This window comes from Manis javanica, chromosome 11 (genome assembly GCF_040802235.1).
Source record: "Manis javanica isolate MJ-LG chromosome 11, MJ_LKY, whole genome shotgun sequence".
In the NCBI taxonomy this organism is placed as follows: Eukaryota; Metazoa; Chordata; class Mammalia; order Pholidota; family Manidae; genus Manis; species Manis javanica.
This window is the reverse complement of record NC_133166.1, coordinates 33,853,707-34,142,064: the sequence shown is the minus strand read 5'-3', so window position 1 is coordinate 34,142,064 and position 288,358 is coordinate 33,853,707. Positions and strand designations below refer to the sequence as shown.

Sequence of the window (288,358 nt, the reverse complement as noted above, 5' to 3'; positions counted from 1 at the left end):
TCCTTCCCTGATCTTTATTATGTCCCTCCTTCTGCTGACCTTAGGCCTCATTTGTTCTTCTTTTTCCAGAATCAATAATTGTGACTTTAGACTATTCATTTGGGATTGTTGTTCCTTCTTTAAATAGACCTGGATTGCTATGTAGTTTCCTCTTAGAACTGCCTTCACTGCATCCCACAGAACTTGGGGTGTTGTGCTATTGTTGTCAATTGTCTCCATATATTGCTTGATCTCTGTTTTAACTTGGTCATTGATCCATTGATTATTTAGGAGCATGTTGTTAAATCTGCATGTGTTTGTGAGACCTTTTTGTTTTCTTTGTACAATTTATTTCTATTTTTATACCTTTGTGACCTGAGAAGTTGGTTGGTAGAATTTCAATCTTTTTTAATTTACTGAGGCTCTTTTTGTGGCCTAGTATGTTGTCTACTCTTGAAAACGTTCCATGTGCACTTGAGAAGAATGTGTATCCTGCTGCTTTTGGGTGTAGAGTTCTGTAGATACCTGTTAGGTCCATCTGTTCTAGTCTGTTGTTCAGTGCCTCTGTGTCCTTATTTATTTTCTCTCTGTTTCTCACTCTTTGGAGTGAGTGATGTGTTGAAGTCTCCTAAAATGAATGTGTTGCATTCTATTTCCTCCTTTAATTCTGTGAGTATTTGTTTCATGTATCTCAGTGCTCCTGTGTTGGGTGCATAGGTATTTATAATGGTTTTATCCTCTTGTTGGGCTGACCCATTTATCATTATGTAATGTCCTTCTTTATCTCTTATTACTTTCTTTGTTTTGAAGTCTGTTTTGTCTGTTGCAAGTACTGCAACATGTGCTTTTTTCTCCCTATTGTTTGCATGAAATATATTTTTCCATCCCTTCACTTTAGTCTGTGCATCTCTTTGGATTTGAGGTGAGTCTCTTGTAAGCAGCATATAGATCGGTCTTGCTTTTTTATCCATTCTATTTGTCTGTGTCTTTTTATTGATGCATTCAGTCCATTTACATTTAGGGTCATTATTGATAGATATTGACTTTTTGACATTGCAGGCTTTGGATTCCGAAGGTGGTTACCAAAGTTTCATGGGTAGCTTCTTTACTATCTAACCATCTAACTTAATTCTCTTATTAAGCTGTTATAAACACAGTGTGATGATTCTTTATTTCTCTCCCTTCTTATTCTTCCTCCTCTATTCTCCATATGTTAGGTGTTTTATTCTGTCCTCTTTTGCATTTCCTTTGACTGCTTTTTGTGAGTAGGTGAATGTATTTTTTGCCTTTAGTTAGTATTTGGTTGGTCTGATTTCTTTGCTGTGAGTTTATATTCTCTGTGACATCTATTTAGCGTTAGGAGTGCCCTGTCTAGAGCAGTCCCTTAAAAATATCCTGTAGACCTGGTTTGTTGGAGAAAATTCCCTCAACTTTTGTGTGTCTGGTAATTGTTTAATCCCTCCTTCAAACATAAGTGATAATTGTGCTGGATACAGTATTCTCAGATCAAGGCCCTTCTGTTTCATTGCATTAAATATATCATGCCATTGGGAGGCGGAGCCAACATGGCGGCGTGAGTAGGACAGTGGGAATCTCCTCCCAAAAACATATATATTTTTGAAAATACAACAAATACAACTAATCCTAAAAGAGAGACCAGAAGACACAGGACAACAGCCAGACTACATCCACACATGCAAGAACTCAGCACCTGGTGAAAGGGGTAAGATACAAGCCCTGGCCTGGTGGGACCCAAGCGCCCCTCACCCCAGCTCCTGGTGGTAGGAGAAGAGTCAGAGCAGGGAGGGAGATGGAGCCCAGGACTGCTAAATACCCAGCCCTAGCCATCCATACCAGAGCGCAGACACAGTGCATGTATGGAGGGCTGCAAACTAGGGAAACAGGACAGCAAGACCTCTGAGTGGTTTCCAAAGCTGATGCCCCTGTGACAAAGAAAAGCGAGTGCTTTTTAAAAGTCTTAAGGGGACAGGGACTCAACAGCTGGATGGAAACAACACAGGTCACAGTCCAGCAGCTGGAAATTACAGGGAAAACCGGGCACATTAACGCCCTGGGCAACAGCTTTGAGACCCCTCACAGAGGTAAACAGCCAAACAGCCCCCCGTCCATTACCCCTGTGGGCATGGTGAAAGTAGAGAAGCAGCCTAAGGCTGGCCACGCCCTCAGCAAGGTTGCTTCCTCCATACCGGCGGGGCAAGACACAAAGACTCAGTCTACACGCAATTACCCAACACAAGCCACTAGGGGTCGCAGTTGTCCCAGTAAAGAAAGGCCAGTAGCAAGTGGAAAGTTTGGCCCTCCCAGCTGACAGTCAATAGCACCTATCAATATAAAAAGGCAAAAAAATATGATACAGACAAGACTAACCCAGACAGCTTTGGCATCTGCTACATCTTCCCCTGAGAAGGAACCTGGGGAGATAGATTTAACCAGTCTTCCTGAAAAAGAATTCAAAACAAAAGTCATAACCATCCTGATGGACTTGCACAGAAATATGCAAAAACTAAGGAAGGAGAATACAGAAATGAAACGAGCTCTGGAAGGACTTCAAAACAGAATGGACGAGATGCAAGATACCATTAATGGACTAGAAAACAGAGAACAGGAACACAGAGAAGCTGATGCAGAGAGAGGTAAAAGGATCTCGAGGAATGAAAGAATTGTAAGAGAGCTGAGTGACCAATCGAAATGGAACAATATCCACATTATAGGGGTACCAGAAGAAGAAGAAGAGAGAAAAAGGGATAGAAAGTGTCTTTGAATAAATAATTCCTGAAAACTTCCCCAAACTAGGGGAGGAAATGGCCTCTCAGACCACAGAGGTACGCAGAACTCCCATGACAAGGGATCCAAGGAGGGCAACACCAAGACACATAATAATTAAAATGGCAAAGATCAAAGAAAAGAACAAAGTATTAAAGGCAGCCAGAGAGAAAAAAAAAGGTTACCTACAAAGGAAAACCCATCAGGCTATCATCAGACTTCTCAACAGAAACCCTACAGGCCAGAAGAGAATGGAATGATACAATTAATGCAATGAAACAGAAGGGCCTCAAACCAAGACTACTGTATCCAGCATGATTATCATTTAAATATGAAGGAGAGATTAAACAATTCCCAGACAAACAGAAGTTGAGGGAATTTGCCTCCCACAAACCACCTCTACAGGGCATCTTACAGGGACTGCTCTAGATGGGAGCACTCCTAAAAAGAGCACAGAACAAAACATACAACATATGAAGAATGGAGGAGGAGGAATAAGAAGGGAGAGAAATAAAGAATCATCAGACCATATTTATACTAGCTCAACAAGTGAGTTAAGTTAGACAGTAAGATAGTAAAGAAGCTAACCCTAAACCTTTGGTAACCACAAACTTAAAGCCTGCAATGGCAATAAGTACATACCTTTCAATAATCACCCTAAATGTAAATGGACTGAATGCACCAATCAAAAGACACAGAATAATAGAATGGATAAAAAAGCAAGATCCATCCATATGCTGCTTATAAGAGACTCACCTCAAACCCAAAGACATGCACAGACTTAAAGTCAAGGGATAGAAAAAGATATTTCATGCAAACAACAGAGAGAAAAAAGCAGGTGTAGCAATACTAGTATCAGACAAAACAGACTTCAAATTAAAGAAAGTAACAAGAGATAAAGAAGGACACTACATAATGATAAAGGGCTCAGTCCAACAAGAGGATATAACCATTCTAAATATATATGCACCCAACACAGGAGCACCAACATATCTGAAACAAATACTAACAGAACTAAAGGAGGAAATAGAATGCAATGCATTTATTTTAGGAGACTTCAACACACCACCCACTGCAAGGATAGATCCACCAGACAGAAAAATAAGTAAGGACACAGAGGCACTGAACAACACTAGAACAGATGGACCTAATAGACATCTATACAACTCTACACCCAAAAGCAGCAGGATACATATTCTTCCCAAGTGCACATGGAACATTCTCCACAATAGACCACATACTAGGCCACAAAAAGAGCCTCAGTAAATTCCAAAACATTGAAATCCTACCAACCAAAATTTCAGACCACAAAGGCATAAAACTAGAAATAAACTGTACAAAGAAAGCAAAAAGGCTCACAAACACATGGAATTTTAACAACACGTTCCTAAATAATCAATGGATCAATGATCAAATCAAAATGGAGATCCAGCAATATATGGAAACAAACGACAACAACAACACAAAGCCCCAGCTACTGTGGGATACAGCAAAAGCAGTCTTAAGAGGAAAGTATACAGCAATCCAGGCATATTTAAAGAAGGAAGAACAATCCCAAATGAATGGTCTAATGTCACAATTATCGAAATTGGAAAAAGAAGAACAAATGAGGCCTAAGGTCAGAAGAAGGGGGGACATAAAAAGACCAGAGAAGAAGTAAATAAAATTGAGAAGAATAAAACAATAGCAAAAATCAATGAAACCAAGAGCTGGTTCTTTGAGAAAATAAGCAAAATAGATAAGCCTCTAGCCAGACTTATTAAGAGGAAAAGAGAGTCAACACAAATCAACAGAATCAGAAATGAGAAAGGAAAAATCACGACGGACCCCACAGAAATACAAAGAATTACTAGAGAGTACTATGAAAACCTATATGCTAACAAGCTGGGAAACCTAGGAGCAATGGACAACTTCCTAGAAAAATACAACCTTCCAATACGGACCCAGAAAGAAACAGAAAATCTAAACAGACCAATTACCAGCAACGAAATTGAAGCGGTAATCAAAAAACTACCCAAGAACAAAACCCCTGGGCCAGATAGATTCACGTTGGAATTTTATCAGACATAGAGGGAAGACATAATACCCATTCTCCTTAAAGTTTTCCAAAAAATAGAAGAGGAGGGGATACTCCCAAACTCATTCTATGAAGCCAACATCACCCTAATACCAAAACCAGGCAAAGACCCCACCAAAAAAGAAAACTACAGACCAATATCCCTGATGAATGTTGATGCAAAAATACTCAGTAAAATATTAGCAAAACGAATTCAAAAATACATCAAAAGGATCGTACACCATGACCAAGTGGGATTCATCCCAGGGATGCAAGGATGGTACAGCATTCGAAAATCCATCAACATCATCCACCATATCAACAAAAAGAAAGACAAAAACCACATGATCATCTCCATAGATGCTGAAAAAGCATTTGACAAAATTCAACATCCATTCATGATAAAAACTCTCAGCAAAATGGGAATAGAGGGCAAGTACCTCAACATAATAAAGGCCATTTATGATAAACCCACAGCCAACATTATACTGAACAGCGAGACGCTGAAAGCTTTTCCTCTGAGATCGGGAACTAGACAGTGATGCCCACTCTCCCCACTGTTATTTAACATAGTACTGGAGGTCCTAGCCACGGCAATCAGACAAAACAAAGAAATACAAGGAATCCAGATTGGTAAAGAAGAAGTTAAACTGTCACTATTTGCAGATGACATGATACTATACATAAAAAAACCCTAGACTCCACCCCAAAACTACTAGAACTGATATCAGAATACAGCAAAGTTGCAGGATACAAAATTAACACACAGAAATCTGTGGCTTTCCTATACACTAACAATGAACAAACAGAAAGAGAATCAGGAAAAAAACTCCATTCACCATTGCATCAAAAAGAAAAAAATGCCTAGGAATAAACCTAACCAAAGAAGTGAAATACTTATACTCTGAAAACTACAAGTCACTCTTAAGAGAAATTAAAGGGGACACTAACAGATGGAAACTCATTCCATGCTCGTGGCTAGCAAGAATTAATATCGTCAAAACGGACATCCTGCCCAAAGCAATATACAGATTTGATGCAATCCCTATCGAACTACCAGCAACATTCTTCAATGAACTGGAGCAAATAATTCAACAATTCATATGGAAACACCAAAGACCCCAAATAGCCAAAGCAATCCTGAGAAAGAAGAATAGACTAGGGGGATCTCACTCCGCAACTTCAAGCTCTACTATAAAGCCATAGTAATCAAGACAATTTGGTACTGGCACAAGAACAGAGCCACAGACCAATGGAACAGACTAGAGAATCCAGACATTAACCCAGACGTATATGGTCAATTAATATTTGATAAAAGAGCCATGGACATACAATGGCGAAATGACAGTCTCTTCAACAGATGGTGCTGGCAAAATTGGACAACTACATGTAGGAGAATGAAACTGGACCATTACCTAACCCCATATACAAAAGCAAACTCAAAATGGATCAAACACCTGAATGTAAGTCATGAAACCATTAAACTCTTGGAAAAAAAATAGGCAAAAACCTCTTAGACATAAACATGAGTGACCTCTTCTTGAACATATCTCCCCGGACAAGGAAAACAACAGCAAAAATGAACAGGTGGGATTATATCAAGCTGAAAAACTTCTATACAGCAAAAGACACCATCAATAGAACAAAAAGGAACCCTACAGTATGGGAGAATATATTTGAAAATGACAGATCTGATAAAGGCTTGACGTCCAGAATATATAAAGAGCTCACACGCCTCAACAAACAAAAAACAAATAACCCAATTAAAAAATGGGCAGAGGAACTGAACAGACAGTTCTCCAAAAAAGAAATTCAGATGGCCAACAGACACATGAAAAGATGCTCCACATCGCTAATTATCAGAGAAATTCAAATTAAAACTACAATGAGGTATCATCTCACACCAGTAAGGATGGCTGCCATCCAGAAGACAAACAACAACAAATGTTGGCAAGGCTGTGGAGAAAGGGGAACCTTCCTACACTGCTGGTGGGAATGTAAATTAGTTCAACCATTGTGGAAAGCAGTATGGAGATACATCAAAATGTTCAAAACAGACTTACCATTTGACCCAGGAATTCCACTCCTAGGAATTTACCCTAAGAATGTAGCAATCAAGTTTGAGAAAGACAGATGCACCCCTATGTTTATCGCAGCACTATTTACAATAGCCAAGAATTGGAAGCAACCTAAATGTCCATCGGTAGATGAATGGATAAAGAAGAAGTGGTACATATACACAATGGAATACTACTCAGCCATAAGAAAAGGGCAAATCCTACCATTTGCAGCAACATGTATGGAGCTGGAGGGTATTATGCTCAGCGAAATAAGCCAAGCGGAGAAAGAGAAATACCAAATGATTTCACTAATCTGTGGAGTATAAGAACAAAGGAAAAACTGAAGGAACAAAACAGCAGCAGAATCACAGAACTCAAGAATGGACTAGCAGGTACCAAAGGGAAAGGGACTGGGGAGGATGGGTGGGTAGGGAGGGATAAGGTTGGGGGGAAAGAAGAAGGGGAGTATTAAGATTAGCATGCTTGGGGGGTGGGAGAGAGGGGAGGGCTGTGCAACACAGAGAAGACAAGTAGTGACTTTACAACACTTTGCTATGCTGATGGACAGTGACTGTAAAGTGGTTTATAGGGGGGACTTGGTATAGGGGAGAGCCTCGTAAACATAATATTCATCATGTAAGTGTAGATTAATGATAACAACAACAACAACAACAAAAAAAGCAGTTCCTGTGTGGTGACCTCCAATGAGTTCTACACAATGGTATAAAGGGCATATAAAAGTGTAGGCAAAGGGTTTGTTTGTGCTTATACAGAGGATCAAAGCCTAATTTGGCTACCCATAAAATGAACTAAGATACAATATGAAGAAGAACTTCCAACATCAGCACTCTCTGGAAGACTCATGCCAGAAGATGATCACAAAAAACCCCAACAAAGATCCACATGCTGCTACAGGTGTAGAAGCACTCATCCCACCGGTTCCTGGACTTGCCATGGGAATGAAGAAGGAGATATCTAAGCTGGCCTGTGCATACAGTAAAACAACAAATTTGACTGGATCTAAACTGTTGGAACTCAACCAAGAATTAGGAGAAGTGCAAATTGTAGCGCTCCAAAATCTTACAACTACAGACTATTTACTGTTAAAAGAACATATGGGATGTGAAGTCCACAGGAATGGGTTGTTTTAATTTGTCTGATTTCTCTCAGACTGTTCAAGTTCAGTTGGACAATATCCACCATATCATAGATAAGTTTTCACAAATGCCTAAGGTGCCTAACTGGTTTTCTTGGTTTCACTGGAGATGGCTGGTAATTATAGGTATGCTTTGGTTATGTAACTGTATTCCTATTATGTTAATGTGTGTGCACAATTTAATTGGTAGTTTAAAACCTATACATGCTGAAGTTACTATACAAGAAGATATGTCAAAGAAATAATCAATCTTCCCATGTTTTCTTCCGCTTGCTACTTCTATAGCTTTTCTTCTTCCTTCCTAATTACAATCCATAAATAGAATTTGTGCCTCATATCGAATTTACCATGTATCACCATTCTTCCAAGTGGTAAAGATACCTCAAGACAAATTTTGGGCATAGAAGCCACAGGGCATAAATATGCAAAGAAGTAAAAAACTAACCTTTTCAAACAATAAGGCTTCTCTCTCACTTACCAACTTTACATTTCCCTGTATGGCCCCAGAAGATGACTGGTTAGCCAGAGACGGGTAAGATTCCTCAAGGGAGGAACAATCTAAGACAGGCACAGTCGCAGGGGGGCCATCAGGTGAGGAATTGGGGATCAACAGAGGTGAGGCTTAGAACCTCCCCCTCCCCATTCTGAGAGAAATCTGCTGCATCCGTGGATGTTTTATTGCCCTTGTCTAGCTTGGATTAACACATAGTCTACAGGCACACACCTGATCATCTACATTTGCTCTCTTACAACACTAAACTATGTTTTCTACCTTTATCTTGCATCTACTTACCACTTCAGCTTTTTATTAAAAATAATAATAATAAAGAGAAATGTGGTATCCACATATAAATCAAGTATAAAAATCAAATGAATATTCATATTTGAACTGACTGTTTATAGTTCATAATGCATGATCAAAACCGAAAGTTTCTGTGATGACTGCCCTTATACTATTCACCATGTAACTTATTCACTATGTAAGAATTTGTTCTCCATGTAAGAACTTGTTCGTTATGCTTCAGAAGATTGGAGACTGACGAAAATTAGGCTTGGGGTGGATTAATGATTATACATTGAGCATTGAGTCTCCTATACAGAATTTTATTGTTGTTAACAACCATTTGATCAAAAAAAAATAGGAGAGATGCCCTCACAAAAATAAATAAATAAATAAATAAATAAATAAATAAATAAATAAATAAATAAATAAATAAATAAATAAAGTACACACTTCCAATTGTAAAATAAGTAAGTAACCAGGATGTAATGTATAGCATACGGAATATAGTCAAAATACTGTGACAACTTGGTATGGTGATAGCTGGTACCTAGAATGATTATGTATATAAATGTTCAATCACTGTGTTGTACCTGAAACTAATGTAATACTGTATGTTAACTACCCTTCAATAAAAAATAATTATCTAAAAAAAAAATATATATATATATATATATATAGAATATAGGATTTATAGAAAGTGTAAAATGCCTCCTGTGGGATTGGAGAGTCTAGGTTTTCTCTTTTATTTAAGCAAAATGAAAGCCCAGATGTATTGTCATCCATTTGGAATGAGAATTTCCTCAATCCAGACCCAGAAAGGACTCATTAACGTTCCACGTGACTCAGGAAAATAAAAGAAACTAGTAGATTAGCTTAATAAAGAGCTACCATTCATTGCATGCTCAATATGTTCTAGACACTGTTCTAAGATTTAACTTTTTTTCACTGCAAAACAATTCTACATACTGGGAATTTTCTATAATCCATTTTACTGAGGCATGGAGAAATTGAGTAATTTTTCCAAGCCTACCTATTTGCTCAGGTGTGGAGCTCAGCTTTAAACCAAGGTAATCTGACCCATCTTAATTAGCCCCTGAAATTGTCTCACTTAAATACACAATTCTCAAAATCACATAGTTTGAGACTGGTATATATTTCAGTTCGGTCAATGAATCTGTGAGGTAAAAATTATAAAATGATTTAGGTGGTGATCCATCACCAGTTTTCCAGAAATGATGGGGAGAAAACGTGGATGTAATCTGAAGTAGATGTGTATTACTATGACTGCAGAGTATAAAGAATAAGGCTGTACTTGGTCTAACATGAGTCTCTCTGGACAGTCTGTTCCAATGTTTTTGGTAGCTCTTCACAAATCTGGGGACTTTACATTATTTGGTTGATCTCTCTCACTCTTTTCTAACTCTTTTGACCTTGTTACTACCTTTTCCTTTTACAAAACCTTTTTCTGAAATCCAGTGAGGTAAGCAAGGTAGATATTCATATTCTCATTTTACAAATCAGTTATGTGGCTTGCCAAAGGTTGCACTAGAAAGTAGCAGAGTCAAAATTAGCCAAAGTTACTGCCTACAGATTCTGTGCTCTTTATATTTTGCCATAACTGGTATTCTAAAAATATCACCTTCCCCCCCTTTTTTTGCTGTATCTCTTTTTGCTTCCTAACTCATCTTCTTCTTTTTCCCCATAGTCAATTGTATTGAGTAATTGCCAGCAACAAGAGGCTTTCCTTAATATACATGCCTAACTTATCAAGTGATCTTGATGACCCAATTCGAGTGTTCTTGAAAGATTATTTGGAAATATAGTTCCTTACTCATGAATTCTCAGGTTTTAGATATTTGAAAACTTTTTCTAATGAGTTCTTTCACCTGTAAAATGTTCTGCAACTTGCCTTGTTTTCATTCAATATTATGTCTTAGAGATATTTCCATATTAACATTATCTGTTTTAATAACTATATAGTGTTTTGTGGTATGACTACCACAATTTGTTTCTCTACATTCATTAACTTATTTCTTATTTTTGCATTTACAAACAATGCTGCCTTAAATATCCTTGTACATGTTTATTGTGCACCTATACTGTTATTCTTTGGGGTAAATACGGAGAAGTAGAATTGCTGAGTCACAACGTGTGTATATTTTAAAAGTTTAACACTTTGATATCAAAATGCTCTCCAAAATAATTGAAAACTAAATTATTATTGAATTCTGGGAAGATGGTGGAATAGGAGGTCACTGGGATAAGCCCCTCCCATGTACACACAGAGGCAGTAATTATGTCTATCTACTACAACTAACTGAAAATGACCTAAATACCACCAAATTGACCTACAGCTAAGAAGAAAGGGAAAGCCAAATTAAGAAGGGTAAAGGAACATAACTGTGATTAATTGGGACCCAAACTCTTCCCCCATTCCCATCCATATACAGGAGGGAATGAGGAATGGAGAGAAGAGGGAATAAACTCCTTGAAACCCTGCACATCTAGTCCTGGGGATATGCACCAAGAAAATGATCCCCCATAATGTCTGGCTTTGAAAATAGCAGGGATTAACAATGGGGAGAGTTGGAGAGCTATGGGAGGCTGAGTCTCTGCTTTTGGAGGACTGGCATACTGTGTCAGTTGGTCTGAGAACCAACACAGAAGTAGTTGGGAAGGAGATTTATTGATTAAGTAAATTTGTTTGGAACATGTGCCAGAGAAGCAGGGCTCTACAGGGGCTTTTTCTGGGAGAGGAGGAGCTAGGAGACACCATTTTTTGAGTCCTTCCTCAGCCTAGCTAGCCAGATACTTGGAGGAGCCAGTTTGGACACTCTTCATCTACTGTGCCAGCATCACTTGCTCTAATGTGCCAACATTTCCCTGCTGACTTACACAACCCAACACACCCAGTCTAGCAGATGCCCCACTCCTAACATGCTAGCACTAGTCACATCATCTGGCTGCCAGGCTGAGGGCTGGACCCACCCACCAATGCACAGGCTGAGTCTTTCAGCCAGTTGAACCTGGAGTGAGCCTTACAAGCCTTGTAGCAGTCTTGTCAGCCATTGCTGACACCCAGGTAGAGGGCTGGCCTAGCTCACCAGCACTCAGCAGCTCTGGCTCAGCCACAACAGGAGGATGCACATAGCCTACACAGGGAACACCCCTAGAGTGCCTGGTTCAGGTGAGCAGGTAATGTTGTGCTTCTGAGCACCACAGGAAGCTTACTACATCAGGCTACTGCTTTCAAGGCCAGGAGACATAGTTGACCTATCTGACACATAGAAACAAACCAGAGAACCAAATAACATGAGGAGGCAGAGGAATATGTTCCAAATGAAAGAACAAGACAAAACACCAGAAAAACTGCTAAATGAAATGGAGATAAGCAAGGTACCCGATAAAGAATTAAAAGTAATGGTCATAAAAATGCTCACCAGACTGGAGAGAAGAGTGAACAAATTCAGAGAGAACTTCAACAAAGAGATACAAACCGTAAAGAATCATTCAGAACTGGAGAATATACTAATTGAAATGAGAAATACACTAGAGGGAATAAACAGCAGACTAGAGGATGTGGAAGAATAAATTAGTGATTTAGAAGACAGGATATGGAAAGCAACCATGCTGAGCAACAAAAAGAAAAAGGGATTTAACAAAATGGGAAGATGCTACAAAATCTCTGTAACAACTTCAAATGAAAAAGCATTCCCATAATATGGTCCCAGAAGGAGAAGTGAGAGAGAAAAGGGCAGAAAATCTATTTGAAGAAAAGACAGCTGAAAACTTTCCCAACCAGGGAAAGAAAACAGATATCCCAGTTGAGGAATCACTGAGAGTCCCAAGCAACATGAACCCAATGAGATCTAATCAAGACATATAGCAATTGACATGGCAAAGTTAAAGACTAAAAAAAAAAAAAAAAACCTCATTGAAAGCAGTGAGAAAATGAGACAGTTAAATACAAGGGAAATCCCATAAGGTTATCAGCTGATAGCAGAAAATTTACAGTCCAAAAGGAAGTGGCATCATATATTCTAAGTGCTGAAAGGGAAAACCTATGACAAAGAAAACTACCCAGTAAGATTATCATTCAGAATTGAAGTAGAGATAAAGACTTTCTCAGATAAACAAATGTAAAAAGAGTTCATCACCACCAAACCAGCATTACAAGAAATGTTAAAGGAACTTCTTTAAGTAGGAAACAAAAGGCCATAACTGAAGTAAGAAAATTAGGAGAGGAAAGAAAATTTCACAGGTAAAAATAAGTATACAGTAAAGGCAGAAGACCAATTACTTAAAACACTAGTATGAAGTTCAGAAGACAAAAATAGTAAATTCAATTATACACAAGAACTAGTCAAGGGATACACAAAATGAAAACATGTAAATTATGGCATCATATACATAAAATGTGGAGGGAGGGATAATAAAAAACTACTGCTTTTAGAATCTGTTCCAACTGAAGTGATGAGGCTGCTATATATAGGATGCTATATATCTCATGATAATGACATGGTAACCACAAAGCAAAAACCTGTAATAGATATACAAAAAATAAAGAGAAAAGAATCCAAGCACCACACTAAAGAAAGTCATCAAATCACAGGGAAGATAGCAAAAGAGGTAGAAAAGAACAGAGAACTATGAAAACAACCAGAAAAGAATTAAACAAAATGGCAATAAGTTATACCTATCAAAATTACTTTAAATGTCAATGGATGAAATACTCCAATCAAAGGACATCAGCTGGCTGAACAGATAAGAAAACAAGACCCATCTATATGCTGACTACAAGAAATTAATTTCAGACCTGAAGACACCTACATACTGAAAGTGGAGGGATGGAAAAAGATACTCTATGCAAAAGTAAGCAAAAAAATAAAAGCTGTATTACCAATACTTATATCAGGCAAAATAGAGCTCAAAACAAAGGCTGTAACAAGAAACAAATAAGGACATTATGGAATGATAAAAGGATAGGTCCAAGAAGAGGATATAATAATTGCCTAATCACTCAGTGTAGGAACACCTAAATATATAAATCAAATAACAACAGATACAAAGGGAGAAACTGACAGTAATACAATAACAGCAAATGTTAATACCCTACTTGCATCAATGATAATAGAATACATCATTTAGACAGAAAATCAAAAGAAACCATGGCAGTGAATGACACCTTAGACTAGATGGACTTAACAGATATATACAGAACATTCCACCCAAGATCAGTAGAATACACATTCTTTTCAAGTACAGATGGACCATTCTCCAGGGTAGATTGCATTGGGCCACAAAACAAGTCCAATAAGTTTAAGAAAGTTGAAATCATACCAAGCATCTTTTCTAACTACAACAGTATAACTAGAAATTCATCCCAAGAATAAAGCTGGAAAAAAAACAAACAAATGAAAGCTAAGCAACATGCTACTAAGTAACCAATTCATCAATGAACAAATAGAAGAAGAAATAAAAAATACATGGAGACAAACAAAAACACGGTAGTTCAAAATCTGTGGATGCAGTGAAAGCAGTTCTAAGAGGGAAGTTGATAGCAATACAAGCCTACCTCAAGAAACAAGAACAATCTCAAATAATCTAACCTTACCACTAGAGGAACTAGAAGAAAAAACAAAACCCCAAGTTAGTAGAATGAGATACATAATAAAGATCAGAGCAGAAATCAATGAACTAGAGACTAAGAAACAATAGGGGAAAAATCAATGAAACTAAGAGCTGGTTATTTGAAAGATAAACAAAATTGGTAAGGCTTTATCCATTCTCATTAAGAAAAAAAGGAGAGAACTTAAATAAGTGAAATCAGAAATGAAAGAGAAGGATACCACAGAAATCCAAAGGATCATAAGAGACTACTACAAACAAGTATATACCAACAAGTGGAATAACCTAGAATAAATGGATAAAGTCCTAGAAATATACAATCTTCCAAGAATGAATCATGAAGAAATAGAAAATCTGAACATAGCTATTCTAGTCATGAAATTAAACCAGTAATAAAAGAAAATTCACAAGCAAAAGTCATGGATCAGATGGTTTCATGGGTGAATTCTACCAAACATTTAAAAAAGAGATGATACCTATTCTTTTTAAACTATTCCAAAAAATAGTAGAGGAAAGAATGCTTCCAAACTCATTCTGCAAGGCCAGAATTACTCTGGTACTAAAACCAGACACAAATACCACAAAAAAGAATACAGACCAATATCCCTGACAATGTAAATGGAAAAATCCTCAACAAAATATTAGCAAACCAAAGTCAAAATACATTGAAAGGATGATTCAACAACTCAGTGGGACTTATTCGAGGGATGCAAGGATGGTTCAATATCTTCAAATCAATCAATGTGATACACCATATTAACAAAAAGATAAAAATCATGATAACCTCAACAGTTGCCAAAAATTATTTGGCAAAATTCAAAATCCATTCATGATAAAAACTTTCAACAAAGAGCATATAGAGGGAACATACCTCAACACATTAAATGCCATATAAAACAAACCCACACCTAACATCATACCCATTGGTGAAAAACTGAAAACTTTTCCTCTAAGATCAGGAACAAGACAAGGATGTCTACTCTCATCAGTTTTATTCAACATAGCACTGGAAATCGCAGCCACAGCAACCAGACAAGATAAAGAGAGAACAGGTGTCCAAATTGGTAAAGAAGTAATTTTTTTACTGTCACTATTTGCAGAGGAAATAATAGTATACATAAAAAACCCTAAAAACTCCACCAAAAAGCTATTAGAATTAATAAATGAATTCAGTACGGTTGTAGAATACAACACCAATGTACAGAAATCTGTTGCATTTTTATGTGCAAATAAACTAGCAGAAAAACATATTAAGAAAATAATCCCATATAAAATTCCATAAAAAAATATAAGATTCCTAGAAGTAAGTCTAACCAAGGAGGTGAAAGATCTGTATTCTGAAAGCTATAAGACACTGGTGAAAAAAATTGATGAATTAATCCTGCTAAAATGACCATACATCCCAAAGAAACCTATCAACATAATCCCCATCAAAATACCAATCATGTTTTTCACGGAACTAGAGCAAATAATCCTAAATTTTGTGTGGAACTACAAAAGACTCCAAATAGCCAAAGAAATCTTGAGGAAGATGAATGAAGTTGGAGGTATCATGCTTCCTGGTTTCAAACTATACTACAAAGCAACAGTAATCAAAACAGTATGGTAATGGCATAAAAGTAGACACATAAATCAGTGGAACAGAATAAAAGCACAGAAATAAACGTGCAGTTACATAGTCAATTAATTGAGGACAAAGGATGCAAGAATATATAATGATATAAAGACAATCTCTTCATAAGTGGTGTTGGGAAAACTGAACAGCTTCATGCAAAAGAATGGAACTGGATCATTGTCTTATGCCATAAATAAAAATAAACTAAAAATGGATTAAAGTCCTAAATATAGGATCTGAAGCCATAAAATTCTTAGAAGAAATCAGGAAGTAAACTTTTTTAAACATTGGCATTAGTAATTTTTTTTCTGGATACATCTCCCCAGGCAAAGGATCTAACAGCAAAAATAAACAAGTGGAACTACATCAAATTAAAAGGCATGTATACAGCAAAGGAAACCATAAGCAAAAGAAAAAGGCAACCTACTGAATGGGAGAAGGGGCTAATATCCAGAACATATGAAAAACTACTACAACTCAACATCATAAAAAACTAAAAAACCCAATTAAAAATAGGCAGAGGGCCTGAATAACCATTTTTCCAGAGAAGACATACAGAAGGTCAACAGAAACATGAAAGATGCTCCCCCTTGCTAATCATGAGAGAAATGCAAATCAAAACCACATTGAGATATCACGTCACACCAGTCAGGACGGCTACTATGCAAAAGACAAGAAATAACAAGTGTTGGTGGGGATGTGGAGAAAAGGGAATCCTCTTACACTGTTGATAGGAGTGCAAATTGGTGCGGCCACTGTAGAAAGCAGTGTGGAGGTTCCTCAAAATATGAATACCATATGACCCCGTAAATCCACTTCTGGGAATTTCCCCCAAAGAAAATAAAATCGCTAATTTAAGAAGATATATGCATCCTTATGTTTACTGTGGCATTTTTTTTTTACAATACCTAAGATGTGAAAGCAACTTGTCCATCAGCAGATGAATGAGTTATGACAATGTGGTGCATATATACAGTGGCATATTAGTCAGCCATGAAAAGAGTGGTATCTTGCCATTTGTGGCAACATGGATGGATCCAGAGGGTCTTGTATTAAGTGAAATGAACTAGACAGAAAGACAAATACCATATGATTTTCACTTGTATGTGGAATTTGAAAAACAAATGAACAAACAAAACAGAAATAGACTTACAAACACAGAGAACAGGCTGGTGGTTCCCACAGGGGAGAGGGGGCAAAATAAGTGAAGGTGATAAAAAGGTACAAACTTCCAATTATAAAACAAATGATCATGAGGATAAAAGTATAGTAGAGGGAATACAGTCAATAATGTTGTTACATCTTGTATGATGACTGATGGTAACTACATTTATCATGGTGAGCATTTAGTAAGATATATAATTGTTAAATCACTATGTTGTACATCTGAAATCAATATATTATATGTTGACTATACCTAAATAATACAAATGAATAAACTACTATTAGCAACGTATGAGATGACCTTTTTTTCCCCAACGCTTAGCCACTCTTGCTATTTTGTCCTTGAATTTTTCAAACTTAGTAAAAAATCTATCTCACTGTTACAATTTGTATTTTTGTTTCTAATGATGTTCAGTGTCTTCCCATGTCTTTGTGGCTATTTATATTTCTTTTGTAAGTTGTGTGTTTATATTATTTATGCTTTTTCTATACAAGTGGTCTTTTTCTCACCACTATCTTTTCAGTGAAAACAAGTTTTACATGTTGATGAACTCAATGTATGACTTGATTTTTTTAAATTTAAGTAAAATTCACATAACAGAAAATTCACCATTTTAACCATTTAAAAATATACAATCAGTGATTTTGGTAAATTCACAATGTTGAAAGCATCACCATTATCCAATTCCAGTGGCTTATTTCACTTAGCATAATGTTTTCTAGGGTGATCTATGTTGTAGTATGTATCAGCACTTCACTCCTTTTTATTGCCAATAATATTCCATTACATTGATATACCATATTTTACCTATTCATCATAACTCATGGGCATTTTGGGTTGTTTTTATTTTTTGGCTATTATGAATAATGCTGCTACGAACATTCTCATACAAGTTTTTGTCTGATCAACAGCTTTCAATTATCTTGCATATATACCAGGTAGTAGAATTGCTAAGTCTTATACTAAAGCTATGTTTAACATTTCAAGCAACTGCTAAACTGTTATCCAAAACTACTGAATCATTTTACATTCTCATTAGGAACTTAGGAAGGTTGCAATTGCTCCACATCCTTGTTATTATTTGTTTTCCTATTTTTAAATTATACCCATATAGAGGATATAAAGTGGTATCTCATTGTAGTTTGAATTGCATTTCTCTAATAATTAATGTTAAACATCTTTTCATATGCATTTGGACATTTGCATACCTTCTTTGGAGATATGTCAATTCAAATAATTTGTCCACTTTTTAATTTTGTTATCTAATTCTTATTTAGTTGTAAGAGTTTTTAAAAATATATTCTGGATACTATATCTTTGTCTGCAAATATTTTCTCCTGTTCTGTGGGCTGTCTTACAGCTTTTTGATAGTGTCCTTTAATGCACAAAAGTTTTTTTGTCTGTTTGCTTGTTTGTTTTAATGAAGACTAACATATTTTTCTTTTCTATTTCTCACATACTTTTTCTTATGTTTTTGGAACCATATCTAAGAATCCATTGCCAAGTCCAAGAAATGGAAATTTGCTCCTATATTTTCCTTGAAGGGTTTTATATCATTAGCTTTTGCATTTGGATTTTGATTATTTTTTAAATTTTGGAACCATTAATCTACAATTACATGAGCAACATTATGGTTACTAGACTCCCCATCATGAAGTCCCCACCACATACCCTATTATAGTCATTGTTAGAGTAGTAAGATTCTGTAGAATCACTACTTGTCTTCTCTGTGTTGTACAGCCCTCCCTGTGCCTCTGCAAACTACATTATGTGTGCTAATCGTAATGCCCCTTTTTCCTCCTTTTTCCCTCCCTTCCCACCCATCCTCCCCAGTCCCTTTCCCTTTGGTAACTGCTAGTCCATTCTTGGGTTCTGTGAGTCTACTTCTGTTTTGTTCCTTTAGTTTTTACTTTGTTCTTATACTCCACAGATGAGAGAAATCATCTGATACTTGTCTTTTTCCACCTGGCTTATTTTACTGAGCATAATACCCTCCAGCTCCATCCATGTTGTTGCAAATGGTAGGATTTGTTTTTTTCTTATGGCTGAATATTATTCCATTGTGTATATAAACCACATCTTCTTTATCTACTCATCTACTGATGGACCCTTAGGTTCCTTCCATTTCTTGGCTATTTTAAAAGTGTTGCGATGAAAATAGGGGTGCATATGTCTTTTTCAAACTGGCCTCCTGCATTCTTAGAATAAATTCCTAGGAGTGGAAACCCTGGGTCAAATGGTATTTCTATTTTTAGTTTTTTCAGGAACCTCCATACTGTTTTCCGCAATGTTTGAACTAAGTTACACTCCCACCAGCAGTGTAGGAGGGTTCCACTTTCTCCACATCCTCGCCAACATTTGTTGTTGTTTGTCTTTTGGATGGTGGCGATCCTTCCTGGTGTGAGGTGATATCTCACTGTGGTTTTAATTTGCATTTCTCTGATGATTAGCAATGTGGAGCATCTTTTCATATGCCTGTTGGCCATCTGAATTTCTTCTTTGGAGAAGTGTCTGTTCAGATCCTCTGTCCATTTTTTAATTGGGTTATTTGCTTTTTGTTTGTTGAGATGCATGAAATCTTTGTATATTTTGGATGTCAACCCCTTATCGGATATGTCATTTATGAATATATTCTCCCATACTGTAGGATGCCTTTTTGTTCTATTGATGGTGTCCTTTGCTGTACAGAAGCTTTTCAGCTTGATATAGTCCCACTTGTTCATTTTTGCCTTTGTTTCCCTTGCCCGTGAAGATATGTTCATGAAGAAGTTGCTCATGTTTATATCCAAGAGATATTTGCCTATGTTTTTTTCCAAGAGTTTTATGGTTTCATGACTTACATTCAGGTCTCTGATCCATTTTGAGTTTACTTTTGTCTATGGGGTTAGACAGTAATCCAGTTTCATTCTCTTACATGTAGCTGTCCAGTTTTCCAACACCAGCTGTTGAAGAGGCTGTCATTTCCTTATTGTATATCCATGGCTCCTTTACAGTATATTAATTTACCATATATGCTTGGGTTAATATCTGGAATCTCTAGTCTGTTCCACTGGTCTGTGGGTCTGTTCTTGTGCCAGTACTAAATTGTCTTGATTACTGTGGCTTTGTACTAGAGTTTGAAGTTGGGAAGTGAGATTCCCCCCTGCTTTATTCTTCTTCTCAGGATTGGTTTGGCTATTCATGGTCTTTTGTGGTTCCCTATGAATTTTACAACTATTTGTTCCAGTTTGTTGAAGAACGATGTTGGTATTTTCATAAGGATTGCATTGAATCTGTAGATTGCTTTAGACAGGATGGCCATTTTGACAATATTAATTCTTCCTAGCCAAGAGCATGGGATGATTTTCAATTTGTTAGTGTCCTCTTTAATTCCCCTTAAGAGTGTCTTGTAGTTTTCAGGGTATAGGTCTTTCACTTCCTTGGTTAGGTTTATGCCTAAGTATTTTATTCTTTTTGATGCAATTGTGAATGGAACTGTTTTCCTGATTTCTCTTTCTGTTAGTTCTTCATTAGTGTATAGGAAAGCAACAGATTTCTGTGTATTAATTTTGTATCCTCCAACTTTGCTGAGTTCATATATTAGTTCTAGTAGTTCTGGAGTTGAGTCTTTAGGGTTTTTTATGTACAATATCATGTCATCTGCAAACAGTGACATTTTAACTTTATCTTTACCAATCTGGGTGCCTTTTATTTCTTTGTGTTTTCTGATCGCCATGGCAAGGACCTCCAGAACTGTGTTGAATAAAAGTGGAGAGAGTGGGCATCCTTGTCTTGTTCCCCATCTTAAAGGAAATGCTTTCAACTTCTCACTGTTAAGTGTGATGTTGGCTGTGGGTTTGTCATATATGGCCTTTATTATGTTGAGGTACTTGCCCTCTATACCCATTTTGTTGAGAGTTTTTATCATGAATGGATGTTGAATTTTCTCGAATGCTTTTTCGGCATCTATGGAGATGATCATGTGGTTTTTGTCTTTCTTTTTGTTGATGTGGTGGATGATGTTGATGGATTTTCGAATGCTGTACCATCCTTGCATCCCTGGGATGAATCCCACTTGGTCATGGTGTATGATCCTTTTGATGTATTTTTGAATTCGGTCTCTAATATTTTGTTGAGTATTTTTGCATGTATGTTCAACAGGGATATTGGCCTGCAACTTTCTTTTTTTGTGGTGTCTTTACCTGGTTTTGGTATTAGGGTGATGCTGGCCTCATAGAATGAGTTTGGAAATATTCCTTCCTCTTCTACTTTTATGAAACCTTTAAGGATGGGTATTAGGTCTTCACTAAATGTTTGATAAAATTCAGCAGTGAAGCCATCTGGTCCAGGGGTTTTGTTCTTAGGTAGTTTTTTGATTACCGATTCAATTTCTTTGCCAGTAATTGGTCTGTTAAGATATTCTGTTTCTTTCTGGGTCCAAATTGGAAGGTTGTATTTTTCTAGAAAGTCATCCATTTCTTCTGGGTTATCCAGTTTGTTAGCATATAATTTTTCATTGTATTCTCTAATAATTCTTTGTATTTCTGTGGTGTCCATAGTGATGTTTCCATTCTCATTTCTGATTCTGTTTATGTGTGTAGATTCTCTTTTTTTCTGTATAAGTCTGGCTAGGGGCTTATCTATTTTGTTTATTTTCTTGAAGAACCAGCTCCTGCTTTCATTGATTCTTTCTATTGCTTCATTCTTCTCAATTTTATTTATTTCTGCTCTAATCTTTATTATGTCCCTCCTTCTACTGACTTCAGGCCTCATTTGTTATTCTTTTCCTAGTTTCATTAATTGTGAGTTTAGACTATTCATATGGGATTGTTCTTCTTTCCTGAGGTAAGCCAGTATTTCAATATACTTCCCTCTTAGCACCACCTTTGCTGCAGCCCACATATTTTGCATTTTTGAATTATTGTTGTCATTTGTCTCTATCTATTGCTTGATCTCTGTTTTTATTTGGTCATTGATCCATTGGTTATTTAGGAGCATGTTGTTAAGCATCCATGTGTTTGTAGCCGTTTTCATTTTCTTTGCATTATTTATTTCTAGTTTCATACCCTTGTGATCTGAGAAGCTGGTTGGTACAATTTCAATCTTTTTGAATTTACTGAGAGTCTTTTTGTGGCCTAGTATGTGGTCTACTCTTAAAATTATTCCATGTGCACTTAAGAAGAATGTGTATTCTGCCGCTTTTGAGTGGAGAGTTCTGTAGATGTCTGTTAGGTCCATCTGTTATAATGTGTTGTTCAATGCCCCTGTGTCCTTACTTATTTTCTGTCTGGTTGATCTGTCCTTCAGAGTGAGTGGAGTTTTGAAGTCTCCTAGAATGAATGCATTGCATTCTATTTCCCCTTTTAATTATGTTAGTATTTGTTTCACATATGTAGATGCTCCTGTGTTGCATGCATAGATATTTATAATGATTATAGCCTCTTGTTTGATCGACCCTTTTATCATTATGTAATGTCCATCTTGGTCTCTTTTGACTTTCTTTGTTTTAAAGTCTATTTTGTCTGATACAAGTACTGCAACACCCTCTTTTTTCTCCCTATTGATTGCATGAAATATCTTTTTCCATCCCTTCACTTTTAATCTGTGTATGTCTTTGGGTTGGAGTGAGTCTCCTGTAGGCAGCATATAGTTGGGTCTCGCATTTTTATCCATTCAGTGACTCTATGTCTTTTGATTGGGGGCATTCAGACCATTTAAATCTGGGGTGATATTGATAGGTATGTACTTATTGCCATTGCAGGCTTTAGATTCATGGTTACCAAAAGTTCAAGGGTAACTTCCTTACTACCTAAGAGTCTAACTTAACTCACTTAGTATGCTATTACAAACACAACCTAAAGGTTTTTTTTCTTCTCCTCCTTTTTTTCCTCCTCAATTATTTATATATTAAGTATCATATTCTGTGCTCTTTGTTTATCCCTTTTTATTACCACTGGTGACAGCTATTTAACCTTAGGAACACTTCCATCTATAGCAGTCCCTCCAAAATACATTGGAGAGTTGGTTTGTGGGGGGTAAATTCTCTCAGCTTTTCCTTATCTGGAAATTGTTTAACCCCTCCTTCAAATTTAAATGATAATCTTGCCAGATAATATAATCTTGGTTTGAGGCCCTTTTGCTTCATTTCATTAAATACATCATGCCACTCCCTTCTGGCCTGTAAGGTTTCTACTGAGAAGTTTGATGATAGCCTGATGGGCTTTCCTTTGTATGTGATCTTATTTCTCTCCCTGTCTGCTTTTAATAGTCTGTCCTTATCCTTGATCTTTGCCTTTTTAATTATTATATGTCTCACTGTTGTCCTCCTTGGGTCTCTTTTGTTGAGGGATCTGTGCTCCTCCATGGCCTGAGAGACTATCTCCTTCCCCAGATTGGGGAAGTTTTCAGCAGTTACTTCCTCAAAGACACTTTCTATCCCTTTTTCTTTCTCTTCTTCTTCTGGTACCCCTATAATATGAATATTGTTCTGTTTGGATTGGTCACACAGTTCTCTCAGTATTCTTTCATTATTAGAGATCCTTTTTTCTCTCTGTGCCTCTTCTTCTTTGTATTCCTCTTTCCTAATTTCTATTTCATTTATCATCTCCTCCACTGTATCTAATCTGCTTTTCATACCCTCCATTGTGTTCTTCAATGATTGTATCTCTGTCCTAAATTCATTCCTGAGTTCTTGAATATTTTTCTGTACCTCCATGAGCATGTTAATGATTTTTATTTTGAAATCTCTTTCAGGGAGATTCATGAGGTCAATTTCATTTGAATCTTTCTCTCTATTCATAATTTTGCTTTGAACCAGGTTCCTCTGAAATTTCCTACTTCACCTGTGGTGCCCTCTAGTTCCCAGAAGCCCTACTCTCTGGAGCTGCTCAGCCCCTGGAGCAATGTTGGGGATCAGAGGGAAGTGGTGTTGGTGCCTGAGGGGCAGAAAGAGCTGTTTCCTGCTTTCTGGCTGCTATGCCTGTCTCCACTGCCAGAATCAGTGGGCTGAGCACACAGGCATAAGCCTCTATGCTTTGTTTCTGTAGCTTCTGTAGGCGGGGCTTCCCTCTGGCTGGCCTGACACCAGGGAAGGAGTTGCCAGTTTGTGAACCTGAGCCAGGTGCAGGATAGCTGGGAGGAAGACACAGTAGGCTGCATATCATGGTGGGGGACCTTGGAGCTGCATAGCCAGCCAGGGGGATGGAGTGCCTGAAGATTGGTTAAGTTCTCAACCTGCTGGACAGAGTGCACTGGACAATTTTGTCTACCTGTCCTTTCTCCTGAGAAGTAAGCTCTGTGCAATCCTTGCCCATTTAGCAGCCCTCTTGCTGTTAGGAAGTCTCTCAGACTGCCCACACAGATCAGCTAGATATGAATCTCTGTTTTCTACAAGCAGCTGGAATCTCCATCTCTCCAGGTATTCCACCTGTCTTAGTTTTCCAACCCTAGTAAATCATCAGAGCACCATGCAATGTAGGCTCATGCTCCCAGAACAGATCTCCAGGGCTAGGTGTTCAGCAGTCCAAGGCCTCCACTCCCTCCCAGCTCTGTTTCTCTTCCTCCCACTGGTGAGCTGGGGTGGGGGAAGGGCTTGGGCCCTGCTGGGTCACACCTTTGGTATGTTACCCTGTTCCATGAGGTCTGCTCTTTTCTCCAGGTGTATGCAGTCCAGTGCACTTTCTTTCCTGTTGCTCTTTTAGGATTAGTTGTATTCATTATATTTTTGCATTATATGTGGTTTTAGGAGGAGGTCTCTGCCTCACCTCTCATTCCATGATCTTTTTCTCAAGGATGCCTTAATAAAAAATAATAGTAATAATATGGGCAGCAAGTAAATAAACAAACAAATAAATAAATAAACAAACATAATCCTATCCTCACCCTGCACTGCACCCTAAACTGCAACCTAATCCTGAGCAGGTCAACTCGATATAACCCCTCACACTCACCATCACCTTCATCCACAACTAATCATAACCCAAAACTTAAATCTAACCTAATCCTCACACTGAACACAAATGGTAACTATACTATTAATCCTATTCTCCCTCTACACTTAATCCTAACCCCTCATCCTCACCCTCACCTTCACGCATACCTAAGCATAAGCCTAAACCTAAATGTAACCCTTAGGATAGCATTAAACATGAAACCTAACTGTCACCATAGTCCTACCTCATGCTGCCCTTAACCCTAAACCCAACTCTGGCCACTCACCCTAACCCCTCACCTTCATCCAAACTGAATCATAACCGAAACTCTAAACATAATCCTAACCCTCACCCTGAAATCGACCCTAACTCTAATCATAATCCTATCCTCACCCTACACTGAACCCTTAACTGAACGCTAACCCCAAACCGTGCTACTTGACATAACCCCTCACCCTCACTGTCACTTCACCCACACCTAACTGTAATGCAAAACTTAAGCCTAACACCAACCCTCACACTGAACCCAAACCTAACTCTATTACTAACTCTGTGCTTCCTCTACACTTAACTCTGCACCTTAACAAAAAAAAAAGAAAAATTAAGCAAGCAACAGTTCTTCCAACATTATCAGTTCTTATTAAGATAAAATGACACAGTGATCCACTCCCACACATCCCTAATTTAGCAAACTGATTCAGCAGGGCTCACATTTTCATAAATATGGGACCTTAAAGTTCAAAGAGTAATATCCAAGTCTGGGACATCACCAGTAGAAGATGACTTTCCAAATATATTTAGGTCCTTTAGTCTATGCCACACCCCAGATGTTTTCATAATTTGTGATAATTATCTTCCAAGGTGAGGATAAGAAAGGATGTAGTGATGAGAAACAAGATGGTGGTGTGAGTAGAGCAGCGGAAATCTCCTCCCAAAACCATATATATTTTTGAAAATACAACAAATACAACTAATCCTAAAAGAGAGACCAGAAGACACAGGATAACAGCCAGACTACATCCACACCTGCGAGAACCCAGCGCCTCATGAAGGGGGTAAGATACAAGCCCCGGCCCAGTGGGACCCGAGCACCCCTCACCCCAGCTCCTGGTGGGAGGAATCAGAGTGGGGAGGGAGAGGGAGCCCAGGACTGCTAAACACCCAGCCCTAGCCATCGCACCAGAGTGCAGACACAGTGAGTGTGTGGGGTGCTGGAAACTAGGGAAACAGGACAGTAAGACCTGTGAGTGGGTCCCTGCAGCCAGCGCACCCAGGACAAAGAAAAGCGAGTGCTTTTTGAAAGTCTTAAAAGGACAGGGACCCCACAGCTGGACGGAAGTGCCCCAGGACACTTAGCCCAATAGCTGGGAATCACAGGGAACTCTGGGCACCCAAACCCCCGCAGTGCAACGTGGAGGCCCCTCACCGCAATAAACAGCCTCCCACCTGTTTCCCCTCCAATGCGGCTCTGCCATATTGGAGAAGCAGCCTGTGGCAGGCCATGCCCACAGCAACTACAGCGCTAAACTCCATTAGCAGCCGGGCAAGATCAGAAGCCCGTCTGCACACAGCTGCCCAGCACAAGCCGCTAGAAGCCACTGTTCTCCCAGGAGAGGAAGGCATTACAATCAGCATGTATAATGTGGGGGCGGGGGCATGGGGAGGGCTGTGCAACACAGAGAAGACAAGTAGTAATTCTACAGCATCTTACTATGCTGATGGACAGTACTGTAATGGTGTTTGTGGGGGCGATTTGGTGAAGGAGGGACCCTAGTAAACATAATATTCTTCATGTAATTGTAGATTAATGACAACAAAAAAATTAATTAATCCAGAAGTTAAAATATAAATAAATAAATAATGAATGAATGAATGCACAAATAAATAAATAAATAAAAGGATGTAGAATGGAGGTCAGTAATCAAATAACTAAATGACATCCTGATTTTCTCCCTGGTCCTAACCTCAAGGGAGAAACTGATACTTGTGTCCCTGGTCTATCTACTGCAGAGTCACCCCAGGCCAATTTATGTTTTCCAAAGGATGGGTCAAGATCTTATATCTCCAAGTACCAACAAGATATTCATAATCTATGAAGGGAGAACACCAAGATAATCAAAGTTCATAACTAACACCTTTTTGGGCTAAGCAACTAGTTCAGTTTAATCTCAATTTACTTCAGTTGATGGAGGTTGTGTAGATCTTTTTCTATTTGTTCTGAGACCCATTCCTTGGTCTGCTTTGTGTTGTAGGGAGCTACATGGCTGAGGTCCCCTTGGCAACTGGCTTCCAGGTAGATTCAGCCAATGGGAGGCATCAGGAGAAACTTGGAATTCAGAAATGGGGTTGGGGGCAGGCTTGGGGATTTCTCCATATCTTACCATGTCTTGCCTCAGACAAAGTCTCTGGTTCCCCTTCCTGATGGACAGTGGAGGGGATCTCACTCCCTAACTTCAAGCTCTACTACAAAGCCACAGTAATCAAGACAGTTTGGTACTGGCACAAGAACAGACCCATAGATCAATGGAACAGAATAGAGAGTCTAGATATAAGCCCAAGCATATATGATCAATTAATATACGATAAAGGAGCCATGGATATACAATGGGGAAAAGACAGCCTCTTCAACAACTGGTGTTGGCAAAACTGGACAGCTACATGCAAGAGAATGAAACTGGATTATTGTCTAACCACATACACAAAAGTAAACTTGAAATGGATCAAAGACCTGCATGTAAGTCATGAAACCATAAAACTCTTAGAAGAAAACATAGGCAAAAATCTTTAGAATATAAACCTGAGCAACTTTTTCCTGAACACATCTCATCGGGCAAGGGAAACAAAATAAAAAATATACAAATGGGACTACATCATGCTAAAATGCTTCTGTACAACAAAGGACACCATCAGCAGAACAAAAAGGCATCCTACAGTATGGGAGAATATATTTGTAAATGACGTGTCTGACAAGGGGTTAACATCCAAAATATATAAAGAACTCACTCACCTCAACACCCAAAAAGTAAATAACCCTATGAAAAAATGGGTGGAAGATTTGAACATTCACTTCTCCAAAGAAGAAATTCATATGGCCAACAGGCACATAAAAAGATGCTCCACATTGCTAATTATCAGGGAAATGCAAATTAAAACCACAATGAGATATCACCTTACACCAGTTAGGATGGCCAACATTGAAAAGACTAGGAACAACAAATGCTGGTGAGGATGCGGAAAAAGGGGAACCCTCCTACATTGATGGTGGGAATGTAAATTAGTTCAACCATTGTGGAAAGCAGTATGGAGGTTCCTCAAAAGACTCAAAATAGAAATACCATTTGACCCAGCAATTTCACTCCTAGGAATTTGCCCTCAGAATGCAGGAGCCCAATTTGAACAAGACATATGCACCCCTATGTTTATTGCAGCATTATTTACAATAGCCAAGAAATGGAAGCAACCTAAATGTCCATCAGTAGATGAATGGATAAAGAAGATGTGGTACATATACACAATTGAATATTATTCAGCCATAAGAAGAAAACAAATCCTACTATTTGCAACAATATGGATGGAGCTACAGGGTATTATGCTCAGTGAAATAAGGCAGGTGGAGAAAGGCAAGTACCAAATGATTTCACTCATCTGTGGAGCATGAACAAAGCAAAAACTGAAGGAACAAAACAACAGCAGACTCACAGAACTCAAGAATGGACTAACAGTTGCCAAAGGGAAAGGGACTGGGGTGTGTGGGTGGGATGGGAGGAAGAAGGGGAATAAGCGGCATTACGATTAACACACATAACATAGGGGTGGGGCACAGGGAAGACTGTATAGCACAGAGAAGGCAAGTAGTGACTCTATGACATCTTACTATGCTAATGGACAGTGACTGTAATGGTGTATGTGGTGGGGACTTGATAATGGGGGAGATTTAGTAATCACAGTGTTGCTCATGTGACTGTATATTAATGATACCAAAATAAAAAAGTTTAAGAAATAAATGGGTTTCTTAAACTTTATTTCTCCCTTTGACTGATTTCAATTTCAAAGGTATTTTGCCCCAGGATTTTCCCCTGGAGTTACAGCTTCATAGAGTTGTTAAGAAGATTAAATGAATTTATACAAAGTACTGAGAAAGGTTCCTTGCTATTTAAGGAACTATTCTAATTAATTAATTTGTGGAAATTACTGACTGATGACATGGAGAGGTTCATGCCACTGAAAGAAGATTTTCATTGCTTTGGTTTTCCAAGAGGAAGGGGTACAATATACCATTCAGGGCCACTTGAAGGAACCACCAGTGTTGATCAGGAAGTAGAAAAGAATAAGGTGGGAAAGCCTGGCCTAAATTCTTTATTGTTTTCTGTTGGAAAGACAAGGCAAGGCAGGGGAAACTGCTTAGAATTGGCTAGTTTGAATAATTCTGGTGGTTCTGAGCTATAGGGGCAGTCTCTAGTTGCCTGGTATCTGGTCCTGGGTGTTTGGGACAGGGGCAATATTGACTTGCTCTGGGAGAGTTAGATAAAGGAAGTAGTTGGAGGGTATGGACTTGGGATTGTTTGGTTCTTGATGAAAAGCATGTTTTCAGGCAAGTTTTGTTTATTATCTCTGGGAATTAGCTAGCCCTTGGAGGGGCAGTCTCTCGTCAGCCAGCTAGGTCCTGCAAGGTGTCAAAATATTTTAATAAAATATTAAAAATATGATTAATATAACAGCTTATGGAAAGTGCTGTGAAACTGTTAGCTACTCTTTTGCAGGAGATACTTGTGAGGGCTAAAAATTAACTTGCCATTTCTGCTTCTGTATTAGTGCTTACCTCAGTAGAAGTGGCAGACAGCCATATCCTGTTATTACAAAACTGTTTTATTGAAAGCATTGTTACTTCAAACTGGTGCAAACTAGCCCACCCAGGAAGAAGCAAATGACCTAGAAACTAGTCTCAGACAGCCAAGCGAAACTAGGACAGTTAGCCAAAAGGAATTTCAGAGAGCATAAAAAATGTTGACTAAACTCTTAAGGTTGCTGTTAGCCGATCTAAGGCTGACAATCCCTGTGCAGGTCTTACTGCCAATAAATAACTTATTTTTCTCCTGTATTCTAGTTGTAGTTTAGTGTATCTGTGCTCTCCTGAAACAGGCAGTTCTGTGAAATTCAGGACTAACATTTGGGGGCTCGTCCTGGATTGGAGCGCTGCCACCAGTGTCCGGTCAGAGGAGGCACCTGTAGAGGTAAGGAGATTTTAGAAAGCGGTAAGACTTTGGGTTTGAAATACACTATACAAAAGCCCATAAGGAAGGATGAATGCAGCAATACTTTCTGGGCTGGGGGAAACCCAAGACGTTGGACATCCCCCTTTTGTTGGGATTGGAAAAAGGGAGCTGCCGAAATAGTCTTTGTTTCGTTTTCATCTCCGTGTGTGGTTCACGTGGTTGTTTTGTGTGTCTTCTCTTAGAACCGTTTCTTGGTTAATTCTTTACAAAATGGGACAAGGGAGTTTTCTATGAGGACTCCCCTGGAAATTAGTGTTAGAACATTTCAAAGATCTTAAGAAAGGGCGTCCGACCTGGCACTGGCGTCACGCCTGGAGACCTGACCACTTTCTGCCAACTCGAGTGACCATCATTTGGTGTCAGGTGGCCCGTCGTAGGTACTTTCAACCCACCGGTTTGTTATCAGGTGAGGCAAGTGATTTTGGGGTGCCTAGGCCACCCAGACCAAATCCCCTACATTATGGCCTGGATTTCCTTCATAGAAGACCGGCCTCCCTGGTTGAGGTGGTTCCCCTTTATGCTCCCCCTGGCCAATATTTCTTCCCCGGCAAAAAGGCCAACTGCATATTTCATGGACTGGCCTAAGGTGGAAAAGCCTACACGGAAGGTTGACGGGGAGAAGGAAACCCCCTCCCCTGTTCTCCCTGCGGAGGATGGAGGAGAGGTACCTCCTCCCCTGCACATCCATGTTTCAAAGTCTGCTAAACCTAAGACTCAAGGAGTGAGTGGACCCAGCCCCAGGCATACCCGCAGGGGGGGCACTTACCAACCTTCCTGGACCCCGACCTCGGGGTCCCCCCAACCCACTCCTAAAGCTCCCATTGTCCATTTTCCCTCTGACTGCTCTTCAGCTTTGGAGGATGAGTCTAAAGCTCCCAACCAGAGCGCTATTCCTTCTGCCTCTTTATCCCCTTAGACAAACCACCTATGGGCGTGAGGATGAAGGAAGGGACCACCCCTTCATGGTGTATGTCCCATTTTCCACTAGTAATCTGTATAATTGGAAAAACCAAAATGCCCCTTTTTCCAAGAAACCCCATGAGTTGATCAGCCTGTTAGAGACCATCTTCTTTACCCACCAACCCACCTGGGATGATTGCCAGCAACTCTTGCAGACCCTTTTCACCTCTGAGGAATGTGAAAGAATTAAGCAAGAGGCAGGCAAATTGGTCTTGGGATCTGATGGAAAACCTGAGGAAGCGGGTTGAGTGGAACGCATGTTCCCCTCTGCTCAAACTGCCTGGGACTATAATAGTAATACGGGAAAAGAGAAACTTGAGGCCTATCGCCAGACCTTGCTGGGGGCAATCAGAGGGGCTGCTATATGGCCCACCAATATTTCAAAAATAACAGATGTAGTGCAGGGAGGGAATGAATCTCTTTCTACCTTCCTGGAGAGGATGTTAGAAGCTTACTGTACCTTTTCTCCCATGGACCCAATGGCCCCGGAAAACCAGAAAGCTATGATCATGACCTTCATATCCCAAGCTGCCGCAGACATCAGACATGAGTTACAAAATTATAGGGGTTCAAAGGAAAGGCACTATCAGAGCTAGGGGCAGTTGCACAAAGGGTTTTCAATGGGTGAGACCTGCCGGAGGAGAAGCAGGCTAAAGCAATGGCCAAGATAGTAGTGGCAGCCCTCCAAAGTCAGGACTACAAGAGTAAGTCTGGAGAGACAAATCACTGAGACCCTGTAACAAAAAACAGAAAGAGTCAATGGAACAGAAAGGAGGGTGATGCCTCAGAGGACAGCAGAGCCCCCCTAGCACGGAATCAGTGTGCCTACTGTAAAGAGAGAGGACACTGGAAAAACGAGTGTCCCAAGAGCTCAAAAAGGAAGGAAATACTGGAAAGTGCCGTGTTATCCCTCCAGGACTCAGTCTGAGGAGCTCAGGGCTCCATCACTGTGTGTCCCTGGGAGCCCAGGCTAATGCTGAAAATAGGGGGCACTCCTGTAGAATTCCTGGTGGACACAGGAGCAACCTATTCTGTTTTAACCCAAACCCTTGGGAGAGGTATCCTATCAGAAATTAGCAGTGCAGGGGGCCACTGGGTGCTCGACCTGTTGTTGGACCATGAGCCGGCAAGTAGATCTGGGATGCAAGATAGTGAGACACACTTTCTTAGTGAGGCCTGAGTGCCCCTGCCCACTGCTGGGACATGACCTCCATAAAATGGGAGCAGTGCTCACTTTCAAGAGCCAGCCCCTCCCCAACAGCAGGGGCTCACAGGCTGCTCTCCCGTAGCCCCTTGCTTTGACTATGACTATGCCCCTAGACCAAGAATACCACCTGGGAGAATTCCTATCCCAGGAAGGACCAAGAAATGAACAATTGTTGCAAGAGTTGATGATTGAATTTCCCCTTGTCTGGTCAGGCAAGGGGGGACCTGGGTTAGCAAAAAATCAGAGCCCAGTTGTCACTGAGTTGAAAAGCTGGGCCAAACCCATCCGGTTAAAACAGTATCCTATGAGAGCAGAGGCACAAAGAGATATTTGCCCTCATCTGGATAGACTACTGCAAGAGGGAATACTTGTAAAATGTAATTCCCCCTGGAACACCCCCCTTTTGCCTGTGCTGAAGCCTGGGTCATGGGAGTACCAACTGGTGCAGGATCTCTGGGAAGTCAACAAAAGAGTAGACACTCTCCACCCTACCATACCTAACCCATATACCCTGCTGAGCTTGCTTACTCTTTCCCACGCTGTCTATACTGTTCTAGATTTAAAAGATGCTTTCTTCACCCTCCGGGCAGTGGAAAAATCCCAACCTATCTTTGCCTTTGAGTGGGCTGACCCCAAAGTTGGGAAGCTGGACAGTACACGTGGACCCAGCTGCCACAAGGATTTAAGAATTCTCCCACCTTGTTCAATGAAGCCCACCACGCCAACCTGCAAGGCTTTCAAGAAGAACATCCTGAGGTAACCCTTCTTCAATATGTTGATGGTTTATTCATTGTAGCCGAGACACCCACTAACTGCCTGACAGCTACCAGGCATTTGTTAAGAAGACCGCAAGATTGTGGGTATTGCGTCTCTGAAAAGAAAGCCTAGGTATGTGTCACCTCTGTGACCTACTTGGGATATATTTTAGAGAGAGGTCAACGCTGAGTTGCAGCATCACGGATTGACGCGATCATGAGGATACCCACTCTTACCTCCAGGTGGCAGGTACGTGGTTTCTTAGGAACTGTGGGGGTATTGCAGGCTATGGATTTTGGGTTTCACTGAGAAAGCCCAACCCCTGTATGAACTGACTAAAGAACAACCTGCTTTTCAATGGGAAGATAAGCATCAGAAAGCCTTTGCTGACTTGAAGGCGGCCCTCTCCTCGGCTCCCGCCTTAGCCTTCCCTGATCTGGCAAAACCCTCCATCCTGTATGTCAGTGAGAGGCATGGGATAGCTAAAGGAGTGATGACTCAACGACTAGGTCCCTGGGAGCGGCCAGTTGCCTACCTGTCCAAAAAGCTTGACTCTGTCGTGGCCAGATGGCTGGCTTGTCTATGAGCCATAGCAGCCACAGCCTTACTCACCAAGGAGGCCCAAAAGCTGACCTCTGGGCAGGTCCCTATGATTGTCGCCCCTCATGCCGGGGAAAACCTACTCCACTCCCTGCCCAGTAAGTGGATGACTAACTCTCGCATCATACATTACCAGACCTTGGTCCTAGACAGCGAGCGGGTGAAATTTCTACAGACATCCAAACTGAATCCTGCTACTCTTCTGCCAGACTCAGACGACAACACTGTGAGCCATGACTGTAGTGAAGTAATGGCCTCGGTCAGCAGCGTGCGAGAAGCTCTCACAGACACTCCCCTTGAAGAATCTGAGGTAATTCTCTTTACAGACGGCAGCAATTTCATCGACACTGGGAGAAGGAGAGCTGGAGCCGCAGCGGTCCAGATTAACCAGCTCAGAACTGGGACAAAAACCGTGCGGGCAGCGCCACTGCCAGCGGGGACCTCAGCTCAGAAGGCTGAACTTATAGGGCTAACCCAAGCCCTGATCCTGATCCACTATGTGCACTGATAGCCGGTATGCGTTTGCCACCGCACATGTGCACGGGGCAATATACAGGGAGAGAGGGCTGCTCACCTCAGAAGGAAAAGCCGTAAAAAAACAAAGAAATCCTCAGACTCCTGGCCGCTCTGGCTGCCCCAGCAACTTGCAATTGTACATTACCCAGGACATCAAAAAGGTGACTCACTTGAAGCAGTGGGAAACAGAGCAGCAGACCGCGCTGCTAAAAAGGCAGCATTTAGTGAACTGACTGAACTTGTTCTCATGCCAGAGTCCTTAGTGGTAGGCACCCCTTCGTACAGTGTAGCAGAAGAACAGTGCTTGAGACAACAACAAGGAGAGAAAAATAGTAGTAGATGGTATATTCTCCCTACCGGAACCACAGGGCTACCGGAAGCCTTAGCCTGGCAGATGGTAAAACAACCTCACGAGAGCACCCAACTGGGGGCGAAAAAATTAACTGCCCTGATGCCGAAAGCCTTCTGGCACAAGGACCTATCTCGATTATGTCGAGACGAAGTGAGTAGGTGCCTCACCTGTCAGCAGGTAGACGTCAGGGCAACAAGGGTCCAGTACGCTAAGAAAAGGAGCGCAGACTGTCCGGGAAGGTATTGGGAGATTGATTTCAAAGAATTGAAGCCTCTTCAATTTGGGTACAAATATCTTTTAGTATTCATAGATATTTACTCTGGGTGGGTTGAAACGTCCCCACTAAAGGAGAAAGCACAAAGACCATGGCTAAATGTTTCATAAAAGAAATAGTACCTCTGTTTGAGCTCCCTCTAAATTTAGAATCTGACAATGGACCCGCCTTCATTTCCAAGGTAACCTGACAAGTCAGTGAAATCCTACATGTGCTCTGGAAACTGCATTGCATGTACAGGCCCCAAAATTCAGGAAAAGTAGAGAGGATGTATAGGACACTGAAAGAAACGTTAAGAAAGCTAAAGCATGAGACTGGGTTAGGCTGGGTCTCTCTTCTCCCGTTTGCCCTAATTAAAACCTGCTGCACCCCCTACTTCCTTGACCTCACACCTTATAAAATCATGTTTGGTAGACCGCCACCCTTGCTACCACAAGTGGATAGTGACAAAATAGCTAAATTAACTAATACTGACCTACTTCAGTCGCTGCAGGCTTTTCACAGCTTACAGGAAGAAATAAAAAATATCTCCGCAGCTGTAGAGGGAGCCGCACCGGTGAGACCGCACCGCCATGCTCCCGGAGATCTTGTGTAGATCCAGAAGCCGCACCCAGAGACTCTCGAAACGCGGTGGAAAGGACCATACGTTGTAATCCTCTCTACACCCCCCACCGTGAAGGTAACTGGTGTCCTCCCATGGATACATCACATGCAAGTGAAGAAGTTCCTCCGCAACGGGGAAAAGCAAAGGTGGACTCTAACTAAATCTGCTACTAACCCCTTGAAACTAACCTTTAAAACTAATCATCTATAAAGCTTACTTGTGGGGGATCACCACTTTTTTAATATTTCAGCTATGCCAGGGAAAGAATAAGCTGCATCAACCACGGAGCGGAGGGAAGAAAGCCACTATGTACACAAAGGATCATGAGGATACCCACTCGCACCTCCAGGTGGCAGGTATGTGAATTCTTAGGAACTGTGGGGTATTGCAGGCTATGGGTTTTGGGAGCTGCTAGATACCATTACAGGGACAATAGTTAGTACATATGAAGGAGAAGGGCAACCTGTTTTCTATTTTGATTTGTACAAATTATGGCCCACATTAGGAAATTGGCACCGACCCACCACTTGCAAGGGAGGCAGGTCAAGTTCCATTTCGCATTATGGGTGCCGTGAGACGGGCCCGCAAAGCATTATTTACCAACGAGGCCTACAGTCCATGCAGTACTATTTCTGCCCTGCGAATGGAGGCTCCTCATACCAAGGGGCTGGAAATTTCCACTGTGCCACGAGGGGTTGTGAAACAACAGCCTCCTAGATCCAAAAAGATCCCTACATCAGTATGACCAGGTTAAAAACTGACACTTGCTCCCCGGACAATTGTAACCCCTTTGTTATTAGGATACGAGACTGGGACCCTTACTCCCTCTCCCTAGCATGGGAAACTGAGTGGACATGGGGCCTTAGATTGTATGTAACAGGACATGATCCAGGCACCCAATTCTTTATACAGAGACAAGTTATGGCAGCCCAGCGGAACTCCATTGGCCACCTCCGGGTCCGGGAAATATTTCAACCCCCGCCAGGGCCTCCACGCCCGACTCAGCCACCCTTGCCAAAGCCACATTTTCACCCTGTGCCCCAGCCAATAACAAAGACCACCCTTCCGCCAGAAAAATTTACCACTACCCCCATTGCTGCCTCTGGCCCCGTGCTTCAATTAGTACAAGATGTTTATAAATTTCTGAATGCCTCTGCAGTGTCTAATTTGACCCGAGACTGCCGGCTATGTGTAGACTCTAGGCCTCTGTATTATGTCGGCATAGCTGTAAGCGCCTCCCTAGGAAACTCCCTGTCCCTATTCCAGAAAGGGTCCCTAGAAACACTGGAACAGCAAGGGAAGTGCACCTGGGGACAGGTTCCCTCTTTGACCCTTGGAGACGTTCAAGGGACTGGGTGGTGTATACACTCCCCAGATTACAATTAAAACAATTTCTCCATTTCTGAAGAATTGCTCAGTAAAATTAAATTATACAAACACAGCCACTTCTTCTGGCCAGTATTTCTATGGCCCAGACGGCACCTGGTTGGCTTGTGTCACAGGATTAACATCTTGTATAGCAGAAGAACTGATGGCGTCAGATTCCAACCCTGCAGGACCAGAGCTTTGTATACTTGTCCATCTAATACCCCAAATTTTTCTGTGTGATGGAGAAGCAGGACGAGAACACATAAGAGTTCAGGACGGTGGAGAACTAAGAGAGCAGCTCCTATATTAGTCCCCTTGCTAGTAGGACTAGGTATTACTGGGTCAACAGCTGTCGGAACAGCTGCTCTAGTCACCTCAGATACAAATTTCAAAACTCTAGCTCACTCCATCAACCGAGATTTAAGACTTCTAGAGAGCACTGCGCAACAACCTGAATCTGCCTTAGACTCCCTAGCAGAACTGCTGAGGACTAGATTTATGTAACAGGACATGATCCAGGGAGAGCTCATGAAACAGGGAGAGCTGTGCATGGCCCTAGATGAAGAGTGCTGTTTTTATGCTAACAAATCAGACATAATCTGAAGCCCCCTAGCCATGGTGAGAGAAAACATAAGAGAAAGAGACAACATGAGGAAAAGAAAGATGAACTGGTACCAGAGAGCCTTTTCTACTGGTCCCCTTAGCTCACAGCAGCGATAGGTTCCCTGTTCATTCTACTAGTGTATCTCCTAGTTAGACCCTGCTGCATCAACTTTTTGACTGGGTACATACATAAACAAATTGCAGCAGTAAAAGTTCTTTTCTTCCAGCAGCGATATCAGATATTAGATGAAGATGAGTCACAGGTCTGATTTATGAACAAAAACCAGGGAATGTGAGGGCTAAAAATTAACATGCCATTTCTGCTTCTGTATTAGTGCTTGCCTCAGTAGAAGTGGCAGACAGCTATATCCTGTTATTGCAAAACTGTTTTATTGAAAGAATTGTTATTTCAAACTGGTGCAAACTAGCCAACCCAGGAAGAAGCAACTGACCTAGAAACTGGTCTCAGGCAGCCAAGCGAAACTAGGACAGTTAGCCAAAAGGAGGTTCAGAGAGTATAAAACTGTTGACCAAACTCTTGCGGTTGCTGTTAGCTGATCTAAGGTTGGCAGCCCCTGTGCAGGTGGTCTTACTGCTAATAAATAACTTTTTTTTCTCCTGTATTCTGGTTATAGTCTAGTGTATCTGCACTCTCCTGGTACAAACAGTTAGTTCTGTGAAATTCAGGACTAACAATATTCAGTCTTCTTAGAAGTCAAAGACAAGGAGAGTTCAGATGGGACACTGTGAAGGTTTGAGTTGCTTTTGCCTTACATTTGTCAATGAATTCAGGAAAGCTTTAAAAACTCTTGACCAGAATTTTTCTGTTGGTTTGTGTCACAACCCTGGTTCTTGAAAGCTCTACTTCAGTTCCAGTTCCTGACACTATCCAGATGATTTAATGAACAATGTTTTGAGTTAAGGATGATACCGCTTTGTGTCTGCTCACCTTTTGGTTTTTATGGAAACCATCCTAGGGATGTGCTTGACCACCTTCTTGCTCTGAGTATGGTACTAAAGCCTTTATGATATAAAGCAGAAAGTGAGATAATACTAAGCTAGTACCACTGACCTAGACTAACCAAAGAAATAAAAGTATAGAGATGAGTGTGAATAAAAGATGTTAGTACAATAACAGTATTTGGGAGACATGGTGGGGAGTTGTAAAAATACAATTCTGAGGTAATTGTTTTATCAGTTCTTGATACCATCTAAAAATGGGCCTCAAACTTGATGACCAGCTCAGTTAATGAGGACTACCTTTTAGTGCCTAACTTGCTTTTTAGGTTGATACATGCCTTCCAGATTAAAGCTCTTGCTAGTTTCCCTTGATCTCATGAACAAGAAGTTTCATAAACAATTGATCAAGTGGTAGAAGTGGAATGGAAATGAATAGGTTTATTTGAGAATTCTTTCAAAAAATATCTGCAGGACTTCATGGCAACTGATTAAATTTAAGGAATGAAGGGATGGGAGATTGAAATTTAATGACCTTGGGAAATAGTTGTTACCACTAAGAAAGGAAGCTGATCTGAGAGTAAAGTGAGTTCATACCCAGATATCCTGCATTGCGGTGATGTGATGTCCAAGTAGATATGCCCTGTAGATGAGAGGAGCCATGAGCCAAGATGAGAAGATATCAGGATATGAATGATTGTGAAACCAGTGATCAGGGATTAGGGTAGCCTAGGGCATGTCCCTTGGCTGCAGTAAAAGGAGAGTACTGATGAACACAGATTAGGTATTCCGAGGTAGGAGATCCAGTGTGATATAATACCTGAGCAGAGGTCACAGGACAAAGTTCATGAAGCAGAAAGCAGGCAGTTGTGTTTAATGCAGTGTAGAGGTTATAGAAAACAAGAAACTGATCATTGGATGTGGCCACACAGGAGTCCTTTGCAAGGACAAGGTAAGTGGTGAAAGAAGGACGTCAGATTTCAACAATTAAAGAATCTATATGGGTCAGGTAGAAGTGACAAGTATAGATCACTGAAGAAGTTTCACAATGAAGAGATGGGCTGAACCCACTGAAGGTGCTCACTATATCCTTTCTGCTTTAAAAGTATTAGATATGATTTGATGTGATTCACAGATTTGATGTGATTCACAAATTTGATGTGATTCTCTTCTGGAAAAGAAATTCCATACCAATGTGAGAGTTCTTCAATTGAATATCAAAATTAATGCCAAAGTAGTTGAGAAATATAATGAAGTTATATTAGAGAATATTGTTTATTGAACAAACATATTCAGCACTTTGTTATTAAGCAAAAAAAAAAGAATAATCTGTCAGCCATTTTGCTAACATCCTCTACAACAAAAATATCACATGATGCATCTGAAAAGGATAAAAAGTCTTATGTTATATTACTCTTGTATGTACATTATTATACTTCATTAGGATAATACCAAAAAATAAATAGACTTTTGCAAAGTTCGAAGTTTCTGCTATGATTTTCAACTGCCACTCTGACTAGCAACTTTTTAGAACTTCATCACTGCAAAAGAACAACAATAATAAATGTGTGTATAATTCTCAACATTCATGTTGAAAGGTTGTGTTATAAACATTTGTGAGGTATAAGTAATCTATTATTAAAAATAGTTCTAATTTTTAACTGCAGAAATTGACAAGTTGACCTGAAATTAATGTAGAAATTCAGAGGATTCAACATAGCCAAACAACTCAAAGCAATCTTGAAAAAGAAGAATAAATTTGGAGGACTCAAGTTTCCCAATTTCAAAACTTACCACAAAGCTGCACTAATCAAGGCAAACTGGCATGAGGATAGACATGGTTCAATGGAAGAGAATTGAGATCCAGAAATAAACCTTCACATTTTATGGTCAGTTGAGTTTCAACAAAGGTGCCAAGACAATTTAACTAGAAAAGAATAGTTTTTCAGTAAATGTTGCTGGAACAGCTGGATATCCACATGCAAAAGAGTGAACTTGGGTCCTTATCTCACACCATACACAAGAATTAGTTAAAAATGAACCAAAGACCTAAATCTAAGCACTAAAGCTATAAAACTCTTAGAAGAAATAAGGTATAAGTCACGACTTTGAATTAGGCAATTGTTCCTTAAATATGAAACCAAAAGCAAAAGCAGCCAATGGAGAAATTAGACTAATCAGACCTTATCAAAATTAAAAATGTTTGTGCTTCAAAGGACACTGCTGAGAAAGTAAAAAGACAATCCACAAAATGGGAGAAAATATTAGCAAATGATATATTTGATAAGAGATTAGAATCCGGGATATATACATAAAAGAACTCTTCCAACTCAACCGTAAAAAGACGACCCAAATAAAATATGGGCAAAGGATCTGAAAAGATATTTCTCCATCAAAGGATGAGTGAGTTCAACAAAATTATAGCAGATGGAAAATGAACAAGACTGTGTTGCTAGATGAGGTAGGAAAGGAATCCATAGCCTAGAATAAGCTCAAGGGGGCTGCTATAGAGCCAGGAGGGATATTGACCGGGCAATCCAGAAAGGCTTTGGAGTCTTAGCACGTGACTGAGATCAGGAATGAGACCTGCTGCTGAGAGAAAGGAATTCATTTGAGGTTTAAACACATGTAAAAGCTGCAGGTCACATAATATTCACCCTCCCTCCCAGCAACTTAGGTTGGGGGACTTGAGGAGGAAAGATTCTTTTCTAGGAGATCAAGCATCTCCCATTTGCTTTCCTGATACAGGTTTATATAGCGTGTGCTTTTTGTGCCCCAAGCCACACCCCCTCAGCTCAGCTTTTAGTAGCAGCTCTGGTGAACAGTTCCCAAGCACAGTCTCCCACCTCTAGCTCTCTCTGTGCTTTGATGTTCAGCCTCAGGGCTTTTCCTGAAGCCAAGGGAGATCTGCCATCCTTCCACAGGGTAGTTCAGAAACACTCCTGGGAACAAATGCCAGTGACAGATGGAATCAGTGAAAAGATACCCTGGCCTCCCATCCTTTAGAAGGACAATTCTGAGGCCCATTTTTATAGTTTTTAAAGGGTCCTAAGAGGGACTGAACCCTAACAGTTCTCTTTATTTGTGCCAATCTCTTTATTCCCTCACTCCTTCCTACTTATTACAAATCCTACATCGAAGTCCTTATTTCAGATTCTGCTTTGTGAGAAATTTAAACTAAAATAATTGTTTCAAGGATATATATCTATATCTGTGTGTATGTATACAGATACTTTCTAAGAAGTGACAGAAGGCAACTTCCAGTACTCAGTTAACCAAATTAACTTTCACACACATTATGTGTGATGTAATGTAAAAACTTTCAGGACCTTGGTGATAGGACTTGTTTTAGAAGGGTGACTCTGCCTTGAAGCACTAACATAAGGATTCTTTCAGGTTGCTTCAAAGAAACTGACTTATCCAAGCCTTCCCAGTACCACAACAGTTACCAATAATGTGACATTTTGTTTGTTTTTCTTTGCCAAATTAAATCTTATGCTGAGGTGAATGACTAATTCAATATCAGTTACACTTCATCACTCCCTTCTCTTTCTTTGGGTCTTTCCAGGATTCTAGAGCTTATTTAGTTCCAAGATAAATGGGAGAGACCTCTGGCCTTCAGTCTGTTGTGATCACTACTGAAGATATGCTCAAGGCACAGGTTCATTTAGTCCATGAGTTTTGCCACAGAACCATATCTCATTAGACTACATTAGACAAAAAGTGCAAGGTTTGGCTGTGCTCACTCAGCCGCAGGGAGCTTTGCCACAGATCGCCAAACTATGACACTCAAGATTCTGCCCTGCCTTAATGCAGCCACCTGTATCTTCCCAGTGTACTGAATTTGAGAGGTTCTGATTTCTACCATTAAAAGAGATCCACTACTTCCTCACTTCACTGGCATTCTCCCACTTTTTCCTAATCCACCTTCCCAGGGGACAGGCGTTTCACTTCTCCAATATTTGAAAAACACCCACACTTCCTTTTCCTACTACTTCTTTAATAATAGTAGACTTAAACATCCAAAATACATAAGGAACTCACACACCTCAACATCCAAAAAGCAAATAACCCAATTAAAAAATGGGTGGTGGATATGAAGAGACAGCTCTCCAAAGAAGAAATTCAGATGGCCAACAGACACATGAAAAGATGCTCCACATCACTAATCATCAGGGAAATGCAAATTAAAACCACAATGAGATACCATCTCACACCAGTAAAGATGGCCAGCATTGAAAATACTAAGAACAACAAATGCTGATGAGGATGCAAAGAAAGGGGAACCCTCCTACGCTGCTGGTGGGAATGTAAGCTAATTCAACCATTGTGGAAAGCAATATGGAGGTTCCTCAAAAAACTAAAAATGGAAATACCATTTGACCCAGGAATCCCACTCTTTGGAATTTACCCAAAGAATATAATTTCTCAGATTCAAAAAGACATATGCACCCCTATGTTCATCGCAGCACTATTTACAATAGCCAAGATATAGAAGCAACCTAAGTGTCCATCAGTAGATGAATGGATAAAGAAGAGGTGGTACATATACACAATGGAATACTATTCAGCCATAAGAAAGAAACAAATCCTACCATTTGCAACAACTGGATGGAGCTGGAGGATATTATGCTCAGTGAAATAAGCCAGGTGGAAAAAGACAAGTGCCAAATGATTTTCCTCATTTGTGGAGTTTAACAATGAAGCACAACTGAAGGAACAAAACAGCAGCAGACTCATAGACTCCAAGAAGGGACTAGCGCTTAACAAAGGGGAGGGGTGTTGGAGGGCGGGTGGGGAGGGAGGGAGAAGGGGATTGAGGAGTATTATGTTTAGTACACATGGTGTGAGGGTTAACGGGGAAGACTGTGTAGCACAGAGAAGGCACATAGTGAATCTGTGGCATCTTACTACACTGATGGGCAGTGACTGTAATGGGGTATGTGGGGGACACGATAAACAGAGTGAATGTAGTAACCACATTGTTTTTTCATGTGAAACCTTCATAAGAGTGTATATCAATAATACCTTAATAAAAAAAATAGTGGGCTTAACAGCTTATTAAGAAGCTTAAGATATTTTGAACAATGAGAACCCAGCCTTAACATCATAAAATAACATTTTCTGGGGATAAGATGCTCCCAGTCTTTAGAAAAGTAGTAGTCGGCCTCTCAGGGATCTGTAGCACACTGCTTTTAAGCAACGGAAGTAACACTGTTGAGTGTTTACATCCACTCTGGCTCTATTTAATTCTCAGTAACGCCCTGTTTGCATAATTGTCTTTGCTTAAGTGGCATTGCTAATGCTTCCTGGTTAATCCTGAGGCTAAGTGGTTCTTCTCTGCAGGAGAAAAATGGCAGAAAGAGGTAATGACCAAATGATTTGAACATATTCTCATATGATATCCCTAGAAGCTTGGTAGGAGAAGCTTGACAGAGAATAAAAGAGAAAGAAGAGAACAAAAGAAGCCTGGTGAAACGGTCTAGGGAAATCCTCTCACATATATGATATTAAGTGTTTTGGGAGGATAAAATGGCTCCCATTTAGTAGACTGCCCAAAGAAAGATATCATGAGTCTGAGCCATACCCTTAGTTTACAGTGTAAGTCAAGGACAAGGAAAAGTTGAGCAGGTCAGGCAAATGGGTAATGCTAGGCTGACTTCTCCAGTCAAGCCGTAGCAGAGAAGGTTAAAGTAAAGCTACAGTTTTATTATGAAGCATACTTTACTAGACAGTCCCTCGTAATAGGGAGACTACTGGGATATTACTGAACCTCTGTGGAGTAAGCTCCAGGAACATCACTTTTTTGAGGGGCAGTATTGTTTTCCTTCTTTAATGTCTTCCATTCCTAACAGGCAGATGGAGAGAGAAAATTAAACTTGTCAGTGGGATTTATTAATTTAGAATAGCAGAGGATTGGAAAAGGGCAGAGAAGAAATGAGAATATTGCAATATCAGAGTGAGAACATTGGTGCTAGTAGCTGCAAATGTGGCTGAATGTAGGTAATTACACAACTGTATTAGCATTGCAGGCACAACACTGATGGAGGGGCAGTATACTCAGGTGCTCGTCACAGGTAATGGTGGGCATGGAGAACAACTCCCAGGCCTCCTGGCTGCTTGGTGGTGCAGATGTGAAGTTTCCAAGGTGGAAAAAATCAGAGAAAATCAGATAAAGTCAAACTGAGGGTGCAGAGAGTTGATGTGTCCCTGCCGTGACTGGGAAACGACACATATAGAGAGTAGGGAAGAGAGTGTCCCAACTTCATCCTCAGGGACACAGTCCTGGAAGAAATTTGACAGAAGGGATTCTCAAAGGCAGAGTTTTCAAGAAGGCTCTATTTTCTTGACCTCATCCTGCTGAATGGTTTCATGGCTCATGATTAATGTTTTATAATTAACTACTTTATTTTTTATAAGTTTCATGTTAGTTGTCAAAAAAATTATAGATGAGAAAAATGAGTATATAAATACCTAAATACCTACAATACTCATTGGAATTAACTACCCTTGGTTATATATGCCATCTAAAGTTTTTTGCATACAAATACATTTTTGTTGGAGGAAAAAAGATACATATTTCATGGCTTGCTATTGTTCTCAGCCACCATTTCAGATCATTGCTTATTTTCTGTTATATTCCACATGTACTTGTTTTCCAGACTAACTTCTGGTCTATTGACACATATACTTCCTTAGCACCCACTTGCCTCCTCTTGTCCTCATTTCCTTTCAGTCCAATTCACAATGAATCATTTCTGTCATTCTCTTGACAGTGATCTCTATATATATTACCTTGCTTTGTCCTTTTGACTCATTTTAGGGAAATACATGAGCCCCACATAAAAGTCAATTCCTGGATGAAAACTGCAGTCCTATCTTAACATCAGCGCTGGTGGCCAAGGCGGTGACTTTCTTGGAGCTTGAGGGCAGCTTCACTTGGGTCTTCTGTGTCTTGGGGTTGTTGGAGATGACAGTGGTGTAGTTCTTGGAGGCCTGGGCCAGCTTACCCCAGTCACCAGGCTTCTCCAGACAGAACACAATGGTGCCCTCAAGCATGGTGCCCCCTGGGAGCACATTGTCAATATTAATCTGGGCCTTCTTGCTGCAGTACACAAACTGGCCTGTGTGGGGATGAGCAGTTTCCCTGACTTCATAAATCGGTAGGGTTCCCAAAGACCACCTTGCTGAGGGTTGTGCTGTGGCCTGTCGTGATTGACGCTCCCTCACGATGCCCTTGCAGTAGCCGTCCTGCTCAGTGAAGTCCAGGCACTGTGTGCAGAGGCACAGAGTCCTTGTGGTGCTTTGTGTGAGTGGAACACAGAGTCCCGGTCCTTCCTCTGCCCACGGATCACCAGGCCCATGACAGCAATCTGCTGCCCAGCAGGCCAAAACACTTTTTAAAAAATAATTAAGTATTACTTTTATTCCATAAAAAGGAATGAAGTACTGATTCATGCTACAATATCATGAATCTTGAAAACATGCTAAGTGGAAAAAGCCAGTCATGAAAGACCACATATTATGTGATTCCATATATGGACTGTTCAGCATAGGCAACTAGAGAGATGGAAAGTAGACTCTTGGTTGCTCTTGAACGAGGAAGGCTGAGGGGAAACGGAGGGTGACTGCTAATGGTACTATACTAGGTTTGATCTTTCCTATTTTTTTAGTCTCTATTTCATTTATTTGTGCTCTAATCTTTTTTATTTCCTTCCACTAACTTTGGGCTGTGTTTGTTCTTTTTCTAAAGCCTTTAGGTGTAAGGTTAGATTGTTTGTATGAAATTGCTCTTGTTTCTTGAGGTAGGCCTGTATTCCTGAAAAGCTTTCCTCTTAAAATTGTTTTTGTTTTTGTTGTGTCCCACAGATTTTGGATCATTGTGTTTCCATTTTCATTTTTCTCCATGTATTTTTTGATTGATTTGTCTGTTGACCCATTGGCTCTTAAGTCACATGTTTAATCTCCCCAAGTTCATGTTTTCCCCAGTTTTCTGCTTATAATTGATTCTAATTTTATAGGAATGTGGTTGGAAAAGATACTGATATGTTTTCAATTTTCTTAAATTTATTCAGACTTGTTTAGTGGTCTAACATGTGATCTACCCTGAAGAACATGCCATGGGCATTTGAAAAGATGTGTATTCTGTTACTTTGGGGTGGAATGCTCTGTATATATCTATCAAGTCCATCTGGTCTAATGTGTCACTTAAGGCCAGTGTTTCTTTATTGATTTTTCTGTCTGGATGATCATTGATGTAAGTGGGAGACTAAAGTCTCTTACTATTATTGTATTACTATCAATTTCTCCCTTTAGGTCTGTTAATATTTGCTTTATGTGTATAGGTGCCCCAAGCTGGGTGCATAGATATTGAAAGTGTTATATCCTCTTGTTGGATTGATCCCATTATCATTACGTAATGCCCTTCTTGAGAGCTTGTTTGGAGGTCCTAGCAGGGGAGCAAAGCTACTCGTAAACCCCTGACCAAGGAACAGTCTTCCTCTATCTGGGAAGGTCTTCCTCTTATACCGAATACACAACTTTGGGAGGGATGCACATTGAGCTGTGAAGGAAGAAGTGGACACCCGCCTAGCCAGCCAGATCAGCCAAATCAATCCTGCTATCAATGTGGTGACAGATGTCACAGTCAGATCACCCTCACATCCTATGTAATGCCCTTTTTTATCTCTTATTACAGTCTTTGGCTTAATGTCTATTTTATATGATATAAGTATTGCTACCCCAACCTTCTTTTCCTTTCCATTTGCATGGATATCTTTTTCTGTCCCTTCACTTTTAATCTGTGTGGGTCATTAGGTCAGAAATGAGTCTCTTGTAGGCAGCATATTTATGAATCTTGGGTTTTTGTATCCATTCAACCATCCTGTTTTTTGGTTGGCGCATTTAATTCATTTCCATTTAAAGTAGTTATTGATAGATATGCACTTATTGCCATTTTATTGATTGTTTAAGAGATGTTTTTATAGTTCTTCTCTGTTCCTTTCTTCTCTTGCTTTCTTCCCTTGTGGTTTGGTAATTTCTCTTAGTGTTACTTTTGTATTCCTTTCTTTTTTTGGGTGTGTCTCTTTTGTAGGTATTTGGTTTGTGGTTACCATGAAGTTCATATGTAACATCCTATGTATATAGCAGTGTATTTTAAGTTGATGTGTACTTAAGTTTAGGCATGTTGTGAAAGCAATACATTTTTGCTTACCTCCCCCTCACATGTTATATTTTTGACATCATGTTTTATATCATATTGTGTACCCTCTGACTAAGTATTGTAGATCTAGATGATTTAACTACTTTTCTCTTTTAACCTTCATATTAGTTATGTGGGTGGTTGATCCACTACTTATACTATATGCTAACCAGTAGGACTTTTTCACTCATAACTTTCTTATTTCTAGTTATGGCCTTTCTTTTCTATTAAAGAAGTCTATTTAACATTTCCTTTTCTTATTAAGGTATGATTAATATCACTCTTATGAAGGTTTCACATGAAAAAACAATACAGTTACTATATTTACCCATATTATCAAGTCCCCACCCATACCCCAATGGAGTCACTGTCCATCAGTGTAGTAAGATGCCACAGATCCACTATGTGCCTTCTCTGTGCTACACTCTTCTCCCTGTGATCCCCCACACCATGCACACTAAACATAATACCCCTCAATCCCCTTCTCCCTCCCTCCCTACCCGCCCTTCCACACCCCTCCTCTTTGGTAACTGCTAGTCCCTTCTTGGAGTCTATGAGTCTGCTGCTGTTTTGTTCCTTCAGTTGTGCTTTATTGTTATACTCCACAAATGAGTGAAATCATTTGGTATTTGTCTTTCTCCTCCTGGCTTATTTCACTGAGCATAATGTCCTCCAGCTCCATCCATGTTGTTGCAAATAGGATTTGTTTCTTTCTTATGGCCAAATAATATTTCATTGTGTATATATATACCACCTCTTCTTTATCCATTCATCTACTGATGGACACTTAGGTTGCTTCTATATCTTGGCTATTGTAAATAGTGCTGCGATAAACATAGGGGTGCATATGTCTTTTTGAATCTGAGAAATTATATTCTTTGGGTAAATTCCAAAGAGTGGGATTTCTGGGTCAAATGGTATTTCCATTTTTAGTTTTTTGAGGAACCTCCATATTGCTTTCCACAATGGTTGAATTAGCTTACATTCCCACTAGCAGTGTAGGAAGGTTCCCCTTTCTTTGCATCCTCATCAGCATTTGTTGTTCTTAGTATTTTCAATGCTGGCCATCTTTACTGGTGTGAGATGGTATCTCATTGTGGTTTTAATTTGCATTTCCCTGATGATTAGTAATGTGGAATATCTTTTCATGTGTCTGTTGGCATCTGAATTTCTTCTTTGGAGAGCTGTCTCTTCATATCCTCCACCCATGTGCTAATCAGGTTATTTGCTTTTTGGATGTTGAGGCATGTAAGTTCTTTATATATTTTGGATGTTAACCCCTTGTTGGATATGTCATTTACAAATATATTCTCTCATACTGTAGGATGCCTTTTTATTCTGTTGATGGTGTCCTTTGCCATACAGAAACTTTTTGGTTTGACGTAGTTCCATGAGTTCATTTTTGCTTTTGTTTCCCTTGCTCGAGGAGATGAGTTCAGGAAGAAGTTGCTCATGCATATATTCAGGAGATGTTTGCCTATGTTGTCTTCTAAGAGTTTTATGGTTTCATGATTTACATTTAAGTCTTTAATCCATTTCGAGTTTAGTTTTGTTTTGTGGGGTTAAACAATAATCCAGTTTCATTCTCTTGCATGTAGCTGTCCACTTCTGCCAACACCAGGTGTTAAAGAGGCTGTCATTTCCCCACAGTGTATCCATGGCTCCTTTATCATATATTAATTTACCATATAAGGTTGGGTTTATATAAGGGCTCTCTAGTCTGTTCCATTGGTCTATGGGTCTGTTTTTGTGCCAGTACCAAATTGTCTTGATTACTGTGGCTTTGTAGTAGAGCTTGAAGTTGGGGAGCATAATGCCCCCAGCTTTATTCTTCCTTCTCAGAATTGCTTTGGCTATTTGAGGTCTTTTGTGGTTCCATATGAATTTTAGAACGATTTTTTTCTAGTTCGTTGAAGAATGCTGTTGGTATTTTGAAAGGAATTGCATTGAATCTGTAGATTGCTTTAGGCAGGATGGCCATTTTGACAATATTAATTTTTCCTATGCATGAGCATGGGACGAGTTTCCATTTATTGGTATCTTCTTTAATTTTTCTCATGAGGGTCTTGTAGTTTTCGGGGTATAGGTCTTTCACTTCCTTGGTTAGGTTTATTCCTAGGTATTTTTTTTTTTGATGCAACTGGGGGTGGAATTGTTTTTCTGATTTCTCCCTCTGCTACTTAATTGTTAGTGTATAGGAATGCCAAAGATTTCTGTGTATTAATCTTGTATCCTGCAATTTTGCTGAATTCAGATATTAGGTCTAGTAGTTTGGAGTGGATTCTTTAGGGTTTTTTGTGTACAATATCATGTCATCTGCAAACAGGGACAGTTTAACTTCTTCCTTCCCATCTGGATGTCTTTTATTTCTTTGTGTTGTCTGATTGCCGTGGCTAAGACCTCCAGTACTATGTTGAATAGAAGTTGGGAGAGCGGGCATCCTTGTCATGTTCCCAATCTTATAGGAAAAGCTTTCAGCTTCTCGCTGTTAAGTATGATGTTGGCTGTGGGTTTGTCATATATGGCCTTTATTATGTTGAGGTACTTGACCTCTATACCCATTTTGCTGAGAGTTTTTACCATGAATGGATGTTGAATTTTGTCAGATGCTTTCTCAGCATCTATGGAGGTGATCATGTGGTTTTTGTGCTTCATTTTGTTGATGTGGTGGATGATGTTGATGGATTTTCTAATGTTGTACCATCCTTGCATCCCTGGAATAAATCCTACTTGATCATGATGGATGATCTTTTTGATGTATTTTTGAATTCAGTTTGCTAATATTTTATTGAGCATTTTTGCATCTATGTTCATCAGGGATATTGGCCCGTAATTTTCTTTTTTTGTGGTGTCTTTGCCTGGTTTTTGTATTAGAGTGATGCTGGCCTCATAGAATGAGTTTGGAAGTATTCCATCTTCTTCTACTCTTTGGAAAACTTTAGGAAAGATGGGTATTAGGTCTTCACTAAATGTTTGATAAAATTTCATGGTGAAGCCATCTGGTCCAGGGGTTTTGTTCTTAGGTAGGTTTTTGATTACCAGTTCAATTTTGTTGCTGGTAATTGGTCTGTTCAGATTTTCTGTTTCTTCCTTGGTCAGCTTTGGAAGTTTGTATTTTTCTACGAAGTTTTCCTTTTCTTGTAGGTTATGCAGTTTGTTTGCATGTAATTTTTCATAGTATTCTCTAATAATTCTTTGTATTTCTGTGATGTCCATAGTGATTTTTCCTTTCTCATTTCTGATTCTGTTATGTGTTATGAAAAAAAGATTCTCTTTTTTTCATGATAAGTCTGACTAGGGGTTTATCTATTTTGTTTATTTTCTCAAAGAACCAGCTCTTGCTTTCTTTGATTCTTTCTATTGTTCTATTCTTTCTATTTTATTTATTTCTGCTATAATCATTATTATGTCCCTCCTTCTGCTGACTTTGGTCATCATTTGTTCTTCTTTTTCTAGTTTTATTTATTGTGAGTTTAGACTGCTTATATGTGATTTTTCTTCTTTCCTGAGGTAGGCCTGTATTGCAATATACTTTCCTCATCCCACCTTGGCTGCATCCCACAGATTTTGCATTTTTGAATTATTGTTGTCATTTGTCCCCATATATTGCTTGATCTCTGTTTTTATTTGTTCATTGATCCATTGGTTATTTAGGAGCATATTGTTAAGCCTCTATGTGTTTGTGGGATTTTTCATTTTCTTTGAGTAATTTATTTTTAGTTTCATACCTTTATGGTCTGAGAAACTGTTGGTAGAATTTCAATCTTTTTGAATTTATTGAGGCTCTTTTTGTGGCCTAGTATATGATCTATTCTTGAAAATGTTCCATGTCACTTAAGAAGAATGTGTATCCTACCACTTTTGGGTGTAGAGTTCTATAGATGTCTGTTAGGTCCATCTGTTCTAGTGTGTTATTCAGTGTCTCTGTATCCTTACTTATTTTCTGTCTTGTTGATCTGCCCTTTGGAGTGAGTGGTGTGTTGAATTATCCTAAAATAAATGCTGAGAAGTCTGATAATAGCCTGATGGGCTTTCCTTTGTATGTGATCTTATTTCTCTCTCTGGCTGCTTTTAATATTCTGTCCTTATCCTTGATCTTTGCCATTTTAATTATTGTATGTCTTTGTGTTGTCTTCCTTGGGTCCCTTGTTTTGGGAGATCTCTGCACCTCCATGGCCTGAGAGGCTATCTCCATCCCAAGATTGGGGAAGTTTTCAGCAATTACTTCCTCAAAGACACTCTCTATCCCTTTTTTTCTCTCTTCTTTTTCTGGTACCCCTATAATACAAATATTGTTCCATTTGGATTGGTTACACAGTTGTCTCAGTATTCTTTCATTCATAGAGATCCTTTTATCTCTCTGTGCCTCAGCTTCTTTGTATTCTTCTTCCCTAGTTTCTATTTCAGTTATTGTTTCCTCCACATATCTAATCTGCTTTTAATCCCCTCCACTGTGCTCTTCAACTATTGGATCTCCGTCCTAAATTTGTTCCTGAGTTCTTGAATATTTTTCTGTACCTCCATAAACATGTTTATGATTTTTATTTTGAAATCTCTTTCAGGAAGACTTATTAATTCAGTATCAGATGGTCCTTTCTCTGTTGTTGAGATTTTGCTTTGAACCAGGTGCCTCTGACATTTCATGTTTGAATGTGGTGCCCTCTAGTGCCCAGAAGCTCTACAGTCTGGAGCTGCTCAGCCGCTGGAGCAATGTCAGGGATTGCAGGGGAGTGGTGCTTGTGCCTCAGGGGAAGAAAGAGCTGTTTCCTGTTTCCTGGCTGTTTTCTGTCTCAGCTGCCAGAACCAGTGGGCTGAACACACAAGTGTAAGCCTCTATGCTTTGTGTTTGTAGCTGCCACAGGTGGAGCTTCCCTCTGGCTGGCCTGACACCAGGGCAGGGGCTGCTGGTTTTCGAGCCAGGTGCAGGCAAATCGGGAGGAAGACACAGCAGTCTCATATCACAGTGGGTGACCTTGGAGCTGCATAGCCAGCCAGGGGTATGGAGCACCTGAAGTTTGTTTAAGTTCCCAACCTGCTGGGCAGAGTGCACCCAGACAATTTTGTCTACCTGTCCTTTCTCCTGAGCAGTAAGCTCTGTGCAATCCCTGTCCCTTTAGCAGCCCATTCGCTGTTAGGAAATCTCTCAGACTGCCCGCTTTTCTTTTGTTGCAGAGCAGCCAGATATGAATTCCTGTTTTCCACAAGCAGCAGCTGGAATCTCCGTCTGTTCAGGTATTCTGCCTGTCTTAGCTTTTCAACCCCACTAATCACCAGAGCACCATGCAATGTAGGTTTGTGCTCCCAGAGCAGATCTCTAGGGCTGGGTGTTCAGCAGTCCCAGGCCTCCACTCCCTCCCCACTCTATTTCTCTTCCTCCTGCCAGTGAGCTAGGGTTGGGAAAGGGCTTGGGTTCTGCTGGGTCACAGCTTTTGTATGTTATCCTGTTCTGTGAGGTCTTTTCTCCAGGTGTATGCAGTCTGGTGCGGCCTTCTTTCCCCTTACTCTTTCAGGATTAGTTGTATTAATTATATTTTCATATTATATGTGGTTTTAGGAGGAGATCTCTGTATCACCTCTCATGCCGCCATTGTTAATGCCCTTGAGCAGTGCATTACTTTTCCCAGAAATAATGCTCAATCTTCACTGCGACTCTTGCCAGGTGTCCAAAGAGCAGGAGTTGCCCCCCTTTGAAAACCTTGAGATAGACTTTACAGATGTCCAGCCAAGCAGAGGACTGAAATACCTTCTAGTAATAGTGTGTACATACTCTGGGTGGGTTGAAACCTTCCCAACCAGGACAAAACAAAGCTAAGAGTTGCCAAAGTCCTCCTGAGAGAAACTGTGCCCTAGATTTGCCTACCATCTACAATTCACAGGGACAATGAACCTGCCTTTGTAGCAGATGCAATACAGATTTTAACTAAATCTCTCAACATTACCTGGAAACTCCACACTGCATACAGGCCACAAAGTTTAGGGAAAGTGGAGCAAATGAATCGCACCCTCAAAGGAACCCTAGCTAAGTTTTGCCAAGAAACTGGCCTCCCATGGCCAGACCTACCACCTCTGGCTCTCCTGTATGCTCACTGCACACCTGGGACTCAGGGCTTTTCCCCTTTTGAATTAGTGTATGGATGCCCTCCCCTATGTCTAGGAAGCCTCCCAGGGAACCTACACCAGATAGGAAATAAGAGAGTAAGAGAACAGCTCCAAGCCTTAAGAGCCACCCTAAATAAGCTGCAGCAATATACCATAGAAAGAGCCCTGATCTCCTTAGGGACCCCAGTACATTCCTTCCAGTCTGGGTCAAAAATTGAAAAAGGGACCCCCTCAAACCTCAGTGTTTGTTCCAACCACTCCTACTGCCCTCAGAGTTACAGGCATCACTCCGTGGGTCCATCATTCCAGAGTGAGAAGAGCCCACACTCCAGACAAAGAAGTACATCAGTGGAAAGCTCAGCCAGACCTCCAGAATCCTCTCCACCTCCACATCCAACAATTAACCTCTGACTAATGAAACCATGGATCCTGGCCCTCACTGGAATGCAATCTCTCATCCTGGGCATTAAACTCTCTGCTGCTGCCCCCTCTCACTAAACTGTTCCTCAAAAAGTTGCCCTTTCTATTGTCTATTGGATAATTGTAAGTTGTTTTGCTGTGCTTACCTGTCTCTCCTAGCTGAACTCAAGTCTCAGCCTGCATTTCCAAAGTGCCTCTCTATAATGTTACCTCTATCAAGTTAACTGTACAAAAGTTAAAAAGTGCATGATTGTCACCCAAGAAGCTGCCCTCAGTGACCTTCCACCCTTAGCACCTGTCCTCTCACACTCAAATAAGCCAGCCTGAGTATAATGCTCAGCTGCATAAAAATAAATTAGGACTGAGAAAAACTGTGTATTTTTTATTAAGCACAGGCTTATCAAGAGTCTGAAGGACTCCTTTCAACTTGTGCACACAAGGCCCATACAGACAGATGCATAAAAACATAATCATTTGTGTTCTTCACAAAGTACTCAGGACTTTAACGAAAAAGTCACAAGGAAAAAATCTTAGCTCAAAGCAATTGAAAGTATAAATATAAGCCATTATATCCCTGTCATAAGCCAAAAAGATGATGCCCCCTAAAACAAAGTGTTTAAAGGGGCATCAGAAGGGGGAGTGATAAGGAAAGTATTCAACGCAGCCATCAAGGTCAGCAAACCGCTTTTTACCTCCAGTTGGCAAAACACTCCCAGCTCCCTCCTCCCCTCCTCCAGGCTCCTCTTTTGCCCTGCGCTTGCTGAAATGCCACATATCAAAATAATATAAATTGATCCCCTTGATTGTGCTCAGGGCTTAGACCTTGGGAGATTACTCCCTGGTGAGACCACCGGTATAAAAATAAAACCTCAACACTCCAAGACCTCTGAGTGCCTCTTAGTTCTTCCATCAGTGATCCAGTCCAGGTCTTCCAGTATTTTCCATAACAGAGTATTCTTGGTTGTAAGTTTTTTCCTTTTATTGGTTTATGTTTTTTTCATGTTTGCACTTGCAATATACTGTGCCAATCCCTTCTGACCTGTGAAGTGTCTGCTGAAAAAAGTCAGTTGATAACATTACATAATACACAGAGGTATACAGCAATAAATCCTTTTGCAACTTCTTGTGATGGTGGTTTGGGCATAATTATTCAAAAATGTCATCATGTTAAGGAGAAATTTAGTACTGATATTCTCCAATCACCAGAATTCAGGAATCCTTCAGTTTCAGTTAAACTAAAACAGCATTTATCAACTTTAAGAGGTGCATGACAAAAAAAATAGATGCATGACTCACCTGAAGATACTGTTCAACTGCAGATTCTGATGCAGGGGGGTCTGGAGTAGAGCCTGATATCCTACATTTCTAGCAGGCATCAAGGAGATGTCAATGCTTCTGATGTGAGGACCATACTTTTAGTAGGTAGGAACTAGAGGTTCAAGTTTCTAGGGGAAAAAAATCTGTTTTATTATCTATAGTGGGTACACTATAGATAGTAAATTACTATAGACAGTAAATGCATTTACTGTCTATAGTGGGTACAGTGGGCCATAAAAAGTTAAGCCATTTACCCAAGATCACAGTTACTGGGCAGCTGTAATTTGAATCGAGGTGGTCTAATTCCTGATCCCACTTTCCTAATCATTATACTATACTGCTGTGCAGCTCTGTGGATCTGACTGAGACTTACTCAGTTCAAGTTCTTTGGTCCAGGTTAAATTCCTCAGGGAATATGGAATAGAGTCTACACTACTCTAGTGGCTTACTATGAAGCCAGATTATGACAGAGCAAAGAATATTATCTTTAATCTAATAGTGATAGTCTCATGGCCATGGTTGCATGATAAAGCTCACTTAAACTTCAAAGTACAGGAATCTAGGTATTATCTGAGATGAAGAAAGTGGGGCTCATAGAAAATAAGAAATTTATTCACATGATAGATTCATAGTGTTTTGGGCTACAAGTAATAGGAAACTTCACTCAAATGGTCTTAATAAGGAAATGTATTAACCCATTTCTTAAGTCTAGAGGTAAGGTTGACTTTAAGGTCAACACATCTGGGTTCCAGTTCTACCTCTTACAATTCTCTTGGCTCTTCCACAGAGGGTTGGCTTTAATCTCATGAAGAGGTGGAAATTGTTCCAAACATCTCATTTAAGCATGGCAATGTGCAAAGGAAGAGGCTACCATCTTTCTCTGAGACTGTGTTTTAGGAATGAGGGAATCTTTTTTAGAGGTTCTCGCAGTTGACTTCTAACATCTCATGGACAGAATTGACCCTGTCCTATACTGAAGGGAAAGGGATCATCACACTGTGCTTGATGGAGAGTCAATAGTGAATCACCATGATTACCCCAACAACATACCATGCTGTACCTCCAGACAATGTCAGTTTTGGGCCTGAAGACCTGCCCTGGCACCTGACCAGACTCTTGGGTTTAGTATTCTCTACCAGGTACATGTGTTAGTCATCTCTCAAGACTTTTGTACTGAGAGATGGAGATACCAGGCCCATAATGCATTATATCTTAAAGATGAGCTCAGCCATAATTTAAGTAACTGGGTTTTAAAAGGGAGACTTTTGAGGACCCCATCAATCAGGCCACAGCCACTAGGCAGGGGACAGGGACCAAGTCCAGAGAAAGAGGGCATTGGCAAGAGTGGAGACAGTACAGCAAGAGCTAAAGTTGAGGTGCACAAAGGAGGGGGCACCATGACTCAGGGGGCACAGAAACTGGTCACTGGGTTCCCTTACCGTATTCTAAGAACCTGAGAGCAGCACAGGATCTCACTAATCTATACTAGAACTCCTGGACTAGGAAGATAAAAGTTACTAAGCTTCATCAGATACATGGATTTCCAATTCATTTATAATCCTGTAATCTCAAAATGTTTGGGAGCTGGTCAGGGCAGACCCAGGGTCAGATCTCGAAGCAAGAGCCATCAGTGGAAGAGCTGGGAGGACAAAAACAAAACCGACACTAGGGTCTCCCTGCTTGGAAGTAGAAGTCAAATGAACCTCCCTTTAGACTATGTAAGGCCCTAGAAATTCGAATAGTTCAGAGAGTAGGTAGCCCGAAGAGGGAGATATGGAATCTTCTATTGATCTAGTAGATGGGGGTGCAAATCATTTATTGAAAAGAAAAAAAACAGGCTCTGACAGTATTTCTATCCTGATTTTATGGGGTGGTTTTATTGGTTGTACATATAATGGAATAATGTACAGCTGATTAAACAACAATGATACAGGTAAACATTTATACATTTACTTCATGGAAAGACATCCATAACATACTGTTGAGGGAAAAAGCAAGTCATAAAACAGTATGTACACTATGATCCCATTTATGTAAAATGGTTCACATAAATAAGTAATAACCAATATGCCATCTTCATTTACTTGTTTATAAAATAAAGTCATGTTTCTTTTACTGTTCCAATGATAATAATCTCAGCTTAGCAGAAAATGCAGTTTTCTTTCTTGGGTCTCCTCCCCCATGATTCCTCAATGACATTCCTCCATGTCAATTTTGTCACTCTTTTCACAGAGCCTATTTTTGGTTCTGTTGATTTTTCTCCTACTGTTTTTCTATTTTCTGTTTCATTGGTCTCTGCTTTGTTCTTTATTGTTATCTTTTGTCTAGCTTTTGGGTTTCTTGAAGGTGCAAAGTCAGGGTTTTCCTCAAATGACACGTGGGTGTTCTGAATCAGTGCCCCTTGTCACTGCTAAGAGGATTCAAATGCATCCCTGCTTTCCAAGGTAGGCCGTGATTTCCTGACTTATGGCTTTTGAAGGAGAGGCCTTTCTACTGCTTACATACACATCACTCACTAGGCTCACAAGCTTCCTCTTATACATGCTGAAACAGTACAGGTGGTAATGTTTGCCTCTCCACAAACCCTAACCCTTCCTTACTCTAGCTGCCAGTACACTGCCTTCTGCTTTTGATGGTCATAGGCATTTTTTTTTTTTTGTCTCAGGGACCAGTTGCCTGCTGTTTAAGACCACTGCTTCAATAACACTTCATATCAAAAAAGGATCTGGAACATGTCCATGTTGGGAGCACCAGAGGTCCTTATGTAAGTTTTTTTCTCCTTTTGCAGTAAATCTCAGATTCTGCATATCACACACATACATAAAAATATGACTGCAAGGATTATTTTCACCAAAATGCTGACAGTGGTCATGGAATAGTTTGGCTATTTCTTTCTTTCTTTTTTTTTTTACTTTTACATATTGCTGAATTTTAAGAATGATGAGTGTATATGCCTTTTGTAATCAGAAGAGTAATAAGCAGCTAACACTTTTTAATTATTATGTGCAAATACTGTACATTTAATCCTTCATGGGAGCTCTAGAGGTAGATACTATATTACTAGCTTCATCTTACCAATGAACAAACTGAGGCAGAAAGAGGTTAAGCAACTTGTGTGGGTCACACAGCTGGGAATGGCAGAGTTGGGATACAAACCTAAGCAGTGTGTTTTTAACCTTCTATGTATACTGTATAAAAAATTTTGTAGGGTGGGAGAAGTAAACTAGTAAGAACCCAAAAAAGAAGAACCTAATGACTTGCTCAACATATTAATGTTAAATTGTTTGTGAGTTATTTAAAGATGAATATTCTGGTTGGGCCAAAATGTGTACTTCAAAATCTTCCCACATTTTCATTACTGTTAAAAATCTACAAAGTGTTTAAGTGCTACTGCCTCATGTAGTGACACATGATGAAGAGGCTTTTGCTTTTCAAATTTGTAGGTTTGCTCAGCAATATCTATTATTTCTGGAAATTATGCTTTTATATTATTGTGAATCTAGAAACTTTTTCTATGTGTTACTAAAGGCCTGGAGCAAAGATAACAATGACCACTAAGTGATAGATCTCCAAGTAACATTCTGTAACTTAAAGCAAGTTGCAGTTATATTGAGATGCACCAGTCAGGCAGTTTTAGAAATTATTTGTCATGTAGGGAAAACATGCCTGATTACATAGTCAATCATGTTTTAAAGCAAATGTAGATGAGCAACAAGGTGAGGTGAAAAAGGCTAAGTTTACTGGACATGTGTGGAGAGAACAAGTGAGAAGACTGTGGTAACTTCTTGATTTTTGACTTGAGTTAACAGATATACACTGATGTCATCAATTAGGATAGAAAACAGGAGTAGCAGATTTGGGGAGAATTAATGAACTTGATTTTAGGTATTGAGTTATAAAGTGTATGAAGGATGTCTAGGTGGGGCTGGCTGGTAGAGTGTTGGAGATATAGGTCTGGGACTTGCAATTTTTCTACTGGAGGTGCAAGTGTGGGAGTAGATAGCACATATACTTCAAGTTATTGGACTCAGCACAAGTTACTCAGCCTCTCTGGATTTTAGGGTCTTCATGTACAAGATGATAATAAGTTTCCTCACAGGAAAGAACGTTAGGAGAATTAAATCAGTTGTACATAGATTATGTTGTATGTAGATTTCCTAGTATAGGGGCCAGCATGGTAAGATGACTCAATGAGGGACACTGAGAGTTGTGTCACTGACAGCTGGTCACAGGTCTAGGTGGCCAAGGGACTTACAGTATCATCAGGCAGAGTGATCACCTCTGAACCAGAGCAAGTTGACTTCTGTTTCATTACATTAATATAACTTGGACTAGATTATACATATCCAAGTTTTCTGTTTAAATACTTCCTTTGGAAGTAGACCAAGACCTAGCAGAGAATTAGTGACAGAAAGGAAATGACATAAATGTAATAAGGCTCTAAAGGAATATATTTTTAGTAATTATTTCATAGCATAAGTGGCTATGATTATATAATAATTTAGCTATATTATAAAAATTGTTTTTGTAAAAAATTTAAGTTACTTCAATATTTTTCTACCACAGTTGGCATCACTAGCCTATAAAACACAATATATTAGAGTATAATGAATTAGAGTATAATGGCTTAGGGTCAGGGCCTGGGATTGAATTCTGGATCCATCAATTACTGGCCCCAAGTCCTGTGCTTTACTTGTAGATAATGGCAGCATTATCATCCAGCCAATAGTTCAAGTTTGGAGTCATCTTCTACTCCTCCCCTTCTTCACCCCCCAAATCCAGCTGCTCACCCAGTTCTGACAAGTCTGACTGTTAGTCTCTCTTCATTCAGCCTGTTTGTCCTCATGCTCAGGGTCAGCTTTGGCTGGCACTGTCATCATCTCATGCCCGACTCCAACAGCCCCCAACCAATCCACCTCCTCCAGGGGAGCTGCTACATGAGTCCAGGGCTGTCTTTTTAAAACAGTGCTCTGCTGATTTTGCAAACAGTGGAAACACAGAGAGGTTTTAAAAACCTGAAGTCTATTAGGATAGACTATTAGGAAAGTCTTTAGAACAGTGTAGAAGCCCTTTACAGTCTGGTTGCAAGTTTGTTTTCCAGGCTCAACTGCAGGACTCCTCATTATGCACCTGTGTTCTCTCTAGTCAATGGAATTTTCACCATTTTCTCATTGCCTTGATCCTCTGTACTCCCATAACTTTGTATATCATGTTTTTTTTCTGCCTGGGAACCTCTTCTCCCTTTACTCTACATAACAAATTTAATTACATTCTTTGAGAATCAACTCATTACTTTTAGGAAATATTTCACAATGCTCTCTGTCACAGTTCGGAGCTTCCTATTCTGTGTTATAATTATTTGACATACTTATAATGAACTAATTTTCCCTTAAATCCGTGGAACGTGGGCCAAGGGTGTGGTTCATAATAAAAGGTATTTAATTTGAAAGTGCTTACTACAAAAGTAGTCTTGGGCAAATCTCTGCTTTTCTGAGCATCAATTTCCTCATCTGTAAAGTTAGAATAATCATACCTATCCCATAGAGCTGTTAGTAAATGAAACCCAATAATTTGCACAAAAGCACTTTGTAAGCCATCTATTTTTGGAACATTTAACTCTTGATTCTAAGGTGATCTGTGTCCAAGTATCTGTTCTTTATGCATCAACCTAGCACCTGGAAAAAGCAGACTCTTAATACTGTTTGTTGAGTTACATCTCTTCAGACGCTTTCTGCATTAGCCAGGCTGGTCACCGTGACAAACCCAAAGCATCAGGAGCATCTGAATCAACAAGACGTTAAACCAGACCTTTTGATTTACTTACACCAGGGCGAGTCTTTTCTTTCCACTTGATGGCAGCAGTATCACTCAAGTGCAATAACAAGAAGTTACACCAGGGGGCTCCCCTACATTTTCCAAATGAAGTCTGAAAAATCATCCTTCACCAACCTGAATATTTCAGTTATCAACTGAAGTATTTACTTTCTTTTGGAACAAGGCAATAGAGAAGCATGTAACAAATCACAAGCCTGGAAACACCTTTCCTTTCTACCAAAGGAAGAAAGGAATTTTCTTCCTGAGATTTTCTTAGGTTTTCTTTGTTAAAAAGCTGATAGGGGGAATTTTTTTTTCCTTTTTTTTTATTAAGGGGGAATTATTAATTCTCTTTTACTGAAAGGATTTAATAACTGTAAGACAACTTGTCATTCAACTGAGGATTCCTATATTAATTATTATCAAGAGGTTTGATCCCAGGTTGAGCTAAATGGAAGAAAAACCTCATAATACAAACATTTAATTACCATGTTCCCAAAAAGATCCAGCAAATAGTCGGGGAGGAGTGACCTAAATAAATGAAAGTACATTTGATGCTCTTTTTTTTTTTCTAAAAAAAAGCTACAAGTTGTAAAGTAAATAGCCATAGATGAGGAATCAATGTCTGTTTCTAATAGTGGATGAACTTCCAACTTCCACTACTTGTGTGATCACTTGTTAACTGAAATATAGTTGACATACAATATTATATTGGTTTCAGATGTACAACACAGCGATTCAACAATTACATAACTTTGCTCAATGTTCACCATGATAAGTGTAGTTACCTGATCCCTCATCTTTAGATCTCAACTTTTTCATTCTTAAATGAGACTTTTGGGCAATGCTTTTTTAAAACATCACCTTTAATGAGATAATTGTTTGCATAAGCAATTAATCATTTTTAATTTAACTCGATAGGTTCCGAAAATATATATAGTCCTGTAATCACCACCATCATCGTGATATAGAACATTTCATTTCCATCACAAGAGTTGCTTCCTCCCCCTTTGTAGAAAATCTCCTTCCCTTATCCCTAAGTCCTTGGGGAACAGATATGATTTTTATCACTACGGTTTTGCCTTTTCAAAAATTTCATGTCTGGCTTCTTGCAGCATAATGTTCTTGAAATTCATCATTGTTGTGAATATCAGTAATGTGTCTATTGCTGAATAGTGTGCCATTGTATAAATGTGTCACAATTTTTATCTATTTGTCAGTTGATGCACATTTAATTTCTTGGTAGGTTTTTAAAAAAAGTTATGTTAATAAGTCTACTGACAAGAATCATACTGTAGTCTCTGAACAAACATGTTTTCAATTCTCTTTAAATACCTCTAAGTGGAATTGCTGGGTTAGTAGCAAGTACACTTTTAGTTTTATAAGGAACTACCAACTGTTTTCTAAGGTGGCTGTACCGTTTCTCATTCCTATTGGGATAGCAAGGTCCATTTGTTCTATGTGCTTTTCAACAGTTGGTATTCTCAGTCTTTGTCATTTTAGTTATTCTCAGTCATTTTATAGTCTAATAGTGGCTTAAATTTGCATTTCCCTAATCAATAATACTGCTGAGCATTTTTTTTTTTTGCCCTCCATATATCTTTTTTGGTCAAAGAAGATATCTTTAAATCTTTCTTCTTTTTTAAAAATTGATTTATCTTCTTATTACTAAGTAGTTTGTATATTCTGGATAAATGTCTTTAGCAGACATATTTTTTCAAATATTTTCTCCCTGCCTATGGCCTGCCTTTTTTGTTTATAATAGTGTCATTTGAAAAGAAAACCACTGGTACATATGTAAAGACTCAAATTCTTCAAATTTCAATTTCTTCACATTTAAATTGAGGTCTTTGGGTAAATGTTCTTTTCTCTTTGAAATGGTTTGATTGGGATATATTTCACATACCATAAAATTCACCCTTTTAAAATATACAATTCAGGGGTTTTTAGAATATTCACATAGTTGTGCAACTATCACCACTATGTAATTTCAGAATATTTTCATCAACCCAAAAAAGGAACTCTATGCTCATTAGCAGTCATTCCCCTGTTTCCCAGCTCCTGGCAACCATTAATCTAAGTTCGGTCTCAATGGATTTGCCTCTTCTGGGCATTATATATAAAAGGAATTATGCAATATTTGGTATTATGTGTCTAGCTTATTTCACTTAGTATAATGTTTCCAAGGTTCATCCATATTGTAGTATCAGTACTTCATTCTTTCTTATTGATGAATAACATTCTACTGTATGAATACATCACATGTTTATCCATTCATCAGTTAATGGATATTTGGGTCATTTCCACTTTTCAGTTTTTAGACTCTTTTCAATTCTCTTCAGTATATACCTATACCTGGGAGTGAAATTGCTAACTCATATGGTAGCTCTATATATAACATTTTTAGGAAATACAAAATTGTTTTTCAAAGTGACTGTACCATTGTATATTCCCATGGACAAGGTATGAGAGTCCAATTTCTGTATTCTCACTAATCCTATTTTTTTTTTGCATTTTTATATCACATATTTCCATATTTAAATGATTTTTTGCATTACCTTTTCCAGTCTTTTTTTTTTCACTAACCCTTATGAATGTCCATATTTTTTAATAGTCATCCTAATAGGTGTTAAGTGGTCTCTTACTATGGTTTTGATTTGCAGTTCACTAATTACTAAAGCTGTTAAACATATTTTCATGTGCTTATGGTTCATTTGTGTATCTTCCTTGGAGAAATGTCTATTAAAATCCTTTGCCCTTTTTAAAATTGGGTTGTTTGTCTTTTTGTTGTTGAGTTATAAGAGTTCTTATTTTGGATATAACTCACTAATCTAATATATAATTTGTAAATATTTTCTCCCATTCTTTGGGTTGTCTTTCCACTTTCTTGATGATGTCCTTAGGCACAAAAGTGTTTAGTTTTGATTATGTCTAGTTTATCCTTTTTTGGAGGCTTGTACTTTTGGTGTCATATTTAAGAAACCATTGCCTAATACAAAGTCACAAAGATTTACACCTGTATTGTCTTCTAAGAGCTTTGTGCTTTTAATTGTTACATTAGGTTCTTTAATCCATTTTCAGTTAAATTTTGTATATGGTGTGAGTAGGAATTCAACTGCATTCTTTGGTATATGGATATCCCAGTGTCCCAATATCATTTGTTGGAAATATCACCCTTTCTCTATTGAATTATCTTGATTCTCTTGTCAAAAATCACCTGATCATAAACAGTGTGGTACTGGCATAAAGACAGACAAATGGACCACTAGAATAGAATAGAAAGCCTAGAAATAAACTCTTGCATATGCGGTCAAATGATATTTGACAAGGGTGAGAAGACCATTCAATGGGGAAGGACAGTATTTTCAACCAGTGGTGCTGGAAAAACTGGATATCCATGTGCAAAATAATGAATAGAACTTTATCTTACATTGTATATAAAATTAATTCAAAATGGACCAAAGACTTAAATATAAGACCTGAAAGTATAAAAGTCTTAGAATAAAACATAGGACAAAAGCTGTACAACATTGGATTTGGCAAAATAGACAAATTGAACTTCATGAAAACTAAAAAATTTTGTGCATCAAAAGACACTATTATTAGAGTAAAAGGCAACACACACAATGGAAGAAAATATTTGCAAATTGTACACATGATAAGGGATTAATATCCAGAATATATAAAGAACTCATAAAACTCAACAACAAAAAACATACAACTTAATTAAAAATTAGGCAAAGGACTTGGACATTTCTCCACAGAATATATACAGATGGCCAATAAGCACATAAAAAGATGCTGAAAATCACTAATCATTAGGGAAATACAAATCTAAATTAGAGTGAGATACCACTTCATATCCATTAGGATGGTTACGATAAAAAAAAATAAAACAAAATAACAAGTGTCAGTAAAAACGTGGAGAAATTGGAACCTTTGTGTATTGTTGGTGGGAATGTAAAATGGCACAGCCACTATGGAAGGGTATAGTAGTTCCTCCAAAAATTAAAAATACAGTTACCATATGAACCAATATTATACTTCTGGGTATATACCACAAAGAATTGGAAGCTGGGACTCAAATAGGTATTGTACACACATGTTAATAGCTATGTTAGTCACAATTGCTAAAATATGGAAGCAACCCGAGTGTCCATTGATGCATTAATGGTAGCAAAATGTGGTATAAACATACAATGGAATATTATTCAGCCTTAAAAAGGAAGGAAATTCTGACATATGCTACAACACAGATAAACCTTGAGGACATCATGCTGAGTAAAATGAGTCAGTCACAAAAAGACAAACACTATATTATTCTACATGTGAGGTAACTATTTATAGTAGTTGAAACTATAGAGATGAAGTAGAATGCAGTTGCCAAGGGCTGGGGAGGGGAAATGGGGAATTACTTTTTAATAGGTATAAGGTTTCAATTTTAGAACATTAAAGATCATGAAGATGAATGGTGGTGATGTGATGGTTGCACTTTATGAATGTATTTGATAGCACTGGACTGTATACTTAAAAATGGTTAAGATGCTAAATTTTGTTATGACACTTTACCTCAATAAAAAAAAAACTTAAAAATTAACTAACCATAAATGTAATATTTTTCCTGGACTCTCAGTCCTACTCCACCGATCTTTGTGTCTATTCTTATGCTAGTATGGCACTGACTTGATTACTATAGCTTCTCAGTAAATTTTGAAATAGTAAAATGTGAGTCCTCCAACTTTGTTGTTCTTTAGAGTTAGTTTTGAATGAGAAAGCAATGTAGTTGAAAGCTATGAGAGAAGCATTTATAATAGACCCAGATTTACATATGCATCTCATTTAGTCCTCACAAAAGCCCTATATAATAGTATTATGATTTTATTAATTAAACAATTACATATTTTATCTATTATGAGTCAGGCATTGTGGATACAGGAGAGGGGGACTACAGTAACCTGGGCAACGTGATCCCTGTTCTCACACATCAGGGAATTGAGGATCAGAAAGGTTAGGTAACTCTCCCTAATTGTAATGTAAGTCTTTTGACAGGTCCTATAATGTTTCCACTATAGCAAGGCTAATGGGTTGATTCCTGTATAGTTCTCAAACTTCTACACCTTCTCTCTGATGTGGGCTAACTGAGTGGCCATCTAAATATCATGAGGGCAAGTATAAGTACTGAATCTTGCAGCCTCCTCAGGTAAGTGGGAGATCATTCAATCATTTGTTCATGTAAAGAATATTTATTCATGGCCGACTTTGTGCCAAGACTTACTGCTATAACTCAGACTAGACAATGTGACTGCCTTTGTGAAGTTTACTTTCTTGTGCAGGAGATACATAATAAGGAATTTCACACATATCTCACAGGAGATATACAACAAGGAATTTTATTAAAATAATAAAATAATTACAGCAAATAATTGAAAATTGCTGTAAAGAAAAGGAAAATGTGCCATTACTGAGAATACCAGAGACAACTGTTGCTAAGGGTTTTACAGAAAGCCTCTCTGGAGAGTTAAAATTTTGTCAAGTCATGAAGAAGCGGGAAGTACTAGCCTCATCAAGAGCATGTCGAGCTGAGAAAGTACAACAGCAAAGTCCCTGAGGCAGGTAAGAGCTAGGTGATCCCTAGGAACTGACGGAAAGCCGAAGCGACTACAGGGTACTGAGCAGAGGACAGTGCTACGAGAGGTGAGCAGGCATTGTAGGCAGGGCATCGTAGGTCACTCAGAACTGGCTGAGAGCCATTAAAGTACTATAAACCAAAGAATGCTGTGATCTGTTCACATTTTTTAAAGATGTGTGTAGAATGCATTGGGTGTGCAACGTAAACAAGATAAAAATCAGGAGGTCCAGTTAGGACAATGTGGCTGTTGTCAAAATAACAAGTCTTAGACTAGGACAGTGGCAGTGGAGATGACAGAAAGAAGTGCAATGATTCCAGGTGAATTTTGCAAGTGAAATTAACAGGCTGACACTCAAGTTTCTGGCTTTAATAACTCACTATGGTGGCATCATTTGCTGAAATGGGGACAAGTGGGAGGGAACTAGTGAATATATAGGTGTAAAAAATCATGAAGAATTCCATTTTAGACATATTAAGTTTGTAATGCCTATGAGACATTCAAAGGCATGTAGAATAAATGTCAGGCTTTTCCAGCAAGAAAAGCAGCTGAGGAAGAGAGTTTACTCTCAAGGGAAGCCTGACTCCCTGGGGGCTGGGGTAGGGGTGAGATGAAGGAGGCCATTAGCCTGAGCAGCACAGAGAAACAAGAACCAGGAACTAAAGGTGCTATTTTAGCTCATCTGAGCAAATATTTGTTGAATGTCCATAGAAATCACCAGGAGACTACTCTCAGGTATTAGAAAGATGCATGAACTTAAAGACAGAAACATGTTTTAAAGTCTGATAAAACATGTATGATATTGATTTCTGGAAAAGCAAAAAACAAAACCCAGTGACTCTGATGAGGATTTAACATGACCAGAATAAATGTATTTGCACTGTACAGGCCAGAGGTTGCATTACCCAGGTGAAATAGGTTAGGGCAAAGGACACCAAGATGACTGACATATGTACATGGAGTTCCTGTGTGGGTGAAGAATAAACCCCAGAATCAATGGGTCTCAGCAGATTTTTACCCTGATTTCATGTGACCTTGGCCAACAGCCACAGCTTGATTACACTGGGTGCCCTTTGCCATTGCATCCTCAACAATATGTCAGTGTTGTCTGCACATCTTGTACCTTCTCTTAGAACCCACATGTCAGCATTAGCCTGCACTTTGGGTAATACATGCCGGTGATGATCTGCCTTCCCACCTGAACAATCTCAGAGACTTACTACTTTGACAAAATAAGCATTTTTTTTCATTCCTTGGCTCTACCCATGTGGGTTAACTCGTTTTTTCTCAAACACCATGTATTTTCACATTGCCAAACCTTTGTTCTTACAAAGGTTCCTGAGGCACGGAATGTCTTCACTATTCACCTTCCTGCTCATTTCCTATTCATACTTACAGGCTCAGAGAAATGTAAATTACCACTTATTCTCAAAACACTCAATGGAATTCACTGTATCCTCGTATATATTTCCATTTCATGCCATTTATAATTCAGTATACTTACTCAACAAACATTTATAGAATGTCTACTGAATGTCAGGACTCCTTAAGATGCAAATGACAGAAACCCAATCCAAGTAGCTTGAACAAATTAGCTCACCATGTTTTCATCCTCACCTATATTTCCATTGTGCTCTATTTATAATTCAATATACTTAGTCAATAAACATTTATAGAATGCTGCCGAATGTCCGGACTCTTTAAATGTAAATGACAGAAACTCAAACCCAAATAGCTTAAACAAACCAGCTCACCTAACTAAAAGTACAAAGAAAAACGTGATGAGACATAAGTATTCAGAATGTTATTAGTATTCATCCTTTTTTTGTCCAGGCTGATTAGGTTGAATATCCTAGAAATAGAGCCTCAGAGAGGATTCTTATAAAAGTGATTCATTGACAGGATGCTTTCAGGAAAAGATGTGTTAGGGAGAAAGGGGAAGAGAGCTAAGAAGAATGCGATCTCAGCTGGAGACTAGCTTTGGCCTTTTCCCCTGGGAAGATCTGAAGCATAGAACACACCACGGGATTCGAAGCAAGGGGATTTGCCTTTTGCACCCTTTGCCAGTCAGTCAAGGATTGTGAGATGAGGAAGGATTGTACTAATCTCCCCAGTGAAGGGGGTCTGGGCAGGGCACCAATAGCATCCATGTGGCGGGCATGACAGTTGCCAAGATTCATTTATAGCCTGGCCAGCCTCAGAAGAAAGAGTCTTCCCTTAGATCTATGAGAAGTTCAGGGAAAACTCCGATGTGTGAAGCTCTTTTCTAATATAGACAGGGTCAGAGCCAAGTAACCCCCCTGGAGTGTATGCTTCAGGGAAAAGATGGTTCTTTTATTAAAGAAGAGAGAAGACAGATGGGTAGACAAAGACAAGCATCCCATCTACCAGGCACCAAGCAAGCACTACTAGAGGCAAGGGATACTATGGTGAACAAAACAGACACACACCTCTGCTCTCATGGAGGACATCAGCCCTATTTTGTACAAGACAAAAGAGAAACTGCAATGTAGTGAGATATATGCTGTGGTAGAAGAAGTATGGGTTGCTGTGGGTGCATTATGTAGGAGGGGTCACCTTGCTCTTCTTGAGGGCCCCTATTTTATCCAGCTTTATATATCCAGTGCCCAGATAGTACCTGAATTATTATAAGTGTTCAGTGAACACACATATGCAGCTTAATGTGTGGACATTGCCACAACAAAGAATTGAAGGGCAGAGACCCAGTAGTGAAGCAGAGTAAAAGTTTTATTTAAAGTTAAATAGAGAATAAGTGCGGGTGACCTCAGGGGGGCCAGGCACCCTGAAAGGTTTAAATTTTATTTAAAGAGAGAAAGTGCACATTCAGAGTAAGGGGAGTGTGGGCTACCTCAGAGAGAGGTGCACTGAAAGATTGGGGATTCCCCCTTTTAAGTATTTTTCAGAAATGTGACAAAGGGCTAGGGGTGTAGATTTGTTAAGTGGTCTCAAGATGTTTCTCTTTGATGAGACATTAAGTTTCTTATCAGTCTTCCAGGTAATTCTGCAAAATTAGCTGTTGACACAAAAAATTCACTGCTCTGATTTCTTCCCATATAGCAGCTTACTGGTCTGGGAGCATATCGATCAAGACTGCTTGCCCTTCTTCCAAGGTGGGCTGAGTTATCGTTTGTTTGTTGAAGACTATGTTAAGAATCTTACTTCTTAACTTCTTGGGTTTTTAAATGCAATTTTAGCTTTAAGAAGGAATTGTTCCTGTCTTTATTATGCTGTTTATAGTTGGGCCTTTTAGCAGGCTAAAGTAAATCTTACAGTGGCATGATGTAATTGACACAATGAAGACATGGGCTGTGCTCAGATACTTTTCTTTATCTGGGGAATATTCAAACATTCCAGGCCAAGTTGCTCCTGACCTTTTGAGCTTTAACTGGTTAATTCATTAGCTCTGAGAATCTTTCCTGGCTTTCTAGTTTTAACTGGTTAACATTTTCAGTTCCTTTTAGTGGGCTTTACTGGCCTTACTCTCTTTCCATCCCACTCAGATCTATTTTTCTGCCTAACATATTCAGAAATTGCAGGAGGAAGTAGCTCCTCTCTGGGAGTTGTTTTTCAGTCCACTTATGAGCCCTGCAAGAAAATCACTCACTACTTTATGACTACATCATGCCTTTAAATAGAGTGATTCTTTAATCTGGCTCCTAATGATGTTTTGCCTACTCCCAAATTCTGAAACTGTTTTCAAAGGGTAGACCTGCCAACTCTGAGGATACTTAATTTCTCTCAGTTTAGTTCAACATATAGTTCACCTATCACCAACTTTGTTAATACCAAGCTGAGTGTTGCAAAAGATGCAGAGATGAATAAACCTCAGTGCCAGCAAGCTAAGAATTTAGGATTGCTGTCCAGTAGGATAAATATATTGACCTGTGACAGTGAGGAATGCAGATTCCATTTTGTGCACATTCTGGATAGCTGCCAGGGGGATTGCAAGTTTTAAAATGTGCTCTTGACCATATTCAGCATCACTGAATCTAAGGCCAAGAGGACACACACTCAAAGGGAGAAGTCTTTACATAAATGCCCTCAAGAAAGGAGCAGCAAGTAGTCAATCATCCTTGACTTTTATCTCTCTTTTATCCTCCACCTCTGGTCACACCTACAGATCAAATCTTCATGCACCAATCTAGTTCAAGTTCTCATCTCTCACCTGGATTCACCCTTATCTCTCCCCGGTGAGAGCCTCCAAACTGGGATCCCAGAAATCATTTGCATACTTCCTATGCATTGAATTGTTCCTATCTATTCATCACACAGCAAGCAGAGTAATCTTGAAATTGGAAATTTAATCACATCTCCTCCCCAGTCCCCATCTTGACTGTATTTAAAACCCTGTATGGCTCCCCCACTGCACTCAGTATAAAATGCACATCTGACTCCATCTTGAAAGGCTTCGCCTTGAGGAGGTCCTCCCTGACATCTTATTTAAAGAAGGTACCCCCACCCCATATATCTTTATTCTCTCTCCTAGCATCAAGTCCACTTTATTCATGGTGCTTATCACAATTTAAGTATTCAATTATTTATTGCCTGTCTTCTCCACTAGATTGAACAAGGGCACTATTTTATTTTCCAGCAGGTACTCATTACGTGGCTCAGTGCTTGCATAGAATAGGGGCTCAGAAAACATTTGAGTTAATTCAATTCAGTTCATTCATTCATTCATTTATTCAATATTTTAAGCCCTAAGACTTAAGAATATTTAAGCCTATATATATATATTGTTTTTTGAGAAAATGAAAACAACATGAAAGCATGTGCTTTGGATGGAGCAGCTCAGTTTTCTGTCTGATTACATAAAGTTTGATGTGTTTTGGCAGTACTGCTGTGTGGAATTGGTACTTATTTGGAGGAAATTATTCTTTCATTTTATTGGATTTAAACAGCTTTATTGTTTGTTCTTGTGGGAAACTAGAGTATGTTTTTACTTTGGAGATCTAGAAATCTGAAAAATGTACCAAAATGTGAAGTTCCAAATTCTATCTGTAGCTGTAGAAAAGAATAGGAAGAAAGGAACCAGATCAAACTGGATGGGACCATTGATGTCGAAGATAATTTGAAGGAATAACCCATTTGTGCTGATGTTGAAATATTTTGATCTAATGAAATTGTATTTTTGTGGGTCATTCTGGACTATCACCCCCTTGTAGATAGTAGAAGGGGTTTCTCCTGAGTTAAGTGCATATTTCCACTCCCACTTATCCTGTAGCTTAGAAAGACACTGATTCCAGAAACTAAAATGAGGATTAACGTGGTGGCCCTGAAACCTGCTTCATGGCAAGTGGAACTTCAGCTTCAAGGCTGGCAAGATGCTCAAGGGATTCTCTTTGGTGAAAGATAAGATGGCACCAACCAGAAGGTGGTGGACCTGCAGCTAGGCAGAGGGCATCCTGCCAGGATTCTGATGGGATGGATCTAAGGCTAACTGTGAACATTCTGAGCAGCCGTGTTCAGCAACACGTGTACGTAAATCTCCATTTTACTTTCTGTTCATTGTCAATTAAAGAAAGACTCTGTTTTGTTCTCTCACTGCCTATGCCAGAAGGGTAGTGGCAGCATGGGCTTGAGGATGTACGGTAATCCCCAAATTGCAGCATATGATTGGCAGGAAAGTGAGTGGCCATGCTTGTGGATAGAACAGTCACCTTTTGAGACCAGCAGTGTGACTAGGCCGCACACCCCACTAGGTTAGACGTGGGGCATGCACAAGCTTCTCTGATGTTAAAACCACTTGCAGGTTAGATCTGTTTATATATATATATTTTTAATGCCAGCACCTTCTCCAAGCTTGATGTATCGTAAGTCCCCAATAAATACTTATTAGTGGCTTATTCAAGAAGCCAAGTAAGGAATAGCATTGATATTTTCAGTTTGGACACATGAAGTTGGAGGTTAGTATAAATTGCAGGATCCAGTTAACAAGTGGAGATATACAATTGAAACTTGGGTGAACACTCAGGACTAATGTATAAATTTAGGAAGCATTAGAAAATTAGAACTTAAACTAAAAATACTCAATATTTCAAATTTAGAGAGATGACTGTAACCCCAGCCAACATCTTTTCTAAATGAGGTAAATAGGATAAAATGCATAAATCTTAGTATACAGCTTGATGAATTTTGACATGTAAACATCATCACATGATCAAGATATTAAGCAATCTCACTAATTTTACCCTCTTTCTCTATTTCACCCACCGTCTCCCCTATGGCAACCACCAGTCTATTCTCTGTGTCTATGTGTCTATTTCTGTTTTGTTTGTCCATGTGTTTTGTTTCATAGACTCCACTATTAGTAAAATCATACAGTACTTGTCTTTCTCTATCTGACTTACTTCATTTACTTATTTCACTTAATACCCTCTAGTTACATCCATCCTGTCACAAATCCTAGCCAAGATCTTGATGGCAATCTCCTGAGAGACCTATGACAAAAGTGCCCAGCCACTGCTGAATTCCTGACCACAGAAACACCAAGAAATAACAAATAATCATTGTTTTAAGCCACCAAGCTGGGGGTGATTTGTAATGCAATATTAGACAGCTAATACATATAGTATAACATAGTGTTGAAAGGGCTCCCCTTCCTCCTTTTGCACCATGGTGCTCAGTACAGAGATATCAGACACCAAAGTATGTGTGAAACAAATGCCTCTAAACAGAATTTGCAAAGGAAATGACAGAAGACATATTTCATGACTCTTAAACTTCCTCACCCACTTCTAGACTATGAAAGTATAGAAGAGATTTTGTGGAAAACACATCTTTGAAGAAAACTGTGATCTTACCTCAAAACCTAGTAAATGTTTCTGCTGTGCTGCATAATAGGGGACCCCCCTATAGTTAATAGTGCAAAACTGATTGTATGTGTATAGCAAGAGGTCAAAGTGGAAGAGACTTGGAATGCTTTTCACTGGTCCTAGAAATTAATGGCTTGGAGCCTAGTGGAAACAGAGAGCAATTGGAAAGCGAATGGAAATTGCCATGGAATAACCAAGAGAAAACTGTACAGTGCCTGGCTCCAAGAGAAATGATATGTTCATTGCTGTCAATGACCCATAGCTCCTAACATGTGTACACAGGATCCTTTTCTACTCTCAGATAACTCTGGGAGCAGTCAAGGGAGTTTGTGGCAAACAGAAGAGTTCAAGTATGAAAAGAGATGATCATGGTATGCAGAACTGCTAGCATACAGCACTTTGTTTTCCTGAAAAGACAGTCTCCAAATCTTCATTAACCCTGTATTGTGAGAGTCACTGGTGAGTCAACCTAAAATTGTCACAACTTAGAAGTTTATGTGAGAGTGGAGGCAGTAAAGAGTGATAGAAAGAGCTGGACTTGGGTTCCAGCCGTGGCTGCCACTTTCAGTGCTTTGGTAGTCATGAGTGTAAAGTGCCTGAGGAACATCTCAGCAGTCAGTGTTTGGGCAGGCAGCACAGAGAAGGTTATACTTGGGCTGGATCTTAGCGACGAGCAGGTATTTGCCAAGTAGACAAGGGAAACGCAGAGCCTTAGAACGGACACTTGGCTCAGGCAAAATTGCATAGTCATAGAAGCAGGCTCTTCTTAATTGATTTGAAATTGTCCACATTATATGTTGAGTAGTGGGATCCTGAGGAAATTCTGCAATAGTGTATTTTTTGAGTAGAAAGAATAGTCTCAGAAACCAGCTTTGAAGATGCTTCTAAACCTAGGAATTTCATAGGCAGCATGATGGTATATAAAATTTTCGGTATATGTTAGTATTAGAATGTTATAAGGGTGTCCAGATGTTATAAGGTTCTTCCAGATAATGAATAAGTCATTTATTTTGTGAATGATTCTAATGAAGTATGGACATTTGAGGAGCTCATCACTGCCAGGATCAGTTCTGGCTGGGATAAGGTAGTAGATGGAACTGTTCTCTGGGATGCTCTCCTGCCTCTCCCTGCTACCCTCTTCGGTAGAAACATGGTGCCTAGCTTTCCTTTTTCAGCAGGAACTTCCCTTCCTGGAAAAAAAACCCTTACATATTTCTCTTTTTTAAGGTGTGGATTATTTTGTCTTGTCTCTTGGAAATAGCAACATCTAACCTGTTAGTAGAAGCATGATACTGAACTTTCCTCTTCCTCCTCTTCCATTAATGACTCTTTTACATAAGTTTCCTAGAGGCAGTGTTACCACCTTTGTTGTCTACCCAAATGAGAATCAGTAGACTTCAGCAACTGAAAAAAATGCAAGTCAACAAGGAGGGAAGGTAATATAACATGATGCAGAATTTTCAGGACTCCTTGGAGTAAGGCCTGGTATTTGTAGTAAATACATTGAGATCAACAGTATTCAACAGAATTAGTAGTCAGATCACCCTCATGACTCCACCTTATGTTGCTGGCTCTAACTACATTTTCATTTCTCGATGTTTGGCTTCCACTTTAAACTATAGCTTTTGGCACTTCTTTGGCTCTCAGATTAAGAACTAATGCTTCCAGGTAAGGTATCACCTTCCCTCTCTCCCAATTTCAGACAAGAGTAGCATCTTTCCTCTGGATTGTGGATAGAACCTGTGGAATTGGGGTGATCCTATACACCTCTTGTTCGAACTTTGCCCAACCAGTTCATTTGCACAAGACTTGGGCAGTATGTGTACAAGGGAAACAGTGTAGTGGATAATGAAAGGGCAAGCGAAGTGTAGAAAATAATGGAAAGAAGACAGATTTGAGAGTACCCTATCAGGGTACTTCTTTAACATCAAGTAAGCAGCAACCAGTTCAAAATGGGTGTGGGACCACCCCACTACCCACAGCAAGTATTGTGGGTATTGTATTGGGTGCATCTGCCTCAACCCTCTGTGTTTATGGAGTGCTCTGAGTGACACACAGAAAACAATTTAAACACACTATCTTATCCCCTAACATGTACCTACTAAGGAATCTCTTAAATTTTTCAAGCAGCCTCCCAAGCCCACATTTTACAATGTTGAATACTGTACGCTTACTTTTAGAATTTTGTGCTGATGAAAGTACCAAGGTAAATTCTTTCACGTGCATTAAAACAACAAATAATTAGTGAAGGTCTCCCATATGTCAACCTCTCTTTTAAGAAAGAGAAAACAAGTCAATAAGTTCAGACAGTGATCAATACATTGAAGGAAACTAAGACAGTAAAGTGATAAAGCCAGTGTTGGAGTGTGTGTATGTGTGTGTGTACACGTGTGTGCATGTGTGCATTCACTGAGGTAGGGACTGGATAATATAAATTGGATAGACAAGGTGTAGGTGGCATCTAAGCTGAGAGACAACTAATAAAGATTAGCTGTGTGAACATCTGGAGATAAAGCATCTGGGCAAAGGAGACAACAAAATGCAAAGGCCTTAATGAACTTGGCGTGTTTTGGAGCAGAGAAGGCTATGTACCCAAGAGTAGAAAGGGAGGAGAAAGTGAAAGAAGAGAAGTAGACAGACGTAGACTTAATGTCAGGCCTTTTTGGGTATGGCCAGGAGTTTGGATTTTATTCCAAAATAAGATTACTGGAGGGTTTTAAGTGGATGTGTGATGTGATCAGCTTCTGTTTTCAAGTTATCATCCTGGAGGCTGTGGAGAGTAGATCGTCTGGAGGTTAGTAAGTGCTGTTATCCAGATGCAGGGTTATTTATAATGAGCTGGGTGGTAGAGCTGGGGCAGACATGCTTTGAAACAATGACACAAATATAAGAAGGGTAACATTTTTTGAAAATGTATTTATATACATCTGTTTTTTTATTTTTTTGTTTTTGTTTTTTTTGCTTTTCTGAAAGTATAACATTCTGTCTAAGCATTATCTCTTTGGGAGAGGTTGGAATTTGTTACAGAAGGACTATACGTAAAAGAAATGAGTAATATCCAGCAATTTCAGTGTTCAAGATAGGCTATTACAGCAAGAAAGCCACAGGCTCTGCAAAATATTTTTTGTAATTCCTATAGCTTGTAGCTTGTATTTAATATATCCATGGTTAGACTTAGAGAATTACATCACAGAATTTTTTCCATAGAATAAACAATATAATTTCTCCACTTACTCTGACTACTGTAGGAGATACGCTACCCAGAGGTAGGAGGGAAAATGGCATAAGGAAGTTAAAATAAAATCCCACCACTTGTGGCAAAAATAAGGGTTGAAGGGAGGTTGGTTCAAAGAGGAAAGAAGACTGAGGAGCAGAGAGAAGAGGGAAAAGGTTATTTTCATGGAATCTCTTTACCTGTTCAGGATTTGGCTCTGAGATGGAAAGCTATTGGATAATTTAAAATAAATTTCAAGAACAAAAAAGTTCTTGGCTTGATTCCCATTTGGGACTTTGCAAGGAAATCACTATTCTGTGTGCTTTACAAGAAGAGAAGCTGCAGCACAATAAAGCGAGTTGAGTGGCCTGATCAGGTAGAAAGAGGGTTCATTTGCTCCCCCAAGGGTGCTGGGTTCCTTTGGGAGGACTCTGAGTTGAGGGCTAGTGTTTCTAGTAAAGGCCCATGATAGCACAAGTAAAATGACCATGAAGAGTGGATAACCCATGTCAGGGCCTGGTTGGAGAGTGTGGTAAGACTGAGAGGGTAACTTTTAGTAGAGACAAGAGAAACTAAATCAGCAAGGAAGGCCCCTGGAAATAGCAAATATGAAATAGGCCATAGTTTCATGCCAAGAGTCAGGAATGAACCAAGTATATCTGAATGGATGGCAGGCAGTGCTTGTGCATAAATCAATTTAGACATGGGGCCTTTTACTCACCAATGTTATAAGGTCACATAGGCCAGAACCCTCTACATATACCCCTGCATGCTATCTTTTTTAAAATTATTATTATTAAGGTATCATTGATATACACTCTTATGAAGGTTTCACATGAAAAACATTGTGGTCACTACATTCACCCATATTACCAAGTTCCCCCCATATCTCACTGAAGTCACTGTCCATCAGTGTAGTAATACCCTGCATGCTATCTTGGACAAGAAAAAAGGGAGAGGATAAATTTTAAAAGGCTAAATTAAAATTAGAAATCCCTTTAAATGAGTAATTTGAACTAGTTTTATTTCATTTTTTATTAGAGAAAAATATACATAAAAGTTTTCTTATCTCATATTTTATTAGAGAAAATAACATAAAAATTTTCATTTTCACTGGTCTTAAGTATATAGTTCAGAGGTATTAAACGTATTCATTGTTCTACAACAATTACCACTACCCATCTCAGAACTTTTCCATAGTTCCATACTAAACCTCTGTACCCATTGAATAACAACTCCCCACTCACCCTCCCTCCCTGTCCCTGACAATGCTATTCTACTTTCTGTCTCTATGGATTTGGCTTTCCTAGATACCTCCTATAAGTGGAATCATACAATATTTGTCCTTTTGTGACTGGCTTATTTCACTTAGTATAATGGCTCAAGGTTCATCCATGTTTTAGCACATTTCATTCCTTTTTTATGATTGAATAATATTCCATTGTTTGTATATACCACATTTTGCTTATCTGTTAGTTTGTTGATAGACAATTTGGGTTGTTTCCACCTTTTGGAAATTGTGAATAACACTGTTTATGAACATGGATGTACAATATCTGTTTGAGTCCCTGCTTTCAATCCTGTTTCAATTCTTTTAGGTATATACTTAGAAGAGGAATTGCTAGATCATATGGTAATTCTTTGTTTAAGATTTTGAGGAACCATTATGCTGCTTTCCACAGCAGCTGCACCATTTTACATTTTCACCAACAGTAAACAAGGGTTCCAATTTCTCCACATCCTCATCAATACTTGTTGTGTTCTGTTTTGCCTTTTTTTTTCTAGGATTGGTGTGAAGTAATATTTCACTGTGGTTTTGGTTTTCATTTCCCTAATGCTCAACCTATTGAGGTTGAGCATCTTTGCAGGTGTTTGTTAACCATTGTGTATTTTCTTTGGAGAAGTGTCTATTCCTTTGCCCACTTTTTGATTAGATTATTTGCTTTGTTGTTGTTAAGTTGTAGGAGTTTTTTTATGTGTATTCTAGATACCAATCTCTTATCAGATACGTGATTTTCAAATATATTCTCCCACTCCATGGATTGCATTTTCACTCTGTTGATAGTATCTTTTGATGCACAAAAGTTTTAATTTTGATGAAGTCTAGCCTTTCTATCTTTTCTTTTATAGTCTCTGCTATTGGTGTCACATTCAAGAAATGATTGCCAAATCCAATCTCATGAAGTTTTCCCCCTATGTTTTCTTCTAGAATTTTATTTTTAGCTGTTACATTTAAGTGTGTGATCCATTTTCAATTAATTTTTGTATATGATGTAAGATAAGGATCCAACTTCCATTTTTTTAAATGTGGATATCCATTTTTCCAGCTTGTTGAAAAACCTGTTCTTTTTCCATTGGACTGTCTTGAATGCTTGTCAAAAATCATTTGACCATGTATGTAGGGTTTATTTCTGTGCTTTTGATTCCTTTGGTCTTTATATCTGTCATTATGCCAGTACCACACTGTGTTGATTACTGTAGCTCTGTAGTAAGTTTAAAAATTTTGGAAGTGCTGTTTTCCAACTTTGTTCTTCTTTTTCAAGATTGTTGTGACTAATTGGGGGTCCTTGAGATTCCATGTGAATTTCAGATGGATTTTTTTCCATTTCTGTAAAAATAGATTTTGATAGGGATTTTACTGAATCTGTAGATTGCCTTGGGATTGACATCTTAACAACATTAAGTCTCCTAATTCATGACCATGGGACATCTTTCTATTTATTGGTGTCTTTAATTATTTTTTAGCAATGTTTTATAGTTATCACTATTTAAGTCTTTTACCTCCATGATTAAGTTTACTCTTAATACTATTGTAAATGGAATTGTTTTCTAAATTTCCTTTTTGGGTTGTTCATTATTAGTGTAAGTAGTCTGTTGATACTGTATTCTACAACTTCACTGAGTTCTTTTATTCTAATGTGTGTATGTATGTGGAATCTTTAAGGTCTTCTATATATATGATCATGTTGTCTGTAAATAAAGAAAATTTTGCTTCTTCCTTTCCATTTTGGATGCCTTTTATTTCTTTTTCTTGTCTAATTGCTCTGGCTAGGACATCCAGTACTATGTTGAATAGAAGTGGCAAAGGCAGGCATCCTTATTTTGTTCCTGATATTAGAGGAAAAGCTTTCAGTCTTTCATCACTAAATATGATATCAGCTGTGGGTCTTTCACATATGGCCTTTATAATGTTGAGGTAGTTTTCTTCTAATCCTTTTTTGAGTGTTTTTATTGAAAGGGATTGAATTTTGTCAACTTCTTTTTCTGCACAAATTGAGATGATAATGTAGTCTTTTCCCATTTCATTCTTTTAATGTGATATAGTACATTTCTTGACTTTTTTCATATTGAACCATCTTTGTATTACAGGAATAAATCTCACTTGGTGATGATATATAATTGAATTCATTTTTAAACTAAATTTAATTGAGAGTTTTTATGATGCTGCTAACTATTTCTTGGGGAGCTTAAGAAGACCAATATAATTTTAGATATTAGAGAATCTATATTTCCTCACATATGAATTATAGTAAATGTACTTTAATATACTATTTCTGTGTGTGTGTGTGTGTGTGTGTGTTAGTTTATGTGTGAGTGTGTGTGTGTGTGTCAGGGCAGTAGGTAGACATTATAAGATGGGTTCTAGAGTCACAATCCTCTGTTCAAATCATAGCTCTGCCACAATAGTTGGGTGACCTTGGAGAGGTTTTAAACTAATTTATGTTTCAGATTCCTCATTTGTAAAATAGGGATTAAAATAGGCCCTCTTCAGGATTGTTGTAAAGATTAGAGTGATAATGTTTCTAAATCACTTAGCAAAGTTCATGTCATATAGTAAGTGCTCTCTAAGTATAACTATGCTTATATTATTGCACTCTGATTAATGAAAGATATGTCTTTTTCTGAATCCAAGCTTATAACCCAATTGCCAGTTAAATTATTTAGTGGCAAGGGAATCATTTACAGTTGAACAACTACAGGCAGAGACCTTTATACTAGATAAAATATTGTCAGCTTTATCATTTGTGTTTTATCTTGTTTATACCTAAAAAGAAACCAAGATGCCTATCTTTCAGTGCTCCCTCAGGTAAAAAGAAGTAATCTTCTATTATGCAGAGATTGCATGTAAATGTAGGAGTCTGACCTTGAAACTTCTTACCACCCAAAAGAATAAGGTTGGCAAGAAGTTTTAAACAGTCACAGACATTAAACAGCCACATCTGCCTCTCCTTCCCACTCCAATTATCATAAGCCATATATTTTCTGTCTCTCCTACTAGAGCATATATTCCTCAAGGTCAGAGTCTGTGCCTGACCTTCTCTATAATCCCATACCTTCCAACACAGAGCTACAAAGTGGGAGATAGGTTCTAGATTGAATTCCTTGCTTCAATTCGATTGACCTTTATTCTCTACAGTATGACATTTAGGAAAAAGTCAATGGATGTAAGACATAGATTTAAATTCTGAATGTGTCCACTCACTAGTTGAATAAACTTAAACTAGTAACTTCATAAATCTAAGTTTCAGCTTCTCACTTAAAAGATAGGGATAATATGTACGTCAGAGGTACTCTGAGGACCACAAAAGACAATGCATAGTATAAAGTGCTGTGACATCTATTGTACATGACAATAGAAGATCAAAAAAATATTATTTGGCTCTGAATTTTGCTGTATTGTCATCTCTCTAATTCTTAATTCCTAAGCATTTTTTTTTGCTGAAAGTTGCAATAATTTATCTTCCTGCCATATCTCCATGAATTTTGGAAAAATTATGGACTTCATGTTTTAAGAATTCTAGATTTACAGAAAATTTGAGTAGATAGCTCAGAGATGTTCATATACCCACTCCTACACACTTCTTCTCCAATTATTTACATGTTACATTAATATGATACATTTCTTATAATTAATAAGCCAATATTGATTGATTTTAATTAACTAAAAACCATAGTTTACTCATGTTTCCTTAGTTTTTACCTAATGTCCTTTTTCTGTTGCAGGATCTCATCTAGAATACCATATTACACTTAGTTATATTGTGTCTCCTTAGCGTACTCTTGGCTGTGATAGTTTCTCAGACTTTCCTTGTTTTTATGACCTGATAATTTTGAGGAGTACTAGTCAGGTATATTGTAGAAGGTCTCTCAATGGGAATCTGCCTCATGTTTTTTTTTATGATTAGACTAGGTATATGGCTTTGGGTAAGGAAAATCAGAGATAAAATGCCATTTTCATGACAAAATATCAAGGGTACATTCTATCAATATGACTTACCACTATAGATATTGACCTTGATCATCTGACCAAAATAGTGTTCCTCAGGTTTCTCTATTGTAAAATTTCTCTTTTTCCCCTTTTCCATACTGTACAAGATCTTTGGAAGAAGTCACTGTACATAGCCCATACTTAAGGAGTGAGGACTTATGCTTCCTCTCCTAAACATTTTTAAAAGCAAATACATGATGAATGAGTTGATTCTGTAAGGCAAAGATGTATGTCACTGTGAGTCTTAAGCTCCTTTTAAGGAAAATGCCTCCACTCACAGCCCCTGCTAAATGAATATGCCACAGGACCATGGTTAGGACAGAGACGGCCATGTAACTGTTATTCTGTAGTTATTCTGCTCAGATTGAATGACTAAAGGATTTTTATGATTTTGTTGGCATTTATTTTTATTCAGTTCTCTCACATTTAAGAATCCATTGGATCTCTTTAACAAATCCAGTTAGAGATTCCTCAGTTTCTTTTTTTTTTACTTTTTAAAAAATTTTGGTATTGTTAATATACAATTATATGAGCAACATTGTCATTACTGGATTCCCCCCATTATCAAGTCCCCACCACATACCCCTTATAGTCACTGTCCATCAGTGTAGTAAGATGCTATAGAATCACTACTTGTCTTCTCTGTGCTATACTGCCTTCCCCATGCCCCCCGCTCCTAGATTATGTGTGCTAATCGCAATGCCCCTTTTTCCCCTTATCCCTCCCTTCCCACACATCATCTCCAGTTCCTTTCCCTTTGGTAACTGTTAGTCCATTCTTGGGTTCTGTGAGTCTGCTGCTGTTTTGTGCCTTCAGTTTTTTCTTTGTTCTTATACTCCACAAATGAATGAAATTATTTGGTACTTGTCTTTTTCTACCTGGCTTATTTTACTGAGCTTAAAACCCACTAACTCCATCCATGTTGTTGCAAATGGTAGGATTTGTTTCCTTCTTATTGCTGAATAATATTCCATGTGTATATGTACCACATCTTCTTTATCTACTCATCTACTGATGGACACTTAGGTTGCTTCCATTTCTTGGCTATTGTAAATAGTGCTGCGATAAACATAGGGATAGGGGTGCATATGTCTTTTTCTAATTGGGCTCCTGCATTCTTAGGGTAAATTCCTAGGAGTGGAATTCCTGGTCAAATGGTATTTCTATTTTGAGTTTTTTGAGGAACCCCCATACTGCTTTCTACAATGGTTGAATTAATTTACATTCCCACCAGCAGTGTAGGAGGGTTCCCCTTTCTCTGCAAGCTCGCCAACATTTGTTGTTGTTTGTCTTTTGGATGGTGGCCATCCTGACTGGTGTGAGGTGATATCTCATTGTGGTTTTAATTTGCATTTCTCTGATGATTAGCGATGTGGAGCATCTTCTTTTCATGTGCCTGTTGCTCAGTTTCTTTGCTGCATTGAAATCATACTTCCTGAAGAAAATGTTCCCAAATTCTTGTTGACTGTTTAAATACTCCATTGAATGTAGCTACTTACTTCTTGATCATGGCTTTAAGTATTTCTTTAGCAGTGAAATTATGTAAATTGAAAAAAGAACAATGTTATTGGAGGGCTGCACTGCTTGAAGGAACTTGTTGAAGGAACATGCTGAAGATTCTCAATATGTTAAAGAATTGGTGAAAAATTTATCTCTTTAAGTGTCTGTTGATTATGAACAGGAAGAGAAATTCCAATTCAGAGTGGACAATATTTATGGTACTTGCCAAAACTATCTTTTCAAATGGATTTCCCTCCTTAAATAATTTGATTCTTTTACATATATATTCCAAAATACTCATCCAGCATGGGAACAAATGAAATCATCATGTGTATTGATGAAGAAGAGGAGAATCAAAATTGATGACAAATGTTCTTTTTTGTCAGTGAATAACAATTTTAAAAGTCATTGATCAAGAGATTAAGTGTAATACTGCAGGATGGGAAAGAAATTCATGCCATGAAAAATGGTATTATGTGCTTTAAGAAATCAAATTTGAAGAGAGGTTCTGCATTGTCAATTTTATTCCAGTACATGTTCAGACAGCAGTTCATATGATAATGTTGAGCATGTTTTCTTATTAATGTATGTTCAGTGCAGAAAAGAATGAAGAAGTGTAGATGTAGAAGTTATATTAAATGTATTTGTAACATAGATTATAACTGCAAGAAACTTTTAAACAATTCTGCAAAATAGGAACTGTTAAGCCAAGTCATCAGGTAGATATATTTAAGGAAGAGGTATGTAACTTAGATATAGACAGATAGGTAGATAGATAGGTAGATAGATAGATAGAGAGATAGATAGATAGATAGATAGATAGATAGATAGATAGATAGATAGATATAGATATAGATATTTTATTGAAGTATTGTTGATATACAATCTTATGTTGGTTTTAAATATACAACACAGTAGTTCAACTGTTATCTGTATTATTAAGTCATCACCCCCTCTAGTGCAGTTACTATCTATCAACATAGAAACATGCTGCAGAATCATTGACTATATTCTCCATGCTGTACTACCATCTCCATGACCAATTTATAATTGTAAATTCCTGCACCCCTTTATTCCTCTTCCCCTTCCCCCCCACCTCAATCTCTCCCCTTTGGTAACCACTAGTCACTTCTCAGTGTCTATGAGTCTACTGCTGTTTTGTTCCTTCTGTTTTGCTTTGTTTTTATATTCCACAAAAATGTGAAATCACAGATACATATATTTTATTTAGGATTATTGCAAATAATTTTTTAGTGTGAGTATGCCCCAGTCTTTTTCTTTTATCTCAGTGTACATATGCATAGGTAATTAGAAATAATTCAAATTTAACTGGATGTCCTGTGGGTTTTCTTTAATTCTTTTTTTTAATTGTGGAAAGAACACTTAATATGAGAATACTCTTAATAAAACTTTAAGTATATAATACAGTGTTGACTGGTATCCTGGGTTTTGATTTGCCAAATCTGATGATCTTAGTAATGTCAGTATCAGAACTCGGGTCTTGTGTCTCTAAATCTAGTGCTCTTTCTACTTTAACATTCCCTCTAGTTGATTTCATAAGATAACAAACCATATCAGTATATTTGGAATTAAGTTTCACAGAGACTTTTTCATAATTTATTGGTGCCTTAGACATCTGAAGAATATGCCTGGACAGGGAATATAGAATCTCTTCTTCATGCCTCTCTTTGCATCCAGTAGAGCATTCTTCTGAACTGTTGTTGAGTTAGGCCTAGGCCATGCTGAAGATTCTCTTCATTGTTGAAAGATGAAGTCCATAGCCTTCTAAGTTTAATCTTTACAGCAGCTCTGTGATGTTTGAAATACCATACAATCAGCTTAGAAGGGGGACACGGAAAGCTACAAGCTGCAATTATATCACCTTAACAGAATTTATGAAAACAATGTTATTATTGTAAATAGTGATTTTAATCAATAACATGTATGCAATTGAAAAAGGACATTCATAAACATTATTCTGTCTGATCATCACAATAACTGTATGGAGTAATTTACATCCATTTTTCTGTGGAAATTAGGTTCTGCGATTAAATTACTTATCCTGGGTTGTATAACTAAGAAGTGTCACAGCTACCACCTTTACCCTCATCTTCCATACTTAGGTCCTGAGCATTTCCACTGTGCAGTGCTGCTAGGTGGGTATGAGAAGAACATAGCTTCTAAGGCTGCCTGTCAGTTTGTTAACTTGTGTAGGAGTTCACTCTTCAATTACATTTAGCATGTTTTGTTGCCAACAATACAAAGATATACTTAGGCTTAGTTTAAATTTTACAATTCCTTGTGCAATTAGCAATTTCAGAATGCATTTGTGGGGGCCCGGCCTACGGCCGAGGCTGAGCCCCACTCTAGCTGGACAACGCCCTAAAGATGGCGCCTGCTTCCTGCTCACCACCCTTTCCCCTCTTCCCTGTTGGGGATTGGCCCAGCAGACTTCCGTACCCGTGCACAGCTCGTGCTGCCCACTTAGAGTGGTGCATGACACCTATCCGCTTAAAGGTCACGCATGATACTGTCCCGGATTGGTTGGGTGACTGAATATAAGGGAGCCCACCGGGAGGGAGAGGAGCTTCCCGACAACTGCTGTAACCACCGCGAGAGATTAGACAATAAAGCCTAGAGAAGAATCAAGACCTTGGGTGTGTTGCTTCGGTCCCTGAAGGGTCGCGACAAGTGGTGCCGAACCCCGGGAATCGCTAAACCTCGTCGCGACCTGATCCGCTGACCCTGGCGCCTGCCGATGAAGTAGAGCTTGTAACTCTTCAGGAACGTTGCTGGACGCCGTTCGGTCGGCTGGCCAGACCGGGAGAGGGAACCGAGGAGGGTGAGTGGATCGGCAAGCAAACTGAAAGTATACGTGGCAGGGCAGACAGCAGGCAGTTGTGGTAGGTGTTTATGTGTAGTGTGTGTGTCCTGTTAGTGTTTGTGACATTGTTTATTATAATATATGGAATGAGGAGGCACCAGTGAAGGTTTGCAGAGCGGCGACGAAATCAAAAGGTTCGCGGAATTAGCGACGTAGTCCATCTAAATCATAACTAGGATACTTGCCCCTTTAGAGAGAGGATGGGGACGGAGGCCTCTAGGGTTAGGGCCGAGGAACCTCTGAAAGCGCTCCTTAGAGCTAATGGAACCCCTTTGAAAACGAAGACTGCCAGGGCATTCCTGAACACTATAGAGAATCATGCCCCATGGTTCTTAGATGAAGGGAAGATCACCAGCCCTTTATGGGACAGGCTGGGGGATGACCTACGCCGGGCAGACAAGAGGGAGCCCCTTCCGCCAGGGACAATCCCTATTTGGGGTCGAGTAAAAAATTGCCTGAAGGGACAGAAGCCAAGCTGCCGAGAGGCCATCCAAGAGGGGGAGGAAATATTAGAGGAAGTACGAGAAGAGCGTGCCTCCGCAAAGGCATCGGAAGGGGGATCTGAACAGGGACTGCCATCTGATGAGGATGAAGACGGGGAACTTTCGGGGGACGAGCTAGAGAACAGGTTTAATAGTAGAGTTAAACTAACCACAGAGACCTTTTACAGTGAGCAGTCTAATGCCATAATGAAAAAACAGGGGTACGCGGGCACTAGAGGACTAGGGAAGGATCTCCAAGGGAAAGAACAACCAATCCTTTTAGCAGGGAGACCGCCCAAAGGGCCCGGAGGACCAGGATTGGGTTTTTCTTCGGGGCCACTGAGGGAAAACAGCCTATAGAAATAACATGGCAGTCAAAAAGGCCCGTGTGGGTACCTCAGTGGCCCCTCACCAAAGAAAAGAAGGAAGCAGCCCACACTTTAGTATAAGAACAGATAGCAGCTGGTCACCTCCAGCCCTCTACCTCGCCATGGGACACACCTATTTTTGTAATTAGGAAAAAGTCTGGCAAGTGGAGATTACTCCATAATCTCAGGGCAGTGAACAGACAGATGGAGCTTATGGGACCTGTACAATTAGGCCTTCCTCTCCCTGTGGCCCTGCCCAGAGGATGGAATTCAATAGTGATAGATATCAAGGACTGTTTCTTCTCCATCCCGCTTCACCCCAGAGACTGTCAAAGGTTTATTGCCACAGGGCATGGCTAATAGCCCCACCATGTGTATGTAAAGAAGGCCTTACAAACTGTCAGGAAACAGTTTCCCCTGATAATCATCTATCATTATATGGATGACATCCTTTTGTGTCATGAGAGCAGCAGGGAGCTAGAGACAACCCTCAGGGTCAGGGTATGGTGGAACGCACCCACCTCACCCTCAAGAATGCCTTATATAAACAAAAAGGGGGAATAGGAGAAGATTTTAGAACACTGGACAAAAATGGCCGCAGTGCAGCAGAGTGGCACGGCCAACAATCCAATCCAAAACACATGCCTAAAGTTTTGTGGAAGGATGTGTTGGAAGGAACATGGAAAGGCCCAGACCCAGTGATAATCTGGACCCGAGGCTCGGTTTGTGTTTTTCCACAGGACCAGCAGAACCCCGTTTGGGTGCCTGAACGTCTGATATACAGAGTGGAAAACCCCGGAGCAGAGGTACAAGATGATCGCACTGCTTCTGCTCCTGCCGTGGATCCTACAGCAGGCGATGGCGGAGCCAAGCTGCAGCTGCAGCCACCGCCGCGCTATCACCATTCCTACGGCAGAGACGCTGAATGGTCTGTCCCAGGCCACTCCCTCGGCAATGCAACGGCCATTTTAAGAATGGGATGGCCTTGGTCAACCAACGCATGAACCTTCTTCAAGAACAATTGGACCTCTTGGGGGAGGTTTTGTCTGTGGGCTGCATCCATTCTTATACGGGGGTGTATTACCGGTATTCCTTTTAAAGCTGCCAACTTGTCCAGACAGTTAGACAAGATGTTAAACGCCACCAAAGCCTGGTCAGGTGTAGGTGTCATAGGAATATTGCTAATTGTGGGCCTCTCCTGCTTGGGAGGAAAGTCTGTTACAAAAACAGCAACAGGGAGAACGGAAGGTCCTGTTGCAGGCCATGGCAGCGCTAGAGGAAGGCATCTCCCCTAGAGTATGGCTTATGCTGGATCAGTAGTCAAGGACGGGTAAGATCGGGAGCTGCGCATATCAATCTAAGACAGAGCGCAGACCTAAGCTGTCTGTTGCCTGAGGACGGGTAAGAATGCCGCAGACTCCGGACGACCTAAGACAGGCATGATCCCGACAGCCCTTTGGTTATAAAACAGTAAAGGGGGAGATGTGGGGGCCCAGCCTACGGCCGAGGCTGAGCCCCACTCTAGCTGGACAACGCCCTAAAGATGGCGCCTGCTTCCTGCTCACCACCCTTTCCCCTCTTCCTTGTTGGGGATTGGCCCAGCAGACTTCCGTACCCATGCACAGCTTGTGCTGCCCACTTAGAGTGGCATGTGACACCTATCCGCTTAAAGGTCACGCATGATACTGTCCCGGATTGGTTGGGTGACTGAATATAAGGGAGCCCGCCGGGAGGGAGAGGAGCTTCCCGACAACTGCTGTAACCGCCGCGAGAGATTAGACAATAAAGCCTAGAGAAGAATCAAAACCTTGGGCGTGTTGCTTCGGTCCCTGAAGGGTCGTGACAGCATTTATGAACATCATGACTGTCTACTGCATAAGAATTATTTGTACTTCAGGAGACTGTGCTTGGCAGATCTTGGAGACAGAGAACAGATGGGGCCCAGAAGCTCGATACTCTCCATGTCTTTTACTGGGGACTCCTGGAGTGAGGTGGACCCATCTGAGGAGATGGGTAAGGGACACTTTCCTTTCAAATTTAAATTCAACATGCATTGTTTGAATGTCATTTATGTACAAAACACTTTCACATACCATAGCTCAAATCTGAAAGTTATCACTCAAAGGAGGGAAAGTAGGATTCTACTTTGAGATGTGGAATCTGAGATTTGAAAGGTTAAGATCCTTTAACTTTAAAAAAAATCATGTGAAAACACAATCTGGGTAGAAGATTATAGGTCTGGAAATTTCTACTGTTTCTTTACTTGTTGATTTCAAGTTCTCAACATGTCTTTACTGTATTGGATTGAAACCATAATTTAGATTGCTGTGTCAGCATTCATAAGGCAGGAGTTTGAAAACCCGGATCATTTGACTTAAGAGCTTCATTAATGGGAAACCAATATCCCACGTCCTGCTTTTTTTCTCACACTATTTCAAAAATGTAAAGGAAAAAGTCAGGGTATACAAGCCTATTGGCTACAGATAAACATTAGGAAGGGATATTAAAAACATGTTTTTTCTGTTATCATAAGTTGCATATGATATTCTACCAATGGTAAAAGAAATGTAGAGCAGAAGTAAAAATCTATGTAATCCAAAGTAAGATTCATATTAACTCAAGAGAACATTATCTGAACTCCAAATTGGAGTGCTTGGTATGAAAACTATGAGTACTTTTAATAGAAAAGAATATTTAGCCCTCACACCAGTAAGAATGGCCAGTATCGAAAAGACTAAGAACAATGAGTGCTGGCGAGGATGTGGAGAAAGGGGAACCCTCCTACACTGCTTGTGGGAATGTAAGCTAATTCAAGCATTGTGGAAAGCAATATGGAGATTTGTCAAAAACTAAAAATAGAAATACCATTTGACCAGGGAATTCCACTCCTAGGAATATACCCAAAGAATATAATTTTTCAGATTCAAAAAGACATATGCACCTCTATGTTTATTGCAGCACTATTTACAATAGCTAAGATATGGAAGCAACCTAAGTGTCCATCAGTAAATGAATGGATAAAGAAGATGTGGTACTTGCATACAATGGAATACTATTCAGCCATAAGAAAGAAACAAATTCTACAATTTGCAACAACATGGATGGAGCTGGAGGATATTATGCTCAGTGAAATAAGCCAGGCAGAGAAAGACAAGTACCAAATAATTTCCCTCATTTGTGGAGTATAACAATGAAGCAAACAGCAACAGGAACAAAACAGCAACAGACTCACAGACTCCAAGAAGGGACTAGCGGTTACCAAAGGGGAAGGGTGGGGAGGGCGGATGGGGAGGGAGGGAAAAGAGGATTCAGGGGTATTATGATTGGCACACATCATGTGGGGGGTATCAGGGAGAAGACAGTGTAGCACAGAGAAGTCAAGTAGTGACTCTGTGGCATCTTACTACACTGATGGTCAGTGACTACAATGGGGTATGGGGGGGACACTATAACAGGGGTGAATGTAGTAACCACATTGTTTTTTCATGTGAAACCTTCATAAGAGTATATATCAATAATACCTTAATTAAATATATATATATATATATTTTTTAAAGGAATATTTAGAATTAGGGGTGATGACTTCAGCAGTCGGGTAAGCTCACTGCAAAGGATCAGCAGAACCGTGAGACTTCACTTGTTACGGCTGTCCACCTTCCTTATGGTCAAAACACAGATGGGGGCTCTCAATTAAGCTGACTTTACTCCTTCATTCTTTAAGAAACAGAGGATAGGAGTAGATTAAATCTCAGAGAGCTTGTGAATGAGGTACACTCAAGGACATGTTCCATTCTTTACCTACATCACAGAGGAAGTTATAGAAACATCTGCAGAACTCGACATCTTTTTGATCAAATTACGATCCAGAGGCTTCCCCAAGAGATGCCTTGGCTTACACAGTGACAGGACAGAGACATTCCTTGCCATATTTACAAATATTGTCTCATTCCAGATCTAGGATCTCACTATTTACCCTCAATCCCCTTTCAAACTGTGAAAACAGTGCGTGTCATCTTAACACTCTTCCGTTCCACATAAACATGCAGAAGGCTGTAAGCACATACCAGGATGAACATTCACTGAGAGAAAAGGCAAAAACCAGCAGATAATATTTTATTTGTGAGGGCAGCTGCATATCTCATCTTCAGAGGTCTACTTAGGTACAGTAAATCGCAGGGTTTATAACAGCTAGTGAATGTAGAGAGATCAATGGCTTATTCAACGCTGCTTGTTAGGGAACAACTCTCATAGTATCCATCAATAAAAGGTTATGGAGAAAAAAAAGTAAGGAACAGAATATTACAAAAAACACTTGGAAAATTCAACAGCTATTATATGCTGTCCTTTTAAGCATTTTTGCTCATTGTCTCTAACTACACAAAAGTTTGGGGACTGGTGAGAGGGAGGGAGGAAACTTTCTTCTGAAAGATCAAAAACTCTGTAGCTCAGTATCTCACAGAGCTTAAAGTCAAAAAGTAAGTCACCTGCTAAGTTAGATACCACCTAATTTGTTGAGAAAATACAGAATTAAGAGAATTGCAGCTGGATTTCCCAGCCCTGAAAGTTTCTTCTTGACCTAGGTCCGCAAAGCCTTACTAATTCCTATTAAACAAACAGAAGGAAAAAGTATCAGTCTGAAAATAAAACCTCCCAGAATGCAAGAGGAAATAACACATGCCCTTTATCCTTCCCAAATGTGAGGAATACCTAGGCTGTCTGAGCCTAGCTTCAGAGAACTTGAGAGTGCAAAGAAAGCCTGAGCTTTTCAAAGCAAAGAGCTGTGCTCAGCTCTTCTGTCACTGACTTTAGCCTCCTGTGCCCTCATAGCCCCTAGCGCTCTTATTTCTTAAGTGATTTTCTTTTATCTAAAACCTGCAGCTTCATAGCCTGATGGTTGAGATAAACAGTGTGTCAAATCTTGGTAGCTATAACTCTTTTTTGTGGAAAGGTCAAGCAGTCCTTTAAAAAATCAGGACACACATGAGTTCTAAAAGGACTACAAGGTAAAACTTGGCATAGACACAGAAGACTTCCATAATTTGTACCCAACCTACTTCTTTAGCATCATCTCCCATCTCCCTTCCCCTTCCACTAGAATGTATTTAGTCTTCATTGCCTCCATGCCTTTGCACATACTGTTCCCTCTGTTCTTTCTCATCCTCTCTAATGAAAATTCACAATCATCCTTTTGAGAATGTTTCAGCTTCTCAGTAAAATAGCTTCCTATGACTCCAGTGAATTTTAGTCACTTCCTTGTCTGTGCTTTTATAAGTCTTTGTACATGTCTCTATAATAATATCTGTCACATGATATGGGCAGAGGATCTGAACACAGTTCTCCAAAGAAGAAATTCAGATGGCCAACAGGTAAATGAAAAGATGCTCCACATCACTAATCATCAGAGAAATGTAAATTAAAACCACAATGAGATATCACCTTACACCAGTTAGGATGGCCACCATCCAAAAATCAAACAACAGATGTTGGTGAGGATGTGGAGAAAGGGGAACCCTCCTACACTGCTGGTGAGAAAGTAAATTAGTTCAACCATTGCAGAAAGCAATATGGAGGTTCCTCAGAAAACTCAAAATAGAAATACCATTTGACTCAGGAATTCCACTCCTATGAATTTACCCTAAGAATGTAGGAGCCCAGTTTGAAAAAGACATATGTACCCCTATGTTTATCACAGCACTATTTACAATAGCCAAGAAATGGAAGTAACCTAAGTATCCATCAGTAGATGAATGGACAAAGAAGATGTGGTACGTATACACAATGGAATATTATTCAGTCATAAGAAGAAAATAAATCCTACCATTTGCAACAACATGGATGGAGCTAGAGGGTATTATGCTCAGTGAAATAAGCTAGGTGGAGAAAAACAAGTACCAAATAATTTCACTCATTTGTGGAGTATAAGAACAAAGTAAAAACTGAAGGAACAAAACAGCAGCAGACTCACAGAACCCAAGAATAGACTAACAGTTACCAAAATGGAAGGGACTGGAGACGATGGGTGGGAAGGGAGGGATAAGGGGAATAAGGGGCATTATGATTAGCATACATAATGTGGGGGGGGCCACAGGGAAGGCAGTACAACACAGAGAAGACAAGTAGTGATTCTATAGCATCTTACTACACTGAAGGACAGTGACTGTAAGGGGTATGTGGTGGGGACTTGATAATGGGGGGAATCTAGTAATCACAATGGTGCTCATGTAATTGTATATTAGTGATACCAAAAATTTAAAAAATATGTCTGTCACATGACATTGTAATTACGTGTCAAATTTGAGGGCAGAGATCATGTCCTCCATCATCTATTGATTAGCATAGCCCCTGGCAGAGAGTAGATACTTAATGCATTCTTTGAATGAACATTGTCTAAATTGTTTACTTTATTTTTCTGTAAAACCAGTTTAACACGGTGGTTGTCTTCAATATGAAAGTTTATTCTTAAATACTTATAATGGAAAGACAGTGAAGGCACTAATTGCATCACCTTGGGAGGCTGTCAGTTATGTCAACTTTACCCAAAGAGTGGGGAAAATCTATAATTTAAAATGTTATACATGGCTTTGTTATAAAAATGAAAAATGTGTTTATAAAACTATTTGCATTTCCAATTCTCCTTCCTCTCAACAGAGTATAACAAAAAATGATACCTAAATATAATGTGTAGACTGCATCAGGAGAGGTCTTTAAAAAATCAAAACAATGGATGTTCACAGTTGAAAGGGATCTCTTGATTCAACCCTCCGCTATGAATCTAATATCCCTGATAAAGACTCATCTAGCTTCTACATGAATACTTTCAGTGATGGGGGACTCCCTACTTAAAAAGTTATTTGATTCATTTTGACAGTTATAATATTCAAGTTGAGACCAAACATGCCTCCTTGTAATGTTTAACCACTGAACACAGTCCTTCCCTATTGAACTATAAAAAATGTCTTCCTCCTTATGTAGTCCTGACAGAATTCAAAACAGCTATATAGTCATCCCAAGCCTTTTCTTTTCCAGACTTTTCCAGTTTCACTGAGCTGCTTCTCATATGTCATGTTTTTCAACATTTTCAACAATCTGGTTCATACCCTCCAGACATGTTGCAGTTTTTCCCTAGCGCTTCTAAAATGGAGTCTGGACATCTACTCTAAGTGAGATTTTCCCAGTGTAGAAAATTTCATAGAGCAGGTCTAACATATTTCTCATTCTAGACTCTGACAAGTACTTTTCAAACCTGGACTTTGAATCTTAACTGGCCAAGTAAGATGTGGAGTCAAACCATGCCAGTGGTAGCAGGTAATGGGGATAACATGAACGCTGGATAGGACTAGAGCTAAGAGAACTGATCTAATTCTGAGACTTTAGTTGGGCACCAAGATGCCTAAATGAACCCTAATATACCAAGGGCATTCAAGGGCATATCTGTTTGAATCTGATAGCTGGAGACCAGGCTGTAGCAACATTTGACATCAGACAGGTGGCAGCATCATGCCTCCAATAGGTTTTGGAGCAGGCCCTCAATCATCAGCTGGGGAATGTGAGAATCAAGACCCAACCCTTGGGCAAAGAGGCTGCAAAAGGCTAGGCAAATTAAAGTCAAGAAGACTGGAGTTCAGCGAAGGGACACTGAAATCCATCTTCTCCACTTTCCAAACCTCAATTTCCTCTTGTGGAAGTGGAGCTGATTATAGTATTTACTTTAAAGGATTGTGGTGAAGTCTTAATGAGATAATAAATTCAAAGTCTATCATAGACTTTGTGCGTATCAAATGTTTGTATTGCAAATTAAAATGCATAAATAAAATGGAAGTTAAATGAATTTTAAAATAATTTCACTTATAGAGCCTTTAAATTAACTGTGCACTAAGGGCATTTTCTCAAAATATTTTCAAGATTTCTTTTAAGAAAAGCACTATATCTATTTTTGAAAGATGACCAAAAATAATATGGATTGGTTGAAAGTGACTTGTAAAGAATAGCATAGTACAATTCATTATAATTCTCATAATAATTGTACCAATTGTAGGGTTACAACAAATATGGTTATTTTCAGATTTTACTTTCAAGTAAAATGATGACTTTATGATAAATCTTTGAAATCAGTCTTTTTATAACATAAATTCATTAACCCAGTAAGAATTGTAATTCAATAGTTATTAGAACTCCTTGCATAAACTCTTTTCCCAACCACACACTATTTTCTTTTTAATATCCAATTATCTAAAATTTAAGAGGAATGGGCACCGCCCAATGGGGGTGTGTGTGTGTTGCTCTGATCCTATGGTGACAGTCCAGAGAACTGGGAGTGACATCATCTGTAACAAAAAAAGCTTCTCTTGGTGGATGGAAGACCTATATATATGTCACATTTAAGGGTCTACAGTCCATCAGCTTTCCCAAGTTTACTCAACTTTAAACGAAGCATCAGCTGCTAATACACCTGACCGAAGATCTTGTCCTAAAACATTGTGTGGTGAGTAATCTTTATTTTCTTCCCTAAATTCTGTGAGTTTTTTCTTTTTTAATAATCAAGCTATTACTTAATGTGCACTATTTCCCACAAATACCATGCTGTTTGTTCAAGGTAAAATGTTCAGGGAGGGTTTGAATCATGTTTAATATAAAATAACCACAATACAAAATAAGTATATGTTACTAAGTTACTCTTAAGTCATTATTTGTGATTAAAGTTTTTTGAGATCCCTTGCTTTTTCTACTCATTTGAAATTACAAGAAAAATAATTAAAATTTTTCATGATATACTTTAATAGTATCTTGTTGAAATTTTGAAATAAAACAGCTTAATGAGGAATGAATAATTCTGATTTAAATAATCAAAATAAATTTATTGAGTTATATTTCCATTTTTCCTGCAGAATATCTTTATCTAGATTGTTTTATGACTCATAGAGAGCTCAATCTGCATACTGTAGTTGGAGAAATTCAATTTACATGAAACCTTTTCTAATTTTCTATCCTGAAATTGTGTATGAATTTTAAGGGTGTTTTACAACTGTTTTTCAGCTTTCTCATTACATCCTTGTAAGAAGCTCATCTCTTTATTAAGAACAAGGAAGTAAATAGGTGATTGTGACAAAGCTAGGATTAGACACCAATGTTCCCATCCTCTAGCTACAGTGTCTGTTTCTAACATGTTAAAATTGAAGAATATTCATTTGTTGTTCCATCAATAGCTTGATATTGCACAGTGAAAATTAATGTAGTAAATTATAATGTTTCTTATGTTACTTTAAAATGTTCTGTATTTATTTTAAATAAGTATATATATTTTAAATACTTTTGTTTCCCTTTAAAATATGAACACATAGCCAGCCACCCTCCATGAACGTTAAAATGGAGAACATTGAATATTAACAAAAAGCATTTCTATAATAATAGGTTTTGCAATTATTGAACTGCAGATTAAATTAAAACTATTCTGAGATGAAAAGCTTTATGAGCAAAAGAGGAAAGTGCTAATAATTATACTGAAATAAAATTGTTAATAAAATACATGAGCATTTTATATGGAATCAAAGCACTAAATTGATATAAAAAGTAATTAATTAGATGATTTTTTCAATACTTCCTAATGGCAGAAGAATTCATTAATTCAGTAAAAATCTCTAAATCAGAGCCTACTAATTGGATATTTATGGTTATTTGTGTAGTATCTGAAATGAAGTTGACTTATGAAAGAAAAATTTCTAAGTGTCAAAAATTTATTTTATTAAGAGAATTAGCCATTTTTAAGGAAATTATAAGCATTTAGTCATAGCTAACATAAAATGTAAGAGGAAATTTTGAAAAGTAAGCTTTTTCATTCCTCATTTGCTTAAAATTCATGTATTAAAATTTGCACAAGAACTCTCAGAGATACCTACCAAAGTAAAACAAATTTAATATCTAAGTAAAATTTGTGTATATATAATACAGACAAATGTTTCTGCAAAATAAAGGTACTCATTCCAAAAGTCTCTCATGAAAACCAATCCAATTAGTTATGCTAATATTCTGTTGCAGTTTTATGGTTATAAATGTAACTACTATAAATTTTGATTGTATAGTTTGGAATATTAAAGATATTTTTTAAAACTTCCATTTTGCTTTTCCTTTTAGTGAAGATGATGTCTGCAAAAGGCATGATTAAAGTAATGATCATCATGTTTGCAATTTGTTTTCTTGCAAAATCAGATGGGAAACCTGCTAAGTAAGTACTGTAGCCAGTTCTGCACTGTGAGGGCATGGGGATTGGATTTTTAAGACTGGCTTTATGATTTGGAAGAGGGGAACTAATGGAGGGTCCTCTGTCTTTCTGTTTCCTCCAGGAAAAGATCTGTGAGTGAAATACAATTTATGCATAATCTGGGGAAACACCTGAACTCGATGGAAAGGGTAGAATGGCTGCGGAAGAAGCTGCAGGATGTGCACAATTTTATTGCCCTTGGAGCTCCTATAGCTCACAGAGATGGTGCTTCCCAGAGGCCCCCCAAAAAAGAAGACAATGTCCTGGTTGAGAGTAATGAAAAAAGTCTTGGAGAAGCAGACAAAGCTGATGTGGATGTATTAATTAAAGCTAAATCCCAGTGAAAATAGATATATCAGAGCACTGTTTTAGACAGTGTGAGGCAACAATATTACATGCTGCTAATGTTTTCAAGCTGTATTAAGATTACCAAGTGCCCATATTTCTAACATTATCAGACTTTACATATGATCCATTGTTAGCCCTGATATCTGCAATTTTAATTGATTGTTTTGATTCTACTTTTATTCATTTAAGAGCTCTTTTAATTATTCTAATTCTATTGTTCATTCTTTTTAAAGTATGTTATTGCATAATTTATAAAAGAATAAAACACTTCTTAATCTCCCATTTCACAGTGCAAAATAAAAATTTAATAGTCATGATTCTAAATAATTGAAGTATTTCTCACTTGTTATAAGAATGCCTTTCTGGTTATGAGTAGCACCATTATGTTTAAGTTGATTGTGACTATGAAGAAGAACAAAAAATATTTTTAAATCATTTTATCAGTGTTTCACATTCTGATATTTTGGACATCTTCCTTTTAATATTACCAAAGTACCAGGTCCCCAAATCCTTACTAGCTAGATACTATTTGTCCTCCTCATTTCACGAAAGGAAACAAAATGTCCAGCAGGAAAAGGCAGTAAGTGGTCTGAAACTTAAATGCAAAAGCATTTGCCCCTACACAACCCACTGATCTTATTTCTAGTCTGAACTCCGAATCACAAAGAATGGAATTTTTGTGTTTATTAGAATATAACTTCATTCATTTGTCATTTGACCAATACCTATTTAGTGTCCATTATTTGTCACATACCATATTAGGCACTGGGCATACTCTAATAAGCAAAATGATCACAGTTCCTATCTTAAATGGACCTACAGTTCCTATCTTAATTGCACCTACAATTTAGTAGGAGACAGACATAAATCATTATTAACTTTGTTAAGTACTATGAAAGAAAAGTACAAGAGTGTAAAATACAGAGCCCTGGTCTACTTCAGTCAATGATGTCCAATAGAACTTTGTGTGATGATGGAAATGCTCTCTATTCCTGCCAATACAGTAGCCACATGTGCATTTAAAATGTGGCTTGTGTCACTGATGATTGAATAAGGTCTCACTGCTGGCCTGAAAGAGTTCACGTTGTAAAGAGGATGGCAGAGGGGTAAACAAGTAATTACAATATTGTATGTGAAATGCAAAACGTGATACACAGAGAAGGGAACCGATCTGCTTTATGTAGGAAACAACTTATATGGGACTTAAATGTCAAGTAAGTTTTGCAAAATGTAAACTAGAAGAATATTAACAAATTTCTGGCATCCTGGTGGAATCAGTCAGGCTTTTGTTTAAATGTAGAGAACAGAATCTACTTGAGTTAGTTTAAATAGAAAGGTATTCATGACAGAATAATTGAGAATGCTGAAGAAAACAGACAATATGTTACACTTGGAAGAAAGACTCTCAAAGTCACCAAGTGAGCGATTCTCTTCTAATATCAGCACCTGCCTGATAATTATTCTGAGACTGCCTTGGTCAGAAGGTGCTGCTTACTGCTACTGTTCCAGAAACACACTGCACCTGCTATGACCCATCCTAGCAGAAAGGATGGACTGCACCCTGCCTCTTGACATGGGCCTTGATGATGGAATCTGCTGACACCAGCATGTCAAAAGCAAACTCCTACACATAGCACTTTCCAGCAGAAAGGGAGAAGTGACAGAATAGTCTTACTTCTGCTTTCCCAGTTTCACAAGAGTACATATGATTGGCTGAACCTAAATCTTTTAGAACCTTAGATTCAGAGGATTATGGGAAATGTAGTTTTTAGTTTTCCAGCCTATCGAATACAGGATATCTAACTCTAACACCTAAAGTTCTTGAGGGTGGTATGGACAGTGCTTCCAACGTCCTGGTAGTATCATGCCTCAATTATTATTGTTGAACATGTTCCCTGATGAGAATTTCTTTGGGATTTTTACCCAGGAGTAGAATCATAATACATAAACAAGCTTTCCAAGACTGTTTGTGGAACAGAAGTACAGTTTATACTCCTACCAGCAGAGCTAAGCATTTGTCTCCTCATTTCTGCCTACAATTATAAATATATGCCTTTATAACAAGTTTTGCCATTTTGATGTCAAGTGGTACCTCACTGTTTTGATTGGTATCTCTCTGATTACTAGTGAAATCAGACTTTCTACATGTTGATCATTTGGGCTTCCCTCCTTGTGAACTGTTTATTTACATCCTTTGACAACTTTTCATTGTTTTTTGGCTCTGTTAATTTTGAGTGCTTTGCATATGCTAATATAAATTCCCTTTTGGTTTTAAATGTTAAATATTTCTCTCAGTGTATCATGTATTTACTAACTCTATGCTTAATTTTGGTGGATGCAGATACATCGAATTTTCACCTTATTGTTTGTATTAGCATTCTTATTGAAGAAGTCTTTCTCAATCCTAGGTCACAAAGTTATCTCTTACCTCTGCTTAGTTTTACCTTTTATTTTTAGGTAAATCAGCCTCTGGAGTCTATAGTAAATGTATAGCAAAATGTTATGTTTGAACTTCATTATTTTTTTATATGGATCATCAGTTTTCCAAATGACATCTATCAAAAAATTCTTTACTTCCCCCTAGCTTTGTAGATACATTTAAAAAATCACATCAAGTTCCCATATAAACATAGGTTTATGTTTCTCTTTTGTTTCATTTTTAGGGAGTTAAAAGTTATTTTATTGGGGCCTTTGAATCAACTTCCAGTCCATGAAGGTCAGTCATAGACGGGGCCCACAAATCACTCTTCCCAGATTTTCCCTCCATTTCTTGACTTAACTGTTGGATACTGTATCCCTCTGAATGTCTCCAGCCTGATAATTCTTCTCCCTCTGTGGCCCATACACAGGAAACCTTCCTTTCCAAATCCTTAGGGATTAAGCTTGTGAAGAGCCAATCCCAGCTCTTCAGAACTCTATAGAAACAAGTTCTTGGTTCCATCTTGAAGCAGTAGTTCATGGATGTGGCCTCCAGGAAACATGCTAGAGGAAGAACAACCTGCCCCTAAACTGTGGGCCTCTTGGGTCTAGTTCAACTTCATCCCTAGCAAAGCCTAGTATTTAGAATAAAGTCAAGTTTTCAAATCAATGATTTATTTTTGGAATTCTTATCCTAAGGCTTTCTTTCCAGTAAAACAAACTGAAGGTTTTCTCAAGCATATGAACTCCTAGTAATATCAGAAGAGCTCAACAGGGTAGGATCTATCAGTTTCACCCCATATACTCTTCTTTTTGGATAAAGATCATATGTCTCCTTGAGTGGACTATGGCCAAACTGCAACATCTGTAGCTTCCTTGGCACAGATCTTCATGGGCTGCCCTGTCTCACCTTCTCTTGGGATCTCAGGACAGAGGCTCTGGGGGTAGATACATGTGTGTGTATAAATGAAACCATCAGTGCCATTGAAAAGTGAAATGGCTTTCATGTCATCATCCAGGAACGTTCCCATCTCTGCAAGTTTGGGTTTCATGTGGATAACAGCACCAGTTTCTGTGCCGATAGTGACATCAAGTCTCCCCTTGAGGCTTACAACCCCAAACACTAGATCTGAAGATAGCAGGAAAGGTCTTTCATGATATGCAGATTCCTGTAAATATACACAACAATTCCAGTGCTCTTCCAACTTCCACCTCCCAATAGTGGCAGCCAGAGTTGAAGCAGGAGGACCCCAGGACACATGAATGTTTTGGTATTCTTTAGTGGTCTGTCTGGACCTACCCATATCCAACGCTCTGCAGGTCATTAAGAGAATGTGAGGAAGTCATTGGCTGTGGCTGGATCTAGAGTCATATTCACAAAGAATCTCTGCATTCAGCAGCACACACCCTTCACAGGTATCATCACTGCTTTCTCAGCCACAAACTCCCAGGGGCATGTTGGTCTGGATTCTCTGGATCCAAGAGATGTCAAGATAGAGAGACAAGTGAAAAGGCTACTCTGATTCTCTCTCCAAATGCCTGAGGCAGATGAAGCAGAGGTCTTGTCTGCAGAATGTCAAACAGGGATTTTGGAAATAGTTCAGCATATAGGACCTGTCAGTTCTTAGAGTTTTTCTGCCATGGCTACCATTTCAATGTGGTTGTCCTTAGTTTTATGCCTCTTTGGCATGTTGGGGAAGGCCCTTGAGAAAACATGACTGCCAACTGAACTGTGAGCTGGACACCAGCAATCCGAGGCTCCTCACCCCCTGCCCTATGCTTGGCATGTGGATTCTGCCTGCCTTCCCTGCTCCCAGAGGCTGCTCAAGGACATAACCTTGAGATGGCGATGTGGTTTTGAGACCATCTAAACTGTGTGTGTGACTGAATTCAGTTAAGGCTTCTATAAAACCTTTTAAGATTTGGTGGTGGTTGCGGAAATCAACTCGTCTTATAGCCACCCAGGTTATGTCTTGTAAGTTAAATTCCCTTCTTATTAAACCTGCCACCTACTAACCTGGTGTGGCCTGACTTTTTCTTTGGTTTTTTCCTACACTTATTTGCGTGGGGGCCAGTTTCAGATTACATCTGGTAAGCTCCTGAGGAGCTTACAGAACAACTTCTTAACTGGATTTTAGATTTCTCATAAAGATATTTTGCTCTGTATATCATTGTTAAATCAGTGTTTCTGTGAAGGGATGAGGGCTGGGACTTCCTATTCCACCATCTTGCTGATGTCATTAACATAGGTTTATTTTGAGCTGTTTATTCTGTTCTATTGATCTGTTTGTATGTTCCTGCAATATAAACTACACACATATTTATCCTTCTCATGGATGTTTATGCTACCATACACTTTTACAATTAGTTTGTTGGGTTCTTTTCTTAAAAAAATCCAACAGCAATTTTCACTGAGATTGTATTAAAATCAATATTAATTTTAGAAAGAATTATTTTTTATAATCCTATTTATCAACAAAGTAATACTCTTCATTTATTCTAATCTCCTTTTGTGACTTTTAAATAGAGTCAAAACATTTTCTCTGGAAAAATCTTATGTACCTTGTTAATTGCTAACTACTGTATAGTTTTGGGGCTATTGGGAAGGATATCTACATTTTTATCATGTTTTCTAGCTATTTTTGATGTAGAGGAATATAGTTCATTTTTATAATTTTATCTTTTTTCCAACAACCCTCCTGGACTCTCCTATTAATTCTAATAGTTTGTCTATTGATTACATTTGCTTTTCTATGTAGATGATATAATCTCAAATAATGAGATTTTCTTTATTATCCCTTTTCTCCCTCTGATTACATGGCCTTTCTTTTTTCATTTCTGATGGTATTATCCAGTACCTTTAACACCATGTTAATGAATGATAATACTGGATTTTTCCTTATCTTGACCTTAAGGGGAGTATGTCCATAATTTCCCAACAAGAGAATGATCTCTAGTACATTGATGACATTCCCTTCTATAACTAGTTTTCTAAGAGTTCTTTTTAAAATTATAGAGTTTTTCTGAAATTATAAAAGTGTATTCAACTTCACAAAAAGTAATGTAATTTTTCACTTTTAGTCCATTAATGTGATAAATATTTTTGCATTCCTGGGATAAATCTACTAGATATTAATATGTTGCTACTTTTTAAATTAGTAAAATTTATTGTATATACGGAATCATATATAAAACACATATGTAGATTTTTAAGAACACCCATTACACACTACTCCAATTATGAAATAGAATATTGACAGTACCTTAGAAATTCCTTGTAAGCCCTTCCTTAATCATATCCGCCTTCATCCTTATCTCCTTACTTCTGTATTTATCACTATTCCCTTGCTTTTCACTATAGAAAGTCAAGATTCCTTGATTACATGATAGTCTAATATTGTTTTTTTCAAATGTATGCTGTTGCATAACATGGGCTATGTCTTTCCAGTCTATATCTATTTTCTCACCATCCGCTATGGCTAAGCTCTTGCTCCATAGTTTTAGATTTTTGCTACTTAGCACCTCATTTTAAGGTACTAATTTCTGAATTAGTTAGGTTGAGCAAATTGCTGTAACAAATAGAGCCCAAATGTATAGCCACCTGAATTAAATAGAAGTTTATTACTTGTTCACAAAACATTACTGCAATGTTATGTTACTGGGCAGGTTAACAGGTCAACAGGGTGGCTAAGGACTCAACTTCTACCATGATAACACCAAGGTTGCCCCTTTCCAGTTATCTGGAAGTGAAAGGGGCAGAAATGCCATGTGGGGAGTCCCTGTCTCTATCAACATCCATAATAATCAGAAGCCTCCCATTGGTCTGCTCCATTAAACCTCCATAGCTGCCCTAATCAGGAAATTTTAGGAGGTGTTTCTGACTCTGGGTTTGCATCCATAGGGAAAGCCTTTCTCCCCTGGGTTGGAGTGAATGCCAAAGAACCGTTGACCAGAGATCATTCACCAACATTAGGAGAGCTAACCAATGCAGTAGCAGCCCAAAGTCACTTGACTTTGTTGGCTCAAGTAGTTTTGGACGACTGCATAGCCCTTGGCTACCTGCTTGCTGATCAAGGAGATAATTCTTGTTCTTTCTCTGGAGAGGTAGAAATTCAGTTACACAAGATCAGGAAACAAGCCCATTGGTAACAACAAATTTCACCTAATGACCCTGGTTTTTTGACCTAGTTAGCAGGTTATCTTCAATTTTGGGCTCCTGGCTTATGTCCATCATACAAACTGAATTTGTCGTATTACTTCTGATTCTGTTTTACATAATTATTTTTGTCTGTACCTGTTGCTTGTCAAACTTTTGTCAAAAATGACATACCCAATAGGGTGATGCTAGCTCAGTGCGTCAAAATGATAACTGTTTAGGGAAGAAATGTCTGAGAGTTCTCCCTTCTAAACCTTCCTTTTTGCTCAAATGTGGCGTTAAATAGTTTCCAACTGCTATGTAATTTCCTTCCTTTGTCAAACATGACAACCAGGAAAGGTCCTTCTGGGTCCCAAGAGACAAAAAGACTAAATATGGAAAATCTGACTCTCAATCAGTGATGCTTTCAGAGAAAGATCTTGATCAAAAGGGAAAAATGTGAAGCTTGATAAAGGAAACCTCATTTAAAATGAAGTCAAGAGGCCAGAAAGAGGCCCTTTCACACCCTACAACTCCTCCTCAATTGCAGACCCCATCAGGAAGAGATGTACCTTGCATTCCCAACAGAAAGAAGCCTACTTTACTACTCTAGAATAATGAAGAATTCCTCCTTGCTCAGCCATGAACACTGCCGTAAGAAAATATCAACTCAGTCAGTAAGAAACTGTCACCACCCTGAACTCTTGCTTTTCTTCAATGGTCTTTTGTTTAAAGCAGTCCCTCCCAACTTCCTCCTTTTCTCTGTAAGTAATATTCCTCTCCTTTGATCTCCGGACTTACCTGTGGTTTGCTATAGCTTGCATGTCTTGAACTGCAATTCCTCTATTTCTGAATAAAACCATTATGATGGTCAAATAAGTGGCTGTCACACTTTTAATGTGGACAGTCTATATGCTTAGCTTTATGGCAATACCACACCAACTTGATTCCTGTAACATTGTAGTTAAGTTTTAAATTCTTGAAGTATAAGTTCTTCAACGTTGTTGTTGTTGTTTTTAATACTTTGGGCTATTCTAGAACTTTTGCATTTCTATGTAAACTTTTGGATCAATTTGTCAATCTTCAGAAAAAAAGCCTAATAGGATTTGTCAAAAACTATGAAAGGTCTGAGATATTACCCTATTGCAAGTAAACAAGTTACAGAAAATTCTGCAGACCCCTATTTTAACCTAACATTCTGGGCCCTTAATGTCCCAATTTCCATCTACTTTTCTCACATCACTTCTCATTCATTCTTTTGTTTATTGTTCCCCCTACAAGACACTTAGCCATTTATATGCCTTCGATGATCTCTCTGTAGGAATGCTCTCTCCTACCATCTCTTCATGCATGAATCCTATCTGTTCTTAAGGCTCCAGATCAAACATCCTTCCTTTCCTCTCCCTTTCTTGCTCCTTCTTCATTTCTTCAGTTAAAAGTAGTCTTTCCTATCTCTCACTTCTCATAGCACATTATCTCTATCTCCTTATGTCCCTATTTGTCTTCCTTTTGTTATTTAATTACATGTCTCATTTTTATCAGTAGAACTTGTATATTAATCATGTCTCTCCCTCCCCCAGTATTCTTACACAGGGTCTTGATCAATAAATACATTTGCTGAATAGGGATGGAGTTCTTTTTGTGTGAATGTGATTTTTCCTATTCCTGCCATTAGGTGACAATGCTCAAACCTTGTTGTACAAAAAAACCCCTGGCTTTAAAGTTAAATAGGATTCCAGGCCTTAGATTATCATTATTTTGTTGAGCAAGTATTTAACCAGAAGCTATCTTATCTTCTGCTGTGCAACAGTCTTATCTCAGCATGCTACGAGTTGCAATAATATAGACCAAAGGAACTTGTTTGTCATTACATCTATATGAAACTTTACTTCTGCATCGACCTCTTTGGTGTGTGCATTCATATTATGGAAGACTTGCATTAAGTGTCTGAACCTTAGCTCATTCAGTCAGCTAGTTTTTACAAATGACTGTGCACAGCTGTTTGTGATGGTCTGAATCAATGGCATAACCTATGAAAAATACAGCTGCTATCAATGCTCCCAAATTCATATTTGACAGGTCAATTTTCTTTTGAAAGCAAATGACAATAGTAACTTTATTAGATTTTTTTCTTTTCTTTTTTAGAAGGAATAACAGAATGAAATGAACGATAGGCCCTTCAAAGCAAAGTAAGAGGTTTTTTTGTTGCCTGAGGATTTTTTTTTTAAAGCTTCTCCATGACAAAATTCCTGTTAGATTGCTCTTCAAAGATTACTGGTAATTTCCAATTTAGCAGAATGTTGGCAATAATATTAAGGTAGCATACTATGACAATAACCTCTCTTTTTCTTGGGTCTCTGAAATCTAAGTGTCCTTAGATGATAAAGAGGATGTTCACTATGCTATATAGTGCAGCTCAGCAGCTCGTCCCCTTAGCACAAACATGGGTTTGGAAAACACTTGGGTAATTACACTTAGCCTGGGAGTGTTTTCTCTTCCTAAATTTAAAGTTTTTCACCACAGTTCTTTCTGTAAAAATCTGTTATCATACCAAATTACTCAAACCAGGTCCTCTTCCTCTTTGCTTCCTTTGCTTGCAACACCCCTCCAAATCTTCTCAAAAGTGGAGAACTCTTACTCATCCTTCAAGAGTCAGCCCAAATGTCGCTCCCTGGTGGAGGATTCCTCAATACGGCAGGCAGAGCCCTTTACTCCCTCTCTGCTCTCACGGCTCACTGCGAGCAACTCGACTTTTATTACTGCATGTGAGATGATCTGTTTTCAGGTGGGACTTGTGTGAGCTTTGAGGATGGAGATCCTGTCTTTGATTTTTTTTCTCGTTTGTACAGTCCAGCTTTTGGCACATGGTAGCCTCAGGAAAGTTGAATGACTGAAACTCGTATTGCTTGTCGACCTCCGCCCGCAAGGAGCAACATCGCTTCCAGGTTACTCTCAACATTCAATAATACGTGGCCCAACTGCAGGAGTTGCAGTTGGTACACCGGTTCCCGCCAACCCAGCGTTTGAAAACAAACAGCAGCGGACGCTGGAGAATAAAGGGCTGCCCTCACGACGACTGCCTTTAATGAACCCAAATTAGTTTAATACCCGCCAGCTGAGCCGGCAGTTTCCCTGAGTAAACTTAAGGTTCGGGAGGTTTTTCTCCAACTCTGGGCTGGAGAAGCTGTCCGCTTTTTTTCTAACGGTGACAGGAAATCGAAGGAAAAATGTGGGATTCAAATGTCTGTGGGTAAGATGGCTCACAGCCATTCAGTTTGAAAGCTCCCTGCTGAACCGGAGCTGAAGAGTGTGAGGACCGCGCCTTCCACAAAACGGCGCCAGCCCCGGGGCCTGACGCCCACCCCAGGCGGCCCCTCCCTCAGGGGCCCACGCTCTCAGCGTCCCGCCCACTCCTGGGCGTTGAGTGGCCATTCTCGCGAGAATTCAGCTATCCTCGCCACCTCGAACTGCGGGCTCTCGCGAGAAGAGGCTTAGGAGCCGGCCTGCAACCTGCCGGAGCGGCTCTCCACCACCTCCCGAGCGGCTTCCACCACGGACACCTCGGAAGGGATCCGGTTGAGGAGGAAGCGGAGGTGTCGCTAGCCCCTGCCTTTGTCTAGCCACCGAGTGGACACTCAAGGGGAACTACAGGTTCGAGGGTGATTAGACTCAGCTGGATCCTCGGTGGGGGCGGTGCCGGAGGCTGGGTTTGGCGGGGGCGAAGGACGAATCTGCGCTTCAGTGGCTGCGGTGGCAGTGGTCTGGGCGTCCTGGACCCTGCTGGGAGACCGTGGGTGGGGTTCTGGCCGCCGGCCCCTGGTACCCAATTCGGAGCGGCCCGGAAGGGACTTGGGTTTCACGGGTGCTGTTTTTGGGTTGGGAGTTCCGAGGCCTTTCCCCAGGGATGAAGGCGACACCCTCATCTCTCCCTCTCCTGGCGGAGTAACCCCTTGCCCCACCCCTTTTCTGTCATCCCCGGACTATCGCAGCGACGTGTTGAGGGCGCTTTACAATAGGGGATAAAGTGACAGGTAGTCTCCCCTTGGATGAAGAGGAGTGAGAGAGACTTCAGTAATGCGTTGTATGGTTTTATGCTGAAACAGTACCAGTATGGTGAAGCTTTGTTTTCCCAAACCTTGCACAGGGAAGCTTTTTATTTTTTTCTTCATGTACAAGTCTTCTCACACCCCTTTTCCTCGGGAATGGGGTGCAGGGAGGGGAGACATCGCTTAGTAATTTGTTAGTGCGGGGACAATGTGACCGTCCCTGGACTTCACAGATTTTCTACTTCTCTTTTCTCCTCCTTATTTTGAGTCCATGACAAGTCATTAGTCCGGATATGCTAAAGATACAACCTCACTTGCTTGTCACTTTGTGCATTTTTTTCATCTTTAAGAACCTTTATGCTTTTTCTCTAAATGCACAGTCTCAGTGAAACAGCACGGTATATTAATTTTATTTGGACAGTTGGGTACACCCTCCACCCCCCCAGATTTGATCAAGACTTTTTAGAGAGGAGATTAGGGATAAATTTTGAATGAAATAGACGGTAGAAATTGGGATAAGAGATACAATAAGAAATGTAGCCTTAACGGCCAAAAAAGTATGTGTACTAAAGAGCCCATCCAGGACTGAAGTCCAAGCCTTGTAAATGAAGACCACAGTTGTCATTTGAATATAAAGTGGAAAGCAGTAAAAAACACTTGGGAAAGGATTTGATGGTGAATTAAGACCGTTACAAAAAAGTGTTTGAGGATAATTATTTTTGTAGGTGTAAATGTATTTCATGTATTTCTCTAACATTTCTCAGAGTTTATGACCTAACTTCCATTGTTACATATAAAAAAGTGGGGAGGGAGATTCTGAAGAATGGAGTGTGGTAGGGAACCATTTAACAGTGTTCAATCTGGAAAGCATTCAACATCTCAGCAGAGTTTTTGAGTTCTTTCACCCTTTTTTTTCTCTCAAAAAAGCTTTCAGGTGGGCTTTTTACCTTCTTTATGTCACCTTCCACAAGTCTGAATTTTTTACTTTCTCACCTGTTCTTCTAAGCCTTGTGATAATTTATTAATTATGAAGTTTGAAACTAATTCTGAATTATGAAACCAGTAAGGTTTGCTTTGTGGCTTTTTATATTTAGGTGATTTAGTGAAGCATGGAGGTGGAAAATATTAGGCACCTTTCAAAGGAATAGGTTATGAATAGCACGCTCACATGACTTCAGGTACTAGGCAGTTGAAAATGAAAAAGAATGAAATGCGCTAGAGAGTTTATGTCTCATCTGAGAGGGACATCTAGTTCTCAGGTCCACCTGATTAGTGCCATACATGATTATGGGCCCAGTCTTCAACCTTCTGAGAGAACACAGGAAATCTAGAATTTTGCTTGCTGTTTCTTGATTTTTTAAAATACTGACAAATAATTAAGACAATTAAAAATAACTTCATGTGGCCCAACCAAACCTAATCCTGTCAGTAGTTGTAGCTTGCTCTCCAGTTTTGGACCTTTGTTACAGCTCAGAAGGAATAAATTTTATGACTGGGGAAAAAAAGACTTAAAGCAATTTTGCCGATAGTTTAGAATTTCAAACCCAGGAGGACTTGGGAAAAATACCAAGTTTAATGAATATAGTAGATAAGTTTAATAGCTTTTAAATACAGAAGGGCAAATTGAACTGGTACTTACTAACATTTTAACTGTGGAAATAACTGAAGGAAAAAACCTCTCAGTATTTGTGGTTTAGTAACTCATGGTCCTAAGCAAAGATGATCTATAGGTATCTTGTAAGGAAATCTATCTATTGAGAAGCCCTTTATTGTACTTGGAATTTATATGTAAAATTAAATCCAGGAGACCCTCTACATCTCATCTATGGGTTTGAATGTTTACTGTTTGCTTTACCATCCCACATTATCTTCCCAGTCATTGACTTTCACTAGAAGCAATATTGATTCCTTGGATTTTATTCCCTGGAAGATGGAGCTTTAGGATGGAAAGAAATCGATAGGGAAAATGTGATGTGTAGCAAACATTCATGTGCCTCTTGCTTACACCGTCCATTAAAAGATTGATTTTAATTAAGTAGATTTTCTCATAAGAAGATAGATATTTTGATTGATTAAACCCAGTACCTCATATATGGTAGAGCTTAATGATATTTGTAGAAGTGAATCCTGTGGATTAAACCACATTTACTATTAGTATGAAGTACTTTAATCACATAATCATATTCATACTTAGTTGAACTGTGTAAAATGGAAATTTAGAAGTCAGATCTAAGAAAGAAGTGGACCATAGGCAGATAGAGGGCAAAGTGTGGGTCTTCGATTGGAGTAAGGAGGATTAGGTGAGGGTAGGAGAAGGGATTGAGTATGCTTTTGCTCAGTGCCTTTTGGTTCTATTTTTGGAGCTCCTAATTCTTAGGACATACATTCTCTACTTTGTCTGGTAGGTTTATCTAAGCAGGCTGGACCTTATGAGGGAGAAGGAAATGGAACGTCTATAGTTTTGAGTAAGTTTCATTTACTTGAAGTAATAAGCCACTGGTTTCAGCTATATTTTTATCTTCATCTGTCTGATTTCTTTATACTTGACTCTTGAACAACACAGGTTTGAATTGCGAGGGTCCACTTATAGATGGATTTACTTTCAATAAATATATTGAAAAGTATTTTGGAGATTTGTGACAATTTTTTTCTCACTGGTTTATTGTAAGAATACAGAATAAAAATATACCATACAAAATGTGTATTAATTGACTGTTTTATCACTTAAGGCTTCTGGTCAACAGTAGGCTATTAGTAGGGAAGTTTTTGGGGGGTCAAAAGTTGTATGCAGATTTTCCACTGTGCCAGGGGTTAGCGCCCCTAACCACTGCGTTGTTCAAGGGTCAGCTGTATTTTGTTTCTTTGTTGGATATGAACCCACAGTAATGGAGGAAGAGAGAGTCATAGATGTTTATTAATGGAGGAAGAACTGTCTAAAATTTTTTTCTCCTCTTGGATACAATATTTATTGGAATTCAAGTTAATACTGCATTTCCCTTATAATGGCTTGCTCTGGTTTACTTTGGTATTTGAAATTGAGACCTACCTTGTTAAGCAGGTAGCAATTTAGAACTAAGAGATAGAAGGTAAGCAATATAATTCAGAGATATTCTCTGGGAGAGGATTAAGAGGTTGCTAAGTGTAAGTTATAGGCAGTAGGAATACAATAAGCTGAGAACTTGAAATAGTAGAAACTTGAACATATAAGAGGAAAGATTTTATATGGAATATGTAGATTCCTGAAGATTAGTAAGATACTAAAAGGTTTCTTTGCCAATAAAAGCATCTTTATCCTTAATAGTTTAATTATATTATTCTGTTTAAAAATGTAAGATATCTGATTACATAGTACTTATTTTTGTCTTTGTAGTTGAAATGAGTGTCTAGTACTTTTGGTCACAAACTGCAATTAACATTTAGTATTTAGTTGGGGGTGAGTCTGTCACAGTGTATCACTCACTGATTGAAATACTTGATTAGAAACTATGAATAACACTTTTCTAAGGTCAAAATTGTAATCATACTTTTCTGCTTGGAATACTTTATTTAGGATCACATAAAAGTCACTTAACCCCTCTAAGCCATTGTTTCCTCACATGAAAAATGGAGATAGAATACTATTTATTGTCAGGAGTTTAAGAATGTAATAAAATAAAATATATCAAGGTGTTTCATAAATAGTAAAGTGAATGCAGCTGGTTAGCTCTTTGTTTGTTATGTTCAGAAAATAGCGCAGTTGTCAGTGATCTTGGAAGACATCCATCAGGTAAATTTACATTCATATCTACTTGTCTCATTTGGAAGGAACAAATTAAAAATGGCTACTTACAACCTTGCCAATGGGACTCTTCCACTGGAAATTACAGAGATTTTTTTCTTTTGCTTTATTCTAGTCAACATTGAACAACAGGAAGCTCTTTTTCTTGCTTTTTATGTTGGCATCCATTGACTGATAGCATAGTTTCTATGTAATTTGAATGCCAGGTGGAATAGTAGAGAAACTGAAAGGGAGAATATATTGGAGAGAGAGATGATGTGGCATTTAAAAAATCATCTATTGGGGTACTGTTATCTACTTTTAAGAAATACAACCTTTTTATTTTTTTAATTTAGATTATTTCCCTTTAAGATCTTTGACTGTCATTGCTAATAGCAGATGAGTAGAAAATTAACTTGAGTCTTCTATTTGTAGACTACATTAAATGTCAGCTTAAAAATAAATTTTAAAGCTCACTTTGGGAAGAATCTTAGAAGCAAATTATGTAAAGTGTTTTTATAATTTTCTTACTCTTGGATGGTCTTACAAATAGTGCTGAATTCTTTTAAAGGTAATTATTTCCTTTAGGACAGTTTGCTTTATACAACGCAGGATTGAGTTTGATTTTTCTCACATCTAGAGAGCATACAACACAATCTGTTCTGTCCTTTTGGCTCTTCATTTGTTAGAGTTTTCTTAAAGAAGTTTCTATAACATGGGTAACTGTGGGAAACTATTGTTTCCTTTTTGTTGAATATTCCAAATTGCCTGAGTTTCTCTTTTAAAAGAGAATACTTAGTTATTAGAGACTAGTGGAATTATAAATACTTAAAGTACTTTAAAATTAATTGATTTGATAAAAGTCGTTGGCTGGTAGTGGGAAAGCTGAGACTAGAATACCAGTCTCCCAGCCTCCTGATTCTGAGTGGTTTATTCCAGTGATTTCCCTATTGGGTTGCATGTACTCCTAGAAATGCATCGAAAATAATAGAACTAACATTAATATTTGTTTTTTTACTCTATTCCTTTTCATTTCCATTTTTGTATTTATGTAGTATATATATAGTTCTTGTGTAACAGTATATTTACATTATTTATATACATATATATGTGTAACTGTTCAAGTTGAACTCAAAACACACTAAGAAGGGGAAAGTCATATTTTAGAAGAAAAGTGGTATGACATCTTAATGTCTTTGTTTCCTTTGTGAATGGTTTTAATAGTAACTTTGAAGACTTGCTAGCTTTGAAATTGTTTTACAATGTATACTTTGAAAAATTACTTATAAAAGTAAATTTTTTGAAATAATTTCTGATCATAAAAGTGAAATGCACTGCACTCAATTTGGAACATTTAGCAAAGAGGGAAGAAGAAAATGGCATTATAATCCCATTACCTACGATAATTACTTTCAATCGCAAACACATGCACAAATGCAATTGAAATCACTTTGTATGTAATGACTTATAGTTTTTGTTTTGAGAAATTAAAAGAAAATTTGAATGAATTAACAGGTACATAACTAGATTTAAAAATAGGCATTCCATCCATCTTCCCTTCCCTACCTCCTCCTTCTTCCTTTCACTGTAAATGCTTTGATAGACATATTTCTTAGGATAAAATTTTAAAAATAAGGGCTCTGGGTTAAGGTGTATAATGCTGTCCAAGTTCTATAATTTATATTATAAAACTCCCAAAAGCTTGAGTAGCCATTTTCCTTATACTTCAGCCATCACTGGTTATCATTAAAACAAACAAACCAACAATTCTTTGTAACAATTTGATATGTTAAACATCTCAGATTTAACATGGGTTTTTTACGTTACTAATGAAGTTGAGTATTTCTTCTTTTCCCCTCTTTTGGGCACTAGTGTTTTTGTAAATTGCTATAAATTTTATGAGCTTTGTCCATTTTTCCATCATAGTATTCAGATTTTTTAATATGGATTTAATAAATGTATCTTATCTAAGATTTTAATAGTTGTAAAAAATGTTAGAGTTTTTTGTCTTTTTTTTATTTGAATTTTTATGTAGTCTAATCTATGCTTTCTGAAAGCTGGTCTGCAGTCCTAATTCTGATTCCTCATGAAGTTTTTACTCATCTTAATTGAGAATGTTAGCACATTCCTGTTTCTTATACTAGCTGTCTTCGCCTTCATGGTGTTTTTCTTTATATTTTATGGTTTTATGTTCTTTGAATTTTTCTTAATGTGTAATTTGGGAGGGATAAAATGTGAGGAAGGAAAGGATCTTCTCAAATAGTTAACCAATTAATTTTTAGAACCTGTTTATCTGATCTTGAATCTGTCACCTAGCTAGTCATCTCTTGGTGATTTGAAAAGCTACAACTGACACTTCCTATTTTCTAGGTATAGCATTTTAATGGGTTGTATATTAAATGTGAGAGACAATATAGTAAGGTGGAAAAATTACTTAATTTAATTATAGAGATGTGTACCTGAGTCCTAGCTTATTTATTAGCTATATGACATTAGGCAAATAACATACCTTTAAACCAGTTTCTCAAAATTTTAAGACACTCTTATCTTGTAGGATTGATATGTGGGTTAACATAGATAATGTACATGAAAAGTCAGCTTAACAAAGGCTTCCTGAATTAGATGCTAGCATCTGGCCCCTGTGCTCCCATCCTGCTTGAAAAATATCACTGAATAGTTTGCTCTAGTTCACTTGGTGCTGAGGTATATCTCTAATCTGCTACTTGTTTGATAACCTTACCAAAGGAAGAGAGCTTGACTTTACTCTTCAGAAACCCATTCTGATATGTATTGGTCATTATTTACTATTTCAGATGAAGGTATTTAATAAGAAATGATTCAATTTGTTAACATCCAAAATATGTAAAGAACTCCTATGACTCAACACCAAAAAATCCCAAATAACCTGACTTAAAAATGGGCAGAGGACCTAAATAGACATTTTTCCAAAGAAGAAATACAGATGGCCAACAGGCATATGAAAAGATGCTCCACATCTTTAATCATCAGGGATATGCAAGTCAAACCATAATGAGGTATCAACTCAAAACAGTCAGAGTGGCCACTATCCAAAAGATAAGAAATAACAAGTGTTGACGAGGATGTGGAGGGAAGGGGACCCTTCTATACTGTTGGTGGGAATGTATGTAAATAGGCATAGCCACTACAGAAAGCACTATGGATGCTTCTCAAAAAACTAAAAATAGAAATACCATATGACCCAGTAACCCTACTTCTAGGAATTTACTTGAAGAAAAAGAAATCTCTGATTTGAAAAGCTGTGTGCACCCCTGTTTATTGCTGCATTATTTTCAAAAGCCAAGATATGGAAGCAACCAGAGTGTCGACCAGTAGATGAATGGATAAAGATGTGGTATATATACACAGTAGAATAGTATTCAGCCATGAAAAAGAAATCCTGCCATTTGTGAGGTGGATGGACCTAGAGGGTATTATGCCAAGTGAAATAAGTTAGGCAGAGAAAGACTAATACCGTATGATTTAATTTACTTGTGGAATCTAAAAACAAAACAAAATGAAAAAAATACCAGTAGACTCATAGACACTAAGAAGTGACTGGTGGTTACCATGGGGGAGGTTTGGGTGGGTAGGTGGGGTAGGTGAGGGAGATAAAGGTGCACTAAAATTCTCAATAATAATAAATTTGTTCACAGGATGGTAGTACAGCATGGAAAATATAGCCAATGATTCTGTAACATCTTCCTATGTTGAAAGATAATAACTACACTAGTTGAGATGAGGATTTTTAAATGTAGAAACTGTTGAATCACTATGTTGTATACTTGAAACCAATATAATACTATATATTAACTATGCTTCAGTTAAAAAATAGGGTGACATGGGAAGCCTTTTCATTGCTACTAATTATTGTTACATATATATAGTGTATATCTACTATTTCTTTTATTTAAACAAAGCAAAGAACCATAAAATGGTGCGATTTAGAAGTAGTAGACCTTTTATTTAGTTATTTATAATATATAAATTATTACATGGTTCAAATAGCAAAACTATATAAAAAATATTCAAAAGTCTTGCTTACATCCATATTACTTTCACCCCATTCCTTCAGTGCCCCATAGGTAACCATTTCCACTAGCGTTTAATATATCCTTGTAGAGTTCTTTTGCAAAAATAAACAAATATATGTATATTTGTATTTATGTATATGTTTATTTGATTTATTCACAAAAAGGTAGCAAGCTGTATACTGCTTGTTTTGTACCTGTTTTTTCCCCTTACCTAACAGTGTATCTTGAATAATAGTTCATATTAATACGTGAAGATCTTATTGTTTAGATTTAGGTTCCTTAAAGTGAAGCATTTGGAGGAAAACAACTTTTTTTGGTGGAGAAAGTTCTGATATTCTGCATTGAACTGTGCTGGCATATATAGTTTCTGGCCACATGTGGCTATTCAAATTAATTAAAATAGAAAACTAAAAATGTGTTTCCTCAGTTGTAGTACATTTCAAGTGCTTAATAGCTACATGTGGCTAGGGGCTACTTTTTAGACAGCACAGACATAAAACATTTCCATTATCACACAAAGTTCTGTTAGGCAGTACTGCCTTTTAGAACTTGAATCATACTTAGGACCTTTTCTAGCCTATTGAGTTGACTGCAGATAAACAAGCAAAAAACTGAAAGGAATGGAAAGTAATGGAAATAAGGAATGGGTCAAAGTGGCACAATATAATGAAGATTATGTGAAAAAAGTTTTAACTTACTGAAAAAACCTGAAAAAGGAAAAAAAGAAAACATTGTTTAAAGGTCTGACTTTGTTTAAAGGGTGCTGGTTTTTAGGAGTTGAATAAAATCTTTGATTTAGGCACTTTATCAGCTTACTGGAGATTTTCTTATATTAAATTTTATGTTAGGGTGATTTGCTCCAACTAAGATGTTCCCAGTTTTGAAAATAAATACTATTTAGTCACAGAAGAAAAGGAAAAATAGGGACATATGTATAAATAAATAAATAGTAAGATTTTTAGACTTAAAATAGTAGACCTTTTAATGTGTATTAAGACTTTAAACAGCATCTTGTTCTTTACAATGGTAATCATATAATGGAGGCACTCAGAAAATGCGTAAGCTGTGGGTGGGAAGATCTTCAGACATTTATTGAGCTGGTTAAGATGGGGAAAAAAATAGATATTTCTTGAAGTGTTAATGCTTTGAATAAGAAGTCAGCAACATTTGAAAAGAAATTTTATAAAAGTGATAAGGCAGTTAACTCAAAGGCTGTATTTCCAGGTTACCACTGGAAGATCAAGGACTGAATGTAAGTTGACTCTGGAAGTCTTATATTTTGGTGGATAGATAAGGAGGCCCTTTAAATAGACAAAACAGCCTACTTTTAATGGAAATTCCATGCAATTTTGTTAAATCTGTTCGAGTATCCCTAGCAGGTAGCAAAATGTCTGAAAAGTTGCTAAATACTCAGTGAGTAGATGTTGAATGAAAGCATAAATCAAGTGAGTTTAGAATCATGAAACTAGTTACATAAAGTTTAGTTCAGATAAAAGCAAATCGGAAAAGGACAAGCCTTGGTATTTGACATGTGGTTTCTGTGAGATTTAGACAGGGCAGCTTTGAGGGATTTTTTTGGGAAACTTAGAGGTCATTTGATAATGTCTTTAAAAGGGTTCCAGGGATATTTGTTATACTTCCACCCTTTCATCTCACTTTCTTAATGCATATTTCCTGAGATCAAGTATTGGTGTTAGAAATTGAATTATTATAATTTTTGCTTGTTTGAGGGTGACATTCACATGATAGGTGCTCTTTACCATAACTAAGGCATGGGTATGTTTTAAATGAGGATACTATTCTTTTTTAAGGCAAGCAATTGAATATTAATCTTCATAATCTGTGTTTCCTCTTCACTACTGGATTGGGTTAAGTGAAATGTCCTTCAGTTTCTTTCATTTTAATTTAATTAAAACGTTTCGCAAAAGCTTACAGACAAGCTGCATTAAGCTGTGAGAACACAAATATGAATCATATCTTGTTTTGCCATCAAAGAGCTTAGAATTTAATGGGGGACATGTGGCAGAAACATATTCTCCCCATGTATAATGCTGGGGTTCAGCACATGCTACCCCAAAAATAAGGCACCTTAGTATAGTGAATATTTTAAGCTGAAGGAATTTGAGAAAGGCATGTGCAAGAAGGAATTCTGACCTGCCTCTGAAGCATGTCTTAAAACCCTCATGAAAAGTGTCCTCCATATACACAGAAGAAAGGAGCATCCTTAGCTCCTAAGATGGCACAGAGAGGAATCTGAACTACAGGCCTTGCTGATAAGTTTCTGTCAGTTTACTGTGCTTAGCTCATCTGCTTGTCCTGTCATATCTTACCATGACATTCCACTCTTGATCAAACCTAGCCTAAGTTTAATCATTTTCTTATGAAGGATCCGTGTCACATAGAACTTAGAAGGGTGAAGGAAAAAGATATTTTTCCTCCCTTACAATATGTATAGACCATATTTAAGCCATCTTTGAAAAACAAAAACAAAACTACACTTAAGCAGTAAAATTAAGAAACAAAATTCCTATAACAAAGCCACCTCCAAATATTTTATTGTAGATTGTTCCACCCATATCATCATTATGAAAACAGCTTGTGGTATATTCAAATAGTGTAAGAGGTACAATGAAAAGTAAGTAATTTCAGACTTTCCTCAGATGCAACTAATCATAAGTTTTATGTGATATTTCTGTAGATGTTTAAAACATACTAGCATGGGTGTGTGTATATATATATGTATATATATTTTTATTTTTATTAAGGTATCATTGTATACACTCTTAAGAAGGTTTCACATGAAAAACAATGTGATTACTACATTCACCCATATGAATGGGAAATGGGGGGTAAGTCCACCCTATACCCCACTGAAGTCACTGTCCATCATTGTAGTAAGATGCCACACAGTCACTACTTGTCTTCTGTGTGCTACAACGCTGTCTTCCCCATGACCAACCCCACCTCCACACCATGTTTACCTATCAATCCCCTTCTCCCTCCCTCCCCACCCACCCTTCCTCACCCCTCCCCTTTGGTAACCGCTAGCCCCTTCTTGGAGTCTGTGAGTCTGCTGCTGTTTTGTTCCTTCAGTTTTGCTTCGATGTTATACTCCACAAATGAGGGAAATCATTTAGTGCTTGTCTTTCTCTGCCTGGCTTCTTTCACTGAGCATAATACCCTCTAGCTCCATCCATGTTGTTGCAAATGGTAGAATTTGTTTGTTATGGCTAAATAGTATTCCATTGTTTATATGTACCACCTCTTTTTTATCCATTCATCTACTGATAGACACTTAGGTTGCTTACATATCTTGGCTGTTGTAAGTAGTGCTGCAAAAAACATAGGGGTGCATATGTCTTTTTGAAACTGAGAACTTGTTTTCTTTGGGTAAATTCATAAGAGTGGTTTTCCTGGGTCAAATGGTATTTCTCTTTTTAGTTTTATGAGGAACCTCCATATTGCTTTCCACAGTGGTTGAACTAATTTACATTCCCACCAGCAGTGTAGGAGGGTTTCCCTTTCTCCGCATCCTCGCCAGCATATGTTGTTCCTCGCCTTTTTTTTTTCTTAAGATATTATTGATACACACTCTCATGAATGTTTCACATGAAAAACAATGTGCTTACTATACTCACCCATATTATCAAGTCCCCAACTATACCCCATTGCAGTCACTGTCCATTAGTGTAGTAAGGTGCCACAGGTTCACTACTTGCCTTCTCTGTGCTACACTGTTCTCCCCGTGATCCCCCACAACATGTGTACTAAACATAATACACCTCAATCCTCTTCTCACTCCCACCTGCCCTCCCACACTCCTTCCCTTAGGTAGCCATTAGTCCCCTCTTGGTGTCTGTGAGTCTGCTGCTGTTTTGTTCCTTCAGTTTTGCTTCGATATTATACTCCACAAATGAGGGAAATCATTTGGCACTTGTCTTTATTTGCCTGGTTCATTTCTGGAGCGTATATAGTCCAGCTCCATCCATGTTGTTGCAGATGGTAGGATTTGTCTCTTATGGCGGAATAGTATTCCATTGCGTATATGTATCACATTTTCTTTATCCATTCATCTCCTGAAGAACAGTTAGGATGCTTCCATATCTTGGCTGTTGTAAATAGTGCTGCGATAAACATAGGGGTGCATGTCTTTTTGAATCTGAGGACTTGTATTCTTTGGGTAAATTCCTAGGAGTGGGATTCCCTGGTCAAATGGTATTTCTATTTTTAGTTTTTTGAGGAACCTTCTTACTGCTTTCCACAATAGTTGAACTAGTTTACATTCCCACCAGCAGTGTAGGAGGGTTCCCCTTTCTCCACATCCTCACCTGCATTTATTTTTCCTAGTCTTTTCGATGCTGGCCATCCTAACTGGTATGAGATGATATCTCATTGTGTTTTTAATTTGCATTTCCCTGATGATTAGTGATGTGGAGCATCTTTTCATGTGTCTGTTGGCCATAAGAATTTCTTTGGAGAATTGCCTCTTCATATCCTCCACCCATTTTTTAATCAGGGGATTTGTTTTTTGGGTTTTGAGGCCTGTGAATTCTATATATATTTTGGATGGTAACTCCTTGTCAGATATGTCATTTACAAATACATTCTCCCATACTGTAGGATGCCTTTTTGTTCTGTTGATGGTGTCCTTTGCCGTACAGAAGCTTTTTAGTTTGATGTAGTCCCATGTGTTCATTTTTCCTTTGTTTCCCTTGCTCGAGGAGATACGTTCCGGAAGAAGTTGCTCATGTTTATATTCAGGAGATTTTTGCCTATGTTGTGTTCTAATAGTTTAATGGTTTCATGACTTACATTCAGGTCTTTGATCCATTTCGAGTCTACTTTTGTGTATGGGGTTAAACAATAATCCAGTTTCATTCTCTTGCATGTAGCTGTCCTGTTTTGCCAACACCAGTTGTTGAAGAGGCTGTCATTTCCCAATTGTATATCCATGGCTCCTTTATCATATATTAATTGTCCATGTATGTTTGGGTTTATATCTGGGCCCTCTAGTCTGTTCCATTGGTCTATTGTTCTGTTCTTGTGCCAGTACCAAATTGTCTTGATTACTGTGGCTTTGCAGTAGAGCTTAAAGGTGAGGAGCATAATCCTCCAGTTTTATTCTTCTTTCTCAGGATTGCTTTGGCTATTCGGGGTTGTTTGTGGTTCCATATGAATTTTAGAACGATTTTCTCTAGTTCGTTGAAGAATCCTATTGGTATTTTGATAGAAATTGCATTGAATCTGTAGATTGCTTTAGGCAGGATGGCCATTTTAACAATATTAATTCTTCCTATCCATGAGCATGGGATGTGTTTCCATTTATTGGTATCTTCTTTAATTTCTCTCATGATTGTCTTGTAGTTTTAAGGGTATAGGTCTTTCACTTCCTTGGTTAGGTTTATTCCTAGGCTTTATGTTTTTTTTTTTCTATGAGCAGTGTTATTCTTATTTATTTATTTAGGTATCATTAATATACAATTACATGAGCAACATTGTGGTTACTATATTCCCCCCATTATCAAGTCCCCACCACATACCCCATTATACTTACTGTCCATCAGCGTAGTAAGATGCTATAGAGTCACTCCTTGTCTTCTCTGTGGTATACTGCCTTCCCTGTGTATCCTCTATATTATGTGTACTATTCGTAATGCCCCTTATTTCCCTTCTCCCTCCCTTCCCACCCATCCTCCCCCATCCCTTTCCCTTTGGTAACTGTTAGTCCATTCTTGGGTTCTATGAGTCTGCTGCTGTTTTGTTCCTTCAGTTTTTTTCTTTGGTCTTACGCTCCACAGATGACTGAAATCTTTTGGTACTTGTCTTTCTCTACCTGGCTTATTTCACGGAGCATAATACTCTCTAGCTCCATCCGTATTGTTGCAAGTGGTAGGATTTGTTTCTTTCTTATGGCTGAATAGTATTCCATTGCATATATGTACCACATTTTCTTTATCTGTTCATCTCCCGATAGACACTCAGGTTGCTTCCATATCTTGGCTATTATAAATAGTGCTTCGATAAACATAAGGATGCATATGTCTTTCTGTAACTGGGAAACAGCATTCTTAGGGTAAATTCCTAGGAGTGGAATTCCTAGGTCAAATGTTATTTCTCTTTTTAGTTTTTTGAGGAACCTCCATATTGCTTTCCACAATAGTTGAACTAGTTTACATTCCCACCAGCAGTGTATGAGGGCTCCCCTTTCTCTGCATCCTTGCCAGCATTTTTGGTTCCTATTCTTTTTTGTGTTGACCATCCTAACTGGTGTGAGGTGATATCTCACTGTGGTTTTACTTTGCATTTCCCTGATAATTAGTGATGTGTAGCATCTTTTCATGTGCCTGTAGACGATCTGAATTTCTTTTTTGGAGAATTGTCTTTTCATATCCTCTGTCCATTTTTTAATAGGGTGTTTTGCTTTTTGGGTGTTGAGATGTGTGAGTTCTTTATGTATTTTGGATGTTAACCCCTTGTTGGATATGTCATTTACAAATACATTCTTCCATACTGTAGGATTCTCTTGTAGACAACATATAGACGGATCTTGTTTTCTTATCCATTCATTGACTCTATGTCTTTTGATTGGTGCATTCAGACCATTTACATTTAGGTTGATTATCGATAGGTATGAACTTATTGCCATTGCATTCTTTAGATTCGTGGTTACCAAAGATTCAAGGGTGATTCTCTTACCATCTAAAAGTCTAATTTAACTCAGTAAGCCATTACAAACACAACCTAAACTTTCCTTTTTTTTCCTCCTTTTTCTTTCTCCTCCTTTCTTTATATATTAGGTATCATATTCTGCACTCTTTGTCAATCCCTTGATTGACTTTGGGGGTAGTTGATTTGATTTTGCATCTGTTTAGTAATTAATTGTTCCACTTTGCTGTGGTTTTATTTCTACTGATGGCAGCTATTTAGCCTTTGGAATACTTAGTCCCTTCCAAAAGCACAGTAGAGGTGGTTTGTGGGAGGTAGATTCTCTCAGCTTTTGCTTATCTGAAAATTCTTTAATCCCTCCTTCAAATTTAAATGATAACCTTGCCAGGTAGAGTGTTCTTGGTTCAAGGCCCTTCTGTTTCATTGCATTAAATATATCATGCCACTCCCTTGTGGCCTATAAGGTTTCTGTTCAGAAATCTCATGATAGCCTGATGGGTTTTCCTTTGTATGTGAACTTTTTTCTCTCTCTAGCTGCTTTTAAAAATCTGTCTTTATCCTTGATCTTTACTATTTTAATTATTATGTATATGTCTTGGTCTTGTCTTCATTGGGTCCCTTGTGTTGGGAGATCTGTGCACCTCCATGGCCTGAGAGACTAATTCCTTCCCCAGATTGGGAAAGTTTTCAGCAGTTACATTCTCAATGACACTTGCTAACCCTTTTTCTCTCTTCTTCTTCTGGTACCCCTATAATGTAAATATTGTTTGGTTTGGTTTGGTCACACAATTCTCAAAATTCTTTCATTCTTAGAGATCCTTTTTTCTCTATGTGCCTCAGCTTCTTTGTATTCCTCTTCTCTAATTTCTATTCCATTTACTGTATCATCTACTACATCTAATCTGCTTTTGAATCCCTCCATTGTATGTTTCATTTCAGATATGGAATTTCTTAATGATTCAGTCTCCATCTTAAATTTCATTCCTGAATTCTTGAATGTTTTTCTGTACCTTCATGAGCATGTTTATGATTTTTATTTTGAACTCTCTTTCAGGAGGATTATTGATAGGTATGTACTTATTGCCACTGCATGTTTTAGATTTGTGGTTACCAAAGGTTCAAGGATAACTTCCTTACTATCTAACAGTTTAACTTAGCTCACTTAGTATGCTATTACAAATCTAAAGGTTCCTTTTTTTTTTTCCTCCTTTTTCTTCCTTCTCCATTCTTTATATATTAGGTATCATATTCTGTACTCTTTTTCTATCTCTTGACTCATTTTGGGGGTTGTTGATTTGATTTTGTATGTACTTAGTAATTAACTGGTCATTTTCTTTACTGTCATTTTATTTCCTCTGTTTACAGGTATTTAGCCTTAGGAACACTTCCATCTATAACATTCCCTCCAAAATACAGTGTAGATACAGTTTGTGGGAGGTAAAGTCTCTCAGCTTTTGATTATCTGGAAATTGTTTGATCCCTCCTTCAAATATATATGATAAAATTGTCAAGTAGAGTATTCTTGGTTTGAGGCCCTTCTGCTTTATTTCATTAAATATGTCATGCCACTGTCTTCTGCACTGTAAGATTTCTGTTGAGAAGTGTGTTGATAGTCTGATGGGTTTTCTTTTGTATGTGATCTTTTTTCTCTCTCTGGTTGCTTTTAATACTTTTTCCTTATCCTTGATCTTTGCTATTTTAATTATTATATGTCCTGGTGTTGTTTTCCTTGTGTCTCCTGTGTTGGGAGATCTGTGCACTTCCATGGCCTGAGAGACAATCTCCTTTCCCAGATTAGGGAAGTTTTCAGCAATTACCTCCCCAAAGACACCTTGTATCCCTTTTTCTCTCTCTTCTTCTGGTACTCTTATAATGCAAATATTGTTCTGTTTGCATTGGTCACACAGTTCTCTCAATATTCTTCCATTGCTTTTTTTCTCTTTGTGCTTCTGCTTCTTTGTATTCTACTTCTCTAATTTTTATTTCACTTACTGCCTCCTCTACTTCATCTAATCTCCTTTTAAATCCCTCCATTGTATGTTTCATTTCAAATAATGTATTCTTTAATGATTGAATCACATTCCTGAATTCTTTCCTGAGTTCTTTAATATTTTTTTGTACCTCCATGAGCATCTTCATTATTTATTTTGAAATCTCTTTCAGGAAGATTGATGAGTTCAGTTTCACTTGGCCCCCTTTTCTGGTTTTTGTGGGATTTGGGGTTGAACCAGGTACCTTTGACGTTCCATATTTATATATGGTGCCCTCTAGTGCCCATAAGCTTTACTCTCTGGAGCTACTTAGCCCCTGGAATGATGGCGGGGGTTGTAGGTGATGTTGTGGGTGCCTGTTGGGAGGAAAGAACTGTTTCCTGCTTCCCGGCTACAGTGCCTGCCTGCACTGCAATGGCCAGTGTGCTGAGCACACAGAGAGGAACCTCTATGCTTTGTGCTTGTAGTTGCCATAGGTGGAGCCATCTTCTGCCTGACCTAGCACAATGGTGGGGCAGCCAGTTCGAGATCCAGTGCCAGCTGGGAGTTAGGAGCCACACTCTGTATATTATGATGGGAGTTCTCCAGCTGCATAGCCAGCCAGGGGGATGGATCGCCTGAAGCTTCTGAAAGTTCTCAACCTTCTGGGCTGAGTGCACTGGGACAATTTTGTCCACCTGTCCTTTTTCCTGAGTAGCAAGCTGTGTGCAATCCTTGACCTTTTAGCAGCCCTCTTGCTGTCAGAAAGTCTCTCACACTGCCTGCCTTTCTTTTGTCCCAGAGCAGCCAGTTGTGGATATGTTTTCCACAAGTGGCTGGAATCTCAGTCTCTCCAAGTATTCTGCCTGTCTTAGTTTTCCAATCCCAGTGATCTCCAGAGCACCATGTAATGTAGGTTCCTGCTCCTAGAGCAGATGTCCAGGGCTTGGTGTTCAGCAGTCCTAGGCCTCCACCCCTTCCCTGCTCTTTTTTTTCTTCCTCCCGCCAGTGAGCTGGGATGGGCGAAGGGCTTGTGTCTCACCAGATCACGGCTTTGATCCTTTACCCTTTCCCTTGAGGTCTGCTGTTTTCCCCAGGTGTAGGCAGTCTCCCACAGCCTTCTTTCCTGTTGCTCTTTCAGGATTAGACATTCAGAAGTTTGTCAGAATAACATCTTGGTATGCTTTATTTTCATATTATATGTGGTTTTGGAAGGAAGTTTCTAACCTCTCATGCTGTCATCTTTAAGCCTCTCACATGTTTGTTAATATTAATATGATTGATTAGGAGGGCAAGCTGGTATTTCCCTGCTGCATAGATACTTGCCACCCCCTGTAAAATGGTGCAAAATGTGAATCTGAATTTATGCATTCCTTGTGCTTATGTTTTCTTAGTCACTGCCTCCCATTGTTTAGGATCATTCTTCCCTCAGTGGACACCATGATATCCACAGCAGTGTGTCTTATATTAAAGAGTTAAAAGAGAAAATTCTCTTGTAAAGAAATGTTAATGCCTGAAACAGCTTACTGGAAAAACTATAAATTAAGGGGAAGGTGCTCAAATATGTTTCTACGCAACCTGCCAAACTTCTCCATCTTTCTTTTCCCTCCTTATCAATTTTTCTCTGCTATTCTGTTTACCTTTTGTCTCTCTCTTGATCTGTGGCCACCTTTTCTATCTGACTTTGTCCTCTGTCTGTAATTTGTTCTTTCTTACCCTTTTGTTGTTCTTCATCTGTTTAGTACAGATTATTCGGTATAATATCAAATTGAAAGTTTTAAAACCTTTTTAGTAAATACGTATTTATTTTTATAATTAAAAATTCAAATGAGATTGAGATATTTTTTGTTTTCAAAATAATTATGTGGTTTTATATTCATCTAATATCTGATTGATTCTTAATCATCCCATGATCCTTAAAAACATAGTTTTCCTTCTCTAGCAGCATTCAGCAAATAAATTGTGTGGTATTTGCTTAGGAATTTGAATTAGAAATTGTATTATTCTCTGCGTTCTCTTTTCCTGTCACTTTCATTTCATTCATTAATCTACTTACATATCTATTATATTAAAATGTTCATTTATTATAAGATTTTCAATTGTTTTTGGAAAGAAAATACTAACTAATTGAGGAAAAATTATAAAACAGCAAAACAGTCTCTAAAACAAAAGTGTTTCTTTTAATGAGGTCCTAGATAGAGTCACAGTTTTAATGAGTCTATTTTCATCATTTTTGTGGAAGTGTACTGAAATACCTTCTAAAACTCTACTGTAAGGTATAGTATTTTCCCAATTCCCCAAAATCCCTTTGACTTTTATGTACAACTCTCCATCACATCTATCAATCAAATCCAGCTTGGAATAGTTTATAGAAAGTATGTAGGATGGGGTGTTAGGAAATCTGGGTTCTAGTACAGCTTATATAGCTGTTCAAATTGTGTAACCTGATTTCTGTTTTGTTATTGTTTGCAGTCTGTAAAAGTAAAATGTGAAATGTGACCTATTTCCAAACAAAATACTCCAGTCGGAGCATTTTTCAAGTTCAGGACTTTATGATCTTTAATAAATTCTCATTGTTTTTTATAATCCTGCCATTCACTAGCATTTTGATCTTTTTTAAAATTAATAAACTTCTGAGATGTTTGCTGTTCTCTATATGGGGATTAAAATGCCCATCTTCTAAGGTGATTGTGAAGAATAAATTGGATAGTGAATATAATTTGAAGTACTTAGTGAGGTATCCTGTAAAGCTATTGTTAAAGTGAGTTTTCTTATAATTTCATGACTGTAGTAGAAATAACAGCCATAAGCCTCTCATGATAAAGGCATAAAGTATATGACATAATGATAAAATATTTTTGTGGTAATTGCACTGTAAAGGAAGCATCAAGATACATACTTTTATTTTTGAGCAAATATTTAATTTATATTCAGAGTCTTTAATTGGTTAAAGAAATAACATTGTTATTTGCTCTTAACTTTTAGTAATTAAGAAATATATTCCAAATGAAATTTTGTCTGAAAGAATCATTCTGTGGAATTATTTTTGCCCATTTTGGTTCTATTTTGATGTTTAGAACCATGAGGCACTCAGATGACACTTAAGTATATTTACTAAATATAAATAGTGCACTATTAAACTGTTGCATGGGAATAGCAAATTTAATAGAGGAATCAAATGAAAAGTACCTAAAAACACTAATGGTGTTTATTGTAGTCTGATTTGTGGCATTTTGTCTATCTTGTATCTTACAATTCCATTCATCATTATTTAAAAATATTTTTTTAAATGTTGCTGTATCAGAAAATATGTAAAATTCTGTGACTATTTTATTCTTGATGGAATAGATTTAAAGGTCAACACCGCTCTTTTATGTAGGTTATGGGTGCTACATGTGTGCTCCCAGAGCAGTAGTGTGAGGAAGCTTGAACTGGGATGGCAGGACGGCCTCATCCTTATGACAGTAACTCCAGTGATCCAGAGAATTGGGATCGGAAATTGCATAGTAGACCTCATAAACTTTGTAAACATTCAAGGTAGGTAGAAAATATGTATTTCACATATCAAATCTCTGATAAAAATCAATTATTATGAAGAACCAAACTGCATTTGGTTGTGGCAGGTCCTGTCAGAGGATGGGGCTGGTTTACAAGATATGAACGTTTGCATTTCTCCTTAAGTAATTTTTAGAGATCCATTTCTTTCCTTTTAATTTTCTTAGATTTATTTGAATTTTTATTTTGATTATTTTTGAATCCCTAAATAAGATTAAATAATACTAATTAAATAAATATCTAAATAAGATAGTTGACCCCATGAATAAATGCTAAGATTAATATAATTGGGAACTCTAGCAAGATAGGTTAGTTGTTTGTATTTAAAATTCTCTAATAGGAATTTATTTGGGGCTCTAAATACATTGTGTATGTAGATTATACATGATAATTTATAGGTCTGTATCAGACTTTACCTCCATGTATTTTTAACTGTGAGAGTTATATTGTGTTGTAATCGTAATACTAATGGGAAAATCAAACTTTTTGCAATGACTCTACTGGGTCACTTAACGTTTGATGCATAAATGAGATTCTTTTAAAAATTTTCAGCACATGTATTCTTAAAGCTTTCTTTTGTGCTGTGTGACTTAATGAGGAATATCTATTTAGAACACTTTATGATCTGATATTTTAAGGGGCTAACTGGCAGTTCATACCCTCCATATTACAGGTATGTAAGCATGTTTTCATAAAATATTGTGCTTCATGAGTTTTATTCAGGGGATATTACTGATCACTTAAAAATATTGTAAGTCCCTTGATAAGATGTCTACCTTTATTGTGGGCTTCTAATGTGGTAAGGACTAAGATGAAAATGTTAGTTGTTCTTTTTGACTTATAAGTACACACTGATAGTATGAGTATTGATTTTTTTGTTTTTGTTTTTTGTTTTGGTGTGTCTGTGTGCGCACACATGTATGTCCTTCAAGTAGTGCCTAATTCTTTTTCTCCATTTTGCTTACATGGATAGTTATTTTGTCTTTGAAATTTAAAGAGATACTGGTTTTATCTATTTAAGTATGGGGCTATATTTACATCTGTTAGGTTGTATAAATTTTTGCAGGTGAATTCCATGCTGTTCTTCCTAGTTACTAATATTTTTCTGCTGATGTATAATACATATTATATATGAAGTGGTAACAAGGCGAAAATAAGCTGTTGTTTGCTTTATAAAGCTACATACATACATTGGGGAAATTTATAAAAACCAACAGTACTTTTTTCATCACCATTATTTCATTTCGATAACAGATATAACTCTTTTGGTCTCTATAACATCGGTAACTTCTTGGTTCTCTTTCAGGTAGACTGCAGTGGTATTCATTGTTTAAGTGAAAAATGTTAAAGAGAAATAGAAATTAAATACCAGTACTTTTTTTTTTTAATGGAAAGACCATGAAATCCTTTGAGCTTATTTTAACCTGCTTTTTGGCAAATCTTCCCACGGGAAAACAGCTTACTTTTAGGGACTCCTGTTCCTATGTACTTAAGAACATATAATGTGGGATATTAAATTAAAAAAATACACAACACACACAGTTTGGGCTTTTAAAAGGTATTTTTTAAAGTAATAGTTAATTGACTGAAAGAACTTAAAAATTATAAGCAAGTATTATTAAGAACCTGTGCTCAGTTCAGGAGACATTAAGAAGTTTGTCAGAATACCATGTTGGAATGCTTTAAAGATCACTATGGGACAATTAGAGGGCAAGAGGCCACCAAACTGTGGTAGTGAGTTGTAATAAAATGAGAATTCAGAGAAGGTATTAGTATCAGCCTGAGTGAGTGAAAATGAGATTTGAGCTAATCCTTGGATATTTAGGTGGGTGGAAGACATTCCTGCCAGGACCTTCTGGAGAGCACTTTGACTGGATCTGAAGGTGGGGCTCTGTGAATACTATTATTGTTCCCCATTTGACAGATGAAGAAAAATGAGGTCAATGAAATTGCCCAAGACCTTCCAACTTGTCAACAGCAGAGCTGGGATTTATAAACAAGTTTCTTTTTATTTAAAAGTTTTTTAATTATGGTACTTTTTAACTACATATAAAAATAGAATGCATATATATATAGGACTCCCTTGTACTCATCCCCCAGCTTCAGGTTACCAACTCATGGCCAGTTTTGTTTCATGTATGCTTCTACCTACTCATCCTTTTTTTGAATCTTGTGTATTTTATTTAGGATGTTTCAGTAAAAGAAAGCCAGACTAAACCCTGGTTAGGGGTTTGTTTTTCTTGTACACAAAAAGTCAACAGGTAGGCAATGTCTGATGTAAATTTAGTGGCTTACAGACGTTAGGGTTAAAAGTCTGATTTTTTTGGCTTTTCCTCATGATCACAAGGTGGCTTACTTTAGCTCTAGCCATCAGGTTCACCTGCCTGACAAGGAGGAAGAAGGGAGAAGGAGACAACAGAAAAGGGGTTTCATTTATAACAGGAAGTTATATTTCTCAAATTTGCAGGAGGCATTTGCTTATAAATTATTTTCACTGTCATATAGTCATTTGTGGATTACGGAGGCTGAGAAATACAGGTGGGCACATTGCCATCTCAACAGAATTGGGGATTTAAATTTACCAAAATTAAATGCCTCAGTTGGTTCAGGCCTGCTGTAACAGAATACCATAGACTGGGTGACTTAGAAACAGAAATTTCTTTCACACGGTTCTGGAGGCTGAGAAGTCTAAGAAGAAGGCACATGCACATTTGGGATCTGTTAAGGGCTCACTTCCTGGTTCAGACAACCTGCTTTTTGCTTTGTCCTCCCATACTGGAAGGCGCTGGGGATCTCTCTAGAGTCTCTTACAAAAGCATTAAATCCCATTTATGAGGCCATAGGCCCATGATCTAATCACTTCCTTACCTCCAAATACCATCATTTTGGGAATACATTTCAGCATATGAGTTTTTGAGGAACAGAAACATTTAGTCTTTAGCAGTAAAGAAATAAACTTACTTTATTGATTCAGTGTTTGCAGATAATCTAAAGTCTTGTTTAAATTTGTTTTTTGTCCTATTCACGTCTTGCAGTAGCCTACTTTTTTCAGTCTTTTTCCTTTGATTTTTACTCCCCATCTTTTCTTACTGGAATGGATTTAAAAAAGTTTATTGACTTCTCAAAGTAACAAAAATAGTTACGATACACATTTGCTTACCATTGAGGTTTGAGGGTTCGATGGGCATTGCCTTACGGTTTCTCTTCCATCTACTACAACTTTAAGGTACTTTCTTCTCTGAACTTTCTTTCGAATGTAGATTTGGCATGTATAACACTGATACAGAAGACAAGACAAGGCTTAAGGCTTATCTAGTCATGGATGGACTTTTATGTACAAATGAAGTAGATAGTTACAAATTACTGAACTTTGTTTCTCAGAGGTTGTATAGTTATTACCTACCTGTATAGAGGGTGTGGTAGCTACCTGAGAGGTTAAAGATAATTTCAGTTGAAGTATTTAGCCTGAATTGTGACAGTATACTTTAAATTATAAATTAGAGAAGTTTTTGCTATTTAAAAAGGAAAAGAGCACTTTTTCTGTATAACTAAAGTTAAATTGGCTAGATTGACAACATGATAAAAACTCTTGAATATTTGAATTGGGTTGAATATGACTATTTAAAACTCAGATCTGCAGTCTGCTCAGGTTACTAAAGATAAATGCATCATATATTCAGTATCAGACTTCGCCGCAAGGTTTCATTCCCAACATAGAAGTACGCATGCTCGTTTCTTCTGAGCCTGCATGAAGATTGAATTTTCCAGTTTCCTTTTTAAGTCACTCCACAGTCCCAGCAGCAGTTTAGAAATGGAAAAGTTTGGTTGCTTTAAAGAGTAGTTCTAAAGTGGATTTATTCTTCAATAAAATAATATTTTCTCTTAGGTTTTAAAGAGAAGCTCTACTGCCCAGAATGGATACAGAATAAAATATTGAAAGGAAAAAAAGTTAGCTGCATCCTAGTTTTCTAAAACCTGGCAAGCTGGCAGAGCTAGAATTAGCTTTACAGATGGCATTTGGCAGCGTATCTAAATTCCACTAAGCCCTCATCTCCTGAGTTTCTTCAGCCTGTCTGTCAATTACAATATCCAATCACTGCACAGAGATGGAGAGAAATGGGATGATCACAGCTCACACGATGCTGTTTGGTTAGAAACGTCAGTGCTGCACAACCCACGGCTGAGTCAGTGACTGAGAAAATGAACTGAATTAATGCATAGAGGGGGTTGTATCTCTGAATATTTAAAGCCAAAATAACTGCAATAGCATTGCTATATAGTAGAGGGAGGAAAGCTAAAGGAAGTCTCTAAAGGAAGAAAGCTAAAGGAAGGTGAGGTAGGGGGATACTGGGAAATTTTCTGATTGTTCAGAGGAATCTTGAAGATGATGGAAATGTCAGATGTGCTAAAGTTTCCTAGTAATGCCCAAGGATGGTGACCCGGCTTTCAATGCTGCATTGTTTGAAAAAGCAGAGTCCCTTTATACTCTGATTTCAAATATTTTTTCTTGTTTTTGTGTGTCTACCTTGGCATATACTAAAGTAAGGTGTGTATTCATTTATTACATGATATCTCTGGGTTATAATTCTAAACATAAATGAACATGAGAAGGATTGAGAGAAATATGTTTGGCCTTTGTTTAATAATGAGCATTTTACATTTTTGGATGTAAAAGACAAATGTCTTGATTAATAGCATATTATTTGAAATAAATGGAGTGTTTTTATTGTCATGGGTTTCATGATTTGATTTTGTTTCATTTAAAGTCTTGGTACAATCTTCATGTAACTTGAGAATGCATTATGTTTGGTATTGTTTTCTATGAATTTTATAAATATTTAAGGAAAGATTAATTTTGAAATAATGTTTTTTATATATTTGAAAATAAAATGCAAGATAGAGAAATGAAATAATTTCCTAAAGAATAAAGTGAATATATTTTTACTTTTGGATGAATTAAAAATTAGTTGAACCACTTAAATGTAGTAGTATTTTATAGAATTGAGTGTAGTTTCAATTGGTTAAAGTGACTTTTTTCTAGTCTTTTAGATCATAGATTCTGAATAGATGATCTAGATACTGCCACTGAAACAGAAAGTAAGTCAAATAAGTTTTTGGATTATTACAAATTGATTTTCAACCAGACAGAATTTCTAAATAAAAGTAAGTGTTTAAATCTTCAAAGGTGACATGGCTTGCATTATTAGGAAGTTATACCACAATTTTAAACAGTTTGATTAATGCTTTTTTGTTGTTGTTGTCTATTTTATCCTTATTCTACTGATCCTTCATTTTGTAGGGATTTGGGAGTATATAAAATGTTTTTGAATTTATTTCTAATATATCTGAATAGTTCATAACATCCTTTCCTTGAACTCTCAGGAAGTTCTTGTTATTTTCCTCATTTAATTTCTAGAAGTTTGGTCATCTTGATGGTTGTAACAATGTAGTTATATAGTTAGACTAACTAGTGGTATTTGTATTGGCTTTTTATGTGGTTTGGTGTCCAGAACGTTTTTCTAAGCTTGTGTAATAATAGAGTTATAAAAGCAGTTATCTCAAGTTAGACCTTTCTGTCTTACAGGTTACAGAATATTTTCCTCTGGTTCTGCTGATTGTTTTAAAATAGTAATGTTGTTGTTGTAAAAGTGAAAATATTCATTACATAAATTTGATAAATACAGAAAAACAGACAAAAATAAAAATGTTACTTGACAATCAAAAGAAAACTATTTTGAATATTTTTGCATATAACCTGTTTTTTTCCTGTAGCTGTATTATAGCTATATATAATATAAAATCATACATATATACTTAAAAATGATTAAATGATTTTGGGATGTTACTGTATATACTGTTATATAACCCATCCTTTAAAAAGAACTTAATAGCCCTATGCCTTGAAGTAGTCATCTCTACCATAATTTTTAAGAACTGCATAGTGTTTTGTATATATATATATTTTTTATAATCTATTTCATCAATCTGAGTTTTTCTGATTACTAATGAGAAAAAAGATCAGCATGATTCCACAGCATAAATTTCTCTAAAAGGGAAAACTGTCTCAGGGAGTTAAGTAAAAATGTAATTTTAATATTTTTTGGGTGGAAAAAGAACTCTTTAGAGATGTGCACACTACTTTTAAAACAAAGCAGATAGCTAAGATTGCCATAGTAATGTTTAGAAAATAATTCTTTTAAAAAAATTAGGAAAATGAGCTCAAATGAACTAAGACTTTAAAAAAATGCCAAGACCAATAAAAATGGTTTCTTATATTACACTTAAAAAGGTAATCAGGAAAAGTGTTTTAATAATGCATGACAATGAAGGAAGAAAAAGTTCCTCAGCTCTTATTTAGGAGCTTTTTCGTTAAAGAAGACCAAACCACCACCACCACCAATGGTAATAATACCACCACCACCACCGTGGTATAAAGAATGCATCTAATTAAATGAGTTGTTTTCTGGACCAGTTGAAACATCTTATTGTTATAAAAGTAACTGTCTGTAAAATCTTAGAATTATTGGTATTTGTGGTCTTCAAAGGTTTAAGAGAATACAAGAAGTGCTAAAAGGGGATTCTAAGCCTGATTTGAACAAGGTAGAAGGTTTTAGAACTAAACATGAAAATGATAGTGTATGACTAACCTGAAAAAAAAAACGGTTAAAAATTATCCAGAATGGGTTTGCTAAAAATAGATTTCAGAGCAACTTTGATTTTTCTCTGATGCAGTTGATAGACTAGTAGCAATACAATGTATTTGGATTTAAGCTGTTTTTTGTAAACTTTTGTTTACATCTATGGGTATAAGGTGAAGGAAAAATGAGTTAGCCACTAGTTGGTTGTTAATCAGTCAACACAGTTTTGATTTTGAGTGACCTTATCCAAAGGTTATTGATTGTGGAAGGTAGCTTTGTTCTTTGCTTTGTCTTATTGCTCATCTGGAGAAGGCAAATCATATTTATAGGTGACAAGAAAGAAGGATAGTAAATAATGTAGTAATGATCCAAAATGATCTCTTGAGTCTGGATTGTTGGACTAAATTTAAATGAGTATACATAGGGCCTGAAAAGCACTACTAAGTTAACATCGCTTTATAACTTCACATATAGGAAAGACCTGAGGGTAGTGGTTGGCAGTAAACTTGATAAAAAACAAAAGTACAATGGCTGCCATCATCCCACTTTCTCCCTAGCCCTCCCCACTAAAAAAAACATAATGAATTAATGGAAAAGGCTAGAGCCACTCTGCAGTACACCAAAGTATTGTCATCTATGTAATATTCAAAAGAAAGTATGTGAAGAAGTTGGAAGCCTTTTCACCTTAAGGAACTGAGTATTTAGAAGTCTTGGGGGCAGCTCTTGTAGATATTAAGAAATCTCACAATAAGAGAGAGCTATCTTCAAACATGTGAAGAATTATCCTTTGGAAAAGAGTTAGACTTGGTTTGAGTCAGACTTGTTTGAGGTTAAAAGCATGAGCTCCAAAATTAAAACTCCTTAGGTCACATGTCAGACCTGCTACTCAATTAGCTATATGATTTTAGGTAAGTTGTTTAGCTTCTAAGCTTCTATTTTCTCTATTGTAAATGGGATGGTTTTGAGGATTAAGTGAAAATATATGTAAAGTAGTCAGTATTGTACCTGGCATGTACAAATATTAGTGTTGCTGTTATTTGGTCCTAGCACATAGGACTAGGGCAGTTCTCAACAAGAGGGATGATGTCCCCCTCTCTGGGCATTTGGCAGTGTCTGAAGATATTTTTCCAGTGGTTACAACTGGAAGAAGGGAGAAGGGAATACTGCTGGCATTCAGTGCCGTTGCCCAGGGATACTACTGAACATCCTGTGGTGCCCAGGGCAGCTCCCACAATAAAGAATTAACTGGTCCAAAACCCTGAATTAGGGTCAGGTAGAAAGGTTTTAATTAAGTTTTAATGTTAAGGGCAAACTGCCTGAAAGTCAGAGCTTTCCATCTTAAAGATAGAACAAAACTCTTAAAAAGAATAAATCAGTTATCCTTTCATGTCATTAATAGCAACAGGTGAGCCAGTTCATGGGGATTTTATAGATGAGATTCAGAAATAGAATAGGTGTTTGGACTAGATTTTCCATAAGGTCTCCTGTGTTTTATTCTGCATTTCTATGGGTATTTCTTAGGATGGTTAAGCATACTGAATGACTAAACATGAAAGGGCCTCTGATACAAATTCTTTCATTTTTTAATTTTATCACTGTAGTGAAGTTTTTAATTTTAATTATTTTATTGTTTTTAATTTTAATTATTTTAATGCTTAAAATTTTAGTATGAAGCATACAGGGAAGTTAACGGATGGAAAAAGTCGGTTTGTATTTTTGAAAGGCCAATTTGGAAGTACTAGTCATTATGAGACTGCTGTTATTTCTCTCTAGAAACTTGCTTTGTGAAACTAATTTGTTAAAATACAATCATATGATAAATATTTCTAAAACTAAATTTTGTTTTTGTACTTTGTACTTGATATTTTTTTCATTGGTTTTTTTCTTTTTTTCCTTAAGTAATAAGTAGAAAAGGTGCTTTAAAAGGTCTTTGAAATAATTACTGAAGTACTGTTAAAAGTACTTGATTGTGTATGCATTGTAATATTTTCAGTCTGAACAACACCCAAAATCTAAGTGGTACAAAGTAGTCATTTAGTGAATATTTGTTGAATGAATGACTGATCAGGAGATACAAAATATATTTGTCTGACCGTTAATTCAGATCTGTACAATTTTTAATAGTGGTTAGCTGTTTTTTAGAAATGCACTGTAATTTTCCATTGTAGGGACTTGCTGGAGAATACTTAATATTTAGTGATTTCTATCTTCCAAATTTTTGTCTCTAACCTGGACCTTTACCCTGTCCTTGAGACTTACTTGTCTGATTCCCTATTCAGTATCTCCATGTGGCTCTCTAATAAACATCTCAGACATGCTTAGATACACCTACATTTTCCAAACCTAATCCTCACACTCTTACTCTCATTCTGTAAATGGAACTTTGATTATTTTAGTTGTTCAGTCCAAAATCATCATTATCCTCAACTCTTCTTTCTCATCTCTTACATTTAGTCTATCAAATTCCAGTCTTCTTCTTAAAAATACATAGACTAGTCCACTACTACACCCCTGGCCAAGCCACTTTTAGCTCTTGCATGGATTATTAACATAGCCTCTGAAATAGTCACTTGATTCTGCCTTTACCTCCTTCCATTGCTCACTTGATCTAACGTAAGTTAGATCATGTAACTCACAGGTTAGTGGTACCCGTTTCACTTAGATCAAAAGCAAAAGTCCTTTAAACATTTCTTTAAGGCTCTTTGTAATCTGGCCACATCTTGTCTCTGAGCCCATAAACATGTCCTTCTTGTTTTCTGTGGTCTGGCTATCCTGGCCACCTTGAAAGCTTTGAAAAAGCCAAAGATTACTCTTGCCACACAATCTTTGTATTTACTCTTGCCTTGTATATTCTCATAGTTCTCTTTTTCACTTCCTTAGGTCTTTGCTCTTACACCTTCTCTTCAGAGGGTCCTAGTTTGACCTGCTCTATGTAAAATAGAACCTGCTACCTCAAAATGATAATTGTCTTCTCTTGCTTATTTTTCCTCATAATAACACTTATCACCATATGATATATAATGTATTTGTGTATGTTCTATGTTTTTTCCACTAGGATGTATTTTGAGGTCAAAGACTTCTCTGTTATGTCCAGGTTATACCCAGGACTAGAATAGTAAGTACCATATGATAGGTGTTCAATGAATATTTGGTAGAGTGAATGCATGATAAAACTAAAATTATAGCTGGGGAGAGGATAAGAATACTTTTAGTTATAGGGTTTAGTTATTGTATACTGCAAGCACCTAATAACCTACTGATTAATTAAAACCATGGTATTTTTTAAAAACTAAAGAAATTAGCAGTATAACATTTAAATATTATAGCTTCAATTCAGAAACTCCTCAGTTTGGAGAGGTGCTTGCATAGCAACATCTTCCTTTATTAAAGTTAAAAAGCCAGAAACAAGGTAATAGACATTTCGAAAGCAAGGTACCCTCTAGCTCCTTTGCTGTTTGCATGAAATTAAATTTTACTAGTTGGGGAAACTTTTACCTTGATAGTGAAATGTTTTGGCCATTAAGGGGTACTTTTCTGTCAAAATTTTTAGTATCTAGGTCTTCATTTGACTTCAAAGAGTAGATGCTCTTTGAATGGCCCTGAAACAATATATGAAACTCCTTTGCTGCGGCTACTGCTTCTGCTTCACCGTAGTTGCTGACATACCTGACAGTGGGATTTTAGGAAGAAGAGAAAGATACCAGATTTAGGGCTAGTATTAAAACTATTCTTGGGCTTTATTTCTTGGTAAAGTTGTCTTTTGTGGGGAAATCTGAGATTTAGGTGTCATTTAAAATATTTCTATGGAAAAAAATGCATTGAATAACAGACTCAGAGATGACCTTTGAGAGCATAGCCCAGTCTGCAGTTGAGAACTGACCTTTCCAGTAATTAGCCTTTGTTTCTTGGGAATCTGACCAGATACTAAACAAAAAGCTTATAGAAAAGGCTAATTGACAAAAAGGGGAAAAGATGAGAGAAATTTGTATTAAATATGTTGAAAATAGGTTTAGAAGTTTCATGGCATTTCTTATGTCATCACAATTACACAACACAGTGATTGGCAAACATTTTCTGTAAAGGGCTGGATAGTAAATTTTTTTTGGCTCTGTGGGCTACATGGTCTCTGTCGCAGCCACTCAGTTTTGCCATTAGAGAGTTGAAACAGCCATAAACAATATATAAATTAATGGGCATGATTGTGTTCTAATAAAACTTTATTTACAAAATCAGGTAATGGTTTGAATTTGTCCTATGAGGCATAGTTTGCAACTCTTGACTTAGCTAGCACATTAAAAATGTTTATAAAAAGTGTTTGCAGATTGTTTCAGAAATGCAGCAGGTTATGATGTTAGTTGCTGGAGGTGTTTAAAGATAAGTAAGATAATTCCTCAAACCAGAAAAGTGCTGTTTACATAAATTTGTACCACATGTATATTGCATAAGGGTACCATATGTAAGTGTGTACCATTCACTTTGTGGGTGTTTTAGTTTTGTTTATTTGTTACAACAATTTTCTGTCAGATAGCAGCAGTGTTAGTAAAATCAGTTACTTCTGGAAGTTCTTCATATATTATTTCTTTGGTAACTTATTTACTGCCCTCTGTTTTCTCTCTTCTCTCTTGAACATATATTAGAGTGTTGACCTCCTCCATAAGTGCTCTAATTTTTTCATCTTCTCTCTCTTACTTTCCATTTCTTTGTCTTTTATTCCCAATTCTTTTTTAACCCTTCTAGTAGCCTTTTAACACTTCTGCTATTGTGTTTTCAATTTCCAAGAGCTCTTCTCATTCTCTAACTTAAAAAAAGAAAAATAGCATCCTTGTCCGTGTTTATGGATACAGTATCTTTTTTTCTATCACTGAGTTTATTGATTATAGTTGTGCTTTTCTATTTCTACATTGTCTATTGTCATTTTTGTTATTTTTATTAAACTTTTTATTGTGAAATAGTTTTAGATTTAGAAGAACTTGAAAAAATCTTAGACCATTTCCTGGGTGCTCTTCCCCTAGCTTCCCTCAATGATAACACCTCACATAGGTATAGTACAAACCAAGAAACTGACATTGGTACAATACTATAACCAAACTATAGACATCAGTTTTTATATGCACTCTTTTCTGGCATATATTCTTTATGATCTTTTATTACCTATATAGATTCCTATAACTACCACCTCAGGATACAGAGCTGTTACATCACCACAAAGAGAGTCTCTCATGCTACCCCTTTAGAGTCACACCTTTACTCATGGCTAACCTCTGGCAACCCCTGATTTGTTCTCTAGAACTATAATTTTGTCATTTTGAGAGTATTTTGTAAATAGAATCAGATAGTGTGTAAAGTTTTGGGTTTGGGTTTTTTCATTCAGCATAATACCCTTGGATCTATTCACATTGTTGTATGTTTGTTACTTTTCAGTTTCTGAGTAGTATTCCATTGTATGGATTACTACAGTATCCATTCAGAGAGTGGCATGGTTTTTGTTTTAAACTTTGCAATACTGTTGGATTTTTTAAATTGTATACATACTACTTGAGTAATTTTTTCTTTCCCATGTAAGAATTTGTAGTTTCACTGAACAAAATGATAGAGACCATTAAATTTCTCTTCAGCCTTTAGGAACCTGTCTACGATTAGAAGCTTTTGCTGTAATTAGAATTTTTTAAAAATTAGGTGGCAAAGTCATATGCAGAAGTTCATACAAAATTAATATTCTAAAGATTGATGTAAATAGGTACTTCAGAGAGTGACCATTTTACTCTGATTCAATACATTTTGTAGAGTTACTGCTTGTTGATTTACCTTGTGCTTCAAAGCATGATTTTGAAGTTGAGTAAAAAGTTGGTATAAGTCAAAAGCATTATTAACTCATAAAGTTGCAAAACTTAAAAAACAATAGGTTTTGTGTTTAAGGTGGGTTTTTTGCCTAGCTAGAGAGGCTGGAAGTGATATTCCTTAGTTAATGAAAATGTGATCTTAGAGGAATCATGAGATGAGATTCTGATTGGGTTTCTGTAGTAACTTAATAGGTAATGAATGTTGATATGTGGGGTTTTCAAGTAGTGATCAGTTGGAGATGGTAATTATTTTTAATCTGATGGTAGAAATGTCTTTGGTTTCATGAGAACATGAACCACGTTATAAGAGGGGGACACAAGAATCTGTGAGTTGGTGAAGAGAACTTAAAATTTACCTATTAGGAAAGAAAGGCTTATTACTTTGTATGTTTGAAATGGCTAAGTAGCAACTTCCTGGGAGAGTAGCCTCAAGGAGGCTATATTTTGGCCCACAGGCCAATTCTGGTGCACAATTGGTAAGTTTTGATATATGCACTACGAAACCTTACCACAATCAGGATAATAACATATCCATTACATCCAAAAGTTTCCTTGGTGTCCTTTGTAACCCTTTCCTTCTGCCTCTCCCAACCCCCATATTCAGTGCTCAAACAACAATCTGTGTTCTGACATGTGACATTAATTTGCATTTCCTGAGTTTGATAGAAATGTGCCCTTTTTTGGGAGGCAAGGGGAACTGGCTTCTTTCACTCAGTGTAATTATTTTAAGCTTGACCCATATCTTAACTTGTATTAATAGTTAATTTCTTTTTACTATTGAGTAGTATTCTTTTGTATGGTTATACTAAAAATTGTTTATCCAGTGACCTGTTCATAGACATTTAGGTTGTTTCCAGCTTTGGGCTATTACAAATAAAGCTATTACCAACATTTGTGCCTTTTTATGGACATATGCTTTAATTTCCTTTGTGTAAGTATCTAAGATGGAATGGTTGGGTCATATGGCCACTGTATGTTGAATTTAAGACTGTCAGACCTTTCCAAAACAATTTGAAGTGGTTGTACCATTTACATTACCACCAGGAGTATATGTGAGTTCTGTTTCATACGCATATTCACCAACCTTGATATGATCAATCTTTTATCTTTTAGTTAGCCATTCATAGAGATGTGAAATGGTGTCACATTGACATTTTAATTTGCATTTACTTAATGACTAATGATGTTCAGCATCCTTTCAAGTACTTACTTTTTTTTTTTTGCTTATCTCAAATCTTCTGACCATTACTTTGAGAGTTCTTTATACATGTTCTAGATACAAGTGCTTTATCAGATACATGATTTCATTCTCTCAACAGTGTCTTTTGAGGAGTGAAAGTTTTAATTTGATGTTCCAGTTTATCAATTTATTTTTTATGAACTGACCTTTTTTCCCCCTAGAAATCTTGCAGTTTTAATTCAGATTTAGATTTGTGATCCATTTTTAATTCACTTTTGTATATGATGCAAACTTTAAATCAGAGTTGCTTTTTTTCTTAGAGGTGATAGAAATGGAGTATCTATTGTATATCCATTTGTTGCAGCACCATTTGATGAAAAGACTCCAGAATTGACTTTGAGCACTTGTTGCAAATGAGTTGTCTGTGTATGTGTTTGAGGGTCATTTTCTGATCCATCCATCTACTTTTCTGTCATTATGCTAATACCCCATTGTATTATTCCTATCAGTCTGATTAGAGGTTTATCAGTTTCACTGATCTTTTCAAAGGAACTAGCTTTTGTTTTGATTGATTTTTCCCTATTTGTCTGTTTTTTTGATTTCCACTCTGATCTTTATTATTTTTTTCTACTTTCTTGGGGTTTAATTTCCTCCTCTTCTAGTTTCTTAAAGTGTAAACTGAGGTGAGTTTTCTTGGACATTTCTTCTTTTCTAACAGGCATTTAATGCTCTAATTTTGTTCCCTAATTACTGCTATAATGTCAGATAATGGCACAAATTTTGATGTGTTGGGTTTTTTACAAAAAATTTTTTTGAGATTTTTTTTTCAAAATGTTCTATTTTCCCTTCTGATTTCTCGTTCGCTCCATGGATTGTTTAGAAAGATGTTATTTGATTTCCAAATGTTTGGAAATTTTTCAGATATCTTTCTATTCTGGAATTTTAATTCATTTCCATTGTAACCAGAAAACTAATTTTTTAGGATTAAGTTTTTTTAATGTACTGACACTTGTTTTATTGCCCAGAATATGGTATGTTTTGATAAATGTTCTGTATGCACATGAAAAGAGTGAGTTTTCTGGTGGTGTTAGGTGAAATGTTCTATGAATGTCAATTAGGTCAAGCCAATTGATAGTGTTGTTCATGTCTTACTCATCTTCACTGATTTTCTATCTACTGTGTGTTCTATTAAATATTATGAAGAGTATTGAAATCTGACTATAATTATGGAATCCTTATAATTTTACCAGTTTTTGCTTGTATTTTGAAACTTGTTATGAGGCAGAATAACTTTTGAGATTAAGTGCAGTTAATGAATTTAACTCTCTTTATGAAATGCCTTAGGTAAAGTTCTTTGCTCTGAGGTCTACTTTGATATTAATATAGCCACTCTTGCTTTCTTTTGACTATTGTTAGAATAGTTTATCTTTTCTTATCCAATTATACTGAACCTCTGTTACCTTTTATATTTAAAGTGTATTTCCTGTAGGCAGCATATTGATGGGTCTGGCTTTTATATCCAACCTGATAATTTCTACCTAGAAGTCTTAGACCACTTACATTTAATGTGATGATACATACAATTGAGGTTAATTCTATCATCTTGATAATTTGTTTTCCCTTTTTTCTTTGGTCTCTGATTAATTGTATTTTTTTAATGATTTAATTTTATCTCCTTTGTTGGCTTATTAGCTGTAATTATTTCCTTGTGTTAGTGGTAGCTTTATGGCTTAATAGGCATCTTTAATTTATCACAGCTACTTTCAAATGATATTAAACCCATTTTGTAGTTTAAGAACCTTACAGTAGTTTACTTCTGTTTCTCTCCTCCCAAAGTTTGTGCTACTGTAGTCATATGTAGATGTTATAAAGCGCATACTATATTGTTATAATTATTGTTCAGATTTATCTTACAAAGAGATTTAAACATTAAGAAAAACACCTTATATCTTTCTGTGTAGTTACTGTTTCCAGTGATCTTCATCCCTTTGTGTAGATTTTCCTTTGGAATTTTTTCTTGTCTGAAGGTCTTCCTGTAACTTTTCTTATACTGGAGATCTGCTCATGATAAATTCATCTTTTTTGTGTGTGTCTGAAAAAGCATTTCCCTTTTATTTTTGAAAGTTGTTTTTACTGCATATAACAAACATAGGATAACAAGGTTTTGTTTTGTTTTTGTGTTCTATTTTTTCTTAAATGTTTGAAATTTGTTGTGCACATTATATCTGTGGGTTTGTCATTTTCATTACATTTCAAGACATTATTTCTTCAAATATCTTTTCCTCATCTTTCTTCCTTTATCGACTCCATTTACACCTATGTTATGGCACATAAGTTGACCCATAGCTCACTCATGCTGTGTTTACTTTTCTATAATGAATATTATATTCCTTGTGGATATTTCCTACTGCTGTGTCTTCAAATTCATAAATCTTTCCCTCTCTTTATACAATCTTCCATTCCATTCAGTGTATTTTTTCATCTAACATACTGTTACTTTAATCTCTGGAAGTTTAATTTTTTTTAATCTTCTCTATCTATCTATAACATTTTGGAGGAATATGGTTATAATGACTGTTGTAATGTCTTCGTTTCTAATTCTAAGGTATGTTGGTTGTGGGTTGATTTTGATTGAGTTTTTTGTCTTACAAGTTATATTTTCCTCCTATGCATGCCTGGTAATTTTTTTTTGAAAGGAAAATGAAAAATTGTCTTTATTTGCAGACCATGTGGTCTTTTTATTAAGGTATCATTGATGTATACACTCATAAAGGTTTCACATGAAAAACATTGTGTTTACTACATTCCCTGCATTATCAAATCCCACCACACCCCACTGCATTCACTCTCCATCAGCGTAGTAAGATGCTGCAGAGTCACTACTTGTCTTCTCTGTGCTACACTGTCTTCCCTGTGACCCCGCCACACCATGTGTATCAATCATAATACCCCCCAATCCCCTTCTCCATACTTCCCCATCCACTCTCCCCCACCCCTCCCCTTTGGTAACCACTAGTCCCTTCCTGGAGTTTGTGAGTCCTGCTGCTGTTTTGTTCCTTCAATTTTGCTTCGTTGTTATACTCCACAAATGAGGGAAATCATATGGTACTTGTCTTTCTCTGCCTGGCTTATTTCACTGATCATAATACCCTCTAGTTCCATCCATGTTGTTGCAAATGGTAGGATTTGTTTTCTTCTTATGGCTGAATAATATTCCATTGTATATATGTACCACATCTTCTTTATCCATTCATCTACTGATGGACACAAGTTACTTCCATTATCATGGCTATTGTATATAGGGGTGCACATGTCTTTTGGATTCTGGGGTCTTGTTTTCTTTGGATAAATTCCTAGGAGGGAATTCCTGGGTCAAATGGTGTTTCTCTTTTTAGTTTTTTGAGGAACCTGCATATTGCTTTCCATAATGGTTGAACTAATTTACATTCCTACCAGCAGTGTAGGAGGGTTCCCCTTTCTCTTCAGAAAAATGTTGCTCATGTTTATATTCAAGAGATTTTTGCCTATGTTTTCTTCTAAGAGTTTTATGGTTTCATGACTCACATTCAGGTCTTTGATCCATTTTGAGTTTACTTTTGTGTATTGAGTTAGACAGTAATCCAGTTTCTTTCTCTTACATGTAGCTGTCCAGTTTTGCCAACACCAGTTGTAGAAGAGGCTTCCATTTTCCCATTGTATATCCATGGCTTCTTTATCATATATTATTTAACCATATGTGATTGGGTTTATATCTGGGCACTCCATTCTGTTCCATTGATCTATGGATCTGTTCTTGTGGCAGTACCAAATTGTCTTGATGACTGTGGCTTTGTAGTAGAGCTTGAAGTCAGGAAGTGTAATGCCCCCAGCTTTATTCTTCCTTCTCAGGACTATTTTGGCTATTTGGGGTCTTTTTTGGTTCCATATGAATTTTAGAACTATTTGTTCTAGTTCATTGAAAAATCCCTATTTTGCTACAGATAAAATCTGTAGATTGCTTTAGGCACGATGCCCATTTTGACAATATTAATTCTTCTATCCATGAGCACAGGATGTATTTCCATTTATTGGTGTCTTCTTTAATTTCTCCCATGAGTGTCTTGTAATTTTCAGAGTATAGGTCTTTCACCTCCTTGGTTAGGTTTACTACTAGATATTTTGTTATTTTTGATGCAATTGTTTTCCTGATTTCTTTTTCTGCTAGTTCATCACTAGTTTATAGGAATGCCACAGATTTCTGTGTATTGATTTTGTATCCTGCAACTTTGCTGATTTCAATTATTAGTTATAGTAGCTCTGGGGTGGATTCTGTAGGATTTTTATGTACAATATTATGTCATCTGCAAACAGCGACAGTTTAACTTGTGCCTTGCCAATGCCTTTTATTTCTTTGTGTTGTCTGGTTGCCATGGCTGGACCTCCAATACTGTGTTGAATAAAAGTGGGGAGCGTGGGCATCCTTGTCTTGTTCCTGATCTTAGAGGAAAAGCGTTCAGGTTCTCACTGTTAAGTATGATGTTGGCTGTGGGTTTGTCATATATGACCTTTATTATGTTGAGGTACATGCCCTCTATACCCATTTTGTTGATAGTTTTTGTCATGAATGGATGTTGAATTTTATCAAATGCTTTTTCAGCATCTATGGAGATGATCATGTGATTTTGTCCTTTTTTTTTGATGTGATGTGTGATGTTGATGGATTTTCAAATATTGTACCATCCTTGCATCCCTGGAATAAATCCTGCTTGATCATGATGGATGATCTTTTTGATGTATTTTTTAATTCGGTTTGCTAATATTTTGTTGAGTATTTTTACATCTGTGTTCATCAAGGATATTGGTCTGTAATTTTTTTTTTTTTTTTTGTGGTGTCTTTGCCTGGTTTTGGTATTAGAGTGATGCTGGCCTCATAGAAAGAGTTTGGAAGTATTCCCTCCTCTTCTACTTTTTGAAGAACATTAAGGAGGATGAGTATGAGGTCTTCACTAAATGTTTGATAAAATTCAGTGGTGAAGCCATCTGGACCAGGGTTTTTGTTCTTAGGTAGCTTGATTACCAATTTATTTTCGTTGCTGGTAATTGGTCTGTTCAGATTTCCTGTTTCTTTCTGGGTCAACTTTGGAAGGTTATATTTTTCTAGAAAGTTGTCCATTTCTTCTAGGTTATCCAATTTGTTATCATTTAATTTTTCATAGTATTTTCTAATAATTCTTTGTATTTCTGTGGTATCTATAGTGATTTTTTCTTTCTCATTTGTGATTCTGTTTATGTGTGTAGATTCTCTTTTTTTCTTGATATGTCTGGCTAGGGGTTTATCTACTTTGTTAATTTTCTCAAAGAACAGCTCCTGCTTTCATTGATTCTTTCTGTTGTTTTATTCTTTTCTATTTTATTCTTCTTCCTCGTGTTAGGAGATCTGTGCATCTCCATGGCCTGAGAGACTGTTTCCTTCCCCAGATTGGGGAAGTTTTCAGCAATTACCTCCTGAAAGACACTTTCTCTCTCTTCTTCTTCTGGTACCCCTATAATGCAAATATTGTTCCATTTGGATTGGTCACAGAGTTCTCTTAATATTCTTTAATTCCTAGACATCCTTTTCTCTGTGCCTCAGCTTCTTTGTGTTCCTGTTCTCTAGTTTGTATTTCATTTACTATCTCCTCTACTTCATCTTATCTGCTTTTAAATCCCTCCATTGAATGTTTCATTTCAGATACTGTATTTTTCAAAGTTTCTGTTTGTTTCTTGAATTTCTCCCTGAGGTCTTGAATATTTTTCTGTAGCTCTGTGAGCATGTTTATGATTTTTATTTTGAAATCTTTTTCAGGAAGATTGGTTTGTTCGGTTTCACTTGCCCTCTTTCTGGTGTTTGTGGGATTTTGGTTTGTACCAGGTTCTTTTTGTGTTTCATATTTGTAATAATAACTTGATGTAGGCAGCACCCTCTGGTGCCTAAAAGCTCTACTCTCTGGAGCTGCTTGTCCTTGGAGTGATGGTGGGGTTTGTAGGCGAGTGGCCCTGGTGCCTGCTGGGAGGAAAGAGCCCTTTTCTGCTTCCTGACTGCTGTGCCTGCCTCTCCTGCAAGGGCTAGTGGACTGAGCTTGCAGGAAGGAGCCTCTGTGCTATGCCGTAGTAGGTGCCATAGGCAGGGCTGCCCTCTGGATGGCCTGGCGCGATGGCGGGGACAGCAGGTTTGCAAGCCAGTGCTGGCTGGGTGGAAGGAGCGGCAGGCTGTATATCTGGGTGCGAGGCCTTGGGACTGCATTGCCAGCCAGGGGGGATAGAGCACCTGAAGCTCCTTAAAGTTCCCAACCAGCTGGGCTGAGTGTGCTGTGACAATTTTGTTCACCTGTCCTTTCTCCCAAGCAGCAATTTGTGCAATCCTTGCCCCTTTAGTTGCCCTCTCACTGTTAGGAAGTCTCTCAGAGTGCATGCCTTTCTTTTATCCTAGAGTGGCTGGTTGTGGGTACCTGTTTTCCCAAGTGGTTGGAATCTCAGTCTCTGAGTATTCTACCTGTCTTAGCTTTCCAACCCCACTAATCTCCAAAGCACCATGTAATGTAGGTTCATGCTCCCAGAGCAGATCTCCAGGGCTGGGTGTTCAGCAGTCCTAGGCTTGGGTCCTGCCAGATCACGGCTTTGGTACTTTACACTTTTCTGTGAGGTCTTCTCTTTTCCCCAGATGTAGGCAGTCTGTCACAGCCTTCTTTCCCATTGCCCTTTTAGGATTAGTTGTATTTGCTATATTTTCATATTATATATGGTTTTGGGAGGAGGTTTCTGTCTCACTTCTAACACTGCCATCTTTAAGCCTTTTCCCCGTGCCTGGCAGTTTTTTATTAGATTCCATACATTGTGAATTTTACCGTATTTAGGGACTGGGTATTTTTTGTATTCTATTCATATCCTTGAACTCTGTTTTAGTATTCAGTTTACTTACTTGGAAATTGATTCTTTCCAGTTTTGTTGTTAAGATTTGTTGAATGTGATTAGAGCAGTGCTCAGTCTGGGCCTTATTCCCATTTCAGAACCAAGATCTTTTAGATTTTCTCCCCAGTATCCTATGAAGTACGTGGTTTTTCCAGCCTGACCCATTCCTGGGCACTGTTTCCTCTAGTCTTTTGAGTGGTTCTTTCCCCAGTCTCATGTTTGCTCACATGTGTGTGCTGATTGGTACTCAGCTCAGTATTCAAGGAAGATTGCAGATCTCTGATGTTTTCTGCAGTTCCCTCTCAGGGGCTGTTTCCCAAGAACTCTAGCCACTTACAGTTCCCAGGCTCTTAATTCCATATCCTTAACTCAGAGGCCACCAGATTCTGCCTGGGTTTCATATCCCTGTGTTTACTCTGGAAACTCTCTTGCAATAGTTTTTTCAGTAGAAGATAGTGGAAGTTGATTTTTTTTTTCCCAGTTGGTTTTGAGAGCCAAATGGCTGGTAAAGGCTGATAAGTTGCTTTTATTTCCTAGAAGTAATTGGTTCATGTGTTGTGTTTATCTCATTTGTTTTCTGTTTTTCATGGTTCACTCTTTTTCTTTGCCTGATGTACTTACTGTGTCTTGCAAACCATTGTTTCATACAGGGAAATAAATTCAGTTCTTGTTACTCTGTTTTGGCTAGAAGCAGATGTTGGGGCTGATGTACCATCTCCTTACCTTAATTCATCTCAAACTCTTTTAAATACAACATGAAGCAGAGTTATCCCATCTGAACTTGCTTGTGTTTATTTTCTTAGTACATGTTAATTATTTCTGCCCTTAGAGTGTTTTCCTCATCTAAAATTATTTAATTAAGTAGAATAGGACATAATTATAGTCTTCCATGACATCTGGTTTTCAAAGTCTGTTTCAGAGTACATTCCATTTGGGAATGAAAAGAAAGGATGGAAACATATGACACCCTTTGCATTTATTTAAAATCTAAACAGTTTGGAAATGAAGGCAATATTTCAGCAGAACATATAGCATTGCTTAATCTTTCAGCTATAGCATTGTCTGATAGAAATGCTTTTTCAGTTAATCAGTCTACTTGGCCCTTTTTCAATCAGAACATTTATTCTGCCTGTGTTTGCCTTAGTCGTAGTTAAGTTTGTGCCTTGTCCATTAAATTGTCAATTAGGTTCATATTTAGAAATGAATATTATTAGCACATTTAAAACTTAACAGCTAGGATAAATTGAGGAGTTATTTTTTCCCAACATATAGTTCTTGTTCTAATATTTAGTATGTATTACTATTATTCTAATAACATGTAATCTTTTCTTTGTCCTTCATCTGGACATGAACCAGAAATTCCATTCTTTCTACTCTAAGGTTTTTAACATAAATGCAGTAGGATCTTTTGATTTGTTTTACGTAAAGAAAAAAAGGCTGCAATCTTACTCTGATTTTTTCAGTAGAAAGATTGTGGAAGTAGATTTTTTTTTCCAGTTGGTTTTGAGAGCCAAATGGCTGGTAAAGGCTGATACGTTGCTTTTATTTCCTAGAAGTAACTCTTAGGGTAAATACAAAGTCAGCCGTGTCTTTGTAGGCTGTTATATTGAGGAGAAAACTGATTTTCATGATGAAAAACCACAAATAACAAAACAAGGTGGTAGAGTTAATAAGCCAATAAAAGATGATCCTGTAGCACTCCAAGATTTAAAATTGAATCATTAGGAAGATTAAATTTTAACTACTGTTGTTTTGGTGAAGGAGAACAGGGTAATATTATGGAGGGGGCACTGAAATGAAACAAAGGCTTAGGTTACAGTATTTATTAGCATATCCAGTAAATACTGTGTGACTGAGTAAGTCTTATAATTTTGAACTTTAATATCCTCATCTGTCATAATGAAATGAATTAATATTTAATAATATAATAGGACTAAGCAGACTGATTATTCACAAAAGAATGGACAATTCTGTTATGCCAGGTACATTGCTGGTCAGTTTATTTGTTGTAATTTGTTTAATCCTCATATTAAACTTAGAAAATAGATATAACCTATATTTTACAGATGAGGAAACTAAGGTACCAAAATGTTAAGTAACATTTGCCATGTTGAGCAATCAACTATTAAAGGACAGTTTGATTCTAAGTATTTACTCTAAGGCCATGAATTTCCTTCTATTTCTATTTCTTCTCCTTCTAGAAATTATAATGTGTTTAATACATGAGCCATGTTATTTGCTAAGATGGTAAAGTTCTAAATGCCCTAACTCTGGATCTTCCTTTTTTTTTTTTTTTTGTCAGTTTTCCTACCTGCAGTGTAGTCTGATTATTAAAACTTTATTTGTCAGCATCTGGTTCACCAGTGACTAATCCTAATCTACAGTGGTATCTTCTTCCTGTAAGATCTTAAAAGCATTTGTTATCTTTCACTCATTTATTAGTTATGTATTTGAGATTTATTTTGCATTTGAAATTTGGGGTAATTTTTGAATTGTTTAAATTTCTACATGTTCACATATTTTTGCTACATTTAAATCATAAGCTCCTGGAGGGAGTTTCTCTACTAGCATGTAGCACAGTGTTGTTCACATAATACATGTATCTTTATACATAATTGGGTGAATGAATTCTGTCAGCTATACTATTTTAGTTGTCATTCTGTTATTCATTTCTCATGGGCAAATTTATTTAAGATGTTTAAAAATTTTTAAGTCTGACTTTATACAGCTAAGCTTTATAGAGAATTGCTTTTCAAAAATTTTGAAAAAGTTCAATCAAAATCAAAATGAGTTGATTGAAGTTAGCATGTAGACTTATTTGGGAGGGAGACCAGTGATTTTGCCCATACCTCAATTTTTTTAGTATTCCAGAAGTTGATGCTTTTTCCTGTCTTCCCCCCTCCCCACCCTGCCAACCAAAGCATTCAAAAAGAACGTTTAAGTAATATTTAGGAGATCTGGGTGGTCACCACTGCTACTACTAAACTAAAAAGCCAATTAACCTTTCTGGGCCTTAGTTTTCTCATACTTAAAAACTGAGTTGGATTATGTGATCTTTAAAGAAATAATGTTCCAGAATTTATGTAACTTACAAGTTTAATGTAAATTAGGTTTCAGAATTATAAAGTAGCATTTCATTCTTGCACATCAGAATATTAGTAGTTTATGGGTTTGTTTTTCTTTTAAAGTGTTTATCAGCTCATGTTCTACTTCCATGGTTAATTTTATTTTCTAACTTATCAGTACCCCCTCACGTGTTGCTAAAGGAGTTGTCAACCACACCAAAATGAGTCTACATAGTACTAGTGGGGGACATGAGAGATCGAGAGACAGACGGAGGTCCAGTGATAGATCACGAGATTCATCTCATGAAAGAACGGAATCTCAGCTTACTCCGTGTATTAGAAATGTTACTTCCCCAACACGACAGCACCATGTTGGTATGTAAAATCAACTAACCTTCCCGTTTTTAAAAGCATGCATTTACATTTTAAAGTAGTAATGACAATGAATTATGCCTAATTCTTCAGATAAAATTAACTCCTATTCACCTGCTTTTGTTTTAGCTTAGCTTGGGTCTTGCTGTGAACAAACAACTTATTAAGTCAAACTTAAAAGTGAAATTTTTTGAGTCTTGCACAGTCTTAGAAGCAATTTGTAAAGCGTTTAGAACTGTGATATGTGGAATTTTAAAATCTTTCAAATTGGTTTTTATGGGATATATAGCAGTGATTTATTTTAAAATAGTTTGTAGTAATAAATAGAATCCTTGGTTGATCATGCTAAAAAACGGCAATGAAAGCTAGACCATGATGAAGTAATTTATTTTGATCTTTGACGTTTTAAATTTAATAATGAAAATATGGAAGATCCTAGGGAAAGCATGAAATGTTTTGTTTTCTTGACAACTAGCCCAGATCTTTTTCTTCCTTTCCTACCCAATATTATAAATGAACATTATTATGCCAAGGTAAATATATTGTGTGACCATAAAGCACTAGTCTGAAGCAGAGGTGTCTAAGAAATGTGAGTTTGCTCATTTACATTTACCTCTGGAGAAGGGGCAGTGAAATACTTTACCTTAACTAGTTGAGGTAATTTCAGATTGTTATAAATTGAAATCACTTACTTTAGTGTCTAATTATGCAAAGAAGTTGTCAATATCTAAGGAGGTTCTTAAAATTGGACTAGTACTGATGAGCCAAAAATCAACCAGAGTATAAATAAAAATTGAGTATTTGTTTATATGCAAAGTTCAGTATCTGGGAAGAGAATAGGTGGATGTAATAAATTATTTTATTCAGCAAATTTTGCTTTTGGGATGCTACCAGCACTGTGTAAACAGGCCATAAAAAGGAAGTGCGTGAGTATCTCTGGATATACAGCAAAACTAATTGTATAATCAGTAGAGTTGTGCAGAGTGTTCTAAGCAGCCTGAGTCATGGAGGAATTTGGCAAAAGCTGATGAAACTAATGAGTTGGAGGTACATTTTTAGGTCATCTTTAGAGTTTAGTGATCTAGCCTCTAAAGGGAACGTAATGATAAAAATGTAGTTTTAATTTCCCTTTTGTGAAATATTGGAACAGCTAAAGAGAATTTTCTGAATTTTAACTATTTCCTACCTATTAAAATTATAGATAATAATTATATGATCCTATAAAATTTGTAGCAGTGCTTTATTCAACAAAAGTGAGAATGAAAAGAAAGCCATGTATTATCAGCTATTAAGACCATTTTATTTGGTGGACATTAAAAGTAATTTGAAAAAATAAATACTTCCCATTTCTTCCTTTGAGACCTTCCTTTTGTAATGTAAATTGCTGTTTTGGGGATGCCCTTATTAACATAGTGAGATTTGGTATTCTTATTAATCTTTTATTAATTTTCAGTGCTTATTTGACTTGTGAGAATATTCTGTTTCTTGGGTTTTTTTATATTTTGAAGTAGAGTAATAACATGAAATTTACCTTAATTTTGATCTTAGCCTTGGTCAACATTAGTCAGTATAAATCTTCTTAAAAGTCTACAAAAATTAATTATTTTAGAAAACATTTTTATGTCCTAGGTTTTTTCCCTGTGAAAAAAATTAATATGGTTTCTGTGAAAATGTTATTTAAAGTCAGGAAGCCGCAATTTAAAACAACTTTTTCTAAATCAGAAATTTTAAAAGATACATATAGATCTTGAATTTTTTAAAAGAAAGTTTGCATAACTGTAACATTTTTATTTCAGAACGAGAAAAAGATCACAGTTCCTCTCGTCCAAGTAGTCCTCGCCCTCAGAAAGCATCTCCAAATGGTTCCAGTAGCAGTGCTGGTAACAGTAGCAGGAACAGTAGTCAGTCAAGTTCTGATGGCAGCTGTAAGGCGTCCGGGGAGATGGTGTTTGTATATGAAAACGCAAAAGAGGGAGCCCGGAGTGTACGAACATCAGAACGAGTGACGCTAATAGTGGATAACACTAGATTTGTTGTAGACCCATCCATTTTTACTGCACAGCCAAACACAATGTTGGGCAGGTTTGTATTAATGCCAGTTTTTTCTATTATTAATTATAGCACTTTCCCATTATTTTCTTTTTTCATTTTAATTTTACAGTAATTTTCTGTTAGAATGTAGTACTCCTATTTTACAGATAGAAGGACTGAGCTTTGGTAGTTGAAAACTTGCTCAAATTAATACAGCCAGAAAAAAACAGATCTTGAACTTGATTTTATTTCTATTGATCTTTGCTGTACAAATAAGAATAACAAATATATTAATTAATTAAGATACTAAAAGATCTCTACAGGTTGAAACCATAGATTATCTCTAACACTGAATTTAACAGTGATAATAGGTTTTTTTTCACTTGGGGCTACTAAAGTCAACCACTGAATACAAGTACCAGCATTGTTTAAGGAAACAAAACCCCAAACTTTGGTTAACTGAAAGTCAGCATGAGTTTTCAGTATGATGTAGAGACTTTAAAAAAAAAAATGTAAACAGTTAGCAGAGTGAAGGAGAAATAATAGTCATCTTCCAATCTGTGCTGGTCCAGAGTAATAGGTTAATGTGAACTGCAATCTTAAGAATGACACAGACCATGTAGACATGTTTTTCATTGTGTCCAAAAACACCTTCTAGGATCAAATCTATTTAGGGTCTAGTATCTTTTAATTGTAAAATTAGTATCTTTTTCTGTTCATGCCAGTTTAAAATGAAGGGGCATATAAATGGAATAGAAGTTTACATGAGGTAAAGAACTTGTGGTTTTTTCTAGGTTGCTTGTAACTATTTGGATGCCTTTGTGTGTATGTATAATAATTTGTCAGTATCTGTGAATACAGAATAAATGCTAACATATGATACAGTATGCATTTTGAGTAGGTAAAGTTTCCTTTTAATTTGGCACTAGACTTTCCATCTGTGAGAAAAACACACTTGAAATACAGGCTTTTATGTATTTTTAGTAGCATACAGGAAGATCATTGATGGAAACTATTTGGAGGATTACGTGAAACTGTTAATACTTTATATTTTTACCTAAACTTTAAAGAAACACAATTAAAAAGTAGATATTTGAATTTTTGCTTTAGTTGTTAGGCTACATTTTCTTATGACAAAACCCCAGAAGATTTGTGTATCTGTGTGTGTATCCGTATTGGTCTTAAAAACATAGCTTTCCTCTTTTGTTAAAAATACAGATATTTGAGAAAATACTTCTGTATGACATTTGACTCCCAAAAGGCTCTCCTTGTCTTGTTCTTTTTTAAATCATTGAAGGCTTCTTTTCATGTCACTTGACTACAGCATTATCTTTGGGAGTGCAAATTAATATTCATGGAAATTGTCAAAAGCACTTGGCATTCTTTTGGAGACTTTGAAATAAAAAAGCTTTTTGTTCTTTTTGTGTTATAACAAAAGAGGAAGCCATTTAAATTGGGAAATTGTTTGGTAGAATACTTAGATCAGCCATATTTCCTTTAGGAATGGTGGTATCTTTGAATTCAGAGGTTCAGTTTCCTTTAATCACAATTTAAGAATTTTCTTGGAATTAATGCTTTAAAATTTTCAATTTGAAGTACATAGATTGCAAAATGCCTCTTTTCTGAATAGTTACTATTAAAGGGCCAATTTAATAGTTACTATTAAAGTGACTTGAAAAAAATAGAAATCCTTTTGTGTTTTCCTTATGTAACAATCAATATTAAAAAGCTTTCTACTTATTTATTTAAACTTTCATTCTCCTCTTAACTTCTTCATTCCTCCCTATCCCAACATTTGATTGCATATTTTTCAATTCTAGGGTGCAAATGCAAGAATATTGAGCAAGATTTCTTATATTTATAGGTAATACTGTGAAAAGTAAAACAATCTAATATGGCTACTCTCTTACCATTTCCTAGTTTAGATTACCTTATGTGCAACATTATAGCATCAATTTTGCGATAAAGACAGCAGTTTTAAGGAAAAGGCCCAGTGGTTTCCCTTTTCCTTTTTTTTTCTTTCTAGTAAGATTAGTATAAAAATCACCTTTCCCTCTAGATTGTTTCCCTCTAAATGTTTTTTTTTTTCCTTAGAAGGGGCTAGAAGTTCTAACATTCTTTAGCTACTGAATTTTATCAATTGATTTTGTTTGTGTATAGGGAATCTATACTACTGTTCCCTTCCATCAGAAAGGTAACACTTTCAATATTCCTTCGTTTACTACATTTGCCAGAATAAATTTATGATAAAAATTCTTTAATTTAATGATATAATTTAATGCTTAAATTGTAATTCCTATTTACTTTTTTAAAAATTCATTTTATTATCATTAATCTACAATTACATGAAGAACATTATGGTTACTAGACTTCTTCCTTCACCAAGTCCCTCCCGACAAACCCCGTTACAGTCACTATCCATCAGTGTAGTAAGATGCTGTAGACTCACTACTTGTCTTCTCTGTGTTGCACATCCCTCCCTATGCCCCCCCACCCACATTATACATACTAATCGTAAGGCCCCCTATCTTTATCCCTGCCCTTATCCCTCCCTTCCCATCCCTCCTGCCCAGTCCCTTTCCCTTTGGTAACCATTAGTCCATTCTTGGATTCTGTGATTCTGCTGCTGTTTTGTTCCTTCAGTTTTTCTTTGTTCTTATACTCCACATATGAGTGAAATCATTTGGTACTTGTCTTTCTCCGCCTGGCTTATTTCACTGAGCTTAATACCCTCTAGCTCCATCCAAGTTGTTGCAAATGGTAGGATTTGTTTTCTTCTTGTGGCTGAATAATACTCCATTGTGTATATGTACCACATCTTCTTTATCTACTCATCTACTGATGGACACTTAGGTTGCTTCCATTTCTTGGCTATTGTAAATAATGCTGCGATAAACATAGGGGTGCATCTGTCTTTTTCAAACTGGGCTGCTGCATTCTTGGGGAAATTCCTACAAGTGGAATTCCTGGGTCAAATGTTATTTCTATTTTGAGCTTTTTGAGGAACCTCCATACTGCTTTCCACAATGGTTGAACTAATTTGCATTCCCACCAGCAGTGTAGGAGGGTTCCCCTTTCTCCGCAACCTTGCCAACATTTGTTGTTTGTCTTTTGGATGGTGGCAATCCTCACTGGTGTGAGGTGATATCTCATTGTGGTTTTAATTTGCATTTCTCTGATGACTAGTGATGTGGAGCATCTTTTCATGTGTCTGTTGGCCATCTGAATTTCTTCTTTGGAGAAGTGTCTGTTCAGCTCCTCTGCCCATTTTTTAATTGGATTATTTGCTTTTTGTTTGTTGAGGTGCGTGAGCTCTTTATATATTTTGAATGTCAACCCTTTATCAGATCTGTCATTTATGAATATATTCTCCCATACTGTAGGATACCTTTTTGTTCTATTGATGGTGTCCTTTGCTGTACAGAAGCTTTTCAGCTTGATATAGTCCCACCTGTTCATTTTTGTTTTTGTTTCCCTTGCCCGGGGAGATATGTTCATGAAGAAGTCACTCATGTTTATGTCTAAGAGATTTTTGTCTATGTTTTTTTTTATAAGAGTTTTATGGTTTCATGACTTACATTCAGGTCTTTGATCCATTTTGAATTTACTTTTGTGTATGGGCTTAGACAGTGATCCAGTTTCATTCTCTTACATGTAGCTGTCTAGTTTTGCCAGCACCATCTGTTGAAGAGATTCTCATTTCCCCATTGTATGTCCATGGCTCCTTTATCATATATTAATTGACCATATATGTTTGGGTTAATATCTGGGGTCTCTATTCTGTTCCACTGGTCTGTGGCTCTGTTCTTGTGCCAGTACCAAACTGTCTTGATTACTGTGGCTTTGTAGTAGAGCTTGAAGTTGGGGAGTGAGATTCCCCCCCCCACTTTATTCTTCCTTCTCAGGATTGCTTTCGCTATTCGGGGTCTTTGGTATTTCCATATGAATTTTTGAACTATTTGTTCTAGTTCATTGAATAATGTTGTTGGTAATTTGAGAGGGATTGCATCAAATCTGTATATTGCTTTGGGCAGGATGGCCATTTTGACGATATTAATTCATCCTAGCCAGGAGCATGGGATGAGTTTCCATTTGTTAGTGTCCTCTTTAATTTCTCTTAAGAGTGCCTTATAGTTTTCAGCGTATAGGTCTTTCACTTCCTTGATAAGGTTTATTCCTAATTATTTTATTCTTTTTGATGCAATTGTGAATGGAATTGTTTTCCTGATTTCTCTTTCTATTAGTTCATTGTTGGTGTATAGGAAAGCCATAGATTTCTGTGTGTTAATTTTGTATCCTGCAACTTTGCTGTATTCTGATACCAGGTCTAGTAGTTTTGGAATGGAGTCTTTAGGGTTTTTTATGTGCAATATCATGTCATCTGCAAATAGTGACAGTTTAACTTCTTCTTTGCCAATTTGGATTCCTTGTATTTCTTTGTTTTGTCTAATTGCCATGGCTAGGACCTCCAGTACTATGTTGAATAACAGTGGGGAGAGTGGGCATCCCTGTCTTATTCCGGATCTCAGAGGAAACGCTTTCAGCTTTTCACTGTTCAGTATGATGTTGGCTGTGGGTTTATCATATATGGCCTTTATTATGTTGAGGTACCTGCCCTCTGTACCCATTTTGTTGAGAGTTTTTATCATGAATGGATGTTGAATTTTGTTGTATGCTTTTTCAGCATCTATGGAGATGATCATGTGATTTTTGTCTTTCTTTTTGTTGATGTGGTGGATGATGTTGATGGATTTTCGAATGCTGTACCATCCTTGCATCCCTGGGATGAATCCCACTTGGTCGTGGTGTATCATCCTTTTGATGTATTTTTGAATTCTGTTTGCTAATATTTTATTGAGTGTTTTTGCATCTACGTTCATCAGGGATATTGGTCTGTAATTTTCTTTTTTTGGTGGGGTCTTTGCCTGGTTTTGGTGTTAGGGTGATGTTGGCTTCATAGAATGAGTTTGGGAGTATTCCCTCCTCTTCTATTTTTGAAAAACTTTAAGGAGAATGGGTGTTATATCTTCTCTGTATGTCTGATAAAATCCTGAGGTAAATCCGTCTGGCCCCGGGGTTTTTTTTCTTGGGAAGTTTTTTGATTACTGCTTCAATTTCTTTGCTGTTAATTGGTTTATTTAGATTTTGTGTTTCTTCCTTGGTCAGTCTTGGGAGGTTGTATTTTTCTAGAAAGTTGTCCATTTCTTCTAGGTTTTCCTGCTTGTTACTATATAGGTTTTCATAGTAGTCTCTAATAATTCTTTTTATATCTGTTGGGTCTGTTGTGATGTTCCTTTCTTGTTTCTGATTCTGTTGATGTGTGTTGATTCTCTTTTTCTCTTAGTAAGTCGGGCTAGAGGCTTATCTATTTTGTTTATTTTCTCAAATAACCAGCTCTTGGTTTCATTGATTTTTTTCTATTGTTTTATTCTTCTCAATTTTGTTTATTTCTTCTCTGATCTTTATTACATCCCTCCTTCTGCTGACTTGAGGTCTCATTTGTTGTTCTTTTTCCAGTTTAGATAATTGTGATGTTAGACTATTCATTTGGGATTGTTCTTCCTTCTTTAAATATGCCTGGATTGCTATATACTTTCCTGATAAGACTCCTTTCTCTGCGTCCCTCGGAAGTCGGGGCTTTGTGTTGTTGTTGTCCTTTGTTTCCATATATTGGTGGATCTCCATTTTAATTTGGTCATTGATCCATTGACTATTTAGGAGCATGTTGTTAAGCCTCTATGTGTTTGTGAGCCTTTTTGCTTTCTTTGTAGAATTTATTTCTAGTTTTATACCTTTGTGGTCTGAAAAGTTGGTTGGTAGAATTTCAATCTTTTTTAATTTACTGAGGCTCTTTTTGTGGCCTAGTATGTGGTCTATTCTGGAGAATGTTCCATGTGCACTTGAGAAGAATGTGTATCCTGTTGCTTTTGGGTGTAGAGTTCTGTAGATGTCTACTAGGTCCATCTGTTCTAGAGTGTTATTCAGTGCCTCTGTGTCCTTACTTATTTTCTGTCTGGTGGATCTGTCCTTTGGAGTGAGTGGTGTGTTGAAGTCTCCTAAGATGAATGCATTGCATTGTATTTCCTCCTTTAGTTCTGTTAGTATTTGTTTCACATATGCTGGTGCTCCTGTGTTGGGTGCATATATATTTATAATGGTTATATCCTCTTGTTAGACTGAGCCCTTTATCATTATGTAATGTCCTTCTTTGTCTCTTGTTACTTTCTTTGTTTTGAAGTCTATTTTGTCTGATACTAGTACTGCAACACCTGCTTTTTCTCCCTATTGTTTGCATGTAATATCTTTTTCCATCCCTTGTCTTTTAGTCTGTGCATGTCTTTGGGTTTGAGGTAAGTCTCTTGTAAGCAGCATATAGATGGGTCTTGTTTTTTTATCCATTCAGTGACTCTGTGTCTTTTGATTGGTGCATTCAGTCCATTTACATTTAGGGTGATTATCGATAGGTATGTACTTATTGCCATTTCAGGCATTAGATTCATGGTTACCATAGGTTCCAGGTTACTTTCTTTACTATCCAAGAGTCTAACTTAACTCACTTAGTATGCTGTTATAAACACAATCTAAAGGTTCTTTTCTACTTCTTCTCCTTTTTCTTCCTCCTTCATTCTTTATATATTAGGTATCAAATTCTGTACTTTATGTCTATCCCTTGATTGACTTTGTGGATAGTTAATTTAATTTTGCATTTGCTTTGTAATTAGCTGTTTTACTTTCTTTACTGTGGTTTTATTACCTCTGGTGACAGCTATTCAACCTTAGGAACACTTCCATCTAAAGTAGTCTCTCCAAAATAGACTGTAGAGATGGTTTGTGGGAGGTAAATTCTCTCAGCTTTTGCCTATCTGGACATTGTTTAATCCCTCCTTCAAATTTAAATGATAATCTTGCTGGATAAAGTAGTCTTGGTTCCAGGCCCTTCTGCTTCATGGCATTAAATACATCATGCCACTCCCTTCTGGCCTGTAAGGTTTCTGCTGAGAAGTCTGATGTTAGCCTGATGGGCTTTCCTTTGTATGTGATCTTATTTCTGTTTCTGGCTGCTTTTTACAGTCTGTCCTTATCCTTGATCTTTGCCATTTTAATTACTATATGTCTTGGTGTTGTCTTCCTTGGGTCCCTTGTGTTGGAAGATCTGTGGATTTCCATGGCCTGAGAGAATATCTCCTTCCCCAGATTGGGGAAATTTTCAGCAACTATCTCCTCAAAGACACTTTCTCTCCCTTTCTCTCTTCTTCTCTGGTAGCCCTGTAGTGCGAATATTGTTCCGCTTCGATTCATCACACAGTTCTCTCAATATTCTTTCATTCTTAGAGATCCTTTTTTCTCTCAGCTTCTTTGTGTTCCTCTTCTGTAGTTTCTGTTTCATTTATTGTCTCCTCCACCATATCCAACCTGCTTTTAATACCCTCCATCATGCTCTTCAATGATTGGATCTCCGACCTGAATTCATTCCTGAGTTCTTGGATGTCTTTCCTTACCTCCATTAGAATGTTGATGATTTTTATTTTGAACTCCCTTTCATGAAGAGTCACGAGGTCTATATCATTTAAATCTCTCTTGGGAGCTGTATTAATAATTTTACTCTGGACAAGGTTCCTTTGGCATTTCATGTTTGTATATGGTACCCTCTAGTGTCCAGAAGCTCTATTCTGGAGCTGCTCAGTCCCTGAAGCAATGTCGGGTGTCGCAGTGGAGCGGTACTGGTGCCTGGTGGGAGGAAAGAGCTGTTCCCCACCTCTTGGCTGCCGTGCCTGTCTCCACTGCCTGAGCCAGTGGGCCAGTCACACAGGTATAAGTTTTTGTTCCAGAGCAGCCAGATATGGATCCCTGCTTTCCACAAGCGGCTGGAATCCCAGTCTCCCCAGGAACTCTGCCTGTATTAACTTTCCAACCTGGTAGTCATGTGAGTCTCATGAAAGCACCATGAAATGTAGGTTTCTGCTCCCAGAGCAGATCTCCAGAGCTAGGTATTCAGCAGTCCCAAGCCTTCCACTCCCTCCCTGCTCCATTTCTCTTCCTCCTGCCAGTGACCTAGGGTGGCAGAAGGGCTTGGGTCCCGTGGAGCCACGGCTCTGGTACATTCCCCCATTTAGTGAGGTCTGCTCTTTTCTCCAGGTGTATGCAGTCTGACACCGTCCTCTTTCCTGTTGCTCTCTCAGGATTAGTTGCACCAACTAAATTTTCTTATTGCATCCAATTTTAGGAGGAAGCCTCTGTCTCTCCTCTCATGCTGCCATCTTTAATCCCTATTTACTTTTGTACATGAAATCAGTTTTCCCTTTTGAAGGAAATATCCTCTTGATATTTCTCTCAATTATTTTCTATCACAGGATGTTTGGATCTGGCAGAGAACATAACTTTACACGTCCCAATGAGAAGGGAGAGTATGAGGTGGCAGAGGGAATTGGATCCACTGTGTTTCGAGCTATTCTAGTGAGTACTTGTTTTATATGTGTATTGACTTAATCATATGACCCCTTCATGGTAGGTACTTGAATTGGAAGCAGAATTCTGTTTGAATATTTTTATGGAGGTATGAAGGATATTGTTTTTTTAAAAATGGCATTTAATTCATCTTTATTTTTAGTACATGAAGGTAACATGACACAAATAAATGAATTTTATGACCTTTGCAAAGATAAGGTAGGGGAAGATTAATTTTTTAGGTCTCCATAGGCAGTTCTTTTAAGAGTTTAGTCGTAACATTTCTGGGGCCATATCACTTCTCCTTAATTCTCTGAAATACAATAAGTTGATCATTTTTCATAGCCAAGAATGAACATGAATACTTGAGCTCTAGTATTTTATTGCACATAACCAGCAATATAGACACTTACAAAGATTAAAAAGTCATCTCTAAAATGTACTTATTAGCATCTTTGTTTTAAACCTTTTTTTTTGATGCTTTTAACTTCATTTTGAGGAATATTTGAATTAGTATAATAGAGACCCTACTTGTAATTTCAAATCAGTGATAAAGATTTGATTTATAGTGTGTGATGGTTTGTGTCACAGTCTGAAGATATAGTTTCCTCAAATAGTTTTAAGAAAAGAAAGGAGGCAGGATCCTGAGGTATAAGACAGGAAATGTTATTGATCTTGATCAGGTTGTTAGTACTTGGATAAGTACCACAAGAAGTCTTGCTTCCATTGGGGCAGCAGCTTTAGGAATTGTGTTACTGTGGCTCTGAATCTCAAAAAGCTTGATGCAAATCTGAGTTTTTTGGTAAGTGCTTTTCTAGCTGCCTATACTTCCATTTCACCCCTAGTGGAGTTAACAAATAAAAAATTTTCTGACTCAGCTATGGAATAATGTATTTTTACTTCTGGGGCCAGCCCCTAATAACTTTGAAGTAGATTTTGGAAATAATTACTATTGTTTGTAATAATATGAGAAACACCAAAGAGTAGTATTAGGAAGAAGAATATCTAGTTGTACATTCTGTTTATATATTTTAATACTTGGGTATGATTTTGAAGTTCTTTATTAGTAAAAACCTTACATTTTGCTTAATGCTCTAGATAGTACTTAAGATATTATTTAACTTTCTTGCTTTAAAATTTTTTTTTTAATTTATGGTAATTATATAGAAAAACAACTTGTAGGGGGAAAATATCTATGAATCAGCATGATACAGTAGGTAGGAGAGATAGATACATAAATAATGGGGAGACCCCGGTTCCCGTCTTTCCTTGTTACATAGTTGTATGACTGGATGAGTCAGTGAACCCACTTGGATCTAAATTTTTCTTACTGGTAAAATGAAAAAGTGATAAGGTGAAGCTCCACCCAACTTTAAAATTCACAATTCATAAATCACAGAGTTCCATTGTTTTTGAAAATGCTTTCAGCTTAACCTTAGTAATAAGTTTTGGCCACTATATGCTCCAAATGTTTTATGCGTCCTTTACTTTTTTTTTTCAGGATTACTATAAAACAGGAGTAATCCGTTGTCCTGATGGCATTTCTATTCCTGAACTGAGAGAAGCATGTGACTATCTTTGTATCTCTTTTGAATATAGTACTATTAAATGTAGAGATCTCAGTAAGTATGATGTTTTGTGTGTGACTGGTTTGTAGAGTTAAAACATATTAGAATGAAAAGTCTGAAATAATGCTATTTACCTAGACTTCAAATATTTGTTTATATTGAATTGTAAAGCATTCTAGTATCATGAAGATTATTTATGCATACCTACAGAGGTCTTTATAAGCTTCTTGTGCAATTTTCCAAAACTTTTTTCAACTTTAATAATTTATTTATTTTTGATAAGAGTCTCCCAGATTTCCTTCTTGACTGTTTCCTGTATTATTTGTTGCCAGTCTTTAATCTCTAGGTTTGGGAGCCCTGTCTTTGGTCAAGTGTGGTGTTTGGCGTCACTCCTTAGATCGTATCAACCAAAAATTTATAATTTTTTTTTACTTGGGAGGTAATATCCTAAGTCACTATGGAAAATACACATAATTCTCAAAAACAGTATTTGTTGTGAAAGATCTTAGACTAAAATACCTAGCCCTCATTTAACAAAGGGTTAAATGATTTCATCCCAGAATTTGAAACAGTCTCAGAGCAGGGTCTAAAACTTTGGAAATGCTAACTCTTTGATTGATAGTTTTCTCTCACCACCTCCCACCTCCCCAGCACCTCTCCTTTTCACTCTTATGGCATGCCTAAGAAAAAAAGGTGATTATACACAGAGAAGTCAAAATAGTCTATGAGACTTTTCAGATATTGACTTGGATATTAAGTGATTGGAGAAGTTCAGAAGAAGGAGAGAGCATTGTGGGCTCGAGGGATTGGGAAAAAGTTCAGAGGAGGCAGGTAGCAAAGAAAGAATAATTTAGAAAGAATAGAGTAGGGAGGTCATTCTAAGAACTGATATTTTTGGAGTAAAGATGCAAAGGATATACTTTGGAAATAACCTAGTTGAAGCAGAGACTTTATACCAGGACCAGAGGGAGATGGGAATAAATAAATGGGCCAGATTATGGAAGGTATTTAATCCAAACTAATGTTCTTACATTATATCTTGCATACAGTGGGAAGCCATTTAAAAAGTTTCCTGTATATGGTTATAGCCTTATGTTAATCTCAGACATATGATTATCTTTACTTTATCACCTAAACACAACACTAGATTGACAGAGTAGTGTCATCCCTTCTTAAAGATTGGTGTGTTAGAAATTGTGAATGGGAAATTCTATTTAAATTTTTAAGGTGCCTACTATATACTTAAATTTAGCTATCATTCTTCATCTTAGTTATGATCTAATTCCTTCAAAATGAGTGGCCTTAAGTCTACTCCTAAGTACCACTGTATTTTTGCCATACATTCTTTAAAGTCTTCATAAAAATATCAGTAGGTGGGACAAAGAAGTAGACGGTCCACCTCTGAGTCCATTTCTTTATAAATGACATTTTAAAAGTTTATAGTCAAATAGTTGGACAGGTGGAGCATGTAACTGTAAACTTAAAGTTGTTATTTTTCCACATATAAAAAATGTTTTCCAGTCAAAACCATGAGCATTAATTAATCTAATTATGGAGCTTTGACTTCAAGTTTTGTGTTTGGACCATTTAATTTAAATTCATGTAATCATATACTGTATTTTAGTGAGTGTCAGATAAAAAAAAACTAGAATTTCTTACAGGTGACATAGATTTTTAGTTCTGTAATCCTTTGGAAATAGTTTACCTTGTTATCACTCGTAAGTATCATGTATTTGTTGTGGAATTGAAGGCAAGAATATCTATATGAAATGTCTAATACGCTTTTCCTAATCTTTTGGCCTTTCAGTAATACTTTTAATAACTATATGGATTAAATGTAATATATGTTACTAAAAATTTAGAGTCTCATAGATTTTATTAAAACTATGGGATAATTTGAAGAGCCAGAAATAGTCTTGTAAAAATTAAAAGGTGTAAACTTAAGTCTAAAAATGAATTTTTTTCCTGCAGATATGTGCCTTTCCTGAATATTGGAATAGCACTTTACACTAAAATGTTCAAATTGCTCTCTTAATTTAAAATTATACAAGTATTAAATGCTTATTGAATAGAGTCCTGTATTTCTTGAACAAGTTACTTAAAACCTTGTTTTTTAGTTCCCTCCTCCTAAAAATAGATACATTAGTATTTATCTCAAAGTGTTGTTATGAAGATTAAATGAATAGTGTTTGACACACAGTATTAAATAAGGGTGTGCTTTAAAAAAATGTGGCAAAATTAGGAAGGAGATAAAGGTAAATTAAAAGAAAAATATTTAAGGGATCATATTTGACATGCTGAATATTTCTACATGGTAGTATATTGTGAATAAGTGTATTAGTTAAATATCCTTCAATAACAACTTGTTTAATGGTTTACAAATAAATCAGTCATTATGTGCATCTTTACTGTACACTCCCTTTATACTAAATATTAGGCATATTAAGGCAGTGACAGAGGTCCCTTCTCTCATGGTGCTTGCAATATAGTGGGGTATTAAAGAAAGCATAGGGTGCTAAATGAGCACATAGGAGCTATAAGTAACTCAGGCCTGGGGACTTTAGGAAGTTTTTGGAGAAGAAAGAGAAAGTATGTCCTAGGCAGCAGAAATGGTATGTTCAAAACCAGGATTAGTTAAGGGAAGAACTGATTTCTCAACTTTCTGTCATAGAACTTACCATATAGTAAAGAAATTCTGTGGTAAGTAGTAGCTCCCCAATTATGCTACACATTTCTTCAGTGTCCACATTCTCTTCCCAGGCAAGCACTTGAATCCAGAAGAGGTTTTAAGAACCAGAGCTGAACTGAGGAATGTAGACCCAGGGCTAAAAGAAAATACAGTGATATAGTGTCCTTGGGTGAAAAGTGGTATGGAAAGTGAAATTATAAATTTGAATAAAGCACCAATTTAGAAGGCCCAGGAAGAAGGGCACCATCCATGTAGGAGAATATGGGACTTCAACTGAAGACCAAAAAACTGAAGTTATATCCAAGTCTATTGAGAAAGGGAGATCAGAGGCACAGCCTACCTATGTAGTCACTAAAGACATAGAGGCACTCAAACAACTGAAACACTCATGTGTTCTCTCTCAGCTCTATTTTTCAGTTTGTAGCATTAAACCAGTTTGAACTTGAGGACAGGGATGTTCCATGGTGCCTGGCACACAGTAAGAACTCAATAAATATTTGCTGAATGAATGAATGATTTTATCCCCTCAAAGATTTTTTAGGTCCTTATCCCACTTGTCTCTTTTAGTATCATTAGTCTTTCCTGCTTTATACAGAGTAATCCTCAGGCTCAAACATACTCAAATATGACTCATGTCTATTGTAGGCATTCAAAAAAGTTATTTTAAAAATTTTGAGCTTTTCATTGGAGTTCTTTGAAGTTAATATTTGAGAAGATTTAACATATTTACAGATACCTGCTTCAACTGCTATGTCTCGTTATTTATTCAGTTTTTGTCTATTATTTCTGCTCTAGTCTCATTAATTCTTAGATATTTTGTGTTTTTGTTATTGTGGTGTGTAGAATGTGTGTTTAAATTTCCTAACTGCTAACATACAAGAAAATTACTGAATTTGTACATTTGCATTAGTCAAAGTGTTTATCTCAAAGTGTTGACATAACAGAACTATGTTTATTTCTAGTAGTTTTTCAGTTGGTTTTCATATATTCTTGGTAGATAATTGACACTGTTGCAAATAACACTTTTTATGTCTTGTTTGTTTAATTGAATTGGCTAGAATATTTTGAACAATGTTAAATTTAGTGATAATTCTGAGATGCTTGTCTTGGCGGCATTTCCTTTAGCTTTCACTGTTAACATCACCCATTTCTTCTGGATCCTCTCTTCCTTTGTCACTTTAACATCCTTCTTTTAGGTCTTCTGTGTATCGTTCTTCTCTCACTTGCTCCCTGATCATTCATCTCTAGATTGTGGTTGTTCCCAACTGTCTTGTCTTTAACTCCCTTCTCTTTCACAGAATCTGTACACTTATTCTGAGTGATGCCATTCATCACTGTGGCTTCATATATAATCTATACATTGCAGACTCTCAGCTCTTTATCTCTAATTCCTAAGTACCAGTTATTCATTACTAGTTTAATATTTAACTTACAATTTCCCCTTCTTAATCAGACTTTTCATAAGAGTTTCCTACATAGAGTACTTACACTGATGAATGAGACATACCTTGTTCCTGCCTTTGCAGGTTTACACTTTAGTAGGGAAGACATTCAGCACATAATGAAAAGCTGTGAAGAATGCAGTGAAGAAATGAGATGCTGTGAGAAATGTATAGTGAAGGGGTTGTCAAGAATCATTTTCTAAGTTAGTGGCATTAAGGCTGAGACTCACAGTAATGCAAAGAGGGTAAGAAGTGGACTATATAGACCGCAGAAATGGTTATTTCCAGAGGCCCTCAAATTGGAAGGAATATGACGTGCTTATTGAACTGAAAGAAGAGAAGTAGCTAGAGCAAATGGATGGAGTGTGAGTGTTGAGAAATAAGGCCAGAGAAGCAGAGAAGAAACAAAATTTATGAACTGAATAAATATTTAATGACTGTCCATTCTGTATATAGCACTGTTCTAAGTTTTGGGGCTGCAGCATGAACAAACCAGACAAACTTCTGGTTCTAATGGAACTTACACTACTTTGGGAAAGATAAGACAGTAAACAAGGTAAACAGCATATGAACAGTGAACATTGGTATGCTAGATAGTGCTAAGTGCTGTGGAGGAGGGAACAAAGTAAGGATGGGTGTACAGTAGCCAGAGAACGTTATCTGGAAAGGAAAATTTAGATAAGTTCTTAGTAGAGGTTAGCAGTGCAAGTGTTGAAGCATCTTGCCTGGCATGTTTAAGAGCTGCAAAGAGGCTTCTGTGTAGTTGGGATGAAATGAGTAAGAGCGTTAAGTAGTAAGAGATGAGGTCATGAGGGGAACTAGTCCTGTAGGGCCTTTGTCTTTTGGCCTTTTTTTTTTGTGAAGGTATTATAGATATACACTCTTATGAAGGTTTCACATGAAAAAACAATGTGGTTACTACATTTACCCATATTATCAAGTCCCCACACATATCCCAATGCAGGCACTGTCCATCAGTGTAGTAAGATGCCACAGATTCACTATTTGCCTTCTCTACGCTACACTGTTTTCCCTGTGATCCCCCACACCATGTATACTAAACATAATACCCCTCAATCCCCTTCTACCTCCCTCCCCACCTGCCCTCCCACACACCTACCCTTCAATAACCACTAGTTCCTTCTTGGAGTCTCTGAGACTGCTGCTATTTTGTTCCTTCAGTTTTGCTTCATTGTTATACTCCAAAAATGAGGGAAATCATTTGGCAATTGTCTTTATCTGCCTGGCTTATTTCACTGAGCATAATGTCCTCCAGATCCATCCATGTTGTTGCAAATGGTAGGATTTGTTTCTTATGGTTGAATAGTATTCCATTGTGTATATGTACCACATCTTCTTTATCCATTCATCTACTGATGGACGCTTAGGTTGCTTCCATATCTTGGCTATTGTAAAAAGTGCTGCGAGCCTTTTTGTTCTGCTAATGGTGTCCTTTGCTGTACAGAAACTTTTTAGTTTGATGTAGTCCCATAAGTTCATTTTTGCTTTTGTTTCCTTTCTCAAGGAGATGCGTTCAGGAAGAAGTTGCTCATGCTTATATTCAGGAGATTTTTGCCTATCTTGTCTTCTAGAGTTTTATGGTTTCATGACTTACATTCAAGTCTTTGATCCATTTTGAGTCTACTTTTGTTTATGGGGTTAAACAGTAGTCCAGTTTCATTCTCTTGTATGTAGCTGTCCAGTTTTGCCAATACCAGCTGTTGAAAAGGCTGTCATTTCCCCATTGTATATCCAGGGCTCCTTTATCGTATATTAATTGACGATACATGGTTGGGTTTATATCTGGGCTCTTTAGTCTGTTCCATTGGTCTATTGTTCTGTTCTTGTGCTAGTACCAAATTGTTGTGATTACTGTGGCTTTGTAGTAGAGCTTAAAGTTGGGGAACATAATCACCCCAGCTTTATCCTTCTCAGGATTGCTTTGGCTATTTGGGATTGTTTGTAGTTCCATATAAATTTTAGAACGATTTTCTCTAGTTGGTTGAAGAACACTGTTGGTATTTTGATAGGAATTGTATTGAATCTGTAGATTGCTTTAGGCAGGATGGCCATTTTAACAATATTAATTCTTCCTATCCATGAGCCTGGGATGTGTTTTCATTTATTGGTATCTTCTTTAATTTCTCTCATGAGTGTCTTGTAGTTTTCAGAGTATAGGTCTTTCACTTCCTTGGTTAGGTTTATTCCTAGGTATTTTATTCCTTTTGATGCAAGTGTGAATGAAATTGTTTCCCTGATTTCTCTCTCTGCTAGTTCATTGTTAGTGTACAGGAATGCAACAGATTTCTGTGTATTAATTTGTATCCCACAACTCTGCTGAATTTAGATATTAGATCTAGTAGTTTGGGAGTGGATTCTTTAGGTTTTTTTATGTACAATATTATGTCATCTGCAAACAGGAACAGTTTAACTTCTTCCTTGCCAATCTGGATGCCTTTTATTTCTTTTGTGTTGTCTGATTGCCGTGGCTAGGACCTCCAGTACTATGTTGAATAGAAGTGGGGAGAGTGGGCATCCTCGTCTTGTTCCCAATCTTAAAGGAAAAGCTTTCAGCTTCTCGCTGTTAAGTTTATTGGTGGCTGTGGGTTTGTCATATATGGTCCTTATTTTCTTGAGGTACTTGCCCTCTATACCCCATTTTGTTGAGAGTTTTTATCATGAATGGATGTTGAATTTTGTCAAATGCTTTTTCAGCATCTGACATCATATGGTTTTTGTGCTTCATTTTGTTGATGTGGTAGATGATGTTGATGGTTTTTCAAATGTTGTACCATCCTTGCATCCCTGGAATAAATCCTACTTGATCATGATGGATGATCTTTTTTATATATTTTTGAATTTGGTTTGCTAATACTTTGTTGAGTATTTTTGCATCTATGTTCATCAGGGATGTTGCTGATTTTTTTGTGGTGTCTGCCTGGTTTTGGTATTAAGAGTGATGTTGGCTTTGTAGAATGAGTTTGGGAGTATTCCCTCCTCTTCTACTTTTTTGGAAAACTTTAGGGAGGATGGGTTTTAGGTCTTCACTACATCTTTGATAAAATTCAGCAGTAAAACCATCTGGTCCAGGAGTTTTGTTCTTAGGTAGTTTTTTGATTACCAGTTCTATTTCTTTGCAGGTAAATGGTATGTTCAGATTTTCTGTTTCTTCCTGGGTCAGCTTTGGAAGGTTGTATTTATCTAGAAAGATGTCCGTTTCTTCTAGGTTATCCAGTTTGTTACCATCTAATTTTTCATAGTATTCTCTCATAATTCTTTGTATTTCTGTGGTGTCCATGGTGATTTTTCCTTTCTCATTTCTGATTCTGTTTATGTGTGTAGACTCTCTTTTTTTCATGATTAGTCTGGCTAGGGGTTTATCTATTTTGTTTATTTTCTCAAAGAACCAGCTCTTGCTTTCTTTGATTCTTTCTATTGTTTTATTCTCAGTTTTATTTGTTTCTGCTTTAATCTTTATTATATCCCTCCTTCTACTGACTTTGGGCCTCATTTATTCTTCCTTTTCTAGTTTCATTAATGGTGAGTTTAGACTGTTCATTTGGGATTGTTCTTCTTTCCTGAGGTAGGCCTGTATTGCAATACACTTTCTTCTTAGCACGGCCTTCGCTGCATCCCACAGGTTTTGCAGTGTTGAATTATTGTTATAATTTGCCTCCATATATTGCTTGATCTCTGTTTTTATTTGGTCATTGATCCATTGGTTATTTAGGAGCATGTTGTGAAGCCTCCATGTGTTTGTGGGGTTTTTCATTTCCTTTGCATAATTTATTTCTAATTTCATACCTTTGTGGTCTGAGAAACTGGTTGGTACAATTTCAATCTTTTTGAATTTACCAAGGCACTTTTTGTGGTCTAGTATATGATCTATTCTTGAAAATGTTCCATGTGCACTTGCGAAGAATGTGTATTCTGCTGCTTTTGGGTGTAGAGTTCTGTAGATATCAGGCCCTTCTGTTCTACTGTTCTAGTGTGTTGTTCAGTGCCTCTGTGTCCTTACTTATTTTCTGTCTGGTTGATCTGTCCTGTGGAGTGTTGAAGTCTCCTAGAATGAATGCGTTGCATTCTGTTTCCCCTTTTAATTCTGTTAGTATTTGTTTCACATATGTAGGTACCCCTGTGTTGGGTGCATAGATATTTTTAACAGTTATATCTTCTTACCAGATTGACTCTTTTATCATTATGTAATGTCCTTCTTTGTCTATTGTGACTTTCTTTGTTTTGAAGTCTATTTTGTCTGATACAAGTACTGCAACTCCTGTTTTTTTCTCCCTTTTAGTTGCATGAAATATCTTTTTCCATCTGTTCACTTTTAGTCTGTGTATGTCGTTGGGTTTAAAGTGAGTCTCTTGTAGGCAGCATATAGATGGGTTTTGTTTTTTTATCCATTCAGTGACTCTTTGTCTTTTGATTGGTGCATTCAGTCCATTTACATTTAGCATGATTATTGACAGGTATGTACTTATTGCCATTACAGGCTTTAGATTCGTGGTTACCAAAGGTTCAAGGTTAACTTCCTTACTATCTAAGAGTCTAACTTAATATGCTATTACAAAGACAATCTAAAAGTTCTTTTTTTTTTTCTCCTCTTTCTTCCTCCTCCATTCTTTGTATACTAGGTATCACATTATGTACTATTTGTCTATTCCTTGATTGACTTTGGGGATAGTTAATTTAATTTTGCATTTCCTTAATGATTAGCTGTTTTACTTTCTTTACTGTGGTCTTATTACCTCTGGTGACAGCTATTAAACCTTAGGAACACTTCCATCTATAGCAGTCCCTCCAAAATACACTGTAGAAATGGTTTGTGGGAGCTAAATTCTCTCAGATTTTGCTTATCTGGAAATTGTTTAATCCCTCCTTCAAATTTAACTGATAATCTTGCTGGATAAAGTATTCTTGGTTTGAGGCCCTTCTGCTTCATTGCATTAAATACATCATGCCACTCCCTTCTGGCCTGTAAGGTTTCTGCTGAGAAGTCTGATAGCCCGATGGGCTTTCCTTTGTATGTGATCTTATTTCTGTTTCTGGCTGCTTTTAACAGTCTGTCCTTATCCTTGATCTTTGCCATTTTAATTACTATATGTCTTGGTGTTGTCTTCCTTGGGTACCTTGTGTTGGGAGATCTGTGCACCTCCATGGCTTGAGAGACTATCTCCTTCCCCAGATTGGGGAAGTTTTCAGCAGTTACTTCCTCAAAGACACTTCCTATCTGTTTTTCTCTCTCTTCTTCTTCTGGTACCCCTATAATGCGAATATTGTTCTGTTTCGATTGGTCACGCAGTTCTCTCACTATTATTTCATTCTTTGAGATCCTTTTTTCTGTGCCTCAGCTTCTTTGTATTCCTCTTCTATAGTTTCTGTTTCATTTATCGTCTCCTCCACTATATCTCATCTGCTTTTAATTTCCTCCATTGTGCTCTTCAATGATTGGATCTCCTACCGGAATTCATTCCTGAGTTCTTGAATATCTTTCCATCCCTCCATGATCATGTTAATAATTTTTACTTTGAACTCTCTTTCAGGAAGATTCATGAGGTCAGTGTCATTTAAATCTTTCTCAGGGGTCGTATTATTAATTTTACTTTGAACCAGGTTTCTTCAGTGTTTCATATTTGTATATGGCACCCTCTAGAGTTCAGAAGCTCTGCTTTCTGGAGCTGCTCAGCCCCTGAAGCAATGTCGGGGGTTGCAGGGGAGTGGGATTGGTGCCTGGGGGGAGGAAAGAGCTGTTTCCTGCTTCCCGGCTGCTATGCCTGTCCCCACTGCCTGAACCAGAGGGCTGAGCACACAGGTATAAGCATCTATGCTTTGCATTTGTAGTTGCTGTAGACATCTTCCCTCTGGCTGGCCTAACGCCAGGGTAGGGTTTGTCAGTTTGCAAGCCAGGTGGGGCTGGCTGGGAGAAAGGCCCAGTAGGCTGTGTATCACGGAGGGGGTCCTTGGAGCTGTGTAGCCAGCCAGGGAGCTGGAGCACCTGAAGATTGTGAAAGCTTCCAACCTGCTGGGCAGAGTACACCTGGACAATTTTGTCTACCCTGTCCTTTCTCCTGTGCAGTAAGCTGTGTGCAATCCTTGCCCCTTTAGAAGCTCTCTTGCTAAGGGCTTCCTTGTTAGGAAGTCTCTCAGACTGCCTGCCTTTCTTTTGTCCCAGAGCAGCCGCATATGGATCCCAGCTTTCCACAAGTGGCTAGAATCTCAGTCTCTCCAGGAATTCCTCCTGTCTTAGCTTTCCAACCCCCTAATCATGAGAATAACGTGCACCATGACATGTTGGTTTGTGCTCCCAGAACAGATTTCCGGAGTTAGATATTCAGCAGTCCCAAGCCTTCCACTCCCTCCCTGCTCCGTTTCTCTTCCTCTTGCCTGTGAGCTGGGATGAGGGAAGGGCTTGGTACCGGGCCACAGCTTTGGTACATTATCCTGTTCTGTGAGGTCTGCTCTTTTCTCTACGTGTATGCAGTCTCGCACAGCCCTCTTTCCTGTTGCTCTTTTAGGATTAGTTGTATTAATTATATTTTCATATTATATGCGGTTTTAGGAGGCAGCCTCTGTCTCCCCTCTCACGCCTCCATCTTTAATCCTCTGACCTGTCATGGCTTTTACTCTGAATGATAGATATAGGAAGCCATTGGAAGGTTTTGAACAGAGGAGTGGTATGATCTGTGAAGCTGCCACATTTTACCATGTCACGGGGGCACCATTGACACACAATTTAATATAGAGTTGTGCAGTGTGGTTCTGACCTGACTTGGGCTTTAAAATAGTCACTCTTGGCTGTTGTATTGGAGATGTTTCTCTGGCTGCTGTATGCCTTGTCCTTACTTTTTCCCCCTCCTCAGCACTTGGCACTACCTAGCATGCCAGTGTTAATTGTTCATATGCTATTTGTTTACCTTGTTTATTGTCTGTCTTCCCCCAAGGAGTATAAGATGAAGGGGAATTAAGATAGAAGCAAAGAGATAATTAGGAGGCTATTGCTCTAATTCAAGTAAGAGATGGTTGTGGCTTAATAAGCCTGGAAGCAGTGACAAGGGATCAAATTCTGGAGTGAAGTTGTCAGGATTTGCTGTTGATGGAATATGGGATAGGGAAGGGAGTAGAGGACTTTAGTTAACTGTAAATGTAGAGTTGCCTTTAATCATTAATTGAGATGGGGGAGACTTCATGGGGAGTAGAAACTTAGAAACTTAATTTTGGACATGTCAAGTTTGAAATACCTGTTAAGACATCCAAGTGGAAATTCTGAGTGGGACATTGCATACACATATCTAAAGATTAGGAGAGAAATGTGGACTAGATATTTATTTGTAGTAGTTATCAGTATATGGATAGTATTTAAAGAAAATATTTTCTTTTATGGATAGTATTTAAAGAAAATATTTTCTTTAAAGGATTACATACTGATCCACAATTTCCTTTTTCACATAATAGGGCTTTTTGGACCAATTTGAGGATTTGGGATTTTTATTCTAAGGATAGATAGTACAAGCCATGAAAGGTTTAAATTAGAGGAGACATGTAATTAGATTTGGCTGTTGTGGGGAGAATGAACTACACAGGGGCAAAAGTAAATGTTGAGAGAACATAATTAGAAGGTTTTCTAGTAATTTGGGTAAGAATTACCATTGACTTGGATTATGGTAGGGGCAATGGAGAGGGTAGGTATTCTGATTAACTATTATTACAATGTACCAAACCATTCCAAATTTAGTAGCATAATTTTTTTTTTCTGTGGGTGAAGAATTGAGACTACAGCAGAAGTGGATTATGTCTGCTTCAACAATACCTGAGGCCTCATTTTCTGAAGAATTGAAGGGCTGTGGTGACTCAAAAGGCTGGAGTCTTCTTTACTTACATGTGTGCTCACTGAATTGGGATTACTCAAAGGCTGGGTTCAGCTAGGGCTGCTAACAAGAGTACCTACATTTGGCTTCTTCGTGCATCTTGGGCTTCTCCAAGCCTGGAGTCTGGGTTCAGAGGAAGCATTTGGAAAGCGAGCATTCTCCAAAACTAAGGCAAAGCCACAAGTCATGGACTGTCACCTCTGCCATGCTTCTCTGGTTATCAGCCAAGTCAATATGACCACCCCAGGTCAAAGGGGAGGGCAGTTAGACTCCACATCTTGGGAGGAGGTGTCAAGGTCACATTGCAGTAAAAAAGTGTAGTGTAAGATTTTGCAGCTTTTTGGAAAATAGCATCTTCCAGAGAAATATCAATATTTAATGAACAGCAAGGGGAGAAAAAATTGGCAAAGGTAACCAAAGAAGAACAACTGTAGAAAAGAAAACCACGGATAATGGTGTCAGAGATTCTTAGGGATGATACGTGTTAAGGAAAAAGTAGGAGTCCTTATAAGAGAGTCAATTGAGAGGTTGATAAGATCAGGATAAAAAATGTTCATTGTCTTTAACAATTAGAAGGTCATTTGGAGACTATATTCAGAGCAGTTTTGAGTAGGGAGTGTAGAAGCCAGATTGAAAATGTTAGAAGTTAGATGTTAGGGGAAAGAGAATGTGTTGATAGATCTAGGAGTTTGAATATGAAAGGAGTTAAAAAATTACAGTGGAAAGTAGCCAGCCTATAGAGACATGGCTAAATAATAATAGTAATGATATGGATTGTTGATTATTTAACCAATCATTTACTATATTACTAATCATATGTTATTAATAATTACTATATAATTAGCATGTTGTAGGGAAAATAAGCTCCCCTTGGGACTGTAGATTTGAGTTCTACTGTCTTTTCTAACCCAGTAGTTCTTGAGATGGTAGAGCCTTAGAGAAGAGATAGGACATTACCATTGAAATAATAAGAGAAAAAAAATTAGGTCAACGCAATTGAGTTTGTGGCTGTGTATTTGGGAATTTAAAGTTGTTCATTTTGTCTGTACTCAAGGGTGAAGTGAAGTGTATTTTTTACCTCCTAATTCTAGGTTCAGGTCTGCTATGTAATTCTGTATATGCTGTATTATGCTTGGCTTTTTGTCCCCCTTATCCCAAAGCCAGTTGGTCCTGCTCCTTTTCCTACACTACATTATTAACGCTGCTTATGAGTAAATATTCTGGGAAAGAAAACATGTGGGAGATGGAATATGGCAGCTATTTTAGTTCATGTGGACAGTATGAAAAATATTCTTAAGATATACTTTAAGATATAATTGCATATATTGATGAAAGACAATTTGATATAACCCTGAGCTAGGGATTGGTTAAGGGACAGATTTAATTGTGATTTTGCAAATTAGTTTATAACTGTAGGCAGTTTACTTCATGGTGTGTAAAATGGTGAGGCTTGTGTTGGATGCCTTTAGTTGGCCTTCATTGCTGTAAGATCCTACAGTTCCATAAGATCTCTTCCTAGGAAAAGTTTTGTTGACTAAAGAGTAGCCTCTATGTTGTCTCTAGGATCCTAAAGTAAATCCAAACTAATCTGATGTTTTGTTTGTGTGTTGCTACTTTACTTATTGGTCACCCAAAAAATCAAGATACTTTTGTGGGTTTCATTTCAGGTGCCCTAATGCATGAGTTATCAAATGATGGTGCTCGTAGACAGTTTGAATTTTATCTGGAAGAAATGATCCTGCCTCTCATGGTAGCTAGTGCCCAGAGTGGGGAACGAGAATGCCACATAGTGGTGCTTACAGACGATGATGTGGTTGATTGGGATGAGGAGTATCCACCGCAGATGGGAGAGGAGTATTCACAAAGTAAGTATTGTGGCATGTTTTCTCTCTCTTGAATTATCATAGATTGTCTCTTTATCTTTTATAATATTGATCAAAGGACTGTTTTTATAAAGAAAGTACATTGAGCTGTTACCTACACCAGGAGTCAGCAAACTATGGCCTGTGGGCCAAATCCAGGCTGTCGCTTGTTTTTCAGATGAAGTTTTAGTATTGTCTCTGGCTGCTTTTGTGCTATAATGGCAGAGTTGAGAGTTGCAATGGAGACCGCATGGCTTGCAAAGCCTGAAGTATTTACTATCTGGCTCTTTACAGAAAAAGTGTGCCCACCCTTGTCATGCACAGAAATGGTTTGCTCTTGTTGAGTATCTGGGTCTTGATGGATTTTTCCTTTGTGTTTAGAAAGAAGCATTCTAGAAAAGTAGATCCTGAAGAAGTAGATGATTGATAAACAAGCTGGGGTTTTTTTCGATGAATTTTTATTTGTATATAAAACAAGTTTCAACTCATTAAATTTTGAGGGTGACTTTAGGTTCTCAGAAGTTCCTTTTTTTAATATCATATGTGTTCCTGCAGGATATAATGACCCTTTAGAAAGCTTTGTGGAACTAAAGTTAAGCATTTCTGACCAAAACAACATTATCTTGAGTAGCAATGACTAAGTATTTTTCCCTTCCAAACTTTTTCTGACTAGACCTTTTGATTTTTTTTGTTAGAAAATTTATCTTGTATTGTTTTTCTTGATGAATCTCACACAGTATTTTTGGAGTTTCATAGATTGAGAAATAGTTAAAAGGATGATTCAGATAACTAGGTAAAATAGCCCAGCATCGTTTTATACTCCAATCTGTGTTGACTTGGTAAGGATTAGGGTTTAAGTAAAAAGTACAGGAATATAGAAAGTACCAAATCCTTTAATTTTTCCATTTTACTTATAATTGTCTAAAAACAAAGCAGATTCCAAGTGGCATTCTTTTTGGCTTCTAAAGATTTTCAAAAGATTATTTTAACACAGGCGATAATAGCACTTTTCAGAGTTTACATTGAGGTGTTTCCTTTGCATGATATACTTAAATGAATGCTCTGATTCTTTGGACAGTTACAGTAATAGATGTTTTGTTATTTCTTCATTCCTAGGCTTGTTGCTGACTACAGTTTTCTATAATAAAATGTAGAATAACAAGTTGAACAAAATGGGAAAAATGGAACGTTACCAAATATCAAAAGAAATATACTAAATTATTTTCTACCAATAAAGAGTAATAAATAAACTTTTAATTTGTAGTTTAGTTTCCAAAAAGTTTGACTTCAAGAGAGTAGAGCGAACCATACGAGTACAGAAAGGACATTATAGTGATACAGAAATTATAGTAGAGCTGGCTTTTCCTTTTTAGTTGTTGAGCTTTCCATTTGAGTGGTTTTGGTTTGTTTGTTTTCTATCTTAAGCTTTGAAACTTAAAGGACTTGAAAACATTTTACTTAATTTGTCTAAATATGTTTCATTTTGTGCCAAGATACTTCAGCCTAAAGAAGATTCACTTGAGAAAACAGATAGCCTCTTCCTCCTGATTTCCTAAATGTGACATATGACAACATCCATTCTGAGATGTCAAAAAATCTTTTTTCTTAAAATATCAGTAATAATAAGGATATATTAATAATCACACATTTACCCCACGAGTAGTAGCATCTGTATACGTATTTTCCTTTTATTGGCTCTTAAACCGGCATGTTTGGTTTGTGAGTGTGTTTTTCTTTTTTTGAAAAAACCTTTGCAGTTCACCTTTTAAGGGAGATAACTCCACCTGAAAGAGAGAAGGCGAGGAAGGTCCATCAGTCTAACTCCCTGAAGTTCCCAGCACATTTGGAAGACTCAACATGTTGTCAGTGGAATGTCTGCCCTTTACAAAGCCAGTTTGCTCTAAACAGACTAACCTAGGCAGAACATGCTCGAATCTGCCGTTTTTAACATCAGTATTAAATGGGGCTGTTCGCCTGAATGGAAAACAGTTTTGGGGGAGGGTCTTTGCTTTCTGGGGGAATTATTAATAGTTGCTCAATCCATGAAATGTAAGATGTATCCATTTTGCACTCTCTGACAAGGCAGTTTTTTCCCTTCCAGACAAGGCCTTGAAGGCATCATAGCAAAGTCCTTTACTTTGCCTGCTTGATAATGTATGTAGTATTGATAGTTATCTTACTTGAAGAAATTGGGGCAGGTCCCATTCCACTAAGTTTGTATATGACATATCTTTCAGAAGGAGATTTTTCTTCCTATGGATTGGGTTACCTGATTCGTTATTAAAGCTTTCTTGTTTCAACTTAAGTAGACATTTGCTTATACATTAACTGTACTGAATTGTCCTGTTATGTTGGCTAGTCACCCTTTGGCATCACTGCATCCAGTATTTGGGCTTTTAGGGTTGTCAAGCCTCTTTGATGATCAAAATAAATTTAAGTTCATCTCCAAGTACTTTGATTTTAATAAGAAAATATTCTTGTCTTTTTGTTTCCAGTTATTTATAGCACAAAATTATATAGATTTTTCAAGTACATTGAAAACAGAGATGTGGCCAAATCAGTTTTGAAGGAGAGGGGTCTTAAGAAGATCAGACTGGGAATAGAAGGTAAGTCATTTTCATTATTTTCTGTTAGTTTTCTTTTGAAAAACAAGGTTAAAAAATGGGATCCCATTTAGAGTATAGTTTAATACTTTGAAAAGCTCAAATGATTATTGAATGCTTGTGCAGTAGACCTATAAATAACAAAAATCAGCTTCCTTTATCTGAGAAAGATAGATAGAAGGCCATTATAAATTATTTATTCCATAAGATTCCCTAGCAATGTAGAGATAAGAATTTGTCTTTTCTGCCATAGCTCACCCTAATGCTTTTTTGACTGATCCCATGTAGTGTGTTTGGGCATGCATGTGTGTACATCCCTGTAAGATAGGGTTCTTTGCCTCGTAGTTATCATTGGAGCTCCCCAAAACCCAACAGAGCTAAAAAAGTACATTCTGAAAATTCACGTAAAAGCAGTACTAGTAGTTCACTGGTATCTTTAAGTATGATAAAAGCTTATTTTCAAATTAAATACAAACTGCATACTTACTTTATCTTATACTTAAATGATACATTTTTAGGCTTCTTTTTACTTTGTGATTTAAATGAATTTTTCCAGATGCTCTTTTATTCTAAAGTGCCCTTACTAAGAACAAAATATCTTTCTTGGCATAACATGACATAACATAGTGACAAGACTAAGGGTTCTGGATCCAGATTGCATGTGTTCAAATCTTATGACTTAATAGTTTAATGTTAAGACCTCAGCCAAGTTACTTCTGTGTGCCTTACTTTCCTCTTCTGAAATGGGAGCATTAAGTGCCTTATCAGGTTGTTGTGAGGAAAGAATGTTAGTACATGGAAAGCAATTAAAACAGGGCCTGGTACATAGTAATTTCCCATGTTTGTGATGGTGATAATGAAGATAATAGTGTTGTTCATCAATGACCAGTTGAGCTGTTGGGAGGTCACAGGACTGCTAAGACATATGGGGAAGAAAGACCAGAAACAGATTTAGCAGGAAGGAGAGGAAACTTTGGACTTAAAAAAGTAGTGAATTGCTGACACATTAGCTTCAATGCCCTTTCTTGCCATTTTGCAAACAGTGGGGTTTAGCTATTTGGTTTCAGAGCTAGGAAGAAGGCAGCTGGAAGCTACTTTAGATTGGGCGGACAGGAAGGCCTAAGGAGGAGACATTTGAGTTGAAGCCTGATGACAGGTAGGTTGGAACCAAGTTGTAAAAAAGCCTCGTATTATATATGTATGCTAAGGAGTACAGACCCTCCCCTTTAAGTGTGAGGAAACCATTGGTAGTTTTTAAGTAAGTATGCAATAAGATTACACTTCATTATAGTGGTGATTGGAGGACAGAATGGAATATAAAGAGATAGAAATTTAAAGGTTTTCTAATAGTCCAAGAAGAATCAAGGACAAGGGAATAGATACCTCTTGTGATCTCTAGTGCTGCCCTTTAGATGGTAATTAACTGGCGTGTGAAACAAAGAATGCTTTCTACAGACGGTCTTTAGAGGGCTTTCAACCCTACTTGCCCCTGTGCCCCTCTCACCTTAATCATATACACATGCACTCCCCACATGGCTAATACTAGCTACCAAAAATGACCTCATTCATCCCCGTATGCCATTAATCATAAAAAGGGGCTATAATATTTTTTTCTGGTTCTAACTATGGTCTAACTATGGCCTGTAGGCCAAATGCAGCCCATTACTTTTTTAAAAGAGTTTTATTGAAACAGAGACATGTTTACTCATTTATGAATTGTTTATAGCTAATTTCACTTTACAATGGCATAGTTGAGTAGTGATAGAAACCATATAGCCCATAAACCTGAAATACTCACTGTCTGGCCCTTTACAGGAAATGTTTGTCAATCCCTGGTCTAAACTAGCAATTCTTGCTAGCTCGAAGCAGGGAAGAGACTTATAGTTTCTAAGGGGAATATGTCTTTGGAGAAACTGCCTTACTGGTAAATGACTGAAATTTTTCTGAAACTAGGAAATAGTTTAATTGTTACTTCGCAGTGATTATGATCCAAGAGGAGGAAGGTATAATTAATCAGCCAAAGTTGCTTTGGAATTGCCAATCTGAATAAGCTGCTCGGTGGTTATAGTAGTAATGTTAAATGAGATAGGGAATAAAATACTGCTTTTACTAACCTAGGTGCAGAAGTACTTTTAGAACCAGTGAAGCTGGAGATCTCTATAACTTTTTGTCATTTAACAAAAGAAAGAAAAAACCCAAGAGCAATGTGAACATGAGATTTAGGTTTAAGGAAAATAGAAGGCTAATGTGACAATAAATTGTAGGCCTTGAGGCCAGATAATCCTGTGAAGGGAAGAATTCAGAGATGTTAAGGATACATAGCTAGAGCTCAAGATACATGAATTACATCCCATTAGGTCCCATTCCATTTGGGACCTATTCTCTCCTTGGTTTGACTTTAATGATATTTTTCTGGGTAGTTGGTGTACTGAGTAGCTGAGAGGATGGTGGAAGGATCCGTGAATTCCATCAGTAGGATTTCAGTTTCTGGCTGTTGAACTGATGACTGAGGAGATGGAATATTGATTTCCCTTCTTCATTTTGTGCGTTCAGGAGTTACAGCAGAAAAGCCATCTTTAGGCTTAAACTGGGTGAGAAGTGCTGTGGGGACATGCTGCATGTGTGCATGTGCATGTGTGTCCTCAGTTTTTAAAATCTTTCTCTCCTCCAGGTTATCCTACCTACAAAGAAAAAGTAAAGAAAAGGCCTGGGGGCCGCCCAGAAGTGATTTACAATTATGTCCAAAGACCCTTTATTCGAATGTCCTGGGAGAAGGAAGAAGGAAAGAGTCGGCACGTAGACTTTCAATGTGTAAAGAGTAAATCTATCACCAATCTTGCAGCAGCTGCCGCTGACATTCCTCAGGACCAGCTGGTAGTCATGCACCCCACTCCACAAGTGGATGAGCTGGATATTCTCCCTGTCCATCCCCCTTCTGGCAGTAATGACCTCGACCCTGATGCCCAGAACCCAATGCTGTGACGTCGACGTTCCTGGAAACCATAGCATGCTACTTTTCACAGTGATGTTGCGCTCTCCTCATTCTGCACTGCAGGCCGCTCTCCTCACTGTGAGATGCACATAACAGTGTTTAGTAATTACAGTGTAGGCTTTTTTAAAGACCAAAGGTAGCTGAATGGTTTTTTAAGAGAGTACAACTCTGCCATCCTGAGGTTCCAGTTACATAAATGTCTTTGTTTACCAGTAGGTTTGTGAAATTGGTTCTTTGTATGGGGGACAGTTCTTTTTCACACATCTAGATCTTTTCAGAAGTGGTGGAAATTGGCAGCTGGGGTATTTTCAGTCTAGATTGACATTCATGACACCCCAGATAAAATGTAGAGTATTATATAGTCGCACTTTATAAATGGTGGTTAAATGGAACTGTTCAAGCCATTTTTATAGTTGTGATGCGCAATATAACTTAAGTAAGTGCTTCTATCAAAATTTTCCTTTGGTAAATTGTGTATAGTTTGCTGCCCAAGATGAGCAGAAAAATGAATTTTTATCACTGGGCTTATTTGAATGATTAGGATGAGATTCAATGCCTGTACCTTATTGGTTCCCTGCAGTGCCATTTTCACCTTTTTAGAATGTGTCACATGCAGGGAGTGTGAACATCAGAGTTGGTTTATTATCCAGTCTGCCTTACCCTTAATCTGTTCACAGATATTTATTTACTAATGCTTTTTTTCTTACAAGTTATGGGATAGGAAAATGAAGTGTTGCTCTTCATTTACTAAATGATTGTAAACAAGTTTTTCATCAAAATAAAATTCCATTGTTTTAATGATTCTGATCACCTTTATAACCACCTTGACCAGATTTTTGGTCTCATAATTCGATTTCCTATTCTTGTTGGTGTCAGTAACTAGAAACCAAATAGTAGCTCAGGGAACTCTAATTTGGTATATGTGTGCACTTATATTCCCCACTAATTATAAAATATACTATAAATCCAAAACAGTGTTAAAGCTGAAAGGAACATTTTCTAGTCCAACCTGACATGAAGGGCAAAATACTTTTACTAGGTTATATATAGTAACCTCAAGTTTCAGAGCCAATTTCTAACACCAGTTCAGTGCTTTCCCCATTATATCACACTGTTCTGCTTACTAAATTATTCATGCAAATGCTGTTTTCTAATATTCTGATTCTTTCTTGAATTGGACCACAGAAGTATTTAGGTGCTTTGGGTCTGGAGTCATATGGCTTAAATGTGTGAAGCCATACAGCTGTGAGTGGTAGTGAAGCCAGTTTGGTGCAGCTAGTCTTGAAACTATAATTTCAGAGGATTTGAAATTTGTGTTTAAGCAGCAGTGTCTCTCCAAATTGTTGCACTTTTAACTATTTTAACAATATAGCTAAGCTAGTAACACGGGAAGTCATGTAAGTCCCAGAATTGTTATGAAGGCCACAAAGGCATTATAATAAATGCTATTGGGATGGATGGCCCTTAAACACTCACTATAGAAAATCTATCTGGCACCCCACAGAACACATAAGATTTTTTTCTAATTGTTTGAAATGTGAACAGCATTTATAGAACAAGGGAAACATTTATTAAAAATATTTAACTAATACATTATAGTTTAACCCATATTTATAGTAAAGGATTCTTACAAGGAAGAATAAACAGCTTTATGATACAATTAGTATAAGAAATATCCACATGGGGGACTTCTTTGTAGTGTAAAAACACCATACATCTGAAATGACCATTTGCATATAAAAGCTACCAATGATGCTTCTGTGCACAATGATTAAAAAATTCAACACAAACAGAATCCAAAATATACAATTAATGCAAGCTATCCACAGCTAGCCCAATCAATGATGAGGAAACACTGGAGCAGGCTTAGTTCCACTTTGACGTTACACATAGTAAGATTGACTTGTATCAATGGCTCTGAGATTGCTTTTATGAAGACAGTACATAAAAGCCGTTCTCTCCTTATCCAGTAAGCTTCACAGACTGTAAAACTCCACCAGTAATGCACTTTGATACTGTAGCTGTTGCTAAAGCAACATGTAGTTTACAGCGGCCATGGCAAGTCGCTAAAGTCAACAGGGCCACCCAGGCCAGCATCTGCTTCCAAGAGGCTCATTATGACAGCCATTGCTGCTTCATCATTACTGGGACTACTTGAGCCTTGATCGTTGTCTATCATGTCTATGCCTATGTGAGGGTTCTCACCTGTGGGAGATTAAAAACTGGTCAGTGATCATACCACAACATATTTAATATGAAAATTATAATTAATAGTAGGGTAAGAAGGGTAAGAGAGGCTGGTTTTGGGCTGCATTGCCATTTTTTTCTTAACTTTGGTGTTTTTCAGAGAGAAGAACCAATTTTTAGAAACAAAATACTTAAACTTCAGTAAAGACGAAAAGCATTTGAGTTGACCTCATTTTAATATTCTGATATACCCAGTTATATAAGGTGTTAAGAAGGAAAGAAAATTTGGAAGATAGAGATTAGTAAAAAAAGATCTAGAAAGACAAGTAGAGAAAAAGATGGGTGGGAAGGGAGAAGCAAACTTTTCATTGCTTACTGACTTTTAATACTCTCTGAAATGCTTATTGATCACCTTTCTAGGCTTTATTTCTGCACCTTCATCAGTAATAATGTAATAATGCTCTCCCTCTGAAGAGTCCCACATGGTGGGAGAAAGCTTGCCTAGGCTGCTATAATCTCCTGAGTTCCAGGGAAACACTTGGACCCCACCACCAGAACTCAGCCACTAAACTCAACTTTGAAGTAAAGATTTAAACAAAGCTTTGTTCTTATCAAATTTATCTAGAACTAGCTTATTTTATACATTTGTTTCTTAAAACTTTATGCCAGATGTTTTTCAAGCTCACTGAAATGGAAATGAATAATAATGCTACTTACCAAGAATAGAAGAACTATCAGAATATGGATAACCTGGGTTCTCCTGAGCCTGCCCTGATAGTAGGCCACTGGAAGGAATGTCTGGAGTCCCTCCATTTAAAATCTACAAACAAAAGTGAAGTTTTCACATCAACAGTTTGAATCAGTGTCATGCAAATGTCACCAAGAAAATGAAGCAAGTTGAAAAGAGGACGGTAGGTGAAAAAAGCTTCAAATGGCTTCAGTTTTCTCCAACTAGCTATTAGGAATGGTCACAGTAAGAAAAAACTTCCCCAAACTAGTCGTCTCTTTTCATTGCATTCAACCCATGCAATTTAAAGGCTGAATAAAATCCATAGAGCATTTAATTACCTTGGATCATGCTGTTCACGTGTTTAAGGCAAGGACTAAACCTCAGTGAGCTCAGATGGGCAGTTCCCACATAAAGTAATAAAACTTCTTAAAGCAACAGATGTTGCTGAAGAAGAAATAAGGGGTTAAACTGAAGAGACACAGCTGAGTCACAAATGAACAACAAAGCACAAAGTAAATCTCATCCCTGGTTCTATAAATGCCAACTTCAGAACCAGTGGTTTACATTTAGATCACTGAGAAGTATTACTACCACTTGTCAATAGTAGAACTCTTAATTTTTTTGTAACCCTTTTTGCACCCCCCTCACCTCTAAGCTTCCTTTTCCTTGCTTAGTCTCATTACAGAAAAGCATGTTTGAGAAGTCCTGATGTAGGTGAGGAAACAGTTTGGTAGCAGCTTGCATTTTAGGAGAGAGAGTGATTTCAGGCCTTGCCAGTAGGTGGCATTATAACTTTGTCTCTGCAGTTCAACTTTTTGGTATAGGAACCTCTACTCTCTAATAAATGAGAACTCCAAAGATCTTTCATTTGTGTAGGCTATATTTACCAATATTTACTATATTCATAGTTAAAACTAGTAAGTTTTTAAAAATAATAAACCTATTACATGTTAACACAAATAGCATTTTAATGAAAAATAACTTCTAAAACAAAGTGAAAAGTATTTTACATATTTTGCAAATTGAATGTCTGTCTTAATAGAATCTAACTGGATTCTCATTTGCTTCTCCATTCAGTCTATTTAGATTTGTTGTTTGGCTGAAGTATTATGAAGGAAATCTGGCCTCCCATAGATAATGTAGTTGGAATAGGGAGGTGTGTCTTAATAAATAGCCTTTTCAAATAATCATGGTATTCTTTGATATTACATGGAAACTCAACAAGTCGCAGTTCCTTAAAAGATTAATTGCACTGTGGAATCTGAAACCATATCAATAAAATTTTGTACTCTTAAAATCCATTATTATATCTTGGCACTTAGGATGGATCTTTTACTTTTGCATGATTGAAACTATCTTGCCCTGGCCATTTGGAAAATTTGTTCACTAAGTTATGCTGACCTTCTAAATGTTGACATATTTCACTGTACAACATCAAAACATCACCATTGCTAGTATTACCTATATCATCAGAAGTATCTTTTACGTTTTAGGAAGCTGTTGAGCTAAGAGAAGATACAAGTTTTCCAAAAATTCTAATTTTTGCCCAGAAGGCAACAAGTACTGTCGACTGTTTCCCTTAAAAGTCACAGGTTCATCATTTTCAAGAAGATGTATGCTAAATACCCAAATTGGAATAACCATAGTTTGCAATAGTAAAAATGGTGTCCTATGAGAAAAGAGGTTATTTGAGCTCCTAACTTAATGACACAAGTGCTTTTCCTTGAGGCAGCAGTCTGTCTGCAGTGCTTTCCACATACCTAAGCATTTTGTAACTATTAAAAATATTACTCAAGGCTTTTGTAAAAGTAATTTACTGCTTCATTAAGGACATTCTTAAAGTGGCTTTAAATTTTATTATTTTTCATTGAGAGTATATGGTGATGAGAAAAGCAGTGACTGTGAGTAGTTTGGTGCTATTGCCCTGATTTTTGTAAAAGACCGGTTTTACCCAACATTGCTCAGTTCACTTATCAACACTGTGAAGAAAATGTTTTAGCATTATTATGAAAATAGTTTTGATCTTCCAGACACTTACCTGAAAGGATCTTGCCCACCCCACTCCCCCAAAAGACCACAGATGACATGTACAGAACTGCTACTTTATCTGAACTTTCCTTAGTGCTTCTGGATGCCAGGACTCTCTTGAAACCTATGAGACTCAACAGCCTCCCTTTTTTAGCTTGGCCCTGACTGAAACAACTAGCAGGTAAACAACTCATTTTTTGGACATACCACATTGAGTGACTGGGAAAGGTTGAAGCATGGGGCCACCTTTACTCTTACGGCTCTGGTATACTATTTAATGCTGCCGTCATTTTTAACTCCATCTTGTTTAGGCTTCTCTGTCAAAGTCCTGCTGCTGGGGACTCAGAATACACTCAGAATCTCTTCTCCTAGACCCATTTTTATAAGCCTGAAGGAAAATTTTTCCCTGAGTGCCTCAAAAATACTCAGGGCTTTGTGATGCAGTGTATACTTTTAGATCTCTGGCTGTTGTTGGTGTGGGAAGAATTGGAAGTCATGAGATATGAATTTAGTTTGGAGCCATACTTAGGAACAAATGTTGGGCTACTCATTTAACATGAGGGAGCCTGGATTTTGTCATATAAACTTGTGAGGGTAAGATAAGAGAGCGTATATTAAAGTTTCCTGAGTAATATTTAAGCACTATACTGGAATGATAACCTTTCAAAACAGAGTAGTGGGATTCTTGGTAATACCAGCAAGTCAAGTGCATAAAAGTTGAATCGAGAACAGGAAAGGGGAGACAACTCTAAGGAGATGGTGAAGGAACTAGGGGTGTAATAGAACAGCAGGGACTGCAAGCAGGGTGAGGGGTATACATTGCCCAGATTTTATCAGTGCTATTTTCTAAGTTGTTACTAAAGGTCAGGTACTTTTACACATACCATCTTATAATAGGACTTCATGTGCAAAGATATTGGCTGTCCTAACCTATATTAACCTCATTATAGAGAAAACTAGGACTTAAAAATCGTACTGGGCCACAAAGCAGGCAAATGGCAAATCCAGGCTTCAAACCCAGGTCTATCTTGCATTGACGGTGCTCTTACCCATTAATTTGACTTTCAAACCTCTTTGTGGGGAGCAAAACGTTTTTTCTAATAGAAATTACAGAAGATTCACATAAAACAGAAGTGAAGGTGCCCTGGTAGAAGCAGGGATCCTGACTTTACCCTCCCCTTACTAACTGTCCCCCACCCCCATCCCACTGGCACCACTGCAGCTCCTGGTAACCTGAGCCTCTGAGGTCCTATTTCTGATACAGCTTGTGCCCTAGAAGCCTCATTTATGTGAATTACTAATGTTTGGGGAAAGGGGTGACTGATCAAAGATGCTGGCCCTGGGGTCATCCTAACCTATATTTACACCCGGATCTGTAAATAGATCTACGACTTACAATTAACTAGACTTACAAATTCTCTGGCAAAGATGAAAACAGATGAGAGGTTTCTAAGCCTATTTGTGATGTATGTAGTCCTCTAGCCAGCCCTTCATGAGGGCTGTTGACTGACAAGCCAGTTGTACCCAATGCTATCAAAACACAGGTGCTGGATGCCCAGGTTTCTGCAGCAGCAAAAGCCCAGGTTGCCTTGCAAAACATCACTTCTGTATGACTGTTTCTGGAGCTGCACTAACATCAATGATGTTTCCTCCATTGAAAACTCCTGGCATAGAACTGGACAGTTTTCTGTGTGAGGTATTCACTAATCCTTCCCTCATGGGAGCCCCTTAATGCAATAGAGTGGTAATTCCCCATTCCTAAGAATGATCTTTCTGCCTTCACCTACTCACTCACATGGAATAAATCCTCTAAGGATGTCAGCAAGCCTCTCTAGCTCCACTGGTATGTTTTGTACCTAGACTCACAGAGGTGCATTTACCCTAAGGAGGGAAAAAGGATCCAACTTGTTTCAGCAACCACAACGGTAATTATATACTCCCACCCCCAACATTTCAGAACTTGGGCAGGAGGCTGTCTAGATTAAGAAGGGCCTTTGTCTAAGAGGCAGCAGCCTTACCTTCTTGCCTCCCGGAGAAGAGGCATCAGGGGGAGGTGTGCTTGTGATGTTCAGTGGGCTGGAGCCACAGCTGGAAGGTGATGACCCTCTTATTCTGTCAGAGAAAAGAGGAGTTAGTTATATTGCCTGCCTTGTTTTCAATGGAGTGTGTGTGTTTTGTTGAGGGGTCAGGGTGAGAAGGATGAAGATCTAGAATAGGATTGGCTTTTCCTGTAAAGGGCCGGATAGTAACGATTTCAGGCTCTGTAGGCTATGTGGTCTCTGTCACAGCAATTGTAACTTGAAAGCAGCCATAGACAATATATAAATGAATGGGTGTAGTTGTGTTCCAGTAAAAATGTAATGTATTTGCAAAAACAAGTGATAAGCTGGATTTACCGTAGAAGTACCTGATGTAGAATGCAGACCCTGGGGTCAAGTACCACACTGACAAAGCCCTTGAATTAGGGTCTGGATTTCAGGTTGATGAATTTCAAGTAAGTGGCCAGTTTTATTTCCTCACAGAAATTAGATCTCAGAGTTGGAGGGGACTTTAGGAGTTCAAACTCTGTCTTTGATGCCGTAAACTAGAATTCACAGCAAGCTCTGTATCCTCGTCCCTACAACACATTTTAGATGGTGAATACTCAGGCAATGGGAAGTGCTGGGGCTCAGCCCCACCTAGAGTGGCCTTGCAGGAGCAACAGTGCCCATAGGGAGAGGGGAGAATGAGACCAGGGTTAGGAAGCAGTTGTCTAAGGTAACAGGTGAGAAACAATGGGTCCAGGCCTTTTCAGTTAGTGCCTTTCTCAGCATAGTAAGTTTACAGAAGGAATGACTTAGAAACAAATCCACACAAACTTGTCAGGCTCAGGGACCTCAGGAAAGGAAGCCTGACACTGATATCTGGAGTCTAGGGAGAGTATTGTAGCGGTGTGACCACCAGGCTCTCAGCTCCAAAATGGATGAAAAGGTAGCTTTTCGGTCACCCAGGGGACCCTCCACTGCCCAGCAGTCTTTTGGCCCTTGCCCTCTACTGCCTAGTTCTGTGGATCTGTGAGTAAGTTTTCTATCCTGGATCACAAGCTCTTTGAAGGCAGGATACAATTAGGCACCATATACTCTTAGCACACAGATTAACTGCTTACTGAAAAATTACTGAATGTCTCCCACCTTTCCCTACTTATGTTTATGAAACCACTATTTTCCCAGGTTCTCCATCTAAGAATTGCCTTTTCATCATTACTTATTTCTTCAATGTATGTCCTTAAATTCCTGATTTCTCTTTTGGACAGAATATTCACTGTAGGAGAGGCCTCATTCCTGGGTTATTAAGCAAACTCTGCTTTCTTTCTGTAGGGGTAGAAACAGAACGGTACTGCCCTCTCGCGGCCAACCTCCAATTCTCCCGAGAGAATCAATCCAGGGGCGACCTGGAATAGTAGTAACATTTTCCTTTTCCTATGATTATGTTCCATTGTTCGCATTCCTAAGTATCTGGTTATTACCCTCTCTGTTGCACAAATTCAAAGGGACCTACAATAATTGCTTCTCTCTCAATGACTGCTCTTAAAGACTTAGATGTAATAACTTTTGAGCACTCTCTGTATGGTCAGTTTCTGTTCTGGGAATTTTCCTGAGTTCTCTCACAATCTTAAAGCAACCCTTGGGATATAGATAACTGCCTACCTTTTATGTTTTACGTCAACAGAGACCAAGAAGTTAAGTGAATCTCCTAAACAGAGCCAAGGAGAGGCCCAGGACTCAAACTGTGGTGAACTGCTTCCCTTCTCTTTCATATGGAAAAGAAGTCCCGCCCAAGAGAGCTGCTGTTACTAGCTGATAATGGGTGGTCTCTATTATTAATCCTAGCAGCTTTGTGATGGAAGAAACTAATGTTCTGTGAAGGCCCAGATCTCTCTGGCAGTTCACAGCTTTACTCCTGCATTCCTGCAATGCTAGTGTTCATCCATCCTCACTGGGAAGCTCCTTGACGTATACACAAAGTAGTAAGAAAGTGGAGCCTCCAAAGAGTTCCCTTTAGCCCTGGCCTGTTTGGGTTGAGCATCTTTATTTAAGACAAGATTTCTCAAACTGATCACTATTGCTATTTTAGACTGGAAAGTTCTCTGCTGGGGGCAGGGAGGAGGCTGTGTACTGTAGGGTGTTTATCCCATAGCTTCCCTAGTCTCTATCCACTGGATTTTTAGCAGCCAGCTCCCACCCAATTATGACAACCAAAAATGTCTCAACATTACAGAATATCCCTTAGGGGGTAAAATGCTCTGGTTTGAGAACCACTTGTTTAAGGGAGCAACCAGAAGGTGTTACTTACCTGTGGATTTCCATGATTTCCTCAGCAATCATTCGACCTATTTTTCCTGCCCCAGCCCTGGTTCCCCCTGGAATCCCTGGAACAGTAGGGTGGGTCCTCTTTGGGCCACCTACAACAAAGGAATCTGAGAGTGGGAAAGGGGAAAACCAAGGAAGAAATACCATTATATGTTAAAACCAGTTCATCCCATGATCCACTTGAAGTTCAACCTGAGGGTTGTGCCTTAAGGGAACATTAGAGCCATAGCTTGTCAGGAAGAGCCATTCCAGCAGGAAAAGGCTAAAGTTTCCTTCCAGGACCAGAGGATAAATCTTTGACCTGACATACCTAATTCCCCTCACACACTCAATGTGTGTTTCCCAAATACCACTGTGCTTCAATCCAGAGTCACAGAGATAAGTCATCACCCCTACCCCCAAGGAGCTCACGGTCTTAACAGGGAGACAGATAAGATGAACAATGTCTATAGCAAAGCATGGTAAGCTTGACAGGTAAGCACAAAGCACCCAACTCATCCAGGGCCAGGGGCAACTTTTTGACAAAATTTAACCTTGAGCTCAGTCTGAGAGAGGAGTATAAATGAGCTTGGCGAAGAGGTAAGGAGGGGAATGCATTCCAGGCACAGCAACCAATATATGCAAGAGCGCTGAGGCAGGACGAAACTTGGGAGACTACTCCAAGAAATTCATCATGAATGATGGTGGAGTGACAGATGGAAATGGAAAGGCAGAACCACTCACATCATGAAGGCCCTGGGTACTAACAGACTTGGGCAGTACCCACAGGGGGTTAAGGAGCACAGAGAACTTTACATAAAAAAGACACTGACTTAGTGTTGGGTTTAGAGAGTCCACCGCATGGAGAAGGAACTCGAGGGGGGCATGAAGGTGGGAGGGGGAAGAATGAGCTAGGGTTAGAAAGCTATCTGCAGTAATCCAGGCAACAATGAGGAGGGCAAGGTAACAGTGGCGACGGAGAGGTTAAAGAGAGAAGGGACAGGATTTCATGTTTAGATGTAATGGGAGAGAGGTAGGAGTCAGGCTTCCGGCTTAACCACCCAGATGTGGGAGAGCAGAGAATTGGTTTGGAGATGCTGAATTTCAGGTGCCTTTTGAACTCTAGGTGGTTCTGTCTAGGCAGTTGGAGAGAGATCTGGAGCTCCAGAGAGAGACTGGATGTAGGTAGGAGTCATTGATGGAGAGAGGTAGGGGCTGAAGCCATGCAAGCAGAGGCGGTCCTGAGGAAGGACGGGTCAAGTGCAGAGAGCTGGGTCCAAGGCTGAGCCCAGAGGGAGCTGCGCTGGGTATGGCACACAGCCCAGTGCTGACAGACACCCTCCTCCCACCACAGGAGGCAGCGGCAGTCCCCAAATAGCACTTTACATCACAGCCACTGGGCAACACAGAGGGAAGAAAACAAAGAGGAGCAAGGAATTTTATATTTCAAGGGCTTCCAGGGTCCAGGCAGCCTCAGGAGAGGCAAAAATGAGCTCCCAGTATTCCAGGCTTAACAGAGAAACTGAGACCCTGGCATCTTTAGTACTCATTCCCTTGAGGCCTCCCCGGTCTCACAGAATGTGGTGGCTGGGGGAGAGTATGTTGGCCCTGAGCAGCTGCTCCTGGGCAAGTCCCAATGCCCCTGCAGGACATAGTTACCTTCTCCAGAGGGCAGCATGCTGTCCATGCTGTGGGGGGATGCTGTGAGCTGCGGGAAGGTTGGGTCCCCGCCTTCCAGGACGTTGGCTCTGTGAACATCCCAGCAATAAGGAAACGTGAGTCAGGCCTGCTCAGAACTGAGCACCTTTCACCTTGGCCAAGGTGTCTGGTATCTACTCTGGACCTGGACAGGCCAGAAAATGAAGTGTCTGTCTGAGTGGCTCAATGGGTCTCCTTACTGTTTGGTAACATGATGCATGGCATCCCAGCCTCTGGCCTCACTGCCTGGCTGGACCTTCCTGATCATGTGGGGCGCAGTCCAGCAGAGGTGGGGACCACAGCAGCCCACTGCTACAAGGCCTCCTCTTCTGCCAGTCTGTGGTGCACCCAGCCCTAGCCCCTCACTCAACTCGGCCACAGGTGGGACTTTGGACACCATGGGGGAGGAGATGTGGGGAGCAGGCCTGGCCAAAGAGGGGATTCTTCCCTTCCCTGCTCACCTAGCAGGTAGCAACCTTTCAGAAAACATTCTAGCTGCCAGTGCTCAGGCCACTAGCCTGGTGGGCATGGACAACCCCCCATCTTCAGCCAAGGCCAGTGTGAACCTTTAATGGATTGTCAACCCTTCCCTCCACTGCAGGACCCATGCATGCCCAGTATGCAGGGACTGTAAGATTCAAAGGTTGATTGCTTTACTGGGAAGGAAATGGTGCTGTTTCCTGGAGCAATTCCACAAGCTGGAGCCTGCGTGATATGAGTACTGAATCTTGTCCTTTGAGAACAACCTTTTGGCTTCCACCAATCCTGAGGATTCACAGGATTATTAACAAGGTGACACTAAAGGATATGACACTGCTGTTGCCTGTACCCCCTTTCCCAGGGAAGGAGCCCAAGGCATTTCTCTTTGAAGCAAAGGAGCTCCTGATGCAGGAAAAACACTTACAAAACAACAGTGTTGGTTGAGACAATGTATTCTACTTCCTTGGTCCATGGGTTCATGAAACTGAACCACCGACTTCGTAGTGTGATGAAAGAGCCATCTTTGATTTTAAACTTATAGCAGTTAGTTGTAATCTTTTCTCTCGTCTGTAAAACTGAAAATGCAAAGAAACTATGAACATTTTTGTTTATTCAGACTAATATATTAAGCTAACCAACTCCTAAAGCGTGTTCAGGCTCCTATGCCATCACTCTTTAATAAGCCAAGGGAACGGGCGCTTCAGAGAATAGGCTGTGTCTCAGAGTCTAATTCAGAGCCTTTCAATTCATCTGTGAACCTGCCATTATTTTTCAGAGTGAAATGAAGGCTCTAGGGAATAACTGACTGCAGGGTAGACTTCTAACCGGAATCAGCATTGAAGTGAACACCAGTAAATGAGAAGGCACCGTCCAAAAGTGCCTATGTTCCTTCTCCATCACAAAGCCTGAGAGTAGTACAGCACTTTTAGGACATCCAAATCCAGAGATGTCCCACTCACCTATTCAAACCTCATTCTTTTATGCAACAAACACGTGCCCTTTCATGTTCCAGGCACTGAAGATCAAAGAGGAGACAGGATGTGACCCCTGCCCTCAGGAGAATGAGAGGCAGCTATGAAGACCAAGACATCAGAGCCTTGAGGGATGGACACAAGTTTGCCAAAAGAAAAGAGGGAAGAACCCAGCAGTTCCTGAGGAGTTGGCGGGGCCTCGGGTGGGGTGGGGGTAGTGGGTGAGCGGAGTGGTGAGGTGGTCAGAGTGGCCACAGCACAGGGCCTCTGCAGGCACGGAGGAGGGGTGAAGCTGAGCAGGTGGGTCAGAGCCAGGAGGCAGAGGGTCCTGAGCACCTATCGAAGGCATGTGGGCTCGAGTCTAAAGTCTGGAGGTTTTGAGCAGAGATGGGATAACTATGGAAGATGGACTTGGATCACGGAGGAGCAGAGAGGCCTGCTAGGAGACTATCACAGTTATTAGGCACGAGGGCCCGACGCAGGGGTGTGTCAGTGGAGGTGGCCAAAAGGGGCTGCTTTGGAAATATCACGTCTGAGGTGAATGAACAGGATCTTGGGGACAATGAAGTAAAGGAAGGGGTCGGTGTTGGTTTCCTTCTCAGGACTGTGCCCTTGGTCAGGAGGAAAACACAGGAGGCAGTGTAGGATTTTATGGAAAAGAGAATTACATCTGTTTGGGCCATACTAAATCTTTATAGGTTCCAGGTAAATCCTCTGAACAAAAGGTGCTTTCCAGAAATTGCCCTGGCCTGTGTACAGAAAGAAAACTGCCTGTACCGGTTTTCTAAAGGTTTACCTGTAAGAGGATGAATAGGGCCTGGGAGCAGTAGCCTCCTCACAGATGTCTGGGCCTGAAGACCTGTGCTGGCTGACTCCCACATCACTAGGGGGCAGATTTCACTAGCCTAGAAGCAGGGGATACTTTAAATTTAAGACCTTTTGTACAGCCCAGCTTACCTTGCCTATGACATTCTGCAAGATGTCCTATGTCATCTTGGTGAAAATATTCATAACATGATGTACCTAGAAGTTCTTGTGGTAAATATGCCAAAATAGCTGTTGCTCTAGAAGGGAATTATTTAAAAAAGAAAAAGCCATTCAGACAACTGCATCTCTGTGCTGGATAAACCCCATTACAGCCATTGAGAACAAGGCCAAAGCTGGGTGATTTTCAGAGGCCTTACTATGTGGATTTTTTTTTTTAATGCAAAAAAAATTAACCAAAGCTACATAGAAACATAGCAAAGATGCCTTCCAAAGGGGCTGTTATCACAAGAACTCAAATTTTAGGTTTAAAAATGGTAACTATATTAGCTATATAAAAATGTGGTAGAATCTAAACCCCAGTGCAAAACTTGCGTTTCACTGCCTACTACTTATCAGGATAACTGAACACCAAACGCTCCAGCAGTGGGGGCTGTGAGGGCCTTGAAAAATGGCTGTCTCCTTTTCTAGCATTTAGTGACTATTTCTAATAGCAAGAAAAACTACTGGACTCTGAATATTCTTAAGAAGAAAGTAGAGAGCAGGGGAGAACTTGGGGCATCTGGGTTTTTAGCTCAGGTCTACTACCAATCAGTTGTGAGTCCTGGAGGAGGCCAGTTCCAGGCCAGGCCTCAGTTCCCCATCCATAAAAAATGAGATTGGGCTAGAAGTGCTGTCCAACAGAACTTCCTGGTATGATGGAAATGTCCTGTATTTATGTCATTAGCCACATGTGCTATTGAGTACTTGAAATGTGGCAAGTGACCCTGAGGAATTGAATTTTTAACTTATATTAAGTTAAAACTGAATAGCCATATGAGAGTACCATAGCCAATGAATACTGCATTGGGCAGCTTGGGACTAGATATTCCTAAATTCTTATAGGAATTTAAGTCCTAGAGCCAGAATTCCAATCACAGTAATGGTCCTGGAACATTCTATATACTCAGCATGCTATGCCTGCTATTTTTCTTTTGGCCATGGACATGAAGCCACCCTACTTAATTGTCTCTACATTACCAAAGAATGATAGAGAAAATCCCTGTATTTATGATCATCTTCTTATGGGTCTCATTTTTTAGTACAGATTCCCATTACCTACTTCTCTCTCTCTTTTGTTAATTGAAGTATAGTTGACAAACAATATATTGGATTCAGGTATACAATATAGTGATTTGACAGTTACATATGTTACTAAATGTTCACCATGATAAGTGTAGTTACCATCAGTCACCATACAAAGATATTACAATATTACTAATATTTCCTACACTGCTCTTTCATCTCCATGATTATTTTATAATTGGAAACTCTCTTTCTCTATACTTAGGCAAGCCAGCTGATGGCCCAGTCTTCTCTGCTTTACAGGGCTGAGAATCCTCTATCATCATTGTTCAAGGGAAACATGAAGACTCTTACCTCTGATCTACAAAAACAAACTTCCCATCTATTGCGTGCCGAGAAACATATTCCATAGATTTCACCCTGATTTCCCCATTCACCGGTTGTGGGACCACGTGAGAATGCAGTCGTCCAATTGCGACGAGGCAGCTGAGATTACACCCCTCATTGTCTGGCTCATTGTCTTCGTCCAGCCCCATCTTTGTGGGTGGCCAGCTTTTCAAATAGCCTGTGCTGTGGATTGTGCAGAAGCTTTTCCGATCTGCTGGAAAGCAAAGTCTACAGTTAGTGTCAGTGTGACTTTGGGGCATGAGGCATAGGCAGCTTCTGGTGAGTTGTGAGGCAGGTAGGGATTCAAAACATTAGAAACAGCTTTACTCTCCAGAGCTGAGCATCTAGTGAGGGAGGAAGACAGAAAATCGGTAATGATCTGCAGCATCCTATGTGCTGAGAGGAGCCAGTGGTACTAAGGACTTCGCATACACCAAAGGAGGAATACATCTACCTGGGCAGAGAAGGGCTGCCCAGAAAAACACAGCACGGGGAGCAAGAAGGATGAGCACTGGCTGAGGGACCAGAATGTGTGAAGACTAAGAATGTACAAGGGAACAGGGCCATATCCTATACAAGAAACAGCAGAGAGTTCTGTGTGGTTGAAGTGGAAAGGGAGGTGCTGGGGGTAGGAAAGGCAGGCTGGGAGCAGATACAGGGGCCTTGGATTATCTGCTAACAAATGTGCCAGTGTTTTTCAGATAGGGAAAGGAGAGCTTCCAAAGGTATGTAAGTAGGGAAGCAGTGAAACTGGCATTTGGATACTCTCAGAGCAGAAGGATGGGTGAACTGGAAGAGTAAAACCCAGCAGAGGGCCAAAAATCAGCAAAAGATGATGAGGACTGTACTCAGGAAGTGCAGTGAAGATGACGGGGTAGGGAAGGAGGCAGGAGAAATTTCTGAGAGAGCTGTTGGCGTTTGTATGAACATCAAACTGGTATGAAAGACAGACAATGCAGCTGTTCTGGACTGAGTGGCTGCTGATGCTAACTTGTAAGCGGGAACAGAGTGTGTTTCAGCAGGAGAGAAGATTTCAGCTGGGACATGGAAAGTGTAGAATACCTGTGGATTTTGGCAGTAAACAAATCCTTATGAACTATTTCTGGAGCATGGAGTCTGCGCCAGTTACTGGGGAACAGTGGAAAACAAACCAGACATGGCTTTGTAGAGTTTAACCATCTAAAGGGAAAGATAGACTTTAAACAAATAATAACATAACTGCAACTGTAAGAAAGTGCTAAAAAGAAAACCTGCAGGGTGCTATTAAGACATTAGATGCCTGAGGTAGGGAGTGACAGACATTGATATCCAGCTCTGAAGGATGAGTTGTAGTGAGCCAGCTGAAGGGAGCTGGTGGCAAAGGAGGGGTGGATTCCAATTGGAGATGACAGTGGGGAGAGATGCCTTGGATAGAAAGGGGGTTGAGGCATTGAGAAGAAGTTGGCATGGTTCAAATGTCCAGAGTAGTGGCGCAGGGGGTGGTGGGATGGCTGCAAGGTCATTTTAAGGGTTTTGAACTTCTCTACAAGAGCAATGGGGAACACTGAAGGGTTTTAAACAGAAGACTGATGCAAAGATTTCCATTTAAAAAGATCACTTTGGCTGTTGTGTGGAGGGATGGATATTTATGAGATCTAGTGAGAACCGAAGGTTGCTTAGATCTGAGTGATAGAAGTAAACATGGAGATAGTAAATGTTTGGGGGTAACTTCTGCAGAAAGAATTCACTGGCAGGACTTCATAACTGGATCAGGAGGTGCCTCCTAGGGTTCTAGTATGTGCAGTGAGATAATGGTGGTGCCATTAACATCAGAGAGAAGCTCACTTTTACATATATCACATTTGAGATGCCCTTCAGGTATCTAATGAGCAGTTAATTAATGGATCTGGAGTTCAAAAGAGAAGTCTGGGCTAGAAATAGAAACTGGAAAGTTATTCACATATAAATGGCATTGAAAGCTAAGGGAGTAGATGACATTACCTATGGATCAAGTGTAGACAGAGAAGAGAAGGCAGCTCGGGACAGAAGAGGAAGAGCCAGCAAAAGGAACCAAGGAGAGCCTGGAGTGGCAAAAGACGGGGGAGACAAGAATGTGGTCATGGAATCCTCAGGAAGAAAACACTTCACGACGCAAGGAAAATGAAGGCATATGTTGCTTTTAGCATGAAGCTCACTGATAAACTTCGTGACAGTAACTTTGGTGGACTGGTGGGCTGCTCAGGGAGCAGTTGGAACCGTGGCTGAGAGTATTCTGTCTCAACCACATTAAAACCAGCAGAATTGAAACAGGAAATCTTCCTGTGAATCTGTCGTCATAACAACCATCAGGACTTACCACCTCTGGTTATCCCGACAGCCCTGGTCCCCGACTGCCCCACACCGTAGGGGAAGAAGGGGACCAGGGGCTCCTGGCTGGGGTACTGTGGTCTGCTGCCCTGGCCGGTTAGGAACCAGTGAACCAGCATCCTGCTTAGAGCTTCATAGCAGGAAGCAAACCTGACCTGTAATAGGGCTTCAAAGAACTATTAAGCAGTTACCTTTTTTCTTTGAGCAGGTGGAGGGGAAATGCTTGTCTTCAGTCTTTACTGAAGGCCTGTTACACTTCATCCTACAGAGGAAAGAACGCCGTGCTCCAGAACATAGCCGAGACGGCCCAGGGGTTACATCGGTCTTAACTGGAAGTCCGGCTGCAAATCAACACACAAAATGTGATGAACTGAGGGCAGTGTTGCCTGTCAGAGGTTGAGCATGACCTTGCAGAAAGCCTTCTTCCCTGCCTCATGTTTACGATGACATGAGAACCACATTTCTCTTCAGTTTAAACCTTAGAAGATGCAAAGGCACAGGTGCACTGCCAATCTCAAATGTTTCTAGATCACATAGAAGCTGCTGAATGAATGGACTAGATGATCTGGGGGAATAAAAGGAATTACAGCATGGGGCTCCTGTCTAGCAGGAGCTTAAGGCTGAGAAGGGAAAATGGAAATTCACCATGAAAAGATTAATAATAATACCAGGTGATATATAATTAGATCCAAATAAATAGCACAGACAATCTGCTTCCCAGAGGAGGAAGAACTCGGGTTGGGACCTGAAGGATGGGTAAGATTTAGACATCAGAATGGGAAGGAGGAAGCAGGATTGCCTTAAATTCTCAAACCTGGCTGTACTCTTGAACCCCAGGGATGATTTATCAGCATACAGATTCCTGGCCCTCATTCTAGGTGTGTGCTGTCCAGTGCAGGGGCCACTAGTTACAGGCAGTATTGAACACCTGGAATGTGGCTATTCTGGTTGGAGGTGTGCTGTAAGCGTGAATACACACAGGATTTCAAAGATTTAGTACAAAAAAAAAAATGTGAAACCTCATTTTGGATATCAGGTTTAATAAAATAGAGTATTAAAATCAATTTAATATTTTGTTTACTTTTTTTTAAATGGGGCTACAAGAAAATTTAAACTCTTACATGTGGCTTTTATCTGTGGCTTGCATTATGTTTCCATTGGACTGTGCTGTTCTAGATCAACTGACTTAGACTGTCTGGAGGAGGTACAGGACTGTGATTCCCGTGGAAACACTAGCTACTTGTCAGTGCAGAAGCCGGGAGGCAAATCACGTCCAGGGGGAACAAGTATCCCCTGCCCACCACAGGAACAATTATCACAGGAGAGCTGCTGCTCAGGGCTCCTTCTGGGTCTCTTCTCTGACCTACTCCCTCACTGCCATGTCAGTGATCTTCCTGCAGTGTCAGTCAGCCTGCGGCCCAGGTCAGAGCCCGTCACTGTGTTCCCACGGATGGGCGGAAGGAATGGTCTCTGTGGCCCAGCCCTGCTCTGCCCTGACATTTCACTCCAGCAGCACCAGGCAAGCCCCAGGGCACCACCCCTCTGCAACTGGCCACAAATCGGGTCCCTCCCTCTCTTCCTTTCATCACCTGTCAAACATTAACCATCTTTCCTCCACTGTCACCTACATGGGGATGCTTGTTGTTGCACCCACGAGAACTGGTCATCAAATCCCTGTGTCCTGTATTATTTCTATGGCTGCATCTGTTATGCAGAGTTCTGTCTGTCTCCTGGTCATCCTGACTACATGGCCAGAGCCTTAAAGGCAAAGGCCACATGTCATTCACCTTTTTCTCCTCAGGTCACTAAAAAAGTACCAGGGTCTAGGTACCAGGGAATGCACTGAACTTCTCAGAAGAAAAGGGGTGCCTTAATGAGAAGGCTGGTTTAAAGGAGATTATTCTGGTGGTGTTCTCCTCTGGGGATTAAAATGGGGAACTTGGAAGCTGCAAAAGAGCAGGGCCTTGACTGCACTGGTCCACAATATCACAACATTGATATTGTGCTTACTATGTACGAGAAACTGTCCCATGTGCTTTATTTATATTAATATATTTAATTTAACAACCCAATGAAATAGGTACTATTTGTGGATAGGGAAGCTGAGGCACAGAGAGCTTATGTATTTGCTAAGGTCATTCAGCTGGTAATGGTGAGCCAGGACATAGCCTGGTAATCTGACTCCAGAGGCCACACTTGTAACTGTGGAGCCCACAGCTGACCACAGGACTAGAGGAGAGCTGGGAAGGGATGCAGGAGCAGGAGGCTGTGGGGAAGGCTGTGAACGGCGGTCCCACGGCTGCAAGAAGGAAGCCGGAAGGGGGAGCCAGTCTAACAAGGACCCACTCTGGTCAAAGAAATGTCATTTATATTCAAGTTCTCTTAATTTTAGGAAGCTGCAGGTGTGCAACTCCCATAAACAGAGGTGGTTTTGGGTGGAGGGGGGTGGGGAGCAAATCAAACTGGTGTGAGCCCTTTAAACTCAGGAGCATACAAGTGGGAATTTCTAGATTCTGAAAAAAAATGACTGAAAATCAGAAAGAATCAAAGTAGCTATTTTTCCTCTCAACAAATTTGGACATTGAGCTTTCCCTTCTTTATGTAAAACAAAGCAAAAACACATGCAAAGGGATGCAGGTAACTCCATTTAGCTCAAGACAGCACCTGTGATCCCAATGAAGGGCAGAGAGGTGGGACACCTTGAGACGCTGAGGCTGCCATGCACTCAGCTCTCTGGGCCAGCGCTCAGCGCTCTGAGGGGGTTGTGGAGGATGCCTCCTCCATACTCACTTTTTGCATCTATAAGCCGCTCCCGGGGTGCGGTGTCTGATGAGGAGAGCTGCTCCTTGACTTTGGCTATATCTTTTGGATGTAGGTAGTCAAACAAACTCTGACCGATCAGATCATTCTGTGGGGAGGAAACATTAACAATGGCAAGTCACTCACATGTGAAATATAAATTTTCCAACAAGGGCTTTCCCTTTAGTTTGTGTTTTTAGGCAGGTGAATTTCAAATATTTCCTATGTGAGCACGTGCACATGTCCAATTACTTTGCCTAGAGAAAGACACAATGGACAAGGCACTGGGAATTTGGTTTTGAGAACACATGAGGGAAAAGGGGCTCAGTTATATAAATAAGCCATGCTCCTCTAAGGCAAGACTCTTAGCTTATGAATTCCTTATTTATTTCTGATGCCTACAAATTTCCCTTCTAAGACCTCAGAAGGAAGAATGCAGGGTGTGGGCTCTATAGCTCCACTAAGCTTTCTGTTCATAAGCAAATTGTGTTATACTATAGGCCTCAATAGCCTAATCTGTCAGCACACATAATAAAAATTTCCTCCAAAACTTTGCTTGAAGACTAAGAAGAACAAAACACTTTGGAAACATTAAATAATATTATTATGTTATTTTAATATAATAAATGTTATTTTGACTCTTTAATTCTTTTGCCTTACCAAGTTTCCATGCAAAGCATGTGAAGGAATGAATAAGTGAATAAGTGGCGAATAAAAACTCTAGGGATATAATAGGTGAAAAGGTCTGCTCTAGAAGCTTCTATAAATGTTTATCCTAGTTGATCCTATAAACAATCATAAAAGATGGGTTATTACAGTCATTTTTTTAGAGGAAGCTGAGGTTCAACAGAGCTAATAAATGACATACCATTGCAAACACAGTATGGGTAGATTTCCAATTTCTAATTCCCTAGTATTCTCTACCTACCTCTTTTCCTTGTCAGATAGCACCTCACCCCCAACCCCCACCCCACAGTTGTACAATATTTATTTTGTAGTGAAAGTTATAAAGCTGCTGCTGAGATCAGTCAGACCTTCCAATGGGGGAAACATGGGGCATATAAACTTTTTTTTCAAAGTTTAAAGTCATTTCTCTATTAAGAAATTAAGAATTTTCTAGAAGAAAGATTGGGTGGGGGAACAACACAAGTCTTTCCCATGTGACTTGAATACTAAAATTATTCTGAAATGTGGGGTGACCTTTCTGGCTGCTATGAGGCGGCCCAGCACTAATAGGAACATGAACAATACCTGGCTGTAGTTGAGGATCTTGAAGACAGACTCAGAGACAAAGAGGATCTTCCCTCGGTCACATCCTACGACAAACAAAAATCCATCTGCTGCCTAATCAGGAGAAATGGATAATCAATTTATCACACTTAAGGAAACATGATTTATAGTCACTGTGACAGCAAATAAGGATCTGTTCTCTAAGTAGCCAATGCACAGGGATGTACTCATTGACAGCTTCACAAGTATCCTGAAAATATGCTTAAACCAGATGCCTTATGAGAATAAGAAGATTCTTTCAAGGTGGATATATACATATATATCATCGAATGATTGCAGGCAAAAGCCCAATTAAAGTAAGTTCTATTTCAAAGAAGAATTCAGCTTAAGAAGTTTTCTTTGAGTATATAAAGGTCCAGAGAAGTCATATTTTATTGCTGCAATTATAATAACCTTTTGTAGAATCATAGAATCTAAGACTGAAAGGAAAATTGAAGACCCTCTCCAGTATCTTGGCCACCAATTGTCCTCTATGTGACCACCTCTGCTCACAAGGAGCGCTCTAGGACAGTGGCGCTCAACACTGGGAGTGGTGTGTTGTTTTTTGCTTTAAGTCTTGGTTTGTTTATGGTCTGGAATGGGACTGGATCACTGGTATTGTTTCACCCCCATCCCCTTCCCCTCCACCCTGAAGTGATTCTAAGATACACAGGTATCACATATATCATCTGTTGACCCAGGGCTGTGCTGCTGTATTCTGAGGCTAGGAAAGCAAAGCAAAAATTTCCCCTTCAATTCCCTTCACTGCTTCTTCACTTCAAATACAGGTTAGAATCTATAGTGGCAATCGACCCAAGTGTTGAGGAAGGGCAATATTTGTTAGAATGAAGCAGATAAACACCAAAGCTACAGTGTCTGACAGCTTCGGATATTTTGTCTGTGTGTAAATGAATGCTATCCACAACTTTCCAGATAGACAACCACCCAACCCCTGCCAGGGGCTCCCCAGTGGCAGGGAGGGTGTGCCCTACTCTGGCAGGTACCGATTGCTCTTGTATGCTCAGCTCCTGTGGTTCCTACACACAGTGGGTCAGTATCTTGCTTTATTCAGTAGCCCTCAGTCTTTTCTTTGGAAAAGTCTACAGAAACCCTATACCCTTTTCTGTAGAAGGGCCTTTGTGATGTAGTTTAATTCAAAGAACCAGGAAGTGAACTCATGTGCCAGAAGGTAAAAGAATGTACTTGTGCCAGAGCAAAAGAAGTAAGAGCAGCACAGGATTGCTCTTGCTGTGAGAGAGCGTGGTGGGCCACTCAGCCAGAGGGGGCTCGGGCTGATCCCTCCTAAGTTAGGCTTCTAGGCTGCCCCAGGGGCAATGGGGGAAGTGACATCCCAAGCACCAACTACTGGAAGCCTCATTCTGTCAAAAACAGGGTGTTAGTAACTTCTACTTTTGCCTTGCAGACCATCTCATATCTAACAAGAGAAGTGTTTTGAGGCTTTTCATTGATGCAGTGATGTGGTATGAAAGGTGCCTGGGAAGAAGATGACTGTGACATTTTGGAAGGAATGCTGGGCAGAGTCAGGCCCGAACTGATGACATGAGCAAAGTGGATTTCCACACATCGAGGGGAGAGAGAGTAGGTCCCAAGGCCAAGAAGTACAGTCAGTGTAGGGGAGGCTCAGAACTTCCCAGCTCAGCTTCACAGGAACAGACACACACCCAGAAGGCACCAGGGTTTAGGGGAAAGCTGAAGGGCAGATGTATAAGAACAGCATGAGCACGACAGGACTGCAGGAAAGCCAGGGGCAGGCTCACTCTCAGGGGAGATGGTGTTAGATGATAAATGACACAGAAGCCCTGGTGGGGTCTGCCTACTTTCAAATCCGGGTAAGTAGAGTCCCCGGACATGACACATTGATGGGGTTGACTGCTCCCTGACACACCATTTAGTAAAAATATTTTGAAAGTACTTAGTAAAGAGAGCAATTAGTCAGACTGCATTGGTAAGGAAAAGCGAAGTCCAGTTCCTGCCACCAAACTGTTCAGATACCATCCGAGCAGACCCTGCCTTCTGCTGAAGCAAATTCCTGGGAACTGGGCACCTGAAGTGGCAAGGGATTAGGCAGTATTTCACAGCTGCTGACATGGGCCAGGGAGGTAAGAAAAGCTATACCAGGGAAGACAGATCACCACTGACATTGTGTGACACAGAAGAGCAGAAAAGGCAAGCCCAAGGTGAAATATTTAGCTTGAATAACATAAAATTCCTTGTTCCATACTTTGTTAAGTGTGGGCATCTGTTAGGAAATTTAGAAAAGCAGCAAGAAAATTATTAAGCACTTGCTATTACAAAAGGAGCTTGTTAATATACATAAACACTTATACATAAAAATATCCAATTACCAATATAGCAGTCAGGACCACCAACATGATTTGTGGGGCTCAGTACAAAATGAAAATGCTGGACCTTTGTTCAAAAACTATGATTTTCAAGTTAGTGTTCACAGAGCATTAAACTAAGTACCAGGCCTTGTGTGACTGCATGCATCACATGCCCACAAGTCAGCCCTGGAGGTTTCTTCATCATTTCTCCGATGGTTTCACCATCACTAACTTGCTGGGAAGCCTCGGCCCCACCCTAACATATTTATTGTTGACATGGATGATCCTAGAACAGAGTCATGCATATACATAAGTATGCAGAAGTATTTGTTAGTGAATGAAAATGAAAGACACAGAAGGCGTGCCTACTGAGACAGAAGTCACATGATTCTTCAAAGGATCATGTGGATGACAAACTGGAACTTGGGACTGTCCAATAAATAGATTTTGACAGAGATGAAGAGGAGTTCAAAAAAACTGTACCTATACATGATGGAAAAAAACCTGGCCTAACAGTAATTCATGTACAAGAGAGTTGGGGAGGGGCAGTATTACAGCTGCCCAAAATGTGGCACTGATCAGATGGCTCCCCTGGGAAAGGAGGCAGCAGCTTCCTTCACCCCTAGCCAACCAGACCATGACTGGAGTTCTGCACTGGGTTGTGAGAGCCGCTTCTGGAGGGAAATCTAGCAAATGGATGTGGCTCTGGAAAGTGTGTGGTGGATGCCGCTGGGACCAGCTCCCAACCCTCTTCTCTCTCGCCTGCATCTACCACAGAGGCTGGAAAACCTAAATCCGCACTCTGCAACCCTGCCGGCAGCGAGGGGTGCCCAGGTGACATCTTCTGGACAAACTGAAGTCACTGCTGGGCTTCTGGGAAGGCGTTTCCTTCCTGAGAAAAGGACAGCTGGCCTGGTGCCTCCCTGGGCCTGTCTCTGGCACTTTGGCTACTCAGAGCTGGCACAGCCACGTTGCTGCATTATGGAAACAAGGGGCTCGCTAGCTCGGCATGGCTGTATGAGAAGACAGAAAGAGCTGGCTTCCTGTTGACCACCACAGCCTAGAGGACCAGCCACGCCTGAGAAACAAAACCCTATTTATTCATCACATCTTCTGTCCCTTGCAGCTGAAAGATTTCCAATTAATATAACATGTCATAAAGGTACTAATAGAGAAAACTGGAGTGAGCAGGCAGGCCGGACTTGCAGAGGATCTGGAGGCAGGTGGAGCTTAAAATGGGTAGTGATGATGCAAAAATCTAACCAGACTAGCCTGTATCCCAGAGCTTTGCAAGCATCTGTTCAAAGGGGGGCCAAGGTTCTGTATGGGGCTTGGCCAGAAAGGCCAACCCTGGCTGGGTGGGGAATGGAGGGCCTCTTTCCTTTTAGTGACATTTTCAAGTTTTCCTTTTATAATCTGCAAGAAGACATGTTTCTGAATCCAGATTCTTCCCCTTCAAATTCCACATTAATCTCACTCCACCTAGGACTAGCCCTAATTCTCCATGGAAGCCAAGTTCCCATGCGGCCACCTCAACTGCCTCTCTGCAGAGACGAGCCACATGCATGGAGCCCTGCGGTCCACAGGTGAAGCCTCAACTGCCCCACCGAGTCCTTCCTTGGGCTGCGATGTCTCCGGAAGCTTTGCTGTTTTGTTGGGACTTGGTGGTTAAGATTTACATGGATGTTTTTGTGCTAGAGGTTAAATGAGGATTGAGAGAAATCCTCAATTATTACCAGTTTCAGTCCCTTTCTGAAACCTTCATGCAGGAATATGATTCTCCTGTTTTTAACAAAATCCCGTCCCCTCTTATTTAAAAAACCACAGTAGCACAGACCTTCAGTTTTTGCCTAAGCAAGGGTAGAAGAGGAGGAGGAAAGTCTCAGGGAAAGACCGTGAACTGTCCAAACCAATAGGATAAAGGTGGAGACCCGAAAGAGGAAGTGGGCTGAGGAGAGTTCAGCACTGAGATACCAAAATCCTACATGCTGGTCCTTAACTCTGAAATCTATAAAAAGAATTGTTCTATGAAGCAGTCCCATAATTCCAACATACCCTGAGAATGAGGTGTTTTAATTCATCATCTGACAGAAAAGTTGGTTTGTAGTTTGCTTCTGTGTATGGATTGGTGGCACCTTAGGGGGGAAAGAGAGAAAGAATTGGTGGCACATTCAGGCAATGTCTCCACTTCACGGTCTCCACCCTTCTAGATGCTGGGATTTAAATTTCTTCTTTTTCCTTAACTGAGGTGGTTAGATCTAGCTTTGGGCAGAATCTTGTAATCACTGAAAAGACAACACTGTCATCTGTAGGAGACTTAATAAGCTTGCTTTTGTTACTATTAGGAAAACCAAGGGATAACTGAAGGATGTCAAAAATCTGCTTCAAAGAGAGAAGGCAGCTCTAGAAGCAGACTGGTTGATTTCCCACCTCCCAAGACCTTTATTAAATGGGTTGCCTAGCAGCCCCTCAAATCACCACTCTAAATGTTCTCGGGAAATCATCCAGTCTGCCAGACCCTGAGTAAATATACTGTGGAAGGCATTTAGTGAGAGGTCCTCTTCATGAGGGTGAGGTAAACAAGCTGGGCGGTCCAGGGAAATGCATTATCTCAGAAAATGTGACTCTAGCTCCGAGGACTGCAAGGGGACAAGACTTAATGTAAAAGGCTGTCAGTCTGGCATCTTTCAGGAGAACAAAAACTGAATGGAGAAAAATGCTGCAGTATGTGACTTGGATCTGCAGAATGGTTAGTAGGATAATGAAGAAATAAAATAAAAAATAATTCAGAGTATCATGGTGAAGGAGGTAAACAGAATGTGTTTGACTTTCATAATAACTAACAAGGCATATATTATTGACCCACATACCTGCTTTTTATGATAACTCAAGATTTGCCACTCTCTTTGTTCCAATTTAATACAAACTAGCTTCTACAATTTTATCTCTAACATCTTTAATAATATGAATTTTTAACTGCCATTCTCTAAGCACAGGATATACCATTTACATTTTTGAATAATGATCAAAAGTCAGCCAAAACCAACTACTTCCTTCTGGTACCTTTGTGGAAATATGGAGATGCAATTCTCTTACCACGCAGGTCAGAGATCTGACTGAGCGCCCACTTTCCAATTTCCTCAAATAGTCCCAGACTAGCTATGGAAAATGCCAGAAACAGCATTTACTAAAATGCCGGTTTCAGATTTCTTCTGTGGTTTGGATACATCACTTCCATGTCTCTGCCTCTGTTTTCCCATCCTCCCTAAGCTCAGAGAAGGAGGAAAATACTGCCTCCCTCACAGAGAGTCTATCGGGTTTGGGAAAATTCCAGAAAGATGAAAATATCATCAGTGTTCACTCCTGACAATGAAACACAGCAAGACTCATCAACCAGTGACTCACTCTTCAAAGGAGCCATGTTGAATTTTCCTCTTAAAAACAAAAACTGACTTTTCTGTGTCATTAAGTGCACCTCTATTTCTGATGCTTATCACTGTATGGTGAGGGCCAGGTACACATATATGCAAGATGGGACATCAGGTGTTTCCCCTCTGATATACATGTAGCCTGATTACATACACATACAGATATATGCAGGGAACATAGCTGCTAACCTCTGGGGGTGCAGGACTGCAAAATCACATCATGACGCTCACGTACGTCAAATAATCACTTCATTTGGCATCATGTCTATTACTGAAAGTTATGGGCATATTTTCAAGGCTACATATGTGCAAGTATTAACATTTACCTTAGGGACTCAGGAACGTTCTAGGCAAGGGTGGGAACATTTGTGGGCAAGGGCATAAAGGACAATGAAGCCCAGGGTCTCACCTCGTAACGTTTTCATGTGCTGAACAGCCATCCTTAGCACAGTAAGTTTATCTAATTTCCTGGACATCGCATTACATGTTGGTACCAAAGAAGCCAATTCATCAATAAAACTGTTCATTTTATCCCGACGCCTCTTTTCAATCTGACTGTGAGCTTCCCTGAACAACAATATGAAAAATGATTTCTATAAAGTATAACCAAACATAAAGGAAACAATGACAAAAATAAGTCATAACTATTTTCAATATTCACTTGACAAGGCAAATTTAGCATTTTCAGAATGTTTCAAACTAGACTTTTCTACTAAAGTCACATAAAGGTGGCTTTACTTCCAGGTCAGAATTCGTTTTTTTATGCTTACCTCATACTTAGAACTAAGGAGAAATGTTATAAAATTTGTCTTCTCAGAGCAAACTGTATTAATTTCTCATTTCTTCTCAGCCTCTGTCACTTTGGATTTTAAGATGGGGGTGGAAGGAAAGAGAAGGGAGGTGGAGGTTTCAAAGAGCAAAGCATCTAGAACAGCCAGCAGTGAGGAGCCTATGGTCCCCAGTGAGCTGTCTCTGAGCTTTGTGAGAAGTCTGCTGTGTGGCCTGTCAGAGACTCACTCACTGAATCACCAGGTAACGAATGCTGCCATCCTTGGATCAACCATGACTCCACCTAGATACAGCAGATGCTATATCTGTCCCCAAGAGCTTCCTCTGAAGAATGTCACACTCCTCCCTCCTAGGAGCTGCTGCCTGCCGAGGCAGGATGACACTTCTACTAGCACACACTCTCTCCCTGACTGGTTTGCACATGCCATTTGTGACTGTCCCTCTCAGGAGGGGCATCAACAGTGGAAATGTAATTTGCTGCCACTGCTGTAACAACAGAGCCATAGGACCTCCCACCAGGCTTCTCTGCAAGAGAAAAGCTAGAAAAGTCTTGGATCAGCCTAATTCTGCAGCCCCCAGTTCTGTCATAATACAGCCTTGGGTGGCTTTGGAACTAAGGTCAGGAGGTAGCAGCCCCCAGTTCTGTCATAATACAGCCTTGGGTGACTTTGGAACTAAGGTCAGGAGGGCAGAGGACTCACGTGGAAGTGAGAGTGTGGCTGGAGGCAGGAAGGATCAATTTAGAGAATCTGCTCAAGGCAGCAGGGCATTCTCCACGTCCAGGCTTCAGCTGCAACCTGCACTGCAGTAAAGGTCCCTCTAAGAGGCCGGGCACAGTCCAAGAAGGAATCACCAAGCCAGGTCTCCTATGTAGGGCCCACGAGTCAGGGGAGGGTAAGCTGCTAAAAACTGGGAAAAAACTATAGCCTTGATTTGCTTTCTATTACTTCCAAAGTTTCCTTCAGGTTAAATGCAGTTAGCGTAAAGCTGAAAGCCAGCTGAGTCTGAGAGAGCCAGGGTAGAAAGCCACATCAGGCTAAGGCACCCCCTTCCCTTTCCCTTTCCTTAGGATGTGGTGGTGTGGAAACGACTGTTAGACAGGAACCAGACTCACAGAGCCTCTTCCAGACACAGAACTCTAAGCAGGCTGAACCTGAACCTAAACTCAGCTGAACCAGAAACAGGACAGTTAGGAGGCAGAATGAGGGTCCAAGCTTACCTTGCATTTTTGATCCTTCCTTGGTGCTCTGTGTATTCTAACCTGGGGGGAAAAAAGAAAAAGATGAAAACACAATATCCTGGAGATTAATTGCAAAGTTATACATTTATTTGCTTTCCCATTTAATTTCCCCATTTAAACTCTGTCAACTATGACACACAAGAGCTGTTAGTGTGAGCCACACTGGGAGCTGGGGGGTTAATTCTGAGCCAGGTTCATGGCCTCCTTGCTTATCCCCATTGAGGACAAGGGTGGAACCTGCCTCAAGTAACAGCGTGTAATTAGGCAAAGAAAATGGCCATAAGGACACAGAAGCTCAAATGACTAGTTTTTTGGTACCTTCCATGAGGGTCATCTTTGTCTGTGTCCATGCTTTCTCTGAAAAAACAAGAGAGAATGTGACTGTTAAGAAGGGCATACAGAATAGCTTCTTAATGTAATGTAGAGGCTCTCAGTTATCCAGAAACCAAACAGAAAGCTCAAATAACCATAGTATTGGTTACTGATGTATTAGTCAAACAAGCATAACTTGAACCTACTATAAAACTAGGCCTGGTTTTCCAGATGATGCAAAGTTCTATATAGTCTCAATTGAGTTTGTTTGAAAATTTTGTTTGAAAATCGAGAACACATAGCATTTCTGGAGGCCCTGGTTAACCGAAGTATCCAAATAACTAACATCTCATTGCCTCCCTCATTTGGCACGAGCAGGGCCTATCCACCTGCAGAGCACTTCAGGCATCAGGTACGCGTGTGCGCACATACATCTTTAGGGGGAGGGGGTGAGGAGGGAGAGGCTTTGTTCTTGCAAAGAAGAACCTAAAGGCAGAGGCCTTAGGCAGCTTTCCCAAGGCACTGCCTCCCACGTTCTGGTTCTCAGCCAGGTGGGAGACCCCCAGGCCTGAGAAACTGGGATAGAGGAGTGGAGGGGGGCTGAGGATCCTGGGGTCACAGCAGGGATCTGCCTCATTTTCACAGAGCCCAGAACTTTAGCTTTCACAGCCCCTGTGGTCCAGTAGAAACTAGCCTGTAATGCTCAGAGGGAGGGATTCCAGTTTCCCTGGAGTCAGTGTGCACCGTTCTCCAGCCCCTAAATTTATCAGGAGGTCTCTGCCACCTGGGCCTTTCTTAGTTCTCCTGTACGCCATTAGAAAGCAGGGATTATGGCTCTTCAAACAATGTCATCCCAAGGGCACAAACAGCTTTCTCAGAAGCACTGTCGTATCATGGAAATTCTAGAATGGCAGTTCCCAGCCAGGCACCCTTGATTTCCTCACAGGCAAAGAGTTTCTCTAGCTAGTCCTAAAGTAGAGAGGAAATCATGCAGAATATGATGACTCCCCTATTGCTTTGTATCTGCCCTCTGAGGTCAAGGTCATCACTTCAAGTGAAGGGAAGTTCCACCTAACAAGTATGACTCTTAATACATTCAAATGATAGGAAAAGGGATTATGGCTGCTTAATTAACAAGGTCTCCACGAATTACAGAAGATTGACAAACTGGGATCTATGAGGGAAACCTGAAAGTCTTGTGTGGTGACAAGGTTGGAAACCGTAGCTCTAGACAGCAGAGGTCTTAGAATATGTCAGTGGTTCCATTAGTACTTGCTGGAAATACAGGATCCATGGGAAACAGCCCCTGGATCCCTGCTGGGGAGCTATTACTGTGGAAGAACACCCTCCCTGTCCTCACACCTATTCTCCATCCCCAGGGCACTGGCTCTCTTAATCCTCTGATATAACTTACACAGCGATCATAGTGTCTCCTAGGGAGCACCTGACCTCCAGCCACTGTGCTCCCCAAGTCTGACCTGTGACCTTTGGCAGAAAGGACATCTGCTGAGGGGGACACCTCCTTGGAGATTCTCCCTCACTGAACAAAAGAAACATCTTCACTTCTCACTCTTAAATGGACGTTTGGATAAGATTCCACACAGTTGCCTCCACAAAACCAAATGTACCTTTGAATGTTCTACACAGCCTCATTCCCTAGGTGTGCGTGCAGACATAGATGAGCTGACTAAGTGTGAACATTTACTTACTCAAAAGAGAAGTCATCAAGTTTAAAAAGAAACGAAGGTACTATGTAATATACCAGGTACACACTAATTTAAATAATGTTTAAGGCCAATATCAATGTTCCTCTTTGCTTTCAGAGACCTCTACTGTTCATTCCACCAACATAATGAAGCAACTGCTGTCTTCCTCTGAGAGAGGCCCCCAGGCAAAGCTCTTTGCTCCACTGAGACTACATCCACAGACTTACCCATCTTGCCAAAAGGACCAAAGGAAGACAAAGAAAGGGGTAAAAGGCAGAGAACTGGGCTTTAAGGCTCTTCTTCTTCCCTTGAGGTGGGATAGTTTAGGGGCAAGAGGGGAAAAGTGACTGCCTTAGCAGTGCTGGAGGTTCCCTCCCGCTTGCGAGGCAGGGAGACGATAAGCACAGCCCCCTAGAGCCGGAGCATTCACTCCCATCCCTTCATCCAGGAGAAACAGGAGCGGGCCCCTCAGTGTTCATGCCCAGGGACTGACACCAAGTTCAAGCAGAGGCAGGTGACCCCTACAGGCCTTACTGGTAGTCGGTAGAGCTGCCCTTCCGTTTGCGGTTGCAATCCATGCCACTGGTGCCCAGGGGACTGGACAGGAGGTCGGTGGCGCCCGGCGACATGAAATCACTGATTGTTGAGGAAATGTCCATTCTCTGGTCTGCCATTGGAGGTCTGGAATCAGTACAAGGAGGCACAGAGGCGTGTTTATTTCTACCTTTCTCCTAAGGTGGTGGAGGCTGGGATGCTGTGGAGGGACAGGGTACTCATTTACTGTGCCCCCACATCTCTCACCCAGCCAACTAGAACAGGGACAAGGTCAAACAGGAGCATCATAGCTTTAGTATATGTGATTTCGGCTCACCTGCTTGCTTATCTGATGAAGACACAAGGCTCAGAGAGACTGAGTGGTTTCTACTTGGCCCCCAAGCTAGAGTATGGGTGAGCTAAGCCAGAATCCCCCTGGGGCTCTAGGAGTCCCAGCCCCATGCTCCTCCCAGTGAGGGGACCAGCTGTCCCAGATGTTCTGACAGGCTTAAATTTCTTTTCTTCTAATCAATACATCTGATCAATGAAATAAATATGACTTACTTGTAATCTTTGTATTTTTGTTACAACTTTTGTAAAAGTTGTAGGAAGGCAGAAAATAATCCTTTCTCAAACTAAGTCTCACTTGGGAGTCAAGAAAATAGGGTCCCTCTCTATCACCCACCCAGGCAGAGTCTGTCCTGTACCCGGCATCCCCTGCAAGGAAAACCTTGCACATGAGCTGAAGACATTGTAGGCAAACTGGCTAGACATTTTGAGAATTCACATTTCAAAAGCATGAAGCAAGCCAGCCCAAGGAGGCTGACGAGTACCTGGCGAGGGTCTCCAACGCCAAGCCAAAGAGGACCGTGTACTGCCCACAGTCGGGTCCACGCTCCACACTGCGTGACTGGGGCTGTCACTCCCTCTCTCTGGGCCCGAGTTTCCTCATCTGCAAAGCAAGAGGTGAGTGTGAGCTCTTGCTATCACTTCTATGCCCACAGGTTCGTGAACCAGGCCCTCCTGGTTAGGTGTGTGCCAATTTTCTACTTTCACAACCATTGTTAGAGTGAACATCTTTCTGCATATAACTCTGTGTATTTGAGCTTTTATCTCTCATAAGTTTCTAAAAGTAGGACTGAAGGTCAAAAGGGGACACACATTGTACATTTCGGTACATACTGAAACACTGTGCTCCAGGAAAGTGCCAATAATTTATTCCCCAACAACAGCTCTTTCAATCTGAAGGGAAAAGCAAAACCTCCCTGTTTTAAATTATTATGCCTGGTGCTCCCAGCTCTATAGGCATTTCTGTTTTCCTTTGTGCCTTCTTGTTCTGTTTTCCACAGCACTGTCTTTAGGACCACCCCTGGGCCCCCTAACTCATGTTAGGGCACCTGAACCTGGGGAGGCCAGCTGCCCTCACTTGCAGTTCCCCCTCTCCTCTGCAGCCCAGGGCTGCCAGTGGCTCTGGACTCCTCTGAGCCATTTCTCCTCCCACTCTGCTACTGGGGGTCATACTTTCTCTTTTCTCCTTCAACCTCCAACATGTCCACAATCCACACTCTCACCCAGTCCCACTTCTACTTCACTGAGAAAAGAGGCCACGGTTACCGGCCTCCCAGATGCTGTGGGTGAGGGGGCCTGATGGGTGCCAATCCCATCCTCTCGCCACCCAGGACTGCTGCCTCAGTAGGTGCCCTCCCTGCCCTCAATCCTGCATCAAGCACCTCCCCCTCCACTGGAAGACTCCCATTAGGTAAAAACCTGCCACCACAGCTCTCACAAGAGGGGGAAAAAAGGAAAACCTTTGAACTACATTCCCTTTTCAGTTACCCTCCCTCCTCCCATTTCCCTGTTTCCAATTTCTTTCTTCTTACTGCCAATAACCAACTCAACTCAGGCTTTTGTTCCCATCATTGCAGTAGGATAGCTCCTGCTGGGTCACCAGTGACCTCCCTGTCACTAAATCCAGTAGCTGGTTCTCCCTTCTCTGCTCCCTGCCCTGCCGGCAGCCCCTGAGAGAGCTGCTCCCTCTCCTGGTCTCCAGGCCCGGGGATGCCGCCGTCTTACGGGTCTCCCCCTGCTTCAGTGGCCGGCCACTCCTTTCTGGTCTCTTTTGCTGGTTCCTCCTCATCTCTCTCCCCTCTAACTGAAAGTCCCACGGATATCCTAAGACCTCCTCTCTGCTTATACTCCCTCCTTACACAAACTCCCTGTCTAGTTTCACTGCTTCAAATACTATCCACGCTCTGACGACTCCCAGACTTTCATCTCTAGCTGGACCTCTCCCAGAATTCCAAACTTGTATAGCCAACATCTCCCTGACATCTCCCTTTGCATATACAACAGAGCCCTCAAACTGCAACCCCCTTGACCAAAGCCTTGGTCCCCCCACGCCAAGCCTCGTAGTCATACTCGCTAAGTGGTGTTTCATTCCTGGAAGTCAGCCCGACTCCTTCCTTTCACAGCCTGCGCCCAACCCATCAGCAATCCTATCAGCTCAACATTCAAAATCAAAAATCAAAAATCAAAAATCAAAAATTCATTTGTGTTTTTTTCCTTTATATTTCTTTTGCCTTTATATTTCTGCTCCAAGGTCCTCTCATCAATGAAGCCTCCCTGAATAGCCATAGAATACAGCTGCCCCTTCAACCTCCCTAAGCATCCCTACCCCACTGAATTTTTTTCTATAGCCCTTACCAAAATCTGGCCAACACTGACCAGCCTCTTTCTCTAGCTTCTGGCTGTCCTCCCCATCAGACTCAGCATCAGAGGAGCAGGGATTTTGTTTGGTTTGTTGCTTGTACCCTTAGCGCCTAGAACTTTCTAGCACATAAGTACTCAAATAGATGTTGAATGAATGAATGAATAAACTTGTATGTTAGGAATATTAACTCTTTGTTAATCATAGATGTTGCAAATACTCCCCCTCCTTGTGCCTTTTGCTTATGATATTTGTATGCACTACTAAAACTGACATGTTTTAAAAAGCATTTTCTCAACCCAAATAAAGATAGTCATCTCTTTACTTATATTTTTATAAGTGTCTGATTTATGAAATTTAATCCATTTGGAAGTTATTTTTGGTTCATTACCTAAAGTTGGGAATTTCTTCTTTCCCTCCAATAGATAGACAACTGTCCCAACAACATTTACTAGACCATACATCCTGTCACCGGTCATCTGAAATGTCATGGTGATGTATTGTCTACTTTTGGACATTCTGTTCTGTCCCTTTGATCTAGTTATTTCCATTCCAGTGCCACACTCTTTCTTATTGTGGCTTTATAATACACTTTAACACCCAGTAGAACAAATCCTTTCCCTCTTATTGCTCTTAGCTTTCAAGATTTCCTTGCTATTCTGATTTTATCCTTTGAGAAGCATTTTATGGCCATTTAATTACATTACAGGCCTTGAAGGTGGTGGCTATTGTTTTATTAATGACATTAAGAGAAGTAGGTCAGAAATTAGTATAGAGCCCTACCCTCAGGGTCTGTGGCCCTTTGGGCTGCATGTCAGACATGAGGTGCCACCTCCAGTCCCCACTCCCTCCTTTTCCTGAGCAGCCAGACAATTTGCATAAGGTGGAATAGTCCAAGTTTCAGGGCTCCTGGAAGAAATCACACTTCCTGAAGGAAGACGTACCATTGAAGATGCCAATGAGAGCAGTTGGCAGGGGAGGGGAATGGAATTGATTTATTACCTGAAGCTCTAGCTCTTAAACCTCAGATCCACCATGGGAGGAGCAAGGGGCCACTGGACGTGTCGGTCACCTCAAAGCAATTTTCATGTTTTGTAGCTCCCTTGCAGGCAGTCAACTTCTTTCAGAAACCTGCAGTGAGGCCCACAGGAAAAGAAACCCAGACATATCACTTTAGGGTAAGTACCTTTAAAAATCCCGTATTAGCTAAGGGAGAAGGGGGTGCTAGCTCTTCACTCCTAATTACAGCAGTAATGTTGGACAGCTCACTATCCCATTCTTCAGCTGCCTGTTAAACTGAACTGCAAACACGTGGTGGAATCTGGTAGGTGATCATTTCTGTGAAAAACAAAGCTTTTTAAATTACTAAACAGGAATGCTTGGCCACGGCCCTAGGAGAAAGCAGATAATTATATTTTTCATTTCTCCCACTGGGTCAGGCAGTAAGAATAGTGAACACTGCTTGAGTGTGTACTTTGTGCCAGGCCCTGCTCTTACTGCATTATGTAGACTGACTCACTTAAGCCTGGAAGTAACTCTGTGAGGTAGGTACTACCATTTTCTTCATTTAACCAGAGAGGAACGGGGCAGAGTGAGGTGAAAAAAGCAGCCGAGTCTCATATCTGGAGAGCCGCGGAGCTCCAGAAGCCACCCTCAGTGCTAAGGCAATTGCTCACCGCTCTCAGGTGAGGCCCATTACCTGAACAGAGACAACAGATACAACAGAAAACAAGTGCTCAGAGACCCAAAAACAAACTCCAGTGGGCCAACACCTAAAGCTGCTGGGAGCAAGGTACAAAGTTTAAGGAAAAGGTCCGCAAACCTCAGGTTCAGAGTCTGGGCACACATGAAGCTCAGGGAGAAATTGCTTCTGAAAAGGTGCGCCTGTTAAAGTGGCAGTGGCCCACCTCCCACAGCAAGGCAGAGGTCTCCACTGCGCCCTGGCCCCTGCGGCTGGGACGGACTGCTCTTCGGAACAGAGGGGTCTCCCACCCACGGGGTCCCCCACCCACCCTCCTCCGCTCTCTGTGCTCTGCCTGGAGATGGCAAACTCAGATTTTCAATGGGGCTTTCTGGACATTCCTGAAGTCAAATTCTGGGGTTTCACATTCTGCTGGCTAATTCTTGCAGTCTTTGGATTATCTTTGCCTTGATCATGAAGGTCTTCAAATGAATATCCAGGAGTAGGCCAGATTTGGTCCTCCCAATTTATTCTCCTGTTCAGTCTGATGCAGAGACCTTTCTTGTCTGATTCTGGTAACCCAGTCTGGATGTGTGCAAACAACAAGACCATGAACTTTGAACTTCCAGTCCCTAAAGCCTCAACTGGTACAGCAGTGGCAAATGGGTTCCAAGTCCCCAGGGCAGGCCTGGGAGGGACGCTTACCATCTATGCGGCATCTAAATCTGAGTCCCTCACGCAGGTCCCCACACTATTCACCCAGCCCCCAAATTAGCGACCCAGGATCCTGACATCCTCCCCTCACTCCTTCGCACACTCCAGACCCCCCCAACAGCCCTCTGCGGAATGGGTCCAGCCCCTTCCTCCATACCAGCAGCTGCTCTCCTCTCCAGCCTCACTGCCTCCTCACTGTGGTCAGAGACAGGACAGCCCATTGCTTAAGACACTTCAATGGCTTCACTGCTCTGGCCCAAGCCTTCCAGGTGAACCCCCAAACTCCCCCAGCAGGAAACACCAGGCCTCCACCACGGGTTTGCTCACTCTCCAGCCCAGCCCTCCTCCTCCACTGTGAAAGCAGACCAGGTGTCTCTCCCGCCCCTCGTCTCTGCCCCAGCGTGCCACAAGAAGAGGAAGGGGAGCACTGCACTCAGGTTCAGACCCTTCGCTGCCTCTCCCTGTGCGGACGGTCTGCAGGCTGCCCCGTGCCAGGCCCAGCCATGCAACTCACCTTCACCAATGAATGTGAGTGGAAAGGACAGCCACGACTTTGAACAGAACCTTTACCATGTGTTCCTCTGTGCTGAGACCAGCAATTCCTGGGCTAGAAGCTCCTCTAGCCAAGGCCCTGGGTGGATAGCAGCAAGAGGGAGAAACAAATCTTTGCTACTGTAAGCCTCAAACAAATCTTTGAGGCTGTTTATTACTAGGGTCATCAACTCTTCTGTTTGCCTCAGACTTTCCCATTTTAGCACTAAAAGCTCTACATCCTGGGAAACCCCTTTGTCCCAGCCAAACCAGGGCAGCTGGTCACCTGATTCTTGCCACTCTGTCACTCATGCTAAGCTGACTGACACAGGCAGGAAGAAGGAAACACAGACCAGGATCTGGGAGGAGAAATGGGGACAGTGGCATTCACACCAGACTAGTCCAGTCTTCACATAAGCCTATCCGTTCATTGTGACGATCATCCCAATTTTCTTTGTAAGGAAGTCAGGACCAAAGGGCAAAGTTACAGTGCTTAAGCTGGCACAGCTAGCACGTGGGGTATGTAGCTTAAGATGACCCAGCTGTGTCTGGCTCCCTGTGGTTCTTTCTAACTACCACACTGCTGCCCACCCCGCCTCCAAAACCACTCCCACAAACTAAAACACAAAATCCCAGAAGATGACCCATCCTGGGGAATGAATGCGAGGAAATGATAAGAAGCAACTCATGGTTCAGAAAAGCTGCACACACAGAGCCCACAAGTTGTCCCGGGGCTTCTGGCAGCCAGAGCAGAGAGGGAAGTGCTCGGCCCTCACCCAGGCTGGGAGGCGTATCAGTCAGTCCATCCAGACAGACTGAGCATGGAGGGGCCTGACCAGGAGGTTCTCTCTGTGGGACCTGAGCGACGCTGTGCCGAATGGCGCTGGGAAAACAAGCTCTGAGTGAGAACAGAAGGCTTCCCCCTTTTTGAAATGGGACCCCATGAAAGCCTGTCCCTCCTCTTGCCCCCACCCCCATAAGTGACAGCTGGATGGCATTCTGTTATGTCACTGGGGTAGTGGCTCTCAATGGTGTGACTTAGTAAAAGGGCATGGCTGAGAGAGATGTGAAGGACAGTGAGTCTGCATCCTTGACCACCCTGTCCAGTAGCTGTCCACTTCCTGATCTACTCCCACAAGACTCCCCACTCCCCAGAAGGACCCCTGTGTGGCCACCTTAGCATCTCCACAGCCTGCAAGGAGCTGGCCACCAGCAAGCAGTGCTCGGGAAGCACCTTCCCTCCCCTACCCATTCACCCCACATGCTGCTGGGGCCTGTCCCAAGGTTCACAGAGGGAAGGAATGTGGGGGTGCTCCATCTGTTCTGGTGGCAGTGGCCTTTAAGCAGAGGTGAGAGGCTAATGGAGCCCTGCCACCTGCAAGTGCCTCTTGGCCCTCCATGGTCACTCTGACAGTTGTGAGAGATTTGGTTGCCTTGCTTCGCACCAGATGGATTTGGAGAATGTTCACCCAGTGAGACCAGGTGCCTTGAGACTAAGGTGACAGGTGTTTGCACCAGAATCATTCAGCAAGCATTCTCTAGCCCCTAGCAGAAGCCAGGGCACTGGGGACACAGGGAGGAACCAGCAGTCCTTGTGTTCAAGATTCCCTCAATCTAGTTGGAGAGACAGTTTAAATAAAGACGTGATGGCACACTGACTAAAATAGACAGCGCTGTGCTTCCAGCGGTGTGAGCAGCGCACGGCACAACTCCAGGATGTGCCTTCTCCTTTCTAAGAGGCAGAGATCTGTGGAGCCATTGCCATGAATCTCCGGCAGGTGGCAGTCAAGTGTCTTGAGGAAGGAGTACCTTTTTTCTAGCTGTGGGGCATATGTAAGGTACAGGAGCAGAACAGGGGAGAAAAAAATTAGCTTATTGGCTGATGTGTTGGGGGTAAGGGAAGGAGAAAGGTCCAGGGAGGAGGTAGGACTTGAATCAGGTGTCACAGGTATTTGCCTGGTGGACTGGATGGCTGGAAGTACGTCTTGAGCACAAGGGAGTGTATTTGCAGTGGCAGCCAGGGGCCTGGGGGACAGCTTTGTTTACCCAGTGGCACCTGTGTGCCTATTCCTGCTGGTAGCTGTTGAGGCTTGGGAGTCCTGAAATCAAACATAAATCAAGGAGATTGCATTTGAACTACAGGGCTTGGACACCTAGCTGAGAGGGTCTTACAAAGGGCAGGATTTCTGAGTCCTGGGGTACTTTGTGAATCAAAACAAGGCCAGTCTTTGTGGAAAAAACATCTCCAATACCGTGGATGTGAAGGAGGTCTACAGAATTTCAGTCCTGGGAGCCCACTGAGGGTTGTTAGAGGGATTCAGAGATCTTAGTAAGTCACAAAACAGTCACAACCCACTCAAGGCACTCCATGAATGATAAGAGGGATGCCTTCCGAGACCTTTGCCAAGTCTGTCACTGAGGTATAGGGAGGAAGACAAGCTGAGGAACAAGCCAGGGCCCCACAGGGCTTTCTGGGAAGACTCCTGGGCCTGGAGAGGGATGTACAGGCCACTGATGGTATCACTGTGAAGTGGTCCAATCCCAGCTGACCAGCTGAGCGGCTGCCCAAACGGAGGTGGACCAGGATATGGAGGCAGAGCAAACAGAAGCATTATAACTAGAGCAACTGAGTAGACAAGCACATCCAGAACACTCCTTCCATAGGTTGGGTAAAAAAGACTGCAGAATGACCTGGAGTCTCAGGAATGGCGAACACCCCTGTAAACATCCATGAACCCCCTGAAAAGGGAACTGATAGTACTTAGTGCTTTTATGCACCACAGCCTTTATGACAGTGGTCAAGAGCATGCTCTCGACTGGGAGATGATGTCTGGGCTTCAAATCCTGACTTCACCATGTTAATACATGGTGCCTGGAGTACCAATCTCAGTTTCACTACAGGCACAGCACTTAACTCTGTGGGTCACGGTCTCCTGACCTGTGAGATGCCGGTGATAACATTACTGACCTCAGAGCTGTGGTGGAGGTTGAAAGAGATAATACAAGGTGTTTAGCATGGTGCCTGGCATGTACTAAACCCTCTATAATGTTAACTATTTGTCTTCTCATTGAACCACCACAACAGTTCTATAAAATGGCTAATGTTCTCTCTCCCCTGGTTTAGATGAGGAAACTAAGTTTCAGAGAGGTTAAGTACCTTGACCAAGGTCAGTGACTTTAGGGAGGTAGATTTAAACCCAAGTGGGTCCCATCTAAAGCCCTTAGTCTCTGCTCAACATGGCATGGCCTCCACACAAATAAGAAGTGGACACATGCCAGAGCACACAGGGATTTAAAAATTCTTCCAACCAGCACATTCCCAAAGGTCTGTCATGGAACACTGATTCGTGGGACTTTAATGGTGCTGCACAGGGAAAAAAATCAATGGCTAAAGAAGTATGGGGACTGCGGGTTAAAAAATTAGCTTCCCTTCTGCAAGGCTTCTCAGAACCTTCAACATGGCCCTGCAGAGGGTGAAGGTCCAGGAGCAGCAGAGTCTCCAATTCCCCACATGAGCTCATCCACACACTGTTCTTCATCTAGCATGTAAGAGACTAAGTTCTGGTGGGACACACTTGATCTGCAGAACCATTCAGGAACCCCTCCTTGTGATCCTGCTTCCTCTGACGCTGCCGGTTTCCTGCTGAAGGTGCTTGGTATGGTTTTATTAGCCTCTTGGCTCCTCTGAAAGCAGCCGCAGGTCTGAGGTCCCTGCCTCACTTTTTCCCATGTGTGGTCTCTGGCCACCTCCTCTGCCCATTGTGTGACCTCTGCCTCTCAGCACCCACATTCTGCTTGCAGAACCCACATACATTCAGAATTGCCTGGACTTTGCTCCAACGGCTTTCCTTCCAGCTGAGATCTAGGGTTTCTCTGCATTGCCTAGAAGATTACAGTGGAAGCTGAGGCTTCTAAGAGAGCTCACAGGTGCTGCCTGTCTGCAAGCAGAGCCCAGGCCTCGTTCTCCTCTGCAGCCCAGGGCCTGGCACAGAGGAGATGCCCCTTGTTGGGGTGGGGGTCTCTGTATCAGCCCCATCCTGGCTGCTCTGCTGTGTCAGCTCTGGGAGGCAGCCTCCCGGAGGACAAAGCTCTTCTCCTGACCCTCAGCCTCTACATGCCTCTGCATTCAAAGATGGTGTGGAGGAGGGCCTCCCTTTCCCTGTACCAAGAAGAATCAATGAGTCATTCACATTCACCAAAGACAGATCAATGTGGCTCCTGTTTTCATCTCTTCTTTTTTTTTAATGCTACTGAGTAAGAGAATAGAGACTGGCCCTGAAGATTCAAGGGAAGGACACTCTTTTCACCAAAAAACTTACTGCCTGAAGTTGGAGAAAGTTCTGGAAAACATCTGCATCTTGTTCTAAAGGAAACAAAAAACAGCACTGCTGTTATTTGGTGGTAAAGGGAAAGATGCTGGTATGAGGGAGGGCAGAATCAAAGATGGGGCGGCCTTGAAAGGTGCTTTGAGTTTCTGGTTAGGGCTGTGGGTGGGGGCAGGCTAGGACAGGCAGCAGGGGGTGGGCCCAGGAGGCCTGAGACTCAGAGGGGAAACGGGATATGCCTTCCTTGAGAATGTGGGCTGAGAGGACTGCAGATGGAATGGATGTTAAGCAGTGGAGCAGAGGATACTGAAGGACCGTACATGGAGCGGCCCTCACTTTTCCACCATGGCCGAGAGCAAGGCCAACTGCAAAGTGGGGTGGGGTCTGAGGACAGGCCGGGCAGGGGTGCGTGGCGAGCGGCGCAGAGCAGCAGAGTCTCCAGGGTGAGGCCAAGCGGGTGTTTATGCAGAGCCGGCGGACCTGGCCCACCACCTGCCCAGCATTTCCCAAGCAGGAACAGAGGCAAAGTCGGGTTTCCCGAACGGCAGGGTATGGGGGAAGGGCAGGAGGACAATGTGAAGACCAGTCGGACAGGGCGGTGGTCAGCACAGGGCCTCTGGAGCCACACACCCTGGGTTCAGATGCCAGCTCTGCCGCCTCCTCGCCTCGTGTCCTGGGCATGGCCTCTGCCAGCTGCAGTTTCCTCAGCTGTAAAAGGAGGAGGATTCCTCCCTGCAAGCTGAAGGCAGCAATACGTGGAAAGCCCTTAGAGTGCTTGTCCGATTAACTGTGGTTGCTGATGTGGATGACCTCGTGCTGCTGAGAAAAGGAGAGGCAGAGGCTGTGGCACAGTAGGCGCTGATGTCAAAGGCAGCAAGCTCGCACCGGGACTCCGGGAAGGCGAGGCGGAGGGGACGCGCAGCGGGGCTGCAGCACTAGGCGAAGGAGCCCCAGGACAGCGAGCTCTGGGGGCCGGGAGGGAGTGGACGAGGGCACCGGGGACGGATGGACAACATCCCGGAGGGCAGCGTCTGGCAGCAGGAACCACCAGGACTCACAGCAGTTTGAAAGGTGAGTGCCCCCTTCATTTTACAGCCAATGAAACTAAAACACAGAGAAATGACTCCTCCCACAGGAAGCTGGGAATAGGATCATGAGAAAGTTAAGTCAATGGGTGGTAATAATGGAACTTTGGAGCTTCTCAGGACAATGAGATGGCAGAGCAAAGACAAGGATTTTCCTACAGAGATGGAGACCACAGAGGGGCAGCCAGCAAGCCGACAGGTGCTGTGCAGAGCCAGGCTGCCCCAGCAACTCTGGGGTGAAACAGTGACCCCCAGCCAAGAGGTGTGGGGCACAGAGAGGCAGACACAGCACAGGGAGTCCCCTTTATGTACCACATACCACACGCTTTGGCTGATGGGAAAGGAGGCTTCAGATGTCTACCATGGCCTAAAGTCCAGAAGTAATCCATCCAACACAATTTACTGAGCACCCATATATGCCAGGTAATTTTTATGCTGAAAGAGTTGGTAATTTAGAAAATCCCCACCACAAATTAAATGTGGCAGTCAAATTTCAATTCAGGACAATTTTGTAATAATAAAGACACTGTTAGTGTGTGGGCCATAATCATTCATTAATCTTTCAACAAGTATTCAGTGAGGGCATCCAAGTGTCAGGTGGGGCTGGGGGTGAGGGGGCAAAGACCTGGCCCTCAGCGGGTATCCGTTCTGGCGAGGAAGGCAAGCATAGGACATAAGTGAGTGGATCCTGCTGGGAGGTGGGGAGAGCTGGGGAGAAGTCAGAGAGGGGTAGAGGAGCACTGGAGACAAAGGCCATCACAAGTCGAGGTGGTGAGAGAGTTCCAGGCCAGGAAGAGCCACAGCAAGGGGCACGGGGGAGCCGAGAAGGTGAGAGGGCTGGCCACAGACAGGCGGGGAGGCCACAGGGTGCTCGGCAAGCCCAGTGAGGGCCTTGGCTTTGATCGCTGTGAAATGGGCAGTGACGTGATCCCACCTGGGTTTTAAGCCTGGTGTCAGTGTTGAGAAGAGACAGGGGAGGCCTGTGGGGGAACCGTGTGTCGGGAGGGGAGCGAGCTGTGTGCGCACATGTGTGTGGTGGTAGTGGGGCTGTGAGTCTTGGGTGTGGGGGCAGTAAGGCGCAAGGGAGGCCAGTAAGGAGATGACAGTGGTGTGGGAAAGGGGCGTGCCTCGGCCCTGGTCTTAGGAGTGGACGAGCTCAGTGGCCATGGGGGTGAGAAGCTGTGGATTCTGGTATACTCTGAAGGAACAGCCAGTGGGACCTCCTGACCTTTCCAACATGAGGGGCCAGTCTGTGAACTGCACAAGGCCTCCAGCTATCAAGTCATGCTCTGTGACAGCTGGAGGGGGAGGAGCCTTTTGTCAACCACCCCACAGGGTGACAGCCCTTGGTGGCCGAGGCATATGAAGCGAGAGGTACCCATGGGGGTCTAAGCCACCATACAGATGGCACAGCTGCGGGAACAGTGACAACCTCCCGCTTTCTGAGAGTCAAATGTGCCCACGACAGTGCTAGCCTGTACACAGTCATTTGGTTCTGCCAGCGATGAAGGCATTATCATGTAGAAGATGACACTGAGGCTCAGAGAGGTGCAGCCTCTTGTGCAAGATCACACAGCCAGGAGTGGGGAACAGGGATAGAATTCATATGTGTCCAACTCCAGAGCCAAGACTCTGTACAAGCTTTTCTTGCTAGTGACTCAGCAAAGAAAAGCAAAGACTGCCCCAAGTAGGAGAAAGGGCAGGGCCAGCTTGTGCCATCCTCCCCCCTCCGCCTCCCTCCTACAGTGCATGGGGGCCAGAACCAGTAACAAGGATCTGACTCAACTTGAGTGCTGGGGGAATGGCAGGGGTGTTTAACTGGTTAACTCACAGTTAGCCAGATGATCCTTTCTGCTCTAACTCCAAACAACCATAAACCTTTCCGAAATGCACTTGTCTACTTGGCGAGCATTTTGAAGAAGGCAATTTAATCTTGTGATGTGTCTCAAGGCCTCCAGCTGTGCTCCAGATGGAGGATGCACATCTGAGTGTATCCTGGCCCTGGGAGTAACCCTGAGAATTCCTCTTTTAACTAAAATGGAATCAGCTTGTTTTCTTTCATCTACCTCTTTCCTACGCAAGAAGCCAAACAAATATTTCAAGTGATTTCAGTTTCACTTTTCTGCTTTGGTTGCAGCAAATGAGTGTTACATGACTGCGGATGTAAAAAACATTAGTTGTAGAGCTCAAGACACTTTTTCTGAGAAAATATTCAGTGCAGGAGTCACAACAAAAACAACAGTGTAGAAGTGCAGCAGCAGAAACCGTACGTGGGGATCTTATTTTGTGCCAGTCAGTGCTGTTTCATTTAGTTCTTGAAGAAGTAGCCATCCCTCAGAGGGCTCAGGTGAGCTGCCTGAAACGCCTCGGCTCTTGGGTGGGACTCAAACCCAGGTTTAAACCCAGGTCTGTTTAACTCCAAGCTTCTGTGACGGGTGAAAGTGTATTACCCTTCTTAATTAAACAAAACAAAAATAAAACCTCCTAAAAGTCAATAAAAATATAAATATCTCAGTGGAAAAAATACTAAAGACTATGAATAGGTAGTTCACAAAATTCCCACAATTCATTTGTGCAGGCAGAGGCCATAGAACAACTGCAGTGACCTTGGGGAGGAGCAGGAAGCCCGGCTGGTCTGCCTCTCTGTAAAAACCTACACGTGGACATTAAAATATATATATATATATGTACAAGTGGGAGAGTAGAAAAAACCGAGATGGCAAAGATGAAAAAGGATGATAATAAAAACTCTGTTTCAGACTCTTTAAGGTTATGTATCTTCTAAAAGGAACAGGGGAAGCATCAAAACACCTTATTTCTCTGACAATGGATGCGGTTAAAAATTGTGACTTCTATATATACCTTTATGGAAAGGGACATTTCTAAGAGAAATGAAACCATTTCTTTCTCTTTCAAGTCTACCTTAAAGTTTCTCCAGGTAATTTATAAGCTAACACACACATGCACGCGCACACACACACACACACACACACACACACACACACTACCTCTCTGACTTTTAAGGATTCAACACAAATATTTTTAATATTCCTTTTTTACTCTTGAAATGAAATTTATAAATAATATACCCTACCAACACTTAAAATTTGAAAACAACAAATATAATACCCTAACTGTAATACAAAGAAGAAAGAAAATAAAATTAGTTAAGATAAGATGTATGTCAATATGCAAATATGTTGGGCACAGCTACTCTAGGGAAGATATAATGAGATATTGGTACCTAATGTATAACAGATAGGTAAGCCTCGTAAACTTGGTGGTTGTGTTTCTGGAAAATTCAGTATATATTAAAAACATACAAAACTTATTTGTGTTTATGTTGTAAAATGGAGTCTGACTCCAGACTTAGGTAAGTTCCAGCAGGGCTTCACTTACACGAATGTCCACTGAACTATAAGAAGTTGCCATGGATATTGCATAAATCCTTTATTCTCCATGGGGTACATCTAGCATCCCTGCTGCCCCCCATGAGAGCCCTGTCCCTCATCATGTGACAGCTGGATCTCCCCACTCACTCCCAGGATGTCTCATAGGAGTGCTATGTACTCATTCAGAACAGATCATATGGTTCAACTCTTCTACAAAGAGAGCAGGGGCAGAAAGAGGTTGAGATAGCCACTGCAGCCATATAGCCACTCCCTTCCCAGTCACCAGCAGTCAAGACTGGAAAGGGAAGAGGGGTAGATCATGGAAGGAAAAGGAAATTATTCTAATATTTATATTTATTTATTTACTAATTGCTAGACATTGTGCCAGGAGCCTTCTGTTATGCCAATGCAGGGATCTCATCTAATCTCCTATCAGTCTTAGTGGTTAGTTCTAGTATCCTCCCCAATTTTCAAGTAGAGACACTACATCTCAGGGAGGTTAGGTCATTGCTCAGAGCCCCATTTTTGGTATTGACAGAACTGGGTTTTATTGAGTCCTTTTTCTATTGTTTTAAGCTGCTCTCCCTCCAGGTCTCAGAGCACCCACATTCTGGGGGCCAGGTCCCTCACTTGGCTGCTTTAATCTGTAGGATATAGTAAGTGGGATTAGAAACAACTGACAAAGAGAAAGATGGTTCAATCCCAGCTTCTCAGTCCTTCTGGCTCAGCTAATGTTTGGCCAGTGCCTGGACCAGAAAAGCCCAAGGGTTCCTGAGCACAGGGAGCAACTCTTGGTGAAGTCTGGGCCCTCTACCCATAGACTCCTCGGGGAGCCTGGCCCGAGCCACTGGGGTCAGGGCAGGACGCCATCCCGAGGGCCCGTGCCTCTACAGTGTCTGCCAACACTCTGCAGGAGGGCGGCAGCTAAGGGCTGGGGCACCTGTTCAGTGAACGAGGGCTCGGTCACCAACCTTGAGGCATCAGGTACGGGGAACACTCAGCCAGACACTGAAGCTCATGGCCCAGCTGCCTCTGCTTATTTTACCCTCCAAACATTCTGGTGGAAAGATAGTGTGATTTCCCTCTTGCAGAAGAGGAAACTGAGACCCAGCGACTGGCATCTAATCACACAGCTGATGAGGGACGAGGCGAGTGCTCAAGCCCAGGTCGGACTGGCCTCCGCCACTGCCCTCTACTGTACCTTCAGGAACCTTCCTGATTTATGCATGTCAGGGAAGTGTGTATTTGGCACCTACCTTCCCAGCTTTGGAGGGCAGGTGGGCATCACATCCCTCCAGCCCATAACTGCTTGGGGCTATGCTATAGGACTGAATATTGGATTATATACTTGAAAAGGTAGGTAGGACAGTCTGCCAACGTACGCACCTTTTTCTCCCTCTGCTTTCTAGTCACAAAGCCATGGCTACGCACTTTAAACAAGAAACCTATTATATCAGACTTCATGTTCAGGAAAATAAAATACTAATCACCCATTTTGTCACCCTGCTCTAAACCCACCCCTGCAGGGCCAGCAGGGCAGGATGAACCCATGTGCTAATAGCAGTGTAAAGGCCTCTGCCCTGCAGTCGGTTGTGTCAAAACAAATTCTGCAGATGTTTCATAGAAAATGGTTCAACTCAGGCTCTCATTAAATAATTTCTTGCAAAATAAGTCAAAGTTGGACCAGCCTGTCTAATGCACCATGGGCTTATCTTCTGTGAGATATGATAACCCCACAGCTAAGAGCACTGGAGCCAGACTGCCTGGGTGCAAAGCTCTGCTCTGCAGTTCACTTATGTGACTCTGGGCAAGATCTGACCTCTGTTCTCCCGTTTCCACATTGGCAAAATGATGAGAGAACCCACCTCAGAGGGTGGTTGTGAGCAGGAAGGAATATGATTCGTGTGAGGCCCTTAGAACAGTGCCTGGCCGGTAGTTAGCCCTCAGTGAATGGTGCCTATCACTAATACCCATATTGGCTGCCATGTCACATAAGGAATGGTTGAAGGCAGTAGAGAGCATCAACCCTGGAGAGGGAGAAAAAGGGGACAGTAAAGAAAAAGGACCAAGAGTCCAGGAGCACTATTTTCAAACTTAGAAAGTAGAATCATACCACACCTACAAACCTTTGCTCTGTTTTGCTGCAAGGGGCAAAACTGCCTCTAATCCAAGAGGCAGATTTGGAATAGAATAAAGAAGGATTTTCTAACAGCAGACGTCCCTAAAGGGGGTTAGGATGCCTGGCGTGGGGGTACCTGAAGGGTTAGGGGCCTGCCTGTCATGAACAGTACAGATGGGATTTTCCTGCACAGGAGGGTGGCCAGAGGAAGTGACCGCTGCTGCCCCTTCCCACTGGGCATTCTACCACTCTGGTAACAAGCAAGTGAGTGCGGGGAGCCAGGGTGTGGCTGCTCAGCCTGAAGGAAGGAGGACGGGCCTTGGGCCAGTCTCATCACACACAACCTTCAGGACGTTCTCTTCTGCTCTCAGAACACCATCTGGCGGCAGCCACAGTGGCTGGGACCAGCAATGGCCCAGGGAAACTCAGATGTGTTTCTTGAACGTCTGGTGGATGCCTGGAGAAGTAGTTCAGGGAAGGTGTGAAATGACAGGCTGTGGTAACAAACTACCAACATTTTTTTACTTTAGCGAATTTAAAGACAGATCAGATACAAAATGCCACTGTTTCCTGGGGGTGCACAATTCGCAGCTCCATCGGTAGTGCCTGTGACAGGATGATGAGGTGGTTCCAGTCCACAGGCAACTTCCCAAACTCTTTCCAGGGGAAGGTTTCAACGTTCATCACCACCCAACCTTTAACTGACACAACCCCCCTGACCAGGGTTTGCGTGTCTCCTGGGCCAAGCGTGACCGCTGCTGCCCCTTTCCACTGGACATTCTACCACTCTGGTAACAAGCAAGGGCTGCTGGGGACAGGGCAAGGCCAGGAGCAGGAAGCAAGGGAGAGGGGAGGATCTGCTCCCTGAGAACTGATTCAGAGGGACATCCAGGAGGTATCCTCCGTCAGGAAATACTATTACCTTCGTAAACTGTAACAATGAAAAATATTTGTATAACTAGAGCATATTTTAGCAACAAAAATATTATTAGGCTGTATTGAAACTACAGTATAAATCCAAGAAAAAATATAAAATTCTCAAACTAAAGCTCATCAGCTATTTTGCAAGTATTTCCTCTGCATTGTTACTGCTAATTTAGATTTTCTCGAATCTGAAAACTCAAAAGCAGGTAAGTGGCTAGAGGTACCAAGAGATTAAGAAAAAAAAATCATGGAGATGGCCCTGGAGACAGTCCATGTACTGATCTCATACTTTGCCACCTGGAAACACCTGGCAACACGCTTGAGAACTACTGTCCAGGGCGGCTAGGAACTTGCTGGGCAGGAAGACAGACCATCTCTTCTCAATAACCCGAAGGCTGCAACCTGAGTAACTCCGGCTCCCAGGCTGCTGGGTCTGCTGCGGCCCTGGTCCGTCTCCCACCTTGCCAACTTCCTCCGCAGGGTAGGCTCCTGTCCCAGCACATTCTGTTGGCTGGCTGGCTGGAGCTGTCTCCCACTCTTCTTCCGCCCCTGTAATCTCTCCTCTCCTGCTCTGTGCTGACTGCTACCGCCTTAACTTAGCCCCAGGTTGGCCCCCCTGGCCTGCTCACATCTGCTAAAATCACTGGCCTCCAGCATTGCCAAGAGGAGACTCTTCCAGGAGCTTTCGTAGTCCACCCTGCCTCATAGAGGCTTCTCTGGCTCCCTCTGCTCCCCACGCAGCCTCAGAAAGGGAGCTGGCACCCAGAGCCCACCCTGGCCCAGGCACTGTGCAGGGCATCGGCCCAGGGCTGAAAGAGGCAGGCTCCTGCTCATGGGCCAGCTCGAGTCTGTTGATACTGGAGTGCAGCACAAAGAAGGATCCTGAGGGTCTGAAAAGAGACCTCATGACCAGTTCCTACTCCCCTACCTGGGACCGGAGGACCGGGCGGGCATGCTTGTGTCCCTGGCCTGGGCCCCAGTCCTCACTCCCTTTGGAGATGCCATGAAATCTCAATGATCTGCATCCCCAGCTCCTCCAAAAATGCAGCATTTCCATTTGCCGGCACAACCTCCGCACCATACTTTCCCTCCCAGTGCTCAGCAAATGGGCTTTTTCAAAGAGAAACTTCATGGCATCTATAAAGCTTCTTCCCCAGTTGGGTCAGGGAGCAACCAGTTGTACCTCTGCCTTGGGCCAAATACACGGACTCCACAACTCGCCCCTCTCCCCATCTCCCTCGCTCAGTGAGCCCGTTGGTTGTACACATATAACTTGGTTTATGCATGTGGTGATCATTTGACTATCTTAATGTCTGTCTGCCTGAGACTGTGAACCCTGAAAGGCAGAAATCAGACCTGTTTAATTCAGTGGCCCTATTCTTGGCACAGCAGACCGCTGTCAGAGAAAAGCAGAGAGATGGCAGCCCCAGCCCAGCACTGCAGGATGTGCCACGGGGTCCTGGGCAAGTCACGCTCCTCTCTGGGCCCCAGCTTCTCCCCTACAGTAAGATGTGCTTGGTCATTAGGGCCTCTGAAGTCTCATCAGGCTCTAACTCACTAAGAGAACACAGGCCAAAAAGCACTGGATTCGTGTTTTTTTATGACTATGTGGGTAATAATCACACTGAGCTGGGCTCAGTGATATCCCACAGTACAGCTCCTCTGAGCGGCATGGATCCTCCGTCGCACTGAGCAGAAAACCTTGAAGTGGATATTTGGTGCAACGGGATGCCTGCTTGTGTAGCTAAGTATAAGGGACAATGAAGACTGATTTTTATCTTCCTCTGAGAACATAAGTACACTCTTCTATATTTATACCTTCCATCTCCTAATTTAGACAGTGCATAACTTTTTCTGATCAGTACCCACTTGCCAATAATTTCACTCCACATCTAAATGAAGAAAAGGAGTCATATAAGTTCACAGATTGAATGGATGGTTGATTTACAAAGCCCTTAAAATGTGGCTGCAAGCCGATGCTGGCAACCCCATAATTAGATATGGCATGCTCTGCGATGATGTATTTTTTAACTGTTTTTTAATAACTCAGTTCTCCTTCTGGGATGAGGGGAAAAATGGTATCTGTTAAAAATAAATCGAGATTTAGTGGCTTTTCAGCCTTCTGCTGCTTGTTGTTCACAATTTTCTATAAATAAAAGAAGCCCTGCCCTATAGTGCACTATAAACACCCACAGACACTCAGAGCCAAATTCTTCCAATTATGACCCTGTGCCAGTTGCCAAGCTACTGCAAGGACCTACTTGAAAGGCAGCCATCTAGGCCATTTCCTGATTCAGCTGCCCTGTAGCAAGGAATCAAGGCCTGCATGCTGCTTTGGCATTGTATCTATCCAAAATAATTGCTTCATTTTCTTGAAATTAAGCCCTTTCCTTGTGATCAAATTACAGTTCAGAGGTAAGTAAAAAACTAACCAACTGTCCACCCATCCGTCTGCCTAGAACACGTGTGTATTTAAGATCCTGGGCTGTCATATGTTGGACTCAAGTCAGGCAGCAGAAATGCATTCACAACAGTGCCTTGAATGGCACTGAACAAATCAAGGTCAAATGAAAGTAGGTCAGCTGTGAATGTGACAGGTGAGTCAGAGGCAGCCTGCCCTTGTGCGCAGCAGCGTCTCCCTCACTAATTGGTTTGGGTTACAGTTGCCCCATGCAGCAGGCACAAATGACCACTTAAAAATCCATACTATACCCTGAGAGAGGTGATATGGCAGGCCTCGGGTGTTGGTCTGATGGCTCTGTGGTTCAAATGCCAATGCACAAGTCATGATTGCACCGCTGCCCAGCTTTCGTGTGCCCTCAACAAGCTCTTAAAAGACAGCATTCAGAGAATCAGGAGATTGCAGTGTGCCACAGTCTAACTGAGAGAGAAACCACTTCCACCTCCTTAGAAACCACAACACTCAAAGCAGCAGTGGAGCAAAATGGGCTCAGCCTGGAAATGAATCCCCCACCCTCACAATACATAGGCTCCTCATTCACTGTCAGCTCAGTTGGGAGAAGCAACGGCCGGTGCTTGCCAAGAGGTCTTCAGAGCACCCTGCAATGCGTCTCCCGGCCCCAGGAGCTCAGACTCAGCATGGGGAACCAACTAGTGAACAAGTGCCACCAAAAAGAGAGTATGTGCTGAGGTCAGATTTTCCCAAGCTCAAAAGCAGGACCTGATATACTAAGAGGGGCAGAATTGTTCAAAGCAAAAGCATCTTGGGGAACTTGGGACCACGCGCCACAGATCAGCACGTCTCTTCAGAGACGTAACCTCTGGCCATCCAACCTGAAGTGCCCTTTAATGACTCACATACCACCTGTGAGTTCTAGTTTCTGAAGTGATTTTGTCTCTTTGTATCTCCTTCATTTAGCACATGAGCATCATGAGAGCAGAGATCCCCTCTGTATTGTTCTCGAGTGTTTCCAGAGCAACTAGAACAGTGACTGGCTCGTAGTAGGTGTGCAATGAATATTTATTACTCATCACTACTGTGAGTGAACGAGCCCATGCCAACCTCCGGAAGAACACTCTACGTGTCAATCGCCCTCAGTCCTCACAGCAAAGTCAGGAGATGAAATCATTCTCTCTCCCATACAATGAAAAAAATCAAGGCTCAGAGAGGGTGCATGTTTTTCCCAGGGCTGCACATCTAACGAGTTGATGGAGCAGGAAGTTGCGGAGCCAGGCGTGAAGAGTTCTAAACCTGGTTATGAAGTGAGCATCTGTTGCTTTTATAATTGAGAAAAGGCAAAGGAAGAAACTTTAGAGGAAAACCTACGCATCAGAAAGAGCTTTACATCAAATGATCTAATATATGGTGGGTTCAGTTCCTGTACCTCAAAACCCAGACCCACCTCTATTTGCAGAGGGCACTGGCTCCATAGCCAGAGTGGAAGGAAGGATTCTGGGGCATCCTTTATGGTAGGTTTGTTCCTGTCTTTCTGTGGGGCCCCAAAGGCCAGGCAGTGGGGAGGAGCTATCAGCAAGGACACCCGTGACTCTTGTCGCTGTTAGAAACAGCAGGCTTATTCCATGGCTTGCTGGAAAGCTTCCAAGGAGAGGCTTACAAGCAAGTTGGAAGACTAGGGAGTTAACATGCTTTAAATCTGCCTTTTCCCAAACCCATTACCTTGAAAACCAGAATGGAAAAAGGAAAGAAAGCACCCTTTTAAGATTGAAATTAAAACATTTTTTAAATTGAAAGAGACATTTACCTGAATTTGGTATACTAAACCCTGATGAAACTAAGCTTATACACCTTTATAATCTATATATCACAATAAAGTTCCTATTAGTCTGATATTTTGGGCCAAAAAACCTCTCCAGTCTGTCTGCTAGCTGCAGCTATGGCTTGAATTTATGTGTCAATTAGCAGGTTGGTCTCATCAAAATAGCCGGGTCAGATTTAGCATGTGGATACGCTTCTCAAATATGGGAAAGAAATGAAAATGGCAAATAGTATCTATAAAACAGGTATTCCCAAATGCTGTCAGGATGGCCCGACAACCTTCTAATGCAAACACCCTGCAGAAACAGAAAACCCTTCCTGGTTGTAAATGAGGAGCATCAGGATGATGAAAGAGCGTATAAGCTGACCTTTTGAATGGGACTTTCTCAGCCAGGAGCCCTGGTGTGGGCTTCTGGGAAAACGTCTCATGTAAAATGTTAGGCTTGTGAATATTTGTCATGTGTGTTTTTCTGGAGAGAGGCTCCATAAATTTCATCAGATTCCCAAAGCAATCTGTGACCACACAATACAGGGACACCCACCAGCCTTTTCTGCTGCTGCTCCTGTTTTCTTTGGGCAAGTCTGCTGACATAAACTAGATGGGGAGCCCCCTGGCTTTCATAGTGGACAAGTGACACTGACAATCAGGGAAAAATCACACTCTTGCCTAAATAGTCGAGCTACTGGGGACAGTCCAGTCAATGGTAAAAAGAGGTCATTGGCTGGGAGGCACCCAGGAACTAACAGGTGAGCCTTAGCTTGAGCCCACTGCCCAGATAGGAACAAATGACCCCCCTGGAGAAAACCAAGACAGCAAAGCTAGGCACCAGGAAATCTTAGGCAAGACGACCTCAGGAGCAACAGTGTGGACAGGGAAAAGAACATGGGCTTTGGAGCCACACAGGGCTGTGTTCAAATCTGGGCTGATACAAGCCATGAGGCCTTGGGCTGGGGATGATAATGGCGATGACAACAGTATCTGTGATGAACTATTATTTCCTGACAGCACATAGTCTAGTGTATAGGAAGCAAGTACTTATTTATGTATAAAATAACATGTTATTTCACTTCATTTTCACAGCAACCTATGGACCCTCTCTATATTATCTCCATTTTCTAGATCTGGAAAAAGAAGGTTAAAGAGATTAATAGGATGCCCAAGGTCTACAATTCAACCCACTCTGTTTGGCTTTATAAAACAAACCCAGGTTTGTTGGACTCTTCACCTGACCCATGCTCTTAACCAATGAGCCCCACGGTACTGCCAAGCCTCAGTTTCCTCATCTGTAAGAAGGATAATAAAATTCACCTCTGCACGGTGGTAAGGATTAGACAGAAGTGTGTGAAGTGCTTAACACAGTACCTGGCATAGAGAAAGCTCTATAGTGTAGCTACTGAAGTTATTCCTATGACATCTGGACCTTTAGAAGAGAGAGGGAGGCATGGGAGGTGGGCATCTGGCAATGCAGATGCTATAGCATTTCACCTCACAGGACTCAACAAACAGGATGAGGAACTTTGGACCAAGACTTACAAGCCTGGGATGGCTCACTCTTGGTTAAGAACAGCGAAGGGACACCTTAGCAAGATGGGCAAGAATGCAGTTACTCAGGGATGAAAACCTTTTCGTCAAAACTTGGAGAGGATGGGGGATTTTTGGAGGAAGGAATAAATCAAGTTCAAGAAGAAAATTCTCAAGAGGCAGTACCAAACAGCATGGCTCTGCCTGGGCTGGGAATGTGTGCCCACTGCATAGGAACAAGAGTTCCTATGCATGTTGGTGGTAGGACAGAGGCTGAACCCCCAAGTTATCGGTAAACCCTCCTGGAACTTGGGTAGAGTCTAGGCATTCTAAAAGAGGAGTATTTGGTGGAGCAAGTCTCTTTGGAGTTAAATTAGGAGAAATGTACCCATTGTAAGAAAGACTCGGTGACTTAGTCAGCTTGTGGTGTGTAAGATCCAGAGACCTGTCTGCAGGAAGAAAAATCTGATTCAGTGATGCCACTGCCAATGCTCTTAGAGTGAACTGGGGAGTTGACAGAGCAACAGATTCATTCCCCAAAGAGCCAACAGCCTTGCAGAGGACGTGCAGCCCAGGGCTGACATTCACCTGGAGGGAAAGCACCATGCCTTACCCTAGACAGCTCATCCCTTCCTGTTCTTATAAAGGCATCACCACACCAAGTTATCCCGATAGGCACCAAATATACTGCAAGGTCTTCCATCCTGTCATTGGTCCCCTCTTCTCTGTTCCCACAGCTCTACACCGGGCTCGGCATCAATTCCGGGACCATTTTAACTGCCTCTAACTAGTTCTGCGGCTTCCTCCTACAGTCCAGCCCCCACACTGCCACCAGCTGGCTTTCTAAAATAAAACTGCTGACCACGTCACTCACCTTCTGAAAGATGTCTACTAGATTTGCACTGCCTACAGAATTAACAACAAAGTCTTAACTTGCATTCATTCATTCATTTTTTTCATCACCAATCTCATGTGTGAGATCACCTACTGTGTGCCAGGCCGTTTTAGGCCCAGGAGATAGAGTGGTACATAAAACAGGTAAGACAAGAATCCATCCTCCCGAACTTACACTCGAGTGGGGCAAGACAAACAATAAAGAAGACAAATAAATATACCACATAAAGTTGGGTAGTAATGAGTACTAATGAAGAAAAATAAAACAGGGTAAAAAGGGGTCAGGTAGGACAGGGCTTTTTAGATAGGTGAAAGGCCACTTAAACAGAGCTTTTTGGGTAGGTGAAAAAACCACTCAAATGGAGACCAGGATGGAGTGAAGGTGAGCCAGGCAAGGATGTCAGGGAAAAGTGCTCCAGGCAGAGAACAGCAAGTGCAAAGGCCCTGAGGCAAGAAAGAGGAACAGCAAGAAAGACACATTAGCTGGAATGGAGTGAACAAAACAGAGTGCTAAGAGATGAGACGAGATAAGTAGGAGGGTCTGACTGTCCATGGTAAGGAGTTTAGATTCTATTCAAAGGATGCTAGGAAGCCATCAGGGAGTTTTGAGCAGGAGGAGTGAAACAATCATATTTACTTTTGAAAGGCCACTCTGTGTGGGAGACTGGTAGTAGTGGGGTCAGAGTGGCAGCATGGAGGCCTGAGAGATGGGGGCCATCTGGATGAGGGTAGAGAGATGTGGGAACTTTCAAGATGTACTCTGATAGGACAGCTGTCAAGTACTGCAAACAGATGGTGAGGACAGGGAAGAAGCCAGATCAGAGATGATGCCTAGATCTTGGGGCCTGGGAAACCAGGTAAAGGGTGGTGCCATATAATATAGGAGAGACTGGAGAGGAGCAGTTAAAAGAAAAAAAAATCAAGACTTGGTGTAGTTATGTTGGATCTGGGATGCCAAATAAGCATCCAAGTGTGGGTGCCGAGTGGGTATTTGAGCTGGGGGCTCCAGAGAAAGATCCAGGGTCATCAATGTACAGATAACCACCAGGCCATAGCAGCTTAGGTCCTCCACCCCTTGACCCCAGCTCTGGGGTGACACACACCCCAGTGTCACCTTCCCCAGGACTCTGGCCTCCACCCTGCAGCTCCTCCTACCTGGAATGTTGGGCCTGGACTTCTGCAGTGTAGATTCCTACTCATGTCTTATATCTACGACTTCCTCAAGTCACCTCCTGTCTGTGGAGCCCTCCCAGGAGGGAGCCACTTGGTCCACTCTCCTCCTGAGGTACCCTATTACATGTCTTGGTGACAGCACAAGCCCTTGTGTCACCAACTGTCTATCTGCACCTTTCCTCCCTGTGAGCTCCTGGGAGGCAGTGACTACAAGTCTATTCCTCTGCACCCCACTTCCTAACATGAGGCCTGGGCATGGCAAACATTTGCTAAATGAATGGAGTTCTCATCTCTCCAAAGAGGCACCTAAGAAACCATATACATGCAAACTGACTCATGCTGCAGCTGCTGTCTGCAAGGGGCAAAAATAAGGCGCTGTCACCAAAGCACTAATAAAGCTCAATGGGGTAGAATGATACCTTCCTCTGAGGAGTCTGTTAACACAAAAGAGCCTCAAGAAATCTAAGAGTTGACTATCTCAGGGTATTGCGAGGTATAATGAATGCTGTACCTGAGGAAGGTGTTGTGGGTTTTGCTGCGGAGTCCAAACCCAAACAGCGAGTCCACAACCAAATCTCGTAGGAGTTGGAGACAGGGAAAAAGAAACCAACCTTGTTTACATGCACTCTTTAATCCTGAGAGTGAGGATGGAAGCAGGTCCTGTTTGTCCTCCTTTACAGATGCGGAAAATGAGTGTCGAAGAGGTAGGTAATTTGTCCAAGGTCAGAGAGCTGGGAAATACTGGAGCCAAGATTCACACTCAGATCTTCCTGAAGCCCTTCCAGCAAGCTCTACAGCCTCACCCCATCTTATGAGATCATATGGTGGGCAGGATCCTTAGGAACCCCCTGAGCCCCAGACTACAACATGGAGGAAACATAGTTCTGGAGAAGGGCTGTGATTTACCTGCTGTTACTGAGGAGTTACCAGCAGAACTGAAGTTGGAATCTATGTCTCTGATCTCCAGGCCAGGTTCACAGGGCATTCATTACAAATGAACTTGGTCAGATACTCCTTAAAGAGCAGAGATAAAACAAAAAATAGTTTACAAGTAAGTGGAGAAATAAAAGCCAGAAGAATAGGAAACTGTCTTTCCTCAATTAGTATCACTGCATGATTTGGGGACCCCATTTAAAAAATTATATATTTTTTATTGAAGTATAATTGATATACAATATTGGTTGAAAGTATATAACACAGTGATTTGACAGTCATCTACATGATTGAATGCTCACCCCAAAAGTATAGTTACTACCTGTCAACATAGAAAGATATTACAGCATTATTGACTATATTCTCTATGCTGTACATTCATCTTGGGGACCCCACTAATAGGTGGGAAGCTAGGAGAGAAAAGAGGAAAATGGCCACCACTCTGAGTAAGTTACAAAAACAGCAGTATGAATGGAACTGACCACTGTGTGGCAGCTTTCTCATTTGTTCAGACAAATGTTTGCTGCCCACCTACTGTGTGTAAGACCCTGAGTAAGGCAGCAGAAGTCCCTGAGTAAGGCAGCAGAAAAAGGAAAAGAACCCTAGAGTTGAACTGCGGCTTCCTAGCTTGCGTAATATTCAGTATGTTAATCTCAGTTTCCTCATCTAAAAAAGAATTAAGGGTTTGTTTCACAAAGTTGTTCTGTGTACTAAATGGGAAGGAACATGCCCCTGGTACATAGGAGACATGCAGTAAACATCAACTAGCTGGCAGGTTGTTCACTGAAGAGAAAGCAAAAGAACTTACTGTAGAAAAAAGGAATGGAAAAAATAATAGTTAAACCAAAGGTCTTGTAAAGACTTAGCAGAGTGAAGTGGCATTATTCTCTGAGGGTTAACTAAGGCACAATGAAATTCTTTAAGAAACTTTCAGTGGCTGAGTATCTTGAGGAAAGGTGGGGAGTAGGAGAGGCAGAATGATAGGAAAAAGGACATGGAAAAGAGAGGATGAGTTTGAATATATTGGTGTATTGGTCTAAAAGTCAAGAGAAGTTAAAATATATATATATAAAAAAACAATGTAACTTTATCACTAATGGATAGAGTTGCCTATTAATTATGTATGGCCTTATTTTCTCTGTCAAGCTTCTATTCAACCCTCAATACCCTACTTGCTTGATGACTTCTTCCATCCACCCCATCTGGAGGTTAATTGATCTCTCTTCTATCAACTGATTCTATGACAAATTACATGATCTCTGCTTATTGGGCTCTCCTACCAAATAGTGAGCTCCTGCGAGTACATGTTGTTTAAGCTCATGTGGTAGTCTTCCCCTGGCCCTAGGATCCCTAGCTAGCAGCCACCAGTTTGGAGTACCCCCAGAGGAGAACCTTCTCTCTACAGCAGGAAAATGAGAGAGAACTCACATTTATAAAGAGTCTTCTCTGTGCTGAACATCTGTGAGACACTTTTCAAATCTTAATTCATGTATTCATCAAATGCTCCTATGAAAGAATTATTATCCTTCTTTTGTAGAAGGGGACACTGGGCTCAGGGAGGTGAGCTCAAGAACCAAAGGTCCACACTGATAATAAAAGTACTGCGGGCAGGATTTGAACCCAGGTCTTTCCGACTGCAGATCCCTGTTTTCATTAGATCAGGCAAACCACCCTGTGTGGGTCTAATAAAGCTGAAGGCACCTTAGATGGATAAGTGGTCTGGGCATCAAATCTACCTGCAGGTTCACACAAGAGGTTAGTGCTAAGGAGCTCTGGCCAATATGGAATCACCTGTTAGCAAAAGCCAGACACCAGATCAGAGATGCAGAGAGGAGGTCTCTGGAGAAGAGAGAATTCAAAATTTCACATGCAGTTAATAGTTAATAGTGGGTAAGACTGTTAACTCCCATCTCCTGAGACCCGTCCTTTGTAAGGAGAAGATAAAGTCTGTATCAGCAGTTCTCACCCACATGTGGTCAGTTAAGGCCCCTGGTCAAGAACTCACAAATCCTTCCCAAATGCTAAGGAAACATTTGAGAACATGTGGACAAATGTGACTACAGTAAGTCTGGGAATGTCACCTCCTGTGCCTCTCTCCACCCCCAGCTCAGTAAAGGAACTTCTTCCATGGTGTGCCATAGGCCAAAAGCTATGTCTCCACCTCTCAAGGGTCTAATTCCACCACATCAGTGTCAGAAGTCTTGTGTCTGGTGTGCTGTCCCTTATCAGCTGTGTAACACTCAATAAACCAGAACTTTCTTGAGCCTAAGCATCTCCAGATGTAAAGAGTGGGGAGTAGGAATGCCTGCTTCACAGGGAGGTCCTAGGGGTACTATGAGAAAATACACACAGGAAGCACCTGTCCGTGTAAAATGGCATTCAGATGGAAGGTGAGGGTACTGCACTACATCGCCTGCCATCTCTCCCTGCTCAAGTCTCTTGGGCCTAAGGCCTGGCGCTCTCCATGTAAATGCCGACCCAGCCCTCGGTGGAAGGACAAGGCAGTCCTGCTAAAGCCATGAAAAAGGAAGCCAGGATTTGCTGTTATTTTCCCAAAGGCTATCTGACACAACTGAGATCCTTAGGTAAGTACTTAATAATTAAATTTGTCACAATATTTGGGGACATTTTTGCCACCTTACAGGATGATAACCATTACTAAGATCAAGGCATGAAAATAATTTAACTAAATCTATAGACTTATGTATTTTGAATGCTTTTCTAAGACAAATGGATTGCTTTTATGTCATATTTGTCAGTTTTGAAAGTTTTCCTTCTCTTACTCACTTTAAAGCAAAAGCTAGATAGTGGAACCATGACCTCTTGGGAGGAGTGTGAATTGGTACAACCTTTCTGGGGGGCAATTAGGCAACTGGATTCAAATTTTAAATGGCTAACTGTTTAAGCCAAAAGTCCCCCCCCTTCCAGGTAGGTACACCACAGAAAATGCCATGCAGAAGCTGACAGGTGTGTGTAACAACTTCCACGGCAGAGGGGCTGCAATGGCAGAAGATCAGAAACAACCGAGCATCTACCAACACAGGAATGATTAAATAAACTTAAAATCCATGCAGACCATGGAGTACAATGGTCCAGAGTGATATGGTACATTTATCTCTACCTATCAACTTGAAAAGACAGCCATAATAATTGACAGTCAGCTATAAAAAGGAAAGCTGCAGAACAGTATGTAGAGAGAGATTCCATTTTTACAAAACTAAAGTAGAAATGGGTGTGTTGAGGGTGAGGACAAAGGAGGTAGGGGTTGGGGCGACACAAGCAAATGGGAAAGTCCAGCACTGCACCCACAAGTCTCCACAGTGCCTGCTTGGGGAAGGCTGGGAGTGGAGGGGCACCGAAGACTCTCGTCCTTTATGTTAAGGCACTTCAGTGTTGTCTGAATTTGTTACAAGTGTATACTCTTTCACGATGACAAAAACAAAAACTAGATTTTGAAAGCTCATAGAATAATAATTTTAAAAATTTCACTGTTTGCAAAGACTCCCCTAAAGTAACGACCATGGGAAGCAACACCTGCTCTCCCAGCTCTGTGTGGCCCCCAGTCCTGTGTGGACTTCACTGCCCGGAGGCGGTGTGGCCTCACCAGGAAGACTCCAGATGGGGATGGTCTCCAGCACCGAGAGTCTCCAACTCCTCACCTATTTCATAAAGATTCTGCCAAATTATGATTTCAATGAGAAGCCTCATAGAAAGGACTCAGTGTCTTTAGTTGCTCAAATTTACAACATTATAAATTACTAAATTAAAGCAGTTTACTTGTTTTCAACCTCCCTTAAATAGGGGCAATCAGAATTTATATCCTACATTAGCCAACATTTTATGCTGACTTCTAAGTCCTGCTGAAGACTTAAAAATCATCAATCAGGAAATCCCATGGGGAGGGGAGAAGGTGACTCTGCTAAACCCAAAAGAGTGTAAATAAAACATTAGAGCAACTTGGATTATCATAAAAATGACAACACAGCGAATGAAGTGATTTTCCTATCTAGGGTCAAAGTTGCTAATAAAAATAAATTGAAGCACAGAGTCTAAGACGTGTTGGTTACTTCTAGCAGAGACTACAGATTCAATTACCTATAAGCCATGGAAAGGGGCAGCAGCTGGGCGGGCCCAGCAGACTGGAGAAACAAGCCCGGGTAAGAGGGGCCACCACTTTTCAGCACTTCCAGGAGGGAAGATGGACCCAGTGCTGGCAGACCTTGGATTTTTCATGAAGAGCTGGAAATCCAGATTTCTAGACAATGTCTACCAACTTTTAAATGTTAGCCATTAATTACAGAGTTTTAAAACATTGTGAGTGCTGAACAAAATACCTCTGTGAACCAGATACAACCAGTGAATAGAGAGGTTTCAACCACTGCCTTAAAGTATCTACCTTTTCTTCAATGGGTAATTTTTGCTCAATTTCATTTTTAGAAGGAGGGAAGGAGGCAGGGAAATGGTATGGAATGGAGATAAACACAAGATAGTCAAACAGCTGATATTAAGAAAATATTTCTAGCATACGTGAGGAAACAAGGGTAGTTGTCTATAACAAATTGTCAATAGACTGTTTAAATTTATTCAGCTCTCCGAGGCACAAACCTCAGAGACTGAGAATTGCTCAAGTCCAAAGCAAATTCCCATAATTTGCTGTTAGTGAACCTATGAGAACCTACTACACTACTTGTGCTACATGTTTATCATAAGAAATCTGAAAGAATAACAGCAACCACGGAAATGCTCTTCTATGCCAGGCGCCGTCGGGCATTTGGCACCCGGGATCACCAATGTGGGTCACACAGCCTCTGGGCATGATTCCAGGAAGAGCCTGTCTGATAAAACCTTCCTCCAAAAAAAAATCTCGAATAAAGATCTTAGACGTAACATCATAATTGTGCTCATTTTGTCCAAAGCCAAAACAATTAAACAGATATATTTGTGCTGATCATAATACCTGCACATGCGTGGCAGCTTTTCTTACATCTTGCTTACTTGCTCCTCACAGCCTTTAACTGTGCATTTTAGACTTTGCATCTTGTCCAAAGTCTTCTCACAGTTATAAGTAACAATGTGACTTTAAAAACAGCAGCAATGATAACAGATATGTGGAGTTTCCTACCTGCCAGGGACAGAGCTGAGTACACTTCCACCCCGCCCTCACAAGGACCACACGAAGGCTCTTTGCTCACCACCGCATTTGACAGGTAAGGAACCCTAGAGTTGGGGTGGGTGGTTTCAATCACAGCACAGTAGGCACAACACTGACACTGTGAAGCACATGTGCTTCCAGGGCCTGACACTCGTATGCCAGGGCCCTTTAAAGGTTGCAGCTCCGGAGGCCACCTGCGTTTTGAGCCAATCTCAGTGTGCCACCGCCAAACGTCTCCTGTTGCTCTTCCCCCATGCTCACTTTCCCCACATGGTCAGAAGCCTTCCCCCCGCCCCCAGTTTCCCTCCCCAAAGAACCAAGATGAATCACTGGGAGCTCAGCCAGCTGGGCCCTAGAGGACCCTGGAGGCTTGGTGAGGGGCCCTGGGGAACAGGCTTCTCTGTGGACAGCCTAAGCAGAGCAGCCCAGGCCCCTGCCCAGCCTGGAGTCTAGATGGGGCTCTCACATCACTGCTGTCCGAATGAAGTCTAGGAGAGGGTCCGACACTCAGAACCCTCTGAGATGGTCACCAAGGTACCCAAGTAGGGGATGGGAAGAAGGGCAGGTACCTTCAGCTTGGGAGAGGAGAAAATATTTATTTAGCCAACAGCTACGAAATATCTATTTTTCAAAGACCCATATTAGACCCCTGAGAGAGGCAGACAGAGTCTCTGATGTGCACATGGAAAGCAGCGTGCAAGAACGCCTCCGCACGCACTGGCGCACACGCACCACGCTGCCTCAGGCCGCGGCTATGCTTGACCCCAAACCTCTGCACACTCCGCAGCCCTTTCTGTCCAAGGTATTGCCCTGCCACCGAGAGCACGCCAGGGCTGGTACTGAGGGTCTCCGTGAGGTTGAGGAGGGGAGGCACACAGGCCGCAAGGACCCGTGGTGTCACAGCCATCCTCAGAGTGTGCAGCTCCAGAAGAGCAGGGGAAAGGCACTGGCTCTGTCCGAGGCCAGAAAGGGGTCCACTTCCTCACAAAAGGATGAGGAGAGGCTGGCAAGTGGAGAAAAGAACAAGGGGAGTGGGCAGAGGGACAGCCCCTGCCAGGGCACAGAGGCTTTCTCAGCACAGCTGGTTCCGACAAGAAACAGCAGGTATGGGCACGGGCTCTGGCGTGGGGGGCCCCAATGGAGCCCCTCTGTGCCCACGGCCCAGACGCCTGTGATGTGAGGGGCAAGGAGAGATGGTAGGCGAGTAGCTGTGTTGGTAGCTGGCCGTGCTGAGCACCTACCTAACGGTCAGGCTCCTGCGGTCCTGGGGCTTGGGGGTGCTGCCCAGGCGGGGAACAAGCACTCATTAACCTGTAACCACACAAACACATGTGAAGGGCCTCTGTGGTGAGTGCTGCCCATGAGCCGAAGGGAGGGCTGCTTGAACGCAGCACAGAGATCTGTGAGCACAGAAAGGATAAGGGCGCGAACCCCGTCAGGCACCTGGGGGTAAACGCTGCCCGCTTGTCCTCTGGTGATCTGGGCCTCAGTTTCCTCGAATGGTACCTTTGAGGTAATAAGATAACACTTACCTCAGCCAACACCTACTGAGGCCCTAATACTAAGTGGTTACCTACCAAACACTTGGACAATACTTGCCACAGGGTGAGAAATCAACAATCGTATATCAATGAATGATAATTAATGGTAATGGTGATGATAAGACATAGGCTTCTTAACAGGGGGCTGAGGGAAGGCTTCCCAAGAAAAGGCAAGTCAGCTGAGATCTAAAAGGAAAAAAGGCTGAATTGGGCAAACCAGAAGCAAAATGCATTCCGTGCCAGGGAATGGCTCACGGAAAGTCCCTGAAGAGGAAAGGGGCATCCTAAGTGTTTCCAGGCAAGGAAAGCAGTTCCGAGTGCCTGCTTGAGCACCCTGGTCAGCAGGATGCCTCTGTGTTGAGAAAGGCCACTTCTTCAAGGAAGCCTTCCCAGATTACTGTGAGTCCCCAAACAGGAGCTCTCTGTCGGCAGTTTCGCAGCTCTGTGCAGGACTGGGAAGTGAAGATGCAACAGGCATCATCAGGCTGAAGGCCCCCAATAAAAACGTGGGAATGCATGGGCTACCACCTAGGTGCAGTGTGCCAGCTCCCCTGGGGAACATCCCTAGGGTCAGAGCCTCTTCCTATTTGCTACTCCTCAGTATTCACTGAGGACTTTACAAGGCCCCCCAGTGAAGATAAGGGTGCCCTGGAGTCCCTCCACACAGGACCAGTAACTATCTTCATTCCCCAGCCAGAAATGCATTCTTAGTGTGACTATGGGGGGAAGCTGTCAGCAGTTAGCAAGAATCACTGTTTTAGCTAATTTAGGAAATGTGGGATTCATCCAGGATGAAGCTGGGTGGAGCTCATTCCTGAGCATTCCTTGATGGATTTTTTTTTTCATTTTGAATTGCTAGGATACTCCATCAACAACAGGACTTTAAAAAATAGAAGTTGCATTCCTGAGGCCTCAGTATGCTGGGAGACACGATAGGCAGCCACAAACCCAAGTCCAGAACAACTTATCGTGTGCTCAACACTGAGAAGAGGGATGGCCCCACCAAACTCAATGGCCAATGAGCCTCCAGTTTCAAATGTATTTGATCACAACAAAAGCCTGCTGTTTGCCTGCACAAACAGACTCCACTACTCTCACTCTTCCAACAAACTCCTCCTGAACCGGCTGCACCAGGCTGGCACCGAGAACCCAGAGGTCGTTCGTGTGTGTGTGTGTGTGTGTGTGTGTGTGTGTGTGTGTGTGTGTGGTCCCCACCCTTAAGGAGCTCAGTTTACTGAGCATAACAGATAGTAAATCAACAGTTATCCTGATAAATGCTTTGGGAGAGAGAAATGCAGGGAGTTCTGGGAGCCAGGAGGAAGGTCATCTCCAGGTCACAGAGGGGAGCAGGGTGGGGAAGGAAGGTGTCCAGAAAAACGGAAACTTGAGCTGAGTTACTGAAATGGGGAGCAGGGCGGGGGGTCATTCCCAGGAGAGCGCTGGTGGAGGCACAGGAGGTGATGGCTGTTGGGAGGCTGGGCTGTGGTTAGAAATATGGGGTAGGGAAAAAGTGAGGAATGTGGCCAAAGGCCAGAGTATAAAGACTGCAGTCCTACTGAAGGGCTTAGGTCTGACTCTGTAAGCAGTGGGGAGCCCTCGGAGAGTTAAGCAGCAGAAAACCACGACAAGATGTGTGAGTTACAAACACCATGCTGATGCAGAGTGTGGGGGTGGGATGAGGGAGACAAACTGGAAGACCAATTAAGAGGCTGTTGAGAAAAACCCAAATGGTGAGTCCTTAATGGAGTAGAGAGGGAGGGGAGGGGGGTGAGCTGACGAGTTAGAAGATGAGCTCCTTCGAATGTGGGAACCCAAGAATACGACAGGAAAGGACAAAGCCAAGGACCATGCACGGTGACCCGCCGAGGTGTGCAGACCCACCCACAGCAACACAGCGAGACTCACTGGGCAGCAGGGGAGGGAGGAGCGGAGGCGCCAGAGGGCAGCAGTAAGAGTAGGGGTGGGGAGGGGCTTCTGGGCTGGATCTGGACACCTGGTGACTTCAGGACAGAGGGCAGCAGGGGCTGAGCTCACCCAAGGAGAACACTGGGGTGGCATGAAAGAGACCAGTATAATCCTTATTGAGCTAAGGACAAAGAAGAGAGAGCTGGCAAAGCAGGCTGTGGAGGTAAGGTGGTAGAGACTGGAAGACAAGCAGAAGGCAGGCCAGGTGGAGAGAGACAGCATGGACTCAGGAGGGGAAGGGAACCCTCGGCCGGCACAGACAGTAGGCCCGGAGAGGGAGCCCTCACTGGTGTGGGCCGTTAGCTGGCTGTCAGTACCACAGCCAAGCAAAAGGATGAAGATGAAGTGTGGACGGCTCAGCCGATGTATCTGTAGTCACCTCAAGGAGCATCCTTATGACAGTATCTCCCCAGAGCCTCCCTGTCTCGCTCCACTCTCAGCAAGGCCTTCCTGACCACTCCCACCAAGTGACCGGGCCAGCACCCCTCACCCTCTCTTGCCTTGGTTCCCTCCGGAGCTTTACCATGCCTGCCCCCCCTTACATTACACGGCCCACACATCCGCTGCCTCACCTGCCGGAACATTGCCTCCTGAGGGCAGAGAACCTGCCCCCCACCACCTCTGTGACAGCATGCCAAGAGCAGTGCCTGGCACACAGAGGTTAGCGGCTTTGTCCCAAGTCACCTGGCTCATTAGAAGCAACAAATACTTAGCAAGCACATACCATGTGTTGGATACCATGCTGAATGCTGGGGGTACAGTGGCAGGCAAGACAAAATGATTCTGTGAATTCTGTGTGTGTGTTGTGAGATGTGTCGTCTGTGTGTGGTAGTGTGAGATTCGGTGTGTGTGTTGGGACCCTGTCCTCAGTGCTTGAAGTTGGAGGAGAGAAGAAGACCAAGTATTTAAACAAAAAGTAGAATATAACTGCCACAGAGTGAGGACTGGGATCTGACTGTCGTGCCTTGTAGTAATACTCCCTTTCCAAGCTCAGGACTGCCAGCTTCTCCAACTCACAGAAGCCTTCACCTGGGGAAACAAAGTAGTTAAGGGTTGTCCTTAGTTCATTCTGGAGATCTCAGGCTTCTTCCATCCTTTCTTAGACTGCTAAGAAGTGGAAACACCCACTACAGGCTCTGACTATTTAACCTGAAGAGTGCAATCTGTCTCTAGTTCTTCTATATAAGCAGGAGGACAAATTCTAGACTCAGGCAGGAGAAAACAGGGAGCAGCAGCATTAGCCACAGGTCAGACAGATCTGGGTTCAAATCCTTGTAACCTTGGGCAGGTTACTCAACCTCTTTATAATTTGATTTCTTTATTGCTGAAGTGAGAACTAATTCCTGTGTCATAGGTTGTTGCAAAGATGAAATAAAATGATACTTACAATGCACTCAGCATGGTACCTAGTACACACTGAGTGCTTAATAAATAGTGGCTCTAAACCAGTTACACCTGTTGCTTTCATTATGAGACCTCTTATTTCTATATTCACACAAACCAAGCCAAAAATGACTTACGTTCAAACCAAAGAACATACATGTGAAATAGGACACAAATTGATATCTAGTTGGATGACTTGAAGAATTACCTCCAATTCCCATACTTGAACAGACCCTACAGTATGAGTTTCATTTCAGTTTCGTGGTCTGCCCTGTTTTTTCTCCAATTTAGACAAATGCAACCACTTCCTCAACAGATCACATCTTGTTTCGTGGCAAGAGTCCAGACATGGGCTGGATTCCACGGTGCAAGTTGTGGCAGAGCTATAAACACCACACCTCAAGAGAGCATAAGAACACAGTTGCAAGCCCAGTGTACACACAAACTCCCGAACACAGCTTGGTTCCAGAGAAGGAAATAAGAACTGGTCACAGCATGTTGTGCCTGCCTCAAAGCTAAAGAAAAGGTTATCTTTTACACACAAATACCAAAATCTTATGTGATACCCTTCTTTTTCCATCCAAACTCTCTATAAGTGGTTTACTTCACTGATGTCTCTGTTTCTTTCTCCCTCGTTTATGTCCAACACCATGCAACCTGGAGCCTCCCAGCCCGGTTCCCCTCTTGTGGCATCACACTCCTCAAGGCCATCTGTCACTAACTTGTCACAGATGCAGCGGCCTTCCTTCACCCTTCTTCCTCGTCTCTGGTGCCCCACCCTCTCCCCTTCCTGGGACTCTCTCCCTTGGCCTCTGGTTCTCTTCCACATTCTTCCTTTCCCAGTGTTACACACATTCCCGACAGCTCAGCCCTCTGCTCACCATGGGGAGAATTTATTTAATCCTATGGCTTCCGTTCTACATCTCCAGACCTAACCTTCTCAGTCCAGGCTTCATGCCTGCACTCCCAGTGTCTACTGGACATTTCCTGTGGATGAACCACTGTCATCTTGAATTCAATGTACCTAAAACCACATGCATTAACAACTCTCCATCTCCAATATCCACAATTTGTCAATGGTGCCATTCTGAACAATGGTAACACTGTGAAAGTTTATCAAGTTGAAACTCTTTATCTTCTTAAGCACCTGTCTTTGAAGTCTAAGAAGACAGTAAATCGTATGGTTCTTCCTTTGCAGTATCTTTTCTCTAGGTTCTTTGCTTCTGTTCAAACCACTGTTCACACATGACTTCATGCCTGAATGGCTGCTGCCTTTGAACAGGCCCCTGCCTCTTCTCCAAATACTGCATGAATGGTCCTAGCACACTGCTTATGGCATTTCACTTCTTTGCCCAAAACAACCTCAATAGCTGCCTACTGCCCTCAGGACAAAGTCCAAGGGCCTAGCCCAGCATTCAGGGTCTAGAAAAGGAGTCTGCAAACTACAGCCCACAGGCCAAATCCTGCCCACCACCTGCCTCTATAAATAAAGCTTTTTGGAACATAACCTCACCCATTCATTTAAATATTATCTATGGCTGCTTTCATGCTACCACAGTGAAGTTGAGCACCTGTGATGGAGACCACATGGCCTGTGAAGCTGAAAATGCTTACCATGAGATCCTTTACTGGAATATGTACTGACCCTGGTCTAGAATAATCAGATGCCAGAAGATCCTGCCAAAGTTCTTGCCAATGACTCCTGGGAATGAAGCTCTTGCTCTTGGGGTCCACTCCAGCCCTGAGCCCACTTCCTTTACCTTTTATACCAAAAAGCTTATTTCACTCCTCCTTGGACTTCTCCTTCAAAACACAGACAAAGCCCAACCTCTCCATACGGCTGGCTGAATCCTAGCTGTTCCTCCCTCTGGCTTCCCTCTGTGCATCCACCACAGAAATCTACAGTGAGATTTCACTTCTCCCACAGATCCTTTCCACCTATGCTGCAGGCTCTCTAGAGGCCAAGCAGTGCCAGTAATAACTACCCTGCCCTTCATTCAAATACCTATCCTCAGTAGCATAATTTGGTAAGAAGGCATCAAACTTACCAATGAAGGCCTAGGATTCCACATTTGAAAAGTTAAGCTTGGGTCCAAAATATGCACTGTAGCCAACACCACCTAAAAGCCAATGAGGTTAGAGTTTAGCTCTAAAAGAGAATATTTAGACATTTTCTTTAAATTTTCAACCCCTCAATAACTTTTCATTCACTGTCCTACCAGGATGCCCATCTCTGCTTCTCTGCCTTGAAAATCCTGCTCATTCTTCAAACCCACTGGACAATCTTTCTCGGAAAGTCCCCCCAGTGTCCAAGGCTAACCATGCACCCCTGCCCCTCCCTTGCCCCTCAGCTCCCATGGAGCTCTGATGACACATCTATGGTAACCCATGGCATATAGGAGCATAACTTCTTATTTAGGAATGGGGGCCTTAGACTGTAGGCTTCTCAAAAAAAGAGACCTGTTAAATTCACTTCTCCCCTTACTTACACACCCTAGAACACTGTAGGCATTTAGATAGTACTCAAAAAATATTTGTAAAATGGGTGGTAAATGCCTACTCAATTCATTAACACATGCCTAAGTATCTAAAATTCCACTAGGCCACAATTTTTACCCTAGAAATGCATGCCTCAATTCCACTGCTTTTAATAAGCAATCATATAACAGGAAGGATTAATGAGATTAATATTCTAAGCTTCTGGGCAGAGAGCCCTCAGAGGCTCCCACAACCTAAGAGACAAGCCCAGCTCCGCAACCAGGTCACCAGGCCTGCACCAACTGGCCCGGCCTGACTGCAGCTTCTGCTGCACGTTCTCCCGTGATGGATCCTACGACCCAGACAGACAGGGCTGACAGAGCCCACTCTGCATTCCCTCTTGCTGCATGTCATCCTCCCCTTCTCTTCATCTTATCTCCTGTAATTGAAATGACATCCGTATCACACATCATATCCCAGACCAAGTTCATGGTGGGGCCAGTAAGATTTTTCCTCTCCATAAAATATACATAACATAAATTATACAATCCTAGCCTTTTTCAAGTTTACAGCTCAGTGGTATTAAGTATATTCATATTGTTGTGCAGCTATCACCACCATCCATCTCCACAGCTCTCTTCATCTGCAAAAGTGAAACTCTCTCCCCATTAAACAATAACTCTACCTTCTCCCTTCCCCCACCCCACCCCGCCCTGGCACCCAGGAAGGTTCTGTGAAATGAATGAATGAATGAATGAATAAAGACATGAATGCCTCTGACCTGAACCCTCCCCACAAAAGCCAGATGTCCCTTTTTGCTAGACTCCCAAATATCTTCACATTTTTCTCAGATTTATTTCAATCAATCTGAAACATTCCCTGTTTTACAAAATTCTTTTCTTCTTCAGGACAGCAACTATGACATATTTGAAAGGGTAAGCTTGGGCCCCAAAACATGCATTTGGCCCGTCCTCCATGCTGCCAGACCCGATGGGCAAGTCACAGTCCTCATTTTACAGCTTTGGTACCAGTGAAGCATTCCCTATTGTCGAACTGCTCTCTTCACCTGTCTTCCAGGATAACACTCTGGGATTCCCACGCACCTCAGTGGCTGCTCTTCCCTTTTCTGGGTCTTCCTTACCCCATCTCTTAAAGTCAGAGTGCCCCATGGCTCTGCCCTTGTTCTCAGCAATTCTCTGTATACCTTTAATCACTCCCTCTGTGATCTCACCTAGTCTCAGAGATTCAAATTTCACATGTAGGCTGACGATGCCCAGGTTTTTCTTTCTCTCCACTCCTGGACCTCTCCTTATAACTCCTGGCTAGTGTGTGTGTGTGTGTGAGAGTGAGTGTGTGTGTGTGTGTGTGTGTGTGTGTGTGTACTGCTGTTTCAAGGAAAATATCAAGTAGACAGGAGCTCTGTGTGAGTTACGTTCAAAGTCTCAAAGTTAACATGTCCCACACAGAACCCTGACCTTCCTCCAGGACCTGCTCCCCCAAGTCTTAACCCATCTCAGTTTAAGACAATGCTCTTCCAGTTGCCCAGGCCAAAAGGTTTAGAGTCACTTTCATCTATTTCTCTCTTACTCCATATCCAATCCTCACTAAACTGGTTTTTACCTTCAAAATATATTCAGAATGTGACCATTTCTCAGCCCCTCCACCATTACCAACATAGATTATTGCAACAGCCTCTGAACTGATGTTCCTGCTTCCCTGCTTCTATCCTCAGTATCATTCCCACCTCCAGCCACAGTCCCTTCCCAGCATGAGGGAATCTGCTACAACCTAAGTCAGATTATATCACTTCTTTGCTTAAAAGCCGTACTAGAAAGAACCATGCCAAAGGAACAAATGTTTCCCAAGTAGACCTGCAGGCCCAGGGGCAGGCTCAGGGAGGAAGGGTCTTCAGACCAGTGTCCTCCCCACACCTACCTGTCTCTCAACTCGCAGTCTGGCTACAACTCCTATTATCTGATTTCTTAAAGAAAGAAAACTTTTTATAAGGAGAAAAATACAACCAGTCAGCTTCTTTTTCTAGTTAGGGTACCACAAAGAGTCAGTGACATCCACATTTCTCAAGAAGCAGTAAGATATGTTGGGTCTGTCACCACTTAATAGCTAGCTTCCAAAGACAAAGCTAGCCTTCCAGAGACTAGTCACTACCCCCTCGGTAGTGGTGCTGGGGAATCCTCCCTACGCCCTCTTCTCCCTGCGTCCCCCCACTGTCATCCAGCCCCTTTTGCCTAACTGTCTCTACACTACCCCTCTCCTCCACCCACTGATGCTGTGGCTGGAGGTGAAGTCCAAATGAAATAACCAAGGACTCCAATCAGAGCTCAGGTCTTATCAGCTCTCTTCAGAACTATAGCAGCATCCTCTTACCTGGTCTTCCCACCTCTAGTCACTTAGATATTTCCAACCACAACCCCGCACAGCATCTGGGATGATTTTAATAAAATGTACATTTGACCAGTCTTCTGCTTAAAATTCTCCAGAGTTCCTACATTGCTATACTATAAATTATTCAAAACCTATTAAAATAAGCCATGGTAAATATTCTTTTTTACCTTCCCCAGATGCTTGTCTTCTGTCTTCTTTAGAATACCTTGCATGTCCCAACAGGGGTGGGCAAATCATCCAGCCCAGAGCGGAGCACTCCACTCCATGGCTAGAGTGAGTGGTCTGAGAGGATAAGCCCATCGCCCACACTGGGCCAGTCAGAGCCCTTCTCTGAAACTGAGAGATGGATGCAGGAGAAGGAGTTCTCCCTTCACTGGATTGCTAAACAGGGGCTTCCAGCGGTGGCACCCCCATGAGGGTGGCCTGTCTATGGTAGGAAAGACGGATGCTGGCGCACAAAGGACAGAAGGCAAGCAGCGGATGACCACTGGCGGCAGCGCCTTCCATTCCGGAACCTCTTCCTGCTGGGAGCTCCTACAGGATGCTTCCCAGGTATGCCGCCAGGAATGACCCACGCATGCCTCAGGTAGCTGGAGCTCCAAAAGGCCCACCATGCCATTTCCTGTATCTGTGTCCTTTCCCATATTGTTTTCTCTGCCCAGGCGCACGCTTCTTGGGTTTTTACACAGCAGCCAGACTTCCCTTATGGAGCCTTCACTGGAGGGAAGCACAGTTGATTTAATCTCCCAGATGTGCCCTAAAATGCCGAGGCTATCCCTGCTCTGTTACACTTAGGCCATTCCCTGCCTTCCCAATCTCACAGCTAGAAACCTCAGACTCAACGTAGCATCCTTGTACTTCCTCACTGCCATGTGGACTTTTCTTTTCTTCCTTTCTTCCCCATGCTGCTATCATTCCTGGACCCCATCATCTCCCACCTGGAACCAAGCAACAGCCTCCTATTCTCTCTGCCACTCCCTCTACTCAACCGTTCCTCCCACTACTGTAGTTAAACCTCCAAGAACCTTCCAGCCATCTCAGAATCAAACCCTGGTATTAAGGCCCTTCAAAAACCGGCCACAGCCTATAGTCTCTAATTTCTCAAACCACTTCCCCTTCCAGGAACATGGAGCAGACATACTTTTCCCTGTTCCAGCTGCTATATACAAGTAAAAGCCCCAGATCTTATATGTAAAACAAATAAAAGAAGTCGCTGAAGGCAGAGTGAAGAAAGCAGACTGGCTAGGGACAACAGGACCCAACAAACAACACCATGGTGAGCGCCCTGCATTTTCTCTTCCCTTCATAAATTTCAGACTTGGAAATAAAGAAGCTACAATCTGGAAATGCAACAGGCAGACAAAAGGAAAAAGAAAGCCCTAACAAAAGCTTATGTTCTCTAGCAAGAGAGAGAACTTTTAAATAATAAGAACTCTATTTCAGCCAAACACCACAGAAAACCCCATGTTTCCACCTCCCCCCCACACCAGCCAAGTGCAAATGACATTTACAAAAAGCCTACAGTGAACAATATACTTAATGGTAAAGGACTGCACACTTTTCCCCCAAGATTAGAAGCAAGCAGTGATGGCCACTCTCACTCAGCACAGAACTCCAAGGGCTAGTCAGGGTGACAGCCACCAAAGGAAGTAAAAAACATGCGGACTGGAAAGAAAGAAATGAAACAATCTCTATTTGCAGATGATATGATTGTCTATGAGAAATCCTGAGGAATACACCAAAAACATTCCCATGACTAAAGAGTGCGTTGAGTGTAAGGATGCAGGATACAAGATAAAAAGAAAAAATCGATTTTATTTCTATATACTAGCAATGAACAAGCGGGCATCACAATTAAAAATTCATCCAGAATATATAAAGAGCTCACACGTCTCAACAAACAAAAAACAAATAACCCAATTAAAAAATGGGCAGAGGAACTGAACAGACAGTTCTCCAAAAAAGAAATACAGATGGCCAAGAGACACATGAAAAGATGCTCCACATCGCTAATTATCAGAGAAATGCAAATTAAAACTACAATGAGGTATCACCTCACACCAGTAAGGATAGCTGCCATCCAAAAGACAAACAACAACAAATGTTGGCGAGGCTGTGGAGAAAGGGGAACCCTCCTACACTGCTGGTGGGAATGTAAATTAGTTCAACCATTGTGGTAAGCAGTTTGGAGGTTCATCAAAATGCTCAAAACAGACCTACCTTTTGACCCAGGAATCCCACTCCTAGGAATTTACCCTAAGAACGCAGCAATCAAGTTTGAGAAAGACAGATGCACCCCTATGTTTATCGCAGCACTATTTACAATAGCCAAGAATTGGAAGCAACCTAAATGTCCATCGGTAGATGAATGGATAAAGAAGATGTGGTACATATACACAATGGAATACTACTCAGCCATAAGAAGTGGAAAAATCCAACCATTTGCAGCAACATGGATGGAGCTGGAGAGTATTATGCTCAGTGAAATAAGCCAAGCGGAGAAAGAGAAATACCAAATGATGTCACTCATCTGAGGAGTATAGGAACAAAGGAAAAACTGAAGGAACAAAACAGCAGTGAAGTTACAGAACCCAAAAATGGACTAACAGGTACCAAAGGGAAAGGAACTGGGGAGGATGGGTGGGCAGGGAGGGATAAGGGGGGGGAAGAAAAAGGGGGTTATAAAGATTAGCATGCATGGGGGGGAGGGAGCAAGGGGAGGGTGGGCTGCACAACACAGAGAGGACAAGTAGTGACTCTACAACATTTTGCTAAGCTGATGGACAGTAACCGTAATGTGGTTGTTAGGGGGGACCTGATATAGGGGAGAGCATAGTAAACATAGTATTCTTCATGTACGTGTAGATTAAAAATTAAAAAAAAAAAAAAAAAAAAAAAAGAAAGAAAGAAAGAAAGAAGGAAAAGGGGGATTACTCCTTAACAGGATAAAACTATTGGTAAATCAAAGATCAATGCATGCTTTAAATATCCTTAATGTTGATCACTTAAAGGGTGTCAGATGATCAGCTATGGAGGTACTCTTTTCTGATAATATTCCTTTCTCTTAATTTAAAAAAAAAAAAAAAAAGCAGTTACTGTGTGCTGACCTCCAATGAGTTCTGCACAGTGGTATAGAGGGCATGTCAAAGTGTGGGCAAAGGGTCTGTTTGTTTCTATGCAGGAGATCAAGGCCTAGCTTGGATACCCAGAAAATGAACTAAGATACGATATGAGGAGGAGCTTCCGGCATCAGCACTCTCTGGAGGACTTGCGCCGGGGGATGATCATCAAAAAGCCTCCACAGGGATTCGGACGATGCTGCGGTTGTGGCTGCATCCAGCCCACCATCTCCTGGACTTGCCATAAGAATGAGGAGGGAGATGTCTAGGCTGGCATGTGCATACAGTGAGACAACGAATTTGACCGGATCTGTACTGTTGGAACTCAACCAGGAGTTGGGAGGGGTGCAAGTTGTAGCACCCCAAAATCTCATGACTATAGACTATCTATGGTTAAAAGAACATATGGGATGTGAACAGATCCCAGAAATGGGCTGCTTTAATTTGTCTGATGGTTCAAGTACAGTTGGACAATATCCATCATATCATAGATAAATTTTCACAAATGCCTAGGGTGCCTAAATGGTTTTCTTGGCTTCACTGGAGATGGATGGTAATTATAGATTTGCTTTGTTTATGTCACCGTATTCCTATTATGTTAATATATGTGTGCAAATTAGTTAGTAGTTTAAAACCTATACATACTTAAGGTACTATACAAGAAGATATGTCAAAGAAATAATCAATCCTCCCAAGTTTCCTTCGTATGCTACATCTATAGCTTTTCTTCTTCCTTCCTAATTACAACCCTTAAATAGAATTCGTGCCTCATATCGAATTTACCGAGTATCATAATTCCTCCAGGTGGTAAAGATACCTCGAGACAAGTGCTGGGCATAGAAGCCACAGGGCATAAATCTGCAAAGAAGTAAAAAGCTAACCTTTGCAAACAATATGGCTTCTCTCTCACTTACCAACTTTACATTTCCCTGTATGGCCCCGGAAGATGACTGGTTAGCCAGAGACGGGTAAGATTCCTCAAGGGAGGAACAACCTAAGACAGGCACAGTCGCAGGGGGGCCATCAGGTGAGAATTTGGGGATCAACAGAGGTGAGGCTCAGAACCTCACCCCCCCTGTTTTGAGAGAAATCTTCTGCATCCGTGGATGTCTTGATGCCCTTGTCTAGCCTGGATTAATACTTAGTCCATAGGCATACACCTGATCATCTGATCATCTACATTTGCCTTCTTACAGCACTAAACTATGTTTTCTACCTTTATCTTGCATCTACCTACCACTTCAGCATTTTATTAAAAATAAAAATAATAATAATAGTAGGAGAAATGGGGGATCAACATATAGATCAAGTACAAAAATCAAACGAATATTCATATTTGACCTGATTGTTTATAGGTCATATTGCATGATCAAAACCGAAAGTTTCTGTGATGACTGCCCTTGTACTGTTCACCATGTAAGAATTTATTCACTATGTAAGAATTCGTTCACCATGTAAGAACTTGTTCGTTATGCTTCAAAAGATTGGAGACTGACGAGAATTAGGCTTGAGATGGATTAATGATTGTACATTGAGCGTTGACCCCCCTATACTGAATTTTATTGTTGTTAACAACCATTTGATCAATAAATATGAGAGATGCTCTCTCAAAAAAAAAAAAAATTCATATTCACAATTGCCAAAAAGAAAGAAGTACTTAAGATATAAATAAAATTTCTTCCAACTAATCATCCCATGGTCTAGCCACATGAATCTACCTCTGCCATGAGAGCAGAAACAGTACTGTTTCACTATATAGTGAAGCTGAAATATCTAGCCAGTGCCTAGCACCTAGTTGGCATGCAGTATCTGTAGCCACAGCTCATACCCTGCTCTGTTTAAGATAGAAGTTCTTCCCCCTTTATGCTTCTAGTGAGATCACTGCCTATTAAAAAGTTCCATCTCTAGCTTTTGTCTTGGCAGGTCTCAATTGCCAAGGAAAGACCAGGGAACCTCTTTCCATTCCCATTCCCAAACATACTTACATTCTTACATTACAGACAGCAGAGATGAAAGTGGTCTCCATAGGCATCTCTCAGCCACCCAGGAGAGCACTGGTCCCTTCCACATCAGTCCAAGGGTTGGCCCCAAGACCCCAGACAATGATGTGAGTCCTGACAACGCTGGGGCACCCACCCTGTGTGCTGGGTTGAGCTACAAATGTCCTCCCTCTGTATGAAAGCTCAGTGATGCATGAGAATTCCATGTCTGTGCTGAAGAAAGTACTGGGGAGGAGAAAAGGCCTTGGGAGATAAGTCAGAGCCCAGAGGATATTCAGATTTTTTTTTCCAAAAACTTTCTGCTTTCTCACTTCTGAGGGTAGAAAGTGAGACTAATGGTCATTAGGCAAAGCCAAAACCTCAGAACAAGGCTGAGTCCTCTCTTTTTCTCACCCTCCACCACCAACCCCAGAGGAAAATCTGTTGTTCCACCTTCAGAATAGATCTCAAAGCCGACCACTTCTTACTGTCTCTACTGCCACCACCATTCTGGACCTGGGTACTGTCATCACACACCCGGGCAATTCCAGGACTCCAGCTTCTCCACTGAGCCCTCCTTGCTCCCTCAGGCTGTTCTCAACACAGTAGCCAGAGATGTAACCCAGAGGCATGTCATTCTTCTTTCAAAACCTTGAAATGTTCCTGGCTCTCCTTGGCATTGACACGCAACTGAGTCCTAGTGACTGCAGTCATCCGGCCTCCACTACTTCTCTGCCCTCTCCTCCTGTGCTCCCCTCCTCACCTTCTCACTTCACTCCTGCTGCTCAGCCATGTCTGCCTTGCTGTTCCCATTGATCAATGTTCTTCCCCTAGTCAAACACACGACTCATTTCTTCACCTCATTCACTGTAGCATATGCTATGCTACTAGATCACTGAAACCTCCTTTTTCCTGGGGGCACAGGAGACTACACTTCCCAGCCTCCCTTGCAGTTAGGAGTGAACATGTGACTGAGTTCTGACCGATGGGTGGGAAGCACATACATACGCTCTTGTCAGACTGGCCCATAAAAACAACCACAAAATCCTCTCTTTTCCCTCACCCTATAGTTAAATGGACAGGAATCTGAGGGCCTTGAAGAAGACAGAGCCAAAGGATAGGAGTGTGGGTCCCTCAATACCCACAAAGAAGGACACTTGCTGGCCACACTGGAATTGTTCTGTGTAAGAAAGAGTTTCCTTGGGTATGTTCACCACTCCCTCCCCAGTGCCTAGCACAGTGCCTGACAGATAGCACAGGCTCAATAAGCAATCAGTGAGTTTTCAATAAAGCCAGTGAAGTGTCTGGTACAGTTCTTAGCACACAGTCAGCTCCCAGGAAATACTGGCTGCCCCTGGTTTTATTGGTGTGGATTACCCTTTAGGGAGCAGCTCAACTGGGCTTCCTCTCCAGCCCCTTCTCCTGCTGCTTTGAAACACAGCCACCTCTGCTCCTTGCCACTCCTCTGTGCCTTCTGTCTCTGCATGGTGTTTATCACACTGCATTAGTGGGCCTTATCTCACTTTTCCCTGTTTGAGTCTGAATTGTCCAAATTCCTATGAGGCAAAGGGTGGCTTGTTCAGATTTGTCCATAAGCACCCTGCACGCACTGCTCGGCACATAGCAGGAGCTCAGGAAGAGCTACTGGTACACTGTGAATTGGGAGCATGTTTGCTACTTAAACTAATGGTTTGATCTCCTCTCAATGAGGCCTTCTTTGACCACTCAAAATCCTCTCAACGATTCTTAGCCAATCCCCTTGCTTTATTTTTCTCCACAGTCCTTATTACCACATAACATCATGTATACCTTAGTTTTTTCTGCTTTGTCTCCCCAAATTTGAATGTCCACTGAAGGGATTTTTGTTCTATTTTGTTTTCCTTTGCTGAATACTCTGGGTCCTGAGCAGTATTTGCCATGTTGTAGATGATCATTTGTTGTTGAATGAATGAACAAATGAATAAATGAACGAATGAAGTACACGGGCTCCAAACTCAGAAAGACCTGGGTTGAGACTCTACCATTTACTGAGCGTGCTGGTGCAAATTATTTCACCACTTTAAGACTCACTTTCTTCATCTGGAAAGTAGAGGACATCATAGTACCTTCTTTACAGGGATGGGGAATAATTAAGATCATGAACATAAATCTCTTAGCACAGTGCTTGGTAACAGCGCAGGCTCCAGAAATGTTAACTTCTATTGTTATCAACTCAAGGCCAGAGGACAGACTGGATGTCGGGTCCTAGCAAGGTCATTAGTTAAGGCCACATTTCAGAGAGGAAGGAGCTGAGTGGATATTCATATGTGCAAACTCTTCTGGGAAAAATCGTGGCAAGGCAGCAAGATTCAAGAGCTGCCTAAAAGTTCTCAGTAAATTGCCAATGATCAGAAAAACATGCCAAGTGGTGTCAGGGGTGATGAAAAGCATGTGCCGAGGCTGCAGCAGAGCGCTGCTGTGGAGAGGGCACCATCCAAGTGACGAGAGACCACCTCATGCCTTTTAAGAAACAATTTTCACAGCAAAGCTCGAGAAAAGAGAGGCCTCTTGCATCGTGGGGACAAGGTAATAAGGTTATAAAAATGGAATTCAAATAAACCACACACAGAGCCCACACAGGCCCAATTTTCCAGGAAAAATAGTGATTGCTACAGCATTCAGATAAGGAAGTCACACTTGTGCCTCAGCCCAGCAAACAGCTTTTAAAAATCATTAGGCTGCAGAAAAGCCACTGGGTTTGCCAAATTAGCAGTGCCAGCTCCCTACTGCCCCTGGCATGCTTGCCTCATTCTATCGAAAAGCGGAAACAGCAACAACGCAGAGCCTGAACCTGCTTCACCATCTTCATGACACAGAACCTCTCAGAATGAGCAGCCTGTGCAGTCAGGGGAGCCCCAGAGGAAGGACGCTCCTTGTGTCTGCAGCCTGGCTGCCCCCTCGCCAGGGGCCTGCCTGGCTTTCTCCTTGGCTCAAACCTGCTCTCAGATCTCACCTCCTGGAATTCTCTGCAGCACCAGGCCTTTCTGACAAACTCCCCCTTGAAACTCTTTCTTCCTGTGGCCCCCACGGCTCTCACCAAATCCCCCATCCCCACCTCTGCAATCCCTCTCACCTCCATCTCTCCACCCCAAAATGTCTCTAGTCCAAGCTTCTACGATATGGTGTCTACACACCATTCTGGCTCTAGTGCCTCTTCTTTCCCCATATCAGAGACAGGACAGCCTCACAGTTAGAGGCAGAGATGCTGGAGCCAGACCAACAGGGTCTGAGCTTGGCTCTATAGTGACATGATCTGTGCAGGCAGTGAATTGCTTTATGTCTATTACTTCTGTAAAATGGAGACAATGGTAGTAGCTCATCTGGTCCACTGTAGGGATTAAATGAGTTAATATATAGGAAGGTCTTAGCATCAAGCCTGAACCCTGATATACTTCCTGCAGTGCTAGCTATGCCTGCTATTACGTGTGCCCTTTGGGGCAGCCAAACCTCAAACACACCCCCAGGTCCTTCACCTCCATTCCTCTGGCAGCCTTTTGCCTTTGCTGAGAGTGTCCAGCCCCCGTCTCAGCCAGTCCTTTATGGCATTGCAAAGGCAACCATTCCATAACACCTTTCTGGATTCAGCCACGCTAAGAGATCAAACTCCTCTCTTCGGAGGCAGAGTGGGCTGACTTTTCTCAGGGCCCTCTTCTGATCTCCCTTGAAGAACCATCAGTGCAAGACTTGTTTTATCCTTCCCACTCCCAATGCTCAAGCTCCTCAGAATTAAGGGTGCACTGGGTTTTTTCTTCCTGAATTTTAATTCCCTGCAACCTTACACACTGTAAAGACTCAGTCAACATTTTTTGGACTAAGCTGAAATGCAAAAGCTTAGAGCCTGGGTCTACCTAATAATCAACTGGAGACTGATACATCAGCAGGTCAGAGTAGCCCTCCCATCACCTAAAGCTAACACAGACTTCAGGCTACACAGAGTACTGGGACAAGTCAGTGATGTTCACTCTAGTCCTTTCTTAATGGACAGCAAAAAAGCCAAATCCTTTCAGCAATTTGTAACCGGCCTCCACTGGTAAGAGCACTTCCTGACAGGCTCATTGTGGCTTAGGGAGACAAGCTTTTCTCTCAAAAATCCTACTTAGTTTTTCTTGTTTTAGGGCACTTCTGAAAAACATCCTTAAGGAGGGATCACTGTTGATTACGTTGTTATTGCTTTAAAGTGTCAAAGATTTAGGGATACAGAATTCCTCAATTTGAGCAGGTAATTCCTTCTTAAGAGAAGGTACTGACTCACCTCCACACTTAGGAACAAAAAACAAGTCACATATTACTTGTAAATATGCAGCCTTTCACTTACATCTAATTTCACATTACTATTACTCTCCTTCTTCATTCATGGAAAACATGACAAAGACAGTCCTAGCATTTAAGGCAAATTTTTAATATATCCTCATGACATTCTTCTTGAAAAAATTAATTCTGATTCTCTATCTAATCTTGGACCATTAGCTAGAATAATGCCAACCTAATGAAATGATTCTGTAATACACAAAGATGGCTTAATGCAGCATTAGCTGAAAGAGCAAAAAATTAGAAGCAATCTAAATGCCCCATAACAGACTCATGGCTTACTGAAAACATTCCCTCGGAAGAATATTACGAGCAGCCATCTTAACTGAGCACGATGAGAACAAGGAAGCTGCATGGAAAAAGGTGGGGGATATAACCTTAAGAGTAAAGGGGATGTAACTGTATAGGGGTGCATGCTCCTGCCACTGCAGTTGCCTCACATGGGCAGATTATGCACACAACTTGAAGTCAAATGCGAAGGAAGTTAGGTGAGGGCTAAGAGGAAATCTCATTAAACAGGGTCAGAGAGAATGATGGTAGCCACAGGAAACTGAGACCCCGGACACGGAGTGGGAACCCTGCTTAGGAGCACAGAATGGGCACAGGGAAAAGTTTCACAAAACCAAGGTGGTTTCAGGAATCTCACCCCAAAGCAGGCAAGCGGAATGGGAAGAGAACCTCCCTAGTTTTGCAAAAGGAATCAATCCCTGGGTGAGAGAACAATTTTCACACCCCTGAGACACTCAATATCAAGCCTTGCGTTCTCCACAGTGTGGTTAGTGGGCCTCCCACCTGAGGCTCAGCTCCTCCCAAGCCTCTGAGGCTAATACTGACCCAAGGAAGGAAGGATGTAAGGGGCTCTAGCCTACAACTCAGGGACTTAGCTTGCTTGCTGTTCACCTGGCAGCAGGTAGAGAGAGCGAACCCCCAAGAGAATGAGCATCTTGATCAAGGCCACACAGAGCTTTGGGTCATGCTGACACTTGAATCTGAGTTTGCCTGTCCCTGGGTTTAAGCACTTCTGTAGAGCACCCTGGTGCAAAACTGACTGAGGAACAGGCCAGCTACTCCTGCACAAAGTGTAGGGATCCAGCTGATGCCACAGAAACAAGCACTTATGAGTAGGTGAGCCCAACCAGAGCCCAGCAGGTCAGTTCCAGCAACCCCAGAGCACCAAGAGTTGCCCCCAGAGAGAAAAGTTTGCTCTGCACCCCAGTCCAGGCCAAGTCCCCCCAACTCCTCAGCCCCCAGCACTTTGCTGGCTGAATTGAAGCTCTGGTGCCCTGGGGGTGCCACAGCTGGTCCCTATGGCGCAGCTTCTGACACTGCTGTGCCGCCTGTGAGGCACGCAAGGCAGCTCTGTCTCTGGACAGGAGAAAAACGACTCTGGAGCTCCCCCCCACCTCCCTGCACCCCCTTGGTTCTTACACCTACCCCAACAGAACCCCCATTCAGGACCAGCCTGCCAAATACAAGAAGCCAAGGTCTTCCCACACAGGGCCCAACCCAGCTGCCTTCTCATGCCTCCCAAGGTGCACATCCTCTCCCCAGGCTGGGCAGGGCTGCTCTCCTGCTCCATAGGCTCCCTCCAGAAGCCATGCTCTTATCCCAACCCCAAGTCCCTGAGGGCAAGTCAAGTTCTCTCCCCTTCTCTCCAGCTTCCTCTAAACACACCACTGTTGCTCGCATTGTCTCTGCTCCATGAGTATGAATGGAATCACACCGTCTCCTTGGGGCCAAACTCTTACATGTGGAACAAGCAGGTCACCCAGATGCTGTCATGCAGAGGACTATCCCCAGGAGGCTCCCACAAATTGGCTCCACACACACTACTGGAGATTCCGTCACCTAAGTGGTTGGCTGCCTCTCTTGTGACAGCCGGTGGGCGGGGGGTGCAAACATCAGGCAGTGACACTGGAGCCACAACTGCTGGCAAGGGTCCTGATGACCTTCCACCCACTTTACTGGGGGGCTTCCTGCCTGCCCCAGATGCCAGCAGTAGCTCTTCTTGAGTTCCTACTATGTGCTGAGCAGTGCGTGCAGGGCGTTTATGAACAAATCTGAACAAGCCACTCTTTGCCCCCCAGGAATTCGGACTCAAACAGGGAGAAGAGTGAGATAAGGCCCACTAATGCAGTGTGATAAACACCATGCAGGGAGAGAAGGCAGTGAGGGAGGGGCGGCAAGGAGCAGAGGCGGCCAAGTTTCAAGGCAGCAAGAGAAGGGGTTGGAGAAGGGCTCCGAGAAAGCCCAGTTGAGCTGCTCACTGAAGGGTGAGCCACACTAATAAAACCAGGGGCAGCCAGTATTTCCTGGGATCTGACTAGGTGCTAAGCACTGTACCAGACACTTTGCTTGCTTTATTGCAAACTCACTGATTCCTTATTGAGCCTCTGCTATCTGCCAGGCACTGTGCTTTGCACTTGGGAGAGAGTGGTGAGCAAAATACATACTGTCTTTGCCCCTACAGCTTCCACTCTATTGAAAAAAGAGACAATAAGCCAAATAAATATGCAAAATGTATAATACGTAAGATGGTGATAACTGCTAAAAAGAAAAAGTAAACACAAAAGGGAAACAGGGAACATCTGGGCAGCAGCTGGCTGGGTGGTGCAATTTTAAACAGGGTGGCGCTGGAGAAAAGACCTGAAGGCACATTTGTGGAACAGCAAGGATTCTCATGCGGCTGGACAGGAGCGGGAGGGGGCAGACAGGAGCCACACACACAGCCACACGGGTTGTGCATTGTGGGACTCAGGGGGTGCCACTCACACCACCCAGTGAGCTACCAGACCCAGCCAGCTCAATTACAGAGCAGGCCCCGGGGTGGGAGATGTGGTCAGGGAAGTACTGGGTAGCCTTGGGGGCCGTGCTAAGGATTTGGCTTTTCCTCTGAGTGAGACAGGAAGCTTCTGTCAAGAGGGTTCTGAGCCAGGACCTGACCTGATCTGACCCCCTCTTCACAGGCTCGCTGGACAGGGAGCACACAGTAGTGGGGTGAGGTTGGAGATAGGAGACCACTTCAGAGGCTACTGAAATAATCACACTCAACTATACATCATAGTTTCCTCACAGTCCCGAGGTAAGATCACTCTTTCATAGATGGAGAAGTTGAGGTCCAAGAGAGTTCTGGTAACTTGCCCAAGGTCACTCAGTTAGGTGGTAGCAGAAGGACTGGGAAGCAGGGGAAGAGAACATTCCAGGTGGAGTGAACAGCACCAGCCATGGAGCAGAAACCTGGAAGGGCCTGGCACACTTAGGGAAGGGCAGGCTCGTGGTCCAGGGGGCTGGAACCTGGGGGCAAATGGCAAGAGCAGCGGGGAAGGGCCCGTCTGTGCCCTGCCCACCCTCACGCAGATGCCCACCAGCAGCATCCAGGCCGGCATGACTCCCTCGTCCAGAGCAACATCCTCCTCACTTCTCCCTGCCCCAGGCTTGTCTTCCCCACTTTAGTCCACAAGCAGCCAGAAGAACCCCTAAAAAACATAAATCACATTTTCTGGCTCTCAACACTCCAGTGGCTTCCCATCATACCAGGCGCACCATAGACCCTCAGCTGAATGAATGGATGACCCCCTCATCCCTACAGCCTTATCCGGGCTTGTCCTGTTTCAAAACAGGGGAAAGGACAGCCTCTTCCTTTTCTCCATAGCAGACCGAGGTGACCCTATGATGAGGGGAGCAGGCTGCTAGCCAGTCAGGTGTGACTGGTCAGGCCAAGCCAGGCCACCATATTAACTGGGTAAAACACATGAGGAGAGAGGACAGCCATTCAGACCACCTAAGAAGCCGCTTTTGGATTAAACTTGTTATAATAAAGCTGCTCATTCCAAAGCACACTGGATGTGCCTCACCACATCGTGGCCAGGTGAAGGAGGTCTGCGGGTTGCCTGGGCTGTGCCAGCCATACAGGTGTGCTCCAGCCTCGGCTCTGGGTACCCAAAGCTCCTGACAATATTCTCAGTGGGGACAATGTGTCAGAGCCACTCAAGGCTGGTAGAGCCACGGGCACCAGGCAGGCCATGAAAGGCTTTCCTCATGGAGTTTGTGAACATATGGGGAGGATTCAGTGGCTGTATTCTTGTAGGAGTGCTGTATACAGTGGGCCCCAAAGCTACCTGAGAAAGTGGGGGAGACTAGTCAACTAAAGCTGAGACAAAACTTTACAAATTTTAGCTAGTAAATACTCGGAACAAGTATTTCCTAAGGGATTACTACCACTCCCAGGATTTAAATCCAGGCTTTCTGAGGTCCATACTCATTCCAAAGTCCTCTGTTATACATACGAGGAGATAGGTATTTATATACACAGGCATACACACGCATGTGTGTAGATGTATTTAAAAGAAATGGTAATAACACCAAGAGAATGAGAATAGTAACAAGCTCCCCCAGCCACCCAAGAAAACTAATTTAGTAACAAAGAGCCTTCCCAGTAGGCCCTGGTAGGAGTGTTAAATGATCACTGCATGAATGACTTTTCTTTGGTTAAACATCACAGCCGGGGTGGGAGAGGAGCGGGGTGGGCTCTGGAAGCCAAGTGAGTCCCCAGACCCCTTCAGGAGGCAGATCACTGGGAGTTTTCAATGCTGCATCTAACAGGTGCAAAGCAAGTTTCAAAGGTTTTGTTCTTTGAACTGGAAACTGGGAGAAGGGTCAGAAAGGCATAGTCATTAATGTCTGCGGAAGGAAGGATGCGGAGTCTCCATGGGGGTGAGGGTCCTGCTTGTCCTGGTTTTCAGGAAGAGGGGACACAAGGAGCAGGAGGAATGGCCAAGCAAAGATGCTCAGGGAAATCACTTACATTTGCCCAACTTGATGCTTTTCTGGGTAGCAAAAGCCACACAGTGATGCAAAATGATCCTGTGACATTTGGTGATAGAGACTTTGAGAAAGGGTGATAGCACTGTGAGATATTCTAAGGACATGCATGCAGAGGCCAGACTGGGAGCCACCAGGAAAGGGATCAGGGGTGCTGGATGATGGGGAGGCATTAATTAAGACTAGTTTCCTGAAAGTAACAGTCCAATATCCTATTGGAGGGACACTGAGGCTGGTCCTCACCACAAGTAGAAAACAAGGGAGAGAACACAAGCCCTCAGACACAGCTGCAGCACACACGGGCCTGGGCTCCGAAGCGCACACCGGCTCACGGCCTGGGGCGGCCAGAGAGGCCCAGGCAGAGTGACCGAGACAGCCGGCCCCAGCTCCTGCCTCAGCTTCTGCTCTCTCCGCCCCCAAGTCCTGGCCTGGCCCAGGCAGACTGACGAGGAAAAGGAGCTCAGCTCTACCACGAGGCCTCCCCAATCTCATGCCTCCCCACCAGAAAGCACTGGGGACACAGCAACAGCCAGGCCTCGGAATCACCTCAGCTATGGTCCTCCTGCTCTACCAAAAATGGGCAGGTGTGATCACCTTTGGGGCCACTCTTACAGTCTGCAATTATCTTCTTCACTTAGTTCCCTGTCAACTGGTTCTCGCTCCCACTAGAAAGCAAGCTCCTTGGGAACAGAGGCCAGGTCTCTGCTTTGCTCATCCCTATGTCACCAGGTACACCTGGAGCAGTGACCGCTACATTGCAGGGTCTCGGCCTATGACTACACGGCTCATGGACTGCCTGGCTGCGAACACCAAGGAGTCATCTGCCAGAGCCGTGCCTGAGCCCACCCTGCCACGTGTGGCCCAGAGACCTCCCCAAAGTTCTGCCCCAGCTCAGGGCTCCCACACCTTCCCTGTGGTCCTGCCCCTGCCCCTTCGCCCTATCCCAGGAACACCGCTTGGGCCACTCACCCGAGCAATGACAAGGAGCCTGGGCAGCTGTTCCAGGGGAAAGGACAACGATGAGCTGTCTTCCAGCTATAAAAATGCTGGTGAGAAGTCACAGCCCAATTTACAGCCATGAATAGATGAGGGGATATGAACAGAGAACAGGGAAAAGGAAGAACCTGAGAGAACAAAAGACAGGGCCCCTAGGTCCCAGGATAATAGGCCAGGGTACCTGAGGGCCGCAGGAGTAGGGGATGAAGAAAAACAGTCACACCATGAATGGTAAACCTGAAAAATTCATTTCCTTAAGTGACTGTAACAAAAGCTAGTTGAATCCCAGGAGAAGAGTTTACTCAGGACATCTTTCCTGACATATTATAAAACAAATTTCTATGTTGATTTCCAGAAGGAAAACATCCTCTTCATAACAAGTTCCTTAATGCCTTAGTCAGAAAATAATCTAGATAGGTCTGAATTAACATGAGAATTTACAGCCCAGGCCAGGATGCCAATAATAAAAATTCCTGATGTGGATGGAGAGTACTAATTTGTGAGACTAATTTTTAACTGGCCTTCTATGACCAAAGTAGTACATTCTCATTGCTGGAAAATAGGAAACCACAGAGAAGATGAGAATAAATTCACCTCCACCTCTCATCCCATGAGATGAGAACCACTATTAACATTTTGGTACATTTCCCTCCTTCTACGCATGAGATTTTAACAGAGTCAAGAGCATACTGTAAGTACAATTTCAACTCCTGCTTTTTTTCCAGCATAGTTCATTTAAAAATGGTCCACTGAGTTCACGAAAGAAGTTTACCCTTAGTGAATAAACAAATTAACTAATAAAATGAATGAAAGAAACACTTTACAAAGTTAAAAATAAATTGATCATTCCACTGAACCCCATTTCTGAAGCAAAAGAAAAATATGCACTATGGCTAGGATAGAAATGGCCCATAAGATAGAAACATTAAGCTTACCTTTGTGTCCTTTTACCTATATCATATTTCAATAAATATTTGTTTTGAATAAATTTTTTGAACAAAATTTGAACATTTTTTTTCAGATCAACAGAGGAATTTTATAACTACACCTGTATTATTTTGAAGCAAGAAATCAAGTTTTGGTGACTTTGGGAAGGTTTCACCTTCTAATCTGCAGGTGGGCCAAACCATTAAAAAATAATCAGTTCACATTCATGGACCATGAAATCCAAATGAAAGTCCTATCTCCAGTTTTGTTGTATCCTGTCACCTAAACAGAGGCATAAGCAGAGGGCCTTGCCAAGGACATATTATGTGTCACATGTTATCCAGTCAGGAGCTGCCCTGACGTCTGCCCATGTCCTGGCAGGGTCATTGTTATTTCCCACCTCACATAACATTTCACACTTCATTCAACAAATATGTTCACGTTGGGCATTGGGCTGGGTGCTGAGAACACAAAGGTGAAGATCACAGAGGCTATGCTTGCTTCCACAGAACTTCAGTTGCAGGGCACTTTCCTATCCATCATCCTCCCTCTAAGTCTGGAAGATAGGAAAGGCCATCACCCTTACTTCCATATTCTAGATGATAAAGCAAACAGTCATTGGGGTATTTTGCCAGGGTATGAAGGGGACGGGCTGGACCCAACCTAGGTCTTGATTCCCAGTCCAGTGCGCTTTCTACTCTACCACTCACAATGATGAATATCCTCTTACTGGCATCACAAGTCTCTGGATTTCTCATCTTCCCTCCAGCACCTGGGTTCTGCCTAGCTGCCTGGTTTCTGAGCAAAATCCCCTCCTAGGCTTATGGCTGCATATGCCCTGATTTCTGTGTGTTTGCCTAGATTCGGACCCTGGACTCGGGCATCTTCCCAGTCATCCTGCATCAGCCTCAAACTCTTTTTACATCCTTCCTCTGGCACCAAGATGCAGCACACTGCAGGTTTCCCCAGTGTAAGAGCTCCTCTCCACCCTTAAAAATAGAGATTTTGCTGGATTGTCCCCAATTAAAAATATTTCCAAGTCTCCTTTGCAGCTAAATGCAACCATATGACTAAGCTCTGGCCCCTGGGATAAAAGAATGTGCTACTTCCAGGTCTTGCCCTTAAAATAACTGCATGTGTGCCCCCTGATCTTTTCCCCTGGGAGACAGTAACAACTGAAGCTTCCACCTTCAACCCAAGTGGAAGCCACATGTTGAAGCCAGAAGGCCTGGACCATTATCTATTCTGGACTGGTTTCAGCCACTGTGTCTGTGGATCTTGTTAATACAGGAACTTGCTCGGTGTCCTAACACAAGAAACTTGAGTGAGGCCCGTTCAGTATTCTTTTAGTGAAGCCCCTTGCCACCAATTAAATATTTTAAAGGGGATGCTCAAAATTATGTAAGAAAACATTCCATTTAGGTTTATTTCATGGAAAACTTTGAAAAAATGAAATTACCAGGATCTCAAAGATGATTTATGTTCAGGTCACAGGAAAAATTGGGAGGTCCCAGAAAAGCAAATCAGATTCCTGCACTTACAGGAGAGGAGGGAGCTCTAAGTGTTATGCAGGAGCCATCCTCTCTCCTACAGAATTCACTCCACCCCTAGAAAAGGCACTGAGAGCTGAAATTATGTGAGCCAATTCTAATTTCTCCATGGAAACAACGTGGTATTAGGAGCTTGTGTTCCTAACCAAGAACTCCTTGGTCAACTTATAAAAGAAATTAAATAAATTCCATGTTTTATCATCAGTTAAAGCCTTGGAACTTTTAAAGCTAGAAGGGTTGTTGGTCCAATAATATACCACAAAACATGTATGTGTATTCCATGCCATACAGAGTAGGTGGAAATCATTCAAGCCAATGCATCAATCAATCACAGGACCTTTTAGTTATTTTGACTCTGTAACAGTGCATAGCACAAAATACTTCACTTTAATAATTCCTTCTGACTTCTGAATACAGTAAATCAGAACATTTAAGAATATCTTCAATAGAGAAAGCAAAGAGAAACTTGGGAAGAGAATAGAAGTCAAAGTCAGAAGAGTAGCATTTAAGTGTAAGCTGTGGTGCTAACTAACTTCGGACCCTGGGCAGTGGTTTAAATTCTGTAGGTATTTCCCAGCCTGAAAAACGAGTCTTTGTAACACCTTTCCTCATACAGCTGTGATGAAGCATATATATAAGACAGTGAAGGTAAAAACTGCTTTATAAATTACACACAGAGGTAAATGATATTATTAGGATTATGGCGTTTGGAAAGGCTTTTGTGGGGAGCTCATCAAAATGATGAGCATCATAATGAAAACTAAGTAGGCCACAAGCCACCCAGCCACTTTTTGAAAAAGTGGCCCAGAGCAATTCCTTTCATGTCCTCTTTTTCTCTCTTTAAAATGTCCCCACATGCATCAGCCAGTAAAGGTTAGTCTGCAACATTCATTGTTGGCACCCATGCTCAGGAGCCACAGAGCAGCCAGCCAGTGAGAACTGCCAGATGTCAGCCATGTGCTGTGAAAAAGAGAGCCACAGTCTTTTCTGTGTGACAGAAAAAGAGGCCGCTGTGTGACAGCATGTCTGCCCTCCGAAAGTGCCTCCCGAAGACCCAGTGTTGCTGTGAGAAACCCAAACTCAGAGACAGGGGGCATTTAGGGTGACAGAAAGGGGAGGAAGAAGATTACGGCAGCTGTGAGTGAAGGCTCTGGAGAGAGACTGTCCTGGGTTTGAATCACAGTTTTTCCACTCACTGTGTCTCATCTGAAGCACCTCTGGGTCTCAGTCTCCCTAACAAGAAAGTGGGACTGACCTTGCTCACCCCAAGGGTGAGTATTAAAATGAGAAAAGGCATGTAGGCACTTAACACCGTTCTTGGCAGGTGGTAAATATGCAAAGGTTAAGTACTGCTATTATTATTGCTCTGGTTATTATTATTAAATACATCATCCAATACTAACAAAAGTTAAGACTTGGCAGATCTCTAGTCAAGACTTTGCTATAGGTTCTGTAACCAGGTGTCACCTGGGCAGCAGGCTGACTCACCCATTAGTCCTCCAGGCTAATCAAGATTCTTCTATATTTTTGCCTAATGCCCCAGTAGGTGAAACACTCAAGAATGTCCAACTGGCCAACTGGTTAGATCCTGCCACTTGTTTTTCTGGCTCTCAGATGCCCACCACTAGCTCGAGAGGTGTGCACAGAGGAGGACAGATTAATTTGGATAGCTGTGCCTGATTTTCCCATCTGTGCCCAGGCTGTGGTTCTCCGTCTATAATGGTGAAATATGTATGTCATCACCTCCTCACCTTTAAAATATGGCCCTATCCAGCAAAGTGAGGCCTGTCAGCACCCATCTGGTGGACAGCGCCACATCTCTAAACATGCCGTGGAGGCTGGGCCACTACCTCTGTACCCCCCAGGCTGTCCCTGTGAGGCCAGGACACCTTCACTATTAAAACCACAGCTGCTGCTCCCTTCCACCAGGGAGCAACTTCACAGCTTTCAAAATCCTTATTCTTTCCTTATCTCTCTCCAGTGTCAGAACTTCACTGTAAGGAGCTGGACAAGAAATATCACACCTGTTCCACAGATAAGGAATCAGCCATAGTTTGAGACATGAAGTGATTCAGCTTAGGCTAGTGGGTGCTGAGGTAGCGAAAGCAGCCTAGAATGCAGGTTATCTGGCTCCTAATCTGGTTTCTTTCCAGAAAATGTGGGTATTTATTTTTAAACATTCGACTTCCATAATGCGGCTTTGCGTCTGGTGAATTCATTAACCAAGGTATTCTTGGTCACAGTACAGTGCAGATTCACATACTTGGAAGCCACTCACACAGGCAGATGTTCCCCCGCACTCTAAAAATCTAAAGGGTGACTGAAAACAGCCATGCCTATTAACATAATTGACAATTAACTCCCAGTTCTGGCTCTCTCTCACCCTTGTGTGGATTCAGCTAGTAGCCTCCTATCAGTTCTCTGCTGCACTTACACTGACTAATGCTTTAGGGAGATTATTCTATATCACTAAAATAATAATTATAATCATAATAAAACAACTCTCGTGGTTCTCCATTATTACTAGTCTCTACTTCACTAGGTAAACTTTGAAACTTGCACCTTAACCTTGTTTCCCTTCTTCATCTACAAAATGAAGGAGTGGGCTAAACAGAAGCTTATTCACTGCCAGCTCTTGACTGTTAAGCCCCCAACCAAACCCAGATCCTGCATCTGGAGGACACTGGGGGACAGCAGAGTCTACTGGCCAAGAGCCTCAAGGGCCTGCGTTTTAAGCCTGGGTCAGCTACTTCTCAGCTGTGTGACCTTAGGCAAGTTACTGGATCACTCTGTGCTTCAATCTCCTCATCTCTAAAATGATGCTAATAATAGAACCTACTTCATGGGGTTTTGTAGGCATTAAATCAGATAATACATGTGAAATGCCAAAGACATCGTAAGAACTCTCTCTACATGTTAGCAATTATTATCATCTGAAATGGCATCCTACAGGCTTAGGCCTTCAGTGATTTTCCACTCTTAAATTTCCACCATGATTTAAGAACCCTCCGTTCTTGATAAGGCTGTGTCACTGAATACAAACTGGTTATTCCTACCTCTGTACTTTTAATTGTGCTATGTTCCCACATGCCCCTGGAAATATCTGTGCTACCTTTGCCTGTGAATCTAAATCCTACCCACCCTTGAAGGTCTGGATTACTTGACCATTTCCATGAAGCCTCCTCCCTACCAAGACACCTCATAAAGGCCTCTCTGGTCTCTGAACTCCTATAGCACTAACAGGTAGCCTAGACCACTTTATTGGCATTGGACTACATGGCCTTGGATCACCTTCTACCAGTAGATGAAACTGCAGACTTGTTGGCCAAAATAACTATTTCTGTTCTTCCTCTGAGTCTAGCATGGTGCCTGCTATATGGCCCTTCAGACGTGTGTTGACAGAACAAATAAAGTAGTACTGTGCCAAATACACAGTAAGTTTCTTTTTAGCTAATTGGCACAGCTATTGATAAGCTGCACTTTGAAGTCAATTAAAGATAACACAAAAATGAACATCAGCAGTTCAGGGACAATCATGACCAGTTAAGTCCTGACCATCAATAAAAGATACTGATACACATGGTGTGGGGGGTCACGGGGAAGACAGTGTAGCACAGAGAAGGCAAATAGTGATTCTGTGGCATCTTGCTACACTGATGGACAGTGACTGCAATGGGGTATGGGGGAGGACTTGATAATATGGGTGAGTGTAGTAACCACATTAGTTTTTCATGTGAAACCTTCGTAAGAGTGTATATCAATAATACCTTAATTTAAAAAAAGTAGATAATAAATAAATAAAATAAAAGATACTGATATCTTGCCAACCTAGAGAACAAGAAAAACACAGATGTCAAAAGGAAATGGTAACCTAGACTGCAAAGTACTTTGCAAGCCCAAGCCCATGAGCCTACATGTTAGAGAGAGAAGGGAAGTTGGGGTTTTCCCAAGCTGAATTCACTCCTTCTACAAATATTTATGCAGTGACTACTGTACTGTCTTAGTTGCTGGGGCTAGAGCAGAGAACAAAACAGACAAAAGTCCTGCTCATATTCTAGGTATAATGCCAATAACCTGCAAAATTCCTGCTTCATAGTCTAAGTCTAATGCCACCCTGTAGTTCTGAAGTGAAATCCACAAAGCAACAAATTCTCACACCAATTCTTTGCTATGCCTTCAAGTAAGGAAAAAAACAAAAAAATGGAACGTGCCAATCACAACTGACCAAACAGAGCAGTACTCAAAGTGCTCCTTCACTCCCACTCAGAAATCTACGGGGAAGCTTGCAACATAGGACTCTGCCCCCTAAGTCACATGAGCCCTAAATCCTTCACACTCTTAAGTCCCAGATGAGCTCTGCAATGGACTAGTGTCATTTAAATATCAAAACTCTCAAAATGGCAAATATGGCTACAATGTCAAAAATAAAACTCAAAGGTGGAAAGAAGGAAGGGAGGGCGGTCCTCAGTCAAAGGACCAGGTTGTTTTCACTACTGCAAAACCTGAGGTTCCTTTCTCTTTTGGAGCAGAAACCTCTTCTATCATCTGAAGCCTTAAAAAAAATTTTTTTTTCTTCCAGCAGGATACTGAAAATAGCTTTGCATTTAACATTTAAAATTGTTTTTGATCCCACATTCTTCCAGCTCTGCTCTCTTCTGCAAACTCATTCCATTCCCTAAGGGCACTTACAAGTATATTTCATAAGTAACAAACCATAGTCACCATTTTTATCCCTAAGAGTTAAAAAGAAAAACCAATTTACATAATTATATGGAAGATAAGCTGGCCAAGAACACAGGAGTCTTATCTGGACCAAAAGTTCTAGGACAAAATTTCTTTCAACTCATGAAGAAAGATAGCAGATCAAAATGAAGGCTCTGGCTGAATGAGGAACCCGCACACTGTCCACAGGGGGCTTTTCTCAAGGTCCTCGTCACTTGTGTGCCACCTACTTCTTCAAAAAGAAACTGGAGGTAGCCATTTGAGGGCAGGCTTCAGCAAGGAGATACATGTATGTTTTCCTATTATGGCAAGAAAATAGGATTTTACAGCCAATAAGGACCTGAGAAATCAAAGATCAATAAGGGCAACTTACAATTACATGGCAAGCAAGTGGCTGGGCAAAGACTGGACCCAAGGGCCTCCCCTGCTCCCAGTCCCAGAGTTTTCTTCACTTAACTGCCTTACTTATAACACATGAAACTAAATCTCAAAGGCACAAAGGTAAAAAATCCCTTAAAAATTTTTTTTTGACAGGCTGGAAAAATGGTAGGAAATGTGACTGAGGTAAATGGGTCCCCTTAATGCTAACAGTAGATGACCTATAATGCTATAGATGGTGGGGGTGGGGGGGTGGGGTCTGGCTTCAGAAGGCTTAATTAGTGCTCATGATGCTTTAGTACCAAACAGTACGGTTTCAGCTATAGTCAGCACTAAGTGGCTCTTGTGGACTCTCCTGGGAACTAAACTACCATCCAGTTTTTTTTTTCTATAGAAAAATTTATCCCAAGTTTCCATCAACGGCTTTACAAATGAATTTTGAACAAAACCTGTTTTTAAAATGGCTGTACATGTATAGCAGAATTCTGAGGTCTGAAGCTCTGCACTAAACATAACTAAAACAGTAATAGTTGATGGTACATGCGAGGACTGTTTTTATTTATGAGAAAACCCTTCAAACTTGATTTGTTTATACGCAGTATCATGTTTTGTCAAAAGCCTTCTGAGCAGGGTATTGTAAACAGCTATTTGTACAATGTATAACCAAGGACAAATGCTCCAATTCTGTATGCAAGCATTTACAGGGCTGTTCTAGCACTGAGCTAAGGGTTATGGAGAGGACAAAACATCTGTATGCAAGGAACTCATAATCCAGTTACATTGCCCTTTACTTTCCTCAAAAACAATCAAGCTCCTTCCAACCTCAGGGCCTTTTTACTGCTGTTCCCTCTTTCTGGAATACTTTCTCCTAGATCTTCCTGAGCTGAACTCAAAAGTCTCCTCTTCGGAGAAGCCTCCCCAGAGGACCTAGCTAAAGCAACCTCCTTCTCACCACTCATCCCACCTTCCTCCTTCCCACCATTCTATTACTTTATTCTATCCAGTTGCTCTCCACAGCGTCAATTACTACCAGGAGTTAACATATTTAACTGTTTATGGTCTTCTCCTCCTACTGGAACTCTGCGTGGTTCACTGTTGTATCTTCAGTGCTTAGAAAAGTGCTATGCACATCGTGGGCATCCAACTGAATGAGCAAATGAGTCTAGTTGGAGAGTGGGAAGTGAGGACAAGATAATTATTCATGAAACAATTAAAAACGAGAGGACTGGACGTCCTGATCAGATAGTATATAACATGCTGATCATGAAGTACCAGTGCTTCTGAATGACAGGCTGGCAATCAGAAGCTGAGAGAGTGTAAAGGGGGCCAGTGCTTGCAGAGGAGCCTCCCGAGCAGTGGCCCCCAGGCAGGACAACTCACAGACTGCGGCCTCAGCAAAGACAGGCAGCGGGAGGGGGACAGCGCAGGTGGCCCGGGGAGCGCAGGGCAGGGGCGAGCAGACTGGAACTGTGGGCCCTGGGCTCTGTCTGGGCACGGGGTTTGGGATGGAGAGCAGGGCCGGCCAGCAGGAGCAGACTCTGGAAAGCCTGCAAGACTGGACACAGGCATTTCTACCACAGATTGCTGACCACAGGGCTGTTCTTGGAAGGCAAAGTTGGCTATCATGTGGGAAGAAGTGAAGGAAGCAGAGGGTACAACAGAGAATGGGTGAGAAGACAACTTTACTGGCCTCAGTATGAGGTGGGGGAAAGCTTCTTCCCTCTGCCTATGTGCCAGAAAGATATAAGTGAATGAGATGTTATGGTATTTTACCCCCTAAAAAAAGACAATTTCCAGAGTATTTCACAACAGCATTACATAACAGATTCAGGTCAACTTCTCATACATCCTAACCTTGGAGCACTCAAGGAGGATAACAGAGGCTCATAACAAGAGTCTGAGGGCTGAGCATGTCTTTCCAGGCCTTCCAAATCCAAGATTAATTATATTCAATATAACCTGTGTTCGTTATCTTTTTATTCTTTGGGGAAAAAAGTGGTATCAAGTTTCACTGTGCAGTATATATTTGAACATTATATAACATTTTTATGTAACAGGTTCTTGACATAGGACAATGTTTCCCTTACTATCTAAATATATGCGGGCAACAACTGGCATTAAAAAAATTTATACACCAAGACTGGAAATCTGTCTTCTGGGTAAGGAGCTGAGGAAAGAAGGAAGAAGGTGAGAGACTCCTGCAAAGGCCCCCCTCCCCAGTGAGGAGCTCTGCAGATGGCTGTGATGGGAGCTGGGGTAAGGATGCCGTTTGGGGGTTCATCTCACACATGGAGCTGCCTGGAAAGCGGCTGGCTGAGCACACGAGGCCCATGTCACAGCCATGCCGCAGAAAGGCAGGAGGCAGCAAGAGAGACAGAAATGCACACAGGATGTGAGGAGAGTGCTCACAAGCCCTTGGAACTGCTTCTAGGACAAGACCCAAACATGCATCCCCACCACAGAGAACTCAGTCCTGCTTCAAGGGAGATGCACATCACATCTGTCAATTATGAGACTGGTTGCCAGTCACTGGGGGCCTACTGGGCTCCTGGCATAGCACCGGTGCCTCAGACTTGGGATCTAACGAAGTGGTTCCCCTCCAGCAGGTATCTACTACAGGGGTTAGGAGCAGACTCGGAGTCCCTGAACACAAATCCTGCCCTGCCCATACCAGCTGAGTGGCCTTGGGCAGCTTACAAAACCACCTCACTTGTAAAATAAGGATAATCATCGCACCTACCTCCTAAGGTTGTTATGAGGATTAACAAGTTAATAAATGTAAGGTGACTAACCTATATGCCAGCACATACAGAGTGCTTGATAAATGTTAGCTGCTATTACTAATACTAATGATCATCATCATTAGTATTCCTATTTTGCAAACATGGTAAATCAGACTCAAAGAAGCTATCTTGCTTAGGTCACACATTTCAAACAGTAGTTGAAAACATAAATATGTGTAATTGTTTTACTCAGTATATATACAAAATCCAATGGATGAAGTATTGACAGGGTATTAAATTAGGCAGACCATCCATCCCCTTCTTTAACCAGGCTGGATAAACATTAGTTTATACTATTTAAAATTACAGCATGCACTAACATAAAAATAATCTCCCATCATATATGCCAGCACTCAACACTCTTATGAAGCAAAGATGACTAAAGTTTAGCCAATCTCATCTCCCCAAACAGTAACACCCCAACTCAAACCCTCCCTTCATTTAGACCTAACTATCCATGGCCATGTCTTCCTGTGCCCCTGGTGCACCCTCCTCTCTTGTCCTCGCCTCTCCACAGCGGTGTCCCCCTACCCTCCCCCCCCCACCTGCTTAGTCACTGAGAGCTGGTCCCAGCCCATCTCCTTCTCCTCAAGATCAGGACCTGGGATTGGGCAAGCACACCCTGAAGGCTCCCTGTGCTTGCGATTTTGAGAAACCAAAGTGAACTCCCTGCAGAGTGTTTGGCCTGAGCAGAAAGGTGAGATATTCCCAGAGACAGCCAACATGATACAGGATGCAGCAGTACCAAGAGAATGAGAGCTAGATCAAGGGCTGGTGGCCACAGCTGCCAGCCGGGGGGGAAAGAAAAGCCAAATGGAGACCTAGCCCCTGCCAGCCCAGCATTGGAGCTAGTCTTAAAGAAAAGCAGGATTTGGGCACAAGAAGGCTGGGGCATAGACTGGGCTAAGGGCTGGTCCAAGGAATGGACAGCCCTTTGGTTTGACTGGACAGTCCTGCACACACAATGAGGCCTGGCAGACGGCAGGCTGGATATGGAGGGGCAAGAAGGCACAGCACCACTAGTAGCTGACATGCACTGAGTGCTTATGATGTGCCATGAATAGCTTCACGTACTTCTGAGGGTTTAACTCAGTTAATCCACAACACTGAGGTAAGGACTATGTAGTCCCAATCTTATAGATGAAGACATCAAGACATAGAGAACAAAGCAACTTGACCACAAGTCATAAAATCAGTAAAGAGCAGTTAGGATGTGAAATCTAGCTCTAAAGTCTGTGCTCCTAACCGTCTAACCCAACTGGCTCTCAGGACAGCTTGGGGGTGAAGAGGCACAGGCTCCAGTCAACCCTTCATTGTGACAATGAAGTGAGGCATTGTTTGCAGACAGTTTGCAACCTGTACCTCCAAGGCCACAAATGCTGGCTCCACGCTGCTGTTACCATATACAACGGACCTGCTAGCAGCTGAAGCAGGAAAGACAGATCAGGACTGGAAATGGGGCCCTGGGTGAGAGGGGTAGTGTGAAGAGTGGAGGCCAGGACACCTGTCTTTAGGGTGTGCAGGAAGAGAATGAAGCAAGCATCTTGAAACAAAGGCTACGGGAGGAGGGGAATGCAAAGAAGAGGAAAAGACAGGCAGAATAAAAGCAGCAAAGATGTCAAGAACAACCATTCTGGACAAACAGGCTCCTGGAATTCAACACTTAAAGTTTTTGGAGATCTTTGAGAGGAAATATAAAGAAGAGTGGTAGAGAGAGAAGCCAGAGGGCAAGAGCTAAGGATGGAGTAGAGAGTGCAGGGGTGAATGCTCATAGCCTTATAAGAGGCTGCCAGGCAGAGAAGGGAGACTCAGGTACCATATGTAGACTCATGAATGCTGCCTGCTACACACAGGCCCACAACAGGTCTGTTTTTCTCCTTTCCATCCTTCCTCTCCTAATCAAGGCAAAGGCTTTTCTGGGTTTGGTGAGGAGGTTGACAACAAAAAGCATGAAGGGTATTCAGATGGCAGGACCCTGGCAGTGATGGGAGGGCATGGCAGCAGGCACTGAGGGAGGGCTTCCTCTGTACCAGACATTTTACAAGCATCATCATCCTTGATCCTCACAGACTCCATGGGGCAGGCACATCTTTATACTACAGAGGAGGAGCCTGCGGTCAGAGGAGTCAAGCACTTGTCCAGGGCCACACAGCCAGAACCCAAGTCCCAGATCCTACAGAGTTCAGGCTCCTGCCCAAAGTGAGGGTCCAAGAAAAGGGAACAGAGAAGAGATTCACCTGCTTTTTCTGAACTGGGAGGAGAAGAGGAGACATGGGGAGATGAGACAGGACATTTTGAGCAGAAAGGAAGAGGTGAGATGCTGAGGGAGCTAAGCAGTCAGAGCAATAGTTTCAAGAGAAAAGGAGGAGGAAAGCCAGGGTGGATGTTTGGGGTAAGTCCAGGTTTTGCGATAATGTAGCAATGAGGAAAGACAGGGCTGTAGAGAAGAGTGACATGCTTGCGTTTCTGCATCCTAACTAAACATCAGGGTCTAGAAAGGGTTTTTCAGGGAAGGTACACACTTCCCTGAAAGTGTCTGCCATGACGATGCTTTAAGCACTACCTGTAACTGTAACATCGTATGAGCAGAATTTCTTTCTTTAATACTGACTTTCTGCCACCACAGAGAGTGTTGATGATAGGATCACAAATAGAAGAAAGGCAGCAACAGAAGGAAGGCAACTCTTAGCCAAAGAGAGGTAGTAAATATTTAATTTTTACACATTCTTAGCATTTTTGTTGAAGCGAAGTCTTTCTACAGTGATAGTCCACCATTTGGTGTATAAATTGCATAGAATTGGGGGTATGGAGGGATAAATATGAAAGCACAGCCACTTCCTTTTCCTCCCTGTGGTAGGCAAAAACCTCTTCTGCAAATAGCAGGCCAACTCCTGAGTAGTCATCATTTTATAAATCATTTGAAATGAATGCTTTAAAACCCCATATGTTGATCTGCTTAAGTTTCCTATGAAAACAGGACTTCAGCTTAGATGTTCTGCAGGTTCCAGCAGATAAATACCAAACTGAATTCAAATGTATTAAATATTTAGAGGCACACAGAACTTTAGAACACACATAACCTTTGAGATTACCTAGTTCAACTGTTCCACTTTCCTTCTCAGGCAAATAGAACCCAGAAAGATTCAATGCGGTGTCCCAGGTGGCACAGTCACAAAAGCCCAAGTGTGGGCTAGAACCAGGATTTTCTCTCAGGCTAGTGCTCTTCACACCTGCTTCTCTCTCTCTCTCTTCCTTTTTTTAAACATTAGGGGTTGAACTAAGGTACAAATTTAACTATATTTTAAATTTATTATGATGATGATTATTCACTGGCTATATTTACAATCAAAACCAAAATACCTCTACCAATCCAGCTTCAGATGATACAGGCAATTTCAAATGCTGCCCAGGAAATTTTAAGTCCTTCTAAATATGTTCAACACATTTTAAAGTGAACTTGGTAACAAAGCATGGATTGAAAGATTCAGTTTTGTGTTTTAAATAATATTTTGGGGTTTCATTGATATAGAAATAAAATTTAACAGCAGTGTGTTTGTTTTTTTTTTAAGTCTTGCAAGCATGGAAAGCAAGAGATTATTCAAAACTGCTCAGGAGAAGCAATGATTATTTTAAGCTCATGATTCACCAGCACATTAATTAAAAACTCCACCAACCAAAATTGACAGATTCTTATATCAATGAGACCATAAGAATTAAAATAATAGTTGTCATATAAAAATAGATTAAAGGGGGTAACAGCAGCAGATGTCAGACGGACAAATGACAAGCAAGTGTTGTGGGAAATGAGATGTACCTAATGGGCAGCCTCAGTGGATTTTTTTTAAAGGTCCGGGAAATACAGGTACAGCTAAGAAATGCCAAATCTTATTTCTGGAAAGTAAGTGATAAAACTTGGCTAATGCTGTGCTGAGGGTTAACTACGTTAGCGGGGAGAAGAGACCGCAAGCGCCCAAGTGCCAAAACGAAGCTAAGTGACCGGGAAGGGGCCAAGGAGTGGAGGGAAAAGGGAATAGAGAATTTGGGGCGAAGAGTGAACTGTCTGCCTGATCCTCCACTGGCCAGCACAAACTTGACAACGGACGCCAAAATCGAGGGCAACCCTTCCTTCCCCAACGCCTGCCCCCAGCACCCGAGGCCAGCTCGAGAACCCTCAGGGTGACTGACTTGCGCCTCACAAGCTCGGCATTAATTTCTATTCTTCCACTTATTCCTCTGAGCAAAGGCCAGCTCTCTCAGCTGTTAACTCCCGGTAATCGCGAGCGGGTGTCTTTTTCTTTTCTGACATCTGTCAAACCCAGTGCTAGAGCCAACCTTGCTGCGCCCTCGCAGGGCGCCAGGGCTCCAGGGCTCTAGGGAGGACGGCGGGACCACAACTGCGCGCCGGCACATCCCCGCGCCGTCGGGCACCTGCTCGCAGACAAACGGGGGATCCTTCCAGGGCTGCTTAGAACCCAGACGGCGCAGGCCGGACCAAAATTCGCAGGCTGGGGTCATCCCCATCTCGGGCCGGGGATTCCCGGGTGCAGCGCCAGACCCCGCGACAGGGCCGAAGGGGAGGGCAGGCTCGGACTCCCCAAGCCCGACGGAGACGCCCTCCCCGCCCCCACCCAGCCCCGCAGGCTCCCGAAAGGGAAGTGGAGAAGTGGGGGAGGAACGGCAGAAGTGGCATAGCTCGCCCAACGCCCTTGGGGAGCAGCTGTCAAGGATGGGACCCCTCGGGGATCCCCGCAGGTCCCGGGGACATATCCTAGAGCTAGCCCTGAGACGGGTCATTGCTCCCGAAGGGTGGAGCTGTCCCTTTAAGAGGCAGCTGGCTGCTTCTAACCCCGTCAGGTAGCGATGCCCGCCGAGGGGAGATGGGTACTCCCGCGGACACTTTCTCGGGCCCTTTAAGGGCGCCGGCGGCACCTCTGCCCGCCCTACCCTGCAGCGCCAACCCCCCCGAGGAAGGATGGGGGCGGACGGGCGCGGCGCCTTTAAGGGGCGCAGCCTCCCCACGGCCCGGGTGGGGGCAGGGAGAGGGCACGGGCCCTTTAAGGCCGGCAGCGGGCACGTCGGGCAGGGTTCCTCGGCTGCCAGGCTGCGCCCCGGGCGGCGGAGGGCACCGCGCCTGCCAGGGTGCTAACATCCCCCGACGGGGTGGCCGGGGCTGCGCCGCTGGCTGCGGCCAGCCCGACACTCACCGTGGCTCGCCGGGAGCACCCGCGCCCGCGCCCGCACTCAGATCCCGCGGCGGCGGCGGCGGAGAGTCCGGCGCGGGTAAACAGGCACCTCCGTCCCTGACCTACTTTCTGCCTTCCCTAAATGTCGCACCACTAACCTACTTTCCGACCAATCCGCTCCCCGCCGGCCCAGGCCCGGCCCCCCCGCCCACCAATCGCTGTGCCCAACCCCCCTTCCCCGCCCACCAATGGAGGAGCCGCGGAGCCCGGATACCTGCCTCTTCCCGCCAGCCAATCCATGTGCCCGAAGGGAGCCGGTCTCGGCCGTCGCTTCAGACCAATCCGCACACGGCTTGGCGCCCTGCTGGCCAGTTGTGAGACGTCTGGAGAGGCCGCTGACCAATA

At 40.7% G+C, this 288,358-nt stretch overlaps 3 protein-coding genes across 24 annotated transcripts; 2 read left to right on the top strand and 1 right to left on the bottom strand.

The window, feature by feature from the left end:
- Positions 1-95,898: 95,898 nt before the first annotated feature.
- PTH (parathyroid hormone) lies at positions 95,899-98,383 on the top strand. The gene is made up of 3 exons (XM_017658196.3): positions 95,899-95,984; positions 97,763-97,858; positions 97,977-98,383. Exons 1-3 carry the CDS (start codon positions 95,899-95,901, stop codon positions 98,236-98,238), a joined length of 444 nt encoding a protein of 147 aa, XP_017513685.3. The 3' UTR covers positions 98,239-98,383.
- Positions 98,384-108,264: 9,881 nt separating this feature from the next.
- Positions 108,265-185,161, top strand: BTBD10 (BTB domain containing 10). Of its 9 annotated transcripts, XM_073216244.1 has the most exons (11): positions 108,265-108,446; positions 111,247-111,306; positions 128,666-128,823; positions 138,535-138,594; positions 152,670-152,866; positions 154,660-154,945; positions 163,246-163,348; positions 164,841-164,961; positions 178,574-178,771; positions 181,264-181,374; positions 184,043-185,161. In XM_073216244.1, the coding sequence occupies exons 3-11, from the start codon at positions 128,723-128,725 to the stop codon at positions 184,351-184,353; spliced, it is 1,488 nt and encodes a 495-aa protein (XP_073072345.1). In that variant the 5' UTR covers positions 108,265-108,446; positions 111,247-111,306; positions 128,666-128,722; the 3' UTR covers positions 184,354-185,161. The 9 variants fall into 9 exon arrangements, with proteins under 9 accessions (XP_073072345.1, XP_073072344.1, XP_073072346.1 ...); XM_073216243.1 differs by lacking the exon at positions 111,247-111,306; XM_073216245.1 differs by lacking the exon at positions 111,247-111,306 and having other exon boundaries at positions 108,265-108,454.
- A 749-nt stretch (positions 185,162-185,910) lies between these two features.
- On the bottom strand, positions 185,911-288,122 carry BMAL1 (basic helix-loop-helix ARNT like 1). 14 transcript variants are annotated; one of them, XM_073216230.1, is made up of 23 exons: positions 287,975-288,122; positions 254,316-254,387; positions 226,578-226,766; positions 225,942-225,985; positions 219,699-219,827; positions 216,823-216,941; positions 215,990-216,136; positions 213,756-213,794; positions 213,417-213,458; positions 212,899-212,994; positions 211,818-211,975; positions 210,036-210,115; positions 205,618-205,710; positions 204,358-204,475; positions 201,759-201,908; positions 199,189-199,435; positions 197,743-197,849; positions 196,239-196,389; positions 195,296-195,384; positions 193,641-193,764; positions 191,327-191,420; positions 187,268-187,370; positions 185,911-186,568 (listed from the first exon to the last, which is right to left on the bottom strand). In XM_073216230.1, exons 7-23 carry the CDS (start codon positions 216,127-216,129, stop codon positions 186,408-186,410), a joined length of 1,992 nt encoding a protein of 663 aa, XP_073072331.1. In that variant the 5' UTR covers positions 216,130-216,136; positions 216,823-216,941; positions 219,699-219,827; positions 225,942-225,985; positions 226,578-226,766; positions 254,316-254,387; positions 287,975-288,122; the 3' UTR covers positions 185,911-186,407. The 14 variants fall into 14 exon arrangements, with proteins under 14 accessions (XP_073072331.1, XP_073072332.1, XP_073072330.1 ...); XM_073216231.1 differs by lacking the exons at positions 225,942-225,985; positions 226,578-226,766 and adding an exon at positions 242,200-242,307; XM_073216229.1 differs by lacking the exon at positions 226,578-226,766.
- Between the last annotated feature and the right edge of the window lie 236 nt (positions 288,123-288,358).

Coding starts and splice junctions, on each gene's coding strand:
- PTH (XM_017658196.3), top strand. CDS start 95,899: ATGGGGGTGTGTGTGTGTTGCTCTGATCCTATGGTGACAGTCCAGAGA. Junction 95,985..97,762: donor TGTAACAAAAAAAGCTTCTC/TTGGTGGATGGA, acceptor TTTGCTTTTCCT/TTTAGTGAAGATGATGTCTG. Junction 97,859..97,976: donor TCAGATGGGAAACCTGCTAA/GTAAGTACTGTA, acceptor TGTTTCCTCCAG/GAAAAGATCTGTGAGTGAAA.
- BTBD10 (XM_073216243.1), top strand. CDS start 128,723: ATGGCAGGACGGCCTCATCCTTATGACAGTAACTCCAGTGATCCAGAG. Junction 163,349..164,840: donor CTGTGTTTCGAGCTATTCTA/GTGAGTACTTGT, acceptor TTTTTTTTTCAG/GATTACTATAAAACAGGAGT. Junction 181,375..184,042: donor GATCAGACTGGGAATAGAAG/GTAAGTCATTTT, acceptor TCTCTCCTCCAG/GTTATCCTACCTACAAAGAA.
- BMAL1 (XM_073216231.1), bottom strand. CDS start 216,129: ATGGCAGACCAGAGAATGGACATTTCCTCAACAATCAGTGATTTCATG. Junction 195,385..196,238: donor TCAACCAACACTGTTGTTTT/GTAAGTGTTTTT, acceptor GGATGTTCACAG/AGCCAACGTCCTGGAAGGCG. Junction 191,421..193,640: donor GAAATCATGGAAATCCACAG/GTAAGTAACACC, acceptor TTTCTCTGACAG/AATAAGAGGGTCATCACCTT.